We start from the raw sequence: 260,149 nt of genomic DNA, 5'->3' as shown, positions 1-260,149 counted from the left end.
GCCACCACACCCGGCTAATTTGTGTATGTGTGTATTTACATATATATGCATATATTTATATATATTCATATATTTACATATATATGTGTATATATATATTTTTTTTGAGACAAAGTCTCTCTCTTGTCCCCTAGGCTGGAGTGCAGATGGCACAATCTCAGCTCACTGCAACCTCCACCTCCCGGGTTCAAGCAATTCTCCTGCCTCAGCCTCCCGAGTAGCTGCGATTACAGGCACCTGCCACCACACCCGGCTAATTTTTATATTTTTAGTAGAGATGGGGTTTCACCATGCTGGCCAGGCTGGTCTCAAAGTCTTGACCTCAGGCTATCAGCCCACCTTGGCCTCTCAAAGTGCTGGGATTACAGGCATGAGCCACCCACCACGTCCGGCCTAATTTTTGTATTTTTAGTAGAGGTTTCACCATGTTGGCCAGCCTGGTCTCAAACTACTGACCTCAGATGATCTGCCTGCTTCAGCCTCCCAAAGTGCTGGGATTATAGGCATGAGCCACTGCGCCCAGCCTAGAAATGTTTTATGATCTTGCTTGGAAGAATCTTGCAAAAATCACTCTGTGTTCTATGATTAGCAAAATCAATCAGTTCCTGGGTAAATGGTGAACACTGCTACAGGGCATAGCACACAAATTGCAAGAACCAAGAAAATGCCAGGAGGTTCCCATTTGAAAATAAAATAATACTTGTCTTTTAAGTCTTCTTTGTCTTAGGTCTTGGCCAATGCCAAGGCTATCTCTCAGAGGGGTCTTTGTGGATCTTCCCCCTCTTCCCTACAACTAGCAGGCTTTCTGCCCCTCCAACCCTTGAAGACCTACGTCTGACAATGGAATTGACAAGGTATAGGCAGGAACCAGTGAAAGACACAAAGCACCAACAGTGGGATTTCAGGGAGTAGTCATAGGCACTAGGGTTTCTGTAGAGTTTCTCGACATCCCTCAGACCACATTAGCCCAATTAAGGTACAGAAAAAACTTGAACCCAAATGCAATCAACACTGGTCACTCAAGTAGGAGCCCATGATCACACTGATGGGCTGTTCTTTCAGTTCAAACATTCACTGAATACTGGCTATTTTCCAGGCTGAGTGTCCGAAGATGAATCAGCAGCATCCTCAGAAACACAGAGGTAAATTCATTACAAGTTGTACTGGACCTCTCAGCCACTCCCTTCTTGAGGCAATAACAAGTGCTGTTCAAATGCAAACATGGTGGTTGTCAGGGGTCCACATTATGCAAATTAAAGGTCATGATTATTTGCTTATTTGCTAGTTGGAATTCTTCCATGGTTCTGAGGAAACGGTCCACTGTGCCCCCCTGCCCCTTGTTTCTTGCCCCTGCTTGAGCTATTTATTTCTGGGCCCCTGTGCAGACATATGAATTTGTTCCTTCAAGCCTTTGCTCAGTGGTTCTCAACCTTGCCTGCACACTGACACCTGGGGAGTGTCAGACATTTCATGGCATTCCCCTCCCTGCCATCTCAGTGAGTGCAGGCTGCTCTAACAAATTACCATAGACTGGGTGACTTCAAAAACTACAATGTATTCCTCATGTTTCTGGGGACTGGAAGTCTGAGGTCAGAAAGCAAGAATAGTTGGATTATTGGTGAGGGTCCTCTTCCTGGGACAAGCACAGAGAGAGAGTGAGACAGAAAGAGGGAAAAAGAGACAGACGCAGAGAGGCGGAGGCGGAGACAGGCGGAGACAGGCGGAGACAGGCGGAGACAGGCGGAGACAGGCGGAGACAGGCGGAGACAGGCGGAGACAGGCGGAGACAGGCGGAGACAGGCGGAGACAGGCGGAGACAGGCGGAGACAGGCGGAGACAGGCAGATCTTGTGGCTCGTTCCCTTTTTATAAGGGCATTAATCCTATTATGAGGGTTCCAACCTCATGACCTCATCTACAGCTAATCATCTCCCAAAAGTCCTACCTTCTCATACCATCACATTGGGGTTAGGGTTTTAACATAAATTTTGGGGAGACAGACATTTAGCCCAAAGCACCCTCCAGGATTCAGACATTCTTCATCTGGGGTGCCGCTTGGACACTGGGGTTTTAAAAGGTCTCCCAGGTGACCCAACATGTGGTCAGAATTGAGAACCAGGGCACTAGTGGCTCTCCCAGCCTGAGGTATCCTTCTCCCTTCTGGAATGAATGAAGTCGTACCTTCCAGGCTCGGTTCACATGTCACCTCCACTAGGTGGCATCCCCTGACTCCTGAAAGCAGTCACCCTTGTGTGCTCCATGCTCCCACTCCATCCCCTGCTACCCCTTCCTGTTACAGGATAACAAGGTTCTCTTTTTTTTTTTTTTTTGAGACGGAGTCTCGCTCTGCCACCCAGGCTGGAGTGCAGTGGCCGGATCTCAGCTCACTGCAAGCTCCGCCTCCCGGGTTCACGCCATTCTCCTGCCTCAGCCTCCCGAGTAGCTGGGACTACAGGCGCCCGCCACCTCGCCCGGCTAGTTTTTTGTATTTTTTTAGTAGAGACAGGGTTTCACCGTGTTAGCCAGGATGGTCTTGATCTCCTGACCTCGTGATCCGCCCGTCTCGGCCTCCCAAAGTGCTGGGATTACAGGCTTGAGCCACCGCGCCCGGCCTGATAACAAGGTTCTCACCTGTCCTCTCTTCTCCAGACTCTGAGCTGCCCAAATAAAATGAACGTGCGTTTTTCATCCTTATTGCTTTTTTTTTCCCTTTTAATCCTCAAATCTCTACTCTGAAGCATCTCCCACGTAGAGAAGGACCCTGGGTGGGACTTAGGTGCACAGAAAAACCAAGGAGAGCAGCCAGCGTTTGCTGCACACCTACTTTGCACCAGGCCCTGGGCTGAGTCCTGCGTGTGCCTCTCATCCAATGCTCCCTGCAGCCTCCCTGTGGGGACAGTTTGTGAGGACAGCAGCCTGGGGGAGGCATGAGGGCTTGGGTCCTGGGCAGGGATGCTGAAGCGGGTAAGGCCCTCCAGCCAGCGAGGCCTCCCTCAGACTGGAACTGATCCTGTCTTAATAAGAGGTAGTATTTCGTCTTCTCCAAACTCAGGGTTTCTTTTGGTGATCCCAGGAGGCTGCTTCTGGACTCCACTTGGGGGATCACCGTCAACTGTTCAGCAGCACCCGGCTCCATGGGAGGGCCTGCGGGGTCTCAGGTTGGCTAAAGTCCACCTCCGGAAATTGGGGGTCCTGGAAATTGCCCTGGAAGCTCCCGGACTCAGGAGGGGAGGGGATTTTGACGGTCACGCGCTGCATCTCCTACTCACGGGTGCAGAAGTGCCCTGCCCCATTTGCACATCTCATCTCCAGCCTCCCGGTACCTGGACCAAAGCCTTCGGTGCGACTCACCCGGCCGCTGTGGTGGTCGTCCCGTTCAGTGGTCCACCAGCCCTGCATGCCGTATTGTTAGTGCCCTCCCCCACCTTTAAAATGCGAAGAAACTGAAGATCAGGGCCAGTAAGAGATTTTGTTCAAGATGACACAGCCAAAGAGATGCGGCGGGGGCGGTAGAGGAGGAAGAGGGGTCCCTCGGGGGAGGCCCAATCCCCAGGGACCATAGGAGCTGCGAGGGTGGGCGCTGCCAGAAGAGGGGCAGCTAGTCCAGGCCAGGCGCCCCAGGATGAGGTCGTGACTCGAAGGTCGCGGGGTGCTGGAGCTGATGGAGGAACCCTTCTGCACACGCCCGCGGCCCCTCTGCTCAAGCGGCCCAGGAGGGGTCGTGAGGCCGGGCTGCGCTTTCCCAAGCGGCCACCAGGTGGCGCGGCCAGACCGTGCGGGCCCTGAGCTTTGCGCCAGCAGGTGGCGCGTCCCACACTCCCCGCCTTCGCCGCCCAAGACACGAAGAAGGGTCTTCCCGGGAGAGGACATCTCCTGCCGCGGTCCCCGGGGAGGGCTCCCCCCTCCGACTCCAACCTTCCACCGTGGACCCCTGAGAGGGGACGCCTCGGACTCTTGTTCTCACCTCCGTCCCCGGGAGGGGCGCTTCGCACCGCTGTCTCCCCAAGCACAACTCCTGCCAAACTCGTCGCAGCACCCCCACTAGCTTCACCCTGGCCGCCTCCTTCGCGACTCCCCAGCCTCTCTGCGGGCCTGCGGGCAGACGGGGTGCAGCTCGCAAGCGACACCTGGGAGCTCCTCGTGTCCGGATGTCGCGTCCCACCTGGAGCCCCCTGCCTCAGGCGGTCAGGAGCCAGGTCTAAGAATGGCCGGGATGCTGGGGCCGGGGCTTTGCTTCCCGTCTCCAGCACTGCGGTGATTCTCAGCTGGGGTCGAGAACCCCTGCCTTCACCGGAGCGCTAGGGCCAGGCGAGCCCAGACAGGAAGGGGACTGGAAGGGCCTTGCGCTTCCTAAGAGGGCCAGTGAGAGAGGAGTCACTCGGACGCAGGAGACCTGGCCGTGCCCCTGCCCTGCTGGGTAAACCTCACACAAGTGGAGCCTGCTTCAGGGTCTGTCCGGGGATGGGGAGGGAATGGGCCAAGGCAGTCCGTATGGTCCTGCCTTGTCACCAAAGGGCAGCTGCTACTTTCATGGGTGGGAAGTAGGTGTGGCCTGTCCTTCTAGGGCACTGGCATGTGGGCTGCTGAATGCACTGCTCTGTGCTGGGCGCTGCCTCTGGGTAGCAGGGTGCCCGGCAAATGGGAGGACGGGAAGGAAGCCAACATTTAATAAGCAACTAGTATGTGCAGGCTGTGTACCCACGTCACACATTTAAACCTTCTCAGCTGTGTCCGTGTGGTTCTCAGTGCTCTGCCCCTCGCTCTGGCACCGTGCTGGCATGCGGGGGGGGGGGCACTCTGTCAACAACGGTGCACGAATGAATCCCCGTCAATCTCTGGAGTAGGTTAATATTGCTGCCTGGGTCAGAGGCTTTGCCCCTGAAGGCTTGTGCTGGAGCCCTGCTCAGAACTGCGGGAAACTTTCCTGACACTGTCCCTTCCCCAGTTCAGGTGGGCCAGGCTAAACTCCTGAAGGTGGTGCTTTAGAGAGCCCCTGTGGTCCTGCCTGGTCACCAAAAGAGTAGCTGTTACTTTCATGGGTGGGAAGTAGGGGGCGATCTGACCTTCCAGGGCAGAGACGTCCATTGACTCCCAGCAAGGGAGCTGTTAAGGGCAGAGATTATTTCTGATTACTGGGAAGCTGAGGCAGCTTAAGCTCCGAGTTCCTTGCTTACTTGAAACCTCATGACCGGGAGAAGCCCTGGCAGCACGCTCGCGTGATTGTATGTTTCTGTATTTGTTGGCATTGTGAAGTGTGTAATTTGTTATTTCTCATTCTAAATGAATATTAATGTTCATACCTAATTTTGAATGGACAACTTCATAGTTTCTTTTTTTCCTTAAAGAGAGCCCCTCACATTGCATAGGCGGCCACCAGACCTGACCCACTCCCGGCCAAGAGGCATTAAACAGGAAGAAATGCTGTCCCAGGGACAGTCCCTTAAGCCAGCTTCCTGTTGCCTTTTCCAACGTCCTCCCCAGATGGAGGTCCAGCCACATTTCCATTGGGCACCAGGCCCCCTCCTGCCACATCAGCCCATCCCCACCTGGTAGAATTAATTTTAGTGTTACCGGATGGAGAGGCTTGACTGAGTTGTCCAGGTTCTTAGTGCGTCCAACAAAGCAACAAGGGAAGGAAGCAGCCAAGGCGCAGGGAGCAAGCTGGAGCAAGCGGCTCAAGATCCCTGATTACGATGGTTGTTAGGGTTTTTATTAAGCTAGAAGAATTTGGTAACACCCCTACCTGCCCCTTAGAGGTTTCCAATTGGTTACACCCTGTGAAGGATTGGCCCTCGACCAATCAGAGGCTGAAGTGAAGACTTCAGCCTTGTTATCAGAGTGAGCACGTGGCCTGGATGCTGCCTACTCTTGCCCAGAACTGGCTGCACCTGCTCTTCTCTTGTTTCTGCCTTAACCCTTGGTTACCTTAATTCCCTATTCTCCTGCCTTATTAGCATGGAGTCACAAACTAACAAGGGCTAGAAAGTGGGCTTGACAGGGATACAGCAAAACTCCATGCCCTGGTTTCTACCATGGGCACAGCTGCCCCCTGTCCAGAGGTGTCCAGAGCGCAGGTGCCTGGTGGATGGGTCAAGCGGAAGGAAGTCAATGGCCAGTCCAGAAGCTTCTCCCAGAGCATCCCTTCATGTTGTGCTGACCGGGAAGTGGTGTTGTGCCCTGGTGGTCAAGACCTTTGCCTGTGGAGACAGGCTGCCTGGCCAGCCTCGATGCTGGGCAGGTTTCTTGACCGAGACGTAAGTGAAGTAGATAGTACCTACCTCAAAGGGTGGTTGTGAGGCCCACATGAGGTAATACATGTAAATCCTGTGGCATTGAGCCCAGCTGTGCAAGATCTTAAAAAACAAACAAACAAAAACAAGCCATCCCCATTATTATGTTTTTGTTTGTTTTTGAAACTGGGTCTCACTCTGTCACCAGGCTGGAGTGCAGTGGTGTGATCATGGCTTACTGCAGCCTTGTTCTCCTGGGCTCAGACGATCCTCCTGCCTCAGCCTCCTCAGTAGCTGGGACTAAAGGCATGCCTAGCTAATTTTTTAAATTTTTTGTAGAGACAGGGTCCCATTATGTTGCCCAGGCTGATCTAAAACTCCTGGGTGCAAGGGATCCTCCCACCTCAGCCTCCCTAGTAGCTGGGAATACAGGTGTGCACCACCATGTCTGGCTAATGTTTGTATTTTTTGTAGAGATGGAGGTCTCGTTATGTTGCCCAGGCTGGTCTTGAACTCCTGGGTTCAAGTGATCCTCTTGCCTCGGCCTTCCAAAGTGCTGAGATTACAGGTGTGAGCCACTGCACCTGGCCCCCATTACTGTTTAGGAGGCAGATAATGGGACGGCTTAGCTTTCTCCAGTACTCAGCTCATTGCCTGTGACGGGGGAAGAAGAGGTAAATTTCAAGGTAAGAACCTCAGGCCTGGTGTACTTAGGAGTGGTTCGCGAGATACTCTCAGTGTGGCCCCCACTGAGGCCCCAGTCTTTGGGAACAGGTAGTCTAGGCAGCCCCCACCCAGGTGGGGCATGCACAGCAACCAGCAGTCACCACATGTTGGATGGGAGACTTTCTTCTGCAGCTTTCGCCTCGATGCTCTGGGCGTGACTATCTTTCTTCCCCAGCCTGCGCTTGTCACGTTCTCCTGGCTTTCCAGGCACCACATTTGCCTGGTGCTCACTCTCATCTCCCTCACCTGCCCCTCCTTGTTGGCCCGTGTGTTCCACGGCTTATACCTTGGACACTCGGTCTCTTGCGTCTCCCTACCCAAATCTCATCTTGAATTGTAGCTCCCATAATTCCCACGTGCTGTAGCAGGGACCCAGTGGGAGATGATTGAATCATGGGGCCGGTTTCCCCCATACTGTTCTAGTGATAGCGAATAAGTCTCACAAGATCAGATGGTTTTATAAGGAGAAACCTGGCTGGGCACGGTGGCTCACACCTGTAATCCCAGCACTTTGGGAGGCCGAGGCGGGCAGATCATGAGGTCAGGATATTGAGACCATCCTGGCTAACACGGTGAAACCCTGTCTCTACTAAAAGTACAAAAAATTAGCCAGGCCTAGTGGCGGGTGCCTGTAGTCCCAGCTACTCAGGAGGCTGAGGCAGGAGAATGGTGTGAACCTGGGAGGCAGAGCTTGCAGTGAGCTGAGATCGCACCACTGCACTCCAGCCTGAGTGACAGAGTGAGATTCTGTCTCAAAAAAAAAAAAAAGGAGAAACCCCTTTCGCTTGGTTCTTATTCTCTGTCTTGCCTTCTGCCGTGATTGCGAGGCCTTCCCAGCCACTTAGACCTGTGAGTCCATTAAACATCTTTTTCTTTACAAATTACCCAGTCTCGGGTATGTCTTTATCAGCAGTGTGAAAATGGACGAATACATCTGTCTCCACACCCTCACCATGGTCTTATCACTCTGGTGGATAAAAAGGCTGCCTCCCTCCCTGAGTTCTCTCTAGAACTCTGGACTCCCAAATGCCTCCTGGGCACCTCTAACCCGACACATCGCAAACCGAGCGCCCTTCCTGCCATCTCTGTGAGTGGCAGCTCCAGCAGCCCCACCCGGACTGTCTCCCTTCAGCTTTCTCCTCCTGCTCTAACTTGAGGAGCACGTGTGCACCTGTAGCCCCGCAGTCGTTCCTGTACCTCCCAGAGATGCTGATGCAGCCAGTTTCAGGTGGTGGAGCTGGGCATTTGTTTATTTTAGAAGCTCCCAGGGGACTCTGCTTATGATTTCATTCATTGACTCATTCACAAGCCTTTGTTCAGCGACTAGTGCCAGGCACTAGAGTGTATCTCTAAGGAGTGACCCGATGCACAGGCCCCCGGTGGCTACTAATGCGTGTTTGCAGGATGACAGTGCAGCCAATCAAGGTGCTGACCCAGACCCCTCTCCCCGCAGACAGAGAGCCAATAAGACATACTGGATGAAGGCTGGCCAGGCTGAGCAGTGGCCCCTGTGTTCTCTGCCCCACCCAGCTCTCCAAAAGCCAGGCACATGCTGTGGCTGGCAGAGGGCTGGCTAGGGTCGAGTGGCCTGGGCAGATTGGTGGTTGCCATGGTGACTGATATGCATCTCCGTGCAGCAGAAAACTTTGAAGTTGACTTGGATGTGGGACAACAAAGGGCACTTCCATCTTGGATGCAAATTGTGGCTCCTTTTCATCCTCCCCGGCCCTTTACTCCTCTGCTTTTATTCTTGCCATTAGACCAGGGAATTAAAACCTTTCAAATGCTGTACATTCCAAACATAGGCAATTACAGACCCTGTCTCAGAGGCAAGTCCCTCCTTTAGTCTCTTCAAAAAGTAGTTGCATTTGTAGAAAAACAGAGATGACTGTGCAAAGGCCATCAGCATTGCCTGTGTGTCTCTTCCAACAAATATCATTTATCCAAAATATATATGTTGATCCAACAAATCTGTATCTGTCCAACAAATATTTATTGAGCATCTATTATGTGCCAGGACTGACTGAGGTGGATGCTGGGGATTTGGTGTGCTGTAAGACCAACCAGGTCTTTGCTCTCTTGTAGCGTATGGTCAGGACTGTCTCTCTGTGCCTCAGTTTCTCCAGTGTACAAGCCAGTGGAAGTAGCCCAGGCATTTTCATGTGGCATTTTCCGAAACCCATGTGCAGATCGGAGTCTCTTATCCCTGATTTGGTCTGAGTAGCTTTGCTTTGCTATGTTTTATATTTGGCTTCCTATAACGTTTTGTTTGAAAAAAGAAGTCCATAATTAAAGACAGAAAGGCGGGGGTAGAACTGAATACCACTGACCAAGGGTTCCCTAAAGTTTTTCCAGGTGGAATGTTCTGTGATGTTGCCAGCTGAGGGTCCTGTAGGTTCTCCGGGCTGTTAGGCCACAACACAGGGGCCGATAATGGGACCGGGTCAGTTGCATTTAGGATGTAAACCTGCTTGAGATGATTGACATCTGCCTTCACTTTAAATAATTCAACAAGAGAGCAAATACTGCCATGTTTCTCACTGAGGTGACCAAGGGCTTCATTTCCAAATGCATCTGCCTTCTCACGTTCTGGATCATACCTGGGCCTCAAGGCCCCACCATCACCCCTTCCTCCCAGAGCTCCTTCAGGACCAGCAGCCTTCAGGGACAGTGCCCTTTTCCGGGATGCCCCCGCCCCAGCTGCTCTTGATGCACCTGCTCTGTGATGACGTGGGGTCCTGGCCTCTCTCTCCAGCTGGGCTGCGTGTTCTTCAAGCGTGGTGCTTGTTGAAGGGATGTTAGGTGAGGTACCGGATGGTCTTCCTTACTCCCTGAATTGCAGGCGGGAGAGGCTAGTGGCAGCCCACCGGACCAACCCTCTGCCTCCTTTCCCTCCCTTCTCAGCATCCTCCCTCCTTCCTTCTCAACAGGTGACTGAGGGATACCAGGCTCTGATGACAAAGGCATCCTGACTCTTTTCCAAAAGCTGCATACACTGTCTGGGTGGGGAAACAAGAAGTGGGACCGTGCATTTTGTGGATGATCTTTGGTTTTGAAAGCTTCAGCAAAGCTCTTATTGACACAGGCAAATCAGACAACTGTCATGTGTGGCCTGCCATTGCTGCCTGGGCCTTCTCCAGGTCCCAGCTGTCACTGTCCCCTAGGCTGAGCCGTCTTGTGTTTGTTTCTTTGGGATGCACATTCTTTCTCTCCCTGAAGGCCAAATTCATGCAGAGAGCAAGGAAAGCTTTGGGGCTGCAGAGCAGCTTGTATCAAAACAGCCTGAGCTGTCTGAAGCCTCCCTCTGGTCGTCATGGGGCCCACACAGAGATCAGAGGCACCTTGGGAGCCAAGGCTGTGTCTTCCACTGCATTCCACAAGGCCCTTCAGGCCCTCTGTAACTCGCCCATCTAAGAGGTGAACGGCCCCCATTCTCCAGAATCATGGAGGAATCCCGGCTGACAGTGAGGACCACACACAGATGGCCTTCCAGGGGTCTGGACAGCTGGGCTCACTGCAAGGTGGCTGGTTGCTGGCCTTCTGAGGTGGGCAGCTACCGATGTCCCTGGCCTTCAAGTGGCGTGAAGATGCCAGCCCCATTTCGCTCAGAACCCGAGGCCTCAAAATTCCCTCTTTGCACCCCTCCTTTGAGTCCACTTCCATCGTCTTTGAGCCTGAGCTGTTTTGTCTGAGCTCTGTTTCTCCCTCTTCAGCTCCAACCCACCTACCCCTGCCAGGTGATGCAGCCCTCCATGGCTTTAATGTCCCACCCCCTACATGGAGGCCTCTGTCTTGCCCCCAGAGTATGGCGGAGCTCTGTGGACTTGAACGAGCGATTTTTCCAGCTCTAATTGCATGTTGATTAGTACCCAGTCCCCATGCAGTGTTAGCTCCACGAGGCAGGATGACTGATTGACTCACCACTGTGACCTCAGAGCCTAGCACAACTCCTGGCACATAATAGGTGATCAACAAAAATGAATGCATGAACAGCAGATGGCTCAAAATGAGCCTTAATTATGTGGTAGGACTACAGGATATAGAAGGCCTTCTAGAGCCCCCTGGTGCTGGGCTGGAAAGCTGAGCCTGGGTCTGATTCTGAAAGGACTCACCATTCACCTGGGTAAAGACCTGGGCAAGGTGGAGCCTGGAGGAGAGAGGAGATGAGTCAGAACAGCCTTCGCTCTGTGCTAGTCACTTTGCTATGGTCCTTACATCAAGGGAGGTGCTGTTATGATCCCCAGGACTGAGAGGTGAAGTGACTTGCCCGGAGTTCCCTGGTCAATAAGTGGTAAAACCAGAAAGGGATCCAAATGAGGAAGTTTTCCTCCAGAGCTTGGCTCTTACTTGACCACCCGTCACATGCACTGTGCAGTCTTCAGGTGACCCTTGGTTTTGGCTGCTGTCATACCAAGAAGGGGCTGAACACCTGTCTCCTTACAGTGGGCAATGGATATGTCTGTCATTGCCATGTTACTGTTGCCTCCTTTCAGAAATAAAGAAAAGTGTTCTTGGCCGGGTGTGCTGGCTCATGCCTGTAATCCCAGCACTTTGAGAGGCTGAGGCAAGCAGATTATCTGAGGTCAGGAGTTAAAGACCAGCCTGGCCAACATGGTGAAACCCCATCTCTACAAAAAGTATAAAAATTAGCCAAGTGTGGGGGCATGCACCTGTAATCCTAGCTACTCGGGAGGCTGAGGCAGGAGAATCGCTTGAACCTGGGAGGCAGAGGTTGCAGTGGGCCGAGATCGCGCCACTGCACTCCATTCTGGGTGACAGAGTGAGACTCCGTCTCAAAAAAAAAAAAAGGTTCTTGCTGGCTCAACTGCACATGCCACTGGGCCCTTGCCTGGCTAGAGTGTCAACCCCATATGGGCAGGGCCATGGCCTGCACTATCGCTGCCCATAGCGACAGGCACCAAGGCCAGCACATGGTAGGCCCTAAGTTAAGATTTGCTGATGGAGACTCAGCCTCCCTAGAAGTTAGAGGGACTGGAAATGCTCTTTCCCCACCTGTTGACATCCCCACCTGCTGCCTGGGGACCAGCAGGATCCTGCCATGAGTACAGGGATCAGAGGCCTAGGTTGGTTGGCACCCACCAACCCTACTCTGGCCAGGCTTTGAGGGTGTGTTGGAGCGGGCCTCCTGGCATCGTGCTGGTGTGAAATGGAGCGCTGGTGTGAAAAAGCATCTCTTCCCCTGCTCACTCCCTCAGCATTCTCTCCCCACTGTAGGTTTCAAACTAGCCAAAATGAAAGTGTGCCCTGGGGACCAGATCAATGTAAGTGTGCAATTGTTTTCTGTCCTCAACAGGATAAGGTGCTTGCACCTGAACATCAGTCAGTTATATCCCCAAGCACACTGTTTAGTGCAGCAGGCAGTTTTTTTGGTAGCAAGGCTTTCTTGATGAAGAATGCAGTGTGTTAACAATTGTTAAAGAAAAAGTTATTCTGACCCTTGTTCAAGCAGCAAGGAAGACTTTATTCTGGACTATGCTGATAGGTGTCAAGACTAGCACAATAGGGGAGCGAGATCAAGCTCAACTCAGAATACAGCAAAGACAGCTGGGGACTTCAGAATCTTGCTGAAGGCAGGTCAGGGAGATCAGATAACAAGAGTGGAGAGAGACTCTCAATAAGCTGACTTAGGAGAATTCTTGCTACAACTGAACTAGGGAGGCTGAAGACAGGGCCCCAGGGTGATACCTAGTCAGAAACAGGGCTCCCAGGGGCCAGTCTAAAGTTTGCTCAAAGAGAGTCTTTGCTAAGCTCTCTATCCCATCATGTGCCTAGAATGAGCAGCTGGCCAACTGGCCACTTTGAGGAGTGTTATGGTTCGAATGTCCAAAGTCATGCTGAAATTTAATTGCCATTTTGATGGTATTAAGAGGTGAAACCTTTAAGAAATGATTAGGTCTTGAGAGAGCTCCTCTCATGAATGGATTAATGCTGTTATCACAGGACTGGGTTGTTATCTGGGAGTCTGGCCTCCTTTTACATTGCCACATGTGCCTGCTCACCACGTGATGCCTTCCATCTTCAAACATGGAATGTCTCTTGCCAGATGCTGGGGCCATGATCTGGGACTTCCCAGCCTCCGTAACTGTGAGCTACCTAAACTTCTATTCTTGATAAATTATCCAGTCTGTGGTGTTGTTATAGCAGCAGAAAACGGACTAAGACGAGTAACACTGCTCTGAACAATCTCATCCTCATTTCTTTCTTCAAAAGTTTTCTTCCCTTGGTTTGCCTAGAGAAACTTCTAGAAGAATATTGGAAGCTGTTTAATTGGAGCAAGATTCAATGGACAATAGTAAAGAAAAACAAAGATTTCTGCCTGAGAATAACAAGACTGAATTAAAACCTTTTTTTTTTTTTTTTTAAGATCGAGTCTCATTATGTTGCTTAGGCTGGCTATGAAGTCCTGGGTTCAAGCAATCCTCCTGCCTCAGACTTCTGAGTATCTGGGACCACAGGCGCAGGCTACTACACCCAGCTAAGACTGAATTTTAAAAAGGAAGAAGAGTTATTTCCTAGGGAAACAAGGGTGTTCAGGACCAGGAGCTGAGCCTGTGAGGCACACTGGACATGCTCCCTGGGGGTTCTTTTGTACACCCTTGGCAGGTTATGGTGTTGGAGACATGACCGGGTGGGAGAGGAGAGACAAGAAGTGGACGGAGGAGAATTCTACATCTACAGTTTCTATTTACCCAGTGTTCTTCTAGAATCTTCAAGGCTATGCTGACCAAGACTCTGGCCAGGATGAACCCAAGGCAGGAACCACCCCTACAGCTGTGAGGCTCCCAGGGCTTCTCCATTCATTGTACCATGTGAGGCAGGAGGGGTGAGAGTCATCTCTTCAGTGGAGGAAACCCTGAAGCTCAGGGGATGAAGGGGGATGACCCTGGTCTTACAGCCAATGAAGGGAAGAAGGGATTCCAGCCAGCATTTCCCCAAACACCCCCAGCCACTGGGCTGTGCTGCTCTCTAGAAGAAAACAGTCATGAAATATGGGGAAACAGGTTTTTGAAATGGGCTCTATCCACAATGGAAAATTTCCCACTCTTCATCCAACTGTGCCACCACTGGGAATTTCCAAAGGTGATCATTGCATAGGTGTGAAAGATGTGATCATAGAGATTGTTCCCTGTGGCATTATTCATCATGGACAATGGCATTATTCATCATGGACAATAGCATTATTTATCAAACACAAACAAGGCAGATGTCCACTGAAAAAGAACAATTCGATAAAATCTTGTGCATTCACATGCTGAGCTCCTTTGAATGACTGAAAGCAAAGCTTAATTGCAATCTACATAGTTTTGTAGTAAGGCAATCATACAATAAAAGATATATATTTTTTAATTATTGGAATAGTTTGCCAGAAAAGGATATCATTATCAAAAGTAAACTCAATGAGCAATAATTGTGCACAGCTTCGTTTGTGTGCAAAGCCTTGTGCTTAGGTCTGTGGAGGGATCAACATTTAGTGACACCCAATCTTGTCCTCTGAGGATTCACATTTGGAGAGAGCCAGAACAGGGCTCTTCCTCTCACCTGGGAGAGGCAGCGCAAAGCCTTCTGGGGAAAAGCAAGGGTTCACGTGGGCTTGGGTTCAAGTTCTTAGGTAGGGGGAGATCAAGGTAAAAACCAAGGCCATACAGTGTACCAGTTGCAGGGATGTCGGTGTCTTCGGTCCGTTCAGGCTGCTGTAACAAAGCAGCATGGCCTGTGTGCCTGAGAAATGGCAGACATTGCTCACCTGCCTGGAGGCAGGAAGTCCAAGATTAGTACGCCAGGAGGGTCAGGTTCTGGTGAGAGCCCTCTTCTGGAGAGTAAATGGTTAGCTCCTCACTGTATCCTAACATGATGGAAAGAGGACTAGAGAGCTCTCTGGGGTCCCTTTAATAAGGGCATGAATCTCATTCATGAGGGCTCCACCCTCATGACCTGACTGCTCTTGAAGGCCCCACCTTCTAATACCATCACACTGGGGGTTAGGATTTTAACATACGAACAGGGGGAACTCAAATATTCAGTCCATTCAGTATAGAGGGTGCACGCAGGGGAGGAGAAGTCAGTGGTGGTGATGTTACTTGAATAAGGGTTTCTTCCCTCTCTTCCTTCCCTCCCTCTTTCCCTTCCTCCCTTCCTTCCTCCTTCCCTTCCTTCCTTCCTCGCTCCCTCCCTCTTTCCTTCCCTTCCTTCCTCCCTCCTTCCTTCCCTTCCTGCCCATCTTCCTCCCTCTCTCCCTCCTTCCCTTCTTCCTCCTTCCCTCTCTTCTTCCCTTCCTCCCTCCCTCCTTCTCCCCTTCCTTTTCTCCCTCTCTTCCCTCTTTCTCTCCTTCCCTTCCTCCCTCCCTCTCTCTCTCCTTCCTTTCCTATTTCCTTTCCTCTATCCTTCACTCCCTTCCTTCCTCCCTCTGTCTTTCCCTTCCTCACTCAGGAAGCCAAAGAACCTGGAGTCTGATGTCTAAAGGCAGGAGGAGAAAAGAAGCCTGCTCCAAAAGGGAGAGAGGAAGTAGAGAGAGTGAACCCCCTCCTCCACCTGCTTTTTTTTGAGACGGAGTCTCACTCTGTTCCCCAGGCTGGAGTGCAGTGGCATGATCAGAGCTCACTGCAGCCTCGACCTCCCAGGCTCAGGCCATCCTCCCACCTCAGCTTCCTGAGTAGATGGGGCTACAGGCGTGCACCACCATGCCAGGCTAATTTTTTATTATTATTATTATTATTATTATTATTATTATTATTATTATTATTTATAGAGACAAGGTCTCACTATATTGCCCAGGCTGGTCTTGAACTCCTGATCTCACAATCTTCTCCCCTCAGCTTCCCAAAGTGCTGGGATTATTTTACTTCTGGCTGGGCTCCCCCAGCCAGGGGCAGGAACAACATCCTAGGAAGACAATCTGTCTAAGCAAACACTCAGCATCAGGAATGAGCAGAGGTTGGGGCATGGGGGGATGGCCACAGGGAATGCTGGGGAAGGAGGGGACATAAATGATTCTATTATTGTAGCTTTAATGAGCAGAGACAGCATTCCCTTGTTGCATCATAAATTGCCTGGGTTTCATGGTCACCCAGTAATTAATGGTGGGGAAAAGGTTTTCCAAGCCCAGCCCCTCTAGGTGGAGGTCTTTGTCCCAGCTGGGCCCCAGCTGATTGAATGGTGGCCCCCACATTGAAGACAGGTCTTCCTCCCTCAGTCCACTGATTCACATGCTAATCTCCCTTGGAAACACCTCACAGACACCCAGTGCTCCATCAGCCATCCAGGCCTCCAGCCATGCAGTCAAGTCGACGTGTAAAATTAACCATCACAGAACCTGTGGCAAATAAAACTTCAAAAAAATCTGGGTGGGCATACGTTTACAACTGGGAAGTGAAAAATCTTCACCCTGGTAAAATCCCCCCTCCCTGTGATTTTTATTCCCTGGAGCTAATTCTTGTCAACACCATGGTGGGTTGAACAACTTCCATTCAGAACTGGTCTGTCAGCATTTGGCCCGGACACATGTATTACAGTCTTTTGAAGAAATTTATTTGTTTACCTAAATTGGATCATCCCAGACATGCTGTTCTGTGAGCTTTGGTTTCACTGAAGAATAATATGTCTTCCATATTTTCCCATGGTAAACACTGAGTTAATGTTCTCCAGTGGTCACGTGGTGTTCCACTGTTCAGGTGGATGTCGCTTAGCTTTGCAGGTCCCTGTGGGCAGGATTCTGGAGGTTTACCAGGTTTTTCCCATTGCAATTCTGAAGGCTACTCAGGAGGCTGAGGGAGGAGAATCACTTGCACCTGGGAGGCAGAAGTTGTAGTGAGCTGAGACTGCACCATCACACTCCAGCCTGGGCAACAGAGTGAGACTCCATTTCAAAAAAAAAAAAAATGACTTGATATTTGATATGGATTGACTCTATGTCCCCATCCAAATCTCATCTTGTAGCTCCCATAATTCCCCTGTGTTGTGGCACAGTCCTGCTGGGAGATAATTGGATCATGGGTGCAGGTCTTTCCCATGGTGTTCTTTTTTTTTTTTTTTTTTGAGACGGAGTCTCACGCTGTTGCCCAGGCTGGAGTGCAGTGGCGCGATCTCGGCTCACTGCAAGCTCCACCTCCTGGGTTCACGCCATTCTCCTGCCTCAGCCTCCTGAGTAGCTGGGACTACAGGCGCCCGCCACCGCGCCCGGCTAATTTTTTGTATTTTTAGTAGAGACGGGGTTTCACTGTGGTCTCGATCTCCTGACCTTGTGATCCGCCCGCCTCGGCCTCCCAAAGTGCTGGGATTACAGGCTTGAGCCACTGCGCCCAGCCTCCCATGGTGTTCTTGTGATAGTGAATAAGTCTCACAAGATCTGATGGTTTTAAAAATGGGAGTTTCCCTGCACAAGCTCTCTCTTTGCCTGCCACCATCCATGTAAGCTGTGACTTGCTCCGCCTTGCCTTCCACCATTATTGTGAGGCTTCCTCAGCTATGTCGAACTGTGAGTCCAATTAAACCTCTTTCTTTTGTAAATTGCCCAGCCTTGGGTATGTCTTTATCAGCAGCATGAAAACGGACTAATACAACATTCAAATATCTTAACTAGTTGTTGAAAGGTTTCTCACCCTGAAGTATTTTCTCCCATTCGGGGTGGGGATTGTCAAATGCCTGAAGTTGGAGGAGGCATTCAGTCCCTCCATGCTGCCTTTGAAAGAGATTCATGCTCTGCTTTGCCCATCTAGAACTTCAAAAGTGAGACCCAGGAAATCACCCTGTCAATCACATCTCAGGCCGCCTGTGAGAAAAGTGTAAACCAGAACCTTCCCAAAAGTCTCCTAGGAAAGAAAAAAACCTGTGTGTCTCTCTGTGTGTGTTTCCCTGTGGTATTCAAACAACAGTTTTGCAGGGATTCAATATCTTCTACATCAAGCCAACAGTCAATACAAATCCAATTGGATCTAATGACTGGATTTCTCTCCCCTCTCAGCAATGGTGACAGTGATTTCTCAGACGCCTTTTAGTTACAGACAAGTTTCTGAACAACATAATTAGGTTTGGGTCTTTGCAGCCTGCCCTATCAGACTATTGATTATCCACTAAAATCTTCTGCCCTGCGGATGTCTGGATGTGCAGTCGGCATGGCAAGTGGGCGAGGACAGCTTTGAGCAGGGGGGTGTGGGAGCCTCCACAGGGCTGTGTTCCGAGTCTGTGGTCCCTTCCAATGTCCTCTGCTGCGAAGGACCACCTGTGGGTGCCCACCTATCAGCCCCCACAGTGTCAGACATCATCTGCCCCCAAACCACCAAGGTCCAAGAAGCAGAGTTCCAATTCTCACCACCGTGCCCTTACACGTGTATGACCTTGGGCAAGGTGCTGTCCCTCTCTGGGTCTGCTTTTCTGTGTGTCAAAGGCAGCCACTAGACTTAATAGCCTCAAAGACCCCTTGCAGCATATAGTTGCTACCTGGTGCCATCTCACACAAATAGTTAATTTACAACTTTCTCTCAGCCACATTTTAAAAAGCACAAACAAACAAACAGATACAAAACCCAGATGAAATTAGTTTAGTTGAGCCCAGGAGGTCAAGGCTGCAGTGAGTTGTGATCATGCCACTGCATTCCAGTCTGGGCAACAGAGCTATTCCCTTTCTCTTAAAAAAAAAAAAAAAAAAAGAAGAAGAAGAAAGCCCAGATGAACCTACTGGAACGTGGGCACGGCAGAGGCCTGTAAATACTTTCTCAGGGCTTTATGTGTCCTTATAGGTCGAAGCCCAGGAAGGCTGTGATGACCATGTAAAGCTCAACATTTGCAGCAGTCAAAGGACTTGAGTTGGGCTCTGGGCTAGGAATAGGATTGGGAACGGTGGAGGGATGAGGCAAATAGCATGACTGGTAACTGTTTCTGGGGCATGGAGGGGCCGGTGTGATTCAAGCAGAGGTAGGAGTGAGGGGTGGGGTGGGGTGGGTTGTGGATGATATTGGGAGCCAGGCGGGAGAGTGTAGATGTGCAGTATCAGGGAGCGACCTTAGGCACCTGAACAGAGAAGGGGTTTGTTGGAAGAAAGTGGTGGTTCATGGAGATCTACAGAGTCACAGATAGACTGGAGGCAGCACATGCTGCCGGGTGGGGCAGAGAGGAGGCTTCTGGGGTAGGAGTTGGTGGCGGGGACAGGAGTGGGGATGAAGAGGGAACAGGAACCATTCAATAGAGAATTGGAGGGTGCCTGTGCCGTGCTGTGGGCCTTCAGCTTTGATGGCACAGCTGGGATCATGGGATGACATCTGGGCATTTTGCTTCTGGCTGGGCTCCCCAGGCTGGGGCAGGAACGACATCCTAGGAAAACGATCTGCCTAAGCAAAGACTCAGCATCAGGGATGAGCAGAGGTTGGGGCACGGGGGGATGGCCACAGGGAATGCTGGGGAAGGAGGGGACATAAATGATTCTATTGACGTTAATGAGCAGAGACAGCATTCCCTTGTTGCATCATAAATTGCCTGGGTTTCACGGTCACTCAGTAATTGACGGTGGGGAAGAGTTTTCCAAGCCAAACCAGGTAGGAAGAGGTGAGGGCTTGGATAGGTAGAAGAAAGGGAGTGGATGTTGCAGGTGGAGGAAGTTACTTAGGCAAAGGCATGGAAGCTGGCCTGAGCAACAGCAGATCACTGGACCCACAAGGAGACAGCCAGCGAGGGCCGAGCCTCCTGCGTAGTGGGTGCCTGATGGCATTGGTGAGTTGCCTGGGATGGTGAACTCACTTCATAAGTGATCAGGGAACTTGGATCAGCCACAGCATTTACTGAACTCTTACTCTGTGCCAGGCTCTGGGGACGCAGGGGTGAATAAGACACTGAAGCCCCTGACCTCACTGAGCTCCCAGGGAGAGGGACCCAGAAGCCCAACATTAATGACAGTCATATTAGTAACTTTGTGATTATGATGAGAAATACCAGGACTGGAAGGTTTTGGGATCTATCAATATGGCACAGAGGACATATGCTCTGGTGTCAGGGAAGGCTTCCCTGGGAAGAAATACCTTCCCATCCATTGACTTTCAACCTACCTGTGTTTTGACCTAGGATGTAAAGGCCAAGGGAGAATTAATGAGATGAAGGTAGAAGAGGAAAGGACATTTTGGGCAGTAGGAATGGCCTGAGCAAAGGCCCTGGGGTAGGAGGGAACATTGGGTATATGAGCAGATGAGAGGCTAGGAATGCAAACAAGATAATCAGATGAAAAGGGAGAAGAGCTCCCCAGACAGAAGGAACAGAGAGCAGAAAGGCCCTGAGGCAGAGTGCACTTACTGAAAAGAGCCCAGTGTAGCTGGGTGGGGAAACGGAGAGCAAGAGGGAAGGCCATGGGCAAGTGGTATAAGAGGAGGAGAGGAGCTCCCAGGCCAGTGCTTCTCAGGCTGGAATTCTGGGGCCCTGGAGATACACAAAGACATCTGAAGCCATGCAAGAGCCCAGAGAATCATAAGGGAATCTGATCTGAGATAGACAGCAAGGACAAATGTGGCAAATTAAGATGGAAAGAGTGGGCACGGCTAGACCAGGCGTGTCCCATTGGGCCACATGGAAAACTCTGGACATTATCCCAAGTGAGAGGCCATTGAAGAGTTTTAGACAAGGAAGTGGTGTGACCATGTTGGTTTTTTGCAGCTGTCTCTGGCTGGGGAGGAAGGTAGACTGTATGAGGCCTGGGGATGCTGGGAGCCGACATGGGGGTAGGAGTGGGAGGGGGGATTGCAATAGTCTAAATGAGAGTGGAGGATCAAGGCATGAAGCGAATGAAAACCTGCTCTTCACAGCCAGCTGGCTCCTCTGCAGCCTTCAATGACAGCAAATGTCCTCAGACAGGTTAGTGATTCTATTAAAGTAGCCAAACCTGGAGACCCTCATTTACAGATAATGCCACATGAAGCCAGTTAATTCAGTGATTGAATTATTAAGTTAGAGCATCTATGACCTAATGTCATTGGCAGTCAGGGAGGCATCCTTCAAGTAAATTGACATTTGCCTTCCCATTCCCTCTTAAAATCAGAAGAGTCGATTTGGTTAAATTTTATACAGAAAACGTTCTTTTGCAGCTGCCTACGCAGAAAACCTCAGAAATGCGTGAGAATGAAATACATTCTTTTTCTAATCATAGTCTCATCATTTACCTGTATGCTAAACAACTGACTGAGTTGGCGTCAAGTGAAAAACAACCCTCCACCTGAATGAGACAGATCTTGGAGGAGACTTTCCACGTACTCTTGAAAACAATGTGAAGTCTGCTGCTGTTTGGTGTAAATAAATACCAATTAAGCCAAGGTGGCCGCTGCTATTGTTTTGATCTTCTATGGCTGGTGATTTTTTTGTTCAGCTGTTCTATCAATTGTTGAGAAAGGGTGTTCAATTTCCCCACTTTGATTATAGAAATGTCTATTTCTCCCTTTCATTCTGTCCATTTTTGTTTCATAGATTTGGGGCCTTATCATTGGATGCATATGCATTACGACTTCTATATCTTCCTGTTGACTGACTCTTTTTCTCATAATGAAAGCACCTTTTTAAATCTCTGTTTCAAGTTTTGTTTTTGAAATCTATTTTATCTGAAATTAATACACTCACTTCAGCCTTCTTAGGCTTACAGTTTATATGCATTGTATTTTTTTCATTCATTTACTTTCAACTGATCTGTGTCTTTATATTTAAAGAGTGTCTCTTATAGACAACATAGAGTTGAGACTCTTTTTAAAATCATTTCTGACAATGACTTTCTTTTATTTGTAGTGTTTATTAATGTTTAACGTAATTTTTGATTTAGCTCGGTTTCCTCTATCATTTTCTTTTTGTTTTCTGCCTGACTCCTCTGGTTTTTGTTCATCTGTTCCTCCTTCCCCTTCTTTCAAAATGACTTGAATACTTTTTCTTAGAATGCATTTAGTTTTAATTTTTCTGTTAGCTGTTTAGCGATTCTTTGCATTATTTTTGACAGTGGTTGTCCTAGGATTCCATCATACATCCTTAACTTTTTACAGTCCATTTACAGTTAATCACAGGTCCTTCACATAAAGTATGGAGATATGGTCTCATTATAGCCCCAGAACCACCCCCATCCCTTAATAACAGTTGTTGTAAGTAATACATCTGCTTATGTCATGAATCCCTCAAGATGATGTTATAATTTTAATTTTAAACAGTTAAAGGTTTATAAAGGAAGTTAGAGGGAAAAGGCCAAAAACAAAACCACAAAACAAAAAAGAATCCATCCAAGAGTCTTTTGCCTTGAGCCAGACATAGCCCTTTTCCGATGTTTTGCCATTGTTTTCTGGGGAAGGAGGTTTCCATCTGCTATCACTGCCCTTCAGTCTGGCTTGAGACAGCACATAGCCCTGCCTGCTCCCCGGGAGGCATCTCCCTGCATGGCCTGTGTGTTCAGGCAGCCAACGCTACATTGAAAGTGTTTGCCTTTTCTAAGTGTCTATGGTGACAGCCACTTTATCACCAACACATCCTTTTGGCAGGGGTGGCAGTGGTGGGGTACCTTATGTACAGAGAGGTGAGTTGATCCTCTGCCCAGTTCTGAGCAGACTGTGGTGCCCGTTTCTTGGTTTCTTTTCACTTATTTCCACTTCATCCTAGATCCCCACTCCTGGCCCCCTCCCGGAGAAGGGGATCCACTTCCAATGTGCTTGATTCATACCCTTGGATGGGAATGAAGCCTCCAAAAATGTAATGGTGTCCATGTGCTTGTCATGTACCCACTTGAAATTATGCTATAGAACTTACTCTCCTCCTCCTCCCAGGACCCAAGGCCTCCTAAAATCTGCCTGTGGAGACGTGTGCAATGCAGTGCACGGCTTCCATGGCTCCATGGTACTCTACAGTCACGTCCTCCACATTTCACCTACATCTTCCCTAGTGAGGGAAACCCAGGTTGCCTCAATTCCCCACTGCTGCACACAACATGGCAATGACCATCCTTGTCCATGCCCCTTAGGTTCTGAGTAGGGATTTCTCAGAGACGAACAGGATAGAGAGAGACAGAGAGAGAGAGAGAGAGAGAGAGAGACTACAGCCTACCTTCAGGTCCCTGTTCTGGGCCCTCTCACTTCCTACTGTCCAGCCACAGCGTGGGGAGCAGCCAGACCCTCCCTTAAGCCACGTGGTAATCCTCCCACTAGCACCTTGTCTTTGCTCTCCTAGGAGGAGATTGGCAAGGAGCTCTTGAGGGTCTTGCCCAAAAGACACTTGCTCTATCCAGTCTGAAGATGACGCAAACAAATCATGTCTAGATGGAGCCCTCCTAGGAAAGTTCAGTTGAAGCTGCTAGCCCTGGAGATTCAGGGGACTGAGATACAGGCCATGGGAGACACCTGGGGCTATGTACAAATGGGATGGAATTTCCCACAAAGCGCAGTGGTAACTGTCTCAGCGACTTCCCTGGTGTGCCCTGAAACCTACAATGTATCCTACATTTACCCAGGCTCTTCCTGGGAGCAGCTCTTTGTGCAGGGGCTCTTCTGTGGGTAGCCTCTGGGGGGCTTTTACATCTGGCTTCTTGGTTTGAACAGAAGATGGCAGAGAGAGCACTCTGGATCAGAGGGTGGGCACTTACTTAATTCCACCAAAAAGTTCCTGATTGCTCTCCAGAAAGGCTGTACCAGTCCCCATGCACCCCAAGAAAGTACCCTTGTTTCCCTATATTTTCACCAACAAATGGCCTCACCCAACTTCCTATTGTTGCCAGTGCTCCGGGTATAGGGCTGCATCTCGACCTCATTTTAATAGGCATTTCTCTGATTACTAGTGTGTGAGTGTCTCTTCATGAGCTTGGTAGCTATTTGGGCTCCCCGTTCTGTGACCTATCTGTTCCAATCCTGTGCCAGCTTGCTGGCTCCTGCCTGGCTACTCTACTCTCCCTTCCTTCCCTGTCGGTGTGATAATAGTACGCCAGGTTGGGCTAGCCTAGGAACCATTGAGTCTCTTGGGATGGCCTTGTTCGTTTCTGCTCTGACCCATTATTTGCATGTCACAGCTTAATGCCCAGGAGTTGAGGGTATCGTCCTTGTTTCCAAGTTCTCTGGTGGGGGAGCACCTGAGGATTTTTCCCCCAGGAAACACCTACACCTTCCCTGTATCCAGCACTTCCCATTTTCCAGTAACAGAGAACACCTAATGGATGTCAGGTACTAGGCAAGGCCCATCCCACTTTCTCTCTATAACTACGCTGGGAGGGAGGGACTGTTAACCTGCTGGAGAGACAGATAAGAAACTGAGATGTGTAAAAGTCAAGCAGCATGACCAAGGTCATGTAACTTGTAAGGGACCCCCACTAGGATGCTGTCTACAGCTTAAACTCCTGTTAGTGTATCTCCAGTAATGTCTATTTCAAATAACTGCTATGTCCCAGGTGGCTACTTCATAAATAGAATTTAGAAATTATCATTCCCAAATATTGAAATGTAATGAAAAAGTCAATCCTGGTACCACCTTTGTACCTCCTCAGTCTCCAGTGTCTAAAAAAGGTGCAAGTGAGTGGAGGGAGAGGAGGGAGAGTTACTTCCCTCTCTAGAGGGAAGTAACTCTAGAGGAAGAAATGCTTCTTTGAGGGTTACTCAAAGGAGGAAGTGAAGTAAAAAGAAGTAACACCTTCATGAGGGTTTGTAAGGGAGGGGCCTGTCTCATGCTGGACCGCATGCTTTCCTCCAGGAAGCGATGCTGGGACTGAGAGAGGAAATAACTAGAAAAGAAGAGGAAGAGGAAGGAAAATGTGCAAAGACCCTGCGGCAGAGAAATGCTGAGAGGAACCACTGTGGCCAGAGGGGGAAGGCAAGGGCTGAGAAGTATCAGAAGTGGCTGTGGAGGCTCTTCAGCCTGGAATGGCAGGATACTGAGTGTATATGAAGATGTCCCAAGCTTTTGAGACCCTCAGTTTTCATGTCTTCCATTTTAAAGCTCATCTGGCTGAGATGGACCTGCGTGGGGACATGCACATGCTCCTGCATGGCCTCCCCTCTCCACAGTCTCCCATCTTCCCCTGGGCAAAGAAAGGCTCCCTTCCTGTCTAACCTGAGTCTGACCCCCTTCCTATATACAGTGTCCTGAGGCACAAAAACATCCTTGGCACCAAACAGAGACTTTTGGTGTCTCTTTCATCAAGGCTCCAAAAATCCCCTCCCTATGCGTCTCTTAAGTAATGTACTTTTAATACAATTTTCATTTTTATGTTTAATAATTATTTATCAAAATGCATATTTGTGTATGATGTCTTGATCATTTAAATACCATTAATCATTGGTATAATCAGATAATCCTAAAGAGAATTTTAGGGCCTTATGGCCATAAGAAAATATTTATTTATTTATTTATTTATTTATTTTTGAGGTAGGGTCTTGCTTTGTTGCCCAGGCTAGAGTGCAGTGGTGTGATCATGGCTTACTGCAGCCTTGACTTCCTGGGCTCAAGTGGTCCTCCCAACCCAGCCTTCCAAGTAACTGGGACCACAGTTGTGTACCCACGCTCGACTAATTCTTAATTTTTTTTGTAGAGGGTCTCACTATCTTGCCCAGGTTGGTCTCGAACGCCTGGCCTCAAGAGATCCTCCCACCTCAGCCTCCCAAAATGCTGGGATTACAGGCATGAGTCACTGTGCCTACACTTTTTTTTATAGTTTCAACTTTTGTTTGGGGATTCAGTGGGTACATGTGCAGGGTTGTTACATGGGTGTATTGAGTGATGCTGAGGTTTGGGGTATGATCGATCCTGTACCCCTGGTAGTGAGCATAGTACCCAAGAGTTAGTTTTTCAACCTTTTCTCCCCTCCCTCCCTCTCCCCTTTAGTAGTCTTCAGTGTCTATTGTTGCCATATTTATGTCCATATGTAGAAAATTTTGAAAAGCTAATGCATAGTCACATATTTGTCGTAGTTCACATAATAGATAATGTGATGAATACAGAATTTAAACGATAAAAGCATTACAGTAGGATAAAAATATGCTGGAAACAGAATGGAAACATACTTTAAAGGGGTAAAGGACACAATGTAAATATTTTGACTATTAAAGGGATGCTTGTTTATATTTTTAAGTATAACATGGCGCTTTTGTGTTCTTATATAAATTCCTTTGGGTATATTTAAAAGAGAGATATAATAGTTTTATATATAAAGGTCAATAAATACAATATGCCCTATTTAAATATATGATTAAAAAACTCATTGTAGATGCCAACTTGAAAATGTATAAGGCAAACATATTGTTAAACATTTTTTAGAGGGTTTCAACAAAAAGTCTGAAGACCCTGTTATAGGCCATACTGTTCTAGGGGTGTTGGCAGTGATCGGGAGGTGGGAATGCCAGGCTGGCATTGTCCTTGGAGCCATCTACATCCAGCTGTCTGGGCTGGAGTTTGGTGTGGCTTCCAGTGTTCACTGCTATGATGCTGCTATCAGCTCAGAATGTCAGCAGGGATTTGTCTGGACTTTTACTGTCTCCCCAGCATTAACCACAGTGCCTGGCACACAGTAAGAACTCAACACATATTCACCACATGAATGAGGGGCCGGCACTTACAGAGCTCTCACTTTGTGCCAGGCACTGTGCTAAGAGCTGCCTATGCATTCCCGTGGAATTCTCACAACCACGCTGCAGTAGGTCTGGTGAGTATCTCCATTCCAGAGATGGTGAAACTAAGCCACGAAGAGGATACATAACTAGCCCAAGGCCACCAGTCAAGGAAGTAGCAGACTGGGACCTGGGCATGTTGGTAGGCACCCTTTACCATGATGGTTCTCTGTCCCCATGGTCCCTGGGGTAGAGTCTGCATCTTAGGTTCTGAAACTCCAGAGCAAGCACTCTGGGGCACTCCGTGAGTGATAACCTCCTGCCATCTTAAATGGCTCTCTGCCATCTGCTTCCTCCTCCTAAGTGGTTTTCCTTCTGTCCTCCCTGTTTAATATTTAAGTTGCGTACATCCTGCGACATCCTGGAGACCCATGTTCCTGACCTACTTACCTGTTCAACCATCTCTTCTCACACTCGGGGTAGCAATGGGAAGCACAGGGGGTCTCTGCAAGGGAGTAGGGAGGCGGAGAGAGCGGGGACAGCCACACACCACACTGCTGTTCTCAGTGGCCTCCTGCTGACAACAAGCTAACATTAATAAAACAAGGCCACTCTTCTGCTAAGAGACTGTGACAGGATAACATTTATTCTAGGTGGTTTTCCAAGAAAACAACTCCTGCTCCCATGGTCCCCTCGGAGGGGCCTGCAGAGCTCCAGCGATGTCAGAGGGCATCTGTTTGTTTCTCCTTTGCTTCTAAAAGGGACCTGTAAATCAAAGGCAGGCCCTTAGCCCTTGGCAGTGAGGATGACAGCTCTGCACCAGCTACACACAGGCCCCTGGCTCTAGGAACTACCTCTCACCCAGACGCCCAGGCACAGGACCGAGGGGCGAGAGTACAGGACACAGGGCCTAAGCCTGCTGCCCCACCCACAACCCACCCCCTAGCCCTTTCTCAGAGGCCAGGGGCACTCACCTAGCCTCCAGGGTCCCCTGCTCAAGTGGCCCCAGAGGCCCAAACTCACTGCTCTCACTTTCTGAGACCTGGGACCCTCACCTCCTCAGCTCCCACCGTAGGGCGACACTGAAAGGTATCCCCTTTTTCCCCGGTCACCAACTTGAGGATGCCCAGGACTCAAAGGCTCCTCCGAGTGGCACCCCCGCATCGCGGCTGCAGAGGAAGGAGAGGGGAGGGAATGGTGGGTGCAAAGCGTGGCTTTCTCAGGAAAGAGAAGCCTGTCCCTGGCTCCCAGCACCTGTCACCGCAGGCGATCTTACCCCACGGCCATCATTCCCGTCCTCAAGGCCCATTTCAGGGACACTGAGGCTCAAAGAGCCACCTGATTTATTCAAAGCAGCTCGTGCCACTACTTGGACCCACAAGAAAGCCTTGTCTCCTCGCCTTGGTCCCTGGCCCTTCACCCTTCGTCCAGGGTCTCTGACCTCTTTCCCTCTGCGCCCCTGCCGCTTCCCCAGGCCCGAGTCCCCAAGGCACTCGGCCACGCGCAGGGTCCGGAGAAGAGGCGCGGCCGCGGTCGAGGCGGGGACAGGGAGGCGGCCCCTCCTGCGCAGCGACGGCGCGGGCGGGCGGAGACCGGGGCGCCCCAGCCCCCCGCCCCCACTCCCTCCGGCCGTGACGTCAGAGTCGGAAGGGGTAAACTGAGCGGCGGCGGAGGGGCGCTGGGGCGGAGACTGCGACCCGGAGCCGCCCGGACTGACGGAGCCCACTGCGCTGCGGGCGGTGGCGCGGGCGCGGAGGACTCGGGCACGCATAGCAGGCGACCCCGAGGTAACGCGGCCCCGGCTCCCTGCTCGCAGGGCGCGGAGCCAGAGGGGAGCGGGGCCGGGGGAGGCAGGGAGGCAGGGAGGCCCCCAGAGCTACGCGAGCGGGGCTACAGGGACCCCGGGGCAGCCGGGGCGCAGGGCGCAAGGTGCACGGGGCCGAGCGTGCAGTTTGGGAAGTGGCACAGTTGGGGGCGGCGGGGATCGGGGCAGCGTCCTGGGGGTTCCAGGTTGGGACCCCAGATTGGGTCTCCGACGGCGCTCGCGGGCGCTCTTTCCAGGGAGCGCAGGCGCTCGTGGGGACGTGCTCGAGGCAGGTGAGCCCAGGCTGGGGCGCCCGGGGGTGTCCCCGGATGCTGGTGCGCGCGGCTCCCTGACTCTCCCTTCCGCGGCCTGGGGGGCGGGAGAATGGGGGTCCCCGGCCGCCTTGGGTCCTCACCGCGCGCGCGCCCGCAGCGGAGCCCCGGAGACATGGCCCTGAGCGAGCTGGCGCTGGTCCGCTGGCTGCAGGAGAGCCGCCGCTCGCGGAAGCTCATCCTGTTCATCGTGTTCCTGGCGCTGCTGCTGGACAACATGCTGCTCACTGTCGTGGGTACGTGCGGACAGGGCACCCCTGCCCCGGCACCCCAGTCCCGGCGCCCCTTCCCCGGCACTCCGCTTACCCCAGCGCGGTCCCGGAGCTCCGCCAAGCCCCGGGAAAGTTGGAGAACTCGCTTTGCAAAAAAGACATCCCCTCTAGGCTGCCGCGCCCGGGCTAGGAGGAGCCGCTTTGGTGGCTTCGCTTTCCTGATGCTCGGGTCAAAAACTGTGACATCCGATAAGACCCAGAACTTATGTTTCCCCCTGATAATTTCCCGCATCCTCTTGCCTGCTTTCACTGTGATGAAAAAGATTTCTGTTCCAGAAGAGAAATTCCTAAAGTTCAAAATTACGTGTTAGAATAATTATTGGGCTACTCGAAAATGCAGGTTAATAATTTGGTGTAGTACCTAAAAGAGCAAGTTTCGATCCCTTACTCCAAAAAAAAAAAAAAAAAAAAAAAAGACATTCAGGTATATTGTATTAGTGAATGACTTGAGATGGAAATATTTCAGGAACCATTGCAAGAGCGATTTGAACAATGTTGGTTTTATTCTTTTTCCTATAATGGAATTTTGAAAAATTAAGTAATTGAAATTCAGATCTCTTAATTAGGCCCATTAACAGAGAAGGATTTGGTATGCATTTCCTTAAAAAAAAAAAGCCCAGTTTTTAATGAATGAAAAAAAATCACGACTCATTTAGACTGTAAGTGGTGGGAGCTGTTTCCTTTCTCTCCATTTGCAGGTTTTCTCACAGCGGTTTTCAGAGCATCTGATAGGTTTCATCTCAAGGAGTTATCAGAGCCGTGGAGCTCATCCCTGTTCAGTACCAAGGGTATTAGTTCTGCTTAGGCTGGAATGCTCCATTGGACACATGTGCTCACAGCTTCGATTATATGTTTCACAATTTAATTTGTATTTTTTTGTTGTTGCTTTTTGTTTTGTTTTTTGTTTGTTTTTTGAAACGGAGCCTCACTCTGTTGCCCAGGCTGGAGGGCAGTGGCGCAATCTTGGCTCACTGCAACCTCCACCTCCCGGGTTCAGGTGATTCTCCTGCCTTAGCGTCCTGAGTAGCTGGGTTACAGGCCTGCGCCACCAAAGCTGTCTAATTTTTGTATTTTTATTAGAGACAGGGTTTTGCCATGTTGGCCAGGCTGGTCTTGAACTTCTGACCTCAGGTGATCTACCCGCCTCGACCTCCCAAAGTGCTGGGATTACAGGCGTGAGCCACCAAGCCTGGTCTGTGTCACAGTTTTGCTTTTTCCTTGTGAAAGTCTCAGGAATTCTTAAATCTTACAAGTTGTAGGAAAAATTGCAGATTCCTACTCACACAATGGAAGGATGAAGTGGGCTTGTTGCAGAATTTCCAAGTTATTACTTCCTGCAGGTTAATTTTTTTCTAAGACACATAATGAAATGTAGTTTTCTGTTTCCTTGATTCATTCATTTGAAAGTCTTTTGAGCCTCTCTTTCTTAGAAGCACCGGTTGACCCCAGGTCAGCACTGTGTTGACATCAGACCACATTTTGCTTTTCTGAAATATTCCGTGAAGGAACAATGTGGAAGAAACCCACAAACGACAGAATCTGTGGGAGCAGTCAGTTCAGCACAGCAGCTGCCTTTGAGAGGAGATAGTCTTCAGGGCCGCTGGGGGCTTGGTTCTTTCTAGTGAGCTAAGGAAAGTGAACTTGCTGCAATGTCATTGTAGACATCTGGCACAGGGCTCCTGTTTTTGGGGTAGACCTGCAACCTCTCTGGATCTCTTCTGGCATTTGACACAACCATAGTTTTGTTGTTGTTGTTGTTGTTGTTTTGTTTGTTTGTTTGAGACAGAGTCTCACTCTGTCGCCCAGGCTGGAGTGCAGTGGTGCGATCTTGGCTCACTGCAACGTCCACCTCCCAGGTTCAAGCGATCCTCCTGCCTCAGCCTCCCAAGGAGCTGGGATTACAGGCGGGTGCCACCATGCCCAGCTAATTTTTGTATTTTTAGTAGAGAGAGGGGTTCTCCATGTTGGCCAGGCTGGTCTCGATCTCCTGACCTCAGGTGATCCACCCGTCTCAGCCTCCCAAAGACCTGGAATTACAGGTGTGAGCCACTGCTCCTGGCCGATGCAACCATAGTTTTTTGCTGATTTTTTTTCCTGGAGAGGGTTTCAGTGTGATCACCACCTTGCCACTCTGCTCTCATCCCCAGTCCCCATCATCCCAAGTTATCTGTACAGCATTAAGCATGAGAAGAATGCTACAGAAATCCAGACGGCCAGGCCAGTGCACACGGCCTCCAGCTCAGACAGCTTCCGGAGCATCTTCTCCTATTATGACAACTCGACCATGGTCACTGGGAACGCTACCAGAGACCTGCAGGAAGGGCCGCTTCATCAGACTACCACACAGCACATGGTGACCAACGCATCCGCTGTCCCTTCCGACTGTCCCAGTGAAGACAAAGACCTCCTGAATGAAAACGTGCAAGTCGGTCTGTTGTTTGCCTCGAAAGCCACCGTCCAGCTCATCACCAACCCTTTCATAGGACTGCTGACCAACAGGTAGGGCAGACGACTTTAGTCAAAGAGTTTGATATTTGTATCAGTCCTAGCTTATGTCCTTCCTGGAATTCTGCCTCTTATTCATCGGTGGGAGTCTGGAAAATCCATGGTGGGTGAGCTGGGGAAAACCCAGTCTCCTTCTCCTATGTCTCTGTTCCCAGGTAACCACAATTTCCTATTCTCTTCTCCCTTCTGTTGCTCAACAAGTAAGAAAATATTAAAGAAGACAGAATAAAGAGAACCTCTTTTACCGAGTGGGAGGACTTTGGCCTGTCTAAATGCCAGGTTTCATAAGTGCGTTTGTCAGAATTGCCCTTGGCAGCAAGGAACTCTATAGTCGCCATGGCTGTCATCCTATTTTAGGAGCCATGTGGCCTCCTCTTGCCTTCTACCTCAGGCCATGAACTTCTTTGTAGAGAGTCAAGGTGTCTTCTTTTGGAGCTGGCATGTTAAAGGCTCTCATAGATACCAGGTAGGGAGTGTGGGAAAAGGTCGGACGCACTGCTGCATAGTTTGGGCTGCAAGCTGATGCCAAGGTCATGGGCTGTGTTCTTCCCTTCTGGTGGTTAAGTAGCCATGTCCACATGCATGAAAGGAAGAGAAATGAGGCTATTGTCTGGATAATCCAAGCTGCCTAAACTAGCTTCAGATGAATCAGGCTGTTCTAGATTTTTTTGAACCCACATTGTTTGGAATAACTGTTTACTTCTCCACTGTTGGTGAAGTGTTTGTTCTACAGCTGAGGTGGACCAGTTCTGCCTGGTCTGTGGGCGCTCAAAGCTCAGGACAAGGGCCTTGCAGCTGAGAGGAGGAGGCAGGCCCCCAAGGTGTCAGTGCAAGGAGCGGGAGCTGGTACAGTTGAGTGTTGGTGGTGGGCTGCCAAGTGCACAGTGTAGCTACCTAGGTGGAAATGATACGTGTGAGGCATACCTATTGTTAAACGTCAGAAATGGTGGGGAGGGGCGTGCCCAGAGTCCTACCTGCAGACCAGGCCCAGAAGCGAGAACAAAGACTAGACTAGAAATGGAGGAGATAGTGGTGGGGAGAGGGCGGAACTAAGGAGACAGGGGAAACCAGGGCTGGGCTAGGCTGTAAGAGGCCCCAAGTGCTGGGCTGAGAAAGGAGTGGGATTCTGTGTGGGGCAGTTGGGAGCCATTACAGATACCAAAGCCAAAGAGAATGAGTGAATCAAGCACAATGTTAAGCAGGGTAAGGGAGCAGGGAGAACTTCGCATTTCCTCTGCCTTTGGCATGGGGAGTGGGGCGCGGACTGGCTACATAATTTGTGGGGTTTAGTGCAAAATGAAAATGTGTGCCCCACATTCAAATATTACGAAACACTTCAAGGTGGCAACAGAGCGTTAAAGCGACCAAGCTCTGAGAGCAGATCCCTGTGCGACTCTAGGGTTAGGGGCACTGGGAGCTGAGGAAACCTTGGGTGGTGGCTGGGGCTCAGGGAGGGGACGGCAGATCTGGCCTTCCACCAGCACAAGTTGCCCTTGGACACATGGAGCTTGAGTCAGACAGGAGCACTTTCTCAACATCTGCAGTTTGATTTTCTGGAACGAAGGGTGCCATTGAATTGATTTCAACAATCTCAAGCCACGTCCAGCCCTCCAGTCTGTGCAGAGCAGTATTCTAAGGTTGCTACATAAAATATGCTAAGCAAATTAACCCAGCGAAGGGCTGACTGTGAGCCCATTAAGAAGGTGACATTCAGTGGCTCCTCTGTTCTCAGGAGAAAAACCAAACAGACCTCAGTAGTTGCAGGATTGTTTTCTTTCCTTTTTTCAAGACTAAGAACGCTTCTTAAAATGCATCTGGTATAATTACAGAAAATAGCTCAGGGTTTTGTATTCTGAGAAAGCAAACAGCTCAAATACTGTATGTGAAAATTGAGGACATTATCGTAATAATGCCTTGCCAATCACTTGGGTGGAACGTTGCTAGCTGTAGAGTGTAATACTTAGAAATTCGGCTGAAATGATGCCTGTGAGTACTCCAATCTTCCAAACGCAAATGGCAAATGAAAAGCTTTTTTAAAAATCCCATTCTTATTTTTAATGCATTGCTTAAAATGTCATGCATTAAAAATGCATGGGGAAGAAGCTTGTCTAAAAGCAGTGAGCCCTTTCCCCTGTTAAATACTCCAAAGGCTTTGAGGCTGTAGCCACACCAGGCTCATGTTCGGGACTTTAAAAACATTGTCTTCCATTTTGTGACTTGTGAAATTTAGTCTATTCTCATGGTGAGTAATCCACTTTGAAAGTTATCTGGAGCAAAATTGTAATCCTCAACTGTTTCGCCCAGCTACCCAGCAAATTTGAAAATGATTTTCTAGTACTGCCTGGTAATATGGAAGGGCAATTTTTTTTTTCTTTTCTTTTGAGATAGAGTCTTGCTCTGTCACCCAGGCTGGAGTGCAGTGGTGTGATCTTGGCTCACTGCCACCTCCTGGGTTCAAGCAATTCACATGTCTCAGCCTCTTGAGTAGCTGGGATTACAGGCATGCACCACCATGCCTGGCTATTTTTTGTATTTTTTGGTAGAGATGAGGTTTCACCATGTTGGTCAGGCTGGTGTCGAACTCCTGACCTCAGGTGATCTGCCCACCTTGGCCTCCCAAAGTGCTGGGATTACAGACATGAGCCACTGTGACCAACGAGCAAACACATTTTCATATTGTGATCCTGATTTGTGATTTGTCTCATAATTTCCAAGCCCGATAGCTATGAATTTGGGGACTGGGCAGCTCTTCTGGACACTCCTAGATTCTACTTCCCACCGCAGTTCAGATGGAAGCAGAGAAGGGACAAATGCATTCCATTTGCCTTTAATAGTCTCCAAGGAGTTAACCTGTGAGCCATTGCAAACAGTCTTTTGGTGTAAACTGTGCCAGTCACATCCTCCATGAGCAAGATGTATGACTCAAGTCTTCAGTGTTGTAAACAAATGTGTTTAAAAGCTTTTTAAAATTGGTTAATATGTTTCTGATTAAAGAGTAGTTTGAAATATGGAGCATCAGCGCTTGCAGAGACTTTTCCCGAAAGCTTTTGGGCCAGTCCTAGCATTTTATAGGCAAAGGAGTTTGCAGTTGAGGAGGAGAAAGCATTTACCACGACAGTGGCGGGACTGCAGCCACATGTTGTGACTGTCCGGTTTCAAGCTTTGTTCTTCCCCACTTCCTGTTCTTCCCACCTGCTTACAATTATACAGCTTGTACTTTTAGCTACTAGAAATAAAGAATGCAGCTCAAAATCCGTCTTTCTTGCACTGACTTGGGCTCTTCCTGGTTGTACCAGGCAGAACTGCTGAAGACCCAGTGAGTTGCTGATTGCTATTTTTAATCAATGAGCAGAGAGTTTAGAAAAGATCAGCCTGATTCCTGTGGACATGGACCCTCCCTGGTCCCGGAAATTTTCAGTCTTTTTCCAGTCCCTGGTGTGAACTGGTCCAGCCTTGTGCATCCCTAAAGATGTGTGGGAAAGCTGCCTGTAGCCAGGCTGGGCAGAGCTATTCTTTTCCAAAGCTGCTTGTTTCAGAAGTGGGACCCACTCTGAATCGAGACGTTCTACAGCGCACCACACCATACTTGGACTCCCCTATTCACAGTCATGATGGTGCCATGTGAGTGGCTTTTGTGGGTAGGAGACACAAAAGGTAGGCTGCCTGTCTGTTTGTTTATTTATTTATTGAGACAGACTCTCGCTCTGTTGCCCAGGCTGGAGTGCAGTGGGGCTATCTTGGCTCACTGCAACCACTGCCTCCCAGGTTCAAGCAATCCTCCTGCTTTAGCCTCCCGAGTAGCTGAGACTACAGGTGCATGCCACCACGCCTGGCTAATTTTTTTTGTATTTTAGTATAGAGATGGGGTTTCACCATTTGGCCAGGCTTGTCTCGAACTCCTGACCTCAAGTGATCCTCCCGCCTCAGCCTCCCAAAGTGCTGAGATTACAGGCGTCAGCCACCACGCCTGGCCACATCTGTTGTTTTTAAATATTTGATAAGTTCTCACACCAAACCTTGAAAATACAGAGTAACAATTTTTGGGTTCATTTAGCTGCTAATGGGATGCACATTCTTCCTGTTTCATTTGTTATTCAGATACTATATTTCTACTGAAAATATATGACCAGATAGGTGGCAAAAAACCTTTGAGATGGGTGTGTGTAGTGATCACCTGGCCAATAGCACACTTTCCAACAAAGCCTGAGGATGCTGGGTTGACCTGATTTCCATGTTGGAGCCTCTTGCCTCTCATTTTATAATTCTGGCTGAACTATTCATTTCATGAGTACAGTTGTGTGCAGGTGGTAGCAGAAATTATACTAGTGATGCTTGGTCATCATTTGGTCTAAGAAGCAAATTTTAGATATATATGTACATAAGAGGAATGTTCCAGGCAAATGAACAATGGAACAACACGTTTACATTTCTCTCTTCCCTCAGTCAGGTAACGAAGTGACGTTGTGGTCTTGCTTAGCATAAGGTTTAAATAAGAGTTGCATCTTCACAACCGAAAGATATTCCACACCAAACGACTGGCTTGGGAAAGAGTTAACTTCATTGCTGGGGACCGTTTCCCTTGGCTTCCTCCTTAGCTTGTCATTGTCTCGGTGGTCTGCTTTTTATCAAGCCAGCGTCAGTGGCTTAATTTATTTCCATAGTTACTTAGTTTATTTGAAAGCAGTTCTTTTTCCTTGCAAATCTTAGCTAACATCTGAACGACAAGGAGGAAGCCACAGGGCATGAAATCTCTACGAAATCTATGGTTTTATTTTATGTTTTTTGCTAGCTTCAGCCAGTGGGTCTGAAGTGGGCTTTGTAGGAATAAGCAGTGACCTTTTCAGCTTCTCTATGGATAGGGAAACCAGCTGTTCCGAGAAGGGATCTCCCATCCTGGATGTGGTTAGGATGGTAGGCAGGGTTTGATGAGTCTTTGCTTCTGAAATCAGAGGAAACTGGCTGTGGAATTAGAACATTCCTAGGAGAAGCAAAGCCTCTGTTAAGCTGTGTGTCAGAGAACAGGGCTCACGCCCAGGAAAGAGAGAAGTATGTGCCCCCTGGAACTCTCTGGTAGCTGAAAAAGACAAGCAGGACCTAAGAATTTTGACAAGCGAAACGAAAGAATTTTGTTTTATCTACTAAATGATTGACACACCTCCTACTATATCCAGGCAGATTGAAAATATCAGTCCATTTACTGACATTCATTTACTGCACACCTTTTAGGAGTGTGTAGGGATCACCGGAAGGGAGCTGTTGTCTCTCGTTGCATCTGGTGATAGTTTGCACCCTTCGGGGCTCCGCAGTCTGTATCCTTTTTGTAATTTACCATGGTAGAGGAAACTATGGTTTTAACAATCGTGAGAAGAGAGCTTGCATTAGTCTCCATGGCAAGGATAAGCTAATTATTAACACTAGAGAAGTATTGTCCTCACTGACCATTTCGGGACAGACGGGGTTTCTGCACTGACTAAGTATATATAATTAACATAACTTTTATTGTTTTACATGTTGTTCTGGGGATTCAATATATGATTTTTAGTCTTACTCAAATTGGATTAACTGCTTCGTGATTCTCTGTAGAGGATGACCGTGGGCCAGGATGACATTTGGCTAAAGGTTTGCCGAATCAGATCTAGCTCTGCTTAGCAATACTTTAATTGAGATGGCCCTGAATTGAGACAAGGGGGGCAACTCAGACACAGATTGTGACTATTGTCAGTTGAGTTTCTGTCTGTTTAGGAGATACTGTGGGGAAGCAGAAAGGGTTTGGTCCTTCTGCCCACCACTCAATGACTAGGGGCACTGGACCACCCTCCTTCTATGGTGGGTGCTCGAGGGGCCAGAAGAGTTTGAGGGCGGAGACCCAGGAGCTTCCCAGGGTGTCTTCTTTGCCTTGAAGCTGAGCTCTGGGGAAACATGATGCCCAGCGCTTACCACTGAGCAGCCCCTGCAGTGGCTTGGCCTGTGTTGAAAGTGCAGGCACAGGTGTGTCCGGTACCGAGAAGGCGGCAACATGAGCCTGGTTGTATCTGAAGCCATCGGCTTGCTCTGCAGCCAAGGGCGAGCCACTCTGTCTCTGAACCTCAGCTTTCTCATCTAAGGTGAGGGTTTGGACTGGCTAGCCCCTGAGTTTCCTTCTAGCTTTGATGTTCGTTTATTCCATACATGCATTGTTAAAATCCCAAAGAAAATTAGAAAGAAAAACAGTAACTGCAGTGTTTCTAAAGAAAACACAGCACCTCAGATGGTAAAAAAGAACCCTCTGTGGGCACAAACCCTGTGGTTTTCAGTGAAACTGTGCACCCTCCATCCCACGTGCTCTGGTGTCCCCACCCAGGTGCACATCAGCAGGGCCCAGCACATGTTACCACACTCAAGGTATGCCCGTAGCCTTGGATTTGGGGTAAGTAATTCACCTCCCCGAGCCTCAGTGTTGATCATCTGAAAAATGGATAAAACCAGCTACCCTCCCTTGGAATCTCAGGCCACCCAGCATGTTGGTTGGTTCCCTGCTTACAGTCGTGGGAACGTCTGAGTCTTCAGGTAGGGAGGGACCTCAGTAGCTTCCAGCCCACCCCAGCTGTGCCCTGATGGGTTACCTGGCTGGATTGAACAGTGGGCACAGTATGGCTGGTGGTTTGGGGGTCACAGACAGGGGCTGTCACATTTTATTGAGTTTTGTCCTGAAACCACCCATTGCTTCTGCCTATAGTCTGGGAAAGGGCCACAGATGCCTTATTTGGCTTCAGGGATGTCCCTGCAGTCTGAAAGGTTCCATATTAGAGCCTTAAAAATAGCCAAAATGAAGAACTGGTGAAAGAAGAGTGAGGCCCCTAATTCCAACAACTTTGACACATATTGGTACTTCAATGACTAGATTTTCCAAATGTATGTTGAACGGTGGGAGAAGCCTGTGTTTATTCCAGGACAGTCAAGAAGATGGTCATATGCCTGTTCTTTCGTGGGACAAACTGCAGGTGCTGAAAATAAACTGCCTGTGAGTTCTCCTCTCTGCGCCTCCTGGACATTTCCTGATTCAGTATCCCACAGTGCCATGTGAGCCCCCGGCGCTGGGTTTCTTTTGTCCACATAAATAAGGGGCACAGAGAATCAGCTCTGGGTGGGCTGAGACAGGAGAAGCTGCCACCCAATGGCCATCTGAACTGCAGGTCAGAATCCTGGCATCTTCTCTGGTTTACCCAATTTGCTTGGAGCCCCACTTTGTGAATTACAAGCTCACCTCTGTTCACAGCAGGGGAATCTTTGCATGGTTTGTGGGAGGGGCCTGACTCTCTGGGAATCTGTCATGCTTGTGAGTTACTCTCTGTATTTTTGGTATTTGGTTTCTGGATACAGGTGAAGCAGTTAAAAAATATTTCAGTATGGTCAAGAAAACTTTTGGAAAGATTCTATTTAATGCCGTTTGGGTACCAGAGGAAGTGGTAAAGTTTACAAGGAAAAGCCATGTGGGAATGGCCCAAGTGAAATTAGTCTGATGACATCTGATAAGTAATGACAGATGTCATGATGTCATGCCTCAGTTTCCTCATCTGTAACATAGGGAGGTAAAATAGGGCCCTTATTAAATCATGACTAAATCTGGCTGGTGTAAGTGCTGGGATAACTGAGTTTAAACTTTAAATGAAGGCGATATGATTATGATTTTTTTTTTTTTTTCCGAGACAGAATCTCACTCTGTCACCCAGGCTGGAGTGCAGTGGTGCGATCTCAGCTCACTATGACCTCCCCTTCCTAGGTTCAAGCAATTTTCATGCCTTAGCCTCCCAAGTAGTTGGGATTGCAGGTGTACACCACCATGTCTACTCATTTTTTTGTATTATTATTTTTTTAGTAGAGACAGGGTTTTGCCATGTTGCCCAGGCTGGTCTGGAACTCCTGAGCTCAGGTGATCCACCCACCTTGGCCTCCCAAAGTGCTAGGATTACAGGCATGAGCCATCATGCTCAGCCGATTACAATTTTTTTTTGTTAAAGCCTAGAATGGAAGAACCCTTCCAGGCTGTGCCCGGAGCTCAGGATGCTTGGCTCTTCTGCCTTCCTGGATTCATTTGATTCCTCTCCAGGTTCCTGAGGGTCCAGAGCTAGAGACAGAAGAGACTTAGAGATGTCAGGCTCTTCTGGGTTGGAGCAAACCTGCAATTGGACAAGAGCTCAGCCACCGTTGGCTTCCTCTCAAGGCAGAGGGGCTGGGAAGCTGCCGGTACCCTCATGCCCCACCCACAGAGCAGGGACCCAGCTGTCTGCTTGATTCAGCAGAAACAGAGGACAAAGAAGGAAGAGAATGAGGGAGGAGATGACATTTCTTAGGCACCTTCTATGCTGTAGGCACTGGTGTTAACAGTTTAACATCCATATCTCTTTCCGTACTCTAGTCCTGGGAGGTGGGCGGTGGTCTCTCCGAGGGGCTGAGAGGAGACCTCCCTAGATTAAGTGGCAGGGTCACGTGTCCAGCCAGACATGGCATAGGGAAATGCCAGGGTCTTTCCACCGGCCCTGTTGAGCTGGCGCCAGAGCCCTAGGTGAGCAGTGGTCTTGCGGAACAATTTGGAGTTTGAAATTTTGCACAGAAAATGAGACTTTGTCTTTGTAGGTTGGCCTCATGGGGTCAACAGGAAGGAAGATCTTAACATCTTGCTTCCTAATGCCTCTTAGACATACTGCAGTCTGCCAGTTGAATCACTTGATGGCCTTTTACCCGAATCATTTGATTGCAGTGGCTCCTTTGGGAGAGCTCTAGCAAAGACTATAATTAAAGGAATCATTTTTTAAAAATGACAGAAATAGGGGCCGTGTATTTTGGATGTGTTCTGGGTTACTTGCCAATATTGTGTTAACATTTATTCCAGAGAAATTTCTGTTCACGGTGGCAGTCCATAAATGTATTCACGTTCTAAGACAAATACAAAAAGGTCACATAGGAAGCACCGAGTATATGAATTTTCAGAAAAGTCCACCAAACACTTATCTGTCTAATCCCAAAGGGTAGCCAGGAGAAAATCAATATAAAGCCTTAAAAAAATAGCCTGCAGTCACCAGATTTGTGTGATGTTTGTGTTTTGCAGAATTGGCTATCCAATTCCCATATTTGCGGGATTCTGCATTATGTTTGTCTCAACAATTAGTAAGTGTCTGGTGTTTTCCTTCTGAGTGTGGGTCTCATCAGGGTGGGCATGGATGCCCATGAGCCGGGAATTAAGAATACAACCTGGGGACGGGGTGCGATTGGCTCATGCCTGTAATCCCAGCACTTTGGGAGGCGGAGGCGGGCGGATCACCTGAGGTCAGGACTTAGAGACAAGCCTGGCCAACATGGCAAAACCCCGTCTGTACTAAAAATACAAAAAGTAGCTGGGTGTGGTGGCATGCACCTATAGTCCCAGCTACTGGGGAGGCTGAGGCAGGAGAATCACTTGAACCCAGAAGACGGAGGTTGTAGTGAGCCGAGATTGCACCACTGCACTGCAGCCTGGGCGACAGAGCAAGACTCCGTCTCAAAAAAAAGAATATGGCCTGGGAGGTTTGTGTACTGGCAACAATTGCAGAAAGAAATTGATAGAGAGCTTTTTATGGAACAAAAGCACAAGGTGGCTAACATGCAAATGCTCCACCGGGTTAAGGGGGGCTCCTGAAATGTCCCTGTTTGGGACGGTTGCGTCCTAGTAGCACTGATGTGCGGTCTTGGACCCCTTCTCTCGGCAGTGTTTGCCTTCTCCAGCAGCTATGCCTTCCTGCTGATCGCCAGGTCGCTGCAGGGCATCGGCTCGTCCTGCTCCTCTGTGGCTGGTAGGTGTGGAATGCCTGAGTGAGTTCGTGAGGGGCCCCTTGAAGAGTGAGCTGGACTCATTCAGGGAATTCAGGTATTGGTGGTGGTTGGAGTGCTGGGGATTCTTGGAGAAGGTACCCACTTTCCTCTTGGGTTTTGCTTGGTCTTACATTTTAGTGAATCTGACAGGTTTGGGAAGATCACAAGGCTGGCTGGAGAGGGAAGGCAAGTCACGCATTATTCTTTTGCTGTTCCCCGGAGCTGGCCTGTTGACCATTTCTTTCCATGTGTAGGGATGGGCATGCTTGCCAGCGTCTACACAGATGATGAAGAGAGAGGCAACGTCATGGGAATCGCCTTGGGAGGCCTGGCCATGGGGGTCTTAGGTGGGTAAGGCCCCTGTGTAGGCGAACTGGCAAGAGGGGCCTGCCTGGTGCTGGACAGCGGCAGTCCTCATCCCATGACCCTGTCGAAATTTGCACTGACACAGAAATTCCCTTTTTATTTCTTCCTTTCCTGCTTTCATGAAGACTTTGAAAAATGGTAGGAAGAGCCCTGAGCTGGGGGTGGAGGGGATCAGGATTACCGCTACCTCTGCCCCAAACCTCCCTGGGCGCAGATGGAAAACCAAAGGTTGAACAGGATGGTCTGCCAGACCCTTTCCTCGGGAACATTCAGTGAGTTGTAATCAGGGAGAACTTGCCTTCTGGGTCTGCCTCCCCCACCTGCCCTGGCTGACTTCCCAGACCAGGGGGCAAACATCTTCCCTGAGAGGGATTCAGAGCCTTTCCCTTCCTCTCCCGATTGCCTGCGCTGTATGAGGAGTGAAGTCCCTGTTTACACATTTTCTTGTGCAGAAAGAGTGCGGTGGAAGCCTCCCAGCCCTGGGCCTGGATCTTGTTTCTCTCGGGCCTTTGCTTTCAGGGTGACCTTTATAGACTCTTGCCCATTTCTTAGGAAAAGTCACTTGGAGGAAGTTACCAAGACAACTGAACTCTAACTGAACAGAACAATAGGGCAGACACCCCAAAACCTTATTGGAACAAAGTAGAGAGAGAAACACAAGAGTCAAATAGATGGTTCTAGTACGGGCAGAGGGCGTGTGTCCCAGGGGCGGTGTCCCCACTTTCTCTCCCTGCAGTGGGCCCCCCCTTCGGGAGTGTGCTGTATGAGTTTGTGGGGAAGACGGCTCCGTTCCTGGTGCTGGCTGCCTTGGTGCTCTTGGATGGAGGTGAGTGAGTCCATGTGGGCACCTTGCCGTGACCTTGGCATCCGTGCCGGCACGCGCTTGGGCCACACCTGCTTTCTGAAGAGGGGCTTGTCTTTTTTATTTTTATTTTTTAGCTATTCAGCTCTTTGTGCTCCAGCCGTCCCGGGTGCAGCCAGAGGTGAGCGGCCGGGAATGAGGGCCCTGGGGGAGGAGGCATGGTGATGCTTCTGACGTGTGTTTTTTTCTTGACAGAGTCAGAAGGGGACACCCCTAACCACGCTGCTGAAGGACCCGTACATCCTCATTGCTGCAGGTGGGGCTCTGTGGATTTTCTCCGTCAGGGCAATGCGAGGTGATGGCCGCATGCTGGAGGCAGGGGTGGATGGCCGGGGCTGATTTTCGTTTTGCTGCTAGAAATGTTGGGCCATAGAAAAACAGAAAAGGCAAAGAGGCTACAAGTCAAAGGAAATGGTTTTCTTCCACCATTGCTTTCTGACACTCAGCCAAGGCCCTTTTTGTCTTATTTGGGGAAAATCGAAATGGTGTATGCTGGGCTCTGCAGAGCTGCCTGGCTCCCCCGGGATGCCTGGCTGGGTTTGTTTGGAGCTAAGCTTGCCTACTGTGTTTGCATCATTGTTTGACCTTGAACTTTCTGGAAGGAGTCCTTGGCCTCATGGCAAGGGTCCCAGGTGGGCAGTCTGACTCACCTTGGTGTATATGAATAGAAACTTACAGCAGAGCCCCTCAGGGACCAGAGGGGCTCCCTTCTAGCAGAGAGCATCCCTGCCGAGCAAGCAGGGAGGCCGCTCAAACACCCTTTGGCTAAAGGACATGCTTCAGCCTAGAGGGGCTAAAAGAAAGCACTGGGGTTTTGTGACTCTTGGGAAGGATAATGGTCTGCATCTATCCAAGGGACTGTTCCCCAAGACTGTCCCAGTGGCAGGAGGCTGCCTGCTTTGGCAGGCCCTGGGCTGCCTAACCAGGGACCAGCCTTGTGAAGGTGCTGCTGGGCCTGAGTACCGAGGTAAGCAGACCCTTGGGGTCAGGCCAGGAGAAGGTCTGGCCGCATGCTGACATGTTGGTTTCCGGGGCAGCCTGCACTATAGCACTGGACCCAGTTAGGGTTAGATGTGTCTAAGCAGGGCTCCCTAACACAGGTAGGCTGGATGGTGCCTGGGAGAACTGGGCACCAGTAGTTAAGTTCAGCCTTTGTCAACCCTCAGGCTGGTTGTGTTTAACCCTTCTGCTGCTGGATTTGATTAGGGCAGCAGGTATGTAACCCTGGCCAAGACTATCATGCTTGTTGGCCAAAGGGATATGGAGCTGGCATGGTGACTTCTTCATGCAGTGAAGTCTGCAAGATGCAGGGGCATCCCAGAGCTCAGATGCTTCTGGAACCCTGGCATCCAAGGTAGGGACGAGGAGGTATGGTAAGGGATGGGGGCTCCAGAAATGTGACTCCCTGAACCTTGGGCACATCTGGGCAGGGCTTTGCAGCCCGGGCCTGTCCTGTCTTGGGCTTCGCTGGAACCTCACTGTCTAGTCCTTGCTCACAGGAGACACGAAGATGCTACGCAGCACTCCTGGACTGTCACCGACACTTCCAGGCAGCCTCGACTGGGGGAGGGAGTTGAGAGCCAAACTCCCTCCCCCAGTGTGTGGGAGGGGAGTCCTGCCATCGATACGCTCTGCCTTTAAATGTCACATCGAATGAACAGATCTTTCTTCATTATATGTGCACCTTCATCACGATTGCACAATATTCTTTGAATTTGTTGTAGCAAATTAGAGGTTCCAAGAGGCACAACACAGGAAGTTCCCAGAACGATGGAGAACAGTTCTATGGGTCTTTTTCCAGATAGTTCTATATTTACAAAGGGTTCTGGTTAACAGAGTGATCACGAATATTTGTGTAGATACCATTATATACAGCTGACTTTTGAAAAATCCCCCGATGGCATGCCTATACTGAATGCACCTGATCCTGCTTCGAAAAATCCCCTGACAGCATGCCTGGACTGAATCCACCTGATCTTGCTTGGATTTTCTGGCATTTCAGGGTATCATTAGAAATGCCCATGTTTATTGCACAGTAAAACACAGATGTGAGAGCCTCAGGTTGCCCTTAGACTGTGTGTGGTCTGGAAGTGGCCTGGCTGCTGGGTGGCCCCAAGCAAGCTACTTCATTAATAAACTGTGCTCCCTTTCTTCATTGATAAAACCATAATTGGGTAGGTTAAACCAAAGGATCTCTAGGGCTGCCTCCAGTCCAAACTTTGCCTCTGGGATTCTAGCTGTTTTAAATAAGGATGACGACGATGATGATGATAATTATGATTAACAGCCTTTGCTGTCCTCTTGATATGCGATTTATCCTTTACTTAATGGAAGTAGGAGTTGCGGTTATCTGAGCTGTAGGTGCATGGAGTCTAACTGTGTCTGGAAACAAGAGAGGAGGCAGAAGCCACTACAAAGCCCTTCCCTCCCTTACAGGCTCCATCTGCTTTGCAAACATGGGCATCGCCATGCTGGAGCCGGCCCTGCCCATCTGGATGATGGAGACCATGTGTTCCCGAAAGTGGCAGCTGGGTAAGGACTGGGGTGGGCTCTTCTGATTCAAAAGTGTTTGTCCCCAGGGCATCCCTGCTGAGTTGCCCTTATGGGGATGATAAAGTGATTGCTTCTGTTTGACTCTTAATGGGGTCATTGCTTAGGGCAGCCTTGGGGTCTGTTTGTTCTCTGGTTTATCCATCATCCCTGAGGGGTGCAGAACTCACACAGACACATCAGATCTGGGCAGAAATGAGACGAAAAGTACAGTTGGCATCTTCCCCTGTTTTGGAACTGGACTAACTGTACAGCCATAAAATTTATGTGAAAAGACTAACAACAAACCAATTGTTTAAAGGATTAATTCCTAAAAAGTGTTTTTAATTTCGAAAGTAATACATGCTTATTATAACAAAATCAAAGTATGCTGATTGAGGAAGTAAAACATTTTTAAATTTCATACTCATCTTTCCCCCTCCCCCAACCCATCCCCCGTGATATTCATTGTTAACAGTTCTATGTCTTTTTCTAGATGGTTCTGTGTTTACCACCCTATTGCATGAAATGCCTAAAAATCCAACCAAGTGAATTTTGCCATTTCCATCACTGTGTGACCTCTTGTTTTTCCTTCATGCAATTTTGTGGCTGTGTTTCTATGTCAGAACACGTAGATTTACTTTTTAAAATTAGTTAAATTTTATTTTTTTATCAAAGTTACACATGTACATAATTGTAAGTCAAAGATAAAATAATTATAAGGAAAAACAGCTGTCTTTTTCCCACGCTTCTTGATCCCCAAAGCCCTTCAGATTCCATCACCTTCAACTCTTTTAGATCTTTCTTCCGCTGATGCCATTATGTCTCTTAATAATATGTGTACACCCCTGACTTTTTTTTTTTTTTTTTTGAGACAGAGTCTCACTCTGTCGCCCAGGCTGGAGTGCAGTGGCACGATCTCCACTCACTGCAACCTCCGTCTCCCGGGTTCAAGTGATTCTCCTGCCTCAGCCTCCCGAGTAGCTGGGATTACAGGGACCCGCCACCACACCTGGCTAATTACACCCCCTTTAAAAAATTTTTCCAATTTCTGACATTGTCCACCAGCTTCCTAATAGAGTAGATGGGGATTATTTAATGCCATTGCAGCGCCATATGAAAATATCAAACAACCAGCTCACACATTTTCCCACCTTCTGTCCTCCCCGAATAATTCGAATAATTGCATTACAGCTTCTTGTTAGACTGGCATTCAGCACTGACATTAGTGTGACTGGGTAATTATTGTTCACAGCTGACTGAGCTATTTAGGGGACTGTGATTAATTTCCTTTCTTTTTGCAAATTTAATTTTCCTGGAGTTAGTTGTTGCCTTGTCCTTTCATTTTCTTAATGTTTTATGTAGTGTTTATGAATATATCCACCAAAGTTTCTGGCAAAGATGAAAAGTTCTCAAATGCAGTCAAGTGTTGGCAAACCTGACCTTTCTGTGTATTGGCTCGTTTGTAGATGTCTGTCCTAGGTCTTCGGTCTAGACTTTCCTTTCCCATCACCCCAGCATCTTCTGTGCCTCTCTTCTGTTTCCCATATTCCTTGCCCTTGACTGACTTCCTCATTATTGTAGAGCACAGCCTCCCACAGCTTCCTGAGAGAGTGCGTGGCAGGTGAAGGTCTCTGAGACCCTGCATAGTTGCAGATATTTTACCCTCATCCTACACTTGGTTGAATTTGTCTGCATGTATAATTCTTAGTTGGAAATCATTTTCCTTGGGAGTTTTCAGGCCACTGTTCTGTTGTCTTCTAGCATCCAGGGTTGCTGTGGGGGAGGCCAGTGTTGCCCTCATTCCTGAGCCTCTGTAGGATCCCGAGGGACCTTTACTTCTCTAGGTTATAAAAGTCCACGTTGATGATTCGCAGTGGGGTCTGTTTTCCTCCTCTGGGCTGAATACTTGCTTAATCAGCCCTTTCACTTGGGGAACCCCATGTTACAATGCCAGGGAGACTCTTTGTAATATTACTTTCATGAATCCCCCTATTTTCTCTCCTCTTTTACTCCAGTTGGCTGAATGTTAGACTCCCTACTTTTATTCTTGTAATTTCTTGTCTTTCCCCCTTTCCATTGAGTTATTCCTCTTCATCTTTTAAACTGCCTATTGAGTTTCTAAAATTGGTGCTATCATATCTTAAATTTAAAGAGCCGTTTGTGTATACCCTGAGTGTTTGGGGGTTTTTTGGTGAGGATGTTGTTATTGCAATAACACCCTCACACCACTTTCCTGTTTCAGCCTCTTTTGTTGCCCCTGGTTGTCATGCTGCCTGGGGTCCCTGAACCATTCTGGTTAATTTCTCTAGAGAAACTGTCTCCTGCCAGGGTGAAGGCTGGAGTGCTGGGGGTCCCACTGCTCTTAACACAACCTCTCCTCCTGCTTTTGTGTTGACAGCCCCTTCTCTCAGCCCCACCTTCACAGTACCTGAAGCTTCAGTTCCTTTCTGGCTGTGAGGCACAAAGGCTCTTGCCTTTTTCTGGCCTCACCATGTGCAGATGGAAGATTCCAGCATTCTCTGTGGTGGTCTCTGCTCGCTTCTTCCTCGTACTGTCCCTTCTCCTCTCCCACACTGTTTGTCCTCAGGAAGGTTTGTCCGCGGGAGGAGGGTGGGCTGTGTGTCTAGAATTTTCTTCTATTTCTTTGCTAGCATTTAAATGGACTTTGGGGTGGGAGTGGAGAAAAACCTATAGATTCAATCTGCCGTGTTTAACTGGAAACCCTTTATTCTTTTTAATGGTTGCATATTGTTTTATTGTTAAAATAGAACAACATATAACTATTGAAATCCTGAGTCAGTCCCTATTATTGGGCATTTGGGCTCATTCTGTTGCCAGAAAAGGGGTCTCAATCCAGACCCCAAGATAAAGTTTTTGGAAATCACTCAGGAAGGAATTCAAGGCATGTCACAGAACACAGTAAAAGAGACAAGTTTATTAGTAACAACTCTGTTAGAGCAGGGCGTCTTCAGAAAGCACATCTGGACTTTCTGCTGTTGTAGGAGAGTGTCCTTGTACATTATCTTTAGGCCGTTTACTTAACCTCTAAACATCTCATGACTATGGGTCATAACTGGCAAGGAATGTGCTTTGCTAGTTGTAAGATTCAGCTGAGCTTAAAATGGCGTAACTTCTGCTTCCCTAACAGTTCCAGTTTTTGCTATTAGAAACCATATGGCAGGCTGGGTGCGGTGGCTTATGCCTGTCCCAAAGCGCTGGGATTATAGGCGTGAGCCACCGTACCCAGCCCTCACTTTAATTTATTTTTACAAATTCTTTTTTTTTTTTTTTTTTGAGACAGAGTCTCACTTTCTCGCCCAGGCTGGAGTGCAGTAGTGCGATCTCGGTTCACTGCAACCTCCGCCTCCTGGGTTCAAGCGATTCTCGTGGCCTCAGCTTCCCCAGTAGCTAGAACTATAGGTGCGTGCCACCACACCCGGCTAATTTTTGTATTTTTAGTAGATATGGGGTTTTGCCATGTTGGCCAGGGTAGTCTCAAGCTCCTGACCTCAGGTGATCCACCTGCCTTGGCCTCCCAAATTGTTGGGAATACAGGTGTGAGCCACCACGCCCAGCCACAAATTCTTTATGAGTGAAATCGAGCATGTTTTCATATGTGTATTAGCCATGTGTATTTCTTTTACTATGAATTTCTTATGAATATACTCTGCCCATTTTTCTATGGAGTTATTTGTCCTTACTGATTTTATGTGTTCTTTATGTATTAAGATAATAATCTATTACCACATGTTTTATAGATATTGCCCTCATATTGTTCTATGTCTTTTGACTTTACGGATTTTTCTTGAATGGATTTTTTTTTTTTTAGCCACTCAAATATTTATAATGCCACTAGTCAGGTTTAGCAGGCTTCCCTTTAATGTCATTGTCATATCAAGTCAAGCTCAGAAAGGCCTTTCCCATGCCAAGCTTATTTTTTTAATCGCCCATGTTTTCCCTTAATACATTTCTGATTTGTTTTTCACATTAAAATCTTGAACCTATATGGAATTTATTTTGTCCCAAGGCATGTGTAGGAACCTAGTAGTTTTGTTCCCTGTATGGCCAGCCAGTTGTCCTAGGACCATTTCTGAAGTAGTGGATCTGATTCTTCCCATTCTCATCATTTTCTCAAGGACCACAAGTTCTTGGCTCTCTTTCTGGATTCCCTCTTTCATCCCATTGATTCATTTGCCATTCCTGTTTAGTTACTGTAGCTTTAGAATGTGGTTGCATATCTGGAGGGCTAGTCCTCCCCGACACACCTTTTTCTTTAAGAATTTATTGAGAGTCCTTCCTAGAGATTTATGTTCTTTTTATAGTTCTTTCAAGGTACGTGTGGATAGCTTCAGATGGAGACTCTCAGTTCTGAATCAAGCAGACATTTTCAGTGTCCCCAACCCTTCTTCAGGTGACCTTATTCTCTCACAGGCATCCAGCCCTGGGGAAGGGTGGTGTCTTGCCAGAAGCTGCCCCCTGGCTTAGACCTTCCCTGTTCTGCCTGCCTCTCTGCAGTTGACCTGGCCTGAGTACCAGTGTCTTTGGGTTCTGCATTGAGTTGCTATGCTCTTTCATTGAACAATACCTAAAAAGTTCCAAATGGCCGGGGGAGAGGGGGTGAGGATGCAGAGAAACTGCTAATGGGGTGTGAGGTTTCTTTGTGGGATGGTGACAATGTTCTGTAATCAGATGGTGATGATGGTTGCACAACTCTGTGAATACACTAAACATCACTGAACCGTGCACTGTCAAAAGTTGAATTTTTCTTTTTTTTTTTTTTGAGATGGAGTCTCAGTCTGTTGCCCAGCCTGGAGTGCAGTGGCACGATCTCAGCTCACTGCAACCTCTGCTGCCCGGGTTCAAGCAATTCTCCTGCCTCAGCCTCCCGAGTAGCTGGGATTACAGGTGCCTGCCAGTGCACCCAGCTAATTTTGTGTTTTTAGTAGAGTCGGGGTTTCACCATCTTGGCCAGGCTGGTCTTGAACTCCTGACTTCATGATCCACCTGCCTCGGCCTCCCAAAGTGCTGGGATTATAGGCATGAGCCACTGCATCCAGCCCAAAGGCTGAATTTTTAAACCATGTGAATTGTGTCGTAAAACAAAACCCAAACCAAGCCTGATATCAGAAGAGGTATTCAGTGAAGGAGGAAGGATTCTTGGAACTAAACAAGAATGTTTCTTAGGCAGAAAATTTAGCTCTGAACTCCCTAGCAGCCAAGATAAAAGAGGAAGCCCAAAGACCTTCAGAGCTCCTAAAGAAGGCCTGCCGCTCAGCAGGAGGGGTGGACCTGGATCTGACACCGAGTCAGCAAATAGCAGATGAGAAGACACCCTCCGGCCTTGTTGCTCATACCCACGGCTGACGCTGGAGAGACCGTTTCCCAGCTTTTCTACCCTCTGGTCCTTGACGTGATATGGGTCTCTCGGTGTTTTCAGGAGGTGCCCGCTGTCCAGGTGGGGTGTGCACTGCTGAGTTGAGCTGCTGTGTTGACTTTGCGTGCACTCTTGAGCTGAGAAGCTCTTATTTGTTCATTTATTTTTAGAGATAGGGTCTCGTCCTGTCGCCCAGGCTGGAGTGCACTGGTGTAATCATGGCTCACTGTAGCCTCGACCTCCTGGGCTCAAGCTGTCCTCCTGCCTCAGCCTCCCAAAATGTGGGGATTACAGGCGTGAACTGGGTCTCTCAGTCACCTAGCTGAATTCTCATCCTCTTTGAATGTGTCCTGGCCATGTGCAGGACACTTAAGATGTTTTGTGCTCATCCTCTTCAGACAAAGCCTGAGGCTTTCTTTATAAAATCTTTAAAGTCAGCCAGAAGCTGTGGGCCATCAGGGGCAGATAGCAGAGTGCAGGCTGCCTGGATCTCATCAGATTGCTGTGTGGGGCTTATCACCGGTGCCAGACGTCCACTCAACCAGCTTGCTGCACATTTCCACCACCGAGGTTCCTCCTTTCATTGGCCCCAGAGATAGACATGTCTGTCTTCAAGAGAATCGGGTTTCTCTACCTGCCTCCTGTGTCAGCACCAGCAGGAGGGAAATACTCCATCTTCCCTAGGTCTCTGTAGCTTCCATCTCATGGCTCCCTGAGCCTGGGGATGGGCTACTGTGAGCGACGCAGTGCAGAGGACCCAGTGCTGAGGGCGGGGAGCTGCCCCTGCAGCCCAGCCTCTGGTGTTCAGGAATCTTCTGTGAGCCCACTCCAGTCCAGGGTGAAAGGGAGGCTGTTCTGCCTTTATGCTTCCCCTCACTGTTTCTGGAGAAAAACTATGATATTTGAAGTCAGGGCAAACAATCTTATTAGCTGCACGGGTGACGCAGGATTACTCTTGCCGAAGGCATTGTTTTTGGCCACATTTTTTAGGGGCAGTAAAGATGGCAGCCCACCCATCTTCCATGTGGCTGCCTTGCCAGCCTGCCCCCCCAGTTCCTCATCTGCCACTTGAGGGGAAGCCCTGGGCTTGAGTGGGTGGAGAAAGAATAATTTCATGGTGTTTTCTCTATACCTGAGTTCTAGGTCAGATGGCCTCTCCGGACACCTTGAGACTTAGGGACTTAGAGTTCGGGGTGAGGCCTACAAGCCCCCAGAGGGAAGCTGAGGCCCTGGGCACAGGCCTCAGACAAGGATGGAGCCACACTCTTGTCTTCTGGTTCTTCCAGCCCCTTTGTCTTTAGTGAGCTGTGGGGATGCGAAGCGGGATGGAGGGTAGGAAACAGGCCTGTACCAGAAGACAAGAGGGAATGCCAGCCTTCGGTGGCTGTGGGATGCGAGGACTCAGGATCCTCCTAAGCCTGCCATAGGACAGGGAAGACCATTGCCCCTATTCTGGTTCTAGGCCGAGCCCTTGGCCTTCATTCAGGGAGGGGTCATCTGGAGCTTGGAGGAAACCCAAGGACTCATTTTCACCTTCGCTTCCGGGGCTGGATGGCCAGTTCAGCTCCCCGCAGGCTTCGTGATGACCAGAGCCTCTCCCTCACTGGCTGGCCAAGGCCGTGACTGAAGCCAGGTTGTACCAAAATCACAAGGGGTGGTAGAAGCTCTCCCTTCGGTGAACTTTCTGGTGTGAGCAGAGATACGCGAAGAGCATTGCCCCGCAGAAGGGAGGGTTCCTGCCATGGCCCAGGGCACTGTTGCAGGCCAGTCCCAGCCAACACTTTTCTCACTGAGTCGGGAGAAGCCCTAGAAAGAATTCTTGCTCAGGCTGGGTGCGTGGATCATGCCTGTAATCCTAGCACTTTGGGGAGGCTGAGGCAGGTGGATCACTTGAGCCCAAGAAGCGGAGGTCGCAGTGAACCAAGATCGTGCCATTGCACTCCAGCCTAGGCAACAGAGCCACTGACATTCAGCCTCCATTGAGACTCCATCTTAAAAAACCAACAGGATCTTCCAGTACTGGAACTGTAGTCCCTCAAGGGAGTGAATGGCCACAGAGAGTGGCGTCTGCCTTCTAGATGGAGTCTGGGCCGTCTGGGTCGCCACAGACCTCTCTTCCCTCCATTTTTCATTTTCTTTCTCTGACACTGAGGCTGAATGTCAGTGGCTCTTTATCATGGTATCTGCACTGTTATTTTTGCTTGCAATTTGCTTGTTTTATTCATTTATACTTACCTGGCCCTCAGGGATTCTTATCATGAGACAAAGGTTGTCATGATATCTTACTATCCAGACTAACAGTCTCTAGAGCTGGTAGGAAGTACTACGACACAGCTTTTGAGGCCAGGTTTAAATACCATCTGCTCTGCGGAGCTTGGCCAGACGCAGTTCCAGGTCCCCAGAGCATGGCACCTGTGTTTTTGTTATGTGCCTTACTTGGCCAGGTCATAGTTTAAACGTCATCTGCTTCTTTCCTTCAAAACACTTGCGTCAGGATGAGAATCACGTTGTCATTGTCTTTGCTGCAGGCCAGTGCTGTGCTGGGCACATGGCTGTCAGTAAATGTTTGCTCAATCAGATTACACTGAACAATTATTTGACCACCATATATTGCTAAACATGACAGAAATAATTCCCTGGAAAATGAAATGAGATTGCTCTTTATTAGTGTTTCCCAGAACCCCCATGTCTAGAATGATCTGGTTTTGGATTTAGCTCATGGAGCCGTTTATTTGGAAGTCCCTGCTGTGTTGGAAGACTCAGCCTGTTTCTGGGTTTGATGGTAGACAGTCATGCTTTATCCTAAAGAGACAAGATCATACTTGCTCGTGAGTGTGTGGCCAGCTGCTGGGATGAGAAGGACCTCCAGGCCCCATGCATTTTGGGTGTAGCAGGCACTCCATCGTCTGATATCTACCTGCATGTCTCACTTATGCAGTCCTCTGACTGAGAACAAAGTAAGTTTTACTATGTGTGAGCAAGGCTTGGAATCAAGTCTAGTATATCTGATTTCAAGGAAAAAATACTAAAATCACTAGGAGTTTGAAAAGCAGTCTCTTATAAAGAGATTGTCCTGTGGTTCTAATAATGGATGAGGATCACACAGAGCTGATGTGGACAATTCTCCTGGTAGCCAAGCTGGGTCTGATATGGCTAGAACTTTCTGTTCAATGCGGAGGACATGTTCAAGGCCACTGCTGCCACCACCAGCAGGAAATCACCCTGGGCACATCAGAACCTGGGGGATGCAGGTGCCCTCTATGGGGAGAGCATTAAAACTTGGATAGGAGGCCAGGCGTGGAGGCTCATGCCTGTAATCCCAGCACTTTGGGAGGCTGAGGCTGGTGGATCACCTGAGGTCAGGAGTTTGAGACCAGCCTGGCCAACATGTTGAAACTCAGTCTCTACTAAAAATACAAAAATTAACCAGGCATGGTGGTGCGTACCTGTCATCCCAGCTACTCGGGAGGCTGAGGCAGGAGAGTCACTTGAACCTGGGAGGCAGAGGTTGCCAAGATCGTGCCACTACACTCCAGCCTGAGCGACAGAGCGAGACTCCGTCTCAAAAAAAAAAAGTCTGACTTAACCACAAAAAATGACCAGGTAGACATTTATGTTTCTGACATAGAAAAATGTTTGTAAAGCTAAGTGAAACAAGCAGGATAGAGTATAATCCCTTTTTTTAAAAAAAAATCAAAACACACATAAATATGTTTGTATATGTAAATAAACTGACAGGGGAAAATGACTGTGGTGATTAGCTGAGTAATAGATGGGGTTTGGGGTAATTTTAACTTTTTTCTTTTTGCTTATCTCATGGTTCCCTAATTCTTTCAATAACTGCGTCTTACTTCTGTCGGATGAAATCACACATAAGGTTGCAGGTGCTGAGCTCCCAGGCAGGAGCTGTTCGTATCGGCCCACGTGTGAAGCCAGAGATGGAGGCAAGATGAAGGAGTTGATAGAGAAAGGACTTTCATTTCTGGAGTGTCTCAGCGGCTTTGTGTGGAGGAGAAGCCACGTGGGTCGAGACCGGATCCGGCAGGCGCCGGATATTAGCTGCTGGGGTGTGGGCCCCGGAGCTTCATTTCATCTGCTCTAATCAACGTTGTGGTGTCTACAGTTATTAGTTTTTCTAACATATGACTGATATCAGCACTGATAAGCTCTCCTTTTCATAAATTTACAGGCGTTGCTTTCTTGCCAGCTAGTATCTCTTATCTCATTGGAACCAATATTTTTGGGATACTTGCACACAAAATGGGGAGGTAAGATGATATGAAAACAACACTCATTCTGTTATAATAATGTAGTTCTTTCCAAAAATTCTAAGTTGTTTCTGCCTTCGCTGTTACAAGTAATTGTTTTGATTTCCACTGAAAATTTGGACTGGAAAAAAATCAAATGATCATTTCTTGATGGTGCTTTTTCTTTTGATAGGTGGCTTTGTGCTCTTCTAGGAATGATAATTGTGGGAGTCAGCATTTTATGTGTGAGTAAAAGATGGCATTCGACAAGTGGGAACAATCCGTGAATAAAACTTGGGCTTTAGGCAGGAATCACCAAGAAACATTTTATGTTTGAGTTTGTTGATATTTTATTACAGCTTTCATTTTATTCTAATTTTGTATCATCTTAAAAATGTTTGGACAAGACTTTCCAAGGAGTGTATTTTCATTTTATGTCAGAAATTATTTAAAATGTTTTATTTTACATTTTATGTTTAACTTTCCCCTGCATCATCTTCAGCTTGACAGTGTCTTAAACACTTCAGGACAACCAACCTGAAACAATAGCAAAAAAAAGATGTTTTTCTAGAATAAAATCTCTTCCACCAATAGCCAATATCAGTCCCTCATGAGGCCTACTTGTTCTTGTCAAAACTTGAGGGTGGAGTAGGCTGATCATTCACATATACCGGTGACAAGTTTTTCATGGTGGCCATAAAACTTGTCTCAAGCTTTGACTTTTAAAGATTTGGAGGGTCCGGTTCTTCACAAACCCCACCCCTCTTCCTCCTCTTTTCTTCAGAAGGGAACAGGCGTACTATGCCCAGAGAAAAAACAAGTTCAGGACTTTCTGAGATGATTTAGAGTTGGAACTCTTGTTATTTTAGCGTAACATTTATTTTCTCTTACAGATTCCATTTGCGAAAAACATTTATGGACTCATAGCTCCGAACTTTGGAGTTGGTTTTGCAATTGGTAAGTCACACGAACCTTGTGCCTACATTGAAAACCACTTTTCCACTGGGAAGGGTTCTTCTTCCTCTGGTAGACTGTAGCTCCTCAACCTAAATTTCTAGAATCTTGGAAGGAGGCTGCAGGCAGCTTAGCTAAATTACAGCCTGTTAATTCTCCGTGTAAAGACATCTGCTTCTATGCACTGGTCATTTATTTCCTGAAAACCAGTATTTTTTAAAAGCTGATATTACAGAAGGAAACTGATGCTCCACTGCTGGGGCTGGGCAAACAAGTGAATCCCTTGCACAGAGCTCATTTGTGTGGACTCCTCCCTATGAGCAGGTCTTCTCACGAGACTGGGGGCAAAGGCTTCATATATATAATTTGAAGAGGTTTTAGTACAGACAAGTAGCAGACTAATGTGTTGATGACCACCTGTGCTGCAGGAATTTCCATAGGCAAGGAGATGGGCTTTTGTAATGTTAAGAACGGTAATATGTTAGGAAAAACCTTGTCACTATTTTGAGTGAATGGTATACTTTTATCTCTTATTTATAATATACCAATTGATCATGATAAAAGTAAGTGCTCAGTCCACTCCTGTAGAGGCAGGAATGTAACCTTTGAGTGGTAGTGGCACAGCACAGCTTTCACTGAGGACAGATGGTAGAAGGCTGCCGAGGCTGGGGTAGAACCCAGTATGGTACTCCAGGTCCTTCTCAGGTGACTGTTTGCCTGTCCTCTGCCTTGCCTCCCCTTGTCCTCCACTGTCTGGATGGCCCATCTTTTTGGGGAGGGTGCCTAGTCCTTTGGCAGCTCCCCTTGCCATTCTGCAGGCCTGGCAGAATGGGCCCCTGGCCTGCGTCTTTTGGTGCTTTCCTGCTTTGCTGTTTTCTGGTTCACTTGTCCCTCGCCACTAAGCACACCTGCATGCCTGACCCACCTCCTGCCGGTCACACCTGGGCCACATACTTAGACTGTGGGTGTTTCTAAGGTGGAGAATAATAGGGGGGACCAGAACACCCCAGAAGTCCAAGGAGTCTGAGAGATCATCTGGCACTGATCAGAAGTTATATGTGTGTATGTGTGTTTATGTGGGGCTGTATGTGTATATGTGTGTGTATGCATGTGTGTCTGTGTCTGTGTTGTATGAGTATGTGTGTGTTGTGTATGTGTGTGAACTGAAAGAAGCTAAAACACACATACACACACATACAACACACACATACACATTCATACAACACACACACACTGACACAGTCATACACACATACATACAACCCCACATAAACATACACATACACACAAATATACATGCACACATAGGCATGCATACATACACACACACAGATACACATACACCCACCCACATACACATACACGCACACCTACACGCATACATACACATACACACAGACACACATACACAAATACAAGTACATACACACATACACACATACACATACATACACAGATACATATATACACATAAACACATACACATAGACATGCAAACACATACATACATACATATATACATATACATACATACACATAAATACACACACACACACATACACACAGACATATACCCCAGCAACAATCACGACCAGCATTAGAAGCTCATCTCTTGAATAGTGGGGAGCAGGTAGTGTAAAGAGGGTGTGTGTTCAGAGTTCCTGGCTCACACTCCCCGGGATCAGTGAGTGTGGTCAAGCCTCACCTGTCTGAATATTGGTTTCCTCATCTGTAAAATGGGGATGCTCATGATTGGCTGCTGTGAGCCAGTGTCTGTGAACACACTGGCAGGGACTCAGAGGTTGGTGCCCTCCCCTCCACATGTGTCAGTGGCAGGCAGATGAGGAAAATTTCTTTCATTGAAATGGTGCTTGCTGCTTCCTAATATGTACAAGTGCTGGGGATATGGGTGAACAAAACCAACAGAAGAGTTAGGCATTTAGCAAAGAATTGAAGAATGAATGACAATTGAGATGACGCTGTGAGAGAACATCTGTGTGCGAGGGGAACCTGACCTCCTCTGGGGGGTCAGAAAAGGCTTCCTTTGTTCTTTCTACTCAAAGATTAGTATCACCCCAAGACTTGCAGGTGGCGATGACAGAAGGGGAAGAGCTGGCAGGGTTGTGAGTTTAAGGCACAGTTCCTGATATTCAGCCCATTTTGGGTTTACATCTGTTTGCTATACACTGTGTTCCCTGACTGTCCTCAGGAATGGTGGATTCGTCAATGATGCCCATCATGGGCTACCTCGTCGACCTGCGGCACGTGTCCGTCTATGGGAGTGTGTATGCCATTGCAGATGTGGCATTTTGTATGGGGTATGCTATAGGTAAGGACATTGACTTTTCATAACAACCTTTTCCCTCAATACACAACGGATAATGTCTACTAAAATTATTTAAATCTTTGCATCTTTCAGTCTACAAGACATTTGGAAAGAACTTTATCTAATTCTCTGTTTTCTGAAAGGTCCTTCTGCTGGTGGTGCTATTGCAAAGGCAATTGGATTTCCATGGCTCATGACAATTATTGGGATCATTGATATTCTTTTTGCCCCTCTCTGCTTTTTTCTTCGAAGTCCACCTGCCAAAGAAGAAAAAATGGTAAGAAAAATGTAGGATGCAGTGAGCATTTCTTGGTAATTTTAGCATGGCCTTCCTGATAGCTTCCTCGTGGTTTCATTCTAAAGCCTCCAAACAAAAATGGTGAGAATTCCTTTTTAGTTTGTACCACATAGAGCAGTTACTTCTTTTATTTTGTTATTACTGTGAGAGTTATTTCTTTCAAGCTTATGTTTATAAACTGGGAGAATGAAATTATTTTTGTACATAGATGAGCATCAGTGTTGCTCTTTTGTTGACCAAGCATAAACCTAGAATCATTCAATTTGATTTTCTATGGTTCTTGAACATCTTGGACACAATCTTTCTGCCTCCTGTACTCATGCCCAGGGTTAGCCATTTGTGGTGCTGTTGCTTTTCTCATAACCCTTACAGCATTCAGTAATAGTAGCTGTCTTGTCTTTACTGTATGTAGGATTTTGGAGATGATTTTACGATTTTTATGGAAAAATCATTGTGTGTGCACTTTGGGGTATATGTGAACACACAGAACCATTTAATTTATAACTTTTATGACCAAAATTACAGCCATAGGCAAGATGTAGAGTATAAAGCATCCCTCTTTTGAAAAAGTTCAAATTAATTGATTCAAAATTTGAATTTTGAAATGCGTGAGTCATTTTAACCTTTCTAAGGTATTTACCTTACCCAGCAAGGAGAAGCTCAGTGTTTCTGATCATCTTTCTTATCTGGCGTTGCCAGTTTTTAAAAGAGCAAATGCTGATAGGTACTTGTCCAGGGGAAAGGAGAGTGTCTTGGATTAAGGATGAATGAGGTGAACAAGAGGACATGCATTTTTGTGTTTGTGAATAGATGTGAGGTTTGTTTGTAATGTTCTCTTGGAAGTACATCAGAAAGTCTTTCTGACAGTGGAACTGAATGCATCTTAATGCTTTGGCATTTCCTGAACTGCCCTTTGATGGTTTTCCCCAAAAGGAGATTTAAAGACAAACCTTAAAATAAGGTTATGTGCAGCCTGTGTTTGTCTTGGGTGTTTTTTTACATTCGTTAATTCATTCCACATATTTTAAAGTATATCAAGCACTGGGCACTGGCCTTGTGCCCTTTATTTTAAATAGGATTTAACTAGACACTTTTGAGTAATGCATGGCCCATCTGACTCATGGAAAAGGTATGGAAGGTGCTGTGGAAATAACTCAGGAGCCATCCCCTTGTCCTTCCTTCCGCTTGCTTAGATGCTTCCCCAGCTCTGAAAGCCACATCACTTTCTCAGACCTGTCTTAGAAAACACCTGCTTTCCAGCTTGGGTGTGTAAATTCCAGATGCATCTTTGCTTGGCTGACCCTAGCACAATACCTTGCTCAAATGGAGTCAGAAAATTCTCAGCACAACTGCAAACTGCCATTCTGTTGCCACGGTATCAGTTTAAGGTTGAATGGAGGTTACGCTCAATGTTTTTGACCAAAAAAAAAGTAGATATGTGTGTGTATGTGTGTGTGTGCGCGTGTATAAAATCACCTACAAATCCTCCTGTAGCCCAGGAGACTGAAGACTCCTGGGAGATAGTTAGGGCTAGCGTGGACCTGGGAGCCAAACTGGCCCCACCATGTAGAGGCTTATGAGTCTTGGTTTCCTTCTCTGTTGCATGGAAAAATGATAACGTCTACCTCATAGGATTGTGAGGATTAAATGGAAGAATCCCAACAGAGTGATTGGCCCTGTGGCTCAAAAAGTGTGTTCCTATTTCCAATATCACCCAAATCTTTCCTGCTTATCTGACTCTCTGGCTTCCCCTGTCAGTCCAGCAATACCTGAATTTTCTCTCTTTTTCCTCCTCTGTGATGTGAGAGTTTCCTTTTGCTATACAGACTCCAAAACAGATGAATGGGCTCCCCTTTTCAAGCCGGCCAACATCAGTGGCTGTTGTGATGTCCGTTTGCGAACGGCAGCCTGATGGCTTATCTGTGGCCTTGGGAAATGAATGAGGTCAGAGGACGAGCAGGGAAGGTGCTTGCCCAGCCACTGTGTTCCGCAGAAGGACTAGCAGAAGGCAGGCCTCAATACCCCTCCTCTTTCCCAATTTAAACGAATACTTTAGTTCATTTTTTAAAAAAATGCTGAAGGAAGTGGAAGAGACGGTCCTGAAAGGCAAAACAGTAAGAATTATAGGTTTCCAGAAAGCCACTTTCACTGCAAGATGTTACAATCCTTAATAAGCACCTAGCAAGATAAATCATTAAAAACTTGAGAAGGCTTGCGTCTCGCTGCCCATCAATGATGCCCGTAATTGAAGGCATCACGTCGGATGCCATTCGACTGGCCTAATGGTGACATTTGAGAGTGGTGACTAGCAGCTGCTGCCTACTCATTGTGTAAGCAGAGCAGGAAGTCAGCGGTGGCGGCCGACAGCACCTAATGATAAGGGCAGGACAGCAGTGTGTGAGGGAGGAGGAAGAATCAATGACCAGGCAGTTGAGAAACCCCAGAGCAGACAAGTGCTGGCATTCAGGATGAGCAGTTGCCAAATGCTGGGGGATGTGAGGGCCAGAAGGCATATGACCCTTAGCAAATCATTCTTCCATTAGACAGCATCCTTATAACAAGGTGTTTGGACTTAAGCTGTTTTATATTGTAAGGTATAATGCTGTTTTAATGGATCACCAGGGATAGAATCATGAACTAGTTTATGAGCATGTGAGTTTGTCTTCCATTTGGTTTACTGGATTTCCATTTTTTATAATCAGCATTATCAGTATAGGTGGAGAAAAAAACCTGTTACTCAAGTCCCTCTGCATACAGGAAATATCAACATTACCATTTGAGGAAAATTGTGTTATAAGACAGTTACATGGTAGCGCTTCACTCTCAAAGTTCCCAGTTGAGAAGAGCTGTGTTGTGGATTTTTTTTTTTCCAGGTTGAAGAATTATTTTTAAAGACAAGGCACGCTTCTTAATTTTACTCTTGAAGTTTCTAATTGTTGCTAAGACAAGAAATTAGGTGGTTTGAGGAGTGCAGCTTTCTTTTCCTGGATGGCTCTGATAGTTGTTCCATAAAGCCCTTCCAGCAACAGCTCTGTTTTCTGGATGCCATGGGTGGGGCAAGGATGGGGTAGCCGGAGGCTGCTGAGATAGACCACATTCTGCATGTTATAAGTTGTTTATAGAATTTGGCCCTTTGCAGGCATTTAAATAGTGGGTGCAAAACCATCATTGCTTTTCTAGTTATGTTAAAGAGAATAAAACTTGCCTACTCAGAAGGCCCGGTACCTATCAAAATCTCAAAGACTGGCACTCTTATCTTTTAATGCTTTTATGGATTCACTACCCCAGCTTTGTATTACTTTTACTTTTCATTTGGTCCACCATGTTTGTTTGTTTGTTTGTTTTTACCACTTAGGAGATCCTAACTCATGAAAGGGGCATTTGGAGGGGCTGGGGCTCACCTCTCAGTAAGTGGGCTTTGTTCTGAATTCAAATGCCAATCCCCTCCTATTGATTTTCTCTTCGGTTGCGAGTCAAACACACCTTCCTCACCACAGCAGTGTGTGGAGAGCAGGTTTAATTTACCTGCCTGCATTGCGGCCACCCTGCTTGTTCCCCGGGCACCTGACTGACCCGCTTGATGCTGTTCATGCCTTTCTTCATGGCACTTTTGAAACATTACATGCCACCTGGCTTATTTGTGTATACTTTTTTTTAAAAGTACAATTATTGCACAATAAATCTTTCAAGAGAGGTTTGGAAGCCAGCGAGCTAGGTTTTAAAGGCTACAGAACGTTTAAAGGAAGAAAACTTTACCTGAAACAGGCTGTTAATATGGTTTGGGTGAATTGACAAATGCTGGTCAGTTAAGTCTGCATGATGCCAAATAATTGGTCTGACTGAACTGCTTTTCCTGCAGTGCAGTTTTTTTGTTGTGTTCATATCATGTGCCCAGTCCTAGGTTCCGGGGTCCTTAAAATGACATATTTATACATTCAGGTCTAATGTGGATGAGCCAAGAGATGGAAGGCAATTAGGAATAAGGTAGTGATGACCATTCTTTATAAGGTGACCTGCCTGCCTGGGGGCCATGCAAGGATCGAGGCCCCATGCCCTGCATTCCAGTTGGGTGTCCCAACTGGTATTTCACGGTGCCTCCTCAGCAGACGTCTGTGGTGGCCAGGGTGGCTTGCTTAGTGTCCTGCTTGGTAAATAACTCATGTTTTACTCATTGCCACCTCCCTTGCTGTCCAAATCTTTTCCATCTTTCAAAGTTTACCTCAACTCCCGCCTCTACAGGATAGCTTTCCCTGGGCACTGAATCAGAAGTGAGCACTCCACCCGGGACCCTGGAGTCCCTGTTCTTGCCCGTGCAGGGAGGTAACTAAGATGCTGGGATAGGACCTTAAGGGCACTGACATGCAACACCTCATAGGTGTTCCGTCAGCTGCTGTCAGCCAGATGACAGTGCTATAGTCTTAGATAATGCCATGTAACTAGGGCAGTGTTTCTCAAAGTTTGTTGACACCATTGTCACGAGAGGACCATTGTCAAATTTCATGTTTTAACCTGCTCCATCTCTCCACCCCTACATTTCCTCGAGAATCATTAATCTTGGGGTGATGAGACATCTATTGTTAGGGGGGTTAAACCTTTGTGTTACGTGGGGAGAACGGTCCTGGTGTACCAAGTCTAGTGCCGCCATTATTTTAAAAATTGAGCTCTTTATTGAACACAAGTATCAATTCACTTGGCAAGCAGCATAAAAAGAAACAGTTAAGTTAGAAGCTGGCCGGGCGCGGCCTGTAATCCCAGCACTTTGGGAGGCCGAGACGGGCGGATCACGAGGTCAGGAGATCGAGACCATCCTGGCTAACACGGTGAAACCCTGTCTCTACTAAAAAATACAAAAAACTAGCCGGGTGAGGTGGCGGGCGCCTGTAGTCCCAGCTACTCAGGAGGCTGAGGCAGGAGAATGGCGTGAACCCGGGAGGCGGAGCTTGCAGTGAGCTGAGATCCGGCCACAGCACTCCAGCCTGGGAGACAGAGCGAGACTCCGTCTCAAAAAAAAAAAAAAAAAAAAAAAAGTTAGAAGCTGACAGGTTGAGCTGGCAGCCTAACTTAGAGGGTCAAGGAAGTCCTTATCTTCACATGTTACACAGATCACTGGAGAATGTCTGGGAAATGATAAATGGGTTAAGCACTGAGTGGAGTCTTATCTGGGGACAAGAGCTGGGAGTAATAGCTAACAGACAAGATGGGTTGCAATAGGCCAACATCAGATACATTTTTATCTATTTAGATTTGCAAACTGCAAAAAGAAAATATTGGGGGAGTAGTTCACATGGAGAGAAACTCAAGACATACCTGATAATTCATTTTAGTTGCACATGACGCCCCCTTGCTGTCCTCTGTGCTCGTCTTAACTACCATGGAGTGCTGCGACTCCTGTCTGCCCCATCCTAGCTGTACACCCCTCGGTCAAATTCTTTAACTGCTCCGTGCCTGTTTTCTCACCTCCCACAGAGGGTTATTGTGATGCATTTTCTCTAAAATGCTTAGCATGCTCTTGGCATGATAAATGCCAGCTGTGTTATCAAATATAAGCAAATACTTATTTGACAATCTGGTTTGAAAGCAGAGCAGCACGTTTTTGTCACAGTTTTTAAATTTTCAGTAACAATAAAGGAGGGCATGAGAGTTTCATGCTCATAAGGAGGATTTTTAAAAAATCATATATTTAAGCTAGAGGACAGCTAGGATTGGGGAGAGGTGGTCTGAAAATCACATGTGTGAAAAAAGAATAGCTCTAGCATGTTTTGCCTGAGAAAAAATCTAACGGGCCATGATAATATGGTCTTAAAAGATTGGGGGCCAGGCATGGTCACTTGCACCTGTAATCCTACCACTTTGGGAAGTTGAGGCAGGAAGATCACTTGAGCCCAGGAGTTTGAGCAACCTGGGCAATATAGTGAGATCTCATCCCTACCAAAAAAAAAAAAAAAAAAATTGAAAATTAGCCAGGCTTGGTGGCATATGCATGTAGTCACAGCTACTCAGGAGTCTGAGGTGGAAAGATGGCTTGAGTCCGGGAAGCAGCAGTGAGCTGAGATTGCACCAGTGCACTATGGCATGAGTGAGACTCTGTCTCAAAACAACAACAAAAGATTGTAAGGGCAGCCTGTGAACATATCAGAACTGGCCGGGTGCAGTGGCTCATGTCTGTAGTCCCAGCACTTTGGGAGGCTGAGGAGGGGGATCACTTGAAGTCAGGAGTCTAAGACCAGCCTGGCCAACATGGTGAAACCCTGTCTCTACTAGAAATACAAAACAAGTAGCTGGGCGTGATGGTGCACACCTGTAATATCAGCTACTTAGGAGGCTGAGGTGGGAGGATTGCTTGAACCCAGGAGGTGGAGGTTGCAGTGAGCCAAGATCATAACACCACGATCCAGCCTGGCTGATGAAGCAAGACTTCGTTTCAAACAAAAAAAGAAAAAAAAGAAAAAGATAACAGAACCAGATTCATGAATGCAAACAATGGAAACGGGTTGTAGTCCAGACTTAGGTACATTTCTCACACGTGAGGGCTTCTTTCATTAAGGAGAGAGCAAATCTTTTCAAGGTGTGTTGCCACAATGATGTCTGTAAACAGAAGTTGGACTGGGTGACCTCCAGGATCCCCATTCCCCAATTCCAAGATTCTAAGTATAACAAACCTAACCTGCCTATCCCTTGCTTCATGGAGTATAAGTTCCCACAGTGGACTTATGGCCCCTGACAGATATAATGAAAATACTGCAGGGACCACTTCTGCTGTCTCCAATTGCCTGGAATTTTTAGAGTGTAGAACTACAGGTCTTTTAGGTCAGGCGTCTGGCGATTGCTCCAAATGACTGGTTAATAGCAAGTAATACTACATAGCTTTCAAATTAATAATCCTTAAAAACAGTAGGTTAAAACCATCTTATCTTTATGAAACAAGAAGTTAATATACTTGCACTTTGCTCTCTTTTAGGCTATTCTCATGGATCACAACTGCCCTATTAAAACAAAAATGTACACTCAGAATAATATCCAGTCCTATCCAATAGGTGATGATGAAGAATCTGAAAGTGACTGAGACCCTCAAAAATCGTCCAAGTGTTTAATTGTATAAAACAGTGTTTCCAGTGACACGACTCATCCAGAACTGTCTTAGTCATACCATCCATCCCTGGTGAAAGAGTAAAACCAAAGGTTATTATTTCTTTTCCATGGTTATGGTCGATTGCCAACAGCCTTATAAAGAAAAAGAAGCTTTTCTAGGGGTTTGTATAAATAGTGTTGAAACTTTATTTTATGTATTTGATTTTATTAAATATCATACAATATATTTTGATGAAATAGGTATTGTGTAAATCTATAAATATTTGAATCCAAACCAAATATAATTTTTTAACTTACATTAGCAAACATTTGGGCAAAAATCATATTGGTAATGAGTGTTTAAAATTAAAGCACACATTATCTCTGAGACTCTTCTAACAAAGAGAAACTAGAATGAAGTCTGAAAAACAGAATCAAGTAAGACAGCAAGTTATATAGTGACACTGCATGAGTGTTATTTAACTTGTAGTTACTATCAATATATTTATGAGTTACAGAGCTAGTTCTCTCAAGTGTAGAGGACAAGAACTTGTGTCAGTTATCTTTTGAATCCATCTTAGCTGGCGTTAGTTTCCTATGTAATCACCTACCTAGAAGAGTTGTAAATTGTATGTTAACACGTTATCTGGTTGGCAGCAGACACTAAAGCCAAGAAGGGAAAAATAGTAAATGTTCTGAAAGCAGAGAAAAGCAACCAAACATATTGTTATGAACTAAAAGCTTTCCCTTTAAGATGCATACTTGATTGTCTTACTGGATGAAAGAAAACTGAGGGTACATGTACCTTACACTGTCAAGGTTGTTTAAACATGATAAGGTTAATCGCCATCTACTTCAAGTTTTAGAAAAAGAAACAAGAGGCTAAAAACAGATGCTCTGACTTCAATATCTGACTATATCTTTGATCTGTTTGCAGATCATCCAAGTGTTTTCTAGGAATATGTTTATTTTAGGTTGTCTGAAACTATGATTTTTTAGATTCCTGAAAGTTGTTCACATCAATGTGAAGACAAGTTTTAAATGAAAATGAGGAATGAAATTATGTCTTGAATCATATATTAAGAAGTAAAAATAATAGTGATCAGGCAGAAAAGAAAAATGGAACATCTAAAAATGTATGTGCTAACTACATCATCCAGTGTTCAGTGTCGTGTATTTTTCTAAGCATGACAACATTGATGTGCCTTTTCAGTGTAACAGCAAATACTGTTAGTGAACATTGTCAATTTATGTCGTTTTGTTAAGAGATACGACTGGAGTGTGCAGTGTGGAATGTCTCTAATAATAGTTAATCCTGCAGTTCTATAATCATAAACAAAAATTACTTAGTTTTGTTAAGCTAAGATTGTGTTTGTGTTAACTTGGACATCAAGGAGCAAAGAACTTTAGAACAAAGACTCCTCAATCTTGTGACTTTCTTATTCTCTAGGAAAGTAACACTTCCTTTGTTTCATGAAGCTTTTCTGTGGGGCTTAGATTATTTCAAGTCTGGTTTCCAACTGCAGTGCGTTTGAAGCAAACAAACTTCCAAGTCGCTTATTTGGCATTGGTCAACTTGGCCAAGTCTGCTACTTTGGAAGATGGCTCTGGAGGAAATTCTCATGTGGCTAAAAAGGCAGGCTAGTTTCTTACTTCTACAGGGGTAGAGCCTTAAAAAAGAACGTGTTACAAATTGATTCTCTTTGAGGGTTTCTGGTTCTCCCTGCCCCCAATACCGTATACTTTATTGCAATTTTATTTTTGCCTTCATGGCTCTGTCTCTTTCTGCAAGAAGGCCTGGCAAAGGTATGCCTGCTGTTGGTCCTTCAAGATAAGATAAAATATAAATAAAACCTTCAGAACTGCTTTGGGAGCAAAAGATAGGTTGTACTTGGGGAAAAAAATTATAAGTCATAGAATAGAATATGACTAATATTCTTGGTTAGCAAGACTGAAAAGTTTTTTTTTTTAAATGTACGTACAAGAACAAATAACATACAGTTCTCTGAACATTTATTTTTTGAAGAGAGGTTTTTATGTTCGTACCTGGTAATACAGATACAAAAACCTGAATGAGGTAGCAATGAATATTCAGCTGTTTGACTGCTAAGTGCATCTGTCCATATTTTACCAAGTTTACTTAATAAATCTTCTGAATCATGTTTTGTGCCTGTTTGTATTCCTTTATAAACCAAATGTTGTTGGAATAAAATACATAAGGTATCATTTTGACTGTGGATATTTAATTAGAAACTATTCTTCTGTGCTTGTAGGAATCAGGTAAAAGCCACTCCGGGTTAGCTTGACCATACTTTTTTGGCTTCCCACAATTTATTTTAAATTGAGATATGTAATTAGACACATTCAATGTGGAAAAAAACCAGTAAGTTATCCTTGCATCTATAAACACTGTTGTCCTGTTGGTTGTCAACAAATAACCATACCTGATGAAAATAGCTGTAATATCCACCCGTTTGACATAAACCCAGGGGAGTTCCGTAAAACCCTTGAAATCTGATACATTTTGAATGGTGTGCCAATGGGTATCTTCCTGTGGTGAAAGTCCACATCTTTAATCAGATCTTAAAAGGGGATCTATGGCCCAAAAGGAATTAGGGGAACCTCTCCCCTTTTTTTTGGTAAGAAAAGCTGTTATGTCAATTTGGAAGTTAAGGAATATTTTTAAAAGTAGGTATTTAAAATTTATTCACTTTTAGGGAACTTAAGATTTTATTATTTATCTTATTAGTAAGAGCCAAATATTTCCAAATTGCTTTAAAAAAATTAAGCTATACATTTAGAACTTGATAGTACCCCTCAAAATTTTTAGGTTTGTGTTTTCTCCTCCCAGCATCACAAAATAGCCACTTATTTCAAGTACTTCTGATATTGAATGTAAAGCTTGATATGAAGAAATATAGCCTATTATGATTGCTATGCTAAAATGTTGCTCAGTTTGTCTAAACCATTCATTCAGCTAACACTAACGTAGAAAATGTTTAAAGTCTAATTACTAATACATAGCCAAAGAAAACCCATAAACTTGATAATCCATAAGGAAACAATAGTAAAAAAATGTTTTGGGGCAGTCTGCAAAACAGCAATTTTGTTTAGGAAAAGTGGACTTTGTTATGCTTTTCTGCATGGCCAAATTATACCATAAGATAATTCCACAGAGATGCAGCAATCACCTTTTTTAAAGATGTCATTAAATGAAGATATTCTTGTTTTCTGTGGTAGTCTTTATTATTATTTTTTAGCTATTGATACATAGCATGGCAGCAAGATTACATCAGTAATGTAATATAATACAGCTTTTTTCATTGAAGCTTTATACCTTACTATACTCTAGGCTATTTGGAGTGTTCCCCTGCTTGCACTAAAGTACAACTATGATGTCTCTACTGCCTCTCCCAGTGAAATATAAAAATATTGCACTACATTACAGATATAGTTTACAAACGTCATTAGCAGCATTACTGAGCTTTCTATAATTGTGGTCTATGTAGTTAAATACTTTTAAAACATGAGTAGATTCTTATAAAACCAAAGTTCTGCATTATTTCAACAGCTCTTTCAAATGCATCAGTTTCAGCAACATGCTTGGGTATCATGAAAACTTCCATGGTTTAATCAGTAAACACCAGCCACTTACAAGTAGTCCACCTTCCAGGTTATCAATGGTAAGTTATTTTTTATAAAATCAGTTGTGGTTACACACTGAGCAGACTGCTTCAAGTGTAAGTTACAGAACAATACTTTAGCTTTCAGGGAATCTGGTGTGTAAATTCTTCTATAGCAGTGTTCTTTTAAAATAAGATCATGTGGCCGGGCGCAGTGGCTCACGCCTGTAATCCCAGCACTTTGGGAGGCCGAGGTGGGTGGATTACGAGGTCAGGAGATCGAGACCATCCTGGCTAACACGGTGAAACCCCGTCTCTACTAAAAATACAAAAAATTAGCCGCAACTGTAGTCCCAGCCACTCGGGAGGCTGAGGCAGGAGAATGGCGTGAACCCGGGAGGCGGAGCTTGCAGTGAGCCGAGATCATGCCACTGCACTCCAGCCTGGGAGACAGCGAGACTCCATCTCAAAAAAAAAAAAAAAAAAAAAAAAAGAAAGAAAGAAAAAGAGATCACGCTTAAATAAGTAATGAAGTATACTGGATGTTTTTGTTATAAACTTGGCTAAGAAAGGTATTTAGTACCTGAAATTTTTACTTCCTAAAGTAACAAAAGGCATAAGACTTGGCTATTGATTTTTAAAGTGGAATAACTTTTCTACCCTCAAAAATGTCTTTCTCACTCATATAAATAATGCCTTTTACTTGTATATCTTTTTACTGTTCAAAGCACTTTTGCAGTTATGCTATTGTTTTCCTCACAACAATACTGTGAGGGAGGGAAAGTATTATTATTCCCATTTTAGAGATGGGTAAACTGTGGGATGGAGTCCTTTTGTAACTGCCTATGTTTGCACAGTTCGTTAATGGAAGGGCTTGAACTTAAACTCTTTTATGGAGTCCTGGACTCTAGACCTGGGCCCCAATCCTTAATATTACACCATGCTTTTTCCTGCCAGCAATAAAAGCTGCTCCATCTAGTTTTAAACTCATGTCAGTTTCACTATATAGCAATCATCATAGCAGTTACCTACACAAGGGACAAACATATACTTGTCTATTTTATAGATATATAACAGACCCAAACTATTAAGGTACCCCAACAGCAGTCAAGCCTACTTGTTTTCCCTCAGTCATGTGTTACTGGAATCCATAAAATGGACCCAGTATGAGTATATCTTCATTTTTAGAGAACTGGTCCCAATTCCTATGTATGAATACTGTCTGTTTTTCTCATTCTTTTCTTAATGAATACTTACTACAGAAGTATTCAGAATGATCACTATTCCTTTACAACTGTGAGATGCCAAAGCAATAAGTATATTTTGCATGATTCCTTTCCTTCACAGAATACTCCTACATTAAAATGTTTCTAAAACAAAACCAGCCCAAACTAGTTATCAACACAGTCATTTTAAAAAGAGTCCTACAAAACTTTAAATACCCTTTCACATGCTTTATTTCCTATGGGAGAACTGATAAGGAAAATTATCATAGATGTTTAAACTTTTAATCATGAAATTTAAATTTCCACTTAAAAGGAAAGCATCAATATTTTAAAAGATTATATTTCAAAATGCTATGTTACTGTTTTTCAGTAATTAAGTCTTGTTATCCTCTACAAAATTCTTGACCAACTGCATTCTACATATATTTCCTATTACATTGTCTTTCAGTGTAAGCTCTTCAAATTAATCACCATGTTTACCATACAGCTGCACAAAAGCTTTAGAAAAAAATTTCACAGGAGTATTGAAAGCAAGCAATATATGTAAAAAAGTTTTTTTTTTTTTTTTAACTAAATCAGCATAACAGACTAAAGCTGCAGCATCTGCTTTCATGTTATGTTTGGCAAAAACAAAACAAAAAGCACCCCCAAACCCCCAATATAACAAAAATCTCAAGCAAGTAGAGACGATAAACTTCCTAACACAAAAGAAAGATTCAAAAACCTGTTCCCTCAATGATTGCTGTTGTCAATTTGGGCATGCAGCAAATTTGTTATAACCATGATGGAAATGAAAATATTTTAAGAATCTAGACAGTATTCTATTTAACACTAATTCAAAAACCAAGAGGAAGGAAAATAACACAAGGGGACACTATACATACATAAACATGAAAAGTTAGCTTATATAATTACATAATTAGAAAAGTTAAAAATAAATTAGTAAAAATAAATTCCCAGTATAAACCCAAAAAAGCATAGCTATAAATGCAATCCAAAACAACCAATTAGTAAGCTGGTCATGTTTTTACTGGAAAACAACCTTTTTCATTTTTGTTCTTACACAAGCAGATAACTGGAGAAGCAGGCCAGAGTGCATAAGAGGATTTAAACATGGTTGTATCTGTGGTACTTTAGATGCAACTTTACCCCGTTCATTTGAAAGTTTAAATAGACCTGTCTGCTACACAGACTCGGATGGGCCAAATAAGTCATCTGATATGCTGCTGAATGGCTGAGAGTCTATTAGTTGGCTTATTTCATTATCAAGGTCTTCTTCTGTATCATCTGTGTACTTGCTTATTTTTTTGGAGTGCTGGTCTAAAGACAGACTTTCTAAAGTTTCTATATCTTCAATGCCTGCTCTGTAGTGGATCATAAGAAGTGTTAGAGCTTGTAGCCTTTCACCTGATTTTGCTAAGGCAGCAGAAAGAAGTGATTTTTTCCTTGTATCAGTTGTCTCTTTTTCTTCTCTAACGAGGGAATTATTGTGTTCCAACTCCTGATCAATTTCATTCTGTAGCTTATCCAACATGAACTCTAGTTTCTGGATCCTTTCCTCTGTAGGCAAGCCCCTGTACAGATCACGACCAATTTCTTTAACTGCAATGAAAACACTGTCATCCAGACCACCCTCTTTTCTCACTAACTTTATTCCTGTGCTGTTTCCCCGTTTAGAAGGACTGTTTGGACCACAGACCTCCGTGTCACTGCCTTCGTTGTCTGACGTGTTGGGTGTGTGTTTTGGTGAAGGTTCTACGAGATCAGTTCCTGGTTCAGAAAGGCGAGTTTTAGAGACTTGACGCAAATTTAATAAACGAGAACTAGTATTGATAATATGCCTTGTCAAACCTGTTGTTTTATTGACTGACTTGCTAGCTTCAGCATCAACACGAGGAGGCAGGCCTAAGAGGGTTTCCTGTCCTTCAAGCCTAAGGTTTTTCAGGGTCCTGTCTATTCGCCTATCAGTTGCTCCACAAACAGAAGTCTCAGCTAGACACTTTTCTTGACATTTTTTATGGCAAACATAAGCACAAAACATACACTGGGAAGCTGCTTTAGTCCAAACTTTTTTCTTACAGTAGTCACACCATGTTGGGTTCTGGAACTGAGTATCCTGGAAACTGTGTTTGTTTTCTGTTAAACCCATCTGTCCAACAAATTGCTCCTCTTTAGGGAGAACAGAAACTTCTTCAACCAAATGGGGTTCTTTTTCTTTCTCTACGTTAGTAACTACATGGTGGTCTGATTCTCCTTCTTTCAAATATTTGAAGTGAATAGTAATGTCACCATAGCAAAATTTGTCATTGAATCCCTTTTGCATACTCAGATTACGCAGAGCAGTTCTAGTGACTATTGCCTTAGGTGAGGGGGCTTCCAGTCTCAATTTGGAAAGGTATTCCATGTTTGATGTAGCTAGGCATCCTAAAGCCACATCTTCAAGTTTTAAACTAACATGCCCCAAACAGATGAGACCTCCCAACTTAAAAGGATCCCTGCACCACAATGCAATGTTTAGGTACCTGTGACAGGCTTCTATGTCAAACAAACAGGATGCTCTGGTTCTTGTCCATTTTCCTAGCTTATTACGATAAAGAATTTCTGATGATTCCCATGTTTGATGGTCGTCCGAACTGTCCTTAGTAGGGCAGGAAGTTTCTGAAGTGACATCTTTGGCCACTTCTTGCTTTGCTAAAAATTGCTTAGATGCAGCTGCATCATCTATGGGATCCACATTTTTTGCTTGCTTTTCAGCAGATTTATCTACAAGAGGAGGCGGCGGCACCTTCTCTGGCTTTTCAACAAGAACATCTGGTTCTGCCTGATTTGAAGCATCGGTGGAAGGCAAAGGAACTTTCACTTGTGGTCGTGGTGGCACGGGTGGTTTGAAAGTGGATCCTTGGGTGGGTTTTGACACTTGTGCTGGGTCTGTTATCTCAGAAGTTTTTAGGGGTGGAGGTTTATTTCCATCTTTGGACTGAATTTTTGGTGGTAGTGGGTGACTTCCTACAGCTAATTTACGGTTTAAAACTGGTGATATAGCTCCAAGGGGTTTAATAGAAAGTGTTGTTGGAGTACGTTTGGGACTGTGACTTAATGATTGTGCCTCATCTTTGAACTCATTTTGTGCTCTGACATCACTTGCCAAGTCTTCAAATTCAGAATCCAGCTCTCTGCTTTCAGTATCTACTGTCAACCCGGCAGCTTCCTCTTCGTAACCTGATTGGCATGAGCTTGACAAAAAGTTTTCTTCCAACTGGCCAAAGTTATCTTGCAGCACTGCACCTTGATTACTCTGGCCAACAGGCCTTTCATAGTACACCAGGACTCGGTCACCAGCCTGCTTGATAAGTTTCAATACTTGCAGTGTTGATGTAATTTTCACACCTGGTTTAAGATTTTAAAAGGGAAAACACGTAAATTACTGCAATAGAAATTACATTTGTTAAATATATTTAATTAAATATATATAATTGCCATTACCTCTGGTTATTTAACTAATAGAAGAGTAATAGGAAAACCTCAACAATATCTTATTTGGCTTTTTGATGAATTGGTGTGCTAATTCTCAAACCCTGAATGTGCTGATATCCTGGAGATGTTTATCTTTTCAAACCAGATGATGACATAGGATCCCTAAAAGAGTGCCACGATGCTAATTCCTAATTGCTTTTTATCTCTTCGTAGGTTAGATGACATCTCTCAGTTTGAACTGAAGAAGTGAACAGAGGGAGATCTATTTAAAGGCTTCTATTAATGGCTATATCAGACTTAGGGAAAGCTGTGATTCCACTGAAGGAAATTCTAAAATACTCCAGGGATTACAAGACATATGATGAATGATTCAAATTAAGAGACCAGTGCTTGAAAATAATGTAGCAAAATACTATACTCTGAATAACACTTTTACAGATTCTTTTTATCAACTCTATCCATCACATTCATCTTTTTCAAAACCAGAAAGAACAAGTAAGGGATAAACTGCTTTGAAGTTAAACAAGTTGGTTACTATCTGCATCTGTAATATCTATGTTAAGTTTTGATTTTTCTAATTTTTTAATTGTTACATGTAGTTTAAAATTCGAAAGGTATAAAAAGATGTACAGTAAAAAATATTCTTTCCACTTCTATCTCCCAGACATACTGTCCCTTCCCTGACCTTAGTAGCTTCTAGTGTATTCTTCTATAGATATTCTAGGTGTGTTAGCACTGAAAGGTGCTACTTGTTTCCTGTCACTATTCCCATACTCTCTAAAACAGCACTTGCCCACGCTATCCCTTTATGTAGAACTTAGAGAAAGAATAAGAAGGCTCTTTGTTTTCCAAAGATCTTAGGGCCATCCTAAATAAATCTAAGTAATACCACCCCCTTCTCATAACTTGACTTCAGGGTTCCTCAACCTGTGTCCTCTTACATTAGCTGTCTGGGAAGATCAGCCTTTAGACTCAGTCATCACTTGGAACTTGTCCACATCAAAGATCTTTCATTTTCAATTACTCTCTGATCACAATCTCCTATTTTTCACCTCTTACAATCCTGTCTGCTTACTACTTCTAGGCAACTTCCCGGCCCAATCATTCCTCTTTTCTTCTCATGGTCCTGTTGGTCTCCTGATACCACTTGCTCTTCTATCCAACCCTATGTCTCAAGATTACAGTGATATTCTTACCAATATTTTATTGTCTTGTCCTCGTGTTTTTTGATCCCTAGCTTTACTAGCCCCACTATTGCCCTTTCCTGCTCTTGAGCTTGCCACCTGGATCTGCATGAAGTTAGCCATCCATCTTTGGCAAGGTGTTCAGGGCTGCTTAGCATTCTTTTGATTGGTCTCTAAACAACTAAGTCTCTCAAATATCAGCTGCAAACCTTTCCTGTTTCCCTAGAGTCTACTCTCCCTACTCTCTTTTACTCTGTGGATGATATCACCTTATTTGCCAAAAAGATCAATATGAAGCTACCTTTTTTCCCTACCAATCATTTTTAGTATTATCTTCAGAGGAGAAAGTATCCCTCTATTTGTATACTTACTTTGGATCCAATCCTATCTCCTTCATGACTTTGCTCCATCAATTATCCTTATACTTTTTCTTCCTTCCTGCTTTTTCTTTAAAATTTTTCTTTTTCTTTGTTTCCACAACACTTTACACAATTGGTTCTGATCATCTCTCCTCTAGTTTCTTTTTCTCCACCTATACCACGTGCACCTTATATGCAACTGTTACCAAAGTTTGGCACTAGTTCTCTCACCCTTTTTTGCTTTCTCCCTGGTAAATTACAGCTACTCCAGTAGTTTCAAAAACTATCAACTTTTTCTTTGGTTTCCCTTCTTCACTCTAGTTCTACATTCCCAACTACTGGACTTCACCACCTGGACGTTCCTTTGGGACTAAATTTTCAGCAGAGCTAAAACCTTTCTTTGACTGTCTCTCTGTCCTCACTACTATCAATCAACTTGCCACTCCCAGTTAACTTAATCTGAATCCTAGGGATAGCTGACTCCCTAGAAACATTCAGCTGTCAACTCAAACTTGTGATTTCAGCCCATTTTCCTTCCCTGTTCAGATCCTCCTGATAACTGGCCTTCACTTTAGCAATAAACAGCCCTTTACTGCAATCTCTCACTCAGACCTTCCCTACTTTAAACAACAAACATATTGCTACCAAATTTTCCTAAAGTTTTTGCCCCTTTAGCCTACAAACTTATCACATGGAAATTCAGAGCTTTCTAATATGGTGCTTCATTATTTATCTAGCGTTAAGTTCTACTATGTCCTTCTAACCACACTATGTCTCAGCAAAATTATAGTTTGACATATGCATAAATGAAAAATGAGTCCATCTAATGATCTACAGTAGGCAAAAACTTCAACTCAATCTGAACTCATTTTTTATGATTAAAAATCTGCCCTCGTCTCATCTATTCCTCAGTCATCAGGTGTTTTGTGGAGATGGCGATTGTAACTCTCTCTCAGGAATACACCATTCAAGTCTGGATTTTTCTTTTGGAATATTTCAAACATACTCAAAAGTTGAGGAAACAGTAAAATGAATTCCATTTTGAGTTTCAAATATAATATTCTGCCAATCTTATTTCAATTATCACCAATTATATACCCATATAAATGAATCAAAGCTATATAAAAATGTTTTGAAAAATATCTGTTGACATGGGCAAAGTTTACAACACGCTGAAAGAAATAAAGACTATTACAAAAATGCAGTTTAGAAATTTGTTTCCTAAACAAAAACTGGGAAAGGCATATATTTATGTACAGAAAAAAACAAAAAACAAGAGACACATACAAAAGTTTTTCTGTTATGTCCCAAGGTTTCAAAAAAAAAAAATGTGTATTGTATCTGCCCTTCATCTTAATAAATATTATTATTATTATTATTTGAGATGGAGTTTCACTCTGGTTGCCCAGGCTGGAGTGCTGCAATGGTATGATCTCAGCTCACTGTAACCTCTGCCTTCCAGGTTCAAGCAATTCTCCTGCCTCAGCCTCCTGAGTAGCTGGGATTACAGGCACCCACCACCACACCCAGCTAATTTTTGTATTTTCAGTAGAGACAGGTTTCACCATGTTGGCCAGGCTGGTCTCGAACTCCTGACCTCAGGTGATCCGCCCGCCTCAGCCTCTCAAAGTGCTGGGATTACAGGCGTGAGCCACCGAGCCCAGCCTATTGTTATCATTATTAACAAATGTTAGATGTCAAGGGATGACTTTTGCTTTTTCATTCTGTATACATTTATATCGCTTAGGTTAATTAATTTATTTTTGATAATAGGTATTTACTACTTGTGTAATTGAAACACAACCACCAAAAAAGACCAAAAAAATTAGTTCCATCCTGTAGGTAAAACCAAAATATTAAATATTAGTATAATGAATGATGTCTATTTTATGCCTCCCTAAGTGTTTATGCATGAGCATCATCATTTGGGAGGAGTTTGTGAGAAATGCAGAATCTTGGGCCCCACTACAGGTCTCCTGATTCAGAATGCACATTTTAACATCAGGTCTGGGTGACTGGCATACATGGGAAAGTTTGAGAAGCACTGCTTATGCCATGATCAGAGAGATTCCATGTGAAAATATTAATTGGGCTCCCAGGTATGCAACTAAATAATTTTCATTATTTTATTGTCAAGATGGATTTGAATCAAAGGCAGAGTTTCTTTGACATGTAACCAAGGACAACTGCACCTTGATTTGGGAACTATTCTAACTTATTTATTGTCTAAGCTGTGAAAAAAAATATCACATTGCCCTGAGAAGATCAACTGTGACCAACCATATGTTCAAGAAATCTCTCAACAAGCCTAGAATAGATGGGACAGGTACTACAAAGGTTGAAAAGGCTTGGACTTTCCCTCCACTGCTGTGCACAGTGAGTCCTACTGCTTAGACATTTATATACAAACAAATAATCTGCTAACTTCGGAGAGTTTTTACTGTTAACAATCCAAGTGATAGGAAGGCATGTAAGTGACACATTTTTCCACCAGTGATTTGGGCTGAATTCTGAGCAACAACATATTAACAAATGGCTGGCCATTCAGATGACACAGGGTCACAGGACAGTTCAGATGTGCCCTCCTGGAAAAGGAATGTTAGTTCCTCTGCTGCTCATTATCTAGTGCTAAGTGATGGGGGCAGTAGTGCTAATATGACCAATTTTAGGTTCAGAGTAGCAATGGTGGTAGTCATACAGAAAGATAACCTAACTGTTTATTTGTCCTTACTTTCACATTCAAGAAAAAATAAATAGAGTAGTAGAAGGTGGGAAGGGAAGGAATAGAGTGGTTATATAAAAGTGGTCTAAATAAAGTATTTTAAAGATTTATACATTAGAACTAAAATGGCATGTATGTTTTAAATGTATTTTGAAGGCCTCCTTCGAATGTTTATTTATAATAAAGTTTATTACTTTATTTCATTATAAAAGTAATATATGCATATTATAGAAACAAGGAAAAAGGAAGGGAGGAAAAACCTCATACCTACTTTGCAGTTTATCTGTAAAGGTAAAGTATAAATATGCATATTAGCATAATTACCTCCAATGGCGATAAGTCGATCTCCCCGCTGAAGATCTGCAATTGCAGCAGGTGAGTTTGGAGCCACAGTTTCAATGATGACGTGCCCAGCATACCCATCAGTTGACTGGACGAGACGAAGTGTAAGTCCAACACTTTGTAAATTCCCTTTTATTAATTCAACCTTTGATAAAGGGGAAAAAACGAAAACGGATTCAATGGATTCCTAGTAATAGAGGAAGAAAACAGTAACAGACTGTTCTGTGCAGAGAGCACCATGGCTGGATGCTGACTTTTGTATCATGGTGACTATTATTAAAGACAAATAAAGGAGAAAATCTTTACTGTAACAATATAAATTAACTATCCTTAGACTACACATTTAAATCATATAAAAAAAATTAAACACTTTATCTTCAATGTGTTTTATTATTACTCCTTGCTCCCTGCTCGTTGTAGAAAATTGGGAAATAAACAGAAAGGCAAAATAAAAAGAAAACCATTCCTAATGATACAATCTAGAACTATTCTATATATTTTCTAATATATATTTAACACAAAATTGAGACTTGTCTCAATAAAACTGAGACATAAATCATGAATATAATTCTGAATCTTGCTTTTTTCAAATATAATGAAAATGATCTATGCCATTCATTATATGTGCTTTGGAAAATCCATTTTTTATGCTGTATCCTTTTCTTTTTTTCTTTCTTTTTTTTGAGACAGGGTCTCACTCTCTCACCTAGGCTGGAATGCAGTGGCACAACCCTGGCTCACTGCAACCTCCACCTCCAAGGCGCAAGCGATTCTCTCACCTCAGCCTCCCAAGCAGCTGGGACTACAGTTGTGCACAACTACGCCCGGCAAATTTTTGTATTTTTTGTGTAGAGATGGGGTTTTGCCATTGTTGCCCACGCTGGTCTCAAAACTCCTGGGCTCAAGTGATCCGCCCACCTCAGCCTCCCAAAGTGCCAGGATTAAAGGCGTGAGCCACCACCCCTGGCCAGTGTATTCTTAAAGTTTCTTTTTTGGGAAGAGGCAAAGGAAAAGAGTTTACATTTATAATTTAATAAGAGTTATCGGCCGGGCGTGGTGGTTCATGCAGGTAATCCCAGGACTTGGGAAGCTGAGGTGGGCAGATCACGAGGTCAGGAGATTGAGACCATCCTGGCTAACATCAATCAGGAGATTGAGATTGAAACCCTGTCTCTACTAAAAATACAAAAAATTAGCCAGGTGTGGTGGCAGTGTCTGTAGTCCCAGCTACTCGGGAGGCTGAGGCAGGAGAATGGCATGAACCCAGGAGGCGGAGGTTGGAGTGAGCCGAGATTGCACCACTGCACTCCAGCCTGGGTAACAAAGCGAGACTCCACCTCAGAAAAAAAAAAAAAGGAGTTATCATGTGGTGGGGATGGTGGTGCACACCTGTAATCCCAGCTACTCAGGAGGGCTCAGGTGGGAGGACCATTTGAGCCCAGGAGTTCAAGACCAACCTGGGCAACACAGTGAGACCCCCATCTTTAATTAAAAAAAAAAAGTTACATTGTTAATGAGATGTCCTGTTCTAACCCATCAAGATCATTTTGTTTTCTAAATAAACCTGCCATCCAATTTTCAGGAATGTGGATACCAGATTAACATCATCTGTGAATTAACGTCATCATCATCATACTATTTGTCCTCATTCAAACAACTGATTTAAAAAAAAAAAAACAGGCAGCGTGCTACATCCCAGCTGATGACAAGAATTCAATTAGTGTTTATGGCGCTCAATTACAAATCAGTCTAATTGTATTATTCTGCAGTCCACATTTCTTAAGTCCTGTTCTTCAAGGATATCTCATGAGGGACTTTGCCAAATACCCTAACATCCAAATATATCACTGGCTGTATTGCTTTAATATATAAATCCCACTTGGACAGAAATTCAATTTTCCTACCTAATGATACTGGCTGGTAAAAGAACCCTCACTGGAAGTTGTTCTTTAATTTGGGTGTTAACAAATTTTGTAAAGTTGTTATTTTAAGGAAAATCTTAATCATACTGTGCTCAAGAAATGCGATAGGTGGTCAAATTCTGAATTACCTAAAGGTTTACAAAACACAAAGCCCCTCCAAAACACGTAATTTGTGTTTAAATCTCCCAAGACATTTGTCCAATCCCTGCCTTATGACACAGCAATTAATCACCTTACAATGTAAAGTGCTGTACGCGATTAAGGCTTTTAACAAAACCCTGAAGAACATATTCTCTCAAATCCAGGAAAATAAATACATTCCTAATATACAGATTGCCAAAGCTGAAATTTGGAATGTAAGTTTTTCTAACTGCAGGAAGCTAATGATAGCAAATGGGTACAAAACCTAAACAGTGTAAGTCTGAGTACTGTAAAGTTTAAAAATTAACACCTGCATTTGGAATGTGTTTGTGATTTACTCTGCTTTTAAAAGTACAATGGAGATTCAGGGGGTAGGGTTAGGAAGTGAATTGAGGCTAGTGTAAGGTATTAGTGTAATTTAGTTTCTTAATTTATTTTCTATCTATAAATCATAGCTTTCCCTTTGGTTTTCTTAATTCAAATGATACCTGCAGTAAACATTCTAGATGCAAAAAAAAAAAAAAAAAAAAAAAAAAAAGATAGGGTTTTCAGTAGGAATAATTAGGGCCAATATTACATTACCTCACTTTCTCCCCAATTTTTACTCATTATTAGTAAATACTCTTAATTTCAAGTATATATAGGGAACAGAACATTAAGACACTGTTTCTTTTACTTCTTGTTTGTTAAAAGCTGGTTTTTGTTTCCTTTTAAGCCTGCACACCACTGACCTAATTTTAGATTGTAATTTCAGCATTCCCTGAAATGAAAATTATCACCTTAATTTAAGTTCTGACATGATTCAGGAGTTTCAGAATATAAAAACACCTCTTAATTAAAAACCTGACAAAACAAAGCATTTAAAAATAAGTATTGCATAAAAACATAATTTAAGATAAGGTTCAAGACCATCCAATGATACATAACTTTTGGAATAAAACTGATTTTCCATGAGGGTAAAACTACTAGTTTAAAACCAGAATAGTAAAATAACATATAATACATAATTCTCTCCCATATGTATGCATCTATATTTTAAAATTATTTATGACTATTGGATATGCCTTGCCCTACAAAACATATGCCAAAATAGAACTTTTAAAATGACAATGTAAAAAATAAACATAAATAGAAATCCTAAATATTTTTCCTGTATACGGTGAAGCATGCTGTGGCTTCAACATGCATTCCCTGGAATATAATATCACCTGAGAGGGTTTGGTTTTTAAGATTTTATTACAGAAAATTTCTAATATATACAAAAGTACAGAGAACAGTAAAATGAACTTAGTGGTAGACCATAAAACATGGTAACAAATTCTTCCTATCCTTATAAGCGTTATCTCTTTGCAATGTAACTTTACTAAAGCTGCTGCTAGAGGTATAACTTGCTTTCTTCATCCCTCTCTCAGCAACCAATATAACCAGAAAAAATAAGTGGAGGCACAGGCAAACTCAACATCATCAACCTTGATTTAACTGACACTTATAGAACATTATACTCAACTATGGTAAACTACATTCTTTTCAAGTATACATGATTATATCAATTATATAGATTAAATTCATAATTATAAGCCTTGCTTCCCAAGACACAAAAACCTCCCTCTCCCAGTTGGGAACTAGGTTGCTTCACTGGTGAATTCTGAAAGAAAAAAATAAAACAAGGCAAACATAAAACAAGAAAATAGAAGTACAGACTAATCTCTCTAATGTTCAAAAAGATACAAAATTTAACAAAATTTTAGGAAATTCAACGCAGCAATATATTAAAAAAGACAATAATCATAACGAAGTGAATCAATGTAATTTATCATATTAACAAAACAATGGAGAAAGCCATATTTCAATAACTGCAAAAAAATTAACAAAATCCAATATTCATTAATGGTAAAAGCCCTCAACAAACTAGAAGTATAAGAGAACTTCCTAAACCTGATTAGACATCTACAAAAATCTACAAATAACACAAAACTCAAAGATGAAAGATTTTGTTTTATAACTCAGATCAGTAACAAGGCAAGGATTTCTGCTCTTACCACTTCAACACTGTACTAGAAGTTAAAATCAGTGTAATGAAAAAAAAAAGGAAAGTGTAAAGATCAGAAGGCAGGAAAAAACTGTCTTTATTTGCAGATACTATGATCCTATACATAGAAAATTCCAAGATATCTACAAAACAACTATTAGAGCTATTAAGTGAAATTAAGTCACAGACTACAAGGTCAATATTCGAAAGTCAAATGAGTGTCTATGTATCAGAAAATTATTACAATTACAATTATAAATTATAGAATATATGGAATTATAAATAGAAAAATTAAAAAACCCCCAATCTATTACAATAGTATTAAAAATATTTAAGATTAAGTTTAGTGAAAGATGTCTAAGACCTATATGCTGCATATTACAATATACTGCATTATCATGAGAATTTTAAGGGAAATTAAAGAAGACTTAAATAAATGGAGAAGATACCATGGTTCATATATAAGATTCATTATTGTAAATATGCCAGTTCTTCCCAAATTTATCTACAGATTCAAAACAATCCCAGTCAAAATCCTTGCAGGCGTTTAGAGAAGAAATGGACCAAGAACAGCCAAAACACTCCTTAAATATAACAAGGTTGGAGGTCTTACACTACCTGATTTCAAGGCTTGCTATATGTTAGATAAATCAAGACAGCGTGGTATTGGTCTAATGACAGACACATGAAATAATGGAATGATAGTACACAAACAGAACAACACTTATATGGTCAATTTATGTTTGACACAGGTGCTAGATTAATTAATAGGGAAAAAGGTATGAGACAAGTGGATGTCTGAATAGGGAAAAAAGTGAATCTCAACTCACACACTATATAAAAATTCATGAGAAAAGGAAAATGAACCTAAACTTAAGGACTAAAACGATTAAATTTTTTTTTTTGAGACGGAGTCTCGCTCTGTCGCCCAGGCTGGAGTGCAGTGGCCGGATTTCAGCTGACTGCAAGCTCCGCCTCCCGGGTTTATGCTATTCTCCTGCCTCAGCCTCCCGAGTAGCTGGGACTACAGGCACCTGCCACCTCGCCCAGCTAGTTTTTTGTATATTTTTTAGTAGAGACGGGGTTTCACCGTGTTAGCCAGGATGGTCTTGATCTCCTGACCTCGTGATCTGCCCGTCTCAGCCTCCCAAAGTGCTGGGGTTACAGGCTTGAGCCACCGCGCCCAGCCAACTATTAAATTTATAGATGAAAATACAGGAGAAAATCTTTATGACATTGAGTTGGGCAAAGATTTCTTAAACAGGACACAAACAGTATAAATCTATATAAGAAAAAAGTTATAAAATGGATTTCATAAAATTAATGACTTTTGCTCTCTGAAAGACAGTTAAGAAAATGAAATGATAAGCCACAGATTAGGAGAAAATATTTGAAAAACATTCATCTGAGAAAGGACCTTGATCCATGAATATATAACTCTTACAACTAAACAAGAAAAAGCCCAATAAAAAGTGGGCAAAATATTTGAATAGATACTTCACAAAAGAAGATACACGAATGGCCAACAAGCATATTAAAAGATGTTCAATTACTCATTAGGAAAATACAAATTCAAATCATGAGATATTACATACCTACTAGAATGACTAAATTAAAGGTGGACAATACCAAGTGTTGCTGAGGATGTGAAGCAACTGAAACTCTCCGATGTTGCTGGTGGGAATATAAAATGGTACAGCTACTTTGGAAAGCAGTTTGGCGTTTTCAAGTTAAACATACACTCACCATATGACCCAGCAATCCTACTTTTAGATATTTACCAAAGAGAAATGAAAACATGTCCACACACAGACTTGCATGCCAATATTCACAGAGCATCATTGGTAAGAGCCAAGAACTGGTCAAATGATGAGGTGAACTCTAACACAAGTAGCAGATGGTCCCTGACTTATGAGGGTTAGACTTACGATTTTTTGACTTTACGACGTGGGAAAGCAATACACTTTCATGTGCTCCTCAATTTATTACAGGGGATACATCTGGATAAGCCCATAAGTTGAAAATATTGTTAAGTAAAAAACACACTATTTTCAATTTACAACAATGGGTTTATCTGGATGTAACCCCAATGTAAGTTGAGGAACATCTGTAATGGATGAGGTGATAAAATCATTCTCTATCTTGACTAAGGTATAGGTTACATGATTGTATACAATTACGAAAATTCACTGTACTCTTAGTAAATTTTATTGTTTAAATTACACCTCAAAATAAAGCTACTAAAAGTAAAGCAAAAACAAAACCTTAAATATGCCAATTTTTGTCCTAAGATGCTTAAATATGCAAATCACTAATTCAGATAACCTTTAGTTTTCCAATTTACCTAATTTAATAAAAGACAACTTGGTATGAATTTAGATGACCCTTAAGTTAATAAGGAAGAAACGCAATATATATGGTTTTTTTCATTCAGCTTATGTCAATCAAATGCATACTGACTCTGACCTACACATAGCTGGAATTACTGGGCTGTATATACAGAATGAAACCAGATATAAGAAGAACAGTGTGTCTGAAAGAAAAAAAAATGTAACTCAAGTTTTTATTGCTATTAAAAAGAATCAGAACTTGTAATTATCAAATATTTGCATGTGGTTAAAAAATCAAATATAGAAAAATAATGTAAGAGCAATAGTCCTGTCTCCTCAAGTCCCCGTTACCCCATCCTCACACCATAGCAATTGCTTTTAAACTCTTTGATTTTAGTCGTTTTGGGGGTTACCTTTTTTCTCTAGATAATATGCATACATAGTCATTTCTTAATATACCAAATTTTAGACAATGTTGTCTAAATATAATACACCAACTTTTAGAAAAAAGTTGACTTCCTACTATTACAGACAAGGAGGCTACTCATCTTTCCCCCAAATTATAGGAATTACAGCACTGTTTTTAGTTCTTCCACATAACTTCTTTGTAACTATCATCAATATAGTTATACCCCTATATTTCTTATTTATCAACTACAGACAATATCTATTTGATATCAGGACTTTATATTCTTCCCTCCTTCTCTCCTCCTTATACTTCTACCTTCTAAACTCTACTATCAAAGTTGACAACTATTACATTCCTTTTGTAACTATAGTGAAGCTACAAGGTTGACTGGTTCCAAAACTAAAAATCAGCATATAATGTTTACGATATTGTGACTACATATTGTTTACTGCAAAGCTGGGCATCATTACATTCTGTCTTGAACAGCCTTTTTCTTGAAAGTTTCTTTTCTTTCAACATAGCTTTAACAGTCGGCCCTCCATATCCACAAGGGTTGCAGGACCCCACTCGAGGATAACAAAATCGGTGTATGTTCAGATACATATGCAATGAGGCATATAATGAGGCCTTATACAAAATGAGGCAGTACAATCAGCCCTCTGTATCCATCACAGTCCTCACGGTCCTAATCCACAGCTACTGGGTTTCAGTCCATAGTTGGCTGAATCCTGAGATGTAAATCTGGGTGCTTCCCTATTCCAAAAGATAACCCACAATTAAGAAAAAGTTAACATCTATACAAGTTTTCACTCAAAATCTTTATAGATGGTGAAAGTTTGCCACCATTTACAAATTTAGTAGTTTTAGTTCTCTTTCAGAAAACAAAGAAAATCTGATCCTTCACCATCCACAGTTGGGTTTCAATCCACAGTTGACTGAATCTGGGGATATAAATCCATGGATACAGAGGGCTGACTGTACTTTAATTGTAGAATTTATATATAAGTACTGCTTTCGTGATTAGCTAGTAAATGAATCTATTCATTCATCACATATTATTTAGCACCCAGTTGAAGGGAAGTTTTACTTCACCTCTACTCCTGCTAAAAAGAAGCCATTTAACAAATGCAGAAGGAATGATCAGATAAGAATAATTAGTACACCCCACCCCTCCCAAAAGGTAAAGGGATTATGTATTTTAGATTTTAAAAAACACAAGATGTAATAATTCAAGGTAACTTTTTTTTTTTTTTTTTTTTTAAAGACAGTCTCATTGCCAGGCTGCAGTGCAGTGGCATGATCTTGGCTCACTGCAACCTCCGCCTCCTAAGTTCAAGTGATTCTCCTACCTCAGCCTCCCAAGTAGCTGGGGTTACAGGCATGCGCCACCATGCCTGGCTAATTTTTTGTATTTTTAGTAGAGATGGGGTTTCATCATGTTGGCCAGGCTGGTCTCGAAGTCCTGACCTTGAGTGATCCACCCGCCTTGGCTTCCCAATGTGCCGGGATAACAGGTGTGAGCCACTGCGCCCCAGCAGGTAACATATGAATCCTGATCATATCCAATTTTTTTTTTTTTTTAGTACAAAAACATTTATAGGACATTTTAAAATGGCTGAAAATGAGGTGAAATTAGGGAATTATCAGCTTTTTTGTCTTGTAATTGTTATTGTGGGTATGTAAAATGTTTTTATTTTCAGAAGCTTCAAACTGAAATACTCAGGGTAAGATATCATGATGTCTATAAGAATGCTTACCTATGACTTTAGGCAAATGTTAACCTCTCTGAACTTCATTTATGAAATGGAATAATACCTATCTCAGATGGGGAGGCTATGAAAAGGCTCAGTACTTATTATTACTGTTATTAGTACAACTTATCACTACTAGTAAACAATGGGACTGCAAAAGGAAATTTTTTAAAAAACCAGTCTGCTGTGAATAAATGATCTGGCTGTGGAAACAAGGCAAACATATTATGAAATGGACATCAATGCAAGACATTAGAATTTTCAGACTGTGTTATAGTATTCAAAGATTATTTTTATAGGTTCAAGATTCCAAAACTAAAACAATTTTACAATTATTTGATTTTTAAAAATCTGTCTTATTAGAAGAGACAAAGATGGTGACTTAAATGTCAACATTTAATAAGCGGAAAACAACCCATTCAAACCCACTAGAAATAATTATTTCCAAAAAGCAGAAATTTCACCGATCATAGTAGATATCTACTTTTTCAGAAAGTTGTAACTTTCATCCCATCGAAAAGTTCCCTCTATGCAGGAGACTAAAGAAATATCATATTTAGATATAAACGAAAGAAGGAAGGGGGAAAAGGAATAGCAGGAAGAAAAAATTCTATTTCTTACAGCCATTTATCCAAATAAAAATAGAGGGAAGAAAAAATGAACACGGAACAATATAATACTGTCCTTTAAACTGCTGATCAGAATATCTTTATTTAAAAAGAGCAAAGGCAGTGAACGTATAGAGAAAGTATCTGTGATATTATTACAAATACAGATTATGGAAGAGACCCTTGATCAATTCCAACAATGATCAGTAATAGCTTTTCCTTTCTTATGGGAAGCCAACTGGTTGTTTCTAAGTTCTATAAAAATCTGGGTGCTCCTCTATTCCAAAAGATAAGCTACAATTAAGGAAAAGTTAACATCTATAGAACTTCTCACTCAAAATCTTTATAGCTGGTAAAAGTTTGCTTTCTGTGTTTCTTTCAGAAAACAAAGAAAACCTGATCCCTCACGTCAAGATTCCTGTGATGAGGGAGGTAATAAATGGGGTCATGGCACTTCTCCCCTTTGAATAGTCATCTGGTTACATCCATGGAATTTGTCTGGAAGTTTCAGGCCAAACCCTGCAAGTCCGAATCTGTGGTGATGTAACCCATATAAACTCCAAGGTCCTGAGGCTGTTCAGATCACAAAGACCCTATCTTTTGAGACCAATATCTAAATATTGGTTACCAAGATTTTAGAAAGTATCTAAGCTATACTCTAAGACTAAAGCTTATCGTGCCACGAGACATGTATGGATAAGGTACAATAGGAATTCAGGAGAGGCAAACACTGCCTCTGGGTGAGTGGTCTGGGAAAGCCTTCCTGTAAGGGTATGACATTTAGGTTATGTCTTAAAGCATGAGAAAAATTTGAACAAACAGTCTAGGAGTTGGGGTGGGACATGTGGGATGACTTGAGAGAGGCTATCATTCTGGGCCACAGTAGCATTGTTAGAGCAAAGAGATGGAGGAACATCAAGAAATTAAGGCTGTTCATGGTTTAATGTCAGAGCTTTAGGAAGCTGAGGTCGGAGGGGTGTGGTTCGAGACCAGCCTGGCCAATATAGCAAGGCCTTGTCTCCACACACACACACAAATTTAGTTGGGTGTGGTGGCATGTGCCTGAAGTCCCAGCTACTTGGGAGGCTGAGGTGGGAGGATAGCTTGAGTCTAGGAGGAGTCTGAGGCTGCAGTGAGTTATGATCACACCACTGTACTCCCACCACTGTACTCCAGCCTGGACAACAGAGTGAAACCCCATCTCAAAAAAAAAAAAAAAAAGAAAAAGAAAGAAAAAAAGAAATTAAAACCATCCTGATGATATCAAGTGAGATTTAACAGAAAACTCCTACCCTAGTTAGAACATGTTTTACTAAGAAAAAGCAGCAGCATTTCATGTAACATATCATAAAATCCTACATATTCTGATTATCTAATAAAGGTCCTATGCTATCTTGCAATAAATATGTATGGAATTTACAAGACCTATTAATATCTATTTGCTAAAATACGTTCTTGAAACCTGTACTTTGTGGCATAATACTTTGTAAGAAAAAGAGGAAATAAAATTAACCATGCTTATTAAATATTTACTATATGCTCAAGTAAAATATACACCAATGTTTGCCAAGCCCTTCCCCAGCTTTGGAACTATTTCTGCAACCCTCTAATTCCATATATGGTAATAGTAGGAACAGCCAGGCTTATATAACATGGTTCCATTGCCCTGCCTCATTAGATAGTCCAGGGGTACACACTAGACCCAAGCAGGACCAGATTTCCTTCCTAGATGTTTGAAATTCAGACTCAGAGCTTCCTTGAATCGAATAAACATACTGTAGCTGAGCCGTCTTGTGTGTGTATTCAGGGACTGGGAAATGGAGAGTGCCAGTCTCCAGAGTGAAGAATAAAGCACACAAACAGCCAGGAGCAGAGAGGAAACAGAGGCACTAGCCTAACAGTGGTTTAGTTTCTCATTCTAGATTGTTTCTAAGGCCTGGCTGTACTACTGCTTAAAGTTGTGCAGAGGCTAACCCACACAACCATGAATAGTGGCCCTGATGCCTGCCTGCCCTTGGGGTCCAGGAAACAACCTAATATCCTTAGAATAAGTACCTTTTTTTGGCTTAACTTTAGTGAGTATCTGTTTCTCTCTAACATGTTCTAGCTTACCAGGCATTGTGTTAAAGACACAAATATATTATAATCAATATCTCATTAAGCTCAAAGTGCTATATATATATTACAAATACATTATAAAGGTAGGTTGTACTTTCTGTGGTTTATCTTGTACCAATAGGCTTCAATTTTGTTGAAATCAAAAAGATTTCTGTGGGAAGAGAAATACTGTTTCTACGACATAAAAAAGTTTTTATCAATTGTCAACAATTGCCGACAAGCCAGGTATGGTGGCACATGCCTACAGTCCCAGCTGCTTGGGAGGCTGAGGTGGGAGGAATGGTTGAGCCCAAGAGTTCGAGGCCAGCCTGGGTAACAGAGTGACACCATTTCAAAAAGAAAGGAAAAGAAAAAGAATTGCTGACACATGCTAACAGCAATTACATGAGTTGAATCACAGGGGTCAATACCTACAAGATTACAGACAGCCTGCATTTAACTTCACCAATAGTGTCAGTCACAGGTTAAAAAATTCTAGCCGTATGTGCATCTCTCTTGTAGACAGCAATTTGCTAACAACATCAGGATAGTCTTTAAGAGCTCTCACACTCTGACATCCTTTCAGCCCTTTGTAGATCCAGCTGAGGCACATTTTCTCCTGGGGGAAAAAATACTGATTTTTTAATCCCTTCCTAACATGGACATAATTTTATGTAATAGAGAAGAACAAGTTATATTTAAATAACATCAATATAAGTCATTTATTTTACAAACTGTTCTTTCCTACACACGGTTCTAACATTGAGTAAAACCCCCAAATCCGAAAGTAAAAAGATCACTAAGTGAAGATCCTAAATTACTGTGACAGGTATATTTTGAACATTCTTCCATCAGCTGGTTTTCTGAAAAAGACATAATGATAACTAGTTCTAGCTTTTTTTGTTTTTTGTAGGGTTGTGGGGCAGGGAAGAGAGAAATGTGACATAAGACACAATAATCAGCACATATATGTACAAGATACCAATATAAAATTGATTTTTGCATGTGTGTGTGTGTGTGTGTGTGTGTGTGTGTGTGTGTGTGTGTGTGACAAAGTCTTGCTTTATTGCCCAGGCTGGAGTGTAGTGGTATAATCCTGGCTCACTGCAAGCTCTGCCTCCTGGGCTCAAGCCATCCTTTCACCTCAGCCTCCTGAGTAGCTGGGAATGCAGGCATATGCCACTATGCCTGGCTAATTTTTTTGTAGTTTTTGGAGAGACAGGGTATCCCTATGTTGCCCAGGCTGGTTTCAAATTCCCAGGCTCAAGCGATCCACCTGCCTTGGCCTCTCAAGTGCTGGGATTAGAGAGAGACGTGAGCCACGACGCCCAGCCTAACACTGAACTTTTACAGCAGGCTTTAAATGGAGATAACCATTCACAGTCCTGGCCCATACTGTAAACCAATATCTATTCTAAGAGATTTCTCACTCTATTACAATTTAAAAAAAGATGTCCATGATATTCAGAAATATCAGTGTATTATTCTGTAACGGTCTGTCTTCTAAGTGGAAATAGTGGTAATTATTTTCCACTTAGAAAAATCACTAATGTTGACCTAAGAAACACATGTTTAACAAAACCTTTAGCAAAGCTACTAAGAAAAGCAATGGAAAGAAATGCACTAGTTGGAAGATGTTGGATAGGAGACAGGGCTAACATGTAGCTCCCATATGCATGGACAAAACAACGTGAAGAGACTCACACTGTGATCTTTTGCTTCAAGAACCACCATGGGAACGTACCGGCAAAACCGAAAGAGTTCACAGATCCTTTGAAAGAAGTGGGCATGCCACTGCAAATTCCTCAAAGCAGGTAAAAAACTATGAGTTCTCAAAGTGTGAGGGGGGAAAACCTACCTCGGAACACACATCCCTACTGGGGAATCTGAAAATCCAGATGACAGGAGAAGGATTTAACCTTCCCTAGGGCTGAAATGGGTTTAGGAAGTCATGAGAAATATAAAAGTACAAGTAGCAGTGGGAAGTGCCTTGAAAGCAATCTCAGTCTCCAGCTTGAGCCCTAGGAAGCCATCTGTGACTATATCTCACAGGGTCCCTCAGGGAAGGCAGCTAGATGAACTGGGGAGGGGTCATGGGGCAAAGGAAGCTCTCAACTGAAATTCGTAGTGGTTTCAACCGGGCACAAATTTTCTTAGAGTCTGGAGGACAAGCAGGAGCTGCTGTGGATACAAGTGAGTAAGCGAGGGCAGAACACACGAGCCCCCACCGACCCAGCGGGCAGATGGGGAGGGGTGAGGTCCAAAAGCCGTAGCAGGGTAGCTCACGGCCTGTGGCAAGGTTTGAGCAGTGAGACTGGCTTCGCCAACTGCCTGAGAGCTGGGTGAAGCCTCTCACTACTGACTATCTGCCACTTCCCTGGCAAACTATATAACACAGTAGAGGCAGTGAAGATCCCCTCTGGAACATAATCCCATTGGCCTGAGAACCACCACCTGCCCCCTATAGTGGCTGTGGCAAGCCCCACCCAAGGAGAGTCTGAGCCCAGACCCACCTAAACCAAACCCATCTGATAGTATTTCCCTACCCACCCTGGTAGCCAAACACAAACACAGAAACTCTTGGGAACTTTATGGCCCCACCCATCACTGGAGAAACCAAAATACTTACCCTGGCCATCTCAGCACAAGGCTTGGAGCCACCTACTAGTACCAAAGCTGACGCTGTCCTGAAAGTGCCACTTCCTGGCTGGAGGCCAACCAACTCAGGCCATTACAGCAACCCAGGACAGAATAACCCTGATCCCAAGAAGGAGAAGACAATACCTAATTCCACTGTCTGCAACATCCTGGCTAACCAGAGGTCCTGAGGGTGTCCAAGTGACAACTTCATTGCTAGCATAACCAGCATTCAAGAAAGCTAGCACACTAAACATACCTACAACCAAGGACTCTTACAGAGTCTACTTTACTTCTCTGCCACTTCTCCCAGAGCAGGTGCTGGTATCCATGGCTGGGAGACCTAAAGATGGATTACATCACTGGATTCTTTGCAGACATCCCCCAGCGCTAGCTTGGAGCCTGGTAGCCCCACCAGGTGGCTAGACTCAGAAGAGCAATAACAATCACTGCAGTCCAGCTTCAGGAAGCCCCAACAATCCCCCCTGGGGAAGGAGGAGAGTGCCAAATCAAAGGATCGCCCCATCGGACAAGAGTTTCAGACCTCTCAATTAGTCTACCCAAATGAGAAGGAACCAGAAAAGTAATTCTGGTGATATGACAAAAGAGGGTTCCATAACACCCCCAAAAGATCACACCAGCAATAGATCCAAACCAAGAAGAAATCTCTGAATTGCCAGATAAAGAATTCAGGTTGATATTAAGCTATTCAAGGAATACCAAAGAAAGGTGAAAATCAACTAAAAGAAATTAGAAAAAAAAATAGGATATGGATGAAAAATTCTCCAGATAGATAGATATCATAAAGAAAAAGCAACCACAATTTCTGGAAATGAAAGACACACTTAGATAAATACAAAATGCAGTGGAAAGGTTCAACAACAGACTACAACAAGTAGAAGAAAGAATTTCAGAGTTGGAAGACAAGGCTTTTGAATTAATCCGATCAGAAAAAGACAAAGAAAAAAGAATAAAACAAATAAACAAAGCTTCTAAGAAATTTGGTATTATGTTGAATGGAAAAACCTACAAATCACTGGTGTCCCTGAGGAAGAAGAGAAATCTACAAGTCTGGAAAACTTATTTGAGGGAATAACTGAGGAAAACTTCCCTGGCCTTGCTAGAGATTTAGGCATCCAAATAAAAGAAGTTCAAAGAACATCTGGGTAATTCTTTGCAAAAAGATCATTACCTAGGCACATAGCCATCAGGTAATCTAAAGGCAAGATGAGGGAAAGAATCTGAGGAGCTATAACAAGAAAGCTTACTGCAGGAGGGTTCTTTTTTGAGAAGCATGGTGATAAAAGACGGCGGACGAAGGGCATCTGGCTGTAGAAGAGGGGGAACCTTGAGGAAGAATTTCTTTTAGTTGATTTTCACCTTTCTTTGGTATCTCCTTGAATAGCTTAATAATCAGCCCCCGTCTGGAATTCAAAGATTTCTTCTTGGTTTGGATCGATTGCTGGTGTGATCTTTTGGGGGTTTATAGAACTTTGAGGAAGATATTTCTTACTCAGTGCAGGACTCCTGTTTTATTCAATTACTATTGCACTTGTGTGCAGTGATCTTGTTGCCTACATTTAAAAAATAACAGAACCATCTCTTCTTTCAGCTATTACATGGGTTTTTGTAGACTGGCCAGGGAACCTATATGTTAGCACAGGTTATATGAGAAACCCCACCATGTTTCTGTCAAATCAACACCTCTATCCTCTCCTCCTGCAGGTCTCTTTTCAGTACCAGGCCAGTTCTCTAATTCCACCTGTTTTCTCACAGGTTAAAAAAATTTGGCCTGCTTTTGCCTCATTTTAAAAAGCTGCCACCAGTTAGGGTTTGTTCTGGCTTCCTAATTCTTATTATTCCAGAAAAATGCAATATTTTTGTTTCATGGCCCTCTGGCTGGATAAACATCCTAAATAAGCAGGAGTAGAATTAGACTAATAAGTACACAGACTCTTAACAAATTTGCTTATATAAATCAAAGTTTTGGAAAACATGTCTGAAAGTAAAAATATTTGTTAATGCCAATCAAATACTCTGAATATTCTGGGATTATTCAAATTTTAAAATGGTCTTCAAAAGCCATTCCATAATGTAGCATCCAAACATTTCTGTCACAAAGTCTCTTAAGTTTATAAAATTTAGTCCTTCTGCTCATGAGAATATAAAAAAGCTCCTTTGGTAGAAGGAACCAAAACTCTACATGCTACAAATCTTCCAAAGGCGATTGCTATGAACTGAATATATGTGTTCCCCCATCCCCAACCTTCTACCAATTTATATGTGAAATCCCAACCCCCCCAACATGATTGTGTTAGGAGCTGGGGTCTTCGGGAGATGATTAGGTCATGAGGGTGGAGCCCTCTTTTATTAGTACCCTTATAAAAGAAGCCTGAGAGAACACCCTTGTCCCTTCTGCCACGTGATGACAAAGGGAAAAGATAGCCAGCTATGAATCAAGAAGCCAGCAGACAGTGAATCTGCTGGTGCCCTGATCTTGGACTTCCCAGCCTCCCAAACTGTGAGGAATACATTTCTGTTGTTTACGAGCCACTCCGTTTGTTATTTTTGTTACAGCAGTCCAAAGGGACTAAGGCAGTGACTAAAAAATCATCATTTTTTTTTTCTTTTTTTGAGGCAGTCTTGCTCTGTCATCTAGGCTGGAGTGCAGTGGCACAATCTTGGCTCACTGCAACCTCTGCCTCCCAGGTTCAAAGAATTCTCATACCTCAGCCATCAGAGTAGCTGGGATTACAGGCACATGCCACCACACCTGGCTAATTTTTGTATTTTTAGTAGAGACAGGGTTTCACCATGTTGGCCAGGCTGGTCTTGAACAGGGCTCAAGTAATCCGCCCACCTCAGCCTCCCAAAGTGCTGGGATTACAGGTGTGAGCCACTGCGCCTGGCCAAAAAATCATCATTTTTGAGGGACCAGTGTACAAATCACCTTTGTTTGGCTTGCTTTTGGCACTTGGCAATTGAATTCTGAATATCAGGAACCTGGGCCATTATGATTAAAGTATCAGAGAATTATTTCCAAATTTTCAATTACAATTGAGAGGTCAAGATTTCTAAAACTAAAACAATTTTTATATTAAATAAGTTACTCAGCTGTTTACAAGGTGAACTTCTATGTACAACATATTTGGCAGAAAATATGTTAGAAATGTAACTTTGGTTACATTTTCTGAATGAGCAACTCTGGTTATTTCAGTAAATACCAGATGTCAGATTAATTTGTTTATGGTTAAAGGACACAATTTACTGCCAGGTGAGGGACTACCAGCTTACTGTCCATCCCAATTAGAAGCAGCAAGAAAGCTGTTGAATATCTAGGGCTAAATTTCCTATTATACCAACCATCACCTTTAAAAATCACAACCATAATTGACGATCCCAACTAACTCCATTAGTATTAGGCTAAACAGAAAGAGACACACATATGTTCTTGTTCATTTTTCGTTCTCTCCTCCCTCCCTTTTTCCTCTCATACCCTCTTCTCTACCTCCCCTGACAGCCCCCACAAACACCCTTGAGTCTAAGGTAACTCAAGTAACATTTGGTTCAATTTAGAAGTGACTAAGTTAGAACTAGAGTACTATTACTCAATTTCTGTTTATAAAGCATATTTCAGTAAACTGTAATTCTGAAAAGTTAATAAAACAATTTCTAGGTTCTAGAATAAAACAAAGAAAACACATGAAAAGAAATAAAACGCTGAGCTTCTGAAGGGTCCTTCTGGTATCAATCTAATTTACTTCTAAGCCAGGCAGTTTTAACAGCACAAAAGATATAAACTGAAATACTTCATGGGACCCTCAACTACTTGGAAACGATATACCTTGTTCCAAGGAACCCACTATATTCTCAATCATTTTCCACTTAGTTCCATCACTTTAACAGAAAAAAAAGGAGATACCACATTTACCAGGTGTCATCTTTGAAACTGTCTTACCAGCAAAGAGGATTCACAATTTGGATGCACACAATCATACCATCTTTTTCAAAGTAAGTATAACTCTTTGCAACAGACATATGGCAAATGCCTTGTTTTTATCTCTCGGCATAAAAATTACTATCAACTCCCACAGAACTTTTCAAAAGACCTGTCACTATATTTAAACAATTCATAAAGGTATAAAATCAGAAAAGTTCTTAAACTCATAAGCCAGATAAATGGAAAAGAATCTATCAACTAAGGAGAAATGCTGTATCTCAATTATGACAAAAATTATATATACAGTTGTGCCTTGGTATCTGATATGGTTTGGCTGTGTCCCCACCCAAATCTCAACATGAATTGTATATCCCAGAATTCCCATGTGTTGTGGGAGGGACCCAGGGGGATGTAACTGAATCATGAGGGCCAGTCTTTCCTGTGCTATTCTCGTGATAGTGAATTAAGTCTCATGAGATCCGATGGGTTTATCAGGGGTTTCTGCTTTTGCTTCTTCCTCATTTTTCTCTTGCTGCTGCCATGTAAGAAGCGCCTTTTGCCTCCCGCCATGATTCTGAGGCCTCCCCAGCCATGTGGAACTGTAAGTCCCATTAAACCTCTTTCTTTTGTAAAACACCCAGTCTCAGGTATGTCTTTATCAGAAGCATGAAAATGGACTAACACAGTAAGTTGGTACCAGTAGAGTGGGGCGTTGCCAAAAAGATACCTGAAAATGTGGAAGCGACTTTGGAACTGGGTAACAGGCAGAGGCTGGAACAGTTTGGAGGGCTCAAAAGAAGACAAGAAAATGTGGGAAAGTTTGGAACTTCCTAGAAACTTGTCGAATGGCTTTGCCCAAAATGCTGACAGCGACATGGACAATAAGGTCCAGGCCTAGGTGGTCTCAGATGGAGAGGAACTTGCTGGGAACTAGAGTAAAGATGACTCTTCTTATATTTTAGCAAAGAGACTGGCGGCATTTTACCCCTGCCCTAGAGATCTGTGGAACTTTGAACTTGAGAAAGATGATTTAGGGTATCGGTAAAAGAAATTTCTAAGCAGCAAAGCATTCAAGAGGTGACCTGGGTGCTGTTAAAAACATTTGGTTTCATAAGGGAAGCAGAGCATAAAAGTTTGGAAAATTTGCAGCCTGACTATGCGTCAGAAAGAAAAACCCATTCTCTGGGGAGAAATTCAAGCCGGCTGCAGAAATTTGCATAAGTAGCAAGGAGCCTAATGTTAAATCCCAAGACCATGGGAAAAATGTCTCCAAGCCATATTGAGACCTTCAAGGCAGCCCCTCCCATCACATGCCTAGAGGCCCAGGAAGAAAAAGCAGTTTTGTGGGCTGGGTACAGGGTCCCTTTGCTGTGTGTAGCCTAGGGACTTGGTGCCCTGTGTCCCAGCCACTCCAGCTGTGGCTAAAAGAGGCCATCGTATAGCTTGGGCTGTGGCTTTAGAGGGTGGAAGCCCCCAAGCCTTGTTGAGCCTGTGGGTGCATAGATGTCAAGAATTGAGGTTTGAGAACATGCGCCTAGATTTCATAAAACATAAGGAAATGCCTAGATGCCCAGGCAAAAGATGATTGGAGGGTTGGGGCCCTCATGGAGAACCTCTGCTAGGGCAGTGTCAAAGGTAAATGTGGGGTCAGAGTCCCCCACACAGAGTCTCTACTGGGGCACTGCCTAGTGGAGCTGTGAGAAGAGGGCCACCATCCTCCAGACCTCAGAATGGTAGACCCACCGACAGCTTGTACCATAAGCCTGGAAAAGCTTTAGACACTCAATGCCAGCCCGTGAAAATAGCCGGGAGGGAGACTGTACCCTGTAAAGCCACAGGGGTGGAGCTAAGACCATGGGAACCCAGTTCTTGCATCAGTGTGACCTGGATGTGAGACCTGGAGTCAAAGGAAATCATTTTGGAGCTTTAAAATTTGACTGCCCTTCTGGATTTCGGACTTGCATGGGCCCTGTAACCCTTTGTTTTGGCCAACTTCTCTTATTTGGAATGGTTGTGTTTACCCAATACCTGTACCCCCATTGTATCTAGGAAGTAACTAGCTTGCTTTTGATTTTACAGGCTCATAGGTGGAAGGGACTTACTTGCCTTGTCTCAGATGAGGACTTTGGATTGTGGGCTTTTGGGTTAATGCTGAAATGAGTTAAGACTTTTGGGGGACTGTTGGGAAGGCATGATTGGTTTTGAAATGTGAGGACATGAGATTTGGAGGGGCCAGGGGCGAATGATATGGTTTGGCTGTGCTTCCACCCAATTCTCATCTTGAATTGTATCTCCAAGAATTCCCATGTGTTGTGGGAGGGACCCAGGGGGAGGTAATTGAATCATGGGGGCTGGTCTTTCCCATGCTATTCTCATGATAGCAAATTGTCTCAAGAGATCTGATGGCTTTATCAGGGGTTTCTTCTTTTGCTTCTTCCTCATTTTTCTCTTGCTGCCGCCATGTAAGAAGTGCCTTTCACCTCTTGCCACCTCTTGCCATGATTCTGAGGCCTCCCCAGCCATGTGGAATTGTAAGACCAAATAAACCTCTTTTTGTTCCCAGTTTCAGGTATGTCTTTATCAGCAGTGTGAAAACAGACTAATACAGTATCTGTAGAAAACTGATTCCAGGACCCCTGTGGACACTGGGTCTGCTGATGCTCAAGTCTTACAGTCAGCCCTGTGGAACTCATAGATACAAAAAGTCATCCATGTCTGTGGGTTCTGTATCTGACAAATACTGTATTTTTCATCAGCTGTTGATAGAATACAAAGATGCAGAACTCTCAGATATAGGGCACCAACTGTATATTTTAAAAAATATTCTTGGCTGGGCGTGGTGGCTCATGCCTGTAATCCCAGCATTTTGGGAGGCCGAGGTGGGCAGATCACGTGAGGTCAGGAGTTCGAGACCAGCCTGGCCAACATAATGAAACCCTGTCTCTACTAAAAATACAAAAATTAGCCAGCATGGTGGCATGTGACCATAATCCCACCTATTTGGGAGGCTGAGGCACGAGAACTGCTTGAACCCGGGAGGCAAGAGGATGCAGTGAGCAGAGATTGCACCACTGCACTCCAGCCTAGGCAACAGAGCAAGACTCTGTCTCAAAAACAAACAAAAAACAAAACAAAACAAACATAAACACACATATACACACACACACACACACACACACACACACACAGAGAGAGAGAGAGAGAGAGAAAGAGAAAGAGACAGAGAGAGAGAGAAATTCTTAAATGGGTTCATTTGAATAGTACAAGGAATGAATCCTAAATTATCTCACATGTTGAAGATCCCAAATCTGGAAATCTGAAATCTGAAATATTACAATGAGCATTTCCTTTAAGTGTCATGTCGGTGAGAAGAAGTTTCAGATTTCAGAGCGTTTCAGATTTTTGGATTTGGAATGCTCAACTTGTATAATGCCTACATTTTCAGAAATTAACATTTAATGGAAAGCTAAGAAGCCACTGAAGTCAACCTCTCATAAGAACTAGGGCAGATTTAAAATTAGTTTTTGAAGAAAAACTTCAATGTCATCTAGCATGGCTTTGTTCTAAGAGTTGGGTTTGAGTTCTGGCTCTAACATTTACTAGTTTTGTCACCTTAGGCAAGTGATTTAGCCCCTGTGAGTCTTAACCATACAATGGCGACACCTGATATCTACCACACTGGGTTGTTTTCAACATTAAATGAAACTGTTGGCATAAACATCTGGCGCAATCTAGGTACAGGTACTTCTGTTATCTCTGCTCATATTTCTTTCTGGATGAAAATACAAGTGACCCCCCTCAGTCTTCAAAATAGAATGCCAGCTTGGCCATTGGATAACTTGGTTTCTAAAGCAACTGGATGGTAAATCAGGAATGCATCCATTGGTCACCTCATCTATGAGACAACAAAGATTTAGAAGTATAATATGAAAAAGTAAACTCTATTATACAAATATAACCGATCTAAGAGATCTAAGGAATAAAAATGATCCTCTGCTCAGGTTCAAAAGGCTGTTAGGAAAATAATTACATCCTACTGATTACCTTGCAATATACTTAAGGTTTCTTCTTTTCTCTCTCTTTTAAAATGATTGATGTTTTGATTGGAAATAAATTTAAATTTTATAAAACCATTCCAGTAAAATAAAAAGTTCAGAAAAACATGCAAAGGCCGCCGGGCGCGGTGGCTCAAGCCTGTAATCCCAGCACTTTGGGAGGCCGAGACGGGTGGTTCACGAGGTCAGGAGATAGAGACCATCCTGGCTAACACGGTGAAACCCCGTCTCTACTAAAAAAATACAAAAAACTAGCCGGGCGAGGTGGTGGGCGCCTATAGTCCCAGCTACTCGGGAGGCTGAGGCAGGAGAAGGGCCTGAACTCGGGAGGCGGAGCTTGCAGTGAGCTGAGATCCGGCCACTGCACTCCAGCCCAGGCGACAAAGCAAGACTCCGTCTCAAAAAGAAAAAAAAAAAAAAAAAAACAAAAAAACAACACATGCAAAGGCCGAGGTTGTCAGGTGAACAATAGAGTAGAACGCTCTTGTCCTTTTTAATTCCTCTGTTAAATAGTATCACTCTACTTCTGCAGGTGACTTACATCTTACTAAGGAAGTTGTGAGAGCCTTAGATACAGATAGGGTTTTTTGTTTTTTTGGGTTTTTTTAATAAGTAAGTTTTTTAAAATAACTTTTTTATCTTGAAATAATTTCAACCTTACAGAAACGCTGCAAAACTAGTAAAGAATTCTCATTTATCCTAAACCCAGATTTTCCAATTATTAACATTTTGCCACATTTGTTTCTCTCTGCATATTATTTTTCTGAACTATTTGAAAATAAGTTACACATATGATGTCATTAACTTCTAAATACTTAAGTGTGTATTTCCTAACAAGGACATTCTCTCACATAACCACAGTACAATTACCAGAGTTAGAAAGCTAACATTGGGATAATACTATTATCTAATCTACAGACCTTATTCCAGCTGAAATATAATTTGAAATATGAATCAATAGCCTTTTATTTTTGCATAATCTTTGACCAAGGGATTACTTACATAAGTAGTAAACGATTGCCTGTTGGCTACTTATGCTTTAAGAACACACAAGCATATTTGTATGTGAATAATGGATGTATGTGTATGTTTATAAAGTTTTTCTAAAAAGTTATAACTGATCTATCTGGGTAGTGGAATTATGGTTGACTTTTGTAGTCTTCTTTATAGGTTTCTAATTTTTTTTAAATGGGGGAAAATTGCCCATACCAATTTCTAAACATATATAACTTATCTTACACAGGTTGATTTTGTTAAAATATGCAAGTTTCTGCACACAAATCAGTGTATCATCAGAAAAATTAAAAATCCGCTTCATACTTCCTTTTGCTCAATGGCTTCCTACTTAAACTTCTGACAACACTCTCAGTATTGCTCAACTTACAAAAGATAATTCACACATCATTCATTTAGGAAAAAAGTAATCTGTCCATACTCTAAGAATTACCAGATAATTATTTAAAAATACTTTAAAAATAAATAAAAATACTTTTAAAAAACACAATGAATTATCCAGAAGTAGTCTTATTTACAGTGGTTAATAAAACATCCTTATCTCTTCCAGCATAGGGTATATTGTTTATATATAAACAACTTTCAAATATAACCACCTATTTCTCTAGTACAATCCAATATCAATGTAAACCAACATGCTTACAAATGGGAAACACAGCTGTTCCCAAATTGACTTTAAACTCTACTCATGTTCAATATTTAAGTTGAGAAATACATAACCTATGAAAATACTACAAAGACAGGTTTAACAAGACATACAAATTAAGTGTTGCTGTTGCCACCCCTTTCCACTTACCTGTTTGAAGGCGAAAACAAAAATTTTAACCTAGTTTTACTTTTAGCTTATTCATTTTAAAGTACCTTCATTTAGTACATTATAGAACTTTACATTTAAAGAAAATGCAAACAGGTGAAAGCTAGAGATCTCAAACAGTATAGTATCATGAACTACTTCCTAAAGGTTTTAAAACTTTCTGTTATTAATTACAAATATCTGGAAGCACTAACACCCATGCTATGATATTAATATTCTTTATTCCTAAAAAGTTCTTAATCTCTTATCTTAAATATTCCTGATGAAATATAAATGTTTGCCCATATTTTATCCTCAGTTGAGATGGGCAGCAGCTATTGATCTCCATCCTCCTTATAACAGCTCTTAATAAACTTGCTGATATTCTCAAGTCATTATTTGAGAACACAATCTTCAACAACAACAACAACACCACGATCTCATGACTGAGGAGGATACTCTCCCTGCCCTCCTCACATTGTTACAGGAAGGATTTAAAAGGGTCTTATAAACTTGTACAAGAAAAAATAAATAAATAAAATAAAAGGGAGTCTGTGTAGGGGACTTATAAGGACATACAAAATATATCCACTAAAACCACAGGAACAAAAGAGGTCAATCAGATCAAGTTCAATAATAATACATATTAAGTGCCAGGTATTACACTAAGTGTTTTACATATATTTAACCCTTACATCCTATAAGGCAGTTACTATTACCTCTACCGTAGAGAGTATGAAATACCTTGCTCATAGTCACAGAACTAGAGTGGAAAAAGCTAGATCTGAACCCAGGCCTATAGGACACCATTTGTGGAAATGATATAGTACTAGTTAAGAACATCAGCTGTGGAATCATACTGCCTGGGTTTGCAGACTGTTTTTACGGCCAGCAAACTGGGTGATTTGGATAAATTACTTCTGTCTTTACATCTCGATTTCCTCATATATAAAATAGAGATAATAATAGTGCCTATTATCATGGTATTATTAAATGAGGATTAAATGGCTAATGCATGTAAAATCTTAAAACTGTGACTGGCACAGAAAAATTGCAGAAACATTGTAATTGCTGACTACCACTGGACTGAATATATGTGGACAGGGAGTTGAATGCTACTGCCAGATCTCTCATATACTTTCCTAAAGTACTTCCCATCTCTCTAATACTTTCCTAAAGTGTTTATGTCCTAGTTCTGCATCCGTGTATGGCTCAGAAAATCAGTTATTTGGCTAAGTGGATTTTTACAGGAAGGTGCTACTGTGCCCTGAAAAGGATGTTTTAGCTAGTGAGAATGCATGGACTGTGTGAATCAGGTTTATTTGAATCACAGTAAACTGAAGGATTCTGAGAAACAGAACCTAAAAATAATGTTTAAATTTTATGACTGCTACCTCCTTTAACTTGCTCTTAAAAAAAAAAAAATTTAGATTCTTACTATAATACTGTGAAACTACTTTGCTTTTCTTTATCCTATATATTAAAAAAGAGAGCTTAAAAACATAGCATAAACCCCAAATAAAGCATTCAACTTACTAGTTAAAATACTAAAAGTTAAAATAACAGCAGTGAAAATTAAAAAAAAAAACAAAAAAACAAAAAAACCCAAAAAACATATCTACACGAAAAACATTCCATCTCTAGCCTGGCCTTTGATAGTCACTATACCTCAAACAGCTTGTACAGAATGAGATCCTCTTTCTCCTTTTCCTTCTCCCTCCTCATAGCTCATCTTTCTGGCTTCCTTGCTCACTCCAAAACCCCCTCCATTCCCAGTGGTATCCAAGCCACACAGACTCTATTTTCCATTTCCACTGCTACCTTTCTAGTTCAGACTTTCATTACCCTTCACCTCTTCTTTTTCAGGTCTTTACCCTATCAAATCATCCTTGATTTTATCCGTTGCTGCCAGATTCAATAAACATATTATTGACGACTATGTGCTAAATACTGTGCTAGACATTTTAATATATATAATCTCAATTAACCCTCATACAACCATATGAAGCATCAGTCCCATTTTATAGAATAAAGTACTTGTGGATGAAATGGGTTTGGGGACTCTTGACTAAGGTCATGTTGGAAAAAGTGGCCTAGCTGAGACTCAAATCCAACTCTAAGTCTGCCTGAAGAAAGATTCTGATATCACTTGCATTCTAAAAGCCTCCACAGGTCCAACAGTCTTGGAGAGTAACAGCCAAACTTCTTAGTGTGGTATTTAAAGTACTCTATAATGTGGTCCATTCTTTTTATTCTTGTTTTGCATAACTTCCTATGCTACCATATTCTTTAGCCAACTTGAACAACTCACTCTATCTCAAAGATACTCAAATAGTCTCACTCTTAACTGGGGATTTTGTTATGTCCTCTTCTTGAAATGGCCTCTCTGCCATCTCAAAATCCTATATATACTATGAGGTTTGGTTCAAATGTCACTGCCTTAATACATTCTTTTCTTGTTTTCCCAAAAGAATGTTACTTCTCTCTCATTGGAACCTCACAGTACTACTGATACTCATAGTACTGTTGATCTTATTTCCCTACTACTTATTTTCCTTGAAGGGAAAGATGATACAAGGCCTTAACACCTCATATGCAGTTTCCTGTTCTCATACTCATAGTGCCTTCCACTGATTTGATATGGAGAGTTTATGTTTGTATATTTTAACATAACTTCCTATTCTTTTCCCAGCATCTTAGAATCATAGTAAACATACTTAGAAAATCTAACACAGAGAACTACATCCCTCATTTTTAATCAAGATGAACTTTAAGAGAAGAAATGTTCCATAGGATTTACTTTTAAAGCTCAAAGGCATTTAGTTTATTTAAAGAAGCCAAACTATAGAACATTATATATGGTCAAAATTTCATTGAGTCCCTACTGTATTCACAAGTATTATCAAACTGAACTAAACCTGAGTTTTCATAAAAACTGACATTTTGAAAAAGGCTTTATTTGCTTTAATCTTTCTCTTCCTTTTGATAAGATTAAGACTGTAAATGGCAAATGGTTAAATAGGAGCGCCAAAATGCTATCTGCAAGGCATCTGGCCTTAAAAAACACACCAAATGCCAACTCTGAGACATCTGGCCTAACATTATTTGTAAGTTTGTCTATTTCAAATGTTCTTACTTGAGATCACAGTTCTTTAGGAAGCTCTTTTATATTCTTTGTATGTACATTTAACAATACATGATAGAGCTGGACTTTGTAGATGCATTCAATTTCATTCAGCAAGACTTCTAAAACTCTCCAAAACTGAAGGGAAGTACGGCAAGTAAAATTTTAGATTATACCTAGACATTTTATTTAGGCTACATTAAACTGTACACAGAGTAAGAAATGTTTTTGATGTTTTCAGTAACGCCAGAAATAAAATACTATTAGCACCACATCTGTAAACGAAAATCCTCACTCTAAAAATCAGGCTTTTCACAAAATTAATATTGAGCAATAAATCTCTCATTTTGTGGAGTTCTTTACACCCTCAACATTTTTATTTGGTTAAAACATACATCAGGAATAGTCTTGAAGATGGAAAGGAAACAGAAGTGTGACTAAAAGTCACGCTAAAACTTTGAAGGTCTGGAAGAAGGGTTGAGGTTGAATGAAGGCTCATGGTCAGACAGCCAGCCTTAGTCATACCAAAAACATTTACTGAATACCCACTGAATGCCACGTGCTATGAGCAAAACAATCATGGTACCTGCTGATACGGAAGATTGGTGGAGACAATACTGATCACATTACCATAGAAATATAAATGCAAAATCCCAACTGTGATAAGCATTACCAAAGAGTTTCATGATAGTTAGGAAAGGTTTCCAGAGGAAATGATGATTACTGTTTTATTAATAGGCTCTAAGAAAACAGAAAACTGAGTATTTAATACGGAAGGCCTTTAAACCAGAGAATGGCTACTTGGTGACAGAAGAACTGAGTACCAAACAGGAGACAGTGAGGAAACTCAGATACGAGTAACAGTTCTAAGAAATTACTATCAACCTTTGGCTGGAAGGAAGAGGGGTGGGGAGGAAGAGTTGGTATTAGTAGAGGCCAGAGGCTACAGTATCAAGCAGAAGCTGGAAGTATGGTGGGCCTGTCCTGCCAGAAGCATGGCACCACGAAGGAGAAAGAATGGCTGTCAGACACATTGTCCAATGCAGAGGGGAAGAGGAAGAAAACTCTGGCTTTCCCAGTTCACTCCCATTTCCCATCGGTGCTTTACATTGGTCAAACCTAGCTGAAATACAGCCTGCAAAGGTCAGCCCTCTCATGGCATACAGCAGGGAAGGGCCCAAGAATGTATCTGAGGGCAAACAAGCTAAGGTCTAACACAAGCACAGATCTGACGTATGGGTTAACCAAGGTTTGTATGGGGAGAAATGAGTTGGGGGAAGGGTGCACATGTACCATGGCCGTGTAGAGGACAGAGAGTATGGCAAGTATGGAGGAGTGAAAGATGGCCAGTGTGGTTAAACTGGAGAATGGCAGGGGAGAACGGAGGGCTAGAGAAATAGATAGGGACCAGGCCTGTGAGGGCTGGAATTTGTCATCCTACAATATGCAATCAGAAACCACTGAGGCAGGCAACTGATAAAATCAGATTTGTATCTCAAAAGTTCATCTTCCCCTTTTCCTCCCAGGGCATTCACTAAACTGCAACAAGCCAGAAATTCTACTAGGTGCAGGATACACAGCATAAATACAATACAGCATGTTTGCGCTCTGTGAAGTCTACCAGCAAGTGTTTAGCATGCTGGATTATCGAAGACCTTTTAAGTATTATTTTAGCATGAATCATCTGATTATCATCAGGAACATGAGATTTATCTTCATTGCTCCACAGATTTAGTTCCAGTAAAGTTACTGATTATCCTTATTGTTTACTTTTTGTATTTATATGCTTCCATTAGTCATTTACCCACCTTTGTCTTTTCGGCTGAAGAACACTAATTTTTTTTCCCATCCATTTATCCTTATATGGCTGTCTCATTTCCATATTAATTTTAATTATTTGTTCTTGCCCTATCCAGTTCTGCTTTAAATTCCTTGTATTATAGCAACCATAAATGCACAAATAATTTATTCCCAGAGAATTTCAGTTTTAAAATAAGTATATAAAAAGATTTCACTTTGTGACATTGCTCATGAAAAGTCAAATTTCTTGTTTTGGAAGCACAGTGACATATTGACTACTTCTTTTAAGAATCCTAGATCTCATATTTTAAAGTAGAGTTTGGATTTCTTTCTTACATACTTGTCCTGAGAGCTCTTCTTTCATATTCCACCTCTTAACTTGGCACTTCTTAGCTTAGTGCCATGTGTAAATCTGAAGATTATACTGTACATTCCTTCTTCTAGATCTGTGCTGTCCAATATGGTACCCACTAGTCATATGCAACTTCTTAGCACTTGGAATGTAGCTGAAATTTAACCTATGCTATAATTATAAAATATATACCAGATTTAAAAGACTGTGTGTAAGGAAAGAAAGTAAAATATCTCATTGATTTTTATGTTGATTACATGTCAAAATGACCAGATTTGGGATATATGGGTCAAATAAAACATTACTAAAATTAATTTCACCTGCTTGTTTTTTACGTGTCCACTAGAAAATCTAACATTACGTAAGAGCCACATGTTATATTTCTATTAATGCTGTTTTAAATCATTTATGAAAATTGATCAAAGTCTCGGACTCAATCATTCAGGACACTTATACCTGATCATCCTTACCCTGTTTCTCACATCTTTGAGCCAGATCTAATTGTGACAAAATATTCTCCTAGGAATTAGATGTTGGGAAACTTTGGTATGGATCTTCATCAAAAGCTTTCTGAAAGTTGAAAATGCATTTACTGTTTTCATTTCTTCTATATGCTCCTTTAGCATCTTCATATTAGATAGGAATGATTTCCCTAAATACTGTTTTCTCTCCCAACTGATTACTTTTCCTTTACACTAAGTCTTTCCTGTATTCAACTGCCCTAATCATTACTCTGGAAGTAAACAAAGACTCACTGGGCTCTATAATAAGCCAGACTGTCTCTGAATCAGGCTTAATCTTACGCAAGTGAACATGGCTGATCGTATTCTGAAAGCCCTTGTATTCAAATCCCATCTCCCCATACTTTCAGATCTCTTCTTAACTCTATTCTAAAATGATTCCATTATCATCACTAATTTTTTGAATACCATTCACAGTCCAGTTTTTGTTAGAGGTAGTGGGATTTAATCAAACAAGTAGCGATCTAATAGTCAGAAGACTTTAGCTCTTTATATATGGGAAAACTATTTCATAGATTCTAAAGTGCTACATATGTTAGATATTTTGCTTGCATATCTTGTTTCTTACCCTGGCAGGTCTTAGAAAATAGGTATCATCTCCTCAAATATCTCTTTAATTGTATGAGTATGTTTAAAAATTGATGGGAGCCTGTATCATGATTTACCTTATCAGATTAGGCTTTGATGAGAAAACAATAGCTTTCTTTTTTAAAGAGAAGAAAAAATACCACTCAAGTCAAACAGAAAGAAAAAGTCCAAAATCTAGGAGGTGAATTCTTCAGGCTTCCCAATTTTAGATAAGGCTGACCTATCTAAAGCCCTTCTTATAACGGTTGCCAGTTAATACCATGAAACACTCAGAAAGAGTACACTGTTCTGATTAAGAACTCCCATATATCACTTACAGATTCTCCCCAACTGTTAGCTGAATGCTTTTTCAGGGATGCATCACTTCTTGCTTTTTAGGTAGATCTGAAGTAGCATGTCATCTCCTAATGCCTTTAGCACAGTTCTCTCTGGTACCTGCATACTGGGCTACAAAAGGTATGAAGTATTTCTACTCTTTTATTTATATTGAACAAATGATTGTTCTCTTTTCTGCCCATCTACTCTAAATAAGGAGACCCGAAAGCTTCTTGTATAATTTCCTCTCCATTTCAAAACAGGAAAAAATTCATATTCATCTTTCCTTTCTGATAGTGACACATTTATATACCAATATTGTTTGGATTTTCAACCTCGTGTCTCTAATTGCAAAAGGAAATACTTGGTCTCTTATGAAAGGCAACTGCTGTCAAGTACCTGAATGCAGAGTGTGGTAGGTTGAAGGAAGATGGAGAGTAGGGTTAGCATCAGAAAATGTACATAAAAGCTTGTTTCTAAAAATCAGAACTCTTTATATGCTTTTATTCAGAATGAAAGAATAGGTGGGCGTTTGTACTAGCCCCTACTGCCTTTTCCTCTACACCAGAATTGCCAGATTCAGAAGTCCCAGAGCCCATTTCCATGGTGCCTTCTCTTTTCCCAGTGGCCTCAAACATTCCAAGTTGGAAGAATAGAGTTGGAACAGAACAACCTATTTGAAGAATCAAGTAAGTCAGTGTGGATAAATGATGAAGAGATGATACAGAAGGCACAGGCAGACTAGCTAAAATAGGGAGAGAGAGGGAAAGAGAACAAAATTTTTATTAATAATCTATTTTGTGTCTGAGGTTGGGCACAGTGGCTTATGCCCATAATTCAAGCACTTTGGGGGGCCGAGGCAGGTGGATCACCTGAGACCAGGAGTTCGAGACCAACCTGGCCAACATGGCAAAACCCCATCTCTACTAAAGATACGACCATTAGCTGGGTGCAGTGGTGTACGCCCGTAGTCCCAGCTACTCAGGAGGCTGAGGCAGGAGAATTGCTCCGGGAGGCAGAGGTTGCAGTGAGTTGAGACTGCACCACTGCACTCCAGTCTGGGTGACAGAGCTAGACTCTGCCTCAAAAACAAAAACAATAATCTATTTTGTGTCTGGAACTAGGGGTAAAGCAACTGGGTGGTCAGTGGCAAGAAAACTCCAATTCTGGGAGGGTAAAACTTAGGGTCTCTCTCTTTCAAACAATGTGTGCTGTGACATTTATGTGTTCTGTGGCACTAACCAGGCACATAATAATGATTCACATGTGCTTTAATGTATGTCACATTAATTTATTGTGAATTTTATTTGTAAGCACTATATATTCCATAGATATTTATAGATCGTTTTTATAGTTTATTACTAAAATATCATGGCCTGAAACTTTTTAAAATCTGAAAACTCCTTAAATTTCTTTCTTGGTGAAAGTTAAGTAAAGTATGATCACCAAACCTGAATACTGCAATGGACCCGAAATAAATCACAAATTGCATTGTCTCTTTCTGGTGTGGTAAAGAAATTTTTAGTATTTTCTCTGTCATCTCTTGTAAGATAATCCCCTAATTTTTGTTTAAGCCTAATATCTAATTTACTTATACCTCAGCTATCTTGGCTCATAGGATTCTCAAGAGGAATCTTTACTATTTTCAAAGAACAAACACAACCACAAGGTACCTAATTTATCCTGTGAGTTCTTTTATTGTATGAATGAGCTAAGCAGGGCACTGGTCTGAGTGAGTTTGCTCCAAACTTTTCTTGGATTTCTAATAAGGTATTTCTAAAATAGGCTTTATGTAGGCTATTTGCTAAATTATTCTTTGTAATTTCTCCCTTATATCCCAATTTATTAAAAATTCCCTTAAAAATAACAAGTCATGGCCAGGTGTGACAGCTAGTCCCTTTAATCCCAGCACTTTGGGAGGCTAAAGTGGGAGGACTGCTTGAGGACAGGAGTTCAAGATCAGCCTGGCTAAGACAGAAAGACACTGTCTTTACCAAAAAATAAAAAATAAAAATAAATAGAGGAGTGTAGTGGTGCACACCTGCAGTCCCAGCTACTCAGGAGGTGAAAGCTGATGTGGGAGGATAACTTGATCCCAGGAGCTGGAGGCTGCAGTGAGCCATGATTGTGCCACTGCACTCTAGCCTGGGTGACAGAGCGAGACTGTCTCTAAAAAAAAAAAAAAAAAAAAAAAAAAAAAAAAATCAAAAGGTCATCAAATAGATTTGAGTTGTTTTCTTGTGGACTGGCTACATAAAAGCCATTCATAACTCCTGTTTCTCCCCTTGCCTTCTACTTCTAAAAAGGCAGAAAAATTAAAATGGCTTCTCATACTGTACTTTCTTGCTGCTGAGGAGGCCATATGACTCACTTCTGGCCGACGAGATATAAGTAGAAATCCCTGGGAGGAACTTCCAGGAAAGTTTTAAAAAGGACATGGCTGACATGTGCTTTTGGCCAGCTTTGGACCACACCCTTTTTCTTGAAAGGTAAAATCCTAAGGATGCATTAGACATCTTGCAACCATGAGGGCAAAAATCCCATGCTAAGGAAGATGAAGGAGGAAGCTATGTTCCTAGATTACAGTGTTATACTCCTTTAAAAACTCAAGGCACATTAAAAGTATGACAGGAATTAAGTTTCTTTTATTCTGCATATTCATTATAATTAGTGACTAACTTCACTGAACAAATTTCAACATTAAATACTGTTTTAAACCTAGATTGTATTTACACAAAGACAGCATCCTAAACTCATCAAATAATTTAGCGTAATTGTTTTTAATGATGTTCTAGTTTCTACTCATATTTGTAATGTATTACAAATTATCGAATCCTACTCCCTGATGTTTTATATTTTCTTAAAGAACATAATAATTCTCCTCCCTAGGAATATTAAATTCAGACATTCATAATTTAATGCCTGTAGACACTGTTGCTGACATTTTCAACATCAGATATAATTAATAACCTAGAATTCTTTCCTCAAAACTACTTATGACATATGCTAAGATCTAAAATAATGACAAGATTAAAGTCTTAACAACTTTTGCTATAAAATATTAGAACTGTCTAATCTCATATCTTTGCAAATATAATAAAGGATATTGAAAACGCCAATAGCAATGGCAAGTTATGACCAATTCAAAGTAAAGGCAAAAATTTAGCTGGACAAAACAATAATGCTTCTTCAGGTAGTTATGTATTTCAAAACAAATTCTAATGCTACTTCCTTCATTCTTCTGAGGAATTGCTTCAAATTGTTTGAGATATAACTTAAAGAAGGTTGGGGCAAGAACAGCCAACAAAGAAAGGGGAAACCTTCCATGAAACCTCTATTTTGACCATGTCATTACCATGCTCAAAATCTTCAACAGCTCCCCACTGCTTTCATAACTCCAAACTCTGTGGGCCAACCATCCTCCCTTTCCAGTTTTACTTGTCTCTCCTTCTCCATTCTGATCAAAATTACCCTCTTTCTTCCAAAATAATTTCATACTGCCTAATTTTTATATAAGGATGTTCACAACAGTTAATACATAAATAAATCAGAAACAATTTAAAAGTCAAAGGAATATCCATAAAAATACTACATAGTTATCCATTAAAGACTTAGCAGGATTTCGACTGTTAAGCCCTGTAGTACTGGTTACATGCTTCTACTAAAATAATTATTCACTGTTTATCTGAAATTTAGATTTAACTGGGTGCCCTCTATTTTCTCTGGTAAGCCTGCTCCAGTGTCATCTCTTTAGAGTCCTATTATCAACAGATGTAAAGAGTCTCCTATATCATAACTTACAATTTCTCTGTCATATGCCTATTTTCTTCATAGCACCTGTGAATCTTTGGGAATAGCTTCGTTCACTTTTTCTGTTTACCATTTGTTACTGTGTTCTATCTTTACCCTATAAAACGTAGATCACCTCCTCCCTCTTCCAATCCCCACACCACAAATCTACCCCATGTTAGTATCACAAGAATAGGGGCTTTTATTGTCTTGAACAGTTTCTCTTGAATCTAAAACAGTGCCCAGCACAAAGTAAGTGCTCATAAAATATCTGTCCAATGAATGAATAATGAATACTCTGATTTCACATGTACTTGAAGGTGTTTAGTTAAAATTAGTTCCTTCTAATTTTATAATTGAAGCAATCTAAACGTTGTGAAAGGAACGCTAGTCAGATTAGGTTTCTTATGCAGGTAACATGAATACTAACTATAGTTTCATGTGATTTACTTTATCAGTGTAGTTGTATTGTAACAAGACAAATAAATAAGAACTGTTCATAGCTATTTGCACATGACCAAAAATAACTCTGGGAATATAGAAATAGTAATAAACGCATGCTTATAAAATAGAACTTTATACAGATATAAATCACTACAAATCCATTTTACCGTCTTAATAGAACTCCTCTGTTTTTCTTCCCAAACACTACTGCTTAACTCAAGTGTGCAATGAACATTTGCCTCTCTGTCATAGGATCCAAAAATGAGTAACCTGCAGAATAAAACAAAACAAGGGAGAGTATCATACCTGTTATGTTCATTAAAATTTTTATTTCTGATTATTACAAGAAACAGTACATTACTCCATTACTATCATAGCTTTAGTAACAGAAAAAAAATTAAGTCAAATATTTTATACACCCTCTAGTGGAAACATGAAGTAAAGCTATATTTGGTGAGATTCCAGGATATGCTGTTTTTCAGTGGCTAAGTCAAACAAACACAAAGTATTATCTACTCATTAGGTAAAGAAATTGACCAAATATTTATATGTAGCAGCAAGAGCTATACATCTTCAAAACAGACTGTTGAATTTAAAAACAAACAAGATGCAGAATAATGCTAGTATACCATCAACTCTGTAAAACACACACACATACAAAAGTGCAATATAATTGCTTATAAACACACACACACACACACACCATCTACTAATGTGACCTCAGGCAAATTATTTAACTTCTCTAAGCCAAGCCCATCTCCTCCTCTGGAAACTCTAGGCAAAAATAGTACTTACCTCTGAGAACTGTTGTGAGTAAAAGGCAATGTACATGAGGCATTTAGCACAATGCTTGCAAACACTAAGTGCTCAATAAATGTTATTTCTATTATTGTCTTGAAAACAACTGTCAAGGAATATTGGCATCATGTAATTTTACTATTTAATATTTAGATCTAAAAAAGACATATGAGGTCCAATCATGAGATTATATAATATAGTTTTTAATGCTGAAGAAAAAAGGTTACTCATGTGTCCAACTTCTGTATTATCTATCCTCAAAATCAGAATGTAAATCTGCCAACTTGTTTCAGGAGTAAGTTTGAGAACAGCTTTAACACTAACGAACATGTTGACTGTTACTCTATTACTTTACCTCCCTATGAAGATCATGAGGTAGTAGCGAATACTGAAAAAGTGGATAAAACACATAAATTTTTAAAAAACTGTGTCTGCAAGTTAAAGACCTCAAGCAAATCATGTCCATACTCCACAAACTAGACTCACAAACAGAAGCCTGAACAAACTCATGGTGAAAAATCAAACCAAAACAAACAAAAATAAACCCCTAAAATTCTAAGCTCTAAACAATTCTTAAATACTCTTAAAAGGAACGTTAAACTTAGTGCCTAACAACCTATTATCAAAAAGAAGGCAGTCCAAATACATACAGGATTCTTAAAACATCAAATACTAAGTTTAGGGGAAAAAATGAGAATCTACATTCATTAAAGCTCTGCTGCCACCAACTGTTCAAAGAGTAAACTACCTAAGGGCCTTTACTATCATGCAGAGAAAAATGTACCAGCTAGTGTCCCCAGATTCCTGACAGGTATTAATCTTCAGAACTCAGGAATGAAAAAGCAAAATTCTCAGTAATTCTCCCCTGTAATCATAAGTTATTCCATATTTTTCACAGCACTTTAAAAATGCTTTCAGAAAGAGTAATAAAAAATTTAACAAAAATTAACTCAAAATGGGTCACAAACCTGAATATAAAAGCTAAAACTATAAAATCCTTAGAAGAAAACATAAAAGCAAATCTTTTTGACCTTGGACTAGGCAATGGTTTCTTAAATCCAACACCAAAAGCATAACTACCAAAAGAAAAGTAGATAAATAGGACTTCACCGAAGTTAAAAATTTTTTAAGTAAATGAAAAGACAACCCACAGAATGGGAGAAAATGTTTGCAAATCCAGTAATTGATAAGGGCCTAGTATCCAGAAAACATATGAATTCTTTACAGCTCAACAATAAAAAGACAAATAATGCAATTTTAAAATGGGCAAGAAATTCGAATAGGCACATCTCCAAAGATGCACAAATGGTCAACAAGCATATGAAAAGATGCTCAACATCATTAGCCATTGAAGAAGGGCAAATCAAAATGACTTTTTATCCACTAGATTGGCTAGAATAAAAGAGACAATAACAAGTATTGGTGAGGATATGGAGAAATTAGAATCCTCATACATCATTGATGGGAATGTAAAATGATATAGTCACTTTGGAAAACAATTTGACAGTTACCTAAAAAATTAACACAGAGTTAACACAAAGTTCAGTAATTTCACTCCTAGGTGTGTAAGCAAGAGAAATGAAAGCATATATTCACACAACATGCATGCAAATGTTCACAGCAGCATTATTCATACTTAATAGCCAAAAAGTGGAAACAAGCCAAATATCCATCAAATGATGAGTGGGAGAAATAAAATGTGTCATATCCATATAATGAGTATTATTCTACAATAAATGAAAGGAAGTATTAATACATGCTACATACACTATGAATGAACCTTGAAAAAATTCTAAGTGAAATAAGCCAGTCATAAAAGACTGCATATTGTATGATTCCATTCATATAAAATATCTTGAAAAGGCAAATTTATACAGACAGAAAGTTATTTAGGGTTGCAGGAGGAGTACTAGAGGAAAATGGGGATTACTGATAATGGATAAAGAATTTCTTTGAGGGGGATGAAAATATTCTAAAATTAAACTCTGACGGTGGTTATACAGTCCTGTAAATATATTAAAAAAGTTACTTGTATACTTTAAATGGGTGAATTGCATGGTATATTAATTACATCTCAATAAAACAATTTAAAGAAAAAATGAATGATCATAACAATAAATAATGAATCATTTTTCTGTGGAAAAGATGTAATAATAAATGATTGGTTTATTATGGTTATAAGTCAATATATTGTGACAAGATTATAAACTTCAATAAAATGTAAAACTGCTCTTTATTTGATACAGATATTTGATAACAGAAAACATAAAAAGGGTACTTTAAAACCAAATAAATTCAAAAAAATTATTAATTGTGAAAAATAACCATATATATTAATACTATTCTTAACAATAAAAATTTAAAGCATATAAAGCATTATCTGCCCTATTCAAACTCTTCATTTTTGTTTTGTGACAAATATCACAGAAAAAGTTTTTGTTTTGAATTGTTATTGATTCATTCAATTGTAATGAGTATTTCCAAAATCATCTCCAGGTTGGGTACACTAAACAAACTTTATGGGAGGCCATTATACTGAGCTCCTGCACTAGATCCTAGTAAGAACAAACCAAATAAGAGGCCCAAACAGACTTATAACTGAATTTGTTGTAGTTTTGTCTTTTGACAGTTCTGGTGGCCCTATGAAGGGACATGAAGGAGATTTCTGATGACCCATGACCCAGAGACCTCTTGAGGAACATGGAAAAGGTGCTGCTGAGCCACCTTTTGGGTCCTCTGTCTTCCTCAGGGAGCCCTGAAAATTGTTAAGTTTCTCACAAGCTTTGCTTTCTTTTGCCCTGAGTTCCCTGATCTCTGTGGTTTGGGGTTAATCTGTGCTGTGAGAAGGCACTTGACTTTTGGATTTGCAGTAGCTGAGGACTCACTGGCAAGAGCTGCAGTTTTAAAGGTAACTGACAGTGGTTGAACTAAGTGGTTATTACTGCAGGGGGCACGAACTCTAGTTTTCAGAATTTGCAGTTACGTTGGTTCTATATTCTTCATTTTTCTTGTACACTCAGGTAATAGAGGCCTCAGGTGTCTGGTTCACAGAGAAATGGGAAAATCATTGGCTAGGTTGATCAGTGGAATGTCAGAGCCAAAGCCATAACCTGACTGGTGGACATGGGTGAGGCACATAAGAGCTATTAGAGCAACCCATCACTAAAAAATAAGACTACCATGAGAAGATAAGCGTGGTCAGGGAATGGGTCAGTTAACATAAAGTTGCCCAGCAGCCACAAGAAAATATCCATGCAATGAAGCACACTGTAGAAGCATTACAGGACTCAAACTCATGGCATATCCCTCTTAGGTTTTTATCTTGGCTCTGGGAGACCCAAGACTCAATGTAAAAATAGGATCCTTAATTTCTGAAGAGCTGAGTACTCGGTCTTCTGGCTACACCCGACTTTCACATGTATGAGTATTAAGCCTGAAAGCTGCATATACTTACAGAAGTGGCAAAATCTTATTAAAGATAATTCAGAATTACAATGGTCATATGAAGACCGTTCCAGAAGAACAAGACCGTTCATCTAAGAAATGTACTTGAATCCCAAGCCTCCCAATTAATTGGTAGAGAGAATGGGATTCTCCTTTTAATTGGTATTCAGAAGCCTTAAAGAAACAACAGGATTCAAAAATAGCTTTTACAAAAGATTCACTGCAAAAAGCTAATGAAAAGCTAAAAATGCAAGATAATCCTCATATACCAAGGACAGTAAGACTGGCCTGACTACTATTGCTCCTCTCTATCCTACTTTGCCTGGATATTAAGTCTACTAACAGTTTGAACTACATTTCTTTTCTGAAAAAGCAGTTAAACAGCTTTTTAATAAAATAAAACCCCCTGAAAATTCCAAAATGATCCCCCAGTAACTTATACCTCCTGGACAAAAGCATAGAGAATTTTCTAAATCCAGGGAAGAACTTCAAAATTTTTCTGAAGAATTCATGGTCTTAATTGGAACCTATGACCTGTTATTACTAACCTCTACCAACTAATACACTTTGTCAAAAGGGACCTGAGGAAGCACAAAAATGAATGTAAGAGGCAGAACAGTATTCTCCTGAGAATGGTATCAGTGGCCCAACAAGCCCTCCCTGGATCTACTTACGGGCAACGCAGAGCCCCCAAAACTGCAAATGACTTTCTGAAAGCCATTCCTAAAGTGTTTCCCCATTTGCACTATGTGGTCTATCGTCCAGACCTGCATGCTAAAGAAATATGAAGCTGTTACTGACTTGAAAATTCACTTGGAAGCCCTTTTGGTAAGGCATTCCAGCTTCCCCCAACTTGATGCAGGCTCATAAAAAAGACTAAAGACAGGCTGGGAGCAGTAGCTCTCACCTGTAATCCCAGCACTTTGGGAGGCCAAGACGGGTAGATCACTTGAGCCCAGGAGTTTGAGACCAGCCTGGCCAACGTGGTGAAACCCTGTCTCTACTAAAAATACAAAAATTAGCCGGATGTGGTGGCGCACACCTGTAATCTAAGCTACTCAGGAGGCTGAGACAGGAGAACTGCTTGAATGCGGGAGGCTGAGGTTGCAGTGAGCCAAGATAGCCCCGCGTAAGCAAGATTCCATCTCAAAAAAAAAAAAAGACAAGAGGCTACAGGACTGAGCTAAACTAGTAATCACAGCAGAACATTTCAAGAGGACCTTAGAGCAAAATAAGAAACAAATGACTTCCAAATTACGGCCTTCCAATTACAGGAGCAACCAACAACCCAGAATGACCTTTGGGCCTGTGCTTCTACAATAAAGGAACCCTACTGTCGCAGTTTCCAAAGAAACATTGCCACTTGTGCAAACAACCAAGACAGTATAAAAAGCGTTGCCCAAAAAAATTTCTAGGGAAGTCCCTAAGAACAAGCTTCTGAATTTTCTCCTAGGTTCATCTGTGTACTTCCTTGTAAAATTCTATAGTGAATTACTATAATTCACCATCTACATCTCATCTACCTGACACACCTGAATCAGTCTAGGTTCTCCTAGAGAGTGTCTATTTTGAAAAGCCTGTCAGGGTAGGGCTAGAGTTCAGCACCACTCTCTAGAGAGAAATCTCAAGAAAAAATCAGAGGAAAATGAAACAAATTCAGTTTTGGCAGATATATACTTTGTTCATCCAGATGAGACTTGGAGATACTCAGATTTAAAATGTAGTTCATCTGACAAATCGACCTCTGATAACAGGCAACATGCTCTAAGCTCATTCTTATAAAAATTTGCATTCTTTCTCCATGCCTCTGAGATAAAAAAATTTCTATAATGTTTTACCTAAGAATCATCCCTTGGAAGTGCAAATTTAGGGTTGCCAGGTTAACAACTGCTTAGGGGAATGGAACAGGTAACTGAAAGACTGATAGTTTACAGGGGAAAAAAAAACCATGTGGAAATTGTCAAATGAAAAATTTTGAAAGCTGTAGAATCTGCAAGAAGCAAGCAATATGTGTTTTTGGTAAGAAAAGTTATAGAATTTTCTTGGAGGACTGATCTGTTCTTAACAGGAAATAGTGAAAGATTTTTCTTTGCTTTTTAAATAATTGCCTAGCAAACAAAGATTTTGTGTTTTATCAAGATAATTGTTAGTGCTTCATGTTATCTTTTACTAGGTATTTATTTACTTGAGTCTTCTCAATATTAAAAGAGTTAAGTTTTTGTTGACAACTGTATAACCCGTACTTGTCTTTAAAATCTTTCTCGATTAAATACATAACAAGATCATATTTAGTTAAGGTTTAAAACATTTTGATATTTTTGACAAACTTACCAAAATCAAATTCTAAATTAAGCCTCTTTGACCTTAACTTAATTTTGGAATTTCCTAGTTGGGCCCCTGAAAACCCAAAGACTGTATTTCTCACCTTGTGAAAGAGAGATAACTAATTAGGCTTATGTGATGAAATTATATGGGAAGCATTGTCAAATAATAAGTGATACTAAACCTTCTTTATATTATGTTAACGGGTATGTTATTGATACGAGTATTCCAAAATTTGTATGAGATTACTAGAAATCTAATAGTTATCAGTCATAATTTTTGATTATGTTAAATGTTACAATGCTATAGCAATAACCAAATTTGTCAATTGCTGATTATAATGAACTCTCATCAGATTTTTAGCCATGGCCATTCTAACTCTCGATCATCCACAGACAACGGTTTTGGTTCTTCCCTAAAGCATGTGCAGTCAGTTCCAGTCCAAAATTGCTTATTCGTCAAGATTCATTACAAGTACTCTGGAATACAAGTTTCTGATAACTTTAAGATCATACCATTGGCCTGGATAAGAATTTATAAAACTCTAATGAAGAAACTGATGGCTTCATGAAACTGCTACCAAGATCTGGCAGAATAAGAATAAATTACACGGAACTGAATAAACTGATGAGAATTTTTTTAATGATTTTTTAATTTTAAATATTGCTGATTCTTCAGTGTTTTGCTTTCCAGATTTAAAGAAACTGTTTTTTTCTTTTAATCTATAGCTTATAGCAGTGTGGTAAAGTTCGCTTTTGTGAGCAAAATTTGAAACCTTTACTTTTTCATCCCATTTGATCCCTCCAGATTTTGGAAACTATTAGTGAGTATTCTTAATTTTATGGCAATATAATCATTTACATATGTTTCTTAAGAATCTGTTCTCCTTGTAAAAGGACACAGTTGGCAATGGTACCAAGCTTTGACTGGAATCTCATATTTTCAGATATGACCAGACAACTCCAAGGAATTAAAGTTGACTTTATGGCACAATTAACACCTCTGTCACCCCTCTCCCCAACTGCCACCATGGAAAAACTGGTCTGGTACCTTGAATACAACAGCTCAGCTGGTGGTCTTACAGGGGGGATGAAGAATGTCGCTTCCTGACAGGCCCAGGAAACTCAGGATATTTTTGGGACCTCAAGGAGACACCATAATCTATTAAGTACTATAGGTGACATTTAATGGTGAGTCCTGGGTTTGGCTTCACAGCCTTCAGAGTCTTGTAAGTCTTACTTGAAATTACCTATAAAAAGTTCCAGAAAAGCAAACTTTTTTTTTTTGAGACAGAGTCTAGCTCTGTCACCTAAGCTGGAGTGCAGTGGTGCAATCTCAGCTCACTAGAACCTCCACCTCCTGGGTTCAAGCAATTCTTGTGCCTGAGCCTCCCAAGTAGCTGGGATTACAGGTACATGCCACCATGCCTGGCTAACTTTTGTATTTTTAGTAGAGATGGGGTTCCACCATATTGGCCAGGCTGGTCTCAAACTCCTGGCCTCAAGCGATCTGCCCGTCTCAGCCTCCCAAAGTGCTGAGATTACAGGTGTGAGCCACCATGCCCAGCCAAAACTATGAAAAAAAAGCCACACTTTATCTGTTAGATTGTAGCTCAGTTCATTTGTAAGTTTTTATTATCTTCCTATAGACTGAACTAGATCCTGGATTCTTCTAGTTTCCTCCTGATATGGTTTGGCTCTGTCTCCCCACCCAAATCTCACCTTGAACTGTAATCCCTATAATCCCTATGTGTCAAGGGTGGGACCAGGTGAAGGTAATTGGATCGTGGGGATGGTTTCCTTCATGCTGTTCTTGTGACAATGAGTGAGACTCATGAGATGTGATGGTTTTATAAGTGTCTGGCATTTCCCCTGCTTGCACTCAATCTCACTCCTGCCACCTTGTGAAGAAGGTGCCTGCTTCTTCTTCCCCTTCTGCCATGATTGTAAGTATCCTGAGGCCTCCCTAGCCATGCAGAACTGTGAGTCAATTAAACCTCTTTTCTTTATAAATTACCCAGTCTTGGGTATTTCTTCATAGCAGCATGAGAACAGACTAATAAACCTCCAATATCTGGCTCCATACAACTCTCCAACTAAGAATAATAACTGCTCTGTTCTTTAATCCCTATACGGTGAAGCTAGACAAATCAATATAAATTTCAAGAGACAAGTTTCATACCTAATGTGTGGGCCACACAGAGTTCAGCAAATCACCCTATGCCATAACCAGAGACATTACAAAAGTGAACCAGGACAAGAAGTTGATAGTTCTGTGCTGTGGACAGCTTTTCCCAAGACTTTGGAACAAGCCTCCTTATCATGAGACTCTTACCTCTCTTAATGCCTTGCTTAAGCTTTCTTCTTTTGCTTGGTGCAGGATAATGCTGTAATCAAAATTCCACAATCAAACAGCTTCTGTGGGTAACTTGATGAAGAGATGGATCTGTTACGTCAAACCCAAATCTTTACATGACCTAAGAGATCCATTAATATACCTAGTGGTTATCTTTAGCAACATCTCTAATACAACTGCTTGTTCAAATTGAACTAGCGGTCCCTTGCATAGAGTTAGACTTCTAGAACCACTTGTTCTCACTCTTTGTTTTAAATTAGCACAGTCATAGAAAGCTGGATAATAGAATTTCTACCTACTAACTGAACAAGGAGGAATCTGTGCAGTTGCAGACACTTCTTGTTACATACAGAAATATACATCTGGTATTATAAAGACTGAGGTACAAAAAATTAACAAAAGGCAACTTGGTTAAAATGGGTAGACTTCTAATATAGCTCATTCTTTGATCCATCTGATTTGACTGGTTCGGTTCATGGGGACCTTGGTTAGGGAACATACTCTAAACTCTGCATACTATCCTTCTGATAGTAGTAGTCTCCCTATGCACTGTATTCTCTCAAATGCTTTGAATGTTTATATGCAGCCATCGGTCAAACATCAAATGGTCTCTCTTGGCTGGAACAACAAAAACTCAAAGAAATGAGTGACCATGAGGACACTGTAATCTATGAATGGCATGTTGAAACTGGCAATGCAGAATGATAGAAACTGCAAGTAGCACTAATGCCCTAAGTTTTGGTCACACTCTCACCTAGGGGTACTAACGGATCTCACCTAGGTGAGAGTGTGACCAAATGAGGGGAATTGTTAAACAAAAATTATGGGAGGCCAGTGTTTTGGACTAAGCTCCTGCATTAAGCCCTAACAAAACAGACCAAACCAAAATAGAGTCATTTTAATGCTAAATGTCATACAAGCAAATAGATTCCAAAAACAGACTAGTTTTTCCTCAAAATAGGTGATTCCAGTCTACCTGAGTTAGCATAAGTCAGTCCCCTGTGCTTTAACCTTTACCAAGAAGTAACTTATGTTAACCAATCAGGTTTTTTTTCTATTGTTCTGTTTCCTTGTTTCCACCTTACCAAACCTACTATTCTTTCTGCCATTGTCCAGTGGAAGTTTTCATCCTATTTGCAGAACAGAGGCTGTCCTGATGGATGAATCATGAATAAAAGCCAATTCGATCTATAAGTAAATGTTTATAATTGTCTTTTGACAGGCGTCAGGGTACACGTTGCTTCACGTATGTTTACTTTTTTCCATGAAAATATTTTGTCCAATTTTTCTGAATTTGGTTTTACCTTTGAAATGGATATGGCTTTTACTAATTCTGATTTTTAGATTACTTTTTTATTCCGTCACAGAATTATGCAACATTCACATCTTCTCTTTACATTTCTTCTGTTGAAGTATATATAAAGAGCTGTAGCTTTAAGTGGATATTCAAATACTGGAAAACACCAACAAACACTATCATCACTCTAATAAAATTAGAGTGTCTCCTACAAAGGTTAGCTTCACTACAGAGAAGCATCTGTCAAATCTGCCAAATTAAGGATTTGTTTTGCTTCAAAACTTATTTCTTGGGAATAAAAAAAAAAGGATTTCTTAGGATTAATATAAAGTATAATATGTGCACAAACTTAATTATTTTATTTGCAAGAATGATTCCCATTACCAAAGTTATACTCAAGATTAACTGTTCAGAATGTGATTGCTTCTCTCCTACAAGTTCCAGATTTGGTTTCTGGGACCTAATTCCCTATGTCAGTGCTTTTGGTGCCTGCTTTTGACCTGACATCAATGGATTCCTTCAACCAGCAGTGTTTCTATGTTGACTGCCAAGCTTTAATTCTCAGAAGAATTACAATATTCCCTCCTCCCCTGCATTTTCCTGATTTTTTAAGATCACTCTTTTTTTTTTTGGACACAGGGTCTTGCTCTGTTGCCCAGGCTAGAGCGCAGCAGTGTGATCATGGCTCACTGCCACCTTGACTTCCCAGGATTAAGCAATCCTCTCACCTCAGCCTCTGGAATAACTGGGACTACAGGCACAAGCCACCATGCCCAGCTAATTTTTTTTTCTATGTTTTTGTAGAGAGAAGGTCTCACTATGTTGCGTCAAACTCTCTTCACCAAAAAGTAACTTATGTTAACCAATCAGTTCTTTTTTTTTTTCTATTGTTCTGTTTCCTTGTTTCTACCCTACCAAACCCACAGTTTTGCCATTGCCCAGTGGGAGTTTTCATTCTATTTGCAGAACAGAAGCTATCTTAATTCATGAATCATGAATAAAAGCCAATTAGATCTATAATTAAATATAATCCTCCCTCCTCAGCCTCCCAAAGTGTTGGGATTATAGGGTGGGCCACAGCACCAGGCCTTGACTGATATCTCCTCCTGATATTTGAAAAATATGGAAATTTCTGAAGAAATGCCAGAAAGGAGTTTCCACTGGAAACGTGAGTACCAGCCAGTTAGGTGAATATAGAAGACATTTGCTTTAGCTTAAGATGAACTATAATCTCTACATTTAAACAAAAGGGTCAATTTTCATTTCACGTTTCTTACAGTTCAATCTTAAACAAAGATAGGCTTTCCATTCAAATTATATAATGACCAGAAGCAAGTAGTAACAATCACTGGCTAATAAATATTTTGCATAAATATAAACAATCAACATGTGTTAAATAAGCAAGAAATGAGTATAAATAAATGTCTACTATTACTACTTCCAAAGGGAAGTCAGTACTATTAAACAAAAAAGCAAAAGAAATTGCCTTTTATCTCCTCTAAATTGCCCTCTATCTCCTGAAACAGCTATTACCTCTGTGAAATTTCTTAGCAAGTTCAAAGTATTCTTTTAAAGGCAAAGGTATGCTGAAACCTTCCAGTAAGCACAAATACAAACACCACCTAGAAACACATTAAGATTGTTTATGTGATTAACCCATTTATACTGGAGGTTGCAAAATTTTTTGTGAAAAATCAGACCTTGGCGATGACGTTGAGTAGTAGGATATAAATAACTCCCACAAGCTTAGAGGTCCAATAATGGAAGACTAGGTATAAATGGATTAAAGATCAAACCACTGAGAAAACGAAAGTAATTCCCAATGCTCCTGCTATAAGAAAGTCATTTCTACAAAGAAAAGTACAAAATGGTGGGGCATGGTGGCTCGTGCCTGGAATCCCAGCACTTTGGGAGGCCAAAGTAAGTGAATACCTTGAGGCCAGGAATTCAAGACTAGCCTGGGCAACATGGCAAAACTCCGTCTCTACAAAAAATACAAAAAGGAGTTGGGCATGGTGGTGTATGCCTGTAGTCCCAGCTACTCGGGAGGCTGAGGTGGGAGGATTGCTTGAGCCTGGCAGGTGGAGGTTGCAGTGAGGCAAGACCAAGACACTGCACTCCAGTCTGGGTGACAGAATGAGACCCTGTCTCAAGAAAGGAAGAGAGAGGGAGGGAAGGAAGAAACGAAGGAAGGGAGGGAGGGAGGGAGGGAAAAATCTGTTTTTTCTTTTTTTTTTCCCTTTGGTGACTAAATTTAATTTGAAAGGAAAACCCTGCACCTGAAGGGGATCAAATACCACTTCACCTGTTGTTAAGAGAGTCAGGCTTCGTTGACCTTTTATACCTGCTCACCTCCTCTCTATTCCCCACCCCCCTCAGAAACATCCTCATGCAGAACTCAATTTTCCTCAATTTTCCCGACTTCCAAATCTAATCTACAGTCCTCATTTTCCCCCTGCTACCTCTAAAACCCCAAGAGTTTGCAGAACACTCCTACAGGGAAATCTAACCACACCTTACTACTTAAGATATGTAAAATCAAATTCATCTGCTTTTGAAATGAGTACCTCTATTTCCCCCTCCAGTCCTGGAAGGCAACTGTGTCTTGTTCTTTCTATCCTACAACATGCAGAAAATGATCAGTACTTGCTGAGCAAATCAATATCAATGGATACATAACTCTCCTACACTCAGATCCTTAGAGTTCCTTTGCCTCCCCTGCCTATCAACTCAACCATATATTCAGTCACTCACTAAACCCTGTCCTAGTTATCCCATGTGTCCCTTCCTTCCTGTTCCTATTAACACGTATCTATGAGGCATGTACCTCCTCACCTTTAACCCACAACACCTCTTAAATTTGTCTCTGGGGCTCCAATCTCTATATATACAATCTACTCCATAAATATGCAGATTTTTCTTAATATCACCTTCAATAACTTCTCTCTGATTAAAGGATCACCATTGTAACTTCTTTTGCCAGTAAATTTGGTCCTGAGACATCTACACTTCATTCAGACAAGACGTGGAAAATACTTTACAATTTTAATTCTCTTTTATGGCTCTTTTTCCAATTACCTAAAATCTACAATCCATCTATCTTCCTGTATCTTATCCATGAAGTTTTGCATGGTAGTCTCAATTCAAAAATACTTCTTCCTTGCACTAAGTTTCTATACTACCTATCACTTAAGCCTCAATTCAAATTAGACAGCCTCATATAGTTGACTTATTTATGCATTTGCTTTTGTCTGTTAGTTCTAACTACATTTTAAGTTTCTAGAGGGCAGACACTGAGCTCCAGATTTTTTGTATTCATCATAGTACTTAGACAAAATGCATTCACTGTTGATGTTGGAATGACTAGTGGTAGTGGCGGAAGCAGTAGTGGTGGTGGTAGCAGCAGTAATAGTTGAAGCAGTTAACATTTACTGTAGGGACAATTCTAAGAGCTTTACATTTATTACTCCATTTAATTTTCACAATTACTCAAGGAAATAGATAATATTACCCCTAATTTACACATTAGAAAACTGAACACAGAGAGGTTGAGTAACATGTCAGACATTCCATAGCTAATAAATGAAAAGTCTGGACTATATAAGTTGAGACAAATGAGTTGAAAAAATTTTGACAGAGAAAATAAAGGCAGCTATCTTTTGGTTAAAATCATAAATGCTACCTGCAAATAAAATACATTAAAAGCACTGATTATCAAAGACACAATCCTCTTTTAAATTATTTTCTGACCACAGTTCATTTTTCCTGAAGGTATTATATGAGTGTGTAGCATACCAATACAGCATTTAAAACATTTTGGAGTATGGCATTTTAAAAAAGAGCACTGGTGTTATGTCAGCTGTATTCGTACTTAGTTTTCTCACATTATTTTACAATTCAGACATCAGAAGAATTAAGGTGCCATATTTGGTAATATGAAACAGTACTGGATGTATACAATTACAAAAGAAACAAGGCTATTTTCCAGCATCACGACCTTAGGGAAAAGGATATGGGGAAGAAAAGAGAACCTACATAAACATAGGAGGGAGAAATTCCAAATTCGGAATCTTTTGAAAAGTCTGCATCTAGTTAAAAGCAACCTAATTATACGGAAGATTCTTTGTATCTGAGAGAAATTTATAAAAACTAACGGAAAACATCACTCAACTTTTATTTAAATGCATACAGGATGTCAAGTAAATAATAAATGCAAACATAGTCTCAAAATCTTTACAGGAACTTGGTTCATCTAGTAGAGTTATGTCTAAATTTACACAGACTTACATAGCTTTAAAGACTTGGAGGAAATAAATGGTGCTGGGAAAACTGGCTAGCCATAAGTAGAAAGCTGAAACTGGATCCTTTCCTTACTCCTTATACGAAAATTAATTCAAGATGGATTAGAGACTTAAATGTTAGACCTAATACCATAAAAACCCTAGAAGAAAACCTAGGTAATACCATTCAGGACATAGGCATAGGCAAGGACTTCATGTCTAAAACACCAAAAGCAACGGCAACAAAAGCCAAAATTGACAAATGGGATCTAATTAAACTAAAGAGCCTCTGCACAGCAAAAGAAACTACCATCAGAGTGAACAGGCAACCTACAGAACAGGAGAAAATTTTTGCAATCTATTCATCTGACAAAGGGCTAATATCCAGAACCTACAAAAAACTCAAACAAATTTACAAGAAACAAACAAACAACCCCATCAAAAAGTGGGCAAAGGATTTGAACAGACATTTCTCAAAAGAAGACATGCATACAGCCAACAGACACAGGAAAAAATGCTCGTCATCACTGGCCATCAGAGAAATGCAAATCAAAACCACAATGAGATACCATCTCACACCAGTTAGAATGGCAATCATTCAAAAGTCAGGAAACAACAGGTGCTGGAGAGGATGTGGAGAAATAGGAACACTCTTACAATGTTGGTGGGACTGTAAACTAGTTCAACCATTGTGGAAAACAGCATGGCGATTCCTCAAGGATCTAGAACTAGAAATACCATATGACCCAGCCATCCCATTACTGGGTATATACCCAAAGGATTATAAATCATGCTGCTATAAAGACACATGCACACATTATTCACAATAGCAAAGACTTGGAATCAGCCCAAATGTCCATCAGTGACAGACTGGATTAAGAAAATGTGGCACATATACACCATGGAATACTATGCAGCCATAAAAAAGGATGAGTTTGTGTCCTTTGTAGGGATGCAGCTGGAAACCATCACTCTCAGCAAACTATCGCAAGAACAGAAAACCAAACACCGCATGTTCTCACTCATAGGTGGGAACTGAACAATGAGATCACTTGGACTTGGGAAGCGGAACATCACACACCAGGACCTATTATGGGGAGGGGGGAAGAGGAAGGGATGGCATTGGAAGTTACACCTGACATGTAAATGATGAGACGATGGGTGCTGACGAGTTGATGGGTGCAGCACACCAACATGGCACAAGTATATATATGTAACAAACCTGCACGTTGTGCACATGTACCCTAGAACTTAAAGTATAATAATAAAATTAAAAAAAAAAAAAACTTGGAGGAATAATATTCAGCAACAATTCCAAGTAATTCCTTCTGATTTTCAAAAGCATTCATTTTGGGTTCAACTTTTCCTTTATACAAATTTAAATGTCTTATGCTTGAGCTAATTTCCTCTTATCGCTTCCTCCAAGAAAACAAAACAAAACAAAACAGAACTTCAGCCTTCAACTAAAAAGTACTTCATTATTATGCACTCTGCATCCCTGGATCTTTCTGAAAAGGTAATTTATTTTAAAAATAATGCGCTGCCCTAAAAAATGTTAAAAATTTCCAAAACCTACACTTCTAACATACTATAAAAGTTTTCAGAACCAAAATAATTTTTATTCTGTAAGTTTTTTTTTGAGACGGAGTTCTGCTCTTGTTGCCCAGGCTGGAGTGCAATGGCGCCATCTTGGCTCACCTCAACCTCCGCCTCCTGGGTTCAAGTGATTATCCTGCCTCAGCCTCCCGAGTAACTGGAATTACAAGGCATGCGCCACCACGCCCGGCTCAGTTTTGTATTTTTAGTAGAGACGGGGTTTCTCCATGTTGATCAGGCTGGTCTCAACTCCCGACATCAGGTGATGTCGGCCTCCCAAAGTTCTGGGATTACAGGCGTGAATCACCGCACCTGGCCTCTCTGTAAGGTTTTTTTTGAAAAAGGATATGGGCCAGGCGTGGTGGCTCACGCCTGTAATCCCAGCACTTTGTGGGGCCAACGCAGGCAGATCACTTGAGGTCAGGAGTTTGAGACCAGCCTGGCCAACATGATGAAACCCCCGTCTCTACTAAAAATACAAAAATTAGGTGGGTGGCCAGTGCCTGTAATCCCACCTATTTGAGCCCTGAGGCAGGGGAATCACTTGAACTCGGGAGGCAGAGGTTGTGGTGGGCGGAGATTGCACCATTGCACTCCAGCCTGGGCAGCAGGGCGGACTCTATCTCAAAAAAAAAAAAAAAAAAAAAAAAGGATATGGAGGCAGAATAAGATTACAGAAAGACTGAGGAACTCTGGAGTTAGACTAGATTCAAATTCCAGTGCTACTGAGCAAGGAACTTGTGGATCTCAGTTCATCCATAAAATGGATATAATAACACTAATCTTGTAAAGATGCTTTGAGAGCTGGAATTAATAAATGCAGTAAAGTATCTACATATTGCAGATAATAAATAAGTACAACTAATAATACAATTATTTGTAGAGCCATGCCCCAAATATCTTCAGATTTAGCTAGATATTTTTCCTTAAAAAATGTCAAAACATTAAAATAAAGGCAGGTAATAAAAGAAGCACCCACATAACAACTACTCAGGAAAAAAGCAAATATATTATTTAGCCTTATTTGCTTCAGATGGATTTTTTTAAGTTATACTCAAGCCAAAATAACCAAATTAATCAAACTCAATGCTAAAATAAACGGGATTCACAGACAAATGCAAACTGGAAATATTTTGAAGTTATAACTCCTAAAACAGCTCCTCTTGTAAATGAATTTCAAAAGTTCATAATATTAACAGCCTCCCCTACAGAACTAAACATTTCACTTTAAAATATGAACATAATGCTATTTAAAGGATTAATTCCCTATTTCTCTCTTCTGTCAAACTTCTACCTTGAAAATGCTTCACACCTAATATGTGAATCAAGACCAGGTGACAACACTAAAAAAGAATTTAATCACATAATTAAATGATTTTCTTTGCCTTAAAAGGTCAATGTAAAACTATGTATTTCGGGTTCTAGAATGATGTCAAGAGTGGTGGCACCGTTTTAAGTCTCCCCAAACCCCCCCCATAAAAGGACAAAAAGCAATGAGGAAAACAAAAGCAAAATTCAACAACATGTACAACAAAATGAGGTGGCCAACACTTTAACAGTAGTGAAGTAGTCACTCAAATTCTCCCACAGATTGTAATTATAAAAACTGGATAAAAAATTTTTTAATCACATTTAAAGACAATGAAAACCTTCCAAATGTAGACAGAAGCCTGCTTTAAGATTAATATTTCAATTATCAAAAAACTGCAGCTGCAGGCAGGGCACAGGGTTTCATGCCTGTAATCCCAGCACTTTGGAAGGTTGAGGCAGGTGGGCTGCTTCAACCCAGGAGTTTGTGACTAGCCTAAGCAACAGGATGAAACCCTTTCTCTACTAAAAATACAAAAAATTAGCCAGGTGTTGGTGGCACATGCTGTGGTCCCAGCTACTTAGGAGGCTGAGGCAGGAGGATCACTTGAGCCCAGGAGGTCAAGGCTGTGGTGAGAGGCATGATCACGTAACTGCACTCCAGCCTGGGTGGCAAAGCAAGATCCTGTCTCAAAACAAAACAAAACAGACTCCTGATGTGCTCAGATGTTAGATTTAGCAGATCGAGGCTTCAATGCAGCAATTATACATATATATAAAAACTGACAGAACATTTGTTCAAAGAATTAAAGGAAAACATAATGAGTGAACAGATAGGAAATATCAACATAGAAATGAGAACTATACAAAACAGAAATTCTAGAGCAAAAATGTATAATAAACGAGATTAAAAATTCACTAGATGAGCTCAACAGAAAACTGGAGATAGGAGAAGACTCAGTGAACTTGAAATAAGATCACGTGAATTACTCAAGCCAAAGTATACAGAGAAAAAGAATTTAAAGAAACAAATAAACAAGCAAACAAACCAAACCTCAGGGGACCTATGGGAAAATGAAACAGCCCAACATAATATGTAATCTAGAATAAGAGAGGTGGAAAAAAAGGCCAAAACAATTGAAAAAATAAGAATAGCTCAAGCCCCCAAATTTGGTTGTAAACATTAATTCATATGTCCAAGAAGCTAACTGAAATGGAAGCAGGAAAAAACACAAAGAAAGCTCCCCTAGACATGGTCTAAGTGCTGAAAGCCAAACATAAAGTAAAACGTTGGAAAGCAGCCAGAGAAAAACAACATGTTACATACGGAGGAAGAATAAAACAAGTTGCTAACTTCTCATCAGAATATGGGATTGAGATAGTCAAAGTGCTGAAGGAACAGATGAAAGGAAAGTAAATTTCCAGGTAAGCAAAAAATGAGACAATTTGTTGCCAGCAGACCTACATAACAAGAAGTGCTAAAGGAAGTTCTGCAGGGTAAAGGGAAGGAATGCCAGATGACAATTTTGATACAAAAGAAGAAATAAAAGGCAACAGAAATGGTAAATATACAGTAAATGTAAAAAAAACCCACCACTACCAAAGTTTGTTCTTCTTTTAATTTCTTTAAAGGACAGATAACAGTTGAAGGCAAAAATAACACCACTGATGGTTTAATAACCTATATACCATCTGTATATCTTTTTGTATAGTTCTGGGTTTGGAGAAGCATGTTAATACTCTACATATTTAAAAGCAAAAATCAGGAAGGATGAAGAAAAGCAGGAGTGGGGGGAGACTAAATCTGAAACGAATAAACCCAACTATATTTTAAATGAACATGATAATCACACCAAAAAGGAAAAAAGAAATCTAAATAATTTAAGAACACAGTACTTGACCTCACATTCCCTCAATCTTGGGCAGCGTCAGGGAGAATTACAAAGGAATCCTGAACTCCTTGTAGTATGTTTTTTGTACTTGCATGAACGCAATTCTGAAACTAATTAAGATTATTATAGGACTGAGCAAATGAATAAAAGTGCTGATGTTGTTGAGTGCCATGAAGTAAGAATTGGGGGAAGAACCAAAGCAATTCCATAAGGATGAACTAGAATTGGAGGTACAGGTTTGAGCATTCTTTATCCAAAATGCTTAGGACCAGCAGTGTTTCAGATTTTGGAATATTTGCTTATATTTAATGAGATATCTTGAAGATGAGACCCAAATCTAAACACAAAATTAATTTGTTTCATATATACTTTATAGCCTGAAGATAATTTTATACAAAAATATTGTTTCCTGCATGAAACCAAGTTTGTGTACAGTGAACCATCAGAAAGCAAAGGTGTCAGGTGTGTATTTTCCACTTGTGGCATCATGTCAGCACTGAAAAACACTCAGATTCTGGAGCATTTTGGAGTTCAAATTTTTCAGATTAAGGTTGCTCAACCTGTATTGGGTGAACTCATGACTTCTAAATTACGTGTGTGTATGCATGTATAAGTACTGATACATGAATGTATTTCCTAACTGTCCTCTGAAGAGGTCTATGAATATATAAAGTAGCAATAAACACACCCAACATTCAGATCTTGGTTTCTATTAATAATACCATCCTTTACTAAAATGAACTAGGCAGCTAGTCATGGTGGTACATGCCTGTAGTCTCAGCTAAAAATAAAAAGAATTGGGGTTCTTTGGAAAAATAGTTGGTTCTGGGACCGTGCCAGAGAAGACAGAAGATAAATGCAGAACAGCTTGTTAAATCAGAAAATAATGAATTCTCAAAAAAAAAAAAAAAAAAAAAAGATGGGGTCACATCACACACAGGATCCATCTTCAGGGGGTTCCTACTGGCCAAATCTGAGACAATTTAGACACCAAAATAATTAAGGACAGTAAAGAATTATAACCATTGAGAAAAATAAAAATTCATGGGTCAATGGGGACAATAAACTAAGAATAAGGGAAGACTCTTGGTAACAGAATTGAATGTCAACTGCTGTGGTTTTCTGTGTTTGTGTTATATTTAACATTTAAAACTTAAAAAAAAAAAAAAAAAGATGTAATTTTGAAATCCAGTGAGACAAAACACCCTAGAAGCTGTTGAGAAAATATAGGCTTTACAACAGCATGAGTGTAACTCAGTAAAGAAATAACTAATTAGAATCTCCTTCTACTTATAATAAGTACAAGCTAGACTAAATGTACTGCTTTGGAGTATACACAACAAAATTTTATAGCCCTTGCCTTCGCTGACTATAATCTTATTTGTTTTTTTAAACTGTAACTGGTTGATAATATTAGCTCCCAAAAAAGTATTCACTACATTATTCAATGTCTTTTACATAAAGATCCATGAAAAATCCCTCTTAGAATTTGGAGCCAGAATTTTTCTCCTAAAGAACATGCACAGTTTATCAGAAAATAAGACCTAAGTGTATGTGAGGTGATGCATATGTTAATTAGCTTGATTTAGCCATTTTACAATGTATGCATATTTTCAAAATATGTATATTTTGTAAACTTTAAGTTTTTAAAACAAATCAATTGTTTCAGAAATGAAAGTAAGATCTGGCCAGGGGCGGTGGCTCATGCCTGTAATCCCAGCACTTTCAGAGGCCGAAGTGGGCGGATCACGAGGTCAGGAGATTGAGGCCATCCTGGCTAACACGGTGAAACCCCTTCTCTACTAAAAATACAAAGAATTAGCCAGGCATGGTGGCGGGCACCTGTAGTCCCAGATACTTGGGACGCTGAGGCAGAAGAATGGCATGAACCCAGGAGGCGGAGCTTGCAGTGAGCCAAGACTGTGCCACTGCACTCCAGCCTGGGCTACAGTGAGACTCCATCTCAAAAAAAAAAAAAAAGAAAGAAAGAAAGATCTAACTAATCCATCAAGTTTCCTTTGTTGCCTTAGCTGCCAGAAAATTGATCTCTTTTCCATGTTTTTGATCTAATATATCTTCTGCTTAAGTACACATGGTTACATGTTTTCTTTGCAAAATACCTCAAATATCTTCTATCCTTTAAGATATAAGATAGACTATAAATTATAAATTTAAAAATAATCATCTTAACAATATGATTGCAATACTAATGTGAAATAATTTCACCTAATAGCAGTACCACAAACAGCCACTGCATTCATCTGTGGTTAAAAAAAATCAGCTTTCATCAACTCAAAAAAACATGCGATTGTTCAGAATTGCTTTTTAAAAAATACTTGACAAAAGCAAAATGTGAAAACCAATGTTTACACACAATACTGCCTTTCCACCCTCAAGCTATTGCTTGGGAAATGCAAAACAGTATTTCAGATAATTAGGAAAGAACCTCCCTTTACAAAATGAGACCTTTTTAAAATAATAAAATTCAAATTCCAATTCTCACAAACAAATATGCAAGAAAAAAATGCCGTTGTTTAAATATTTTTTCTTCACAGACACTGCAATGATTATCTTGAGACATAATAATAGAAGCTACATCTACTGTAGGCGTCCTATGTGGTAGGCACTGTGGGTAGTTACCTATCTCTGATTACAATTACCAGCAAGGTAGCTCCCTTGCCCATTTTACAGATGTGTAACTTGCCTAGTGACACTACATAAGGGCATATGGCTAGACTGAATTCAGTGCTTTCTATAACTCAAAAGTCTATGTTATTCCACTTTAAATGAAGTAATAAGCATTTTTTTTGGTCCTTTTTCCAAAAAGAAAGCACTGTTATGTGTACTTTCATTTTCTCTAGTGCTTCTTTTTGCTTCAGGAATTAAACACACAAGCTGAATTTATATTCAAATGAGATTAACAATTGAAATAAAAATGCTTAGGTTACAGTAATATGTTCTCTTTAGTTTGAATCCTATAAACTTAAAATCTACCTGAACAGAGTTTTCTATTTTTATACTAAGAAAAAAGTTTACAAGAAAAATAATAATAATGTAAGTTTTTAACGGAAAGAATGTTAGGACTTAATACGAAGCCAAAAAACCAGGAATGAGTTGAGACTTATTCTCTCCTTCATAAACAAATAATCCTTAAACTATGTAAACAATAACACAGCGCCATAACACTGAGTAACTTTTACATGCTTGGATTTGTAAAAATGGTGCAAGGAAATCTCTTTAGATAGTGGACTTGTTCCCGAGATGAATCTATCACTTGGGGAAAGGTGCTGGCTATATAACCTAAGCCGATAGTTATATAACTTAAGAACAGACATTAAAAAAACTATTTTTCCATGTTTTTCCCTTCAGCCTAATTATGTACTCTCTAAAAATACTGGACCTTAATTTTTGACCAGGTGATAAGTAAAACAACATAAACAAGTTTATAGGGAATAGTTGGGCTATCACCTTGACCCCTGTCTATCATCATCAACCCAGTTCCTTCCCTGTATACCCTATAAAACTTCTTATTGGTTCCTCATTTATCCTTTCAGAGATTTATTACACAGTTCCTTATTAAAATAAAGTTGGTTACAGGTACTTCACACATTCTAATGGTTTTCTTTTCATTTATCTCAATTTAACATGACCTAAAGAATGTCTGGCTATACTTTCTCAATGCCTTACATGCAGTCTTTGACTCCTGTAGCAAGGCTTTAAGTGAGCAGTACTGCAGGTAAAGCAAAAATGTGGTGAGCAAAGCTGACACCAAAGCTTGTGGTTAAACAGCTACAAGCTAACAGACATATAATCAAAACCTAACCTTACCAGCAACATTAAGGCAAATGAATTAGTATTTTCTAAATACCTAGCATAGTACCTATTATATCTATTTTACTATACAGTGCAGTTCCTTTTACAAAATAGACAACATATTTAGTCTTTTTTAAAATTTTTTTAAAAAAGGGATTTTTTGTCTACCAGGCTTTCTAACATAATGATACACAATCCTGAGTCACCCTGGACTTAACAACAATAACAAAAAAGATTAAGTATATTATTAGTATATTCAAAACTAACCTATTACCAAGGATACAAATGTATTAGATATAAAATATAACCTGCGTTCTCAAGTACTTAATTGTATTATGGGTTGGAAATAAAAATAAAAGTCATATGTAACAAGTAAGTGGTACAAACAAGTGTCATAAAAATATGGCCTGAGGATAGTATACTTGTACTTGGAATGATCAGGAGAGACATTAAGAAGGTAGCTTTTGAGTCAAACCAAGAAAGGTTGGCTTCATGGAGCAGAGAAGGGGGCCAAGAAAGCAGCAGCTAGTCAACGCAATGGGCTTGGTGCTTTAAAATATTTAAGTAGGGAATGGCAAACTACAGCTCATGGTCTAAATTCAGTCCACTGCCTGTTCGGTATAACCTGTGGGCTACCAGTGGTTTTTATGTTTTTAAATGGTTGAAAAGTATCAAAAGAATATTTTATACCATATGAAAATTATGAAATTCATATACAAAGTTTTACTGGCACGCAGCCACATTCATTCATTTACACATTATCTGTGACTGCTTCTGTACTGCAAGGCAGAGTTGTATAGTTGCAACAGAGACCATGTGAATCACAGCCTAAAATGTACTATCTGGCCCCTTAGAGAAAAAGTCTGCCAACACCTTGCCTTGGGAAGGCCTATGTAGCTGAAGCATTGTGAATGAGGGGCTGGGTGGAGGATGGTGAGACTGAAGCTGGAAGAGCTAAGACGAACCTGTGTGTCATGGTGAGGATTTGGGTTCACATCCTAAGAATAATGAGGAAGCTGTTAAAGAGTTTTAAGTAGGAGACTGACAATTAGATTTGCATTTTGAAAAGATCATGCTGGTTGTTATTCTGGGGACCAGCGGACTAGGAGATATGAAGGCTAGTATAGTAAGTAGTTCAAGCAAGATATGAATATAGCTTAAACTTTGGTGCTGGCAAAGTAAAACAAGGAGGCTAGGCAAGATTATTTCTGAGATCTCTTCCAGTTCTAAAACGCTAAAAAGCCACAGTGGTTCAAAGTCTAGTTTTGCAGCTTTCCTGAGTGTTTCCAATTATCACGAACAATTCTCAAAACTGTTTTGCTAGGTGACAAAGATTCTTTGCCAGGCCAAACTTTGTTGAGGTTTTTGAATCTTCTGCTAGGCCCATCTGTCCAGTTTTAGCAAAGAACTCTGCTAAGTCAGTTTAGCAAGAAACCCCTATTCTTTATATCTGATTGTCTTTTACCATCCTCCATGATGTCTGATCACCCTGGACTGTTTTTAGCAAGAATCCTGCTAGGTTGGTTTAGCCAGAATCCCCTTTACCCTTGATGTTTCCTCTTAGTAAGTTTCAATCCACTGATCCCACATTGCTTCTTGGCTATAAATTTCCACCTGCCCATGCTGTATTCAGAGTTGAGCCCAATCTGTCACCTACTTCAAGATCTCACTGCAGTGGCTGCTATACTTATCATGACGGTCCTGAATAAAGACTTCCTTACTGTGCTTAACAAGTATCATTGAGTAATTTTCTCTTTAACATAGGAACAGCTCCCCAGTAGGTAGAATAAGTTAAAAATAAGCCAACAGAGCATTATGCATCTAAAGAGTGTTGGAATGACTACAGAATAAATGCCCCTCCCTCCATTAAAGCACTTTCTAAAATACGATTTATATTTGTTAAAGTTAGAAAGAACTACCTTTTTTTTTTTTTTTTTTTTTTTTTTATGAGACGGAGTCTCACTCTGTCGCCCAGGCTGGAGTGCAGTGGCCAGATCTCAGCTCACTGCAAGCTCTGCCTCCCGGGTTTACACCATTCTCCTGCCTCAAGTCTCCCGAGTAGCTGGGACTACAGGCGCCCACCACCTCGCCCGGCTAGTTTTTTGTATTTTTTAGTAGAGACGGGGTTTCACCGTGTTAGCCAGGATGGTCTTGATCTCCTGACCTCATGATCCGCCCGTCTTGGCCTCCCAAAGTGCTGGGACTACAGGCTTGAGCCACTGCGCCCGGCCAGGACTACTTTTATGATATTAAATTTACAGTTAAAGAATTGACAGGTAAATAATACAATTTAAATGAACACACAACACAAATACTGCTTAGGAACATTTTCACTGCACTGTTTTCCCCACAACTTAGTAATGACAAAACAAAGAACATACCTGCTACATTCTAACAATGTAACTTTAAGACGGCCTTCAGTAAGTGCCCATTGTTGTATATGGATATGCTCTTCATCTTCTTCAAATCCTTGCAAGGTCTGGTATGGAAAAAACGGCTTAAACCTGACAAAAGTAAAGATAAGTCTAAATGTCTGAATAATAAACACCACAGTTTAAAGCATAACAAAACCCACCCATAAAAAAACACAAAGCAAAATGAACACCTAATACTACAATCGCTCTACAAAACCAAAGCTTACCACACTCCCCCATAACTGGCAGCAAATGGTGCCTTCGCTATGGCACCCATAAGTCTTGGTTTTTTGGTATGCTCCCATTGATAAGGCAAGAGAGAACAAAGAAAAGAAAAATCTAGAGGCAGCAAGTGGGCCATGAAGTTTAGGTGAGGCAGGAGAGAGACTGTTTGTGAACCAGATGGATAGTGTTCCTACAGTACAAGATCAAAATTCAGAATGCATGTTTCATGGAAATAATATACAGTCCCCTTGGTATCCATGGAGGACTGGTTCCAGTACTTCCCAAGGATACCAAAATCCAAGGATGCTCAAGTCTCTCATATAAAATGGCCCAGTATATGTATTATGCACATTCTCCAATATGTTTTGAATCATCTCTAGATTACCTATAATACCTAATGCAATGTAAATGCTATGTAAATAGTTAAGACTATATTGTTCAGAGAATAATGACAAGGAAAAAAGTCTGTACATGTTCAGTGCAGATGAAATTTTTAAAAAATATTTTCAATCCACAGTTGTTTGAATCCATGGATGTGGAACCCATGAATGTGGAGCCCACGAATACAGAGAGCTGACTGTAATAGATAGTGATTAGTACATGATAAAGATGAGTGTAATAGCAACATTAACAACAATTAACACAGCAGAGGTATTCATCAGAGATGTTTACTATTTGCCAGGCAGTATGCTAAGTGCTTTATACATGCATTATCTTATTTAATGCTCACAACCCTGAAGAGGGCAATGTTATTGGCACCTCTCACCAGATGAAAAGAATGAAGCTTAGGAAGGTTAACAAGTTTGTTCAATTTTACAAAGTGAATGGCAAAACCAGAATTCAAGCTAGTCTGATTCCAAAGTCCAACTACATAACACCTCAGTTACTTACGAATTATTCAGGTATTCATATGCTCATTGCTAATACTGTTGTTTTTATGGAGAAGTTTGTGCTGAGTTATAAACTGTAGGTTTTAAAAAACTTGTAATTTCAAACACAAATCATACTCCTCCATTAAAGCTAAAGAAAAAGAAAATGAAAGAAAATTGGGCTTAAAGCCCTGTGGTTTTCAATTCACCCTACACATTGTCACTTGCCATGATATCTACTTGCTCAGAAAGTTTTAGTGACTTCTTACTGACCACACACACAGATACAGACACACACACGGTCAAAAGTTCTTGGTTTTACATTTAAGGTCCACCACAATTAATCTTCCTTTTTTATTTTTATTTTTTCTTGAGACAGGGTCTTGCTCTGTCGCCCAAGCTGGAGTGCAGTGGCACGGTCTTGGCTCACTGCAACCTCTGCCTCCTTGGTTCAAGGTATTCTCTTGCCTCAGCCTCCCAAGTGGCTGGGATTACAGGCATGCACCACTACACCTGGATGATTTTTGTATTTTTAGTAGAAATGGGGTTTTGCCATGTTGGCCAGACCAGTCTTGAACTCCTGACCTCAAGAGATCTGCCCGCCTCGGCCTCCCACATGGCCTTCCAAAGTGCTGGGATTACAGGCCTGAGCCACCACACCCAGCCCACAATTAATCTTTCTAATCACATATTCCCTTAATATAAACATTCCAATCTAGAAAGTCACCTCATATGCCCAGAAGACACTATGAATATTCCTGCCTTCAGGCCTTTCATACCAACTGGAGGTTGTCCCAGATTCCTCAAAGCCTCTCCAAATCCTCCCCTCTTTCACACTCTGCCATACATGCTGCTTTCTTCTCTATCTTGCAGTCTTCTAAACTGCTGTGCATTTATGCCTTAAAATGTCAAATATGACTTAGTCTCACAATTCTCTGCATCCATCACATACCTGACAGGATGTTTCACACATTATCAGGATTTGAGTATGTGTTGCACTGATTTACAAACAGTTAACACTAAAAGTGAAATAAACACTTAGAAAATATCAATAGCCTACTATAGTTTATACGGAAAGATAGTAATAGAGGGGGTTAAATGCTGTTTTATGTTTTCCCAGTAAATAAGGTTAAAGAAAAAAAATTTTTAAGGAAACGTTAAGTAGGGACACAGGTAATGCTCAGTGCTTTTCTCCTGTTTCTAAACTAGTATGGAAAGCAGAAAGCCCCCTCAGTTTCTCCCAACTAAAACGCTAATTTGCATTTGAAGTCATTTGATTCAGACAGACTGGCACCAAATTTTTAGAGGGAAAAAAAATCGTAGCTAAATTTATATCAATATCATGTTGTAGCTGGGTGCTTTTAACACAGTCCTTATGACTCCTGAAAAACATATAACTCTGTTACTTTGCAAAAAATTATAATCATCATATATACTAGAAACTTGGAATTTAATAATCCAAGTTAGCTAAATCACAACTGCTCTAAGAACCAGCTTTTCTTGTCAAATATAAAGTCAAAATTCAATTAAAAAATTTCTCACAGGAGTATGAGTTGAATGTTATATGGAATAAAGTCTAACAGGGGGTTTTGCTAAGAGTGTTTATGCACAAAAATAATTTGAAATCAGAACAATGTATTCCATTTTAAATGAATATACTAAACGGTGGGATAAAGCATGAACATGTTTGGCAAGCCAATAAATAGAATCCACACGTTAAAATTCTCTAAGAACATTTGGTTTTCAGAACTTTTAAGTCCAAGTCTTTAAGTATCCCAAACCCATAAAGAATCCAAACAATGAAGCGGGCTACCTCTATCACTTTCTTTTATCTTCCTATTCCATCATATGATCTTTCTTCAAAATCCATTAGTGTTTATTTCCTAATTAACCTATTAACTCAAAAATGTCAGTTTTTTCACTCAGGCTTCCCCCCAAAATAGTCTTAACAAACTACCTGTACTTCTTCCTGTAGAAAACTTAAAAACCCAAACTAGGAAGATCAACTTTAAGGATGACAGTATGAAGAGCCCTGCTGATCTGCTCCCCAGTGAAACTGGTGAAAATTATTTTAAACCAAAACATGTACAGTCTCTGGAAATGGTCTTAAGAGCAAACAGCAAATTTTCTAAATCTACTTAAGAAAATCTATGAAAATTTGGTAAGAAAGTCAAGTCTGTGGTGTTTGAACCCTGTTTCCCCAACAAGCTCAGGGTGGCAGAGACTACACGCTAGACTTATTTTTTATTTTTTATTTTTAGTTTTTGAGATGGAGTCTTGATCTGTCGCCCAGGCTGGAGTGCAGTGGCATGATCTCGGCTCACTGCAAGCTCTGCCTCCCAGGTTCAAGCCATTCTCCTGCCTCAGCCTCCCGAGTAGCTGGGACTACAGGCGCCCGCCACCACACCCAGCTATTTTTTTGTATTTTTAGTAGAGATGGGGTTTCACCATGTTAGCCAGGATGGTCTCAATCTCCTGACCTTGTGATCCGCCTGCGTCGGTCTCCCAAAGTGCTGGGATTACAGGTGTGAGCCACCGCGCCAGGCCACTCCATGCTAGACTTCTACTGCCATGAACACAGGGCTCCCTCATCCCACAGCTCTCATTTGGTGGGCTTTCTCCCTGGGAGGAGGAGGAGGAGGATAGGAACACTTCTCATCCAGCCTCCAGTCACCTGTTACTTCCAGGCAAGTTCGGTCAACAGGAGGGGGCTTCCTTCATTGACCTAGCCCCCACTCATGGAATGGAGGGTCTACCTTGGGCACAGAACACTGAGAATACTGGAGCCCTGACTATCTTGCCCTGGCTCATGAGGAAGTGGTTCCATAGTGGAAAAGGCAAGCCAAGAGGACCTCAGGCCAATCCATCCCCAATCTAGCACTCAGCTCCTAGAGTTGTGGTATCACCCAGAGAGAAGCCTACGGCCGTCTTCACCCCTAGCTCCAGAGACCTGGTTCTGATTATTTTGCTAAGGGGAAAAGGAGAGGGAGAGGCAGGTCAGAAAACAGATTCTCCCAATCTCTTCCCAAAGGAATTAATTTCATTTACAATAATCTGTGAAGAAGCTCAAACCTAAAGGTACTATCAAGAACAATGGAGGTTGTGGTGAAAAGCACATGTCTTCCTTCAAGGATTTAAGGAAGACATATCCTAGGCTGCAGGCTGCTGTGCTCCTAGTAGAGAAACAGGAAATAAGATAGCTGGGAGGAGCCCTCCTGGGGTGAGAGCAAGTATCAAACACTTAACCAAGGTAACTATTCCTGAAGGAGGCACAATTTGATTGGAACAGTTTGTAGAACAAGTTACACCCCTGGGTGCTATTAAAAGCAACAAGAGAGTGAACACTAGTGGTGGGGAGGGGGTGAGTGGGGTAGGTGTACTGTACTAAAATAATCCAGCCAGCCAACCTAAAAACAGATAAGCAAATATCAAGCTCTGGGTAAGGGGAGACCAGTATCTAAGGTTGCTACAATATATTATCTAAAGTGTTTGGTTTCCAAGAAAAAGTTATGAGACATACAAAGAAACAGAAAAGTACGACCCATACAGCAAAAAACAAAAACAAAAACAAAACAAAACACACACACACACACACACACTACCTGTGAGAGGGACCAGATGTTAGATTTAACAGAAAAAGATTCAAAATTTTTGGAGACCAAAGTTCTTATTTACAGAGGAACCCTTCAGGTAGTAGGCTTCAGAGAGAATAGGTTGTAAAACGTTTCTTATCAGACTTAAAGTCTGTGTCGATGTTAAATATGTCTCCATACATATGTTCATGGAACAAGACGTGATTAAAGAACTACAGGGGTTCGGCTATTGGGGTTCGGCCAGGCGTGGTGGCTCATGCCTGTAATCCCAGCACTTTGGGAGGCCAAGGCAGGCAGATCGCCTGAGGTCAGGAGTTCGAGACCAACCTGACCAATATGATGAAATCCTGTCTCTACTAAAAATATAAAAATTAACCCGGGCGTGGTGTCATATGCCTGTAATCCCAGATACTCGGGAGGCTGAGATAGGAGAATCGCTTGAACCTGGGAGGCGGAGGTAGAAGTGAGCTGAGATTGCACTCCAGCCTGGGCAACAAGCGCGAAACTCTGTCCAAAAAAAAAAAAAACAAAAACACTATAGGGAGGTATTATGACAATGTTACATTAAATAGAGCATAACAATAAAGAGACAGGAATTGTAAAAAAAGAAACTATGAACCAAAAATAAAATTCTAAGGCCCCCCCAAACCATCCGATTGGACTTCCTCCTCAGCCAGGGCACTCTTAAAATTTAATCTAAATGAATGGTTCAAGCCATGATGGCAAATGGGGGTCGGACATGCCAGAGATGCCTCATTATACCCCTCCAGCGTTAATAATACAGAAGTTATTCATAAGTAATTTTTAGGCAGTTAGAAAGGGTGAAAATTCTTGGTGGAATTTTCCTTTAATAAAAAGCAGCCCCCAAACCATTGCTTCTCTAACAGAAAGCAGCCACAGAAGTCAGGTATAATATACAAACTAGGAGCTTTTATATGTAAATGCAGCTGTACCTGGAAGCCAGGTACATTCAATATGGTGTTTCCTGCCCTCTTTTCCTTCTCTCCTGCCCTCTTTTCCTTGTCACCACTTTTAGGGTCTCATGGCAGCCTCCTGGTAAAACCATGTACAGGCATCATGGCTGCCGCCAGGTGGAGGCCTCATTTGTATAATAAAAGACTAGGGTGGGAGGGTCAGTCTTTTTGGGACTAGGTAAGTAGCACACCTGGTCAACCCAATCCCCTGTGCCCTATGTAAATCAATCACCGCCCCCTCAAGCCTCTGTACAAAACTAATTGCTTTCCACCGAAAATCAGAGACCCTCTTTTGGGTGACCCACTTTCTCAGCATAAGGAAGCTTTTTCTCTCTCTTTTCTTTTTCTGTTAAACTTTCCTCTTCTAAACCCACCCCTCGTGTGTGTCCGTGTCCTGAGTTCTTTCTCCACCAGACCAAGAACCAGGGTATATACCCCAGACAATGGAGCCGTTTCATTAACATCAACACAGACAGGACAGGCCTCATCATACCCCTCCAGCATTAACATGGACACAGACTTTAAGTCTGATAAGAAAGTTTTACAACCTATTCTCTCTGAAGCCTACTACATGAAGGCTTCCTCTGCAATTAAATAAGAACGTTGGTCTCCACAATTCTTGATCTTAATCCAGACATTCCTTTCTATTGATCCCAGGTTTTAGATAAACTCAACCTTCAACTAGAAAATTTTAAAATCTACCTGTAAGCTGGAAGATGCCTCCCTCGAGTTCTCCTGCCTTTCTGGATCAAATTAATATATTTCTTAAATGTATTTGATTGAAGTCTCATGTCTCCCTGAAATGTATAAAACCAAGCTGCACCCCTGATCACCTTGAGCACATGTTCACAAGACCTCCTGAGGGCTGTGTCGAAGGCCACATCACTCCTATTTGGCTCAGAATAAGTATCTTCAAATATTTTAGAGTTTGACTCTTTTTGTGGACCAAAAAAAAAAAAAAGAAAATTCTGTAGTCAACAAGTACAATAAGTGAAATTAAAAAATTACAGAGGGACTCATAACAGTAGGTACGAACTGGAATAAGAACTAGTAAAACACATAATGGGAGAACCAGAAGGAGAGAAAAGAGTCAAGGGAGTAGAAAAAAATATTCCAAGAAATAAAACACGCAGCCAGTATGTCCTGAAGCCACAAGGGTCAGATATTATATGATTCCATTCATATGAAAATCCAGAATAGAAAAATTTATAAAGTACATGAGGCGTTATTTAGGCCTGGGGGTAGGTGAGGGATTAGGAGGTAGCCAAAGGTTATGGGTTTTCTTTCTCAGGTGATAAAAATGTTCTAAAACTGACTGTGGTGATGGCTGCACATATATGTGAATATACTAAAAGCCAATTAAATTGTAAGCTTAAACAGGTGAACTGTACGGCATATGAATTACATTTCAACATAGCTGCTAAAACGAAAACCAACAACCCTGCTACCCAGAAATAATTTTTCTTGTCACTGCTTTGATGTATAAATGTTTGGTTAGAATTATCTGATAAAATAATAAAATCATAAAGTGGCACAGCTCCATTAAAACAAATTATAGTCCCTTTTAATGCTTATGAAAAACAAACATTTATTGAATGGCTACCAAACCAGATACTGACTGTATAAAGCACTTTATTTGCTCACTTAATCCTTACAACCTCCAAACTAGGTATCAGCACACTGTATATAAGGAAATAATCTTGAGATCTCACACCTAATAAATGCTAGAGCAAAAACTGGAACTTGCGTTAATCTGCGATGGCTTCCACAACAGAACTCTGAGTGGCTCTGGAGGCTGGAAGTCGAAGATCAGGGTACAGACAGGGTTGGGTTTTGGTGAGGCCTTTCTCCTTGGCTTGGCGATGGCTGCCTTCTCACTGTGTCTTCTCACAGCCTTTTCTCCATGTGCATATTCCTGTTCTCTCTCCCTCTTCTTATAAGGAAACCAGTTTTATCGGATTACTGCTCATCTTTACGGTCTCATTTAATTAACCCCGATTACCTCGTTAAAGGCCCTATCCCAAATAGAGTTGCATTGAGGGTTGGGCCTTCAACATATTTTATTAATTTTTGAGGGGAGCACAATTCAGTCCATAGCAAAACTCATACGTAACTCCAGAGCCTGATCTACAGTTCCTTGACTGACTTATCACCGTTTTCTGCTGGAATACAAGTTCTAAACCAAGTCTGAAGGAGCCCGACAAAGGAGGCTCACAGTTTTACATACATTACTATATTTGATCCCCACAATAACATGTTAAGGCAAGAATCTTAAATCATTTTCTCATTTCACATAGTTCAGGGAGAACAAAAAGCTTGCTGAAGACTACATCCTTTTATTCAAAAGTTACATGAAGATACATGCCCACAAAATAAGGGCATAAAGCAAGACTGAAGAAAGTGATCCAAAAACAGTGAATCTAAGTCAAGAGAGCAATGATGTCCTAAACCCAGATGACTGGTGTGTGACAAGCCAAGAGAAAACCCATTTGGGGCAGGTGATGAAAGCTCCAGGAAAGAAATCTCCGAGAAATAAGAGGAAATAAATAGGAGAGGCAGAAGGAATGAGAAAGGAAAGGAATACTCTGAAAATCTGAGTAAGGCAATTTGGTAAGAGAAAAAAATATTGCTTTGAATGGCACTAAGGTTACGAAACTGGAATACAGAGAAGGAAACATAATCTGCATATAAGACAGTTCTGTAGATAAACAGTACTTATATAGACATCATAATGTAAAAACACAGACCAAGGAAGACTTAACTATGAACAGAACATGTTATCAATTATATAAAAATAAGAAAATAAGGATGGCCAGGTGTGGTGGCTCATGCCTGTAAATCCCAACACTTTGGGAGGCTGAGACAGGCGACCTGCTTGAGCTCAGGAGTTCGTGACCAGCCTGGGCAACATAGCCAAACCCCATTTCTACAAAAAAATACAAAAATCAGCTGGGCATGGTGGTGTGCCCCTGTAGTTCCAGCTACACTGGAGGCTGAGGCAGGAGGATCACTTGAGCCTGGGAGATTGAGGCTGCTGTGAGCTGAGATCACAACTCTGCACTTCACCCTGAGTGACAGAGTAAGACTCACTCTCAAATGAAAAAAAAAAAAGATGTAGGTCAGTGAATGAATGGAAAATAGTAATAAAACTATATCCAAAAAAAGGCAAAAGAGAAGGTGAGAGAGGATATTACTTAGCGAAATCCTTTATCGTCTGAAGCCAATCAATAGTCACTGTCTAAAGCTTCTGACTCAAGAAGAGCTATATGATACTGTTTAGTAATACAGAGATAACACCATTATTATTAGTATAGCTAACACTTATTACATACTTAGCATGTGAAAGGCATTATATTAACTTAATTCCCAAAACAATTCTATGAGATAGGCACTATAATAAACCCCATTTTGCAGATGAGGGAACTAAGATGCAGAGAGGTTAAGTAACTTGCTCAGGGAAACACAGCTAGCAAGTTGTAGAACCAAAATAAGAATCTAGGTAGTCTAGCAGTCTAGCTCCAGAATCTGTGTTTTTTCTTTTTTTTCTTTTGAGACGGAGTCTTGCTCTGTCCCAGGCTGGAGTGCAATGGCATGATCTTAGCTCACTGCAACCTCCGCTTCCCAGATTCAAGCTATTCTCCTGCCTCAGCCTCCCAAGTAGCTGGGATTACAGGCGCCCGCCACCACGCTCAGTTAATTTTTGTATTTTTAGTAGAGACGGGGTTTCACTATGTTGGCCAGGCTGGTATTGAACCCCTGACCTCATGATCCACCTTCCTCGGCCTCCCAAAGTGCTGGGATTACAGGTGTGAGCCACTGCGCCCGGCCCCAGAATCTATGCTCTTAACCAATGACTCTTAAAAGTTGTTAAAAATAGAAATATATAGGCCGGGCGCAGTGGCTCATGCCTGTAATCCCAGAACTTTGGGAGGCCGAGGCGGGCAGATCACAAGGTTAGGAGATCAATACCATCCTGGCTAACACAGTGAAACCCCGTCTCTACTAAAAACACAAAAAAAATTAGCCGGGCACAGTGGCAGGCGCCTGTAGTCCCAGCTACTCGGGAGGCTGAGGCAGGAGAATGGCACGAACCTGGGAGGCAGAGCTTGCAGTGAGCAGAGACTGTGCCACTGCACTCCAGCCTGGATGACAAAGCGAGAATATATAGTTAGAAACGATTGCTTCTGAACAGTCTAGTTTAGGGCAGAAAAGTAAAGGGTTTAGGGAGGCAAGTGCTGATTTTCATTATAACTTCTTCTGTTTTGATTTTTAAGTTATATGCATTAAGTAAAATGAAAGGACAAACAATGCCAAATGTTGGAGAGGATGTGAAACTGCTGGTTTCAACTATTAAAACTACTTTGAAAATTGTAGTAATATCTACGAAGGCTGTAGAGATCCACCCTATGACTCTGCAATCCTACTCCTTGATATACCCAAGAGAAATGTGCACAAATGTTCACCAAAAGGCATATATAAGAATATTCATAACAACACTGCCCATCAACAAAAATGGACAGACTGAAATACATTCACACAGTGGAATACTCCACAGCAAATATAATGAACAAAGTGTATCTATATGCAACAACATGGATTAATCTCACAAACTACTCTTGAGCTAAAGACAATAAAAATGAGTATATACGGTATGATTCAATTTATACAAAGTTCAAAATCAGGCAAAAAACAAACACAAAAAAATCTAAAAATAGTGTTAGAAATCAGGATAGTAGTTACTTTTAGGCAGAGGAGGGGAAGGTAGTGACTAGGTAGCATATAAGGAACTTTTTGGTTGCTGGTGATACTCTGTTGCTTGTTTTGAATGCTGATTTGACGAGTTTGTTCACTTTGTTCACTTTGTAGACATTCATGGAGCTGAATTTTCTGATTAGTACACTTTTCAGGTCGTGAATTATATTTTAATAAAAGTTTAAAGAAAAAACATGTTTTTTTCTTTTTTTGAAGACGGGGTCTTACTCTGTTGCCCAGGCTGGAATGCAGTGGTGTGATCATGGCTCACTACAGCCTTGACCTCCTGGGCTCAAGCAATCCTTCTGCCTCAGCATCCCAAGTAGCTGGCACTACAAATGCAGGCCACCACACCCAGTTATTTTTTGTAGAGGTGGGGTCTTGCTATATTGCTCAGGCTGGTCTTGAATTCCTGGGTCCAAGCAATCCTCCTGCTTTGGCCTCCCAAAGTGCTGGGATTCTAGGAGTGAGCCACTACACTTGGCGTGTTTAATTTTTAAATGTGCATTACTTTACTAACACTTAAAATACATATTTAAATTCTCCTGTGTAGATCTGAGAGAACCTTTTGTAACATCTAAAATATGTTTTACTTTAAGATGTCTCTTCAAGTTTGCTCTATAAGCATGTTGAATACCAGCTGGTGACATCTCCATCACATGGCAGCAGTAAAACTGTTTGCAAACACTGTGATCTTTAGAGAGAAAGGTTTTACTACAAACCCAATGTAAAAATATGCAGAGGTCTAGATCTACTGTTAACTGTAGTTGAGCTTTCATGTTCTTGCTCAAGTGATAAATCTGCTAGAGTTTTCAGATCAATACGAGAAAACTTTGTAACAATTAGAGCTAGTGAAAAAAGAACATGGCTTTCTCAATATGAAGTAGCAAGCCTCTATCTCTAGAAATACTCAGGCAAAGGTTAGATGAGGATTTGTCAAGGAGACAAAAAAGAACACAAAAAAGAAGACAAAAGAACACAAAACTTAGAATCATATATAAATATAGATTGTTGTCCCAACTTCATCACTGATAAAGCAGGTGATATTGGAAAAGTCTTTTATCTCCTTAAACTTCATTTTCTTGTTCAAAAAGGGAGGAGGGGAATAATACATGCTTTTTGTTACCTATGAGGGGGTGAAGTAAAACTAATTCATGTGCCAGCATCTCTTAAACTACAAGGTATTGTAACCACCTGAGGGGTTCTTCCTGCCCACGGCATAAAGACAGACCATGGTGGCATTGTAGTAGAGAAAGGGTTTAATAGACACAAGGCTGGCCACAACACAGGGGAGATAAAATGTGTATCCAAATCACTTCATTCAAAGCTCGCAGGTGAGGGGTTTTTCAAAGGCAGTTTGGGGGAAGGAGTGGGGTGGCCGGGTAATAGGTGCTTGCTGCTGATTGGTTGAGGCAGAGATGAACTCATAGGGGGTTGAAGCTGTCCTCCGTGTGCCAAATTGCTTCTGGGTGGAGCCACAGGAGTGGAGTTGTAATAAGTCCTAATACAATGCCACTTTTACTAAAACACATTTCCTAATCTGCATTGTAAAGCTGTATAATTTCTATAAAATCACAGTATCTCACTTTGAATGGTTTACAGAAAGTAAATGCTAGTGTTAATCATGGGCTCTCTATTAAGTTTCCTTTAGATATCTAAAACAGTACCTCTTGTCTTCCAAACTATTTTGTCTAGGTTATGATGCTGAGTAAAATATAAAGAACTCAATAAAATTGTTCAGCAATTCTATTAATACTGACTTGGAGTCCTAGAGAGAGTGGAAATCAATAATAATGGGAATGACCTTCCCAGTGCAGTTTGATGGCTCTCAAACTTTCTCATCCTAGTCCTCCAAGAAAGACCCGTATTAGTCACAATATTTCAGAAGGAAGGGGTAAACAAGTCCACGTGGTTATCTCTCTCTGTTCTAATAAAAATCCATGCTAATTTATTGTAAGGAACACTATGAAATAGTCATTTCTGAGAATCTACACCTTGATGTTTTCTAATTTGGGGATATAAAAAAATGATCCTAAGCTAGACGTTAAAGAATTATTACTTTTTAAAGCTTTGATAGTGGGATTATACTTTTTTTAAAAAGACATATTGATGTTACACATAAATTTTGTTTCGAAATAATCGGGGGAGAGGTGTGTGGCAAGATATAGATGAACAAGAGTGGCCCTAAGTTAATTACTGGCTACAAAGCAGGATGAGGGAGGGGGTGAAGGGGTGGGGAGCGGCATTTACTGAACTATTTTCTTGACTCAAGTGAAATTTTCCAGAATGAAGAATTAGAAAAATTGTTCTGTATACTAAAACAACGTGGTTTCTGTCTTCCTGTTTCCTTTCTCTAACTTCCCTGAGCAACATCACTTGCTATTGCTTTTATCACAGTTCATATATTGGTACCTAAAAATGAATTAAACACTCTTTCTTCAAACTTGTACCCTCCTCTCCTGCTTTCTCTTACTGGCACCACCAATTTCAAAGAGATTTGGAAACGTGGAGGTTACCTTTTACTCCTCCTCACAACCAATTAGTTCTATCCCCGTTCCCCTCCATCCATTTACCGTTAAAATGTCTCTTCTGTTGTTCTGTGTTCCTCATTGGCCTGGTTTAGGTTTTCATTGATTGCTGAGAATGTTGGGATTTTTGAAATTGTTTCCTTTTCTTAAAAAGAGTACTTTCTTAAACCAAAAACAAAGCCTCTACTTTTTGTTGTTGTAAATAAAAAGCTACCTCACAGGACTATTACAAAGATTTAGAGTTCACACATGTGATACACCTAGTCAAGTTCGTGGCTGTTATAAGCACACAAATTCTGGTTTTCTTCTCTTCTTTATGCCCAAGTATTATTATTTCAAACTGGCTTCCTCACTGAATCCCTGAAGATCCTACAAGACCCTCATTCTGTTCCTTTGTGATTTCTCCTACCCACAGTATGCTCCTATCCCATCTCCCTATGTCTAAAGCTAAACTATTCTTTAACAGTTACCTCAAATACCATCTCATCTGTTTAACAAATAGGCTTACTTGATAATAGAGAGACCAGTCAAAGTTAGATACTCAGATACTGCAGTCATATTTCAGGCTCAGGAATACACACAACACTATATCCTTTCTAAGGGAGAGAGTGGAACGAGCAGCTATAAACCGGCAATTGAAAGTCCTATATGGTTTATGCTTTCAGTCGGAAAGTTTCGGCTCTATCACATCAGGAACTAGCAAACATAAATGTTCTCTTCAAATTCTCCTACACCAAATATATAAACTTAGATAACTCAGTGAGTGATCATTTTCAAAATGTTTCTTCATTTATTATGCTTCAGAGCCAGTACTCCTTCAAACAATGAATTCCCCCTGCTGCATTAAAAGTATAATTTTCAAAACCTCAATTAGTCATAACTTTTATGGCATACATTATCATGCAAACTATTGCACACTAATACAAAACCAAGTATAAGCCAGAAAGAAAACAAAGTACAATGGTTCAAAATACTCTTCATTTTCTGTATTGGTAAATTATGAATCTAAATTTCGAATTTTCAATTTTACTTAGACACTTCAATTGATATTACATTAAAAGGACAATTCATACACAAGACTCCTCTCTGTTCACCAAGGTTAGTACTACCGTATTATTTCTCCTGAGAAACTGTACCTGCTAAACACTCTGATGCCATACGTAGTCTAGCCCTACGTGGTAAGCTTTTCACTCCTGAAGTTCTACTTCAGTCACCTCCTCTCTGTAACCTGTCCCTGTCCTCTACCATCTGGTAATTGTTTCCTCACCTGTGTTCTAAAAACACTTTATATACGCTCTGTTTTGCTACTAGCCATACTATTTATGTATCTGTCTCCACCTTTCTAGTTCTCCTGAAAGATCCCCTCCTCCCAACTAAATTGTGAGTTGCCTGAGAAAAGAAAGCTTACATTTATCAGCCATATAGAATAGAGATTAAGAACAGACTCTGGAGCCAGATAGCTTGGCTTGGAATCCTACTGTGCCACTTCCCAGCAATATAACCTTGAGCAAACTTCTGACCTTGAACAAAATCTGAGCCTCGGTTTCCTCAGAGGCAAAAGGAGGATAATAGTTACACCTACCTCACAGTGCTGTTACAAGAATTGCATTGAATAATGAAAAGCACTTAGTACCATGCCAGCAAACACTCAATAGACATTAGTTATTATTACTGTTCAGCTTAAATTCCTGGTATTTAACAAAATGCCTGGCACATAAACTGGCACTTAGTATATCTCCACTGAAATAAAGAACCTATTTAATGACATGAAATATACTTTAAAATGGCATACTTTTAATTATACTACAATACTTAAATTTTTCTGAAAAATTTCAGAAGTTTCTAGAAGAAATACTATTAAGGTGTTGTTAGTCTGTTCTATTACAATCATATTCTATTTTTAAAAATTCTTATTTATTTTTATTTTTTTTATTTTTTTATTTTTTTATTTTTATTTTTTTTGAGACGGAGTCTCGCTCTGTCGCCCAGGCTGGAGTGCAGTGGCCGGATCTCAGCTCACTGCAAGCTCCGCCTCCCAGGTTCACGCCATTCTCCTGCCTCAGCCTCCCGAGTAGCTGGGACTACAGGCGCCCGCCACCTCGCCCGGCTAGTTTTTTGTATTTTTTAGTGGAGACGGGGTTTCACCGTGTTAGCCAGGATGGTCTCGATCTCCTGACCTCATGATCCACCCGTCTCGGCCTCCCAAAGTGCTGGGATTACAGGCTTGAGCCACCGCGCCCGGCCTCTTAAGTTATTATATGCTCATTTTTCTCTTTTCTAAGACCACAGGAGCCTTAAGTCTTAGAAAAGATAGTATCTGGATCTCATTAATCTTTAAGTCATTATAATGAATAGCTCCAGATCTCAGTCTAATTTGTAAACTATCAACTGGTTGATTCCATCTTCAATCCTTTTTTCTTCTGTGAACTGAGAGTTTCCTGCAGATTCTATTTTTAGAGACAACTGTATTAAATCTAAAATTGCCTAACATTTAACATAATTTTCTTAATATCATTTAATAAGTTAAAAAGAGATGCTGAGACATTTATGACATAAAAAAAGAAAAATAAGAAAAATTTAAAAAGGAAAAACTCAATTTGAAGATTACCATTAAAATTTGAAAATAACTAAAGCAAAACACACACGAATACTAATTTATTCCACAGGATGAAAGGTAATTCCACAGACACCCAAATATTTAAATCCTTTCATTTTACTCATGAGAAATAATCTAATTACACCTGAGTCTAAAAACATGGGTATACTCACACCCAGGTCCATGCTCTTTTAGGAATAAAGTTATATTTAAATGTTCCCGACTAACAATGTTCACCATATTTGGCAGAAGTTATGTTATTGTTATTCCTAACTGCATTTACAAAAGCTAAATTAGGCTGGTGTGATAAGAGAAAAATATGTACTTTACTATTAATCTATCATTAAGGTAAGCATCCTAATCTGGGACTGGGGAAAGGGAAGTAATCAACGACGAACAAATGAGAAAAAGAAAAATTAAAAATAACCCAGATAGCTTATAAGTCAGGGGTAATTACTGAGATTACTGTCTCTTTGGAAAATGAGTTCATGTTGGCCTCATCTAAGGTTTTGGAGTACTCCCTGCCCCACCTTTTCATGATATAGAATCTTCTTTCAAAAAAAAAGGTATTTTAAAATATAGCATGTTATTAAACTTACAACTTTTCATAGAGACAAACTTTTTTTCCCAGTAAAAGCAATAAAGCAGTGAAATGTTTAAAGATAATAAAAGAATGCATTCAAGTCTAAATTAATTTACAAAGTTGAAATAAAATATAAGATAATGCTTTTTTTTTTTTTTTTTTTGAGACGGAGTCTGGCTCTGTCACCCAGGCTGGAGTGCAGTGGCGCGATCTCGGCTCACTGCAAGCTCCGCCTCCCGGGTTCACGCCATTCTCCTGCCTCAGCCTCCCGAGTAGCTGGGACTACAGGCGCCCGCCACCTCGCCCGGCTAGTTTTTTGTATTTTTTAGTAGAGACGGGGTTTCACCGTGTTAGCCAGGATGGTCTCGATCTCCTGACCTCGTGATCCGCCCGTCTCGGCCTCCCAAAGTGCTGGGATTACAGGCTTGAGCCACCGCGCCCGGCCAAGATAATGCTTATGTTAAACTGCTATTTAGAAAATCAGGTCCGGACATGGTGGCTTATGCCTGTAATCCCAGAACTTTGGAAGGCCACAGAAGGTGGATCACTTAAGGTCAGGAGTTCGAGACCAGTCTGGCCAACACAGTGAAACCCCCATCTCTACCAAAAAATACAAAAATTAGACAGGTGTGGTGGCATGCACCTGTAGTCTCAGCTACTTGGGAGGCTGAGGCACTAGAATCACTTGAACCTGGAAGGTGGAAGTTGCAGTGAGCCAAGACTGCACCACTGCACTCCAGCCTGGGTGACACAGTGAGACCCTGTCTCAAAAAAAAAGAAAATCAGGATACATTGTTGAACAGAGCATGATCACTGCTATGTAAAGCAACCCAAAAGTCTGTGATTAAAAAAGCCTACAGGGGCCAGGTGCAGTGGCTCACGCCTGTAATCCCAGCATTCTGGGAGGCCGAGGTGGGCAGATCACTTGAGGTCAGGAGTTTGAGACCAGCCTGGCCAATGTGGCGAAACCCTGTCTCTACTAAAAATACAAAAATTAGCTGGGCATGGTGACACATGCCTGTAATCCCAGCTACTCAGGAGGCTGAGACAGGAGAATCACTTGAACCCGGGAGGCAGAGGTTGCAGTGAACCCCAATCATGCCACAGCACTCCAGTCTGGGCAACAGAGCAAGACTTCATCTCGGGGGGAAAAAAAAAAAAAAAGCCTACACGATCAGGAAAATGTGAATGCTACTTTGATATTTAATGACATTAGGTATTACTGTTAAAATTTATTTTATATTTGATAAAAAATATGAGAGCTACATACTTAGTATTTATGGATAAAATACATGGCATTTGCTTCAAAATAATCTATGGGATTAAGGAGGAAAGGGAGTTAGAGATAAACAGGATTGGCCGTGAGTTGGCAACTGTTGAAGATGAGTGACAGATTATGAGTGTTCATCTTACTATTCTTTCTACCTTAGAACTATATTTGAAATTTTTCATAATAAAAGGTCAAATAAAAAAGTTCCCTGTTTCTTAAACTGTACACTGGATATCATATAAAAGCATGAGTTCTGCAATCTTAGAGACCTGAGTTTCAATTTGAGCAACTCGTTTAACCTTTTGAATCGGCACTTATTCATTTATAAGTGAAATATCACTATTATGGTTTTACTGTGGGGATTCAATGGATAATATGTATATAAAAGTATAGTATCATCCCAGACCAAAATAGTAGTTCACTAAATTTATTAGGGTGGTACAAATATAATTGCAGGTTTCGCCATGTAAAAGTAATGGCAAAACCACAATTACTTTTGCACCAACCTATAGTCATCTTTCTTTCCCCTCCATCTCCCGTCTCTTCTTTCATGGACTCTTGCTTTTTTACTGATTGCTAACCCTTAATTCTCACTGCTGCATTCCACACCTATTTTTACTACCCACCATCCCTTATCTTTCTCTTCCCTCTGATTTTCTTCTCCTGGGTTTTCATTTATTTATTCCTCACTTTCAGCTTCTTTTTGACAAGGCAGTTTAAAGTATTAAATCAATACTTGGTCTTGAATTTTGGTTCTAATACTTACTAGCCTTGACACCTTGGGCTAGTTACTTGGAACTCTGAGACCCCCAGTTTCTTCACCTATGAAAGGATAGTAATAATAGCACCTATTTTATAGAGTTACGTAAGGAGGTGAGAAATTTCTCATAAGGCATTTGGCCCAGTGAGGTGCTCTAGAAATATTTCCTATCAAACCTTCTATTTATCTATATTAAGGATGAACTCCTATAGACATGTCAGGTAGCAAACTTCTCTTCCACAAGGAACCACTTCAGGATTCAGCATTCACCATGTATGATGGTCCCAGTTCATGGCTGTTTGTCTTCCTTGGGCTTCAGATTCCACGTGGTGATGATTTCAGTCCCATGCTAATTGATTTTTTTTTTCTTAATTGTGTGCTTTGTGATAATATCATTTGTTAAGTGCAAGAGAACAAATTAACAATAGTCAGGGCCAGGTGTGGTGGCTGACGCCTGTAATCTCAGCACTTTGGGAGGCCAAGGTAGATGGATAGACTGAGCCCAGGAGTTCGAGACCAGCCTGGGCAACATGGCAAAACCCCATCTCTACAAAAAATACAAAAATTAGCTGGGCGTGGTGGAGCATGCCTGTGGTCCCAGCTACTGGGGAGACTGCGGTGGGAGGATCACTTGAGCCGGGCAGTTGAGGTTGCACTAAGCCATGAGTGTGCCACTACACTCCAGCCTGGGTGACAGAGCAAGATCCCATTTCAAAAACAACAGTAGGCCGGGTGCGGTGGTTCACGCCTGTAATCCCAGCACTTTGGGAGGCCAAGGTGGGCGATCACTTGAGGTCAGGAATTTGAGACCAGCCTGGCCAACATGATGAAACCCCATCTCTACTAAAAATACAAAACATCAGCTGAGCATGGTGGTGCGCGCCTATACTTCCAACTACTCGAGAGGCTGAAGTGGGATAACTGCTTGAGCCCAGGAGGCGGAGGTTGCAGTAAGCCGAGGTCGCACCACTACACTCCAGCCTGGGTGACAGAGTGAGACTCCGTCTCAAAAACAAAAACAACAAACAAAAAGTCAGCACGCCTCCCTACCTTAGTTATTGCCTTTGTATTTCTGCATCAAGTTTTATAACTAAGCTTATATTAAACTGAATATATTAATAAACTGACTTCAGGAAACCCACAGAAAATTGTTCTATTTATGAAATTCCTTGAAGTGTACTATACTATTCTTGGGGAAATCATTTTAATTTCTGCATTCCTACAGAGAAAAAAAGTATTCCTGAATAGTTATGAAATTAATAAGAACAAGGATAACAAATACTGTTACAAAAAAAAATTTCTCCTGCTCATCCATATACCCTCTACCTAATATAAAATGCTCACTTTTAGCCAAGTTCCTATTTCTGCATAGAATGATCAAGGTCCAAAATGCCTCACAATTTTCTAAAGCAGTTTTATATATATGCTGAACAAAAGAGTGATAATCAAGGCTGCAGGTCCCTCATAATAGAATTCAAAGAGCTGGTGACTAAAAGATGAGTCAATGTTAACTGATAGCCTATGCACCAGAGAGGCAAGTTATCAAATGAGACGAGTTGTTCAGGGAACCAAAGTAATTCTCTTGACTATGTCTGGCAAATCTCGTATAGTCTTATGTTCATCACAACCCACAATGTAAGGGTCCCTTACCATGGCCTATGATCAATTAAATCAAAATTCGCAGCTCTCACATAGCTAAAAAAAATGGGCAAATCCAAACTCCTATCCTTTTCTGTTCTTCTCTACTAGCCCCCCAACACACACCATTGAATAAGAGAATACAAAAATGACCACTTTGTATATTTCTAGCACTTCTGTAAATTATGCAACTCTGATATATGTCCTTGATTCTCACAACTCATAACAAGGTACAGTATTATAAATACTATTTTACAAAAGAGGAAGCTAAGGCAGCTTGTCTGTGATCACATAGTAAATGGTGTAGTCAAAACTGTAACAAATCCACTCAACCTTGTGTCTTACAATACCAATGTGTACAAGCAATACTAGATAGCAACTGAAAATAATGTATATATTTAATATTTATTAAAGCTCACTGAGAAAGTGAGGCAACAGAGGTGGCTCCTTTACATATGGTAAAAATAAATAAACTTCAGGTCAGACTAGCAGTTCTTACACATTTTGTTCTTAGGACCCCTATAAACTTTTAAAAACTATTGAGGATCCCAAAGAGCTGCTGTTCATGTAGATTATGTCTATTAACATTTCGCATATCAGAAATTACAAATGATAATAATTTTAAACATAAGAATATACAAAGCTCACATTCCATTAGCTGTGAGGGTGATGGTGTCATCACATATTTAATTTCTGTAAAACTTCACCATATGTTTGTGAGAGAACAAGGGTGAGAAAGGCAGATAACATTTTTGTATTATTATGAAAATAACTGACTTGACTTCGTAGACCTGCCAACCCCTCAAAGGTCTGGACGATCCAAATCACACTGTGAAAACCACTGAGTCAGACTGTAACGACTCTGAGTCGGGGCAATTTTTAAAAAAATTCTAAGTTGTAACCCATTACTTTACTTTAAGTATACTTTCTCACTACTAGATTTTTAAAAATACCTTGAAAGGACTGTGTTAATTTACTCCCTGTTAGCACTAACTCTCTCTGCAGTATGTTGCTCTCTGGACAAAGATGGTGTCAAACATTTACTGAATAAATTGAATCTCTTCTGAAGTCTTGTGCACTCTGGACAAAGATGGTGTTAAACATTTACTAAATAAACTGAATCTCTTCCGAAGTCTTGTGGACTGAAAAAGAGAAAATGCTTTAAAGCAAAATTACTACCTCCCTACTATGGTAAAGACATGAACAATGAAGTTTATGAAACAGAAATCTGGTGTTCTTTAGCTAGTCAGATGTATCAAACAGACAAAAATTCCTTTCCAAACATGAAGGAACAACAAAAAATCTGAATAAGACAAATAAGAGGAAGTTAACATAGTCAGCCCTCCACGTCTATGGGTTCTGCATCTTCGGACTCAATTAACCCCAGATTAAAAAAAAAAAAAGACTGTTGCGACTGTACTGAACTTGATGCAAAGATCTTTTGTTCTTATCATTATTCCCTAAACAATACAGTATAAGAACCATTTATATAGCATTTACATTGTATTAGGCATTATAAGTAATCCAGAGATGATTTAAAGTATACAGGTGGATATGCTTAGGTTATATACAAACACTATGCCATTTTATATCAGGGACTAGAGCATCTGTGGATTTTGGTATCCTGGTGGAACAGGGAGGGTCCTGGGACCAATCCCCCCATGGATACTGAGGAATGATTATGTTTTAAGGTTATAATTGTCCAGCTTTCTCCTAATTTTTCCCTATCCAAATAAAAGTAAAACATCTTCTAAAGTACATAAATGATTGTAATACTATCTGTATCTCTGCATCTGTTAGTTTATAAGTACCTAACTCAAGTTAGAACTTATTAAAGGAAAATACTTATAAGATAAACAGCTTGTATATCCTTATTTGAGAGAAATCCCTACATTAAACCTATGCCAGGATAACATGCAGCCTGTAGAAATAATAGCAAAGTGAATAATAAATAATGCCATCTTATATTTACAAAATTATTTTATCTAAGAACTTTTAAAACTTTAGATTTTCATTTCATTTAGTCTCAAAAACAAGTTGCATGACTTGTCCAAGGATATACTAAACCAACAAATCAGTAGTAATTTCAGAAATAAAACAGGAATTCCTCATCTTCTAATCCTGTTTCAGGGCAAGAGGCCAAGTTACTTTCAAGAGAAATCATAAGAGCACCGATATTCTCTAGACTCTAACAATTATTACTAAGAGTCTGGTTCAATAAATGCTTGTTGAGTGGCATGATTCTCAGAATTATTGAGTCCAAATCCTAACTCTGTAGTATTAAAAAGTTCAAATATGTTGAGTAAGGAACTTACTCAAATATTTTAAGTAGATAATTTACTCACTTTAAGTAAGCAATTTACCTAAAATGGGCTGTAATTTAGATATACTGTATTCATTGACTTTATTTTACAGACTAAGACTGTCAAGAATTTTCTCTTTACATTTCATTAATCTCAAAATATCTGAAGTAAATTCAGTTTGTACTACCTACCACTCCAGCATTAGTAAACAAAAGGACACGTATTTTACTACAAATATTTAGTTAAATTCTTCCCATGGCATGAGTTTGCCATTCTGGTCCTGATCAAAATCCAAAGAGTTAAACATTAAGAACTAACAAGATTTCCAAATACTGAAATACATCAGCTATCACCTGTCCTAAACTTTACAGAAAACAATATTATACTTAGTAATGGTGAGAACAAAACAAGATTTTCAGTGCATTATAAAAATAATTACCATACAAATGAAATTTGCCATAACAGAATGGCTCTTATTTCAGCCACAGCAGGTTTCAGAGAACAAAAAGCTTTGAATTATTTATTTGCATGACCAAATGACTAAGGTAGTCAGCAACCACATCCTTACCAATAAGTGTTAGTATAATCCAGTATGTATGAAAGACTATTGTGTAAAAAGGGCAAAAATTAGCATACAACACAAACACCAGATGCACTATTCAGAAGATATTGATGTCTCCATGAAAGTTGTATCTGAGAACAGAACATAATCATTTTTCAAAATAGAGATTCTTGTAGCCAGCTACTAAACAGAAACTGTATCTCCCTATCACTACTACTTAAGATTTCACAGCAAAAAATAATAGTCACTTGTAATTGTAGATTATACAGGTAGGATATTATAGAGTTCATCCTAGGAGAAACGCCATTTCTAAAAAGTAGTTAGGTTGCAAGTATCTGTTTAACTGGTACCTTACCAATGACCCAAGTATACATAATAGGTACTTAATACAAAAGAATAAACCCAATGAGGATATTTTTACTATGCTATTCAAGCATTTTTGTTTTTAAATACATAGCAACAAGAACTATTAATGCTGGGAAGTGAAAAATTTTCTAGCTTTTCTATCAAAGTTATGCAAATCAAAGCCCATTCAGTACCCCACCCACCATATCATCAGCTCCATTCTCCCTACAATACATGAAGAATTCACAGGCAGAAATACTCAATGTGCTGATTACAGAATAAAGAGAAATGTGTTCTAAAACATTCTGATTTCATTAAAATTGGCAATTACATACCAGACTAGTAAAAGCAAGCTTGTTATTCTATATCAATCCAAGAAAAGTATAGTCTACAGTTCATCAATATTGACCTTTCTAAAAAGTGAAATGAAAAACCAAGTCTTCTGGAGCGTCAGAGAAGGTTGCAAACACATCTGTGTTTAGTATTTTGTTTGTGTGTGGGAATGAGAGAAGGATATTGTGCCAGTATGGTGCCTGGACAGACCTTGAATTCAACATGGTTAATTGCTGGAGATCACAATCAACATACTTTATAGGGGGGGGTGGTGTGTGAGTTTGTGTGTGTGTGTGTCTGTCTATAAAGAAGGCACTCTCCTTCAATACTGATTTCACAATAGTATTGGGTTACATGTCATCAGCCTGTGTTTATAATGACAAAGTTTAACCATAAAAAAAGTTAAAATATGTTCCATAGATTATGTTTAAGAAACCCAGAAAATACAGGTATTCTTTAGAGAGACTGAATTCAAAATCACAGCACTCAGATAAGTGTTTGAGTTCACTTTGTGAAAAATTCATCCCTGTACATTTAGGAGTGGGACAGTTTCTGTACACACACAGACACACACACTCACACACACAGTATTTCCATAAGAAGTTTGAGCAAAAAAAAATTCCAGCATTTAAAGGGTTAACCCCCCCTTTTTTTTTTTTTTTTTTTTTTTTTTTTTTTTGTTTTGTTTTAAATATAATATGTTGAAAGGTGATATTTAAGAGGGACCTAAAAAATGTTGGAGTGAGCTCTTTGGCTGTATGTGGGAAAAAACTCCAGAAGAAGGAATAGCAAAGGCCCTGTGGTGGGAGCATGCCTGGGGTATGAGAACAGCCAAGGAGGCATGAACAGATTATGTGAGAAGCAGTGATGAAAGATAAGGTCAGAGGCAGAGAGAATGGCTGAGAGTGGAGCAAAGCAGTAAGTGAGTTGGATTTATACCTATTATCTGAAGGGACATCCATGTTACACGTCACAAAATAATTTGCAGGGTCACATTCATACTATACTCTCATTTTACTAAGGGCAGAAGGAAGGAGGGAGTGAAAGTGGGGGCAGGAGGGAGGGAGACGGAAGAAGGTAAAAAGAGGAAGGGAGAGAGGCACCTCCTCAATATATATAAGAGGCTTGTATATGTATGTTTGAGCATACAGTTAGGTTTAGACCTCAAACTTAACATGGGTATATCAGAAGATGAAATCAAAATGGAGAGGAGTAGATTTTTAACCTCTTTATGCTCCTCAATACTATATAAATATATGCCAAAAAAAAAGGGCCAACACCCAACCCCCAAAATAAAAAAAAACAACAAAATCTACTATGTACACAGAGATACAGGTAGAAGGATGTTTGTGGTGCCATTATTTACATTAGTGAGAAACTGAAAAATCAACAAGGAATTGGTTAACTTATGGTACTAACGGCCAATGTAATTATAAGCATCTGTTAGAACAAATGAAGTAGATATATATAGAAAACCCAAGATACAATAAGTTTAAAAAAGAAAAAAAAAGATGCTAACAATGAAGTATTGAGTATGATTCTGCCTTTATAAATAACAAATTATAATACATTTAGAAAAAATATGGAATGGTTCCCAGATTTAACAATAGTTTTAAGAAAAGATATTACAGAAGATTTTCACTTTGATACTACATATTTTCTAACAGCTTGAATTTTTAAAGTGAGTTTGTCACTCATTTGAAAGGGAAAAGAATGTAATGTGTCACCTAGAAAATATCTGATATATATCTAGTAAAATTACTACTACTCATCTAAAGGTAAATAATTAACATGCATACCACATTTTTCCCTAGTACAAATACAGGAAGTATACAGTTTTATGCCAGTCTTAGCAATTTGGCTAAGAGAGATTTTGAAACTACTCTGTAAAACACCTGCTAATGACCAGGTAGTTGGCTTTAAAACTTTCCAATTAAGTGTGATGTGCTCTGATGCTGTGTCAAAAAAGTGTCAGTATATCCTATGACTCCGAGGTAAGAACAAAGTCATTTAATAATACTTGTTTCCTGGTGACACTGTTCTGAGAAAATAGAGAGTATCATGGGAAGAAATGTTGAATCAGTATTTAACTTTTAAACAAGGTATTTAGTGATAAGAACTCTAACTTGAAATTTCATATATTCTTATTAAACTACTGATCTAGAGAGTGCCTCAGCCTGCTATAGGGAATCTTAAGAGGAAAAAAAAAAAGAAAGAATCAAAAAGACATGATATATTTCACAGGAGAGAGGGATTACCCCCTCCTCCAGCATTTTTAGAAACACCTGAGTCATATGAATCCTATATACATTTTAAGAAGGTAAGCAAAATAATGAAGTGGTTAATATTTATTTTAGCATGTTAGTTTTAGTTATGTTTATGGTAACAAAGTTGTATACTTCTGTCTGTGTTTATTTTTCAACCTAGAGTCTAAGGACCCTAAAAAAGCTCCAAGGGAACTATGAAATTGAATGAATTTTTTTTTAATGTAGAAAATTTGCTTTCTGCAGAAATTTTCTGCAGGTTTCCAAAGGACAGGACCCTTTAATGTACACATATATAGCTTCTTTTTTTGGTAAACATTAAAACAGGTTGTGGGGGGTGTATTTTGAGGGTTTTTTTTTAAAGTTCAGAGCAGGGATCAGTGAATCTTTTCTGTAAAAGGCCAGATAGTATTCATGGGTACATAAGGTCTGTCACCACCACCACCACCACCACCACCACCACCACCACCACCACCACCACCACCACCACCACCACCACCACCACCACCACCACCACCACCACCACCACATAAGGTCTGTCACCACCACCACCACCACCACCACCACCACCACCACCACCACCACATAAGGTCTGTCACCACCACCACCACCACCACCACCACTTCTTTTAACAACTTCAAATATAAAGTTGAAGAATGTAAAAACCATTCTTAACACAGGGCCCTAATAGCAGCTAGTTTGCAGACCCCTGGTTTAGAGTAACAGTTGGTTTATCTCTGAAGAAATAACAGAGCATGAGATCTGGAAGTCCAGGACCTTTCAAGTTCAGGACTTTATGTCACTAATCCTCTGAAAATCTCATATGTCCACATCTGTAAAACTGAGATACTAACCTCTCCCACATAGGAGTTTTAACTATTGAGGTTGCAACTGCATGGAAACGCCCACACAGTGCCTAATGAATACTTAGCAAACAATGTTTTATTACCCCCACCCTGCTCATATGATACATTGTTAGTAATACTTGTAAATTAACATTTAGTGTTTGATCAGGCATGTTCCTTCAACACAATCTACTTTATAATAATCTGCTTTGGCTATTTCCAGAAGACACTGTGGCTTTTACTGATTTGAATTTATAGCCTCCCGGCAGGGCATGAATCACACCTGTAATCCCAGCATTTTGGGAGTCTGAGGCGGGCGGATCACTAGAATCCAGGAGTTGGAGACCAGCCTGGCCAACATGGTGAAACCGCGTCTGTACTAAATATATGAAAATTAGCCAGGAGTGGTGGCATTCGCCTGTAATCTTAGCTACCTGGGAGGCTGAGGCAGGAGAACTGCTTCAACCTGGGAGGTGGAGGTTGCAGTGAGCCAATATTGCGCCACTGCACTCCAGCCTGGGCAAGAGTGAGACTCCATCTCAAAAAAAACAAAACCAAAACAAACAAACAAAAAAAACTATAGCCTCCTCAAAATGATTACTCTCCCCTCAATGAGTAAATCAAATTTGTAGAGCAAATATTTGTAATGTATCAACACATTATTCTCCATCTAAAGTGTTTTAAAAGCTGAAATTAAAATAATTCAAAGCAGCTTGAGGAAATCCAACGTGCAAGAAGTAAAATCAGCACTAAACTGGGTATTTAGGTGGAGTACACTTAGGTGTGCTAAGAAAGCTAATGCGGTATCTCACGCCTGTAATCCCAGCACTTTGGGAGGCCAAGGCAGGCAGAGCACCTTAAGTTAGAAGTTCAAGACCAGCCTGCCCAACATGGCAAAACCCTGTATCTACTAAAAATAAAAAAATTAGCTGGGCATTGTGGTACACACTTGTGGGAGGCTGAGGCAGGAGAACTGCTTGAAGCTGGGAGGCGGAGGTTGCAGTGGGCCGAGATCATGCGCCTGCACTCCAGCCTGGGCAACAAGGGAAAAAAAAAAAAGCTAAGGTCACAATGTATTATATACAGTACCACAGTAATCAATGTTTGCCTTAGCAGAGCAGAGATATTGATCTCTCCTGTTTCAGTTTCTCACAAAACTGAAGGTCTTAAATACTTCCAACGCCACTAAAATGAGCTTTACATGTTCTTTGTTTTCCCTAGAAAGACTAACCCTGTAAGAGCATGAATTAGTTTATAACCATTTTTATCACTTTTACTATACTCACCACAACACTAGGTAGTATGCACTAAGCACTTACTGAAAATCAACGACTATTTTTAAAATCACGTAATTATTCATCTCCAAGAGACAATGATCTGCAATTTAACTTATATAGAGATATGACAAGAAATATAGAGATATGAGCAACAGCACAAGAAAAAGCACAATAGGTTAAAAATTAGCTATTACAAGATTATTCCAGCATAGCTAGAGTAATGCACAATGTCATTGTCTATTCTCCCCAAGTATTAAAGGTTAGTTAGAATTCCTATCAACATTAGTAAGTAAAACTATCATTATTATAACCACCAAGGAATTTTAGTAGCTATTTTAAAGTATTTTCCAATGTGTAACATAAAGGAAAAAAGTATGAAAAAGTAAATAAATACAACATATTACACTTGACTTTACAAATGATTTTGTCAGTTTTCAGTTAATTTACTTTGAAAGATTTTGAGATATGGATTACTCAGTTCATTAAATTCAAATATACTGTCAATAAGTTGATGCCCCCCTTTTTGGAGATCAGTGAAGTAAATGCTTATCTAGTTATTAATGACCCATCCCACTAAAGCAAACTATCCACCAAACTCGAACAAAAAGGAGCCGCTATCTACTTACTATCACTACATGGTAGAAAAATGGATTGCATTTCAAGGCATTTTTTTTTTTTCTGGCAGAATGACTTTTTAAAATTCAACATTATATTGACAATAGTGTTTTTTTTTTTTTTTTGAGACAGTCTCACTCTGTTGCCCAGACTGGAGTGCAGTGGCACGATCTTGGCTCACTGCAACCTCCGCCTCCTGGGTTCAAGCAATTCTCATGTCTCAGTATTCCTGGCAGCTGGGACTGCAGGCACGTGCCATTTTTAGTAGAAGCGGGGTTTCACCATGTTGGCCAGGCTGGTCTCGAACTCCTGACCTCAGGTGATCCACCCACCTTGGCCTCCCAAAGTGCTGAGATTACAGGCATGAGCCACCACACCAGGCCTGACAATGTCTTTTATTTATTTATTTATTTTTACTTTTTGAGATAGAGTCTTGCTCTGTTGCCCAGGCTGGAGTGCAGTGGTGTGATCTCGGCTTGCAGCAATCTCTGCCTCTCTGGATTCAAGCGATTCTCCTGCCTCAGCCTCCTGAGTAGCTGGAATTACAGGCATGTGCCACCATGCCCAGCTAATTTTTGTATTTTTAGTAGAGATGGGGTTTTGCCATGTTGGCCAAGCTAGTCTCGAACTCCTGACCTTAAGTGGTCCGCCTGCCTTGCCCTCCCAAAGTGCTGGGATTACAGGAGTGAGCCACCGCATCTGGCCAACAATGTCTTTTAAAAAATAAAATTGCTCAATAACAGTCCCTTCAAAAACGTAATTAAAAGAAGGATAAAAATGATCACCCTCCCTCTCCACTCCAGCTATTAAGTCTTCCCATTTTCACTAATTAGCAACAGTAATGCTCCCTATTTACTCCTCCAGTAAGAGTCTCAAATTCATATTATTCCAGGCCAGGCAAGTACCATCAGTTAAGCACAGCAAATAAGGGGGCACTATATTTGCTGCCCACCTAGGAGCTTACACACTGAGTTTCAACCCCAAAGCTGTTACTACAGTCCATCTCTCCATCCTGTTATTGCTCTGAGAAATGCAGAACTGGCGCTACAAGATATTCCAATTTTTCCTAACAGAAGCCACAAATCCAAATCACACAGAATCTTCCATTTTTTAAACAGCGCAGGCCAAATGAAAAGTACCTGCAAACTGAATCTGCTCATCTGCATACAGTAATACTCCAGGAACAGAAGCATCAGTAAGAATCTCAAATATCTGAATCCTAAACCCTAAACACAGCTCCCCACCCAGAGACTATTACTCAGACTTCATGTTGAATATGAATTATCCATGTAGTAAAAGAACATTAGTGGTAATCTTTCTCCCTTGAGGATGGATTCTGAGGTTCATATTTTTAAAAATATTACTATTATAATATACTAAAGTATTTTAATAAAAAAATCAAAACAATTAACACTGAGGTGGATGAATGAAATTCCAAACTTGAATAAATCTGTAAACATATTGTCTACATATTATAATTCATTTTGTAAAATAAAATGTTTTACAAACATTATAAGTTTGTTAATTTGGGTAAAATGAAGTGTCAATCAGCTGGGTCCTTAGAAAGCAACCACTTGAGCAACTTAGCATCTCTAGGTGAAACATCAGGAACTGGCAGTCCAGACAGGCTGCTTCACTTTAGCAACACGAAAAAGGCAAAATAAATAAAGGGGGAAAGAAGTAACAACAATGTTAACTGGCAAGATATTTCTGTTACCTAATGATTACAAATGCCAAAGGATCCTAAGACTCCATACAATTCTCTTTACTGCTTTAGCTCTACTAAGAAGATTAGACAACTAAAAAAGAATAAACTAGGCCGGTCACAGTGGCTCATACATGTAATCCCAGCACTTTGGGAGGCCAAGGTGGGCAGATTGCCTGAAGTCAGGAGTTTGAAACCAGCCTGAACAACATGGTGAAACCCACCTCTACTAAAGATACAAAAATTAGCCGGGTGTGGTAGCACACGCCTGTAATCCCAGCTACTCAGGAGGCTGAGGCAGGAGAATTGCTTGAACCTAGGAGGTGGAGGTTGCAGTGAGCCAAGATTGTGCCACTGCACTCCAGCCTGGGTGACACAACGAGACTCCATCTCAAATAAAAAAACAAAAACAAACAAAAAAACACTAAGAAGGATAAAATAGCAAGACCTTCTATTTGGAAACACAATCTGCTCAATTAAAAAAGAAATGCTATGTGGGACAGTACCCAAAGAGCCTCATGATTTACTTTTAAAAGAATCCTCTAAAATGACCAATTTAAGAAAAAAATCAGCTTTATAGTCATACTCTTCTCAAGAGTTCTAGGTTAGTTTGGAAAGATATCCCACATATTTATTATATCGATGGCACGCTTTAAAAAAGAATCACTTAAAAACAATAGTTTGTGTGTTTGTGTGTGTGTGTGTGTGTTTTTAAAGGTGGCCTGGCCTTATCAGAGCTGGGTTTCGCCACTTGAAAGCTGTGTGACTTTAAGCAAGTTATTTAACTACTCTGAGCTCCATTTCCTCATCTGCAAAAAAAGATGAACACTAGCTAGTTTAATTTTCCCTATGAGAAGTATGCTGTATCTTAGATGTATTGTAATTCATTCTCTTATCTGAAACTTGAATCAGTCCCACACCATCACCTGTTTGTTTATTTATTTATTTACTTATTTATTTTGGAGACGGTGTCTCACTCTGTTGCCCAGGCTGGACTGCAGTGGTGCCAACTTGGCTCACTGCAACCTCTGCTCCCAGGTTCAGGCCATTCTCCTGCCTCAGCCTCCAGAGTAGCTGGGATTACAGGCGCCCGCCACCATGCCCAGCTAACTTTTGTATTTTTACTAGAGACGGGATTTCACCATGTTGGCTAGGCTGGTCTCACACTCTTGACCTAAAGTTATCTGCCTGTCTCAGCCTCGCAAAGTGCTGGGATTACAGGTGTGAGCCACTGCACCTGGCCCATCACCAGTTTAAAACACTGGACAGAACAGCTACACAGACAAGAAGTCAACACTTGCTGAGGCAGCCCTTATCATCGTCATACTTGTTATGTTCTTCTACTAAGCTAAAACCAGCTTCCTAGTTACTTCAACCCCATCAATCCCACTCTAGTTTAAATCTTACAAAGGGCTGGGCAAGGTGGCTCACACCTGTAATCCCAGCATTTTGAGAGGCTGAGGTGGGAGGATCAGTTAAATGAACCCAGGAGTTCCAGACTAGCCTGGGCAACAAAGCAAGACCCATCTCTACAAAAAATTTTTTTTTTTAATTAGCCAGGCGTGGTGATGCACACCTGTGGTCCCAACTACTTGGAAGGTTGAGATGGGAGGGTTGTTTGAGCTCAGGAGGTCGAAGCTGCTGTGAACTGCGATCCTGCCACTGTACTCCAGCTCTGGGCAACAGAACAAAATCCTGTCTCAACAAACAAACAAAAAACACAAAAAAATTACTAAGTATAGCTAATTCAATTCTCACTAGACTCTAAGCTTCTTGAGGGCTGAGTTCAAGTATTGTTCAGTACTGAAATCCCAGCACCTACAAGAAGGAAAAGCATATAGCAGGTGTACAATAAACATTTACAGATTGAGTGATACGCTCTGTGCAGCTGACTGAGCATTGAGATGCCATCTAGTATAAATAGCACAGATGTGTGTACTTCTGGAAATTATCATTTAATGCTTCACGTTTAGAAGCTGAAATATCATAACCAAATTCATGCTGTGCTTTTAAAAAAACCCCTTCAGATATAAGTGAAAAGCAGTTTTGACATACTTTTAAATGACTGTTACTCAATGATACAGATCACAGTTTTTCAAAGTAATAAACTTCTCAATGCCTCTGTAACTCTTATTCATAACTTATTTCAGATTTACCTAAATTCCAAGTCTACATTAAAAAAAAAAACCTCAAAATGATATGTAACCTCACTGTCACTGGCTATTCCACAAATTTCAAAATAATAATCTAGTCAAATTGTATTAACTGAAAGCTACCAGAAAACAGCATAATTGAAGTTGTGATAGAATACCAAAATCTCTAGCAACTTTTTCTCACGACTTTTTTGGTAACACACTGCTATAAACAAACATCTCTCGCTGCTTAAACACTAGAACCCAGTTATAATTTAGTCACTGATATTCCAGAGGTTAAAAGGTTTCATAAAGTATGTTCTACTTCATAGAACCAGAAATCAACCACAGTGAACAACCAGTTCACCACCCTCCATAAATCTATGGAAATATTTCCATTACAAAGTAAATTTCTCCTGCCACCCAAGTTTTAAGCTGTCACTCTGTGCTGTCAGCCTAAACAAAACGTAATTGGTAAGGTACATCTGCCACAAACACAAGCCAATAATCCATTCCAAACCCAAAATATTTCTGGACTATCTTGCTCCTGAAAATTGACACTGGTAGAAAATTGGTGATCCAGAAATAGGCAACTTCCACTAAAAGGCAAATAAAATTAGGTAAGTAAAATACAAGACTGACTTAATTTTATAACAAAGGGCAAAATTTTAAAGGCTCAAATGTCTTAGTGAATACAAAATTAAAGGAGGACAGAAAGAGAAATTAAAAATTCAGCTTTTTACAAAAGAGCCAAACAGCACCTTCCACTCCGCCTCTAGCCCTAAAAAAGTCTTTCCCCTTCCACTCCTACAATATTAAAACAAAATTTATATACTACTCAAAACTGTATACTACAAACTTTAAGCCATCAGATGCCGGAGGGCTTAAAAAAAATTAAAATCACTACCCAGCATTAAAATACAATTTGCACAGTGATTTCAGGTCCTTTGAGAGAGGAACTTACAGTCACAGAGAGTAAATGCTTGATGGGCCGAGTCTGGATCTGTGTTCTACAATCTACCCAAAATGGGCAAATGACATTAATACAAAATGTAAAGTACACTATGTACCGGCTCCCAACTCCTTTCCCATCTGCTATGGAAAGTATTCCTGGGCCAGGCGCGGTGGCTCACTCCTGTAATCCTAACACTTTGGGAGGCCGAAGCGGGCGGATTACTTGAGGTCAGGAGTTCGAAACCAGCCTGGCCCCATCTCTACTAAAACACACACACACACACACACACACACACACACACACACACTTCCTTCAGCCGGGCGTGGTGCCATGCGCCTGCAACCCCAGCTACTTGGGGGGCCGAGGCAGGAGAATCGCTTGAAGCAGGGAGGCAGAGGTTGCAGTGAGCTGAGATTGCGCCACTGCACTCCAGCCTGCCGCGAGACTGTCTCAAAAACAAAAACAAACAAAAAAACCACAAAAGGATTCCTTTGCAAGAGCTACCACCTCTGCCTTGAAAGGTGTCAAACCATCAAAGCCAAAGTGGCTTGCAATGGCAAATGAGCACAGACCTGGGCTATAAGCACACCCTTCACGCGTGTACTGTGTCCAGGAACAATTTCTCAACGCGGCCAAGGTGATGCTGCAAAGCCAGTGACGCGGCTGCCCTCAATGCAGCAACCACAGAGAGGGAGAGTTTCTCAACAGTCCCAGAAGCGACTCCTGGGGATTAGGGCAGGCTTCCCTTCCATTTCCAATATGCTGCTCATAAAAGGAGACGATTCTGCCCGCGTTGACAGCACCTTGAGTCCCCATGAACACGCGAAAAGGTTTCTACCTCCTATCAGTGCCGTTCGGAAGCAAAGTAAGTGTTCACTACTCGCCTTGATCTGGGGCCCTGTCCAGGGCGGGAAGACCCCAGAAGCAGGCGCCAGGACAGAAAAGAGCCTTTGCCCTTCCCAATCCACGCAGCCAGCAGCGTCCCGCCCAGGCCGGGGTTCCCGGCAGCCAGGCCCCCTCCCCGACCTCGCGCTCACCTGATCTTGTAGCTCGGCAGGGTGTGCTTGCGCTTGATGATCTTCTTGAGCTGGTTGACGATGATGGAGGTGAGCTGGGGCATGGGCCGCCCTTCAAACTGGGAGCGCACCTCGAAGTCGATCAGCGGGTCCTCCACGAAGGAGAAGAACCAGTGGGTGAAGGGCACGCGCGTGAAGACCAAGCGCAGCCTCCCCACCACGCGGGACAGCTTGACAAACAAGTAGGCGGACTTGCCAAAGACCAGGTCCACGTCGATGGCCAGGTGGAAGCCCCCGTTGTACTCCACCTCCGCCTCGAAGGCCAGCTCCTCGGGACAGGCGGCGGGCAGCGCCTCCCCTTCGGGGCCGTCGGGCTCCCCGGTGGCGGAGGGCACGACGGGCCGGATGAGCCGGATGGTCTTGATGAAGGGCACCGTCTCGCCCAGGAACACGTCCCGCAGGCTCAGCCCCTCCAGCAGGCGCCCGGCCGTCTTGGTCTGCAGCAGCTCCTCGAACTCCACCTTGATCTTCTTGGTGACCCAGCGGCGGGTCAGCGCGGTGTCCCGCAACTCCCGGAACAGGAATAGGATAGTGGCGTTGAGGAAGTAGCAAGTCTCCCGCGTCGGCGGGGCGGGGGTCTCTGGGGCCGCGGTGGGGGTCGCGCCGCCCTCAGGGGCCGCTCCGGAGGGCTCCTCATCCCGGCCGCCGCCATAAAGGTACTCCCTCAGGAGCAGGCCCGGCACTGGCTTGATGTAGCGGAAGCCCTCGCCCGCGCGGGCGGCCTCGTCCGCCGGCGGCTCGGGCTGTCTGCGGTACAGCAGGAGGAACTGAGCGAGGAGCGTGAGGAAGGAACCCAGCACGGCCGACGCCAGGATCATGAGCAGCAGCCCCATCCCGCCACCGCCTCCGCCTGGGCCCCTGCTCCCGCGCCCACAGCGCCGCTTTCTTCACGCCGCCGCCCCCGCTGCCTCCATCTTGAGGACATCGGGCGGCTGGGTCGGGACAAGCGGCTCCGTGGGCCTCGTCCAGAGGCTCGGGCCGGCGCGGTGCGGCGCCCGAGCCCGCAGCGGCCCGCGCCTCCTCAGACGCTCCCGAAGGGCCGGTGTGGCGGCGGCGGCGGCGGGGCGGGGACCGGCGCCTCCCTCAGGCCTCCGCTCATTGGACGAGCGGCGCGTGACGTCCGAGGCGTGCTCGCTCCCGGCGGCGTCGCCCAGCAGTCGGCGCCCGGGCGCGCGGACGCGGACCTTCCTTCACCTCTCTGCGGCCCTTCCAGCCTCGCCCCCCCAACGCCAACATTCCAGCCCCCGCGGCGCGCTCCGCCACCCACGTGGCCGTCGCTTCTGAAGCTGCGGTCGGGATCTGGGAGGACGGCTGGGGACGCGGGCTGGTAAGGAGGTCCAGCGGAGCGGGCCTGACGCGTTCCAGTTGCCGGCCATCCCGTTATCCTCTGCTGCACCCATCCCCCGTCCCTGGCCGCAGTCCCCGCGGTTACCTCCGCAGCGGCGTCGCTCATCCTGCGGTGTACTTCCACTCGCGCCCGTGACAGCTCGGCTGGCGGCGGCACTTTCCCTCCGAGCAGCACCGCAGAAGATCTGAGCTGGCCTTTCGGACCCTTCCCAAACCCACGGAGAGAGGGGACCAACTACCTCAAAGGCCGCCATCGCGGACCGGCCGTCCCCCCGGCAGACGCTCTGCGTCCGCGGAGGGTGGGCCCTGGGAAGGAGGGACGCAGGGAAAGGGCGCGCCACACGGAATGACTTTCCCACCGAGGTGGATCTTCGAAATTTCAGGGAGGAGGAAGTTGAAAGGACAGCCGGGAGGAGAGATGCGGAGTGAAACGAGTTTGCCAAGTGATTGGAAGATTAATATGCGACTCGCCGTCAGTTTCTGGTTAAACCGGTAGTCCGTCTATGAGGCAGTTATTCACTGTTATCCCCCACCCACTTGACAGATGCCAACACTGGTGCAGACAGCCTGGGGAGGTTGCGTGGGGTCGCAGAGTGGACCCTGGTTTATCTAACACTAAACCCTAAGCTCTTGGTCACTACTCGCTACCGTAACACAGAAACTGCAGTTATAAGGAGGCCGGTGGGTTCCCTGGTGTTCAGGAAGGGAGAACTGGGGAGGCGGATTAGGGAAGACGTCAAGGAATTTTGCATAGAGTAGTACCTTAACCAAAGCCACAGAGCTAAGCCAGGTTGCCCAGCAACAGCGTTACTCCTCATGCCCTCTGACTACTTAGTGGTTACATCATAGATGCTTATCCCTCCAAGCACGTGGAGATCCAGTCCTGTGGGAGTCAGATATCCGTACGTTAAACGCCGATTCTGGCTGTACCTAAGGAGCCAGAGCAGGGCTCCTCTCTAGCCCTTGAAAACCTTCAAGCCAGCCGGGCGCGGTGGCTCAGGCCTGTAATCCCAGCACTTTGGGAGTCCGAGGCGGGCGGATCACGAGGTCAAGAGATCGAGACCAGCCTGGCCAACATGGTGAAACCCGCCTCTACTAAAAATACAAAAATAACCGGGTGTGGTGGTGTGCGCCTGTAGTCCCAGCTACTCAGGAGACTGAGGCAGGAGAATTACTTGAACCCGGCAGGCGGGGGTTGCAGTGAGCCAAGATCATGCCATTGCACTCCATCCTGGGCGACAGAGCAAGACCCTGTCTCAAAACAAAACAAAACAAAAAAAAAAAACGAAAAGAAAGAGAAACCTCCAAGCCAGGGTTCTCTTTACTGTAGGTGATTCTACCATAAAAACAGACCTGACCCAGCTGGGGCAGGTACAGAACTTTGGAACCAGGCCTATCATGCCCAGGTATGAAACCAGAATGGCTTCCATTACTATGAAGACATAAGATAGGTGTCTGCTGAGGAACCATGCTCAAACCATGGCTGAGATTTTTCGGAGATCTTGGCAACTTCTGTTCTCTGGTCACCTCTGGTTCCTGACCTCTGCTTCTGGGCGGCCCCCTGGGGTCTACACTGTTTCAACTCAAATGAGAAATGTAGACCCTTCTATGATATCCACCATAAACCGATTCATAACATTCATGCACCATTGCATATTATAAATGTTACAGAAGCTGGAGGTAGGGTGGCATGAAAGAGAAGTTACTCACATTCCTGAGATATAAAACCTTCAAACTGTATATTGATCCATCCCAAGTTGTAAAATATTCTTCACCCACCTTGCTCCTCAACAAGGAAAGTTTGTGGTCTTCATGGGAATGAGTCCTCAGTTTCTTCATCTTGCAGACTCCTTTCTTTTCTCTCCTCCTCTCACTTCTGTACTCCTCAGAATACCTGTGAGAATCTCAAATCTTCTCAGTTAGTTTTACAGAGTCAGAGTCGTTGCATTCCCCAGGAAAACTTGTCCCTTTAGGGACACACTTCAAATCCATGAAGGAGCTCAGCAAACCTTTTGGGAAGGTAAAAATATTCTCCCTTGTGTGAAAAGTGACTAACATTGATTAAACACTAATAATAGTAATACAGAGAATTGACCACGTGCCAAGCACCATGTTAAGCATGCTATTTAGAAATGTTTAAGTATTTTAAACATTAGAAATCAAAATGTCATGAGTTTTTTAAAAAATCTAATGTGCAGTCGTGTACCACCTACGGATGTTTTTGTTAATGACAGACTGCCTATAGGGTGGTGGCCCCATAGGATTATAATACCGTATTTTTACCATGCCATTTCTATATTTAGAGATGTTTTGATACACAGATACCATTGTGTAATGGTTGCCTGCAGTATTCAGTACAGTAACATGCTGTACAGATTTGTAGCCTAGGGACAATAGGCTATTATACCATATGGCCTAGATATGTAATAGGGTTTCCCATCTAGGTTTGTGTAAGGACACTCTGTGATATTCGCACAATGATGAAACTGCCTGAAGATTCACAACTTATGTCTGTTGTTAAGCCACACTTGACTGCATTTGATGCTTAAATTAGGGGATAATGCTCTTGATAATATTGGTGTTAACATGCCCTTTATTTTATGAAATTATACTATGTTAATAGAAACATTTGTTTTAATGCTGTTTTCTGGAAGAGGATAAATTCAGCAACCCTTCCCTTTTTTTCTTATATTAATGCTGGTTCATAGAAACTCAAAAGCCTGAGAACCACTGGCCCCAGCTCTGAAGATGGATGATTCTGAATAGGTTTTTAAAGGAAGCAGTTGTGCTTAGCCTGCCTGCTGACTTTGTAATGTGTTTTAAATGACATCATTGAAATTAAGCTGCCCCAACAGCCTTCATGGAAGTATCTATTTCAAGGTTAAAGTCAGTTGAATACTGGAAGATGAGTTGCATATAAGACATTCTCACCAACTAGAGGGATGCATGGACCACTGGTTAACTATGAATTATTCCTGGTGACCGCCAAAAATAATGAGAAAGCCAAACCATGTAAATGTACAAAGTTTGTGAGTAGCATGAGAGCAAATTTGATTTTTTGAAAGATGTAAAATAATGCAAATACAGTAAAATATGGAGGGAAACAGAGTTTATAAGGTTTGCCTAACAAATGATACATCATCAAACCATTTTGTGAACTTGGAGAGTTCAAATTCAACAACTATTTTTTGAGCGTCCAACAAGTACTAGGCTCCAGAGATACTGAATGAACAGGGGCGCTGTTCCCCAGGTGGAAGCAGACACACATCTGCATAACTCTGATGAGAGGAGATAATGCTCTAGTAGAGGCACATGGAAGATACTATGGGAACAGAGCCTTCTGGTTTAGGGGCAGTGACAATTGATTGCAAGGAACAGCAACTACCTCGGGCTAACTTATAACTAAAACTGGATTCATGTTAAGGATGCTGGAATATCTCCAGGAACTCAGCTGCAAGATGTTCATAGAAACCCCAGAGTGAGAAAACTGTCTCTCACTCTTATTTCCTCTGCCCCACCCCCACCCAGTACCTTATTTCTGCATCTCCCTGCAGGTCTGTGCCATTTTACTCTAGAAGGCTCTTTGGTTTCTACTCCCCGATTACCCTCAGCACACAGGTGCTTTGGAAGGCACCAGCTTTCTATCCAGATCTAGAGGGTCCTATGTCTCTGATGGCTAATGCAGCCTGCGAGCTCAATCTCAAATCCTGGCAGAGAAATCTCCAATTGGCTCTGCTACTCCAATAATTGATGACCAAGGAGCTTGCCTCTTCTGGGCTGCTGGTGGGTGGGGCAACTTCTTCAAGGAGTGGGAGAGGATTGAGAAGACATAATGGGCAATGCTAGCTCAGTACGTGATGAGAGATTCTTGCTGGGGAAGGTGGGAGGCTTTTGGGGCAAATGGAATTTGCATTGGCATTTAATGATTAGAAGGGTATTCTAATCAGAAGGAGATAAAAACTCACAAGTTGGAAATCCAACAGTTGGAGAAATTGAGACCAGGATGATTGGAAGAAGGTGGTATGAATAGGTTGGTGCATCAAGGAGAGAAGGGAGATGGAGGTAGCATAATAAAGTAGACACAAACCAAATTATGGAGGGATTAAATCTCAGGGCAAGTTTTTATTCTATTTTGCAGTTTTTGTGAAGTCTTCAAAGGTCTTTAAGCTAGAGAATGGCATTAACACTTTTCCTTCCATCTACACCTGCAAAACCTCAACCCCAAATGAATCCAACTATCTACCTCCTCCCCTCTACATCTATAATGGTCTTCATTCTTATTAAGGCCCTCAAGGCAACCCAGACATTTTTCTCCTACCACCTTTATCCATTTTCTCTCCATTACCAGCATCTTCTTCCATTTCCCATAACAATGCTATTAAACCTCAACCAGGCTCAGCTCTTTGATCATGCTCAGGGGAGGACCCTCCTCCCACTTCAGGGAGAAAAAACAGGCCCTTAGGCTGGCCTTTCCTCTGCTGCTTGCTTCCCTGGTTGAAGCTCACCTGCATGACACTCCCATATTTTCATGCTTCTCTTCTGTGGCAAAAAGCAACCATAAAACAAAGCAAAAACTTTTTTGTCCAAGGGTAATCCTGGTAATCCCCCTACTTGTGCTGTGGATTCCATTCCTCTCCAGGGTCAATCTCCTCTCCCTCAACACATAAACCAGATTCACTCTCCCCATCTTAAAAAATGAAAACAGAACAAATCCAAAGACCATCTTCCCTTAAGCCTTCCAACTTCCACCTTTTCTCTTTCTTGCCCACAGAGTCAAGCTGTTTAAAAAAAGTAGACAATTCTGTCTGATTGCTTACTTCCATTTACTCCTTAACCCTCCATAAGTTGACTTCTGCCTGAACACCTCCCCATCTTGCCAAAGGCCAGCAAGTACTGTATGGCCACAACCAATAGAGTTTTTTGGTTCTTATCAGAGTTCTGAGGAACATCTGACAATATGAGCCGTTCCTTCCTTTTTGAACTCCTACCCATTCACACTGAAGAGTATCCAATCAGGTCAAACTTTAAACACATTCTTCCCTTTTTCGTTGTTAGCAAGAGAAATTACCACTCTAAAGTTGCCTGCCACTTCTGTGTCTAGAGCTAGTGATGTGAAGTTGCCTTGGAGAAAATCTGTGAAGAAACCTCTGGGTATAGGGTGACCAACTGTTCCAGTTTGCATGAAGAGGGTTTCTGGGAGCAAGACTTTCAATGCTAAAATTAGAAGTCCTAGGAAAACTAGGACAAGTTGGCCCCCCTACATGGATGGTATCTTTAGGAATGAAAATAATAGGCGAGTTGCTTCTTACCCTTCTGGGGAAAGAAAGTAGGCCATGCCGGCCCATACCCTCATATGCGTAAGAGCCAAGGGACCTCCTGGAATTAAGGAGATCAAGACCCTGACTCCTATCTTTTTGCTTTTTTGCTTTTTAAAATAACAGCTTTATTGATATATAATTCATATATATATACACACACATATACATATATATATATACCCATTTAAAGTGTAGAGTTCAGTGGTTTTTAGTACGTTTACAGAGTTCTGCACCCATTGCTACAATCAGTTTTAGAACATGTTCCCCACCTCAAAAAGAAACCTTATATTCATTAGAGTCATGCCCTTTTCCTCCCTCCAAAACCCCTCAGCCCTAAGCAGCTGAATTTACATTCAATCTCCATGGATTTGCCTATTCTGACATTCCACATAAAGGGAATCATACAATATATGGTATTCTGTGACTGTTCTTTCACTTAATGTAATGTTTTCAAAATTCATCTATGTTGTAACATGTATTAGTATTTCATTGCTTTTTATAACTGAATAATGTTAAATTGTATGAATATAACACAGTTTGTTTATTCATTAATTGGTGGACATATGGGTTCTCACTTTTTGGCTATTATGGATAATGTTGCTATGAACATTTGCTTACAAGTTTTTGTGTGGACATATGTTTTCATTTCTCTTGGGCATATACCTAGGGATTAAATGCTGGGTTCTATGGTAACAGTAATTCTTAGGTTTTGAGGAACTGTTAAATTATTTTCCAATAGTTTGTGTGGGTTTTGTGGGTTTATGTGAGTTTATGTGGGTTTTGTAGTTTATGTGAGTTTTGTAGTTTTGTAGTTTATGTGGCTTTTGATTTTTCCACATCCTCACCAACACTTGCTGGTATCTTTTTTATAATAGTCAGCCTAGTAAGCATAAAGTGGTATCCCATTATGATTAATATTTGCATTTCCCTGATGGCTAATGATGTTGAGCATCTTTTCATGGGTTTATTAGCTATTTGTATTTCTTTGGAGAAATGTTCATTTAAGTCCTTTGCCTATATATATATATATATATATTTTTTTTTTTTTTGAGGCAGGGTCTTGCTCTGTTGCCCAGGCTGGAGTGCAGTGGCATGATCTTGACTTACTGCAGCCTCTACCTCCTGGGCTCAAGCAATTCTTCCACCTCAGCTGCCTGAGTAGCTGGGACTACAGGTGCATACCACTGTGGCCCACTTGGCCTGTTTTTAAATTGGGTTATTTTTCTTCTTCATTATTGAATTGTAAGCATTCTTTATATGTTTTAAATACAAATCCCTTATCAGATATATGATTTGCAAATTTTTTTTCCATTCTATGGGTTTTCACTTTCTTGATGATGTCCTTTGAAGCAAAAAGGTTTTTAATTGTGATGACCAATAAAGCAGAAAGATTTTTAATTATGATGACCAATTCATTATTATTATTATTATTTTGCTGCACTTTTGGTGTTGTATCTAACAAACCATTGTCTAACTTAAGGTCATGAGGATTTATGCCTATGTTTTCTTCTAATAATTTTGTCATTTTAGCCCTTATATTGTGATCTTTGACCTATTTTCAGTTAATTTTGGTGTCTGGTATGAGGTGGGGTCCATCCAACTCTACCTTTTGCATGTGGCTGTCAAGTTGTCTTGCACACTTGTTGAAGACTATTCTTTCCCCATTTAAATGTCTTGGCACTTTTGTCTAAAAATCAATGGACTGTAAGTGTGAGGGTTTTTTCCTGGACTCTAAACTCTATTCCATTGACTTATGTGTCCAGCCTTCTGCCAGTATCACAGTCTTAATTACACTATAGCTTTTTAGTGCGTTTTGAGATCAGGAAGCGTGAGCCCTCCAACAATTTTCCAAAATTGTTTTTGGCTCTTCTGACTCCTCCCTTTTGAGACTCAACATTATTGACACGTCACTTATGAGTAGAAGTGGTCACTAAGGGCCAATGAAAGACTCAATAAATATTTGCTTAATGTCTGAAGAAAGACTCCGACCTGGGGATCCCGGTTCAATAGTGTGCCTTGATTGCTTTGTAGGGAGGCTGGTTCAGGGTACTGGGTATGGCTAACACTGGGCCCTCCTTCTGGCCTAGTCATCCTGACACTCTCTGTATGTGTACATGTGTGTTTGTATGTGTGTATATGTGTGTATAGTATGAGAAAGCCCAGCGAGTTCTAGGGTACAGTAAAGAAAACATGAGACATGCCATGAGGTTAGGGGAACATTATGAAATCCTACAGCCTTAAGGAAGAACAATCAGTTCAAACTTCACTGGCAAATCCTGAACAAGAACTGGCTCTTGGGAAAGGTCAGGTAATAGCAACACCCTACAGCACTAGCAGCAGAGAATGGATGCCTGCACGAGATGTCTGACTTTGTTGGTAGCAATAAAAGCATAACAGCAATGATGAGCTCCAAGCATCTGGTAGCAAACTGTGTAGCCCTCCAACCTCAAGGGATCTTAGAAGAGTCTTGGCTTCTGTGATAAAAGGAGAGCAAACAGGACCCAATGACTAAATTCAGTTAGCTCCTGAAATTCATCCTGGAATAACAGGATGGGTGCTCAGAATGATAAGAATTAAAATATTAAAGGTTATGTACCATATTTGTATGAGGTGGTGGGGGCACCATTATTTCCTACTTTTCATGTTTCTAAGTAAAAGGACCTCAATCGACAATAACACTTCTATCGTTTCTCCACTGCGTTGATCTGACTTATCTGATTGGTGGGTTTAGGAGAAAATCCAGGCATAAGTGTCTCCACCCCTTCTGAGTTCTCCTTGAGACACTCTGTCTGCAGGAGGCATGTGTCCTACTCAGCGGTGCCATGTGAAAAGGGTGGCTGTGCCTATGGTTGTTTAGCTTGGCCTGTGCCTGTGCCTGTGAATTTAATTCCAATGTGCATTTTTAAGCTACCTCTGCCAATCAGCCTTAAACTAGTAATAAAGCTAACATTTTGAGCTCCCTCTACTTGATGCCTATGCTCACTCTTAATCGGTTCAGAACTCAGCTCAGGAAGAGGAACGCTACTCATCGATTGATCACTAAAACTATTTACATTATTTTATACCCTTAAGTGATTAAACATTACTAAAACTCCTGTCTGTTTTGATTTGGTTTCATGGCTTCTATTCCTCTACTAGCCCGTAAAGCATTAAGTGATTCTATGATCCTCAACTAAGCCATCTTCTTTTTTTTTATTTTTTTTTTTGAGACGCAGTCTCGCTGTGTCGCCTAGGCTGATGTGCAGTGGCGCAATCGTGGCTCACTGGAACCTCCACCTCCCGGGTTCAAGCAATTCTCCTGCCTCACCCTCCCAAGTAGCTGGGATTACAGGCACATGCCACCAAGCCCAGCTAATTTTTTTTTTTTTTGAGACACAGTCCTGTTCTGTCCCCCAGGCTGGAGTGCTGTGATGCGGTCTTGGTTCACTGCAACCTCCACCTCCTGGGTTCAAGCAGTTCTCCTGCCTCAGCCTCCTGAGTAGCTGGGATTACAGGTGCATGCCACCATGCCCGGCTAATTTTTGTATTTTTAGTAGAGATGGGGTTTCACCATGTTGGCCAGCCTGGTCTCGAACTCCTGATCCCAAGTGATCCTCCCACCTCGGCCTCCAACGTGCTGGGATTACAGGAGTGAGCCACCGCACCTGGCCAGCCGTCTTCTTTTTTTACTCTACATCCTTTACCTGGATGATGACATCTTCTCCAAAGGCTTCAACTCACACTTCTCCAGCCACTTCTTTCTCCTGCCTATTCCCAAAACATCTCCAACTCAACCTGACTGTTTTGAAGTGGGCAGGTCTATGCAAAGCTACTCCCAAAGTCTGAGAAAGCTGAGAAGCCAAAGAAAGAGGCTGACATATCCAGTTCCTTAGAAAAAAACATTTACTAGGGTCTTCAAACAGAAGCCAAATCTGTGCCTCAAGACAAGATAGTGGATCTCAGTGCTATTACCACTCCCATCTTCCCACCGCCAGGGTTTATATTCCATAGTAAAAGGGTGATTCGGAAGGGATGAGTAGGAAAAGGTAAATACAATAACATCAAGGTTGTTTGACCTAAGGGCAGGATTTACTGTAAGTACTTGTTCCTCAACAAAGAAGAATAGATAAATGGGAAATCTTAGAGGTCTTTCTGGAACTGGAGTTAATCAGAAGCCAAAATGGTGGATTCAAATCTAAGATGGAGTTGCTTTAGTCTCCACACTGCCCAGAAAAGAAGTCTCCCTTCTGGCAGAGACCACTAGTTGCCTGCCCAGTGTCCATTCGCCCCTCCTTTTTTAGTAGCAGAACTCCCATTTTATCATAAATGCCAATGCACCTAGCTAAGAGACTCATTCCTCAAACTCCCTTACAACTAGATATGTCCATGGGACTGGTTTCTGATCTGTAAGAAGTGTTGTGGAGGGCCTTCTGGAAGTCTCTTAAAGGGAATTGACTCAGCTGGAAGCTATACCGTTTTGCTCTTCCCTTTTGTTCCTCCTTCCAGCTGTCAGGAATACAGTCAGGATTTTGGGAGCTCCAGCAGCTATTTTAGACTATGAGGTAACTTTATGATGGAAACCATATGCTAAAGATGGCAGAGCGGAAAGATGGATGGCTGGATCCCTGATGACTTCTTGGAACTATCATAGCACCCCGGATTTTCTGTTTTTTTCAGACACAATCTGAATTGTTTCACCCTGTAACCATCCCTCCCAAGCTGTCTCCTCCTCTGTGTTTTCTGTTTTCACTGATGGTCGCACCATTCACCCAACTGTTCAAGCCTTAATTGTCCTCCTTACTCCTCCACATCATTTTAATTCTGTCTCATTAGGATATCTCAAATTTGTCCCCATTTCTCTAACCCCATCACTAGAGCCTGATTTCAGGCTCTTTTCTCTTGCAATGAACTTTACTTCTTTAGTTGTATCTTAACTGTTATTCTGCCTGTCTTGCTTTCCATACTGTTACCAGAGTGGCCTTTCTTTAGTGCAAATCTGATCAAGTTACTTCACTGCTAAAACTCCTCCAATGACTCCCCACAGTCGTATTAATAATAATGGCCATCAAACAAGAGCACAGTGAATTGGAAATACTGTGCTAAGCATATTAGAAGTGTTTATATTTTCATAATTGCCCTTTTGGGTGAGTATTAACATCTCTATTTTATGGATGAGGAAATATGTACTCACGTGGACAAGTAACCGCCAAAGATCACTAAGGTAGTAAGTGGAGGAGCAGAGTCTTGAATAGTTCTAACCACAGAGCTTCTTATTTTAGGGCCATATTCCTTGAGGATATAGTCCAAAGTCATTAGCATAGCAAAATAGACCCTTTGCAATCTGACCTCTGCTTCCACTTCTACCTTCTCTCTCACCACTCCAGAAGCAGATTTTAAAGCTGTTATTGATGAATTTCCTTCCATTAAAGTTAGGAAAATGAAATTATAATAAACTCTGGTTTTGGTACAAATAAAATATTTAACTTTAAAATAATGTGAATATACCAACTTTTAAATTTTCAATATATTGTCAACTACTTTAATGTTCTGAAAAAATAAGCCATTAAAATGCATAAAGGAGTACACATTTTTCCTTTTGTCTCAGGCTCCAATATTCCCTGACATGGCACTATCAGATCCTGTCTATATTTTTCATGGATTTCTTATTTTTATTTAAGTATTTAAGACGTTGCCTTAAATACGCTTTATCCTGATGACTGAGTTTTTTGGTGCCCTCTTAAATTTCGTGCCCAAGGTGAGTGCCTCACTCTTCTCACCCAATCCTGGTCCTGCTTATCAGCCAAAGGACTCATTTGCAGCCCCTCTCTCCAACACACAATGATCTGTCTTATCTTCCTTTTGCCATTCTTGCCTAGCGTATCGTAGGTACTTCATACGTATTTGTGGACACATGAATGAATGCTGTTTCTTTCTACCACAACAGCCATTGGTCACCCACTCCACTGCCTATTGCCCAAACAACTCTTACTTGGCATTTTTCAAGATTGAATTTGAGTGTCACCTCCACCAGGAAGCTTTCCCTGATTGCCTAGGCCTCCTTCTCTCCTGACCTCCTCTAAGTCTGCATAATGAGCTGCTCCATTGTACTCAGTGCACCCTGAATGCACTTAGGAAATAACAGTCTTTACCATGTTCTGAGGTTCCCTGTTAGTTGCTATGAACCACAAGTCTTTTTGTGAGCTCCTCAAGAACAAAGTTGGGGGTTTCTCATCTCCATATTCCAGCCTCGATACCTTCTAGGGAGTATGTTCATAGGATGGGTGGATAAATGTATGTATGTATGGGTGGATGGATGGGTGAATGGATGGAAAAGTAAGATCTGTTTCATGATATAACTGGTAGTAGACTGCAAGGGAAGTCTGTACTGAAGGGGAATGAGACTCATGTGGAATCTTTGCTAGAATCCAAGTAAGAGTCAATCAGGGCATCAACCCGAAATAACAGAAAGGATCCCAATCCAGTTTTAGAGAGTTTATTCAAACACAAAGCTGAGAATACCCATTCAGGTAACACAGACTCCAAAGGAATGGGATCAGTGCTCCAAAGTTACAAGTTAAAGTCTTGCTTATACAGGTAGAAAACAAAGAAATTAGTAGGATTACAACATTTTGTACATGAGGCTGGTTTATGAGTTGCAATAAATTGGTTACTTACAGTTTGTTTTCTTTTCCATATGGCTTGTTTTCATTTCCTCTCTAATTTAAAATAATATATTTAACATTCCATCTCAAGACAATGTGATAGTCATAAAATACTTGTGTGAAGGGAAGAAGGAAGTTAATCTATAATGATGATCAATAGAGAAGAGGGAAGAGGTATTCCCTGGCACTCTTTAGTCATTTGCAACATTTTATGAAACAACATAGGTAAGGAAGAAGGCTAATCTATAATCAGAGAAACGAAGGTTACAGCTGCCTTCCTTAAAGCTGCCTGTCACATGGCTCGGACCCCATAATCACATTCCTTTAAGGTTCAAAATGACTTAAAGTTCCAACAGCTCAGATTTTGAATTACTTATTTTCACAGAGCCCAGACTAAGGCCGTGGCAGTAGGCTGGATATAAGAGACATTTTAGAGGAAGAATCAATAGAATTTGGCTGGGAATAAAGTGGATGGAGAAGGATTCAAAGGCAACTGAGATTTTGCAACTGAGTAGGAATATGAGGGTTCCCTTATCAAAGACGGTCAATGTAGGAGGAGCAGACCTATCTCTTGCACATGGACACTAACCCAGAGAATGGGGATGATCTTGGCAAGGAAACCCAGAGAGATGATGTGACCTCTCTTAAGCTACCCAGCAAGACAGTGTCACAGACTGGATCAAAACCCTGGGGTCCTAACTCCTGGTGTCACTTTTTCTTCCTGTCCTCATACTTTTTCCATGCTTGCTTCACAAAATATTGGTTATTTTCTCTTTCTCAATGGAAGTAAAAAAACTGCCTCTAATAATACTTTCTAACAATAGCTGTAAATTCTATCTGCTTTACACTTTAATACTGTTACTCACCAGTCTCAAAACTGCTTATCTGTCATTTGAGGCTGTTTGCTAATTTCCACTCTCCACTACAATTCAGAACCTGAACTAACCCTGGAGTGGTAAGGCTTCTCAGAAGGTCATTTTGATGGGTCCCCTTCCTGGGACAACTCTAATCAAATGCTTTTTAGATAGATGAGGCCTTAATCAGTATTTATATTCCTCCTAAATTGTTCTGCAAGCCAGTCCACTTCTTTCCAACCCCGGAACTAGCCTACCCTGGTCTCAAACCCCAGACCGGCCAGGCAGGTCTCAAACTCCTGACCTCAAGTGATCTGCCCGGCTCGGTCTCCCAAAGTGCTGGGATTACAGATGTGAGCCACCGCGCTGGGCCAACATTCCTTTCTTTTGAAAACTTCCCTCTCCCCTTCTAGGCTGTTCTGAAGTTCTCAATTCCAGGCCCATCCCTTGGCCTTAAGGATAGGCATATGACCCAGGTCTGGCCAATTTATAGCACCAGATCCCTCTGAGAACAATGATTGTTCTAGAGAGGGTGGGCATGTGACCTGAGCGGAGCCACTCACAATCTAACCCCAAGATGAATGTACAGGCTGGGGGAAGGAGACACTCTCTTTCTGCTGGGGAGCCTAAACTGGGAAAATATGAACCTGGGTTTACTCAGTGGAGCATGTCTGTTTGTGCAGGAAGCCAAGCAGGATTAAGCAAAGATGAGAGGCAAATGGAGAGATGGTTCTCCATACAGTGAGTTCCTGGGCCAAGGGTTATGGACTCTTTTTTCTGTTGCTCTTTCTTGGCTTCTCTGAATCACCTACTGCCCTTCCCGGCTATGTGAACCAACACATTTTCTTCCTGCTATATAGCTGGTTTATGTTGTCTTCTGTTATTTGCTCCCAAAGGATTTTGACCAATATAGGGTCTTAGGTAGGAAGAAACTGACTAGTGCCACTTGCCACAGGCAAGAAAGACTTAGAACCCATTTATGAGGAGATTAATGCCACAATTCCCTTATAGGGATCTTTGGAAGGACTGGCCTGGCCTGGGACATCCTGACAATCTAAGTACATATTCAACTCCTGAATGTTCCTCATGAAATCCGATCCTGTTATTCCCTGTCCCCTTCAGTCTTAAAGCACTCTGATGGTTTCCCATAGCTGTTAAGACAAAGGTCACAGTCATCAATGGGCCTGCAAGGTCTGACTTCCACTGTCTGGATCAGGGGTCTGCAAACTTTTTATTTAAAAAAAAAACAACAAAAAAACAACTATTTTATGTATTTTTTTCTTTTCTTTTTGTAATTTTTTTTTTTTTTTTTTTTTTTTTTTTGAGACAGGGTCTCACTCTGTTGCTCAGGTTTGGAGTGCAGTGGTATGATCACAGCTCATTGCAGCCTCGACCTCCCAGGCTCAAGTGATCCTCCCATCTCAGCCTCCTGAGTAGCTGGGACTACAGGCTCATGCCACCACGCCCAGCTAATTTTTTTATTTTTAATTTTTTAGTAGGGATAAGGTCTCTCTATGTTGCCTAGGCTGGTCTCGAACTCCTGAGATTAGAGATCTTCCCACCTTAGCCTCCCAAAGTGCTGGGATTGCAGGTGTGAAACACCACCCCGGCTGCAAACTTTTTCTATAAAAGGCAGAGAGTAATATTCTAGGCTTTGTAGGTCCTAATGTCTCTGTTGCAACTATCAGCTCTATCATTGTAGCTGAATTCAGCCCATGGGCCACAATTTGTTGACCTCTGGTCAGTAATGGTCGGAACCTTTCCTCCAAACACACATCCAGCCTCACTGGCCTTTTCTCAGAATCTTCGTGTTCCCACCCATAGGCTCCCTCTCCTCATGGGGCCTCTGTTCAAACTATTTTCTCAGCTTGGCTATTCTCCCAAACCTGTGTGTGGTTAACCTTACTTATCACCTGGATCTAATGACAGTTTTCCAGGGAAGTCTTTCCTGACACTCTGAGACTGGGCCAGATTCCCCTGGCACATAAACACCTTCCCAGCATTCTCTCTCTCTCCTTTATGGCATTTACCGTAGTTGTAATCTTTAGGATTTTCATGTTGGTTTGCCCTCTGTCTTCCCACTCTGTGGGGAGCCCCATAATGATTAGGCTGTCTTTTTTGTTTATTACCTAGCAGAATGCTTAGTACATAGTAGGAGCTCAATATATATGTGATTGAAGAAAGAAAGAGAGGGAGAGAAGAAAATAGGGAGAGAAAGAAGGAGAAAGAAAGATGGAGGGAGGGATAAAGAAGGAAAGAAGGAATTAGCCCTTTGAATTTACCTGTTAAATGACTGAGGATGAGCATTCAAAGTAATAAAAGTAAATGGAATTTTTTTTCTTTTGCTCACCTCTTGCTGAAATCAGAAGAACATGAAGAATTGGTAAAAACTGGCACTGCCTCCTACCCATCCAGATACTTGGTAGCTTTTGGTGCTTGGGTGATGTTTCCTGGAGGTGACATCAGATCTCTAGTCAGACTAGAATCAGGAGGCCTTCTCCCCGCCACCCTTCCTCCCAACACCTGTTCCTCCCAGTTGCCATCATGTGTCCAAGTTCCCCATCAAGGTCACCTCTCCCAAAGTGCCTTTTCCCGAAATTACTCAGGCCTCCTGGGGTCAGATCCCAGCTCCAGGGCTTAGGGGTTGTGTGACCATGAGCGAGTCATGGAAACTCTCCAGGCTTATGGTTCCTCTCCATCAAGTGGGGATACCATTAAAAAATGGGCTAAGGATATGAACAGACACTTCTCCAAAGAAGACATACATGTAACCAATAAGCATATTAAAAACGCTCAACATCGCCAATCATTAGAGAAATGCAAATCAAAACCACAATGAGATACCACCTCACACCAGTCAGAATGGCTATTACTAAAAAGTAAAAAAAAATAACAGATGCTGGTGAGGTTGTAGAGAAAAGGATATGCTTATATACTACTGGTGGGAATGAACATTAGTTCAGCCATTGTGGAAAGCAGTTTGGCGATTTCTCAAAAACTTAGAACTACCATTCAACCCAGCAATCCCATTATTGGATGTGTACCCAAAGGGATAGAAATTGCTCTACCACAAAGGCACAGGCATATGTATGTTCATCACAACACTATTCACAATGGCAAAGACATGGAATCAACCTAAATGCCCATCGTGGTAGACTGGATAAAGAAAATGTGGTACATATATGCCACGGACTACTACACAGTCATAAAAATAGATTAAGATCATGTCCTTTGCAGTAACATGGATGGAGCTGGAGGTTATTATCCTACACGAATTAGTGCAGGAACAGAAAACCAAATACCATATGTACTCACATGTGGGAGATAAGCTCTCACAAGTAGGAGATAAACACTGAGTACACATGGACACAAAGAAGGCATCAATAGACAACACAGCTTACTTGAGGGTGGAGGGTGGGAGGAGGGTGAGGATAAAAAAACTACCTATGCTTATTCCCTGGGTGCTATGCTTATTACCTGGGTAATGAAATAATCTGTACACCAAACCCCTGTGACACGCAATTTACCTATATAACAAACCTGCACATATATCGCAGAACCTAAAATAAAAGCTAAAAAAATAAAAAATAAATAAAGTGGGAATAACGACATAGGGTTATTGGGAGGATTTAATGTGATAATATGCAGACAGTACTTAACACAGGGCCTGGAACATATTTAGTGCCAATAAGTTAACTGTTATTAGTTAAATTTTTTTAAAAAGACTATCTGATTATCTGATTATAGCATTCAGGCTCATCTTTAACATATGTGGGGCCAGGGCTAGAGTACAAATGGTCTAAATATTTAAAATTATAACTAAGTGGCATGCGTTGTAGTCCCAGCTATTTGGGAGACTGAGGCGGGAGGATCACTTGAGCTAAGGAACTTCAGGCCAGCCTTGGCAACATAGGAACCCTGTCTCTACAAAAAAAAAAAAAAAAAAAATTAGCTGGGCCTATTGGCTCATGCCTATAGTTTTAGTTACTTGGGAGGCTGAAGTAGGAGGATTGCTTGAACCCAGGAGTTCAAGGCTGCTCCACCACTGCACTGCAGCCTGGGTAACAGAGTGAGACTCTGTCTCTAAAAAAAAAAAAAAATTAAGAAATAAAATAATAATAACAAAATAGAAAACTATAAATCAAGCTGTAAAATAATTTTTTCTCCCGCTACATTGACAAATGTGACTTCATAATGGAAATTTTCCTTTTAAGTTGGAAAACTATAGGTTTTATCTGACTGAAAGCCTACAAAACATCAAGAGCAACTGAATTCAGTTATTACTGTGTATGTGCTATTGATGGCCCAGAGATATTTGAATGAGTGATATAATAAAGACATATTTCATGAATCATTACATATTTCATAAATTTTTTTTCTTTCATAGCAGGAAAAAGACTAATTATATAATTGTAATCAAAGTATACAAAAAATTTACATTCCATTGATATGATCCAAAGGATTAAAACACATAATTATATTCAAAAAGTATCAAATTTAAATATATTTCCACCAAAAATGTAAAATGAAAGTAAATGTAAAAGTTAAAATTCAGTATTTTTGAAAAAAATTTTTAAAGCATGAAAAATATTTACATTAAAAAGCAAAGTAGAGTGTCAGGCGTGGTGATTCACGTCTGTAATCCCAGCACTTTGGGAGGCTGAGGTGGGCAGATCAAGAGGTCAAGAGATCGAGACCATCCTGGCCAACATGGTGAAACCCTGTCTCTACTAAAAATACAAAAATTAGCTGGGCTTGGTGGTGTGCACCTGTAGTCCCAGCTATTCAGGAGCCTGAGGCAGGAAAATCACTTGAACCCAGGGGGCGGAGGTTGCAGTGAGCCGAGATCGTGCCACTGCACTCCGGCCTTGCTACAGAGCAAGACTCCATTTCAAAAGAAAAATGCTGGGTGAGGTGGCTAATGTCTGTAATCCCAGCACTTTGGGAGGCTGAGGCAGGCAGTTCTCCTGAGGTCAGGAATTTGAAACCAGGCTGGCCAGCATGGTGAAACCCTGGCTCTACTAAAAATACAAAAATTAGCTAGGCATGGTGGCAGGTGCCTATAATCCCAGTTAATTGGGAAGCTGAGGCAGGAGAATCTCTTGAACTCAGGAGGCAGAAGTTGCAGTAAGCCGAGATTGTGAGATTGCACTTCAGCCTGGTCAACAGAGCAAGACTCTGTTTCAAAAAAAAAAAAAAAAAAAAAAAAAAAAAAAAAGGCAAAGTAGAAATTATAATTAATGAATGTAAAAATTATAAATGAAATATTTCAATAAAGCTACTTTTTTTTGTTTAAAAATTTAACAGTGGAGTTAAATCATAATAAATACTTTTACAAAAATAAATTATTCAGTATTCTAGCATTCACCCTTTTAACTTAGTTGCCAATACAAATAATCAGTATTACATGCCACTCATTTCATACCTAAAATTACAAATATACTTAAGAGTAATATGAATGGTTTAATATTATAGTATGTCTCTCAGCCACCCATATGCATTTTTTTGTGATTGTGCTAATTCATGAAGAGTTTAGGAACAATGAATGAAAGAAATAAAAGGAAAAAATAAGCTCAGCATGACAGGGAATGATACTATGCTAAACAAAAATCTATTTTATTCATGCTCTCTGAGAGAAAGAAATTGACAGGTTAATTAATTTGCCTTTTCTCTTCCTAATGGTCCCTACCACTAAAATGCTGTCTGCCCTCTGAAACTGTGTCCATCTCTGATGTTGGCAGCAGCAATCCATAAACCTTTATGACATTCAGGACAGGTAGCCTTTGTTTTGAGGATAAAAGGTAAGAAATATGGAAAAGTGTTCCCTAGGGCTTGAGCAGCATTGGTGCCAGGAGCAGATGTTTAGGATTAGGGGTAGTGATATGCCAGTGCTGAGCACCAGGTCCCATGTGACAAAGGAACACACATGTTCTTTAAGAAGGGTGTATATGTGTGTATTAGTCTGTTCTCATGCTTCTATAAGGAACTACCAAGAGGTCTAATTGACTCACAGTTCTGCAGGCTGTACAGGAAGCTTGGCAGGAAGGCCTCAGGAACTTATCACAGCAGAAGGTGAAGGGGAAACAAGCATGTGTTACCATGGCATAGCAAGAGAGAGAAAGAATAAACGGGGAAGCCCTACACACTTTTAAAACCAGATCTCATGAAAACTCATTTACTATCACGAGAACAGCAAGGGGGAAGTCTGCCCCCATGATCCAATCACCTCCCACCAGACCCCTCCTCCAACATGTGGGGATTACAATTTGACCTGCCATTTGGGTGGGGACACAGTGCCAAACCATATCAGTGTGTGTGTGATATTAGGGTGATATTAGTCACCCTTCTCTTTCCCAGGTCTGAGGGCAATATGGAAAGGAACACCCTGGATAATTGATGGATTGATAGGTCATTTGGGGTATTTGCATTGTAAATAAGCACTTCTGCTTAGTCCCCAAAGAAGCCCTGGGATGAAGGGGGCCTTAGAAGGTGGTTTTGAACTGAGTTCTTGCCTACACTGGCCCTTTCTGCCCGCCACACATCAGAAGAATGGGGTTCAGCAGCTGGGCATCTCATTCTGAGCCTGTACTCCGTACACTTTTGCTAAGGAACAGTAGAGTCACATTTGTTAAGAAAATACATAGTAATCAAGTGTCTTAATTCTTTTTTTTTTTTTTTTTTTTTTTTTTGAGATGGAGTTTTGCTCTTGTTGCCCAGGCTGGAGTGCAATGGCTGACCTCGGCTCACCGCAACCTCCGCCTCCCGGGTTCAAGCAATTCTCCTGCCTCAGCCTCCCAAGTAGCTGGGATTACAGGCCCACGGCATCACGCCCAGCTGATTTTGTATTTTTAGTAGAGACAATGTTTCTCGATGTTGGTCAGGCTGGTCTCGAACTCCTGACTTCAGGTGATCTGCCTGCCTTGGCCTCCCTAAATGCTGGGATTACAGGCGTGAGCCACCATGACTGGCCTAAGTGTCTTAATTCTTGATTACCTAATAGCAGAATTTCAGGAGAGTACTTTGACAAATAACTTAATATTAAACATATCAGAATGAAACAACTGATAGAAAAAGATAAGATCCTGATCTTCAGAAAATGCCAACCCCTTTTTTTTTTTCTAAGTCATGAAAGAAATCATGAAGATATACTGCTCATAAAGTGCCTACACATAAAGGTACCATTTATGGGCACAATACAACAGGCTAAGCCCTCTGATAAAAACTGAAGGGAGTGTAGAATTTTCATTTTATAGAGAAGGAAATGGAGGCACAGAGAGGTTAACTGGCTTGCACAAGGTCATACAGCTGCTAAGTGGCACGGGCAGTATTCCAAGCCAGCCATGTCCAGATTCTGACCGTGTAACCACCATGGCACACCAGCCCTTTGCTCTCTTCCACCATGTATCCAAAGGAATCAGATAGTCAACATTAGCAAAGAAAAATTCAGTGGGACCCCTAGCTGACCATCTTTCTTCTGTGCACCCTTCAGTTTCCCCCAAAAGACAAAGAAGTCTTTTTAACACCATGTAAACATTTAATAAGCGTGCGTTAATTTTTCAGTTACAAAGTGTAAAGCAACATTTGGGGACCTACTTTCCTGTTGGGTAAAAACTTGACCACTGAACCTTGGACTACCTCTTCCCTCTAATTGCAAAATGCTGACTTACTTCATTTTTTGAAGACCAATGATCTTTGCAAGGTATGTTAAAAAAAAAAAAAAAAAGTGCCTTCAGGGCCTTGAGTCATAAGATGGGAAAACATGTTGTAGTGCTACAAAAATATTGACAGAATCTCTATGATTTTTCAGTATCTTTATGATTAATGAGATTTTAGGGCTGGACACGGTGGCTCATGCCTGTAATCCTAGCACTTTGGGAGGCCAAGGTGGACAGATTGCCTGAGCTCAGGAGTTCGAGACCAGTATCCTGAGCAACATAGTGAAACCCTGCCTCTACTGAAATACAAAACAAAAAAAAGAAAAAAGAAAAATTAGCTGGGCATGGCAGTGTGTGTCTGTAGTCCTAGCTACTGGGGAGGCTGAGGCATGAGAATTGCTTGAACCCAGGAGGTAGAGGGTGCAGTGAGCCGAGATCACACCACTGCACTCCAGCATCTGTCTCCAAATAAAACAAAACAAAAAACCAAGATTAATGAGAACAAGATTAATGAGATTTTAAATAGCTTTATTGAGATATTTTTCACATACCTTAAAATTCACCCATTTAAAGTGTATAGTTCATTAGTTTTTAATATATTCAGAGTTGGGTTACCATCACCACAATCTAACTTTAGAACATTTTCAACGCCCTAAAGAGAAACCCATATCCATCAGTAATCACGCCCTATTTCTTCCCAACCCAGCAACCACAAATCACCTTCTGTCTCTATGGATTTACTTAATTTGAATATTTCATGTGAAAGGAGTCAAACAATATATGGTCTATTGTTATTGGCTTCTTTCACTTTGCATAATGTTTTAAGGTTCATCTGGTTGTAGCAGTTATCAGTACTTGATTTTTCTTATGGTCAAATAATATTCTGTTATATGGAATTGTTGTTTATGCTTTCATCTGTTAAATGTTTAGGTTGTTTCCACTTTTTGTCTATTATGAATAATACTGCTATGAACATTTGTGTACAAGTTTTTGTGTGGACGTGGGTTTTCATTTCTCTTGGATATATACCAAGGAGTACAATCCCTGGATCATATGACTTTATAGTAGCTCTGTGTTTAACCTTTTGAGAAACTGCTAGACTGTTTTTCAAAGTAGCTGTACCATGTTACTTTCCCACCAGGAGAGTATGAGGATTCCAATTTCTCCACTTGTTTGCCATCACTTGTCTTGATTTTAGCCATCCTAATGCATGTGTGGTAGTATCTGATTATGGTTTTGATGTGTATTTCCTTAAAGTCTAATGGTGCTCTTCTTTGGAGAAATGTGTATCCAAATCTTTTGCTCATTTTTAAATTGGGCTATTTATCTTTTTATTACTAAGTTGCATGGGTTCTTTATAAATTCTGGGTACGATTTCTTTCTCAGATATATGCTTTGCAAAAATATCCTCAATTTTATAAGTTGTCATTTCTTACTTTGATGGTGCTCTTTGAAGCATAAATGTTTTTAATTTTTTTTTTTAGTGACACAGGGTCTCACTCTGTTGCCCAGGTTGGAGTGCAGTGGCATGATCATAGCTCACTGTAGCCTTGACCTCCCAGTCTCAAATGATCCTCCCACCTCAGCCTCCCAAGTAGCTGGGACTACAGGTGTGTGCCATCATGCCTGGCTAATGTTTTGTATTTTTTGTACAGATGGGGTTTCACCATGTTGCCCAGGCTGGTCTCAAACTCCTGGGCTCAAGTGATCTGCCTGCCTTGGTCTCCCAAAGTACTGGGATTACAGGTGTAAACCACTGCTTCTGGCCAATGTTTTTAATTTTGATAAAGTCAAATTTATCTATTTTTTTTTTCTGTTTCTTGTGCTTTTGGTGTCATACCTAAGAAGCCATTACCTAACCCAAGGTGACAAAGATTTACTCCTGTGTTCTTCTAGGAATTTTATAATTTTAGCTCATACATTTAGATCTACAACACACTTTGAATTAATTTTTGTGTATGGTGTGAGAGAGGGGTTCAACTATTCTTTTGCATATGGGTGTTCAGTTGTCCCAGAACCATTTGTTGAAAAGGCTGCTTTTCTTTTTTGAATTGTCTTGGTATCATTTCAAAAACCAATTGGCCATAAATGTGAGGTTTTGTTTCTGAACTTTCAATTCTATTCTGTTGATTTCTACATTCATACTTCTAGCAGTACCATGCTTTTTTTTTTTTTTTTTTTTTGAGACAGAGTCTAGTTCTGTTGCCCAGGCTGGAGTGCAGAGGCATGATCTCAGCTCACTGTAACCTTTGCCTCCCGGGTTCAAGCAGTTCTCTTGTCTCAGCCTCCCAAGTAGCTGGGATTACAGGTATGTGCCACCACACCTGGCTAATTTTTGTATTTTTCAGTAGAGATGGGGTTTCACCACATTGGTCAAGCTGCTCTCAAACTCCCGACCTCAGGTGATCCACCCACCTCGGCCTCCCAAAGTGCTGGGATTACAGGCATGAGCCATCAAGCCCAGCCCCTTCTTTATTCTTGAATATGTTCTGTCCTCTCTCCAGGCATTCTGACCATCCCTTCCTTTGGACCTCACTGTTCTCAGTACACATTCCTACGCTGCCTCTGTCACTCCACTGGTTCCTTAAATTTGCTGATATTCCTGTCACTCCAACTAGATTTGCTCCTTGAGAGCAAGGACTATAATCTTACCTGTCTTTATAACTCCAGGCCCAGGAATTCAAAGTGTGTTGAGTGAATGAACTGGATACATTTGGTTTATATGAACTCCTGTGGGTAGAAGAGCACACTCTTGGGAGGCTGAGGCAGGAAGATTGCTTCTTTAGCCCAGGAGGCAGAGGTTGCAGTGAGCTAAGATGGTACCATGGCACTACAGCCTGGATGACAGAGCGAAACCCTTCACAAAACAGAACAAAACAAAACAAAACAAGAAAAAGGAGCGCACACTCAAATTTTACAACTGTTAACCCTGCAAGGCATGTCTGCGGGCATGTTTTTCTTTTGCAAACTGAGGAGAAGCTTTGATCATTACTGGATTTGTTGATAGGTACTGGTTTATTAACAGTCTTGTTGGGCTTTGTACATACCTAGTTAAAATAAGTTTATTTCAGGACCTGAATTTTCTCAAATGCTTGAATACATTGATTAAATAAACCCATGACTGTCAAAACTCCTCTTTTCCTGGAACTCTATAGAAATTGACCTAGACTCTCATTGAATCCCCAGCAAATTTTGTTCTCATTTGCGCAAAAGCCACTTTTCTCAAACCACGCTTGGGCTCTTTATATCCTCTGATACCTTTGGACGAATAGATGGAAGATGCTTGTGTGTTTCAGATGTTTTTACCCTTATTGTCTCACTTCCTGGCTCAGACCAAAATATCTTTGGAATGAAGACAGACCAAGAGCTGACTTAAGAACGTCGATCCTGCCCATTTTAGACCACATGGCTTTTTATAGTCATCTCCATCAGCATGAGCATAATTAAGAGCATCCCTAGACTGAAGAGTGTTTTGTTCTGTCCACAAAATTGCTTAGCTGGGCAGACCTTTTTTCTTCCATGTTCTTCAATTGCCTCAAAAGACTATGGGGGTGGGGTTGGGGGGTAGATCCCTTTCTTAAGAGGAGCAAGACTATCTTTTTGATCAAGGATGATTTCTCACGACAGCATTTAATATGCAATTCACTGATTCTAATGAACAAAACTGACACATATTTCCAATGTAATATGAAGACTAGGAATCATCTACTTGAAACTGTTTTACATGTCTCTGTTTTGCAAAGGACCCTTCATATCACTTTTTTTTTTTTTTTTTTTTTTTGAGACAGAGTCTCGCCCTGTCACCCAGACTGGAGCGCAGTGGCCGGATCTCAGCTCACTGCAAGCTCTGCCTCCTGGGTTCATGCCATTCTCCTGCCTCAGCCTCCTGAGTAGCTGGGACTACAGGCGCCCGTCACCTTGCCCGGCTAGTTTTTTGTATTTTTTAGCAGAGACGGGGTTTCACCGTGTTAGCCAGGATGGTCTCGATCTCCTGACCTTGTGATTCACCCGTTTCAGCCTTCATATCACTTTTAACCACAAAGCCACTGCAGAAGACCTTGCATGCCCTCCCCGCCCCTGCACCCTTGTTTCAGAGTCCAGAAGTCATACGCAAAGCATTTCGTTTGTGAAATCAAAAATTCTCTTTCCCTCTACTTTAGACATAAACTTTTTATTTTATTTATTTATTTTTTTTTGAGACAGAGTCTTGCTCTGTCGCTCAGGCTGGAGTGAAGTGGCATGGTCTCGACTCTGCAACCTCCACCTCCCGGGTTCAGGTGATTCCCCTGCCTTAGCCTCCTGAGTAGCTGGGATTACAGTCACCTTCCACCATGCCTGGCTAATTTTCGTATTTTTAGTAGAGGCAGCGTTTCACCATGTTGCTCAGGCTGGTCTCAAGCTCCTGACCTCAGGTGATCTGCCCGTCTTGGCCTCTCAAAGTGCTGGGATTACAGGCATAAGTCACCACACCCGGTTCTACTTTCGTCATAAACTTTTTGTATTAAAGGATCCCTAATTGGGCTGGGAGCGGTGGCTCATGCCTGTAATCCCAGCACTTTGGGAGGCCGAGGTGGGTGGATTACCTAAAGTCAGGAGTTCAAGACCATCCTGGCTAACACAGTGAAATCCTGTCTCTACTAAAAATACAAAAAAAAAATCAGCCGGGCATGTTGGCGGGTTCCTGTAGTCCCAGCTACTCCAGAGGCTGACGCAGGAGAATGGTGTGAACTCCGGAGGTGGAGCTTGCAGTGAGCTGAGATCGCACCACTGCACTCCAGCCTGGGCAACAGAGCGAGACTCCATCTCAAAAAAAAAAAAAAAAAAAGCATTCCTAAGTGCTCATTCTGCTGTCAAAATCGTTGCGGGGTCAAAAGAGAAAAATTTCAGGAGAGAATTTAGAGGTACAGCCTGTAAGAAACAGCAAAAAAATGAAAACCAAAGACCCACTTAGGAAGACCCTCGTTGAAGAGATGGGGAGGAAGGACTTGAGCCCCTACTCCATTCCACAGTCATGTAAGTCATTCTTCTTTCTCTTGCCATGGAGACAGAGCGAGGCCAGCAGCCTTACTCTGATATCATTTATTTCCCATAGAAACATAAAAAGACTCACCACTCCCCAAAGCACTGTTTTTTTTTTGAGATGGAGTTTTGCTCTTGTTGCCCAGGCTGGAGTGCAATGGCGCGTTCTCAGCTCACCGCAACCTCCGCCTCCCGAGTTCAAGTGATTCTCCTGCCTCAGCCTCTTGAGTAGCTGGGATTATAGGCATGTGCCACCACGCCTGGCTAATTTTGTATTTTTGGTAGAGATGGGGTTTCTCCATGTTGGTCAGGCTTGTTGCGAACTCCCAACCTCAGGTGATCCACCCGCCTCGAACTCCCAAACTGCTGGGATTACAGGCGTGAACCACTGTGCCCGGCCCAAAGTACTTTTAGTCAGATAACGTTGGGAAACAAGGGTCAACGTTTAATAAGCAAGGTCAGTCTGATTTCCTCATTGCAGACCAGGGAGACTCTAATTTGCTTATGTGCATTGTGATTCTCGAGGGAGAACATGGTGTGTGGTTTTCTTTAAAGGCATTTGGCCATGGAGCATTTTCTTCCCAGATCAGCTCTTCTCGAGGTTAGTGTTCCAAGGCACAAGCTTTGAGAAATGCTGCCTGACAACTTTTACAAAAGTCTAAGCCCTGGGTTTGCATGTTAATTCATATTTCTCTATCCACACCTGGGAACCCACCTCTCAAAGCACAGTCACTGCCAAGAAGAGGAATGTCTGTGCTGTGCAGGGCATCTGTGGTTTAATTCAGGGAACTGTCACCGTGCTATTTGGCCAAAGCTAAGCCACATCCTCTAATATAGCTTTCTCAGTAATAAAGATGAGATTTTTATTTCCATCTGTCTAAACCCTTTGTCCTCAATTTGTTCAAAACTCAGGCAGAATTTCTTTTCTGGGCCCATCAAAATTCTAACAGGGTCCAGGCGTGGTGGCTCACGCCTGTAATCCCAGCACTTTGAGAGGCTGAGGCAGACGGATCACTTGAGGTTGGGAGATCAAGACCAGCCTGGCCAACATGGTGAAACCTCATCTCTATTAAAAATACAAAAATCAGCTTGGTGTGGTGGTGCATGCCTGTAATCCCAGCTACTCCAGAGGCTGAGGCAGGAGAATCGCCTGAACTCAGGAGGTGGAGGCTGCAATTGAGCCAAGATCGCGCCACTGCACTCCAGCCTGTGTAACAGAGTGAGACTCCGTTAAAAAAAAAAAAAAAAAAAAAAAAAATCCAACAGGAACCATTAAGCTGGGGTTCCTCTGGACACATTTTGAAAACCACTGCTGGAGGCTCATGCAATGCCAGAATGGAGATTTTTGCCATTTGCAGGTAGAGGAAGCTGCTTGAGGCTTCCTGCCAGGTCTCTGACCCCATGTGTAGGTAAAAGAAAATAATGCAAACAAAAGCAAAGGAACAACAAGATCAAATTAAGAACTGATGGAGGGCTGGGTGTAGTGGCTTACACCTGTAATCCCAGCACTTTGGAAGGTTGAGGCAGGCAGATCACTTGAGGCCAGGAGTTCAAGATCAGCCTGGCCAACATGGTGAAACCTTGTCTCTACTAAAAATACAAAAATTAGTCAGGCGTGGTGGCGTGTGCTTGTAATCACAGTCACTCAGGTGGCCGAGGCACAAGAATCACTTGAACCCGGGAGGCAGAGGTTGTAGTGAGCCGAGATTGTGCCACTGCACTCCAGCCTGGGCGACAGAGTGAGACTGCATCTCAAAAAAAAAAAAAAAAAAAAAGGAAAAAAGAAAACAGGCCAGTGTGGTGGCTCACTCCTGTACTCCCAGCACTTTGGGAGGCCGAGGTGGGTGGATCACGAGGTCAGGAGATAGAGACCATCCTGGCTAACATGGTGAAACCCTATCTCTACTAAAAATACAAAAAATTAGCCAGGCATGGTGGTGGGTGCCTGTAGTCCCAGCTACTCGGGAGGCTGAGGCAGGAGAATGGCGTGAACCCGGGAGGCGGAGCTTGCAGTGAGCCGAGGTTGCACCATTGCACTCCAGCCTGGGAGACAGATCAAGACTCCGTCTCAAAAAAACAAAAACAAAAACAAGCAAACAAACAAAAACAAAAAACAAAAAACCCCAAAGAACTGATGGAGACAAGAGACCTGACGAAGTCCAGGAGAGAGATGCTGGGGACTTAATCCAGGGCAATGAGGGCTAGGGAGAGGGGAAGTCACTGAGAGGCAGATAGGTAGGCAGGACTTGATGCCCGATGGCTCTGGGGCAGAGGGCCGAGCGGAGCTGAGGGAGACGTCCAGGTGGCTGACTTGGATGACTGTGTGGATGGAGCTACGCGAGGAGGAATGGAGGGGGAAGGAAAGTTGTGATTTTGATCTGAACTCCGTGTCCTCAACTCTTAGGGAGAGAGGAGGAGGGGAAGCAGTACTATTGGCAATTAGAAGGAAGAGGGAAATTATGAGTACAGCGTGAGGCTTTTGAAAGGAAATCCTCTCCTGGGGTTGGGCTGGGAAATTACTAAGGTGAAAAACTTGCCTAGAGAAGTTTTAAACTTTCTCTCTTGGGCTCGCCCTTGGGGGCTGCTTTACTTTACTTCCCTTCCAGATCACAGCTTGGGAGGTGAGATTGGCAGCTTCTCAAGTAAGAAGAACATTCCAATTCAAGGGGTGTTTGTCACCTTCAGTTTCCAATTGCCATTCTCTTGTCCACATGTGTCATGTTTCTTTAAGTTATTGTGAGTAGCTCTGTAGGGGCTGATCCCCCTGGGCCCACAGGAGCTGGAATATCTGAGACTTTGTCTCACTGACTTCAGCAGGTTATGTCCGTGAGAAGCCTTGGTTAGTGGGATCGGCCTTCCTCTATTTTCTGCACTGCCTCCCTCAAGGAGAAACTGTAAAGATCACGTGAGATAACAAACATAGTGCACCAAATGTATTGACTGGCACTTGGCAGGTGCTGCCCGCATTAGATCTTTTACTATCCATAGCCCGCAAAGTGCCAGATCTTGAAAAAGGCCATCCTGGTGGCTTAAAGCACTGACCTACTTGGGTGTGACTCATGGGGATAATAATCCCACCATCAAAAGATCATGGTAAAGATTCGAAGTGAGATGCCATATAAAGAGCTAAGTACAGGCCAGGCAAAGTGGCTCACATCTGTAATGCCAGCACTTTGGGAGGTCAAGGTGGGCAGATCACCTGAGGTCAGGAGTTCGAGACCAGCCTGGCCAACATGGTGACACCGCATCTCCACTAAAAATACAATTAGCTGGGTGTGGTGGCGCATGCCTGTAGTCCCAGCTACTTAGGAGGCTGAGGCAGGAGAATCGCTTGAACCCTGGAGGCAGAAGTTGCAGTGAGCCGAGATCCTGCCACTGCACTACAGCCTGGGCAACAGAGCAAGACTCTGACTCAAAAAAAAACAAAAACAAAAACAAAAAAAAAGGTCAGGTACAGCAGCTAGCATCTAGCAGTATATCACAGTGGCCATTACACTACAATTATTCTCATCAATCCAAAAGAGACTGGAGAAGATGGGACTTCAGATGTAACAGACCAAGGCTTCACTCCATCCGAGAATATTCAAAAACAAAATGCCACAAAACACTTTTCCCATTAAAAAAACTCCAATTGCCTTATTCACATATCATCCTTTAGAATCTATAAACAGTTTATGTTGTGGGCTGTGCATCAGCTGATCGCTCATACTCTGCGAGGCTGCTCAGGAATATTTGGTAAACTCATCTTACGGCCCAGTGGGCTGCAAGGTATAGTGAGTTGAATGGTGGCCTCCAAAAAGATATGTCCAACTCCTAACTTCTGGTCCCTATAAATGTGACATTATTTGGAAAAAGGGTCTTTGCAGATATAGTTAAGGATCTAGGTCGTTCTGGATTAAATAGGTGACAAGCGACAAGAGAGAGGAGAGGAGAAGACATAGGGACAAGAGGAGACGGTCATGTGAAGATGGAGGCAGGACTGGAGTTGTGCAACTGCTAGCCAAGGACTATCTGGAGCCAGCAGAAGCTGGAGGAAGCAAAGAATAATCTTCCCCCAGAGGCTTAGGAAGGAGCATGGCCTTCTGATGCTTTGATTTCAGGTTTCTGGCCTCCAGAGGTGTGAGAGAATAAGTTTCTGTTGGTCAAAGCCACCCAGTTGGTGGCAGTTTGTTACAACAGCCACAGTTAGCTAATTTACAAGGAACAGAAACACTTCAACTAACTTTGACAACCAAAAATGTGGAGGAAGGGCACTTTCTAGGAGGACTCAAGGGAATATTATGAATTCCAAGGACGGGAAGTTCAGGCTGGCCTCATAACAGACAAGGCTCAGAACCTAGACAATTGGGAATGGGGTGGCCATCTTGACAACTGACCGTTCCTCGTTTGTCATTTCTCTCTCTCTGCCTGCAGGCTGGCTCTCTTTGGTTCTTCACTCATGGGGCCAGTCCAGGCACCTTGAACCTGACCTATCTTCACATCCCATTTCAAGTGCCTAAGAGAAAGGCATATGGCTCTGTGGCCTGATTCCAAATTCCAGGGAGAGAAACTCACTCAACCTTGGACCAACCAACTCTTGCTAAGGGATGAGATCTTGTGTCTGGGGGTCTTTGTCCAAGGGTATCCGACAGCAGCAGATACCCTTGGAAGTTCCTACTTGAAGGCCAAAGATAATTTTGAAGGGCAGACTACCAGCCAGGTAAGTTCCTTTCAGCCACCAACTTGACAGGTCAGGGAGATTCTAACCTTCTTTTCAAACCTTCCTTCCTGCTTTAGAAAATGTCCTTAGCCTTCTAATTTTCTGTCCCTGCCAACTCTTCCCTTTGGTATAACCAAATCAGGTTACTGAGAAGGAAAAAGCAGAAAAGCCATCCATTTAGATTCTCTTTCTGTTCTAAGCATGAAGTTAATCTACTGGAACAAAAACATTATTGATTTTTACCTATTATAATCTTCTCTCTGAAACAACAAATATGTACTACTATTGGTATAACATTTGGCTTATTTTGGATGCAGACCTTAATAAAAATTAAGGTTCATTATTTTGTCATAGTGCCTTTGCATGCCTCCTTTAGACCCAGTGGCACATGACATGTTTGGAAGTTGAAAGACTTTATATTTGACTATAACGCTTTTGATCAACAAGGCAAAGTCTGAAACCAAACAGAAAGCCAAACCAGGCAGGAGTGTGGCGACAACAAGAGAAACAGGTTCTGGGGAGAGTCTTGTTCCTTGATGTTCATTCAAAAATCAGTGAGAGTTTGTTGAGTACATAACTAAGTTCTGGGCATTTAGCTAAAGCTAGGATTACAGAGGTGAAAAAGCTGGACTTCTATTTCCCACATGGAGCTTATAGCCAAGGGAGAGGCAGGCAGAGATAAAGGAAAATGATGCAAATAAACGCGTATTTTCAAGCTTTAACAAAGGCCTTGGAGGAACAGTGCTTTGGCACAATGAGCGTATGAGCAACTCGGGCAACCAGCCTGAGGGGGCGGGGAAGGCTTCCCTGAGGAAGGTTATTTCCTTGAGATCTGAAGGGTGAGTAGGTGTTTAAGTGGGTGAAGTTGAGAGGTAGAGGCTGGGAGGTGGGGCATCTTCCAGACAAAAGGAACTTTGAGTATAGATATTCATTATGCCATTCCTGTAGAAACCCATAACATGTAAATGTATACGCGCGCGCACACACACACACACACACACACACACACACACACGCAGACCCACAGGATCATGGAGGAGTGAGCCATCGGGCAGTTGTGCTCAGCTTTTTTTTTTTTGCCATCTGCAGGTAGAAGAGGCTGCTTGAGACTCTCTGCCAGGCCTCTGACCCCATGTGGATCTCCCTAGATCATTTTAAGAGGATCCTGAAATCCTTGGTCCTGTGGAAGCCCCCCAGGGCTCTCTCTGTGTCAGCCTCAACTACAGTGTATCAAGGAGCTCTCAAAGGAGCCTCAGCAAACAGAAAACAGGACACTTTATCAGAAAGAAAATTAATTTGGAGCTATCTTTAGTTTTCTTTTACAGTGTCTCTAAAGGGAGAGGATGGGATTCTTTGGGCATAAGGAGATGTCCACCCGGGATCTTCCCATCTGCACTCTGTCCATTGAGGTCTGCTCATCTGAGAGCTGTTCACTGAGGTCTGCCCATCTGAAAGCTGCCCATGGAGGTCTGCTCATCTGCCAGCCCAGCTGAGGGTTGCCCATCAAGATCTGCTTATCTGAAATCTGCCCATCTGAGGTCTGCCAGCCCTTCTGGGAAGGCCACCTGGAGGAATATGTTTATCATCCCAGGAGCAGGAATCAACGTGGGGTAAAATAGAGGGCATGAGCAGAGGGCACCTGGCTTCTCCCCAGGACACCTTTTTGGCTGTTTCTAATGAACTGTTCCTTCCTGTGTGTCACAGGGGCTGGGGTGCACCTCTCTGTTACAGCCTGCTATATAATGCTTTACCCACCTGTCTGTCTCCCCAACTAGTTGCTGGGTTCCTTGAGGGACTGTCTCTTTTTCAGTTTCTGTTCCATGCCTACTGTCTGGCATCTACATGATCAGCATTCAATCAATATTTCTTAAAGGGATTAACACATGAATTATTAAATTTTACTCTGCTATCAGTCCCCAAGCATTTTGGGGCTGAACAGTGTTACTTAAAAATAGGTAAACAGGATTAAATTAATGGTATTCTTCACATGGCCTTGCACATAACTCAATCATGACATGTCGAATGGTGGTTATCAATGTCTCTGTGTTAATCCTCTGGAACTTACATGTAGCACAATTTATTTCTTAATGGCATTGATTTTGTAACAAGGCAGCATTTTTGGGGAGCATTCACATATCCCTAAGCTGCTTATTTCAGTGAGTCAGAGATCTTTTCAATTACCATTCTCTTTGTACATAAGCGTCTATATTTCTGCCCTCTCATTAAAGAGAGGATGTTGGTCCTTTGGCTGGCACCAACCCTTGTAGGTCAGGACAATTTTTCATTTTTATTTTTTGTATTCAGGAAACAAAGGCTAAAAGTCCTTCAGCAATGGCAGTTGAGGTTTCTGTATCTCCTCCTTACATAGTGAGTCCTGCCAGTTAGGACTGCACGAGGGTGGGAGGAGGTGGCAGCTAGCCAGGACGGCCTGTGGCATTTTGATAAACAGACATCAATATTTATCAGAGCTGCTCTGGTGTGCTTCCTTGGCTGCAGGAACAGGGAGCCCTCCCTGGACTTGTATATTGTTTTCTCTGTATGAGATAAATGTTTGGGGCCATTAAAGAAAAAAGAAATGTTTGTACTCTGCTCCCCAGTTACCTAGGCTAATTTACCTCACTAGGAGGTCTTGTAGTTCATTAATAATATACAAATACAAATCAAGGGAAGAAATTGCCTTGTTAATTGACTTTTGCGATGGTAATCTAAGACTCATTGACTTTAAACATTGCCCAACAACTGTGTTTATACCACACTGGAAGGATCAACTTTGGAGAATGCAGAAAGTTACCCAAAGCAGATACTTGAAATCGTTGCTGCTCGGCTTTGTAAACAGACACCCATCTCCATTTGTTCTCTTTAGGCACCTGGAGGCAGAAGACAGAAAAGAGACTAAGAGTGGGGAATAGACTCAACCATTCTAGAATACAGCCCAGATGTGTTACAAGTTCCTGCCTTGGAGTCCTTGCGCAATCAATGTTTGTGCTGTGCTGGGCTGTGCTGTGCTGTGCTGGGCTGGGCTGGGCTGGGCTGGGCTGGGTTGTGCTAGGCGGTGCTAGGTGTTGCTAGGCTCCTGCCCCGTCCCAAATGGTTGCAATAAGATTGATTAGAAAGAGTACCATTAGATTCAGCTGACTGGTTCAATTAGGAGCAAGGTTCATCACTCTTAATAAATCAAATCTCTCACTATGTCAGTCTTTCACTGACATCAGGGGCTGGACTTCTGTCTCCTCTTCTCTTCTCTGATCATTGCCTGTGGAGAAGACATGGAACTTTTGTCTGTTCATTAATAGAGTCCAGTGGTAAGTTTTCCCAGGCCATGCCTGGCGGTCAGATGGCTCTGGATTCGATGCCTACCCATTGTCTCCTCACCCTGCAACCACCAGTCCCCCATTCCTACAAGTCTGGAGGTGGTTTCAAGTTCATGAATGTGATCTAGACAGTAGCAACCTCCCAGCCTCTGGTGTAACCCGTGTTCTCTTTGAGTCTGCTTGGGCCACTTGGATAACAAATCTGGCTCCTCCTTGAAGCAGCCACTCACCCATCAGCATGGGGAGCCATGCAGATTTTCCTGCAGATTTCACAGGGGAGACAAAGAGGAGTTTGTAAGTTGTATGCTTCACAGCACACAGCCTTAATCCTCTTGTTTCATTTTAAAAATTCTCCCCAAGGTCCTCCTTGATTGCTTTGCCTCTGGGACTCTTCCTTTCTGATCTGGCCGTTTGACATGTTTTAATTCCCCTCATTCATGTCTTTCTTGGTTAAAATAATAAGAGAAAAAAAGGTGGATCTGGAGTGCGAAGCTTGAGATTCATTTTTCTGTTCTGTAAAATGGGGATGATAATAATTCCTACCTCATAAGGTGATAAGGGGAATTAAATGAGAATTAAGTAAATATAAACTCTAATGTTTTGCAAATATGACCCATAAAATCAGTTAAATGGGTTGCTACCTGCATTAACATGAAGTAAAATAGAATAGAAAATATCAGTGTGTATTGCATGTAGTAAGCATATGTTTTGTGAATCTTTTCTTCTGATTTTGTATGTGTACATGCATGTGTGTGTATGTGTGTGTGACCACTGGCAATGTAAAATGGACTCTTTGCTGTGAGTTACGGTAAAAAAAAAAGTTTCAAAAGACATTTCTCTAAGAGTTACATGGTTTAGGTATTTGTCGTTAAAATTTGTCTTCAGCTTTGAAGTTGAAAGATCAATGTTGAAAAGATCAGAGATCCTCATTTACCCCCATTTAGGAGATGACATGACCTCACACAAAAAACATAATCTGGCAGCCTGGGGACCTAATTCTGTTCAGGCAATTTTTATTAGGCTCACAAGCATTTATTTTAAAAATTTGATCATGCCTGTAATCCCCGCACTTTGAGGGCCAAGGCAAGCAGATCACGAGGTCAGCAGATCAAGACCATCCTGGCCAACATGGTGAAACTTTGTTTCTACTAAAAATACAAAAATTAGCTGGGCGTGGTGGCATGTGCCTGTAATCCCAGCTACTCGGGAGGTTGAGGCAGGAGTATAGCTTGAAACAGAGAGTCAGAGGTTGCAGTGAGCAGGGATCACACCACCGCACTCCAGCCTGGCAACAGAGTGAGACTCCGTCTCAAAAAAAAAAAAAAAAAAAAAAATTGAATTAATTAGTATCATTTGAAAACCAGGAGGTTGGACATAAGCATCTAGATTTTCCATTTCTCATGAAAATTTGGAGATTTGGCCACATCACATATCTTTCCTCATTTATCTCCTGCCTAGGCTCTGGAAACTTCCCAGGCTTTGACTCTTGGATGACTGTATGGGGCACATTTCCTGCTCCTTCCTTGCCCTGGAGTCTTCCCCAATCAATGTTTGTTTTAAAGAACCACAAGGCTGGAACGTCCCTACAGGTTCTTTGGGTTCAAACCCTCATTTGTCAGTGGAGGAAAGAGGCCTAGGGAGGAGGAAGTGACTTACCCAAGGTCGTGTGGATCACCAGTGATGTGGGTGGGAAAAGAACCCAGGTCTTCTTCCGTCTGGTTTAGTGCTCCTGTTCAGCCCTTGGGAACAAGTGGCTGTCATCCTCCTAAAAATTGAGACCTTCTTAAGAGATGTGTTTGATTCACCTCAAAGGTCATCAGCCCTTACTTTTGTTTCCTGTCTCAGCCAAAGCAAATGTTTATCTTGCAAAAGTGAAATTAGATCTAGAGTGGTTCCTCTTGGCTTCCAAGGTATTTAAATATCTCTGTTTTTGTCCTCTGTGACTTTTCCTCATGGCCTTGCTGTGGTTGCAGCTGTTTAAAGAGATGCCTGCACAAAGTCATTCACCTAAGTGGGAGTTCAGAAAGGACACTTACCTTCAATTTTGGCTGGCTGCTTTTTTTAAGTCTTTTAGCTCGAGGTCAGAGAAAAACAGCTTGGGGTGCATTTTTTGTCAAGCATGGTCACAGATAATACCAGCATGAACAGCGTGACATATGTGTAATCCCTTGACTGTCCCAGAGGAAAGATGCAGGGTAGCAGCCACGAGCCATTTGCAGAGGGGGATGCCACACTGCACTGGGCACTGGGCCAGGAGCTTAGCCGATATTTTCAATTGTTTTAATTTTTTAAAATTTCTTTTGCATTAGAAAATAGCCGAGCATAGGCCGGGTGCGGTGGCTCACACCTGTAATCCCAGCACTTTGTGAGGCCGAGGCGGGTGGATTATCTGAGGTCAGGGGTTCGAGACTAGCTTGACCAACATGAAAAAACCCTGTTTCTACTAAAAATACAAAGTTACCCACACATGATGGCACATGCCTGTAATCCCAGCTACTCGGGAGGCTGAGGCAGGAGAATCGCTTGAACCCGGGAGGCAGAGGTTGCAGTGAGCTGAGATCGTGCCATTGCACTCCAGCCTGGGCAACAAGAGCAAAACTCCATCTCAAAAAAAAGAAAAAAAAAAAAAAAAGGAAAAAGAAAATAGCCAAGCACACGCAAAAGTAGAAAAGATGGTAAAATGAACCTCCATACATCTCTCACTCAGACTCAGCATTTATCAAGATTTTGCTACATTTGCTTTCTAGTCTGGTTTTTAACTTTTTCTTTGACGTATAATTTGTACACAGTAAAATTCATCAACCAGTTTAAAGCGTATAGTTTGATGAGTTTTTAAACTTTTATTATTTTGAAATAATTCATACTTACAGAAAGTTGTAAAATAATACAAAGAATTTCCATATACCCTTGACTGGAACTCCCTGAGTGTTAACATTTTATCATACTTGTTTTTATCATTACTTATCAAACTTTATCCACATATCCAATTGTTAATATTTTTCTGAATACACTTACTGTTAAAGAAACAATTATGCCAGGTGCGTGGCTCACACTTGTTATCCCAATAGTTTGGGAGGCTAAGGTGGGAGGATCACTTGAGCACAGGAGTTCAAAACCAGCTGAGGCAACATAGTGAGACCTTGTCTCTACTGAAAAAGAAAAATTAGCCAGGCGTGGAGGCTGAAGTGGGAGGATTATTTGAGCCTGGGTGACGGAGGCTGCAGTAAGCTACGATCGTGCCACTTCACTCTAGCGTGGGCATCAGAGTGAGACCTTGTCTAAAAAAAAAAAAAAAAAAAAAAAAAAGGGCCACTGTAACAGGGTCTTGCAGTGAGGGAGAGAGATTGAACTTAATTCTGAATACAACATGGGCAGGTGGGAAGTTACAGCCAAGAAACACTGTGGGGTCAATGGATGGAAAATTACTAAGAGGAAACAGCAAGGGTAAGGGAGATTCTAGCTAAACGAACCTAACACTATTCTTGCTAAAGATAGGCCAACTTGATCAGACATCACCTGGGGAATGCTGGAGGTTGGTCACATGTCAAGCATAGGGGTTTCCTGCTAAACTGACTTAATGGGGTTCTTTGCTAAAACTGGACCTTGTAGGAAGCACACAGATGGGCCTAGGAGGAGATTCAGAAGCCTGAATAAAGTTTGGCTAAGCAAAGATTCTTTGCCAACATGCTATTATTATTTTTCTGAACCATTTGCAGGTTAATTAATTTTTTCTTTTTTTTTTTTTTTTGAGACGGAGTCTCTCTCTGTTGCCCAGGCTGGAGTGCAGTGGTGTGACCTCCACTCACTGCAAGCTTCGCCTCCCGGGTTCACGCCATTTTCCTGTCTCAGCCTCCTGTGTAGCTGGGACTATAGGCGCCTGCCACTGCGCCTGCTAATTTTTGTATTTTTAGTAGAGACGGAGTTTCACCATGTCAGCCAGGATGGTCTCCATCTCCTGACCTCATGATCCGCCCGTCTAGGCCTCCCAAACTGCTGGGATTACAGGTGTGAGCCACCGCGCCCGGCTGGTTAATGAATTTTAACAAATGTTTATGTCTGTGTTATTAGCAGTCAAATCAAGTTGTAGAACATTTCCAGTACTCCAGAAAGTTCCCTGATGCCCTTTTCCAAAGGCAATCAATGATCTTTTTTTTAAAATCATTATAGATTAGTTGTGCCTCTTCTTGACCTGAATGTAAATGGAATAATTCCTGTCTTTATATTTGCTGAATTACTTTAAAGCCCATCCTAGGCCTCATGTTATTTCATCTCTACATGCTTAGTAAGGATTTCTAGAAGTTATAGGCATTTTCTTAAGTAATCATGATGCCATTGTGGTTATATAAAATGTCTTCATAACAAATGCCTATGATTATTTCCTTTTTTTTTGAGACAGAGTCTCACTCTGTCACTCAGGCTGGAGTGCAGTGGTGTGATCTTGGCCCACTGCAACTTCTGCCTCCTGGGCTGAAGCCATTCTCCTGTCTCAGCCTCTGGAGTAGCTGGTATTACCGGCATGCGTCAGCATGCCCGGCTAATTTTTGTATTTTTAGTAGAGATGGGGTTTCACCATGTTGGCCAGGCTGGTCTCTAACTCCTGACCTCAGGTGATCCGCCCACCTTGGCCTCCCAAAGTGCTGGGATTACAGGCGTGAAACACCGCACCTGGCCGATTATTTCCATTTTACAGTTGAGTACACGAGCTCAAGGAGGTGGTAAAATGTGCTCAGGGTCACCCAGGAAGTGACTGCGGAAGCAGGCAATCTCCCTGCAGAGCCTTACCTGACACTGCTTAGTCTCTGCTGCTGTCCTCAGTGCAGGCTCCTGGCAGAGGTTTGTCTGCCTGGGGGACCAAGGAGAGGCTGACATCTCTGACGACCCTGTCTTGCGCTTTGTGTGGTCCCTCTCAGCTGGGCCCCTATAACACATGACAATCTATAAATGCACTCACAGTGGCCCTTTGAGCCCCCCAGCCTACAGGCACACTCACTTATGACACTATTTTTAGAGATGCCGCCTGCTGCCTCTCTAAAGACCAAAGAAACGAAACAACCCTGCAGTGGCCAAACAGATGGAGACCTGGTGGATGTGTTTGAAGGCTACTGAGAGCTTCGCATTCCCACAGTCTAGACTTCAGAAAGGTGCCGAGACAAGTTAAGCCATCAAAATGCAGAAAAGACATATTCGTTTAATATTTTAGATCATAGTTGCAAATGTGTCCTAATAACACACAAATCCCCATTTGTACAAAACACGAAAGTAAAACTGACAGTAACCTGTTCTTCCAGGAGAGAGTTAGGTAGAAATAAGCCTAAAAGGGTATATTTTTCCCCCCTTGGGAGCCCAGCACAGAAGTCACCAGGAACAAGTAAATAATTATGAGCCTGAGTCAACTGCTAGTAATCACAATTTTATTCTGTCTTATAAATTGTAAGGTCCATGTAGCAACCAGATAAGTCAAAGACTTAAATGTATTCACAAATCAAATCTTACACACTTCCCAGAGGATGTATTTGTTTGATAAAAGCATCCTTAATGCTTGTTTCTAAAACAGAGCTGGAGAAGCTGTTTGAATGGAAATGGATTTTGAGCAAAAGTATATTTCCCAATTACTTAGAAATAGCTTCTCTGCCCTCCACATGACAGGCCTGTTGACTATTACAAGGTTTTCAAGTGTTTTCTTTCTTGGCACAGTGGTCAAAAGGAGGACCTTTGGACTAGGGGGTCAGAGAGGGGAGATAAAGGGGAATGGTTGGGACTATAGCATCTCTTCCTTTTTCCTTCCCTCCCTCCCAATAAGCTACCTGGCTCCTTTTTAATCTGTTTTATGGACTAAACTTCGGTGTAAGATTACCTTTGGAAAATGACTGGCTTCATTTATCTCTTCTTTCTGTAGCATGTGAGACGCTAAGAAAGGTAACAGGAAGGTGGGTAATTCCTACATTGTCAGCACCCCGAGGGCCTAGGGAGTGGCCTTGGGTCCAATTGTCGATTCTGGTCTGATGCCTGGGGACTTGTCACTGTGTTGTTCCTCCTTCCCCCTCTCCACTTACTTCTTGGTATCCAGAGAGGAAAAAATCGTGATTTTAAATGGGAACAGAGGGCTGAGAGGACGTTAGAAATTCTTTTTCTCCTCTTCTTCCTCCTCCCTATTGTTATTGTTATTACTGTTACAGGTTGAGCCTTCCTAATCCAAATCCAAAATCTGCAACTTTTTGAGTGCCCACATGACAACCACAAGTGGAAACTTCCACACCTGACCTCATGGGGTGTCTTGCAGTCAAAATTTTGTTTCATGTACAAAATTATTTAAAATATTGTATAAACGTACCTTCAGGTTATACACATATGGTGTATATAAAACATAAACAAATTTCATGTTTAGACTTGTGTCCCATCCCTAAGATATCTCATTATGTATATGCAAATATTCCCAAATCTGACAAAGTCTGGAATCTGAAACACTTCTGGTCCCAAGCATTTTGGTTAAGGGTTACCCAACTTACGTAAAGCTACATGTTCACTGAAAAATTAATAAAGTACAGAAGAGTAGGGAGAAGTAAAAAAACACAAACAGAAAAACCCCTTCATCATCTATTTCCTAGAGACAAGAAGGTGTATTTCTGACTTAGAATTTTTTAGGTGTATTTTAACAACATAGCTCAGATAGTAGGCACAACTTTTTACCCTGCTTTTTGTCACAGATCCTTTTCAACACAAGTGTTTGACTTAGTGTTTAATATCTCGCTAGGGGATGTCTACAAGATTTCTATCCAAGTGTGGTTTGAAGGAGGAATTTTACTCTTTCTTTATTTCTGTTCTATGACATTCTCTTTAAATTTCTCCTGAGGTCTCACCAGGGAGCTCACTCTTCCCTCTCTCTATGGGATGAAGTAAAGAGTGCTTCATTGTGCACAGAGCCTGTGCTCTGGGTGATAGAGAAGTCAGCCAGCTAAGAATGGGCTTCACATAGACTCTAACGCAAAGACTCTTGGCATGGAGCACAGTGTGGGGGACGATGAGGTCCATGGCCCAGAAGAGTGCCCTGGAATTCTCCCTGTTAGTGGTGCAAGAGCTTTTCTGTACTCCTGCAGCAAATCACGTCCTTGGAGCAGTTTCAGGAAAGCTTACTGCCCTCTCTTCTCATGAGTACTCGGTGTGCTTCAGGCCCCCGAAGTCTTTCCCAAACCTTTATTAGTCCCTCCAAAGAACCCAGAAAAGACCAGTTGCGGTGGTTCACATTTGTAATCCCAGCACTTTTGGGGGTCGAGGCGAGGGGATCACTTGAGGTCAGGAGTTTGAGACTAGCCTAGCCAACATGGTGAAACCCCATCTCTACTAAAAATACAAAAATTAGCAGGGATACATGCACCAATAATCCCAGCTACTCAGGAGGCTGAGGTAGGAGAATCGCTTGAACCTCGGAGGCAGAGGTTGCAGTGAGCCCAGATTGCACCATTACACTCTAGCCTGGGTGACAGAGTGAGTCTCCGTCTCAAACAAACAAACAAACAAACAAACAACCAGAAAAAAAGACCCTCATCTTCCCTCCACCATCAGAAGCCAGGCTCTAAGATCTAGCACTATAGAATGTAATGTCCAAAAAGGAACCACCAAAATATTTGCTGGATGTTGTCTTTGCACCAGTCATTGAGCCAAGGAATTATACATCTGAGATTTCATTTCCTCCTCATGGCCACCTCATGAGGCAGGAAATGTTCCTTCCACTTCGCAAATGAGGAAAAGTGAGACTGACTCACAGAGAGCTTGAATCACTTGCTCAAGGCCACCAGATGGCAGGGACAGAACTGGGACTGAGACCCATCTCCCTACCTTGAATCCCTTATCCTGGAACCCAGCCTTGTGGCCATGGTTTCCATTGCATGGCTTTTTTAGCTTTAGTCAGTCAGGGATCTCTGCCTCCATTCTCACCTGGATGCTGTCCCCATTAGAGGAAGGAAGGACTTTTCTCTACCTGCCTCTGGCTGGAGGAGCCAGCTTGCCTTCTCCTAACCCTTCCTAGCACCGAAGACAGAGAGGCACCTTTCACCTCATAAAAAGGCCTTATGATCTTCCTAGAGCCTGATGGTTTTCAGAAAAATGGGGCAGAAAGAACCCTCTGGAGACAGGGCCTTTTTATTTTATTTCATTTCACAAACACAGTGAAAAAAAATCTTGCTAATAGGATTGCCAACTCAGCAGGCCTAGGCAAGAAATTCCAAGCAAATAGAAAGCATCCTGGCACACCTTGAGATTGATTACAAGTCAGGAACAATGACGGGCAACCAGAAACTAATCAGGAGAGTTGTCTTTTACTAAAGGGAGGGGTTGGAGAGAGAGAGAGAGAGTGCCAGGGCGCAGCCATTACGACCAAGTCCTATTGATTTTGTGCTGGTTTCCCAGGGACCTCCGTGGCTCCCAGGAAGCACAGGTAGCAGCCAAGTGGTTCTCTGGGCTGCCTGGCTGCGTGCAGCTCTGATGATATACCAGCCTCTGGTTGTGCTGGCAGCCAAGGAGGGGCTTCCTCTGGTCCAGGTATAATAAACCTGGTCCTGTCCCTTACTCCACTGGCCTCACCAGAATGGTGCAGTGCCTTCTCGGCCAAAAGTGACCCTGCCTTTCTAACCTTGGCCTGGCACCAGCAGCTCTAACTTGGGGTTGATGGCCTTGAAACTGCTACCTGCCATCTCCCCAGTTGGGCTGATCGCACCTGGATCTTCCACCTTGTGCCCTTCCTGGGTCTGATCGCTCACCTCTGTCAGGCAGCTTTCTGCTGTTAAGGGAGCTGGCCAGAAAGCAGGCTAGGGTCTGATGGGGGAGGCAGCTGCCCTGAGGGAAGGCAGAGAGATGCAGACCTGGCTGTGCCCTGGGGCCTGAGTGGCTCACAGCCCCTCCTCTTCCAGGTCACAGGTGCCTCCCTGGAAAGTGATCTGTGGTTGCTCAATTCTTACAGGTGTAGTCTAAACTCATCGGATGACATTCAGGGCTGTCGTGAACTTGCTCTTGACCTCACCTTCTCTTTTTCTTTCCTTCCACACCCTTCTCCCTACCCCAGCCATTTAGTGTCTAATTACTACTCCTTCCTCAAGTCCTAGGTCATTTCACCTCCTCCCTGGCTTTTGGGAGGCCTTCCCGCGTGTAATTCCCACTTGCTCTGTTGGCCCTATAAATATCAGGTAACTGTCATCCACCTACTGCTATATACTTTTTTTTTTTTTTTTTTTTGAGATGGAGTCTTGCTCTGTTGCCAGGCTGGAGTGCAGTGGCGTCATCTTGGCTCACTTGAACCACCTCCCGGGTTCAAGAGATTTCTGTGCCTCAGCCTCCTGAGTAGCTGGGATTACAGGCATGCGCCATCACACCCAGTTACTTTTTTTGTATTTTTAGTAGAGATGGGGTTTCACCATGTTGGCCAGGCTGGTCTCGAACTCCTGACCTCAGGTGATCCTGCCTATCTTGGCCTCCCAAAGTGTTGGGATTACAGGCTACTGCTATATACTTTTAAACCCAGTTCAGTGCCATACACCAAAGAAAGAAAGGCCTGATATAGGTATTTTGGGCGTCCCTTGGGGGAATACAGGCAAATCTTACGGGTAGCAAGCACTGGATCCGTATTGAATCTCAAATCTTGTTACAGAGGCGCCACTGTGTTTCAATTTTCTTTTGTTATTTTAAAGGTCTCCCTGAGCCTCAAGACCATCATTAGAAACACTTGGCTTCATTCATTTATCTTCATTTTATGACCCAGCAGTCACTACTAAAAGTATTGACCCCTGTTGATGGGAAGCATCAACTACTTCCTTAATTTTCACTGTCTCCATTCCTCCTAGCAAAGGGCAGGACTGCGGTGTTGGAACGGTCTTTTGCATGTTTGGCTTTCACCGCTGCATTTGTAGTCCAATAGTTTCCCCCTGTTGGTCACAATGCAACCGAATTCATCCTCTCCAGCCACGGTTCTTCTTCAGACCCATTGTGCTCTCTGGGCACCTATCTTTCTGGTTGGTGAGGAAAGAGCAGAGGAATGCCCAGGTTTGGGAAGAACAGTGAGACCTGTAGAGAAATCGCCATCCAGAAACTATGGAAGGGTAGGAGTTGGAGGCTCTTGAGAAGTCAATCAGCTCATTTCTGTCTTACCACTTAATAATGCTGAGAGGTTGTAGGAGTTTGTATTGTTTTAATTTATGAAGAGCAGGAACCTCTTAGTGCTATGGAAGTAATTGAAGCGGCAACATGGCTATGAAAATTATCAGGCACCAAACAGCAGTGATATTGATGGGGTGAATGCCTACAATTGTCCCTTTGCAGGAGGAGACTCAGATACACAGGAGCAGGACTGAGTCTGGGATATGTGACCTCACCCCTGTGCCACACCCATGCACGTGAGTGGTCCAGTGGTGGGCATTTGACCCAAGCAGAGCCAATCAGTGTTCGTCCCTGAGAATTTTCCAGATTGAAACCATTTGGAGGTAGGAGGCATTAGGATGTGAGACAGAAGCTGTGAGTTGGCATGTTCTTAATCGTGCAGAGAAAACTGGGCTGCAGTGAGACAGTGTAAAATCCACAGGCAGAGGAAGTCAGCTTTTGAGTCCCCGGTTTCATAGTTCCTGTGACTCAGCTGCGGCTCTCCCCTTCTTTTTGGTTTGAGCTAGTTTGAGATGCATTTCTGTTACTTGTGACCAAAGTATCCTGACTCACAGAAACCAAACTATATCAAGCATCTGACATGGCAGGAGCTCTTTGTCCTTAAAACCCCACACCTGCACCTTAAGAAAGACCATTGCTTCTACAGGAGAAGATGTCATGAGAGAGTGCAGCAACTTCAAAGTGACTGAATCGAAGTTACATTAGGCCCGCAGGGAGAGTTTTACAACTACATAAGTGCAACATTTGGGTTTCCCCAACCGCTTCTGTTCTCTAAGCTTCCTCATTGCTGCTTCTGTTCTGCTATTCTTCATCTGGCCTTGGCAAGTGTGTGCTGAGATGGAGGAGTGCTGGACTGCGCGTCCTGATTCTGCCCTTCCCAAGTCACATGATGTCAGTCTAACCATGGACCTCTCTGAGAGTTTGTTTTCTCATCTATAAAATAAGGATAATAGTAACACCCAACTCATGACTTTATTGGGAGGCCCACAAGGCAGTGAAGTTTCAAATTCAAGTGCTGTGACTTTCTCTTGTAAAACAAAAAGCAGATCACATGGCCTTACGGCTCTTTGATCATTCCATTCCATCCCATTCCATCGCATTCCATTCCATTCCATTCCATTCCATCTAATAAATATTGCTGAGTGGCCGCCATATGCCAGCTCCGTTGAGAGCTGGAGCTCTTGTAATAGCAGGACAGATGAGGGCTGTCTTCATGCAGCTGACATTCTGATGGGGACAGCAGAAAATAAACAGGTAAACCAAGAAACGAGCAACTCAGACAATTTTGAATGTAGAGAAGCCCAAGGAATAAAACAAAATGGGATGTACAGTGAGTGGGGTATGTGCTTGAGAGGAGAGCAGGGCAGGCTATTTCAAACTGGGACAGTTTTAGAAACTCTGGAGTATGTGTTGACCATGGATATAAGCTGTCTCATTAGGTCCTATGCCCATTATGCAGGTGTTGGGCCCAGGGTCAATGAAGGATGTGTGTGAATGGCTGAAGGACTCCACAAGCACACTGCCTTGCCAACTTTGGACTCTGCAACCTAGATAATTGATATCCAGACTCAACATTTGTTGAACCCTAAAAAAAAAAATGCTAGCTGAACAATTGGCTTGAGCAGGGGAAAAACGCTCACTTTGGGCTCATATTTTCTTCACTTATTTCACTTGGTATTTCTTTGCTATGGATAATATCCTTTTCTTTCTTTCTTTTTCTTCTTCTTTTTTTTTTTTTTTTGGACAATATCTTGAAAACCATCCAGGTCAAGGTTAACTTGACATTAGCTCTTTCCTTGGACAATTAGGCCTTGCTAAGTCTGGGGGCCCAGCAGTTTGGAGTTTCCTGCTGCTGACTGCTGCTGACATCTTCAGAAAAGACTTCCACTATGAGGTTTAAAATTTTTCTTCCATAACAAGTCTAAATGGGAGGAATGTGCCCTAGACATTGTACTAGGCATGTTATATCATGTAATTCTTAAAGAATTGAACTTGTGGAGTTTTTAAGAATTGACCCAGGACATCAAGCAAGTTACAAGCTGATCACACCTGCCTCTAAGTCCTGCCTGGGTTCACTCCACAAAGATCATTCACAAATTACAGCAAACATTGCATAGTGTGCTTTAAACAAAGCCACCTTACAGGAGCTCTTTTGCACCCATTATCAACGGATCTGCACAACAGCTCTGTGAGGTGTTGTGGACGCTTTTATTATGACTTACTTGTCAGTACCTCTTACCCTCTTTCTCAGCTTCGCTCTCCCCCTCAAGGAATAGCACTTTCCTCATTTCAGCGAATTGGTTCTAGGGCTATGGCGGTATCTTGCTCCTCTGGCTGCAGTGATTGGCCCAACAATGTACTTGTGGCCCACACAGGGTCAATCAGAGTTGTTCTTTGGGTTCTTATACTTTGAGCTAGAGGAGTATACTCTTCTTCCTGGGCAGCCGCTGCATTCGAGAGCCTGAGGGTAGCCGTGTTGTTCCAGCTTTGCACAGAAAGCAGGTCTGGGAGAATGAAGCCACAGGCCAAGGAGAGAATGCAGAATTCTGAAGTGTTTAAGGCCCTTGTTTTGATTCCGCCTGTACTCCAGTTTGAGTTCAATTTCTTTTTTTTTTTTTTTTTTTGAGACGTAGTCTCGCTCTGTCGCCCAGGCTGGAGTGCAGTGGCCGGATCTCAGCTCACTGCAAGCTCCGCCTCCCGGGTTCCCGCCATTCTCCTGTCTCAGCCTCCGGAGTAGCTGGGACCACAGGCGCCCGCCACCTCGCCCGGCTAGTTTTTTGTATTTTTTAGTAGAGACGGGGTTTCACCGTGTTAGCCAGGATGGTCTCGATCTCCTGACCTAGTGATCTGCCCGTCTCGGCCTCCCAAAATGCTGGGATTACAGGCTTGAGCCAATGCGCCCGGCCTGAGTTCAATTTCTAGGACATGGATTCGAAGAACTCTCACTGAGAGGCCCGCAGGAATTAGTTTCTGAGGCGGCAACTAGGGGCAGCAGTTGCACACAGGTTGTTTTTTTTTTTTTTTTTTTGAGGCTATAGAAGAGGAAAGCCTCTGTGGGCGATATGCAGAAAGGTGTTTTTCTCTGTGCCAGACCTCTTTATGATGCAAATGGCAGAACATCCCAGCTTACACTGGTTTAGACAATAAAGCAAGTTTAAAAGCTAATGTAGGGCCAGGCGCGGTGGCTCACTCCTGTGATCCCAGCACTTTGGGAGGCCAAGGCAGGTGGATCACTTGAGGTGAGGAGTTCGCCAACATGGTGAAACCCTGTTTCTACTAAAAATACAAAAATTAGCTGGGTTTGGTGGCAGGCGCCTGTAGTCCCAGCTATTTGGGAGGCTGAGGGATGAGAACTGCTTGAACCTGAGAGAGAGAGGTTGCCGTGAGCCGAGACTGCACTACTGCACTCCAGCCTAGGCGATAGAATGAGACTGTCTCAAAAAAAAAAAAAAAGCTAATGTAATTTAGAAGTCTAGAGACAATCTACCTTCAGGTGATGCTTGACCCAGGCTCTAATGGTGTCCCTGAAGGAGTTTGTTCACCTCTCTAATCTGCCTTCCTCAGTTTTCACAGAATGGCCCTGAGAAACTTTAGGCTTCCCTTATCGCATCAGCATGCCTCAGTTTCAGATCTTCAGAGAAAAAGGGTTTCCCACCACCACGGATTTTGCACAGTGCAGAGATTTGCTTTTCCTTATTGACCAAGGCCGGGGCAGATGCCCACTTTTGATTAAAACACTGGCTGGGGGAGGGTGCTGTATTGCAACGAGGGTGCTAAGCAATCCTGTCCCAATTCCATGGCAGAGAAGGGAGGAGAGAGGATTCTCTAAAGACAAATCAGAATACTGCTGGGGAGAGAAGCAGGAAATGGAGGTAGCAGATGTAGTGGTGTGGCAGGTCAGGTCTCACTAACGCAGGCCTCCCTGACAACTGTTTCGTACTGACTAAGTAGTTAAGTTAAATATTAAAAGTGGAAGGAGTCAGCGTCCTTATACAAAGACTGGAATGTAACAAAAGCCCACCAAGAGTTTGGCCTAGGTCTTTCCTGGGCCTTAAAACATGACAAAATAACAAGAGAATTCTTAACAGGACCCATTTAGGATTCAACAAGTTTTATTGAGGGTCTGAAGAAACTCCCCAGGCTTCCACAAACAAGTTTACTGGGGATGTAAAGGGACTCTCCAAACATTTATGATTTAGCAGGAGACAAGATAAGGATAATCACCTCAGCACCTGGACCCATTTAGCTTAATTAAATTTACTGAGGCTCCAGAGGAAGGTCTTCAGGACTCAGACCTTAGTTATACATTAAAAAGTTAATCACTGCATCTTTAGATGAATGCACACTTACATGTAGACATGTAGCTTAGAAGGTATATAAGCTCTGGAAAATGTAATTTTGAGTTGGTCTGGCAATAATTTCCAGGCCTTCTCCCTGTAACCCGTTGCAGAAATAAAAACTCTCTTCCTCGCCAGTTCATCTGCATCTTGTTATTGGGCCACAAGAAATAGCAACCTGACCCTCAGTTTGGTCCAGGAACAGTGGCACATGGCCACTGCAGCTCTTATTGCTAAGGTCACTGTGTATCCAGGTGAAGGCTGGGATTGGCTGAGATGCTGGAGGAATGAGGGCAACTCAATTTGTATAGACAAACTGAAGTGAAGGTTTTAAACACGGCTGCAGGCTGCGATGGTGGCTCACACCTGTAAAGCCAGCACTTTGGGAGGTTGAGGTGGGTGGATCACTTGAGGCCAGGAGTTCTAGACCAACCTGGCCAACATGGTGAAACCCCATCTCTGCTAAAAATACAAAAATTAGCCGGGCATGGTGGCACACGCCTGTAATCCCAGCTACTTGGGAGGCTGAGACACGAATTGCTTGAACTCAGGAGGCGGAGGTTGCGGTGAGTCGAGATCATGCCACTGTACTCCAGCCTGGGTGACAGAGCAAGACTGTCTCAAAAAAACAAAACAAAACAAAACAACCAGCTGCAGATGAAACACACTTTGGGGTGATCTGTAGCATACTTTGCCAAACAGCTCCCTTCATCTGGGGACCTAGCAGATGATGTGTGACACAGTCTTCCTGCTGCCTCCCCCATGTGGCAAAGTGGGATTCTTAACCCTAGCTATCTGACACCCCTGGAATCCACTGCCCATCAGGGTCAAAGCCGTGTCCTCTCTCCTGCTCTCCTGGCCCTTTTTGCTTCACCTCCTTGGCCCAAAGGCTGACTAGCTGTGTACTTGCAGAACAGGGCCCTGTCTGCTTTTTGCAAGGGGCAGGCCCCTTAGGGATAGAACTTGGGACGGGGGGAGGGGCGTTTTTGAAACCATCATGCTGACAACTGAGGCTCCATCAATGTCTGCTGCATCAACATCTTTAGGGCTTAGGCTATTGTTTGTTTGTTTTTTTTTGTCTTAAAAAGCTGTCTAAATGGATCCTCCTGACTGCGTGCTAATTAGAAAGATACTGCTTCAAAATGCGGTGCAGATTTTTCACTTCTAAACATCTGACCTTTCCAAATGCCTGAACAGCTGTTTCTTTTGCATTATGCATAATAGGGAATAATTAGAGATGACCTCAGTGTCCATCAGGTAGGGCATCTCTCCGATAGGACACTTAGCAGCTCTTTTTAAAAATGAGCTAGTCACATGTCCTCCCACGGAAAGATGTCCAGGATATGTATTCAAGTGACAAAACAAATTGCAGAACAACATGTAGTCCAACCACCCCCTTTCCCTGGCAAACAATGTACAAAAATTACTGAGAGGCTATACTCCAAATTGTTAATAGTGATTCTCATTGGAGAACTGGATTGAGGTAGTAAAACATTCATGTTTCACTTCATTTCCTATTTTTTATTTATTATTTATTTATTTATTTTGAGACGGAGTCTTGCTCCGCCACCCAGGCTGGAGTGCAGTGGTGCGATCTCAGCTCACTGCAAGCTCTGCCTCCTGAGTTCATACTATTCTCCTGACTCAGCCTCCCAAGTAGCTGGGATTACAGGCACGTGCCACCATGCTCGGCTACTTTTTTTTTGTATTTTTAGTAGAGAAGGGGTTTCACTGTATTAGCCAGGATGGTCTCTATCTCCTGACCTCATGATCTGCCCGCCTCGGCCTCCCAAAGTGTTGGAATTACAGGCATGAGCCACCGCGCCTGGCCGTTTTTGGTTATCTTTAACAGTTAGGCAGCCAGGCACCCTTAGATAAGATTTGGAAGGTGTAAGCTGACAAGCTTTGCTTGGAGGGGTTGGGCTTTATTGGGGCTGTGTTAGCAGAGGTCTCCTGTCTGATTACTGACTTTGTGGGGAGGTTGCAGAGCACCATTTGCTAGTTTGCATTAGAGCAGCTGTGATGTGGTTCTGCAACCACTTCAGCGGGAAGCTTTTCAGTTTAGCAGGTAGCTTTCTGATGGTTAAAGAGCTAGTTACTCTCTTGTAGCCTGATTTTGCTACTGGATTCTGTGGCTGGAAATTGTACTTTTATTCAGCCATTCCTATAATTCTATAGACTATTTGTGATAAACCTCTTTTGTTTAAACTAGCTAGAGTGGATTTTTTTTTTCTTTACAGACACACTGATATGGAAATCTGGAAAAAGCAGCATAATATTTCTTTGTGTTCAAAGCTGTTTGATCTCTTAAAAAGTGTGAGAGAATTGCTTTTTTGTTTCTTTTAAATTAAGCTCAACTAGGAAGACTAAACTTCTTAAAGATCCACCCCCTGCTCCAAGTAGTTTATGAAATCTGTTGGCACAAATTGAAAGAGTCAGAAGTGTGGTCTCTAAGCCTCCAAAATCATCTGTCTACATTTCCTCTGTGTGCACACACCATTTCTCTATCTCTGGTCATCCTATAATTTCATTTAGAACCGCTTTGCAAAACTAGCTTTCCTAGACCAGATGCTAGACCAAATACCAATAGAAACACAATAAAAAAATTATGAGGGAGTGAAAAGTGCGTAGTCTATTCCAATTGATATTAACAATAGCTTCCTTTAACATAGAATGAATGATGACTCACATTTTTCCTTCGGGATAGGATTCTATTCTTTTTTGAGACAGAGTCTTGCTCTGTCACCCAGGCTGGAGTGCAGCGGCATGATCTTGGCTCACTGCAACGTCCGCCTCCCAGGTTCAAGTGATTCTCCTGCTTCAGCCTCCCGAGTAGCTGGGATTAAAGGCACTTGCCACCATGCGCTGCTAACAGGATTCTATTTTTAAAAACCTGTTTGATATGCAATTTTCGAAGTTAAGTGGCCTTTGAAGTTACTTACCAACGTTTATGTCAGAGATTTGAGTTCAGAGAAAAATGAGGAATGCCCTTCTCTGATGAGGTCATCATGACAGTCCACGACAGAATCTCTGAGGCTTGAGAGAAATTGGAAACCAGAAGTGTAATTTGTCATCTGGTCATGCCTCCATCTGGCCATAGTACCTCCAAGTACCTCCTCACTAGTTCCACTTTGCCCTATCCTATCCATCAACACCCGCATCCCGGCAGCCCCAGCTGTGCAGCACTGTACAGTTTACAAAACTCTTTTGCATATGCATTCCCATTTGGCATCACCACAACCCTATGAGGCTGGCAGAGCAGTGGCATTAACCTCACTTCAAAGAGGACGAAGCTCCCGTGCAGAGAGCTTAAGGGACTTGCTGCAGGTGACACAGAAGCAGCACCAGGTCTTGAGTCAAGGTTTCTAACTGAAAACTCAGTGTGTTTTCTAGAAGGCTATGGGGCCACTTGTGTTTTATTCTTTTTTGAAATTTATTTTTATTTTTTATATTTTTAGAGACATCATCTTATTCTGTCACCCAGGCTGGAGTGCAGTGACATGATCACAGCTCACTACAGCCTAGAAGTCCTGGGCTCAAGGGGTCTTCCCACCTCAGGCTCCCGAGTAGCTAGGACTACAGGTGCACATCACCATGCCCAGCTAATTTTGTTTTATTATACTTTAAGTTCTGGGATACATGTGTAGAATGTGCAGGTTTGTTACATAGGTATATATGTGCCATGGTGGTTTGCTGCACCCATCAACCTGTCGTCTACATTAGGTATTTCTCCTAATGCTATCCCTCGCCTAGCCCTCCAACCCTTGACAGATCCCAGTGTGTTATGTTCCTCTCCCTGTGTCCACGTGTTCTCAGTGTTCAACTCCCACTTATGAGTGAGAACATGCGGTGTTTGATTTTCCGATCTTGCAATAGTTTGCCGAGAATGATGGTTTCCAGCTTCATCCATGTCCCAGCAAAGGACATGAACTCATCCTTCTTTGTGACTGCATAGTATTCCATGGTGTATATGTGCCACATTTTCTTAATCTATCTATCATTGATGGGCATTTGGGTTGGTTCCAAGTCTTTGCTACTATAAATAGTGCCACAATAAACATACGTGTGCAGGTGTCTTTATAGTAGAGTGATTTATAATCCTTTGGGTATGTACCCAGTAATGGGATTGATGCCCAGCTAATTATTTTTATTTTAATTTTTTGTAGAGATTAGGTCTCACTGTGTTGCCCAGGCTGGTTTTGAATTCCTGGTCTTAAGCAATTTCCCTGCCTTGGCTTCCCAAAGCACTGGGATTACAGGTGTGAGCCACCATGCCTGGTGTGTTTTGTTGTTTATGGTCGTACCCCCTTACGAGGATGGCCCCCATTTCTCCTCCTGGCTCTTGAGTCAGCATTCAAATAACCATGGACATCTTGCAAACTGGCAAGGCCTTGACCTGAGTTACTTGGTATCTGACTGCAAGTTGCACAGTTCTCCAAAGTCAACAGCATTGGTAGCTGTCATTTTTCGCTACTCCTTTCTCTGTGTGAATGCCCATTCATTTTTGGGAAGAGAAAAATGAAGAGCTTCAGGCAGATAATTCTCTGTGACCACTGGATGTCAGTACTGATCTATGCTTGATAAGTGATCCTCTTCCCAGGCCAGCCAGAGCCATCAGCACTCGGGTTTATGATGAAGCAGGCGCTGTACATTGACTAAAACCAAAATGTACAGTGACTACATATTTTAATTAAACAGCTGGATTCCTCCTGCTGCCTCTCTGACAGGCTGCTGTTCTTGGATTCTTCCTCTAAATTGCTTGATTGAGCTGTTCTGGACCCACTCTCACCAGAGTGAGGGAAGAAACAGCTTTGCAAACACAAGCTTAGATCATCTGTGTTGTCTGATTAATTCCCTTTCCGAGAATGGCACAACTTCTAGAGAGCCTAAGTGGTCCTTTGAGATGGGGAAAATTGGAGCAGGAACCTTGTAGAACTATGTGATTCATTACACTATGGGAATGTGTAGCTTTAAAAATAGAAACATAGAAGTGTGATAAAACGGCTACTAAATGGGGAAGGAAGAAAAAGGAAGAGTAGGAAGGAAGGGCTTATGGATTGGACACAGTGGCATTGGGTGTGAGGATTTTGGGGACCCTGGACTAGAAGCTCTTGTTGCATTAACTCACTCATTCCTCGTTTAGTTCTATAGCAAGCCCATGAGGTGCTACTAGATGAGGAATTGAGGTTTAAAGAGGTTAAGTCCAAGAAGCCAGTGAGTGGTGGGACTGGGCTTCAAACCCAGTCCTCTATGATTCCAGAACTCATGCTCCTGACCGCAGTTATCCTGTCTCCTTACACCTTCACCCACGTGTTGGTGACTTGTCTAACATCATACAATGTTTGGGGATACAGGAAGTGGAGTGGGGCAGAGACTAAGTGTTGGGGTTTCCTGATGGTCTCATATGTTCTTCCCATGGCCTCACTGGGCAGAGTCCAAATGTCTGCATCAGAAAAGAGGTAAGGTGAGACCAAGGACCCCGCTCCATGATTGAGTCTTGGGGAGAGGCCAGATGACTGTGGCAGCCATTTCGGAGAGGGAAGTCAGGCTCAACGCCTGCCCCCCTACCCCCACCCCGCACCCACCAAGCACAGCTCTGAGCAGCCCAGTGGGTAACTCACAACTCCTGGGACCCTCCGGCCTTTCCTCAAGTAACTTGCCCAATCCCCCGACCCTGGACTTATTATGATATTCCCAAACTGGCAGGTGACCCCCGTCTCCCCTATCCCTCCATGTCTGCTCCTGGGAGCTGATATTAGTTCAAGGCAGCCTTCCAGGCCTCTAATCTCCACACATTGTAGGCACATTGTCAGGGGCCTCTTTCTTGTAGACTGAAGCCTAGCGACAGGGTCTGCACATCAAGTACGTACCCTGGTGACTGGCAGCTAATCCAGTCACCCTGGGTTCCAGACTGACCCTGGAAGATTTCTTCAGACTGCTTGGTGGTTCAAGTCAGGGGACTCAAAGGGAAGAGAAGCCCCTCAATCCCCCATTAGTGACAAGCAGAAGCCCCAGACTCTTCATTGTCAAATGGCAGGGCAGAGCTGAGGGAACCTCCATGGCCGTCAGCTCTAAAGTTCCGTGTTTCCAAGGTAAGTTGAGTTTGGAGCATGGCCTGAGCAGTCTCATTGGGCTGATGTCATTCATGATGACAGAGGTGGGCAGAGTCTCGGCTCATCCTCGACAGTGGGTGAGAGTGATTCTGTGGTCTCAGATGGCAGATGGGTGAGGTCTGGGGAGTAGAAAGGTGATTTTTATCTTTAATGAAATGAAAGTTCCTACCCACGTGACAGTTTTGGTTTAGGGGGTGAGAAGGCACCCTTGAGGTGATGACAAGATTGATAGGGAGGTTGGGTACCCTTCTAAATTCATTGCTGTCTCAAGGGAGGCTCCTAGGAACTGGCAAGAGGACTTGATAGGAACCTCATCATGGTGGAAACAGATGTGGCTGAGTGTCACAGTGATTTGTGAAACGGATGGTATTGTGGGAGAGTTGTAGGAATAAGCCCCACGCGTTGAGAAAGACATAACAGGACATTTAATACCACAGTGTGTGCACGTGTGTGTGTGTGTGTGTGTGTGTGTGTTTTAAACTATTATAGTTCCTGGTTTAAAACACACACACATACACATGCATGCGGTGGCGTTAAATGTCCTTTCTGTCTCAGCCACCCAGCTGGTCTCTCAGCTTCCCCACTACACCCGTCTTCCTTTCTGCACAGACCGAACAGCCTAATGCTCTGTTTTCAACTCATTACTCCCAGATCTTCTGGGACGAGCTTCCTACCTGCTCAGACTTCAGGCCTCCCATCCCTGGCTGCAGCCTTCCAGCCTCCTTTGTTCTTTCCTGCTTCCCATCAGCGCCCTACCTCCCACCAAGGATTCACGCTCACACGGATCTCACACGTTTTTACCCACCGGCGATTCTCTCCACATTCTTCCCCGTCAACCTATCCACATTCTCCCCTTTTGAAAATAGCTTTATTGAGACATAATTGACACACCATATAATTCATCCATTTAAAGTGTAAGATTCAGTGGTTTTTGGTTTTGGTATATTTACAGATATGTTCATTCTTCACCACAGTCAATTTTAGAATATTCTCATCATCTCAAAAATTAACCCTATACCCCTCAGCTATCACCTCCCAGGTCCCCCAGCCCCATGCTGGTGCCCCAGGCAAGCACTAATCTACTGCGGGTCTCTACAGATTTCCGTGTTCTGGACATTTCATATGCACAGAATCATACTTGTGGTATTTTGTGTCTGGCTTCTTTTGCTTAGCATAATGGTTTCAAAGTTCATCCATGTTGTAGCTCTGTTGATACTTCATTCCTCTTTATGGCAAATATTCTAATTTCCCCATCTTTCAAGGGTCAGCTTAATCCTCATGTCCTCCAGGATGCTTTCGTTAACTCCTTGGGCCCTCTCGATGGCTCCCCCAGGGATATTTACAGTGTGGTATGGGGTTGTCTGCATCCTCTGTGAAAACCTTTCTTCCCCACTAGACTGTGTCCCAGGACAGTTCCCTGGGAAGCAAGTTCTGAGAAGGAGATCTGTGTTCAAGAAGATTCTTGAGGATAACGCTTGGGGCCTACATCATGGGGGAGTGACCGATGCAGCAGAGGGCAGAGGGAGAAGCTGAGCTGCAATGCAATCCCAACAAAGGTCTCAGCCACCCTCCAAGTGATCTGGAGCTGGAATGGCCCTCAGAGTTGAGTGAGGGCTAGGTTGTAATACACCCGTATCAACAGTCAACAGTCATTGGATGCAGCTGCTTCAGGAAGGTTGTGTCCTTGGGTTGGTCATCTCATTGCAGCCAAGGACAAGCCCTGGCGGCACTCCCAGCAGCCTGGAGAATGTAGACACCATGGCATTCACTGTGGGCTAGAAGACCCTTGAGGACAGGGGCCATGTCATCCCTCCTGCTTGCCTCTCCCCTTCCCTAGCACCTGCATTTTGCTTGAATTCAGGCCTTGAGGTCAAACAAATGTGAATTCAAATCCTAGCTCTGCCACATATTAACTGAGGAACCATAGAAAGTTACCAGATCTTGTGGGTCACACCTGTAATCCCAGCACTTTGGGAATCTGAGGTGGGCGGATGATTTGAGGTCAGGAGTTCAAGACCAGCCTGGCCAACATGATGAAACCCCATCTTTACTAAAAATACAAAATTAGCTGGGCATGGTGGCAGGCACCTGTAATCCCCGCAACTGGTGCGGCTGAGGCACGAGAATCGCTTGAATCCCGGAGGCAGAGGTTGCAGTGAACTGAGATCGCGCCACTGCACTCTAGCCTGGGTGATAGAGTGAGACTCTGTCTCAAAAAAAAAAAAAAAAAAAAAAAGTTTCCATGTCTCTTTAAGCCTTAGTTTCCTTATCTGCAACATGGAGATGATAATAGTCCTCGCCTTATAGAGTTACTGTGAATATGAGGGAATCAATGTATGTAATGCATTTAACAGTGTCTAGTACATACTAAGCTCTCAATAAAGATTAGCTTTTGTTATTCTTAGTAGAGTCTGGAGGCCATCTGATAAATGACTGATTTAAAGGGGTGGAAGCTAATATAAAGTTAGCCTTGGAAAATTATTTTTCAAATCAAAAAATATTTCAGACATAGAGAAAGATATAAAGAGTGATTTACTGAACACCCATGTTTCTACCATCCAACTGGATTTTTAAAAATACAAATACATTAGAAAACTTCTGTGCATCCCTCCCCTGCTTCTGAGGTGAATTACAAAGGTGATGTTCATCATTCCCAGGAATATCTTGATGCCGTTGCTGTTTGTGTATGAATCTCTAGGTAATACACAATCTTTTATATGTTTTAAAACTTTGTGGGCTGGGCAAGATGACTTATGCCTGTAATCTCAGCACTTTGGGTGGCTGAGGCAGGAGGATCACTTGAGCCCAGGGGTTAGAGACAAGCCTGGGCAATATAGTGAGACCCTGTTTCTACAAAAATAAAAAATTTGCTGCATGTGGTGGTACACGCCTGTAGTCCCAGCTACTTGGGAAGCTGGGGTGGGAGAATCACTTGAGCCTGGGAAGTTGAGGCTGCAGTGAGCTGTGAGTGCCACGGCATTCCAGCCTCGGTGACAGAGCAAGACTCTGTCCAAAAAAAATTTTTGGGGTATGTAAATAACATCATAGTGTATCATTCTTTTGCTTTTTCACTCAACACAATGCTCGATGTCAAATGTGAGATTTGCATGTTTTCACCTGCAACTCAAGTTCATTTATCTCCCTGCAGTGTAAGGCTGAAAATCCTACTCCCAAAATGTAAGAAGTGGAGGGAGAGAGGCTCTTTGTGACTGAACTGCTTGCCATTGCTTCTTTCCAGCCATCCTCATCTTCTGGAGAGGCAGTGTAGCCTAATGGTGAAAGCCTCTAGAACCGGTTTCTTTGGGCTTGAGTCCCAAATCTGCCCCTGGCTGGCTGGGAAACCTTAGGTAAGCTACTTAACCTCTCTGTGCCTCAGTTTCCTTGTCTGTAACACGAGAACAGTAATGCCTTCTACCTACTTCATAGCATTGTTTGTAAAACACTTAGTGCAGTTGCTGGTTTGTAGTGCAGTATCGGTATCGGTAAGGTTAGCTATTACTCTTTTATTTGAGTTGTTTACAAGCAGATGGTATGGAACACAGCTCCATGAAGTGTGGTCCCAATCTCTAGGGCCTGATCCCTGCCTTGCAGGGAAGGGCAGCTACACAGCCTGGGATTCTCCACATTTGAGAAAACTGGGAAGCTGACATTAGGAAAGCTGGTTGTTCAGTTGTTCTGTTTGATATTTTGCCAGTGGCTTCTGGCGCAGCCATGAAGAGAGGGTTCCCAGTTTCTCATCTATCACCATCTTTGGTCTACCCGGCTCCCTCAATGCCATCTTTATTATTGTTCCCATCACACAGATGAGTAAATGGGCTCAGAGATGTGAGGTGACCTGCCAATAATAGGTGGCATCCCTGAGACTTGAACCAAGTCTGCTCATTCTTAATCCTGGGGCCTTTAGCCCTAGAGTGGGCCTCTCCAACTGCTACTGATTGTGTTCAGCCTGCTGTTTTCTTGCTTGAGGTCAGGGACAGGACCCTGGAGCTCAGAAAGGAAGAGAAGCACTTTTCAGGGCCTCTCACCCTGTCACAAGTATGATCTGCTGTTGGCCTTGCGTCCCCACCGATCAGATGGCAGAGAGCCAGTTTAGAACTAGAGGGAGTCGGGCACCGTGGCTCACGCCTGTAATCCCAGCACTTTAGGAGGCCGAGACGGGCGGATCACGAGGTCAGGAGATCGAGACTATCCTGGCTAATACAGTGAAACCCCATCTCTACTAAAGGTGCAAGGAATTAGCCAGGTGTGGTGGTGGGCACCTGTAGTCCTAGCTACTCGGGAGGCTGAGGCAGGAGAATGGCGTGAACCTGGGAGGCGGAGCTTGTAGTGAGCCGATATCATGGCACTGCACTGCAGCCTGGGTGACAGAGCGAGACTCTGTATCAAAAAAAAAAAAAAAAAAAAAGAGAGGGGGGTTTTATATGTGCTTTTTTTCTCTTTCCTTGAACATTTTAGTCGAGTGGTTTAAGTGTACCTTCTGGCCAGGCGCGGTGGCTCATGCCTGTAATCCCAGCACTTTGAGAGGCTGAGGTGGGCGGATCATGAGGTCAGGAGATCAAGACCATCCTGGCCAACATGGTGAAACCAGGTCTCTACTAAAATACAAAAAATTAGCCGGCCGTGGTGGTGCGCACCTGTAGTCCCAGCTACTTGGGAGGCTGAGGCAGAGGAATTGCTTGAACCCAGGAGGTGGAGGTTTCAGCGAGCTGAGATCGTGCCACTGCACTCCAGTCTGGGTGACAGAGCGAGACTCTGTCTCACACACACACACAAAAAAAGTGTACCTTCCAAATTCCTAACAAGCTGCATGGCAAGCAAGGCAGGTGTCAGGGGAATCTGTGGGTAGGTAACGACCGTGGAGGCGGATGGTGGTCAGCCCATGCGGCTTTCATTCATCCAGACATGCAAGTTTCGGCTTGCCTCACCTTGAGCTGGAATTTTCATGGAGGAAAATATGTCAAGGTAGACAGATTCTCTCCTTTATGAGATGTCATATGACCATTCTTGCATGCAGTTATTTCTTTTAAACTAATTCATAATGGCAGAGCTCACCACCATAATCAGTTTCTGTTTCCATTATAAATCCAATTTTGGAGGGTAATGGTGTCTGCCATTTCATCTTGCTTAGGGCTTCAGATTTATTTTCTCTCTCTCTCTCTCCTCTCTCTCTTAAAGGAAGCAGTTGTGTGCATGTTTAAAGAAACTAAAAGCTTGGGCATTTTGAGGATGGTTTAGCAACAGGATTTTAGGCAGGAACAAGGATAACAAATAGGTATCCTTGTGGACTTTAATCGGTTAGTAGTCAATGACTGGAGTGTTGTGTTGAGAAGGATTCTGAGGCCATATCCAGCATCAGTGCAAAAGAGCTGTGACTGACAAGTGATGTCTGTGATGAATCCCTGCAAGTGGGAGTGGAGAGTAGTGGAGAGAACCCTGCAAACAGTCATCCATAAACCAGAGGAAGCACATTAAATTTTCTCTTAATAGCAGCTCCTTACCTCTTTACAGCGTTGAATAGTTTCAAAATGTGCTTTGTTTTCATTTAACCATTGCATCACCTGGGTGAACTCAGTAGGGCTAATCTGTCTTCATATTAATTTATCTGTTAAATGCTTATTGAACAATTACTGTAGTAGGCTGTGGGTGACAATCTCGAAGAATGACTGCCGCCAGTTTCTTCCCTTCTTGTTGGTGCATGCCACCTCTCATTTAGAAGTGGAGTCTAATTCCCTTCCTCTTTTCCTTTTTTTTTTTTTTTTTTTTGAGACAGGATCTCGCTCTGCTGCCAAGGTTGGAGTGCAGTGGTGGGATACAACTCACTGCAACCTTGACCTCCTGGGCTCAAGTGATCCTCCTGCCTTAGCCTTTTGAGTAGCTGAGACTACAGGCACATGCCACCATGCCTGGCTAATTTTTTTTTTTTTTTTTTGTAGAGATGGGGTTTTGCCATGTTGCCCAGGCTTGTCTCGAACTCCTGGGCTCAAGCGATCCTCCTGCCTCAGCCTCCCAAAGTGCTGGGATTACAAGAGTGAGCCACTGCGTGCCTGGCCCCCTTCTTCTTAAAGTTGGGTTGTTCTTAGTGACTTTCTTGGTGAACGGGATAAAGCTGAAACAATGTTCTGGGACTTCCAGTTTAAGGTCTTAAGAAGGCTTTCTGTTTTAGCCTTGGTTTCCTTTAAACATTTGCTTTTGGGGCCCTAATCTGCCACATTCAAAACATGACTGCCCATTTGAAAAGATCACATGGAGAGGCTGTGAGGCCAGAGAGAGGGGCCTGGCTGAGCCTGGACTTCCAGTTGCTCACTAAGGCTCCAGTTGTGTGAGAAGACATGTTGGACCTCTCAGCCAAGCCTGGTGGCCAGATGAATACCCCTGAGTCACCCCTGTGGAGGCTGTGTGGAACAGAAGAATCACCAAGCCAAGTCCTGCTGAAATTCCAGATTCACAAAATCAGGAGGTGAAAAGATTGTTACTTGAAGTGACTAAGCTTTGGGATGATTTTCTGGGCAGCATGTTATGTAGCAATAGTGTGTTATGTAACCAGAACATTGACACTGGGCTTTCAGGGATGAGTAAGACCCAGTTTCACTCCATAGAGAACTTCAAGTCTCCTGGGAGAGATGGACAGATGAACAAACAAATCAGAATTCAGTGAAAACAAACATGTGCAAGAAAAAATGGTAGCCCAAAGAGCAGATGGAGCAGGAAAGGCTTCCTGAGGGAGGTGACGTCTGTCTGGCCCCTGGCCCCATTGTTCTTGGGACACATGGCCCACAGAAAGTCATTTTTTTTTTCTGGGGACATCCCCAACATGAGAAAAGGGTCCCCAGTGGCCAAGTTTATATTAGGTAACTCTGTTTTCCTGGCCATAGCTGATCTGAAGGTGGATGAGTACTCAAGATGGGCCAATCAAGTTTTCTCTCCCAGTAAACTGAAATCTGGAATGGAGAGTTTCGGAGGCTGGGCGTCATTGGAACTAAATCATGGTGATGGAAGCTCTCTAGAGCAGGGTTTCTTAACCTTAGCACTATTGACATTTGGGCTGGCTCATTCTTTGCTGGGGTGAAGGGCACTGTCCTGTACAGTACAGAATGTTGAGCAGCATCCCTGGCCTCCACCCAGTAGATGCCTGTAGCATCCCACTCCTAGTCACGTCTCCATTGCCAAATATCCCCTGGAGGACAAAATCACCCCTAGTTGAGAACTACTTCTCTAGAGTGACAGCTCCAAAATGCATGAGTGGTCCTATCTCTGCCCTCGCTGGGATGTGGCAATTCAACTCTTATACCCGTGAGGCATCCCAGAGCCTTCTGATCATCTAGAGTCAGTTTCTATATCATGCAACCAAAATAACCCTAGTTCATATGGTATTGAAGGTTGGAATGGAGTTTGTTACACAGTTGGGTCTTGGAAGGGCATCCAGGGGAGTAGAAACTGTTTGTAGGGAGCAGGAAACAGCAGTATGATGCTGTTGGGTGTGACTGGAGGGCTGCAGGGGCACAAGGGCCAGCCCATGCTTGGCAGACCACACTTACGTCTGCAGACCAGGGGGTGGTTACTCTGGGGACTGCCATAATGTACCCAAGTCTGTACTCTCCACAGAAGCAAAGACCTCCCACCATCTCCCATTGTCTCAAGTGGAAGGAAGGTTCTTCTTCTTCTTCACTTTTAAATTTTTTGATATAGGGTCTTGCTCTGTCCCCCTGGCAGGAATGCAGTGGTGTGATCATGGATCACTGCAACCTCAAACTCCTGGGCTCAAGCAATTCTCCTCCGGAGTAGCTGGGAGTAGCCTCCGGAGTAGCTGGGACTACACAGGTGAACTGCCATGGCTGGCTAATTTTCATATTTGTTTTTTAGAGATGGCGGGGGGGAGTCTTGGTATGTTGCCCAGGCTGGTCTCGAATTCCTGGACTCAAGCCATCCTCCTGCCTTGACCTCCCAAAGTGTTGGGATTATAGGTGGGAGCCACTGCATCTGGCAGGAAGGTTCTTAAATGGCTAGCCTTCTAGAGTTTCGGACTCTAGAGGATGATGTTCCACCCATAATATTTCTCCTTGATGAAGAATCAATTGCTGTTAGATTTTATTTTATTGTATTTTATTTTTGGAGATGGAGTCTCACTTAGTCGCCCAGGCTGGAGTGTAGTGGTGTGATCTTGGCTCACTGCAACTTCTGCCTCCCGGGTTCAAGGGATTCTCCTGCCTCAGCCTCCTGAGTAGCTGGGACTACAGGTACCTGCCACCACACTGCAGTAATTTTTTGTTGTTGTTGAATTTTTAGTACAGATGGAGTTTCACCAAGTTGGCCAGGCAGGTCTTGAACTCCTGACCTCAAGTGATCTTCCCACTTCTGCCTCCCAAAATGCTGGGATTATGGGCGTGAGCCACCGCGCCCGACTGCTGTTAGATTTTAACCCTGTTCATGTTTCATAGACAAACTAAAGTGAGTAACTGAAGACATTAAAACAGATTAGGCTGGATCTCCCATATCTCCTCAGTGTGAGGCAAAAGTGGAGTCCTTTAGGCTTGAGTCAGTCAGATAAGTGTCCGATCGCCTCCTTGGCTATGAGTGCACGCGTTTGGATGTGTGACAGGGATATTTTGGGTCTCCAAGAACGGAGACAAATTCAGATGATTTCCAGCTACAGGGCACATTAAGAAGCACCCCTCATTCCTGCCAGCAGCCACGCCACAGCCACCTCATCCTTTCCTCTGCAAGTTTAGCTCTTCAGCTTTGGTTTCCACTGTTCTTGCTACTACCTGGTAACAGATTTTATGCAAGTCTCAAGTTTGAGATCTCTGGGAGAAAGTCTCGTTGGTTTCAGCCCTGATCTAGGACAGAGTTTGGCTCTTGGCCAACTATAAACCACTGCTGTTGGCGGCTGTGTCTACCCTTGGTTGAACCAGATACAAAACCTGGCGGGCCCTTTGTGGAAGGAGAGTCTCAGAAGAGGGTTTTGAGGAAGTGAGACCTCTCAGCTGCCCCGGAAAGGGAAATGTCCTTGCCAGGCACCATCCTGTGTGCCTGAGTTATGGCTGAGCACTATCAGTCCCCCTTGTAAATTACATCCTATGGTTCTAGACCCAGAATTCCTGGTTTCTGACCAATCGGCCAAATCCAGGAGCCCTCGACAAGGTGCACCCAGGGGAGGGCACTTCTCAGGAGTGAGCTTCCAGGAATAAATTCCCTTGGGAAACTGCAGGCAGCTTAAACCTCAAGAAAGTGACTCATTAGGAGCTTGGGGAGCTGTTAATTGCCCTGTCCAGCCAAGATCCAGTGCCGCTGTGCCAGCCTGCTGAAAAATAATGAAGTCACTAGAAGTTCCAGCTCAGTCCCTGTCTGCCCAACTTCCCTCCTGTTTCCTCTTCTTCCTCTCATCCCAGACACTGTGTCCCCCTGCTGCTCCACTGCCCAGAGACCCTGACTGTGATGTTGAAACAGAACTGCCCTCTGAGGGACCTATCACTGCGGCAATCACATTCTCAGAAAGAACATCCAGGAAAACAGAACCTGGCAAAGGCTTGTTTTGCTGAACTGTAAATATATTCATTGGAAAGCTGTGTTTACCAAGGTATAAGGACTAAATCACATAGAGCTACTACTTATCCCTTCTTAGAAAAATGTGAAAGCTCAAGAAATTCATCTAGTCTTTGAAAAGCTGTGACTTCTGGTCGCCATGGCAATGCCACGTCTTCCGACTCTGGGTGCTACACTGTCATAGGCCAGTCGCAGGCAGGAGGACATTGGCTTGGGGCAGGGAGACCACTGGAGGGGCAGCTGGGAGGCCTGTGTGCAGCCCTGGCGCCAATACTAACCGGCCCTTCTGTGCTTCTGGATCGTTGAGTGTTGAACTAGTAGGTTTCAAAAGTCTTTTCTAGAAGGAACATTCCACAGTAAATTATCTGAGTGCAGGGAACCTTAGACCCTTTTAAGGGACCTAGCACGTGAAACCACTTGGTACTAGGGCGCATTATTCCACAGAGTGGGTTAGAGTGGGAAGGGCCCCCCAGCTGCTGGAGGAAGTGAGAGTGGATTGGGACAGAGGCGGTCTCTGTGCTCTCGGCCACCAGGGGGCAGCACCTAACCTATGCTCCGGCAACTGACGCTTTCTCCTGGTACTTTCAATCCTGAGCGTGACCCAAAGAGGTGAGCTCAGGTAGAGGCTATTCAGGGCAGCAGCTGAGGTGCCAATGCAGTGACCGGGGTGGGGAGCCGTGCCAACAGTGTTGCCTCAATCACGCTTTTCCTGTGTCATGAACGTGACTGTTCTCACTGTTAATTTCTACGGTCTTGCCTCTTTTGTCTGCTTCTTGTCAAATTTTGTAAGCAACTCAACGTTTTCAATAGGGATTTAGTGTTTTCTCTTTAGTTGGCCAGGGGTGATTTCTATTGTATGAAATCAGGAATCTCCTCCAGAACCTTGGTGAACTAATTAACCCAGAGTTTGCTATTTATGATTGAAAGAATTTTAAGGTCTTACCTAATCCCAAAGGTGCTTATGGCTTCAAGAAGGTTGCTGGTATCAGCAATATCTCAACCCGAGGCTGCCATATAGACACCACCTCACCTGCCAGTCCTGCTCAGGTTGGCAGTGGCTTTGTGGGGCACTGTGTTGAGGAGGATTCTGAAGCCAAAACTCATTAACAATGTCAGCCAGTGGGACACAGTTGGCAGAGCCCCTCCTAACTTTCAGGGGGTTGGGAAGATATATGTTGATTTGTTTTGGCTCTGTGTCGCCACCCAAATCTCATGTTGAGTTGTAATCCCCATGTGTCAGGGAGGGGCCTGGTGGGAGGTGGTTGGATCATGGCGGCAGATTTCCCCCTTGCTGTTCTCATGCTAGTGAGTGCATTCTCATGAGATCTGATGGTTTAAAAGTGTGTGGCTTTTTCCGCTCTCTCTCTCTCTCTCTCCTGCTCCACCATGGTAAAGTGCTGGCTTTCCCTTTGCCTTCTAACATGATTGTAAGTTTCCTGAGGCCTCTGAGTCATGCTTCCTGTTAAACTTGTGGAACTGTGAGTCAATTAAACCTCTTTTCTTCATAAATTACCCAGTCCCAGGTAGTTCTTTTTTTAATTTATTTTTTTTAATTTTTGAGGTGGAGTCTAGCTCTGTCGCTCAGGCTGGAGTGCAGTGGTGTGATCTTGGCTCACTGCAACCTCCACCTCCCAGGTTCAAGTGATTCTCCTGCCTCAGCCTCTCAAGTAGCTAAGATTACAGTGTGCACCACGATGCCCAACTAATTTTGTATTTTTTGTAGAGACGGGGTTTCACCACGTTGGCCAGGCTGGTCTTGCACTCCTGACCTCAAGTGATCCGTCCACCTTTCCACCTTGGCCTCTGAGAGTGCTGGGATTATAGAGGTGAGCCACTGGGCCTGGCCTCAGCTAGTTCTTCACAGCAGTGTGAAAATGGACTAATACATATATTATGGGGATGGTGACAGTGGGGTATCCTGGATCCTCTTTACCCTGCTGCCTCTGTGGAAGGCAGCTGAGTGTCCTTTGCCATCATCCTTCAGTAGGGCAGCCTCTCTGACAAACCAAAACAATCAGGTCAGCCTCCCTATGGACCCTGGCAGAGGCAGACCCAGCATATGCTATTCCAATGACTGCAGCTGCAAAGCCCGAGGAACCAGAGCATCAGAGCTGGTGGATCCCTTAGAGGTCATCGCGCCAATGCTCCTATTTCACAGGTGGGAAAACTGAGGCCCAGCAAGGGGAGGGCTGACTTGCCTATGACTGTGCAGTTAAGTTAGTTGTAGTTGGGGTTTCACACATCATTTGACTTTGAGGCCAATGTTCTGCCTACATCGCCGCCATCTCATAGCCACCAGCTTCCTCCTGATATTTAGTCATCCCTATCTTTAGAACATCCCAATGTATTGGTTGCCTATCGCTGTTGTAACAAATGACCAAAAATGTAGTGACTTAAGGCAGCACAGACTTATCTTAGAGTTCTGCAGGTCAGATGTCTGACATGCATCTCATGGGGCTGAAGTCAAGGTGTCTACAGTGTTGCTTTTTCTTCTGGAGGCCCTGGGGTCAAGTCCATTTCCTTGCCTTTTCCGGCTTCTAGAGGCTGTCCACATTCCTCAGCCTGTGACTCCCTTCCTTCATCAGTAAGGCCAGGCTTGGCCAGTTGAGTTTTTCTCAAATCTCACCTCCTGACGTCGACTGTTCTGCCTCCTAGTCATACCTGTAAGGCCCATTGTGATTACACAGGGCCCCCTAGATAACCAGGGATCATCTCCCTATGCTAAGGTCAGCTGATCAGCGCCCTTATTTCCACCTGCAATCTGAGGTCCCCTTTGCCATGTAAGGTAATATATTCACAGGTTCTAGGCATTAGGACAGGGACATTTTTGGTGCTACCATTCTGTCCACCACACCTACCTTCTCTCTGAGGTCAGGGTTTCTCAACCTAAAAATTCATTTCCTTGATCTTACTGTTTCCCTCCAGCTATCACCCAGCGCTCCTTTTGGATCCTCTGCCAAGCACCTCCACGGAGGCTCTATTCTTGCTGCTTCCCTTCTACCAGACCCCACTTGCTTTTGAAACTGAGATCATATTTACATAACGTAATATTTCCCCTTTAAAATGTATACTTTAAGCCGGGCACAATGGCTCATGCCTGTAATCTTGGCACTTTGGGAGGCCAATGTAGTCAGATCACCTGAGGTCAGAAGTTCGAGACCAACCTGGCCAACATGGTGAAACCCTGTGTCTCCTAAAAATACAAAATTTAGCCAGGTGTGGTGCTGGGTGCCTGTAATCCCAGCTGCTTGGGAGGGTGAGGTAGGAGAATCACTTGAACCCAGGAGGTACAGGCTGCAGTGAGCCCAGATCTTGTCATTGCACTCCAGCCTGGGTGACAGAACAAGACCCTATTTCCAAAAGCAACAACGACAACAACAAAACAACAAAGTACACTTTAGTGGTTTTTAGTGTGCTTGCTGTGTTGTGCAGCCACCACCACTATCTCATTCATCACCCTGAAAAGAAATTTTGTACCTGTTAAGCAGTCACTCCTGATTCCCCCTTCCTCAGCCTCTGGCAATCTGTTTCCTGCCTCTGTGGATTTCCCTATTTGATCCTGGATACTTCATATAAATGTCATCATAGAATATGTGGCCCCTATATCTGGCCTCTTTCACTTAGCATAATGTTTTAAAGATTCACTCCTTCTTAGGAACCCTCCCTGCAACCTGGCTTCTGTGCACTGCCTCACGCCTTCTTTGCTGAGCTCGCCAAAACATCCATTATGCAGTTCCCAAATTCCACAGCCTTTATGAATGCACTGGTGGGAACTTCCTCTGAGCATCCTTCTTCCTTGGTTTCCACCATGCTGCCCCTTCTTGATTCTCCTTCCATTTATATGATCTTTTCATTCTGCCTCTGGCCCTAGTCTTTCTCCTCTTGTCTCCTGAAAATGACCTGTCTCCCAAGGATCAGCCCAAGTCTCCCTGCTGTTTCCTGTGTTCCAGAGGTTCTAGTATTCCATGACTGGGCTCTTTGATGAGATTCCCCCACCTTGAACTTGTAGACAACCTTTCCTGCATCCATCCATAGCTTTCCATCAGCTTCTGAAATGTGTATATGGATAGTAAAGTGTTCAAAATCAGCTATGCAATCTTTCCGCCTTTGAGAGCTGAGTTAGCTAAGATTCTTTGGAGTGCAAGTGATAGAAACCCAATTCAAGCTGACTTGAAAAGAGAGAATTTAATGACTCTCATGCCTGCAGTAGCTCAAAGAACTGAAGGAAGTGCTGTGGAAAGCACAGAAGCTTTGGGAGTTTTTGAGACTGGAATCAGGAACACGTTGCAGTCAGGATTCTCCTCCTCTCTATTTCTCAGCTCTGCTTCCTCTGATTGGCTTTATTCTCTCCAGCAAATTAGCTTCTTCATATTCCACAGAAGATGGCCCCTGGCATGTCTCAATTCCTTCCCACTCGAGGATGCAAAAGACAAAGCCCCTTCTTTAATTCCAAATTGAAAAATCCCCAGGAAGGACTCTGAGTGTCCCATGCTGAGTCATATCTTCCCCACTACAGCAATCACATGGCCAAGGGAGCTGCCTGCTGGGATGACCAGGGGTCCAGGCTTCTTATCTCCCCTTGCATTTTATGGGGACTGTCAGTCCTGCAAACACTCATGACGGCAATGGAGGAGGAGCAGTTGTTTGAAGGTGTATGTTATGTTGGACAGTCAAAAATGGCATGTGTCTCCTACCAGACCTCACCCATGCCCATTGTGTCTTCAACGACCACCTGTGGATGACTCCCACAGTCTCCAGCTGCCAGGTGCCTACTGATGACTACCTGGTTGGCCCACTGGTCTCCCAAACAGATTATCTTTGGTGTCCCCAGTGGTTGTCAATGGCATCACTGCCCACCAAGTCTCCCAAGCTTCTCCCAGTTCCTTGCCTTCATGAATGGTGATACCCCACCCCTCTGCAGGGAGCTGCCAAGTCCCATTGATCTTAGCACTTTGGCATCTTTCCCAGCCATTGTTCTCATCTGCAATATTTCATTAGTGCCCCTGGCCTAAGCCACTCTCCCAGTCTCTTAGTGGATCTCTCTGCCTCCAAGGCAGATTCAGTCACTGGCTATGGAATCCCATGTAAAAAAAATCCTCATCACAGTTACATGAGTGGGATAGTGTTAGCACCACTTTACAAGTTAGGAAAGTGAGCCTCAATAAATTAAGGACTTGCTGAAGAATGAGAGGTGGTGGAAGGATTTGAACTTGGGTCTCTAATTCCGAGTGTAGCATCTATTCTGGTTCTCCTCCATGCCTTAAAATAGTTGCTGAATGAATTTATGAAAGCCGGTTTTATGGCGATTTTTTCTTTTGCATCACACAGCTGTTCTGAAGCCTTTGGAGTTTACAAATAAGAGTCTTCAAGCAGTCTTGGGCCTTGCCCAGTGCTCACAAAGTGAAGGGCTGCTAAGCTCACCCTGGTATCTGGGCTCCTCTGAGAGACTTTTCAGCCCTTGTCTCATTGTGGGCACCTGAGGGTAGGGGGAAAAGCCTGTTTCCAAAAGGAGTTCAGCAGAAGAATCCGAGCCAAACGCTTAACACTGAGCCTGGCCCCTGATAATCACTGAACACTCTGAGAGGCCCCATGAGTTCATCATAGCTGGAAAGCAGAGCCCTGGGGTTGGGATGGGGTGGGGCTGAGGGTAGGGGGGCTCGCATTGTCCCGGCTGCCCCATGGAGGGGGTGCAGCGTGACCTCCTCTGGGCTGCTTCTCCAGCTGAGGACAACTCTGTCACAGGCTCCCTTCTCTGTCCACTCATTTACATGCTCATTCTCGGGCTCTCTATGCTCCCCTCAAAAAATCTCCAAGCGAGGACCCTGCCTGTTTTCTTCTGCACCAGTGCTGGATACATGAGTAGCTGCTCAAGAAATAATTGTGGAGTGGGTGGGTAGATGGATGGATGGATGGATGGATGGATGGATGGATGGATGGATAGAATGGAGGGATGAGGAAAAGAGTTTCTAGTGAAAGTCCTGGAATGAGATATTCTGAATTATTATAACATCTAGTTATTCCACTCAAGTGGTGACGTATTTTCTACCAAGTTGACCAATGTGCCCACATAGGGCAAATCCACAAGGACGGGCTCTGTAAACACTTACTGAAGGCTCCATGATAAAGGCCCTCCCCAAGCCCCTCCCACAGTTAAACTTCCTGCTACAGAACACTGGGCTGCTCTAATTGACCTTGAATGAGATGGTGTTTACAGCTGCGACTTAGCAGCCATTGATCTTGAATTGATTAAGCGAGCATTTTGCAAAGGAGAACTACAAGAACAGGGACAAAGAGCCCCATGCATTGAGGATTTCATGCCACCCATTCACCCTCTTTGCTTCACACATCTAATGTGTGTGTGCTTTAAAAAAAAACAAACAAACAATGAATGAATTACTATAAAGACAGAAGAGGAACCGGGTCCAACTTTCTCTCAGCAGGAGGGCAAATTGGCTGCCCAGGGCCCTGAAAGGGCATTCCCAGCCCTCATTAGTTTTAACCGGAGGGGCCCTGTCCAATTCCCCTAAGAGCAGGCAGCCCATCAGAGCTTGGTGGGTTGGGACTTCGTCAGTGATTGTAAACTCTTTGGATCGGCTTTTTTTGTGTGTGGCAGTTCCAGCACTTGGCAGGGCCCCCGGAAAGAGCAGAAAACTTGGGTTCTCCTCTTGGCTTTGCCTGGCTGAGCTTGACTGGCAAGATGTTTTGGGGGCCTCAGATCACTCATCTGTAAAATGAGGGGGTTGGACAAGAAAAGTGATTTCCAAACCTTTTATTTTTTTTGTCCTGAAATCTGTTCTTTCCGCAAAGCCTAACTGGGCCACCTCTCCCGCTACAGTAAGTTAAAACAAACTTGGAAAAAAGATGAGGTGGGGAGAGGCAGCATGGTCCTTCTCCTCCCATCCCTGATCTCCAGTCTGAGAGGGGGCTTCATAGGATCCCTCAGCTCCTGCAGAATGCAGTTTACAAACCACTTCAGGATCTTATCCAGCTCTGATCGGAGCTGCTCCCCATCAGGAAACTACGCTTGCAGCAGTTAGGAATTGCGCATAGCTGCTAATAGGAACCTGACAAGTGGGGGCTTACACAGATTATGGGGTTATTTATTCATTTGTTTGGTTACAAGAAGTCCAAAGGCAGGCAGCCCAGGGCTGGTACGGCAGCTGCACAGCGCCATCTGGGAGGAAAGACTCAGGTTCCTTTTCTCTTTCTCTCTCATTATCCTGGGCACATGACTACCATTTTCAAATTGGGCTCATGGTCCAAATGTGGCTGCTGAAGCTCCAGACATCACATTCACATTCTAAACAGGAAAAAGGAGGAAGGGGAGAAAGGCAGGCAGGAACATGGCAATTCAGTCTGCTCCCTTTACAAAGCTTTTCTGGGTGCACTACTCACGATTCCAGCTGTCATCTCCCTGGCAAGAGCTGTGTCACATGACTTGTTTTGGCTGCAAGGGAAGGCAGAAAAAGCTATTATTTTAAAACTCAGGTTATATTGGAATCCAGCATAAAACAAGGGTTCTGCCAATAATAATGATGAAAAGGATGGAGACTGGGTACACCCAGGAAAAAACACAACAACAAGCTAAAATCTGTCAAGCACTTACCATGTCCCAGGCAGCATGCTAAGAACTTGGTGTGAATGAGCTTATTTAATTCTCATAACTGCCTAGTAAGGTAAACTCTCATTCCCATTTTACAGCTGAGGATGTTGGGACACAGAGAAGTCATGTAACTTGGCCAAGATTCCACAACAAATAAGTGACCAAGCCAGGATTTTAACTCAGACATTCAGATGCTATAGCCCAGACCCTTCACCACCAGATTACTCCTTCATTGTGAGGACCATAAAGTAAATTATGCCCTGGACCTTTCAATGCTGTTTCAGCATCTTAATTTAATTATAATTTTATTTTGTTTTGAGATGGAGTTTCGCTCGTCTCCCAGACTGGAGTGCGATAGTGCCATCTTGGCTCACTGCAACCTCCGCCTCCTGGTTCAAGCGATTCTCCTGCCTCAGCTTCCTGAGTAGCTGGGATTACAGGTATGCACCACCACACGTGGCTGATTTTTGTATTTTTAGTAGAGCTGCAGTTTCACCATGTTTGCCAGGCTGGTCTCGAACTCCTGATCTCAAGTGATCTGCCTGCCTTGGCCTCCCAAAGCGCTAGGATTACTAGCGCGTGAGCCATCGTGCCCAGCCATCAGCATCTTTAAAAGAAAGGGGATACAAAGTACCCCACATGGAGTGCCAGAGCCTGCACCCCAGTTTCCTTATTGTCTTTCTCCTGGCACTAAGGCAGCAGTGATAGGCCAAACTGTCCACGTTGCATTTATGAGGAGGTAAGTGTTTCAAATACCGTTTGGAGGGATTTCAGGGGAAACATTTTCAGGGACTTGACTTGCAGGAATGATTTATGAAGAAAGATGAAAAGAGCTAAATATATATGGGCTGGCAAGTATGAAAAGAGCAAGAAAGGAAGGGAGGAAGGCAGCATAAATTAAAACATGCAGACAGCCTGAGTGTTCCAGAAATCCAGGGGAGGAGGGCCGCAATGGGAGGCAAAAGGAGGCATGACTCAGATCCAGTTGTAAAAGGAAACACAGCAAGCCCTTGGCTCCATCCATGGAATGTGTCTCAGTGCTCACTCCATCATCAGCTCAGGGATGGGAGGTGGGGATGACCTCTGCCTTCATGGCGCTTAGGAGCCAGGAGGCAAGCTCAGTGGAAAGACACACTGTGTAGGTAGAACTCCGTCAAACACTTGGCCTCCTAAGGGGAAGGAAGCAATGTCTACACCGGGCTTTACATTTATTTATTTATTTATTTAATTTATTTTTGAGACGGAGTTTCACTCTTGTTGCCCAGGCTGGAGTGCAGTGGCACAATCTCAGCTCACTGCAACCTCTGCCTCCTGGGTTCAAGTGATTCTCCTGCCTCAGCCTCCGGAGTAGCTGGGATTACAGGCGTGCACCACCACACCCAACTAATTTTGCATTTTTAGTAGAGACGAGGTTTTACCTTGTTGGTCAGGCTGGTCTTGAACTCCTGACCTCAGGTGATCCACCCAACTTGGCCTCCCAAAGGGCTGGGATTACAGACATGAGCCACTGTGCCCGGCCTGAGCTTTATATTTATAGACCACGTTGGCAACATTTTCCTCTTTTAATCATCACTATATTATCCCCATTTGGCAGATGAGAAAACGAAGGCAGAGCCAGCTTAAGTGACTTCAGGTTCAAGTGACATCACACAGCCCTAGTCAGTGACAGATCCAGGAATGGGGACAGCAGTGTTTCCACTGGTTGTATTTTCAAAAGCAGCATCTTCATTTGGCACAGAAGCTGACACAATAGGCGCACAATAAATGCCATCCCTCTTTATTTCATGTTGCTTGTAACTAAATGCATGATATGACCCCCTGTGGGTTGTGATTTTTCTAAAGGAAAATTCACTTTCAGTTTCAGCTCGTTCATCAAGAGAAACACTTACCAGTATTACCAGAAACTGGAAACGCAGTCCTCTAAGAACAAGGAGTGATGCAAACTAAATTCTCATGAACCAACATAGAATGAAACAGCTCCTAAGCTGGGATTTTATTTTCTAATCAGACTCTTGTTTGGCATGAGGTGGCCTTTCTGGGGTGTTGGTTACAGTCTATATCATGATTCATTTATGAGATTTCATTGAGCCCTATCATCTATATCCTTTTTTTTTTTTTTTTTTTTTGCATATACTAAAAGTTTCTTTTAAAAAAGCAAAATCTGGTTGGGTGTGATGGCTCATGCCCGTAATCCCAGCACTTTGGGAGGCCAAGGCGGGCGGATCACCTGAGGTCAGGAGTTTGAGACCAGACTGGCCAACATGGTGAAACTCCGTCTCTACTAAAAATACAAAATTAGCCGGGCATGGTGGTGCATGCCTGTAATCCCAGCTACTCAGGAGGCTGAGGCAGGAGAATCGCTTGAAACAAGGAGGTGGAGGTTGCAGTGAGCCAAGATCACGCCATTGCACTCCAGCCTGAATGACAAGCATGAAACTCCATCTCAAATAAATAAATAAATAAAATTTTAAAAAATTAAAAGGCAACATCTTCAGCAATTTAGTGTCCTAAGCCAGCATGTTGGTTAAGACTATGATGTGGCAGAGACCACTAGGGGTCTCCCAATTTCGTTGTCCTTTTCACATAGCCCATTGTAATAAAAATGACATCTTCTAGCTTCTCCCACAACTGGGTGTGGCCTTGCGACAAGTTCTGGCCAATAGGATGTAAGGGAAGCATAGTGTACAACTTTCAATAAGTCACCTTAAGGCAGGTGACATGCCCTTCTTTCCTTCATTTCTCCTTTTTTGCTGGCTTGAAGTAGATGAGATGGCTGGAGCATGGCAGCTCTCTTGGTCCAGGAGGTAGAAATGGTGCTACAGGTGGCAGCTTGGAGATGGCTGGTCCTGGGGACTGTGGAGCTCCCACAGAAGCCCTGAACTGCTTCCCTCCAGCTCTCTTGTACCAAGGGTCAGTAAACTTCTAGCTCTCTTGAGTAACTATTTTGGGTTTTCTGTTATTTGTAGTCAAACTTAATACATGTGATAGGCACAAGAGTCAGCTGATTTTGAGGAGGGGGAAGAGAGAATGGATCAGCTTCAACTCCACTGGTAAATGATTTGTTTCTTAAGCTGAATGGTGGGCATGAAGGTATGAATTATGTTATATTTTATGCCTCTTTTGCATATCTAAGAATCACTTATTAGATCTTTTAAAAAGGCAATGGTAGAAGCAGTGTTAGAGCAAGACCATGAGTAGCACAGAAAAGAATCAAATAGTGGCAACTTTTGGCTTCACCCAGGCTCTGCTCTCAGACTGACTTTGGAGTTAGGGTCGGAATATATCCTCTGAATAAGCCTCACGGACAGAAGAAACTAGACTTGAAAGGGCAAGGTTGGGTGTATTCGTCCGTTTTCATGCTGTTGATAAAAACATACCCACGACTGGCCCAATTTACAAAAGAAAGAGGTTTAATTGGACTTACAGCTCCATGTGGCCAGAGAAGCCTTACAATCAGGGCAGAAGGCAACAAGGAGCAAGTCACATCTTACATGGATGGCAGCAGGCAAAGAGAGAGCTTGTGCAGGGAAACTCCCCCTTATAATAACCATCAGATCTCATGAGACTTATTCACTATCATGAGAATAGCACAGGAAAGACCTGCCCCCATGATTCAATTACCTCCCATCAGGTCCTTCCCACAACACATGGGAATTCAGGATGAGATTTGGGTGGGGACACAGCCAAACCATATCGGTGCGTTCAGCCTGTGGGTACCAAAGCCAGGGTTTGGAAGCAAGAAGGGACAGGGAAACAACCCAAGGACTGGGCACCACTCTTTCCTCTACCTGCCTCACACAGGATGTTCTCACTGTAGGCAAGTCCTGGAAGTCTCTTTTGACCCCACCCTTCCACCCCATCCTGTTCTCCACCAATTCCCACCTTCATTTTGAGGGAAAAACAGTATTTCAAAGAACACATTTTCATTGCAACCAGGTCAGCGAGATGTGATTAAAGTAAAACATGGACATACCTCCTGGGCTCAAATCCTACCTCTCAGAGCCAGTCACAGTGAGCAGTAGAGCAAGCATGAGGCCAAATCAAAGGCTGGAACCCTAGAAGGACCAGGCAGATGTCTCCAGCCACTGGTATCCTCTGCTGGGATCTGCCTCAGATGCCAGAGGCTGCACTGGCTGGGGAATGGGCTTCAGCTGTAGTACTAGGGGAAGTACTAGGAACTCCTTGAACCTGTGACTCTGCTAACCTCTGGGATCAGGACATTTCGGGGAGGCTGACCTACCTCTTGCCTTGCCAATCAAGATTCCTTCCTGGGGCCGGGGCTAGGACTGGGGCCCAGGCCGCTGTGGAACACACAGTCCTTGTTTCCTGAACAGAATGGGAGTTCTATTCAGCAAGAAAGAGTGTAGAGGCATGGACTGGGGAAGGGGATGGCCGTTGGGTAGGCAGCCAACAACATCTGCTATGCCTCACCTCTCCCTGCTCACGGAGGCAGGGGTTCTGGTGGAGTCAGCACAGTTAGGAAATTTCTTCCTTCCTGGCTTATTATGACAGCTTCAATGATGCAATAACTAGCCAGGGTCACACAGGAAAAGAGAAAGTGAGAGAGGGAGGAAATGGCTCCTTCGCTTCAACACTTTTGTGGCTAATGTGCGACATTTCTGTTTTCTCAAAGTGTGGTCTCTGACCATCTGGGCACCTTAAAAATGTCAATTCTTGAGCTCCACACTGACCTACAGAGCTAACACATCTGGAGGTGAGACCTGAAAATGGCATTTAACAAACACAAGTGATTCTTAATATACCCTCGAGCCTAAGAACAATGGAATGAGATGCAACAAAAACGAAGAAATGTGCTCCAAGTTTTCCATTTCTCCAGCAGGGTGAATTTAGTTTTCTTATCATTTTCTTTTGGATCCTAGAGATTTGGGAAGATGGAAAATGCTGGCTTCAAAGTTAGCTCATGGGGCTAAAAAGAAGCAACTCTGCACATGAGTATTCTGTTGCCTGTGGAGCTGCCTGGAGGTGTCCTCACTGGAGGTGTCCTCAGCAAGGCCCTGAATCACCATCTGGGGAAGCTGTATGTGCTGGGCCAAGAGAGGTGGCCTGGGACACCCAGTCTGAGGAAGGTGCAGGGCTGGTGTATGGGGTCACTGGTGTATGTATGGCTCTGTGCATAAGTGCATGAGCGTGCCTGTGTGTATAGATGTTTGTGTGTGGGGGAGGATGCGGGGGTGGTCTTTTAAGGTTCTCTTGCAATACTGTAAGAAATATTAATTGGTCTCTACTCCTCGATAAGTGGATTTTTACTCTGGAACAAGTGACATGAAAATAGGCAGCCGAACACAGTGACTTTCCAGGCCAGGCCGGCTCCAGCCACTGCGCTTCAGCCTCGGGGCCTCAGCCTCCCCTCTGGTTCGTGCTGCACGAGTGATGAGTCTGATTGTGTCCTGTCCTTGAGTCCTGGCCTCCCCACGGGCTAAAATACCCACAAGTCCTCTGGGATCTGCTCCCCTGAGTGCTCTGGCTAGTTGCTCATCTGCCTGCCCCTCTGCTCTGCCACACGGAGTATCTCGTAGTTTCCCAAATGTGTGTCATGCCTCTGTGCCACTGCTGACACTGCTTCCTCACCCTGAACTCATCCTCCAGTTCTTAAAATAGGGGCTTCTATCTCAGAAGCCAGTCCTGACCTTCTACCCAATGCAGGGATACCCACTCCCACCTTTGGGCTCCAATCGCATCGATGAAGACTTCTGTAAACCCCAAAGTGACCAAGACTGGTGTCTCAATTGATTAGAGGTTTATTTAGCTAAGATTAATGACCCATGGAGGGTTGGGGGTGGGGGAACAAATCACAGGAGCATCTGTGACCTATTTTTTTTGGGAACTTCATATTTAAAGGAGAAAGAACAAGCAGGAGGGGGTGGGGAAGGGTGGGAAGGTGGGCAGTGAGGCAGACAGATATATCCTTGTGAGGCTCTTATGAGCCTCAATCTACATTTTACATGTGAAGAGAAGGAGTGGAGGAAAAAGTCAATTATGCATTGTCTTGGGCTCAATCTACATTTTACATAAGATAAAGTAAACATGGGCAGGGCCCGGTAGCTCACACTTGTAATCCCAGCACTTTGGGCGGCTCAGGCAGGTAGATCACCTGAGGGTTCCAGACCAGCCTGGCCAAGATGGCGAAATCCTGTCTCTACTAAAAATATAAAAATTAGCCAGGTGTGGTGGCATATGCCTGTAATCCCTGCTACTTGGGAGGCTGAAGCAGGAGAATTGGTTGAATCCAGGAGGCAGAGGTTGCAGTGGGCCGAGATCGTGCCACTGCACTCCAGCCTGGGCAAGGGAGTGAGATTCTGTCTTAAATAAATAAAGTAAATGTGCGAGAGGAGGTAGTAGAGGAAATGAGGCTGTGACCCCAGGTTGAGAAATTATAGCTATCTGTTTGGGAACAAAAGGAAGGCAGTGTTGGTGACTCACTTCCCAAGCTTAACTTCCCCTTTGGCACAGTGAGTTTGAGGGCCCAAATCCCTGCAGTTGTGTCCCTTTATTATGGGGCTCTAGGGATGTGTCTCCTCTGGCCCTGATGAGTCCCTTGAGGAAAAGGCTTATCTCTATATTCCTTGAGCCTTCTGACCAGCAGAGTCCCATTCAGAGTTTGTAGACTGACTGAATGAAGTGTTTCCCAGACATCTGTTTAGAGCCAGATCTGAAATGTCAGTGTTGTGGGAGAGTCTCTCCACCTCTCTGGGGGCCATAGCCCAGAGGAAGCGAATCCTCCCAATCACCACCGTCCTCTGATTCCAACAGGCGGGTTGAGGGCAGCCTTGTCCTCAGGCGTCTGGAAGCAATTCAGGAGGGGATGAGGCAGGAAGGACCGGGAAGAAAGGGGACATCATGGGACACCAAGGGGACAAAAACTTCACCATGCAGCATCTTCTCATTTAATCTTCACGAAAAACCTTCCAAGCAGAAGTCACTTTTCTCCCCATGTCACAGCGAACACCAGCTCAGTGGGAGAACGTGCCCATGGCTCCACAGCAGGAAAAGGATGCCTGGTGTGGGCTAGTCTCTTTGTTTTTGAATAGGTAGAAGGTTGGGCCGGGGGAAGTTGTGACCACTTCTGAATGCCAACTTGAAAGGGAAGCTGCTCACCTGTGTGGGGAGACAGGTCCACGTGAGCAGGAGGGCGTTCCAGCCATGGGGTCACCTCCAGGATGGATCGGCCAAGGCTCCTGGGCCCCATGCCAGGCTTGCCTTACTGAGTATAGGCCAGCCTGGGGCCAGCCGACTAGTCACCCAGGGCATAGAGTCCAGCTAGGCAGGGAGAAGAATGGCCTGGCTGATTTACGAGCTCATTGTATGTAGATGAGCTGGAAGGAGCCACCTGCCTCCCCCTGGTCCCTGAGCCCTGCTGGCAGCTCTGGGTGGAGAAGGTGCTACAATGTCACCCTCGGTTCCTTCACTCTGATGGCTATTGTCTCAGGTCCGTTGAGCAGAAGAAAGGAGATCAAAGTAATTACAGGCAAAAAAAGAGCTAAATGAGGTCACTTTTCAAAGTCTAAGACTTGTGGGTTTCAATAACCTCTTCTATGCCCCAGCTTCCTTCTGGAAGCCATGTGGCAAATGCCAAACAGGCACAACCTGGGCGCTGTGTTAATACCTGCCCCCAGGCCCAGCTTTAGAGTTCCTGAATCAGCTCCTCAGGGCTGGCCCCCACCCCTCTGGCTGACTTGAGGACACAGAGCCAATTCCATGTCCCTTGGGTTTGAAGCGCTGGAGCTGCAACTGCCATGGCTTCTTAGAGAGGGGAAGCATCACTCACAGGACCGCCCTCTGGCCTCCTCTTTCCAGAAGTTCTGTGTTTTTCCATCAGCAGCTGCATTCTGGTTCCTCCCTCACGATGGCGGTCCTGGTCATGGCCCTTTCTTCCCTGGGGCAGGGCAGCCTGATACGACATCGTCGAGGCAGGTTTGTTGGAATCATAAGATTCCCCCGATCCAGGAGGTTGGAAAGAAGAGAGGGAGGAGGTGAGAGGGAGGGAGAACAGGAGGATGGGCTGGGACAATGTGTCTGCGGAGGAAACTCCTGGTCGCCTGCAGGGCTCCCGGGAGAAGGGAGACTCCCGTCCAGCCTGCCCATCCCTCCTGTGTTTCCTGTTCTGCCCCTAGTTGCCCCATCACCACCTTGCCTGACTCTGCTCATCACACCCCTGAGCTCTGCCTTGTCCCCTGCCAGGAGCACGTGGGCCCTTGATCTGTGTCTACCCCCATGGAGCTCCCTTTTCCTAACACCTGGCACAAGCATGACCTAGTGAGATGCTCACGGCATCTCTTCGAGATCAGTGGCGTTCTCCTCATTCACTTTTCAGATGGCTAAGCTGAGGCTTAGAAAGTTATGATTTGTAAGCTCATGTTGGCTACTAACAGCTTAGACTGAATTGGAGCCCTGTTTGTCTGCCTCATGTTCTTAACCTTGACACCTCCCATAAACTCTTATGACCTGTTTTGACTAAAAAAGAGAATGTTTCAATGACTAGGATTTGTTTGATTTGACCTCGAACGGCTGTAGTAACACAGAACATTTGGCTGAGTGCCTGGCACAGAATAAGCATGAAATGATTGTCAGCTATTAGAGTAATGAAAACAACTAATGATATAACAGGAACAACTTCCAATAGGGTCCTGATGTTTGACAAAGGGAAGTCTGGCCTCCACACAGTGGAGCTCTGTGTAGAGGGAAGCAGAGGTCCCCAGGTAGGGTTCTCTGCCTTCCTTCTAGTCACCTTCTGGGGCTATCTTTCCACCTCTCTCAGTGATAACTAGTGAGGTTGAAGTCATAACTCATCCCCACATCATTAGAAAGGTTCCAAACTGCTTTCATGGCCTCTGGCTTATATGATCCTCACTACAAGCCTGTGAGGTGGGAAGAGTAATAACATTTTGTTCCCAGTTCATGATGGGGAAATTGAAGCCCAGATGGGTTAAGTGACTCTCCCAACATCACACAGCCTATTTGAAGCTGAGCTGGGACAAGTACTGCAAAGCCTTCCCCCTCTTTGTCCAAATGGGAGATGTTGACTTAGAGTGGCACAGGTTTTTAGAGCAGGGAAGACCCTCTGGGAAATCACCTCATCCAAGCCCTTCTCTGTTCGGATGAGTGAGCCGGAGAGCAGAGAGCGTCATGATGTGCCCAAGTTCAAAGAGCTGGCTGGCGGGGAAATGCTGAGGAGGGTTTCCCTCCTACTGCTGGTGGTGTGATATGAACAAGGACACGCAACAGCAAAGATGATGCTTGCACACACATCTGCTTTAACTACTGTTATAACAAAGCACAGAGCTCTTTAGTTCTGCTGCTAAAGGTTGCAAAAGGAAACATATACAACATGAGGCCAGGCGCAGTGGCTCATGCCTGTAATCCCAGTACTTTGGGAGGCTGAGGCAGATAGATCACTTGAGCCCAGGAGTTTGAGATGAGACTGGGCAACATGGTGAAACCCTAACTTAAAAAAAAGAAAAAAAAAAGCCTGGCGTGGTGGCACATGCCTGTAGTCCCAGCTTCCTGGGAGGCTGAGGCAGGAGGATTGTAGCAGGACAAGCTGCAGACAAAACCCCTCAGACACCAAGTTAAAGAAGGAAGGGCTTTATTTGGCCAGGAGCTTCGGCAAGACTCATGTCTCCAACAACTGAGCTCCCCAAGTGAGCAACTCCTGTCCCTTTTAAGGGCTCACAACTCTAAAGGGGCCCGTGTGAGAGGGTCGTGATTGATTGAGCAAGCAGCGGGTACGTGACTGGGGGCTACAGGCACTGGTAATTCGAAGGGAACAGAACAGGCAGGGATCTTCACAGTGATTTTTTTTAATGCAAATAACCGATTAGGTCAGGGGTCCGATCTGTAACTACCAGGCCCAGGGTGTGGTGTCTGCTTGTGGATTTCACTTCTGCCTTTTAATGTTTTTACTTCTTCTTTCTTTGGAGGCAGAAACTGGGCATAATACAATATGAGGGGTGGTCTCCTCCCTTAATAAGGCCATGCACAGTGGCTTATGCCTGTAATCCCAGTAGTTTGGGAGGCTGAGGCAGGAGGACCACTTGAGCCCAGGAGTTTGAGATGAGCCTGGGCAACATGGTGAAGCCCTGTCTTTACTTAAAAAAAAAAAATAGCCTGGCATGGTGGCACGTGCCTGTAGTCCCAGCTACTTGGGAGGCTGAGGCAGGAGGATTGCTTGAGCCTGGGAGGCAGAGGTTGCAATAAGCTGAGATTGTGCCACTGCACTCTAGCTTGGGTGACAGAGCAAGACCCTGTCTCAAGAAACTCAGAAAAATCCAACAAAACAAACAGACAAAAAACATGAGCATGCTAGAAAATGCAGAAGGAGACCTCTCCTGGAGAGGAGAGGTTTTGAAATCAGATGACCTGTGCTTCTCAGCTGAGTGACCATGGGTAAATGACTTCATCCCACTGAGTCTCATGGAAATAACAACGCCCACCTCACCTAGCTCTTTAAAAGATTAAATGTGTGTAAAGCGCTTAGTTCAAGCTTGGGCCATAGTAGGCACTCAGTGAGTGAAGCTATTATTAATGCTGGTTAGTGTTACTATTGATATATATTTTTGCCTCCTCCAAGCATCCTGCAGAGTGCTGAGCCCAGAGAAGGCAGGAACGGTCTCTCTCTCACTCACCTTTGCATCTCTGGTGCTCAGGTATTGCCTGGCACAAACCCGGCACTTGGTAAAGGTCATTGGGTTGAACTCAAGACTTGCTGTTCTTCATTGTTATGTGTCTCTTTGCACTTTTCCAAATCCTCTGAGTACAGTATCCCATGTGAGCCCTGCCAGATGCCTGTGGGGCAGGCAGGACAGATGATGTTGTCCTTCCCATTTTATAGCTAAGGAAAATTGAGGCTCGGAGAGATGATGCTTCCTGTCCAAGTCACAGGACTGAGATGAGATGGGATGAGTCTTCAGACTCTGGGTTATGTGGCCGCTCTGTGTAAATAGCATCCTTGGGAGGGAGCTCCCCAGAGAGACCATCCCCTTTATTAAATCCAAGGGCTTCTTGCCCATAGATTCAAAAAGGGCTTCAGAGAATGCTTGAGCGAAATTCATCAGGTCACACTGATCTTGGACCCTCTTCCTACCCTGGCTCAGCCCTGCTGTGAAACTGCGGTAGAGCTGGACGCTCTCAGCCCAGCAAAAAGGACCTGGGGAGCTATGCAGATTTCAGTCAGGGGCTGCCTAGAACCCTCAAAGGAGCTGGAAGAAAGAGGCCTTGCCCGGCCGCAGAAGACACCCAGGTTCTACATCCAGGCCTGGCTGACAGCCTCACTGACAGGTTTATTATCAAGTTTTATGACTTTCAAGCTTAGTCACTGCTTAAGTCAGCCTGCCCAGAAACAAACACATAGCAAAGCCCTGACCCAGATGCTGACACCAGGAAAGGCGCACCCTGCCCCTGGCAGAGCTGGTTCCTGGGGCCAAGTCTGGGGAGATAGCAAGGCTGTGGCCGGTTGAGATGTATTTTGGTGATCCACATGGCTGTCCTTTGTTTTCCTCGAGTCTCCACTACCGAGCTTGTGGGGTGTAAGAGGCAGAGGCTGTCTGCCTGCAGAGACAGCCTGACACTTACCAAGGGCATCTGATCCCCTGTTTCCCGGCCTCCCTTGAGAACTAAGCCTCTGACATACAGCTCACACCCCCTCCTGGCTTTCAGATCACGAGTGAAAGATGGAAGCCCAAACCTTGACCCAAAGCCCTTCAATCTCAGATTCCAAGTCCCGTTGTTCCTCTGCCCACCTGCTTTCCCAGCATGTGGCCTCTATTAAAGCCAAAACTTCCCCAGAATCTCTCCAGCCTTGACACAGCACTGCAGTTCTTCCTCCCTGAGGCTGCAGCAGGCCTGGATGGAGTGGCAACAGCCCCTCTGCCCAGCTGTGTGTGGCAGAGCCCGGGGCAGGGGTGGGGCAGGGCAATGAGGAGCCCTAACAGTGGGGCAGCCTCTCCTGGTGGCTGAGGCTGCAAGGATGTGCGGACTTGCTTCCTGCTGGTTGCTTCTTCCTCTGGTTCATTTAGGGCCCCTACTCAGGCTGGAGAAGAAATGAGGAGCCGAGTTAACTGGAGACGGGCTTTGGGCTGATTAACTGCAAGAATGTCCTCACTGATCTCCCACTGGAGTGAGAGCCACACTCCAGCCCCTTGAATTGAAGAATAATAATCATTTCTCCTTTTTCTCTTGGGGATGTTTACCTTATCATATATAAACCATTTCCTTCATTCTCTGTCCCAACATACGCTGACATTTTATTCTACAAGTTACTCTTGCTCTCTAACTAATTATAATACAGTAAGATCTACTGTAATGCTATTAAATGGGGACTAAAACTTAACACACATTAAATGTGAGGTGGCATTCTTGAGAAGTTTTGGGGATGACTGGGTGAACCTTGTAGCTGGGCAGCTCTGGGCTCTAGAGGTCTGCTGTCAATTGTATCACATCCAAAGTTACATCATCACAAGTGTGCATCAAGGCAGGGTTTTGCGGGAGCAGCACCAGTACTTACATTTTGGACTTTAGCCCCAGAAAGTCCTAGATGTAAATCCCAATTCTGCCACTTACTAATTTTGTGACACGAGCCTATGTAGAAACCTCAATTCTGTTTTTTATTTTTCATCTGTAAAATGGGAGAAATAATACTTGCCTCTTAGAGTTGTGAGGTTTGAAAGTGTATCAGCTAGCTATTGCTGTGTAACAACCAGTCATCACCTTTCAGAGGCAGACAGCAATGAGTATTCATTTCTTATGTTTCTGAGGGTTGGCTAGGACCAAGTCTGCTTCCAGTGGCAAGTCTGGCCGGCTTAGGCAGATTCACGGCTGTCCCTTGAATCTCACTGTGAGCCAGGCCAAGGTGGCAGCAGCTGCATGGGGGAATATCTCCTTATAGCAATGGCAAGACACAAGAAGAGAGCAAACTCCACTGCTGAAGCACATTTCGAGCCCCTGCTTGCATTTTATTTAGCCACATCCTATTGGCTAAAGCAAGTCACATGGTTGAGCCCAAAACCAGGAGTGGGGAAGTACACTATGACCACTGGTAGACCACAGCAAGAGCAAGGATGCAGGGAAGAGTGAGGAATCAGGACTAATAATTCAATCAACCACAGATAGCTCATTCAAAGAATGTCAGCTTCTGGAATGTGGTAGGTGCTTAGGAAACTGCAACTATGATCATTGTATGACTCGTTACAGTTTGTGTAAAGCCACATATCTCAGTCTCATTCTTGGTAAGTAGCAAAGTTAGGAACGGAATCTGGGCCTCAAAACATCTTGCTATCATTCAGCATTTTCTAAATTATCCCATCAACAACTTCTCATGTATGACTTGTCACAGCCTCATACATGGATGGAGGGAAGGAGATTTGGAAGTGGGGATGTAGAAGGGAGAACTTTGGGCTGTAGTACATCCCAAGACATGTAGAGTGAACATCGAAGGGGAAACTGATGAGTTCCCCCATTCAATTCTCCTTTGCGTAGTAAGGGGCACTGGTTCGCACGGGAGAAAGGGTAAGGTCTTGGGCTTGCGTCTGGTTTTGGAACTGGGTGACTGTAGGCTACCCCAGAAGGAAGCTTTCCTTGAGTCCTTACCCACAGTAGACCCCCGTGTCATGGCACCCCTGGACCTTTCTTTACTGCGTTTCATGGGGATGTGTAATTGCATGTTTATTTGTGGGCTTGTTTCCTTAATGCCAGACTTGCTCAGCAGACTGCACAGGGCCCACATCTTTTGGGGTCAGTTATCACCCAGTGCCTGGCACGGTGCCTGGCGTGTTCTGGTTGGATGAATGAATGGACCAACTCAAACTCTCTGAGGTTCACCATCCTCATGAAATGTGAGATAAGAATATATTTTTTAAAGAGTTTAAAAAAACAAATTTAAAGCGAAATGTTATGAAACACCTTCCACAGGAGCTGGCCTGGTCCATGGTATGTATATCTTTAATTCTTACCGTTGAGTGGTTAAGAACACAAAGTGTAGAAGATGTCCAAAACAGATCTGTGCTCCTAGCTTCTCTTGGCAGCTCATTCCCAATCTCCTCAGTGGGCATGAGAGGCCTTGGTTCTAGCCTCCTGGGGCTGTTCCACTTAGCTGCTGCTCTCCAGCCAGTAGGCAGAACCCTATGCTTTGGGCCCCTTCTGTCTCCCCTCCTTCCTATTACTGCTCAGCCCCTCCGACTCGGGGCTGCTGTTCAATGAGAACATACTATGAAGGCCTCATTGTGATTAGAAGATTGAAACCCTCTTATACCAGGTGGCAAAATGCATGACTTAATGAGACTATCAACCACCAAATAACACTGCCCACAGCAGCCCTGGGGAAGTCACCAGGCCTGAGAGTGGTGCTAGAGAGGATGGTGGCAGCTGTGGGAGGTGCCATGTGGGCAGAGGCAGTGAGGGTAAATGCCATACCTGCCCACCACTCCAGGGCAGCCAGCATTGGTGGGTGTGACACAGCAGGAGGTGGATCAGGAGGCCACTGTGCCCGAGGCTCTCTGTGTCCAGACCATGTGGTAGGTGTGTGTTCCCAGGCAAGATGTGTGGACAAGGCACTGTGCAGCTCTGGCTGCAACAGAGCACCAGGTGCCAGGGACTTAGTGACCATCATTCTACTGGGAATGTCCTTGGAAGAGTTTGAGGCAGTCTCCATAGTCAGCCATGGCTCAGACAGGAACTTCCCACATATCAGTTGGTAATTATTACAAGGATTCAATGAATAATTTGTGCTGCAGTGTTTATCACTAACAAGCAGTTTCAGCATATAGTTTCATTTAGAGTATAGGAGGTAAGATCCTTTAAAATTCTGATTGATATGTTAATGAATTAATTACTACCCAGGTTGTAAATACCTCGCACATCCCCTGACCCTGGGGTGCTCCTGGGAACCCTCTCCATGGGGCTTTTCTTACTTTGCTGTCACTCAGGGACACCTGCCTGGGCACCTGCTTTGGCCTCAAGCTGGGACACTAGCAAGACAATCAGGCCTTT

At 42.9% G+C, this 260,149-nt stretch overlaps 2 protein-coding genes and 5 long non-coding RNA genes across 9 annotated transcripts; 2 read left to right on the top strand and 5 right to left on the bottom strand.

Annotated features, from left to right (window-relative positions):
* Positions 1–27,129: 27,129 nt before the first annotated feature.
* Positions 27,130–29,032, bottom strand: LOC105467471 (uncharacterized). The gene is made up of 3 exons (XR_978910.3): positions 28,939–29,032; positions 27,552–27,665; positions 27,130–27,261 (listed from the first exon to the last, which is right to left on the bottom strand). It is a non-coding gene; the product is annotated as an uncharacterized lncRNA (long non-coding RNA).
* LOC105467456 (solute carrier family 18 member A2) lies at positions 28,177–67,521 on the top strand. Of its 2 annotated transcripts, XM_011717074.3 has the most exons (17): positions 28,191–28,283; positions 28,733–28,868; positions 31,052–31,403; positions 38,290–38,409; positions 40,495–40,553; positions 41,132–41,215; positions 41,489–41,581; positions 42,337–42,426; positions 42,540–42,583; positions 42,658–42,718; positions 44,899–44,994; positions 54,558–54,636; positions 54,809–54,860; positions 55,509–55,572; positions 57,779–57,898; positions 58,039–58,172; positions 65,152–67,521. In XM_011717074.3, exons 2-17 carry the CDS (start codon positions 28,748–28,750, stop codon positions 65,254–65,256), a joined length of 1,674 nt encoding a protein of 557 aa, XP_011715376.1. In that variant the 5' UTR covers positions 28,191–28,283; positions 28,733–28,747; the 3' UTR covers positions 65,257–67,521. The 2 variants fall into 2 exon arrangements, with proteins under 2 accessions (XP_011715379.1, XP_011715376.1); XM_011717077.2 differs by lacking the exon at positions 38,290–38,409 and having other exon boundaries at positions 28,177–28,283.
* On the bottom strand, positions 58,018–63,169 carry LOC139356175 (uncharacterized). The gene is made up of 3 exons (XR_011607613.1): positions 60,967–63,169; positions 59,963–60,292; positions 58,018–58,152 (listed from the first exon to the last, which is right to left on the bottom strand). It is a non-coding gene; the product is annotated as an uncharacterized lncRNA (long non-coding RNA).
* Positions 67,522–71,121: 3,600 nt separating the features above from the next.
* LOC105467475 (PDZ domain containing 8) lies at positions 71,122–173,616 on the bottom strand. The gene is made up of 5 exons (XM_011717092.3): positions 172,531–173,616; positions 138,337–138,459; positions 113,018–113,120; positions 78,174–78,336; positions 71,122–73,497 (listed from the first exon to the last, which is right to left on the bottom strand). Exons 1-5 carry the CDS (start codon positions 173,400–173,402, stop codon positions 71,294–71,296), a joined length of 3,465 nt encoding a protein of 1,154 aa, XP_011715394.1. The 5' UTR covers positions 173,403–173,616; the 3' UTR covers positions 71,122–71,293.
* On the top strand, positions 172,194–177,529 carry LOC139356176 (uncharacterized). The gene is made up of 2 exons (XR_011607614.1): positions 172,194–172,358; positions 176,625–177,529. It is a non-coding gene; the product is annotated as an uncharacterized lncRNA (long non-coding RNA).
* A 29,258-nt stretch (positions 177,530–206,787) lies between these two features.
* LOC105467483 (uncharacterized) lies at positions 206,788–224,929 on the bottom strand. The gene is made up of 4 exons (XR_978918.2): positions 224,836–224,929; positions 212,196–212,331; positions 209,070–209,178; positions 206,788–206,969 (listed from the first exon to the last, which is right to left on the bottom strand). It is a non-coding gene; the product is annotated as an uncharacterized lncRNA (long non-coding RNA).
* An 18,815-nt stretch (positions 224,930–243,744) lies between these two features.
* On the bottom strand, positions 243,745–249,626 carry LOC105467487 (uncharacterized). 2 transcript variants are annotated; one of them, XR_978923.2, is made up of 5 exons: positions 249,581–249,626; positions 249,390–249,475; positions 244,942–244,993; positions 244,630–244,846; positions 243,745–244,270 (listed from the first exon to the last, which is right to left on the bottom strand). It is a non-coding gene; the product is annotated as an uncharacterized lncRNA (long non-coding RNA). The 2 variants fall into 2 exon arrangements; XR_978920.2 differs by lacking the exon at positions 249,581–249,626 and having other exon boundaries at positions 249,390–249,574.
* Between the last annotated feature and the right edge of the window lie 10,523 nt (positions 249,627–260,149).

Source organism: Macaca nemestrina, chromosome 9, assembly GCF_043159975.1.
Source record: "Macaca nemestrina isolate mMacNem1 chromosome 9, mMacNem.hap1, whole genome shotgun sequence".
In the NCBI taxonomy this organism is placed as follows: Eukaryota; Metazoa; Chordata; class Mammalia; order Primates; family Cercopithecidae; genus Macaca; species Macaca nemestrina.
This window is presented reverse-complemented; position numbering and strand designations above follow the sequence as displayed.

Coding starts and splice junctions, on each gene's coding strand:
- LOC105467456 (XM_011717074.3), top strand. CDS start 28,748: ATGGCCCTGAGCGAGCTGGCGCTGGTCCGCTGGCTGCAGGAGAGCCGC. Junction 42,584..42,657: donor CGTCCCGGGTGCAGCCAGAG/GTGAGCGGCCGG, acceptor TTTTCTTGACAG/AGTCAGAAGGGGACACCCCT. Junction 58,173..65,151: donor CTGCCAAAGAAGAAAAAATG/GTAAGAAAAATG, acceptor GCTCTCTTTTAG/GCTATTCTCATGGATCACAA.
- LOC105467475 (XM_011717092.3), bottom strand. CDS start 173,402: ATGGGGCTGCTGCTCATGATCCTGGCGTCGGCCGTGCTGGGTTCCTTC. Junction 138,460..172,530: donor CTGCCGAGCTACAAGATCAG/GTGAGCGCGAGG, acceptor TACTTTTGTCAG/GTTTAAGCCGTTTTTTCCAT. Junction 113,121..138,336: donor ACATTGTTAGAATGTAGCAG/GTATGTTCTTTG, acceptor TTTATTCTGCAG/GTTACTCATTTTTGGATCCT.